This window comes from Lygodium microphyllum, chromosome 12 (assembly GCF_053477565.2).
Source record: "Lygodium microphyllum isolate KBCC chromosome 12, Lygodium_microphyllum_v1.1.10, whole genome shotgun sequence".
In the NCBI taxonomy this organism is placed as follows: domain Eukaryota; kingdom Viridiplantae; phylum Streptophyta; class Polypodiopsida; order Schizaeales; family Lygodiaceae; genus Lygodium; species Lygodium microphyllum.
Window position 1 is genome coordinate 57,825,674 of NC_141146.1, and position 288,358 is coordinate 58,114,031.

Consider the following 288,358-nt stretch of genomic DNA (forward strand, 5'->3'; position numbering starts at 1 on the left):
ATCATCTCTGAATCAAGGGCTTTCAAGTTCCATAAATCCCTCCAACACACCTCCCAACACGGCTTGTATACAAACTCAAAAAGCCACTTGGCTACTCCAGCAGCAAAGCCACCCAACAAGTGGCATGGGACTGGCACTCAACTAGGAGGGGATAATGTTAACCCTCAAATGAACAAGGTGGAAAATCCAGAAAATCTAAAGTAGAAGACAGGGCCAAGGCAAAATCAGAATGGAGAACGAAGGCACGCCGAGAAAAATTGAGAAACACAAGAAGTGTGAAAAAGTCCTAAATCAAAGGAAGACACTCAAGAAAAAGTGCAAGTCAATACTTTTGTAAAAGAGAGCAAGGCGCACCATGATTTATTTTAAGAGTGTTGGACTCTAACCTATGCAAATTGTAAATGTGCATGGGTGATAGGAAGGAAGCTAGGAAGATAGGAGAACAATGGAAAAAATGGCCTAGGCTATGGCTGGCCATGTAAAAAGGGGATGATCGCCCAAATGGGATTTAGGGCTTTGTATATAAATTTCAAAAGATGAATGAGAGCTCATTCTTTTGGTGTGTGGCAACAATAGACTCACCTTCATCTCTTCTTCTCTTCTCTTGCTTGCTTGTGTGTACTTGAGGGAGGGAGTGTGAGAGTGTGTGTGAGTGAGGGATCAAGGAGGTGCAGCTCTCCATCATCTCCTCCCTTCTTCTTCTCTCCTTTTCTCTTCTCTTCTCTTGTTTGTGTGTGACTATGGAGGATGGAGCTTGGAGGTGGAGGCTTGAGGATGCTTGAGCTTGCATCAAGAATCGTGGAGCTATTGGAGTGCTTGAGAGAGGAAGCAACTCAATCGGGCATCAAGGTAAGCTCACTTCACTCGTAGAGAAGGATAGCATGTCAACTATGTGAGAGGTAGCCATTAGTGCTTGCTCAAAATTCTTGAACAATAAGCGGTCTGTGGGTCTTGGCGGTTGAGCTCACCTCTACATTTCCCTTTTTCTCAAAGCCCTTAGGCTATTGCAAATAGATATCCTCATGCAGGTCCCCATGTAAGAAATCTCTCTTAACATCCATCTGGTACAAGTCTAGATCCATTTGTGCAACCAAGGCCAATACCAAGCAAAGGGTTGTCATCTTGACCAAAGGGGAGAATATCTCATCGTATTCAGTTTCCTTTTCCTATTTAAAATCCTTAGCAACCAAATGTGTCTTGCATGCTAGCTTATGGTGACCAAGGTTGCTCTTTAACTTGTACAACCACTTACATGGCAATGCATGTTTACCATCTTCTAAGAAAACCAAATCCCATTTATAACTTTTTTTAAGTGATTCAAATCCAAATTGCATGGCTCTCTCTTAAGAGTAACTATTACTTCTGATCATAGCCTCCTCATAATTAAAGGGCTCACAAGAACCTATCATCATTACATAATGTATAGAGGAATTGAAATGATACTTTGCCATATCCAAGAAAATACAAGAAAAACTAACAAGAAATGCTAGAAACAAACCATAGCTTGCCATTCATATTCAATGAGAAGAAGAAATACAAATGTTAAAGCCATGGCTGCTTGTTGAGAATACTATGATGATGGCTGCTGCAAGGTACACACCCTTTGCAATGGTGGGAAGGAAGAAACCTTCTAGCTCCAAGAAGTGTGGCCTACTTAAAGTAGCATGAAAATTGCTTTATTACAATCCATCCCTGCCCAAAAGTTGTCCTCAAAACTTTGAAAACTGAAATGACAAGTGGATGGTAAATGTAAAGGAACGAGAGACCAATGCTGAATTTCCTTGTTGAAGTTGTCCTTTGAAGAAGATACTCTTCCATGAAAAGAATCTTGAAAATAAACTCAAAACAGTGAAAATCTGGAATGCTGTCCTGAACAGGGTAGTGATAGTAAATGACCCATAACTTTGGATAGAAATGTCAGAATGACGCATGTGAGGTATAGAAATGAAGTTTACTTCATAAGGTATCTATCCATGTCATCAAAATCCAATTCTGATGTCGATAGGTCAATTATTTTCATGACAAAAATTTATAACAGCAAGTTGTCCACTGTGTAATGAGTTAAGCATCTTCTTGAAGAAGCCATGGATATTGATCCAAATATGAAGCATGCTGCCAAGATGATTCTTCCATAGGCAATCCTTTCCATTTGACAAGATATTCCATAACAATACGGTTCCTTAGAACCTTCTTCCTCTTGCTAATAATCCTTTCGGGCTCATAGATGATTAAGCCATCTTCATCAAGAGGAGGTAGTTCTTCAAGAACTTGTATGTCAGGGCCAATATACTTCTTAAGTTGAGACACATGAAAAACATTATGAGTGCGTGTGGATGAAGGCAAATCAAGTTGGTAAGCAAGATCTCCAACTTTTCTTGTGATTTGATATGGACCATAATAGCGATGAGCAAGCTTATTATGTCCGCCCTTGAGAGAAGCATAACGAGACTTAGGTACTTTCAAAAATACCCATTCTCCTTCTTCAAAATCCATATGCCTTCTCTTATCATCCGCATATAATTTCATTGTCTCTTGTGCCTTCCTGATGTTTTATTTGCCTTGCCTCATTAAGGCTTCCATCTTTTCCAACTCTTCTCGAGCAAGAGGATTCACTTCATCATGAAACAATGCTGAAGGTACTTGGACTTTGTATCCATACAATGCCTCGAATGGTGACATACCAATACTCATATGATGAGTATTATTATAACAGAACTGCGCAAGATGAATCCAATGATCCCATGCATTCTGCGTATCATGGCAAAAATGTCTCAAATAGACCTCTAACCATTTATTGACCCTTTCAGTTTGGCCATCTGTTTGTGGATGATAGGCAGTACTTGGAGTTAATTTGGTACCCATGGAAGTAAAGAAACTTTTCCAGAAATTTTCCATGAACTTGGAATCCCTGTCAGAAACAATCTTCATAGGTAATCCATGAAGTCTGAAAATTCCTTCCATGAATTGATCTGCCCCACTGTTTGGCTGAATATTGGACTTTGGTAGGTAAGAAGTGGGCTGATTTGGTAAGACGGTCAACCACAACAAAAATGCTATTCCAGCCCTGCTTAGTGGTAGGAAGTCCTATAATGAAATCCATACTGATATCAATCCATTTACCATGAGGAACAGGCAAAGGCTGAAGTAAACCACTAGGCAATAAATTGGAATCTCTATTCTACTGGCATGGTAAGCACTGCATCACATACTCCTTGACATCTTTCCAAAGTCCCTTCCAATAGAAACATTTATGGATCTTATCAAAAGTTTTAAACAAGCCAATATGTCCTACCAAAGGAGAAGAATGCATCTCCTGCAAAATACGTGGCCTAAATGATGACTGAGGGGTCAAATAGACTCTTTCTTTGAACCAAAGAAGTTCATTTTGCCACTTGAAATTGGGAAATTCAGATCCATTGTCTTGCTGTAATTTCTTCATAATGTTGGCAATGTGTTCATCCAAAAGATATTCTTCTTGAATGTCTTGAATCCAATATTTATTATTGGTAGAGATAGTAGAAACGGAATATGCCCACATCCTGGATAAGGCATCAGCCACTACATTATCCTTGCCTGCCATATAGGATATCTCAAAATCATATCCTTGAAGAGTAGCTAACCACCGTCTTTGTTTGGGAGAGAGATTTGGCTGAGAAAGAAAATACTTCAGCACCACTCGATGGTCACTCTTCACCTTAAAATGGCTGAGAAAGAAAATAATTCAACACTCGATGGTCACTCTTCACCTTAAAATGGCTGCCATATATGTAGTGATGCCACTTCTTAATAGCATGAAGAATGGCTAACATTTCCTTCTCTTAGACATGGAATTCCCTTTCTTTATCATCTAACTTCCTGCTTTCATAAGCAATAACACCATGATCTCGGCATAAAACTGCCCCAATACCTCTGCCACTAGCATCTGCATAGATGGTAAATTCCTTGGAAAAGTCTGGGCACACTAAGATAGGTGCTAAAATAAGAAGACTTTTCAATTCATTAAAGCTCATAGTGGCTGTAGCATCCCAAAAGAAAGCTTATTTCTTCAATCTATCAGTAAGAGGAGCTGCTATATGGCCATAATTCTTGATGAATCTCCTATAGAAGGAAGATAATCCAAGAAATCCTCGCAATAAAGTAGAATTTTGTGGTATGGGTCAATCTTTGATGCACTATACTTTCTTTGGATCAACCATGATTCCTTTCTCACCAACTATATGACCCAAATATTCCACTTCATCAACCATAAAAGTACACTTGCTTTCTTTTGCAAAAAGCTTGTGTCTTCTCAAAGTAAGGAGAGCTTCTCTGACATGTTCCAAATGTTCCTCTCTATTCTTGCTATAGATGAGAATATCATCAAAGAATACCAAGACTGATTTATACAAGAATGGCTGCAAAATCTTGTTCATAAGCACTTGGAAGGTTGCAGGTGCATTGGAAAGTCCAAATGGCATGACTAGGAAGTGGTAGAGACCTCTTTCTGTCCTAAAAGCTGTCTTGTACTCATCCCTCGCTTTCATTATAATTTGATGATACCCTGATCTTAAGTCGATCTTGGTGAAAACCTTTGCATCCTTGAGTTCATCCAACAAATCATCTATGCGGGGAATTGGGTACTTGTTCTTCACAGTGCTCTTATTTAGATCTCTATAGTCAATACACATCCTAAATGACCCATCTTTCTTCTTCACAAGTAGTATGGGAGAAGCAAAAGGTGACTGACTAGGTTGAATAAATCCCATTTCCAGCAAGTCTTTAACCTGTTTCTGTACTGCTTCTCTCTCACACTTGGATAATCTGTACGGAGGTTTGTTGATGGGTTTAGTGTCAGGCATTAAATCAATAGGATGATCCACTTCTTGCTGGGGAGGCAACGATGTAGGTGGTTGAAATATATCCTTAAACTCTTCCAAAAGTTTACATAAACATGGATCTTGCTCCTTAGGTGAAGTAGATTGCTAATTTTCATCTGCCTTTGATAGACGAAGTGTGAAAATGCAAGACACAGCATTGATTTCCCTCTTCATCTTCTTCTTACTGATTATTTCCACTTGTTTCCTCTCAATGCCATTAAGTTTTACTTGCTGCCCATTCCAAGTAAACTCCATAAACATCTGGTTAAGATCCAAGGAAAATTTTCCAAGCTATTTAAGCCTATCGCAGCCAATGATGATGTCAATAGGACCCATATCTAGGACAATCAAGTCTGTCATAATAGTGCAAGACTATGATAGTTCAATAGGAGTCTGCCGGCATATCTCTTTACTCAACTCTTGAGCTCCATTTGCCACTTGTACCTTCAATAGGGAATCCATTTCTTGTGGTAATAACTTCAGCTCATACAATGACTTAGCATTGACAAAACTATGTGTGCTGCCTGTATCAATGAGAATATGAGCAACCTTTGAATTTATAGTACCTTTGAACCAAAGTGTATTTTCACCCTTACAACCCATCCATGCATCCTGAGATATGGAACATAACATGGGTTGACAAGAAACCATAAAACCACCCGGATCATAGGGAAAGCTATTGATCGGCTCTAAATCCTCCTGCACATCTTGGTCCTCTTGATCATGCATGTCTTCATATGTGGGGGCTGCATCCACTTGCAAAAGAGCATCTTCATTTGCTTCTTCATCCTCAAATTCTTCTATATTCAGCATGTTTGTCTTTGCTATGTATCCCTTCCACTTCTGTTTATGTTCAGGAGACCACTTCTCTCCACACTTGTAACATAGGCCCTTGGTTTTGTCATTGGGAAGTGCTTTATTGTTGTTGGCAATGGGATATGGTTTGGCTGCAACTTCAGTCCTCTTGAAATCCCCTTTTGAATCAGCATTACTCCTAAAATTAGTGCCCTGCCTTGAAGCATAAGTTGTAGGATATATAGGCACCCTGCTGGAATTATTTGAGAACCTATTTTCAGCTCTATTTCCTTCTCTTTGTTAGCTAAATTGCTGTCCAAATCTCATGGGCTGATTTGCTTGATAATGTGTCCCTGTTTTGGGCCGAAATGCAATCAACTCTCTTCTATACTTTTGGCTATACCTTTCAGCATATTGTATGGCTACATGTACACTAGTTGGCTTGGCTACTCCAACTTCAACTGAAAGGTTAGGATCAAGGCCAAAGATGTACTTATTTAACTTGGCTGCATCGGAGATACCTTCTACATACATGGAAAGATTTAAGAATTGGCTGGAATAATCCCTTACGGAAGATCTCCTTTGCCTAAGATTGTACCATCTTCGTTCAAGTCTTTTCTTTTCCATGGGTGACACAAATATTTGAGTCATGGCTGATTTAAACTCATCCCAAGATTGAAAATTTTCCCCTATCTTGCACATATATCTCCACCAAGTATGTGCATATCCTTCTAGATGTAGGGATGCATAACAAATCTTTGCTTGTTCGTTGCGAGGGTAAAGAGTGAAGTACATTTCTAATTTATTAATCCACTCCTCAAGCTCGGTCGATGAAGGGTTATCTCCTTTGAAATTTGTTATATTGATCTTATCCTTGTATTCTTTATCATAGTGATATTGCTGCCCACCATGATTGTTGAAGCCAAAAGATTGTTGTCTATGAAAACAGTCACTCCTTGGTTGATGCCCATGATTGTTTGTATATGATTGCTGCCCATTGTGATGGTTTCCATGAGATTGATGGCCAAGCAATGAATTTCCATGTGATTGGGTATGATTAGAAACACCATGTGGCATTCTATCCTCATGAACATTAACATGCTGAAAACTGTCATGATCATTAACATGCTGAAAACTGTCCCCATGTACATGCTGTCCATGATCTTCTCTCACATTAGGTTCTCTTACATTAGGAGTTTGAGCATGATGAGTATCAAACTCTTTATAAGAGGGGTGACATCCATGAATAAACTCTTCTTCATCTTCATGCAGTGAATGACCTTGTTGTCCATGTTCTCTGGAGATAGGAAATTTAGGTATGCCTCTACTCCATGAATTAGCACGTGGCTGAGAGGTTTCATTGACTCTAGAAGGACCACCATGTTCATAAGTCGATGGTATATGTTTATGGGCTGTAGTAGATCTCACATTCCCATGAATAAGTGGCACTTCTTCAACATGGGGTGGTGGTTTACTTTGGAATCTATCTCCCAAATTGCTGAATATAGTGATCAACTGATCAAACTTGATATCCAATCTACTACTTTGTTGCTCCATATGAGAAATCATCTTGTTAAATTTATCATCCATGGAGTGGGTAAGCCGAAGTAACATCATTCATGTTGCCAAGTTGCTTAGGCATTTGTTGGAAGTCATTAGAATCACGTGAGATGTTTGCTTCATTCCCCTGATCTATGACATGAGGGTTCTTTGGCCATTGCACCTCGTCATTGGTGGTACTAACTCCCATGAATTCTAGACTTTGATTTGTGGCTCTATTATTGTCATTTTTCTCAACATGATACTCCTCCAATCCTTCCTCAATGTGGTCTAACATTTGTTCTTTCTTCTTGTTCCTTGCCATGTTGTAATTTCAGCACTGTCAGTCAAAGATTGGTCTATATCTTGAGTTATGCTTCCCCGATCCAAGTGCTTTATAGCTCCAAACGGAGTTACAATATGTATATATATCATATTTACTGAAATAAGCACTTTGAAAAAGGTATATAATGATTCCAGACCAAAACAGTGTCTCTGCCTGCCTGTCAAAGTGCAGTCTATAGTGGCCACCTATCACAAAATAGGCTATAACTTGAGCTCCACTACTCCAAATGAGGCATGCTATAGCTAGGATCGAAGAGGACTTTGAGATATACATACTGAGCATAAGAACCCTTATTGCAGAATTAAAAATGCCTTTCCTGTAATAGGTTCTTTATGACTATCCAGACAAGGACTACACCCTATAAAACCCTGTAGAAGCATTATTTGAGCACTATTTCATTCCATATGCATATAGACCATGGTAAAACTCATGTGGGCACTGAAGTCAACCTGTAAGCTATAATCACCACCTGGAATCAAATCTGTAGCACCTGTAGACCTATCAAACTGTTCAAAACTATGACCAAACTACCATGTTTTCCCTTGTTTGTACCAAGTGTCTTCAAATATTTTCCACTCTCATCCTAAGTGGTCTTCCGTGGTCCACCACCTATGGTGAGGGATAAAACAGCGGAACAGGCACCTAAATGGGCTCTGAAACTCTGGAAGGTGTGCAAAGTTCCTTCCGGGCCGGGTTGTGCACCCTTACAGTGTCATCAATAGCAAGGGAGCGTCACCTCACTATTGTCTTGCTATCTCGTCCGACCTCGATCTTTTTCCTTGGTTAGTATTGAACATGGCAAAGCTAGTATCCTAACAAACAAGGTATGATATGCAAGACCGAATCAAGACATTGATCCTTTCATGATATGCATGAATTGGAAAAGTATCATGAATGAAAATGGGCTGAGATAGGCTTACAATAGTATCAGTGACTCACTGCATTCTATGCTCACCTTTACAAATTTATTTTGGAAAATTCTCAAAGATTGGGTCAACACAAAATCATGGGTTAGGGTTAGGTAAATCTCAATCAAAATATGAAGGACTATATGATGAATTTTGAAGTCTTCAATCAATCAAATGCAATAGATCAATGAGATGATCAAAACTCAATCAATGAATGGCTAAATGACTGAGTAGATACTCAATCAATGCTTGACAATCCAAATTGAAGGCTCATTTTATGAAATTTGATGGTTCATTATCAATCAATGCTGAAGGTAAAGTCTATGAAGCAAGTCATTGCTTGATTACTCTCTTAATCTCTCCTTCAACAATAGGAGATGCAGTCATCAAGTGGATTAATGATTGGAGAGATTAAAAGGGAGTATTAGAAATACCTATTTCAATGCTTGAAGAAGAATATGTTGCTTGTCTCAAACCTCAGCCATAAAGAGTGATAACCCATCTTCATAAGTCCTCCAATTGATCAAGAGAGAGTAATACTCCATAATTCCATACAATAGCTCCAAGTATTATCCAAAGATGATGCCTTGAGTGAGTCTTCAACTCCAAGAAGCCGAATGAATGGGAGATCCTTTGTAATTGGAGCCTCTTGACTGAGATTTCCAAGAAATTCTTCAATCCCTATCATGCTTGAAGTCCAAGAGAAGATTGGCCGTCAATCTTGAATCCATTTCTTAAAGCCTTCAAAATCTTGAGTGTTTGGAGTAGTAGGAAGGTCCCTGATGTCATTTAAGACCAAAGCCCCATGAAATAAAAGAGAATCGACCAAAATTTTGAAGCCTATAGCTTGCTGCCCTGTTTTGACTCCATAGCCAACTCTCTTTGAAGCTTCAAGTCCAAGAATTCTTCAATGTCGGTCTCTTGAGTGTTGAGGAAGCTCCAAGAAGTAAAATGGAATAAAAGCCCCTTGATCTCTTCAAGAATTTCTAAAAATTTTGAGTGCTGTCCTGAAATCTGCCATAGCTAGGGTTTCATGTAAGCTTCAAGACTCCAATGTCATGAAGAAGAAGATGTTTGAGGCCAAGATCTTCAAGATAATGCTCCAAATAGCCATGCCATAGTGGTCAATGCTTGAAGCATCAAATCGATTTGATCACGTGGTAAGAAGACATGCTGAAAACTGGCACAAAATTGCTGATCACATATTCCTCTACCATCGTGAGTAAATCGATGAGAAGTGTACCATATAGGTATTCTATGGCAAGCTTATAACCCAAGGAAGACTCCTACCAAGCCGTTTGATGGATAGAAGCCATGGGAAGAAGATATGAGCAAAGATCTCTATGGTAGTTTGTAGAGAAGCTTGAGAGAAAGAGGAAAGAGAAGAAGAATCCCTTGGTTAACAAAAAGTAACCCTGTTTACTCCTCCCTAATCCCTGTTTAACTCCAGTTAGTCCAATCTCCCTCCAAAATGACCTATGAATTGACCACGAGCTGTTATTTTCACCATAGAACCTCAAAAATAGTGACGACTTGATGCAGATAGCCATGGCTAGTCACAGTTTGAACTGTAACTAAGCCTATGACCAAATCTTGTCCTTCCAATTACCTGTAACAAGTCTGTGACTAAAATTCACCATGAAAATGACCCTTCCCATGGATCAAAATCCATGCTCTGATACCAATGAAATGATACTTTGCCATATCCAAGAAAATACAAGAAAAACTAATAAGAAATGCTAGAAATAAACCATAGCTTGCCATTCATATTCAATGAGAAGAAGAAATACAAATGTTGAAGCCATAGCTGCTTGTTGAGAATACTATGATGATGGCTGTTGCAAGGTACACACCCTTTGCAATGGTGGGAAGGAAGAAACCTTCTAGCTCCAAGAAATGAATTGAAAAGATGTGTTACATTGGCACTCTCTTGCCTTTTATACTCTAGCCTAAAATAGACTAATTGGCCTAATTAAAGTAGCATGAAAATTGCTTTATTACAGGAATGAAAATGATCAAGAGGACGTGAGGCTCTAGCAAAGTATCTCAAAATTGGCTATGGGGCCTGTATATTTTGGCCTCTCTATTTTCAACCATGATCCTACACAACAAGTAGATCTTGGGCTACTACATCATCATCCAAGAAGCTATTGTAGACTATCTAACTAGACTAGCTATACTATAATCAAAGGCTCCTCATGAAAGATCACCCTACATATGTTAACTACTTATTTTGGTATCATATGATTCTTGTCCTCGTGGAAGTCAACATCATGGTTATACATAACCTTCCAAGCCTGCGGATCCCAAAATCTCACATGTATCACCATATCGAAGAAAGATACATTTGATAGACTTTGGATTTAACCTATTGTGTTTATCTTTGGGAATATGCTAGAAAGCCTCACATTCAAATATTCATAAGTATGCATATGAGAGGGAGATTTACTAGAATATACCTCCTCTATGGATTTACTACCAAGAGTAGTGTATGGGGATCTATTAATTAAATGAACTGCAACAGTGATTGCCTCAATCCAAAAGTATTATGATAAGCCTACATGACTAAGTATATGGAATGTTTCTTGAATAGTCGTATTAATACACTCTGCGACACCATTCTAGGTGGGATGTAAGTCAACTAATGCTTAATAACCCTCTCACCACAAAACTATTCAAATGCCTTAGAAACATACTCACCCCCGTTATCAAATCGTAGGCATTTTAGCCTATGTCTACACTAGTTCTCAACATAGCAAGAAAGTACTAAAAAGTCTGTAATACTTCTAACTTCTGCTTAATAGCATAGGCCCAAACCTTATGCAAATAGTCACCCAATTATGTGACAAATACTTTACACCACCTAATGACTAACAAGACATGGGACCAAAAACATCATAATGTACAAGAGCCAACAACTCATCCATGTGCCTAGATCCAAATTTTTTATGCAAATTACGAGTCTACTTACTACCGTATAAACAACAATCACAATAATCAAAATATGACTAGTCAAGAGGTGCAAATATTGTAAATAATTGAGTCTACCTATGCCCAAGATAGTGACGATTTGGAATGGAGCACTAGTACCAAACTAGAGTCTCACATCATCTATGCCAATAATGCCACATACATGATTATCACGTAGTCTAACAAAACTTGTAAAATGTAGTAAGTATAAAACTAATGACAAATCAAGAAGCCAACATTAAAAGTAAGAAAATTGAACATCAACTAACTCAATAGTATCAATTGATGAAGCAATAAGTATGTAATCATTTGAGCTATACTCCAAGGCATTTATCTCTTCTATCTTAACAATGGACTTAGGAACAATGATGCAATCATCAAAAGACTTAGTGTTATCTTGCACTTTCCCTTTGCTTTTCTCATGTCTATCATTGGGTATCTTATGGCATTGTAACCTTATATGACCTTGCTACCCAAGTAAGAGAGAACTTAGGACCACATGACTTAGTATGTGATTTCCCATGATACTTAGACTTGTCCCTGGGTATTATTATTTCATTTTCCATCATGTCTACCTTAATCGAAACTACCTTGAGAAGTACAAGGGCTACATCTCTCTATTCACTTTTTCTCTATAAGAAAATGTTCTTTTTCCATTGTGTATACTTCTAATTGGAAGTACTCTTTATGTATACTTCTAATTGGAAGTACTATTTATCCGTTTTTTTTTTAATTTATACTCTTGGCTTTCAATGGCCTAACCTTCTTCTTTTGTACCAATGCATGCCATATGTGTGTCTTCCAATATTGAAAGTTGTCACCATCCAACTTTTTTATGTTGAAAATAGCACTATCATTGGATGCATTTGAAGTACATGCCACTATGGCTGCAAATGATTGCAAAGTACAAGAGTATGAGCTATGATAATCATAATAAAATAGCCCCAAATTTGAGCCAAAAGTGAGGGTTAGAAGTGGAAAACTAAAAAGTATATTACTATCCATAAACAATAGACACTAGAATACTCAAATAATGCATCTGCTCTCAAAGAAACTGCTCATAAACAATTTTTATCATTGTTGTCCATAAAACTTTAGTAAATACATCAATAGGCAAATGATCAAAAGGGTAATATTTCGCTCCTAGGAATATCCAAATAGCAATCAAGATATATAAAATGCAACTAGCAATGTATCAACCAAGTATCGAGAACTATCAGGACAAAGAATGTGCCATATACATAGATGCACACAACAATGTGTATCGAGCACGTATCCACCAATGACAACCACTGATATGTTGAAATATCAGAGTGAGAGTAAGAGAGTGTACACAAGAGGGAGAGAGAGAGATCAAGTACAAGAAGAAGATCTTGCTTAATGAGTTGTTCATGAGTATAACTAGTACACTCTCCTCTACATTGAGAGTGACCTTCAAGCTATTTAAATAGCCTCTAGATGGCTAGGGTTAGGGTTTTCCCCTTCCCTCCTATTTATTCACACCTAGCTACCCTTATCTACCCTTACATACATAGGGTTCACATGCCTAACTCTCAACACCCCCCCTCAATGCCAGAGTGGTATTGAACTACAAGACATGTTAATGTCCCCCTCAAACAAAGTGAGATTCCTTTATAAATCAGGCTACAAGAGTGCTTACAGGTAGAGGATTTATAGATTGGAAAAGTCGATCATCAAGTGGGTTGGAGACAAAGTTGGCCTCCAATTCTTTTGGTACTTCAGGGATGGTATGACATTTACTAGTAATATGCCCTGTCTTCTTACATTTATTGCACTTCATTATGTTAGGATATTTTTTCCAATAGTTGCTAACAAGATGTCCCTTTTTGTTACAAAAGGAGTATTTAGTGGATACAGTATGAACCAAGAGCTGATCGCAGGCTATTGAAGTGGATGCCTAACTGGTGCTGCCTTTTTTCTAATTTCTTTTCTCCTCATCTAAACAAGATTGGATGGTGCTTTCCAAGGTTGGATTAGGGATGTTTGTAAGAGTAGCTACAAGGTTGGAAATACCTTCTTTATAGCTTTTACGAGAATTGCAATGGGATCTTCATCATGAATTGGAGCTTGAACTAAGGATAGTTATGCCGTGAGCCCCTTTGTGTGAGAAATGAACTTCCCTAGGTCTTCTCCTTGTTTATACTCCAAGCTAAAAATTTCGATCTTAAGGAAAATTTTAGAGTTATTTCCTTTAGCACCATAGAGCTTTTCAAGCTCATCCTATTTCTCCTTGGTAGTGGAGAGTTGGTCAATGTGTGGATTAGGGATTCATCTAGATGAAGCATAACTATGGCTTGGGCTACTTCATCATCTTCTACATCAAGTGGGTTTGATGGATCAATAACCTTGGTCCCTTTGATGAAGGTCCAATAGCCCCGTTCCATCATTTTATATTTCACTAGTATAACAGTGACAATATCTGAACTTATTCTATTACTAGGATACTTCTACATCCTCAATCTCTTGGATATCTGAACCTACTTCTGTAACTATCTCTATATCCTTTTGTGGCATTGGAGTACTCTATATTGCATTGTTTTATTCTATATTGTTTTGTTTCTCTTTTGGAAGATTGAACTTCATAGTCTTGGCAAAGGGAACATTCCCTTTTAGAACTATGGATTCTCCTTTCTTGTCATGCATTATTGTGGAAACTTTCAATTCCACCAAGTTGGAGGCAAGTTCTTGGGTCTTCTATTGATTATCAGTGGTGTCGGCTTTCACATGAGCTGATTGGGATAGTCTTTTGTAGTGTGGCCTTCTCATTTCCATCGACTGCATAAGGGTTTGTAGTCCATGGACCTTCTAGGGTTTGGACAATTTGGTGAGATATGTCCCTTTTCTCTGCATCTGTAACACTCCACTTCTAATCTCTGGCAGTACCAGATTGTCTTCCTTTATAACTTTGGGCCTTGCGCCGAAATTAAGGCCAAACTCTCTAAGCTTTGAACCAATAACTTGGGTTTTCATCTTGGATTCCAACAAGTTGAATCTTGCTTCCTCATCTTCCTTCCTTGTTTCATGCATTTCCTTCAAGGAACAGATATCCTCTATATTACTTCCTTAACAGTACAAATAGAAGGCTTCAAGGATAGTTGGTTTTTGGGTACATTTAGTGGCTAAATGTCCCACTTAATGGCACTTTTTGTACCATGTATTAGATCACATCACATCTCCTTCACCTCTTACAGTATACTGGATATGTTGGTGATATCCACCTTCAGTGTGTGCAGCTAATCTGTAATAGCATACATTAGCTCTTTCTTGATACTTGCAACTAAATTGGATAAATATTCCTTCAAATTTACTCCTCTTGGAGTACTCACAGTAGGGTTTTGAAAAGTATCTATAATCACTGCATAGACTAGTTGGGTTGGCTCAAAGCGTCCTATATTCTGATTCTGATTCAAAGCTCCTAATTGAGATTGGTGGTTGTTAGTTCCAATTGATAGGGTTTCATTATTGTTTTTGAGTTGCCATTGGAGAAAATGTTTGAGGCCACTATTGTTGTGGTTGAACCATCATTTGAGGTATTGTTGTCTCTACAATGGCCACTGTGGATTTGGTGCATTGTACTATGACATTGTTTGCATTTAAGGGTAGGGATAGAGAACAGTCCCTAGGACTGCATTTGGGGGGATATTATTCCTGGCATGGGAGGTAAGGCTCCTCTTCTTGAGGTCATCGACAACCTTGTTTCAACTTCATCATATAGTCTCACACTTTCCACTACAACTTGCAAGTTAATTGGTCTCCTCGTCTCCACAAACTTATGAAATTTTGATTATAGGCCGCTAAGAAAAACTCCCTTTTGGATGCCTTCATCCAAGTGATGGTTGGTCCATCTTTTCAATCTGGATTCCATTCTAGAGACATATACTTCCATCCATTCACCAAAGGATTGACTTAGTTTTATGAACTCCTCTCACATCCAACTTCAAAACCTTCACGCTTGAATTTAGTGAGAAAGGCCACCTTCGGGTCATCCCATGTGCCAAAAGTTCCTACTACTTGTCTCTTATACCATTGAAACACCATACCTTTGAAAGTGGCAGGAAATATTTCTAAGCAATACTCAGGTATTATGGGATTGTTGGCTACAAACGCTACCATGAACTTAGCTACATGAAGATCAAAGTCTTCATTATACTCTCCCTTAAAGATTGACAATGGGACTAAATTTGCTGGCATATAATCAATGTTTCTAGGATGGATCTGGCTAGGAAGGCAACTTTGATTCGCCATGGGGACTTCTTTAAAGAGTGCCACAAGGGTATCAAAGAAGGCTTCTACTACTAGCTTGTTCTTAGCTTTGATTTTCATCTTCTCTCTTCTCACATACCTCTAGATTCATTTTAGTGTTTGCCTCTTGATCACATCATTCATCAGGGAGTTAGCTCCACCTAGTTTGTCTATACTTAACAGAAGGGAATCAAAAGGACTTTAGTGTCTAGAAGATTCTCTTGCTAATGTTTCTTCTACTTCCTTATTTTTAATGTCTTTGAATTTTGCTTTCATTCCACTATAGAGGGGAAGATATTCAATTCTGAAGGTATCAAAATTCATTCTTCTTAGGATTGCAATAGTGCCATTGTCTTGATAATACCAACTTTGGAGGGTTTTCATAGCATAAGTTATGAAGAACACTCTGTCATTAGCTTCCAATGAGTTGCCAATTGTACAAATAGAAGGTTCTAAGTACACCAAGCATTCCACGTATCTTGCTATTGGACATCCATGAATAAATTTCAATTCTTTTGCTTCTTAATCTTTTTGAACCTCAACTGACTTACAAATCCTAAAGCTTCTTCATAATCTCCCACTTGATGATGTCTAAAAATTCTTTAATGAAGGGAAAATCTCCCATGTATGATCATTCTCTCTATTTCTACTTTTATTTTCAGTTTTGTGGGAAACAATTGGCTATAATGATACAACTTTCTATAGCTTCACATGACTCTGGGATCAGTCTCACTAAGCATGCATCAAGATAATGACATATTTCCACTATTAAGAGATGCACTTCATGTAGAAAGTAGCTTTGGCAATAAAGATCTCTAATTCTTTAACAGTATCATGAATTTAACAATCTTCCATCATTTTTCTTCCTCTTCAATTGTACCACTTCTTCCATTTTCAACCTCTTTTGGTGCTTGTTAATGGTAGTATTTCTTGGTTGCACACCAAAAACATGAAGCCCCAAGAGAAACACCAAGAAAAACAAGGAAACTACTGCAATAAAATCTATCTTGGTACACCAACAAGCATGTTTCTTCATATTTTAATCAAGCGCAAGAAGAAAAACAATACCAATATTCAAAATCCTCACACAACGTCATAACACAATTCTCTCATAGATTTATCACAATAAATATTCAACACATTCTTCATATTCTTTATAGAAACCATCAAAGAACCACAATGACACAAAACAAAGATATGAAATTCATCACATAGTATTCATCTTTCATTATGTTCATAGTCTTTCTCTCATGTAGATACAATATTTCTTCATTAGAATTGGTTATCTCTCATCCTCTATCTCTCTCACATATACTCTCTCTCAATAGTACATTGAAACAATCAAGAATTACTCTCAATAACCCGCTCTTAGTTGTGGATTACCCCTCCCAAGAGGTATATCTGATATGAAGAGTTACCACAACTATTATAGTGTCCTTTGAGAGCTCACACTATCACTGTCATTGTTGTATTCACTTCACGCTGTCACTGTCACTGTCACTGTTGTCTTCACTTCAAGTCTTCTTCAACTACTTTTTCTGCTTCTTTGAGCTATTTCAAGCTTGTATTCTTCCTCTTCTTAGATTTCAAAACATTCTCCCAGCTAAAAGTCCATCCATCAAAATAGATATATAAGCAAATAGAGGCTTACAAAGAATAGAGACAAAAGCTCCACATAACATTATAGACGGTCAACATAAGGCATAAAAATCATACAGCTCAAATCAAAACCCCTTCAAGCCATCCAAAACCATCCAAGACACTCTCAATCATTCCTCAAAAAACTTATTCATAATCTTAACCTTACAAACAAAAAGAAATCAAATCAAAACAGAGGCAAAATAAACCCTATCAGAACCAAATAGATTCGTTATAGAACATATCAAAATATTATATCTCAACCAATAATCAATATGAGCTTCTCAAACATACTCGACCCGTTCCAACACATTCCAAAACACTTCCATCTCAACAATAATCAATCAATACTCACAAAACAACTAAAATTATCCCAAAAAATAAGTCGATTCAGCCCTCAACATTGAGTGTATTACCACTTTTTGAGAGAAGATACTTGCAAGAAAGGTTGACTTGATATATGTTAGCACACATTATCAAATAGCTAACATTTTTACAAAGGGATTAGATGCAGAGAAGCTTCAAAAATTTTGAAGCTTACTTAGAGTTGTAGAGATAAGTTGAGCTAGAGAGAGAGTGTTGAGATTGCAAGCTCAACACGTAACCAATGACTTATCATTTATTATATTTAGTTTGTTATACCTACCTATAGCTGATATAGTTATCATACCAGTCGATTAGTATAGTTAATGATGTGCTATTTGACTTAGTAGACAACTTTTCTTTATGTTGTATCTTATCTATATTTTATGTAAATTGTATTGTGTGAGAAAGAAGAAGAAGAAACCAGCAAGAAAATATTTTGGCCTCCATCTCCCTTCTTGTGTCCTTGAGTAAGCTTCCTTTTATGTGTATGGTATGTGTGCAATAGCTCATACAAGTCCCCCAATCATGTGATTCATGACAATGTGCAAGCGGGTGATGATTCATGCCACCCAATTTCGCACATTGAAACTGTTTCCTTGTCCTTGTATGATGGTCAGACAAAGAGTTTATAAGATGTATTACACATGGCATCCATCACAGAGAATTTAGTGCATGTTGGCAAGATGATAGAGTAGGGATTTTAGGTTCAATTTAATGCAAAACGTTGTTTTGTAGAAGACTTTAATGATAAGTGCAAGTTGGTTGTAAAAGAAAGTAGATTTAGCCGCATGTTCACTTTAGATGCTAGAATTCTTACTATGAATGCTTGTTATATATGCTAAAGACAAAGGAGTGGTGGGGTAAATATTGAAATATGGCATAAACATATTTGTTGAAAGGCTCAAATTGATGCAATCCAAACTGTTGGTTACAGGTTTGCTCACTTTAGAGTTGTAAAATTTCATAAAGTGTGTAAAGCACATCTGTTTGGTAAGCACACAATACAACCTTTTTCACATCATATAGATGTGAGCACAATTATGCTTGACATTGTGCATACAAATGTTAGGAGGCCTACATAAAAAATATCTCTTAGTCACATGAATACGTTTTCACATTTATTGATTATTGATCAAGAAATATGTGGATGCATTTCATGAAGGAAAAGAATAATATGTTTGAGCACTTTAAAACTTTCAAGAATGCTATTGAAACAGAAAAAGGCTTGAAAGTTAAGAGCTTAAGGTTAGATGGAGGGGAAGAGTACCTCTCTCCCTAATAAGTTCAATGACTTATTGAGGTCTCATGGGATAAAGAGACGGTTTACTTATAGGTATATCCCACAACAAAATAGTCACATTTGAAAGTATTTGGTTGTATTGCATATATTCATGTGTCAAATGACCTACGTGAAAGAAGCTTGATCCAAGGGTTTAAAAATGTATTTTCATTGAATACTCTTCAAAGAAAAAAGAATATTGTTGTTTAACCCTATCATAGGTGAGTTCAAAGTGACCAAGCATTTTATGAGATGAGCAGTTGGTCTAGTGGTGATGCATTGGATGATGATCATGATCATTATAATTATGTGTAAATTGAAAAGCAAGAATCAGAGAGATTTAATGGACCGGAATCATCATCTGGTAGTACATCTACTACTTGAGTTATATTATTGGCCTTGTCAGTCATTTTATGTAGGTGCATAGAAAGCCTCATTTGGATGCACTTAGACACATATTGAGGTATGTGAAGTCCACTTTACATTATGAACTTTTTTATGAGACAAGTAAGCATATATAGATGTTTGGATACACACATCCACATTGGACTGGTAGCATGTCTGACAAAAGGTCTATTAGCTTTATCAAGTACAGAGCCTAAGTATACAGATACTACTATGGCAACATGTGAGGTGGTATGGTTGCAAAAATTATTAAGTGATTTAGATATATAGGGAGATGGTTCACTTGTTCACTGTGACAACATGAGTAGCATACAGTTAGCTAGAAATCCATTCTTCCTTGCTAGGACAAAACACATTGAGGTTTATTACAACTTTTTGATAGAGAAGATACTTGCAAGAGAGGTTGATTTGGTATGCAACAATATACATGATCAAATAGCTGACATTTTCACAAAGGCATTAGATGTAGAGAAGCTTCAAAAATTTGAAGCTTACTTGGAGTTACAGAGAGATACAATTTAGCCAAAGGGGGAGTATTGAGATGGCAAGCTCAACATGTGCGGATATTAATGATAAACTGCCTAGTTGATGGGTTGACACATCTAGACTTACCACGTTGGTGGTCATTATGATCCTCACATGACCACTAACTTATCACTTATTGTATTTAGTTTTTTGTACCTCCCTACATCTGATATAGATATCGCACAAGTCAATTAGTATAGTCAATGATGCGCTATTTGACTTATTAGGCCACTTTTCTTTATGTTATATCTTATCTATATTTTTTGCATATTATATTGTGTGAGAAAGAAGAAGAAGAAATGAGAAAGAAAATGTTTTGACCTCCATCTCCCTTCTTGTGTCATTGAGTAAGCTTCATTTTATACGTATGGTATGTGTTTGGCACAGCAGCTCATGCAAGTCCCCTGATCACATGATTCGTGACAACGAGTAGATGGGTGATGATTCATGTCACCCAATTTCATACATTGAAAAAGTTTCATTGTCCTTTCATGATGGTCAGACAAAGAGTATATCATATATGATACACATGGCATCCATCACAAAGAATTTATCCCATATTGGCTTGATGGTAGAGTAGGAATTGTAGGTGTAATTAAATGCAAAAGGTTGTTTTGTCAAAGACTTTAATTATAAGTGTAAGTTGGTTGCAAAAGGAAGTAGAGTTGGATGCATATTCACTTTAGATGTTGGAATTCTCGCTATGAATGTTGTTGTGTATACTAAAGGAAAAGGAATGGTGGCAAACATTAAAATATAGCACAAACATATTGGACATGCAAATGTGTGAAGACTAAAATTAACGCAATCCAAAGGGTTAGTTATGGGATTGCTTGCTTTTAGAATTGCAAAATTTCATAAAGTGTATAAAGCATGTATTTAGTAAGTATGCAAGGCAACCCTTTTTCCATGATAGAAATGTGGGCATGAATGTACTTAATATTGTGCACACATATGTTTGGGGGCCTACATAAAACATGGTGGCAAGGAATATTTTTTCACATTTATTGATAATTATTCAAGAAAGATGTGGATATATTTCATGAATATATATATATATATATATATATATATATATATATATATATATATATATATATATATATATATATATATATGTTCAAAACTTTCAAAGATGTTATTGAAATAGAAACAGGCTTGAAAGTTAAGTGCTTGAGGTCAGATGGAGGGGAAGAGTACCTCACTAATGAGTTCAATGACTTCTTGAGGTCTCTTGGGATAAAGAGATAGTTTACTTGTAGGTTTATCCCACAATAAAATAGGGTTCCAAAAAGGAAAAATATACATATTACAAAAAATGCATGGGCGTTGATAGCTAAAAAGAATTTGCCAAAACATTTTTGGTTTGAAGTTGTTCATAGTGTCATCTATAGTATGACTAGAACACCCATAGCTGTAGTTCATGAAATGACCCCGGAGAATGCTTTACAAGCAAGAAGCCCAACATATCACACTTGAAAATATTTGCTTGTATTGCATATGTTCATGTGGTGCTAGATGAGCTATGAAAAAGAAGCTTGATCCAAGGGTTGAAAAATGTATTTTCATTGGATACTCTTTAGAGCAAAAAGGATATTGTTATTATAAACCTATCATGACTAGTGAGTTTAGAGTGAGAAATGATGCTATTTTTAATGACATGAGCAATTGGTTTGAATCTAGTGGTGATGCATTGGATAATGATCATAATCGTGATAATTATGTGTAGATAGAAAATCAAAAATCATGGGGTCTTAGTGGACCAGAAACATCATCTGGTAATATATCTACAATTAACCCTTGTTCTATAGACTAAATAGCAATCCCACATCTTGAAGTGCATCTACAAGTGTTGTATGTAAAGAAAAAGGGAAGAAGAAAATGCCAAAAAGTGATGATGTCTCTCCTAGTTATTTGAAATTTGATGGAGCTTTCAATGGTTCAGAGAATTTGCATGATAAATTTGGTATTCCTTCAGTCCAGACACGAGGTATACAAAGAACACATGGTAATGTAAAGACTCCATTGAGAACTGATCCGGTGGCATGCAAATCTAACAGGATTACTTACCCTATTAAAAGATTTAGTTTTGAAGGTTATGCAACTCACCATTATGCTTATATGGTTAAGATGCTTGAGGATATTGAGCCCACTTTTTTTTAGGATGTTATGGATCATACTCATTGTGATGTGGCAATGGAGAAGGAGATGGTTGCACAAGAGACCAACAAGACTTGGAATCTAGTATCATTGTCTAAGAGAAAGAAAGTTATTTTCTATAAGTGGATATATAAAATTAAGCATAATGTGCATGGTTCTATTAGCAGGTATAAGGCTAGGCTAGTTGCAAAAGACTGTGGTCAAACATGTGGCATACATTATGAAGAAACATTCAGTCCAATTGCTAGGATGGCAACTGTTAGATGTGTGATTACTTTGGTAGCAGCCAATGGTTGGAGTTTGCAGTAAATGGATGTAAAGAATGCCTTCTTACACAGTGAATTGCAAAAAGAGATGTACATGGAGTAGCTAGCAGATTATGAGGATTTAGAGCACCCCACATATGTGTGCAGGTTAAAGAATGTGCTTTATGGACTGAAGCAAGCATGATCTAACAAGATTTGAGAGAATTTTGTCAAGATTAGCTTTTATGTTTCTTATGTTATTCACTTACTTTATGTGAGAAAGGGAGATACGGGTTTGGTCATCATAGTCATTTATGTGGATGACTTGATTATTATAGGTAACATTGACATCGGAATTGCTGAAGTAATGGACCTTTTGAAGAAGAAGCTTGTGATGAAGGATTTGGGTGAGCTAAGCTACTTTATGAGTATTGAGGTGATCAAATGTGATGATGGTATATGGCTTTCCTAAATGTAAGATGGCTTGGATATGTTATCCAAGCATGGTATGATTGCATGTAAGCCTGTTTCATTGTCATTGGAGTAAAATATGAAGTTGAGTGCTAATGTTAGGGATGAGATAGAAGACCCTACTATGTTCAAGAGGATAGTAGAGAATTTGATTTACATGACTATCACAAGGCTAGCAGACTCAAGTTATGCTATTGGCCTTATCAATCAGTTTATGCAGATGCATAGAAAGCCTCATTTGGATGCATTAGATACATATTGAGGTATGTGAAGTCCATTTTGTACGATATATAGGTGTTTGGATACATATATGCAGATTAGGCTAGTAGCACATCTGATAGAAGATCTACTAGCAAATTCATATTTCCCCTTGGTAGTGTGATAGTTACATGGAGCTACAAAAAGTAACATGCAATTACTTTATCGAGTACAGAGGTTGAGTATAGAGGTACTACTATGGCAACATGTGAGGTGGTATGGCTGCAAAAGTTATTAAGTGATTTAGATATATAGGGAGATGGTCCACTTGTTGTTCACTATGACAACATGAGCAGCACACAATTAGCTAGGAATCCATTCTTCCATGCTAAGACAAAATACATTGAGGTACATTATCACTTTGTGAGAGAGAAGATACTTGTAGAAGAGGTTGACTTGGTATATGTCAGGACACATGATCAAATAGCTAACATTTTCACAAAGGCATTGGATGGAGAGAAGCTACAAAATTTTGAAGGTTACTTAGAGTTACATAGATACAATTGAGCTAGAGGGGAAGTGTTGAGATGGCCATGTGGACATTGATTATGGAGCACCTAACTAGATTGGTCAACATATCTATACTTAATACATCGGTTGTCATTATGATCCTCACATTACCGCTAACTTATTACTTTTTATATTTGGTTTGTTGTACTCCCTACAACTAATATAGATATCACTTCAGTCAATTAATATAGTCAATGATGCACTATTTGACACAATAGGCCACTTTCCTTTATTGTATCTTATCTATATTTTATGTATATTGTATTGTGTGAGAAAGAAGATGAATAAACTAGCAAGAAAATATTTTGGCATCTATCTCCCTTCTTGTGTCCTTGAGTGAGCTTCATTTTGTGTGTATAGTATGTGTTTAGCGCAGCAACTCATGCAAGTCCCCCTTCATGACAATGTATAAACGAGTGATGATTCATGCCACCCAATATCACACATTGGAAAATTTTCCTTGTCCTTGCATGATGGTTAGACAAAGAATCTATCATATGTGATATGCATGGCATCCATCACAGAGAATTTAGTGCATGTTGGCTTGATAGTAGTAAAGTAGGAATGTAGGTTCAATTTAATACAAAAGGTTATTTTGTGGAAGACTTTAATGATAAGTGTAATTTGATCATAAAAGGGACTGGATTTAGCCACATTTTCACTTTAGATACTAGAATTCTTGTTATGAATACTACTATGTATGCTAAAGACAAAGGAGTGGTAGAAGAAATATGGCACAAACATATTGGATATGCAAATGTGCAAATATTGAAATTAATTGAATCTAGAGGGTTGGTTGCACAGTTGCTTGCTTTTAGAATTTCACAATTCCATAAAGTGTGTATGAGGGTGAATATTCTTCATGCTATGCATACATATGTTTGGAGGCCTACATAAAGCATATCTCTTGGTGAGAGTGAATATTTTTTTACATTTATTGATGATAGTTCAAGAAACATGTGGATGCATTTCATGAAGAAAATGAATAATATGCTTGAGCACTTCAAAACTTTCAAGGATGTTGTTGAAATAGAAACGGGCTTGGAAGTTAAGTGCTTGAGGCCAAATTGAGGGGGAGAGTATCTCTCTAATGAGTTCAATGATTTCTTGAGGTCAAATAGATAGTTAAGTGCTTAAGATCAGATGGAGGGGGAGAGTATCTCTCTAATCAGTTCAATGACTTCTTGAGGTCTCATGGGATAAAGAGATAGTTTACATGTAGGTATATTCCACAACAAAACAAGGTTCCAAAAAGAAAAAATAAGCATATTGTAGAAGTTGTATGGGGGCTAATGGTGGCTAAAAAGAATTTGTCAAAACATTTTTGGTCTAAAGTTGTTCATACTGTCATCTATATTATGAATAGAATACCAATAGCTGTAGTATATGGAATGATCCTCAAAGAATGCTTTACAAGCAAGAAGCCCAATATGTCACACTTGAAAGTGTTTGGTTGTATCGCACATGTTCATGTGCTAGATGAGCTACGCAAAAGAAGCTTGATCCAAGGGTTGAAAATGGTATTTTCATTGGACACTCTTTAGAGCAAAAAGGATATTGTTATTATAACACTATCACCAATGAGTTTAGTGAGCAAGGATGATATTTTTAATGAGATGAGTAGTTGATATGCATCTAGTGGTGATGCATTAGATGATGATCATGATCGTGATAATTATGTGCAAATAGAAAAGCAAGAATCACAGAGCCTTAGTAGACTGGAAACATCATATGGTACTACATCTACAGTTAGCTCTTGTTTTGGAGACCAAGGAATAGCTACACATCTTGAAGTGCATCTACAAGTGTTGCATTTAAAGAAAAAGGAAAGAAGAAAATGTCAAATAGTAATGTTGTCTCTACTAGCTATTTGAGGTTTGATGGAGCTTCCAATGGTTTAGTTTCATGATGAGCTTGGTATTCCTTCAATGAGAACACAAGGTATACACAAAGCACATGGTAATGTAAAGGCTCCACTAAGTGATCCTATGACATGTAGATATGATACAATTAGATACCCTATTAAAAGATTTAGTTTTAAAGATTATGACCAAGAGCCCATATGTTTTGAGGATGCTCTTGGTCATGCTCATTGGGACGTGACAATGGATTAGGAGATGGCTGCACTAGAGACCAATAAGACTTGAAATCTAGTGTCATTGCCTGAGAGCAAGGAAGCTATTGGCTATAAGTGGGTATATAAAATTAAGAATAATGTACATGGTTCTATTAGCAGGTATAAGTCTAGGCTAGTTGCAAAAGACTATGCTCAAACATAAGTCTAGGCTAGTTGCAAAAGACTATTAGCAGGTATAAGTCTAGGCTAGTTGCAAAAGACTATGCTCAAACATATGCCATACATTATGAAGAGACATTTAGCCCAATTTCGACGATGGAAATTATTAAAAATTTGTGATTGCTTTGGCAGTAGCCAATGGTCAGAGATTGGTTATCATAGTCATCTATCTGGATAACTTGATTATTATAGGTAACATTGACATCGGGATTGCTGAAGTAATGGAACTTTTGAAAAATAAGCTTGTGATGAAGGATTTGGGTGAGCTAAGCTACTTTATGAGTATTTAGGTGATCAAATGTGATGATGGTATATGGATTTCCTAAAGGCAAGATGGCTTGTATATGTTATCCAAGCATAGTATGATAGCATGTAAGCCTCTTTCAATGTCATTAGAGAAAAATGTAAAGTTGAGTACTGAAGTGGGAGCTCACGCTCATCAGCCAAGACCCAAAGATCGCTTATTGCTTCAAGTATTTCAAGTGAGCACAAATGGCTATCTCTTAAACCTAGTCGACGCACCTTCGTTCCTACAGGGGTTTAGTGAGCTTACCTTGATGCCCACCGAATGAGTGGCCTTCTGTCTCAAGCAAATCTATAGCTCCAAGATTCAAGTTTAGTGAGCTTACCTTGATGCCCGCCGAATGAGTGGCCTCCTATCTCAAGCAAATCTGTAGCTCCAAGATTCAAGATGCAAGCTCAAGAAACCTCAAGCCTCCTCCTTTGAGCTCCATCCTCCATAGCCACACACGTGACACAAGAGAAGATAAGAGAAAAGATGATAGAGAGCTTCTCCACCACAGTCCCTCACCCTCACACTCCCTCTCTCAAGCACACACGAGCAAGCAAGAAGGAGAGACGAAGAGAATAAGAGAAGACGAAGAAGAAGATACCACTTTAGCCGCACACCAAAGAATGAGCTTCTCATTCACTTTTTGAGTTTATATACAAGCCCTAAATCCCTTGGGCACCCATCTCCTTTTTTACATGACCACACTTACTTCCCTTATCCCTCCACCTATGGCCATCTAGAATTTAAAATTTGCATAGGAGGGAGTACAGTGCTCTCTTATAAAATTTTGGCGGTGCCTTTGCATTTCAAACTGCGCCTTTGCCTTTGACTTGACCTTTTGCGCTTTTGGTCCTTCCTCTCTTATTCATTTGCCAGGCTGCCTTTCTTCACGTTATTCTATTTTCTTGGATTTTCTTTTTCTTGTTTTGTATCAAGGTTAACATTACCCCCTCCTAGATGAGTGCCAGTCCCATGGCACTTGCGAGTCTAGATTGATGAGGGTTCAGTGATCTGAAGGTTGGTTATGTGAGTTGATGATGATGGGGCCTCGTGGGGATTGGTCCTAGGGAGAAGTTGATTAAATGATTGAGGTGGTGGAGTCCGAGAGCGAATTAAGTGGACACGGGGGCCTCTGAGGTTGGTGGTTTGCATCATTTGTATTCGCCTGAAAAGAATAGAAGGCGCACTACTACCTGGGGGATGTGTCCACCTTAGCATGTGCAATGCATTGCGATCGTGCCAGTGGAACTGGGAGCAACAATGAACCAGTACAAGCCTAGATATTGTCCCATACTTGAGAACCTAGTTCGTGTATAAGGGAGGTGCGATAGGTGCAACTTAGCGAGACATGTCTAACCATAGGCAAGGGTGACCTCCCTAGGTATGTCCTACCCTTGATGTGCCCTAAGCATGAAGTGGGGAATCAAAAAAGGGCTAGGGGTTAGGGGCGGAGCCAGTCGACCAAGGCCATCGAACACGCCTAACTTGAGGATCCCTATGTGAGAGCAGAGTTTTGATGCCGAAAAGTGCTTAAAAATAGCTAAAAATTACGAATATCAAGGGGAAAGTATTCAACGTCGAAGGCAACAGCTCCAACTAGGACGATTTTAAGCGTCAAGTGCTTTAAAGGCGCCCGAGCGACACGTGTTGATTTTTGATAATTTTTTAGACTACCATGAGAGTTGTCAAGAGTTGCTAGCCAATGCGAGATGTCAACGGACACGTAGAAATTTACAACACTCGATTCGGACACCGACGGGGAAATGGCCAACAAATGGTCAAGATATGAAAAGGTGGACATTTGAGAGGCCGAATTGGGTGTTCCCTTTGGGAGTTAGACCCCCCCACTAAAAATTTTATGCAACATTGATCAAAAAACGTGGAGAGAGAAGGACAAGCATGGTGTGAAGAATGCGCCCGAAAATTGCGCCAATATCTTGATGAGGGAAGTATGCAAGCTGTGAAGAACCCATGTAACCGATGTTACCCCTGATCTTCTCCCTCTTGATGGATCTTATCACCTGTCTTTGCCCGTCCAATGATGGCCTGAATGAAGAGAGCCAATTCTAGTCTTTCTCTCTCCTCCCTCTCTCTCCCTTAAGGGGCTGTTCTTGTATGGAAGAAGACAATGAAGAATGGTGGAGGAAAGCTTGTCAAGATGAGACCGCATTGCTTCCGGATGGATGAAGACATGAAGAGTGCTGATTTTGAAGATGCTGGACATTGAATGAGGGCTGACACGCAGTCCCATAGTAAAACCGAGATCCCGAGACACAAAGCCTAAGCGGTAATTCAATTTTTATGAAGAAAAAATGAGTTTTTATGCTATTTGGTTGATGAAATATTGTTCCCATGGGCTGATTATGCATTATGTTGTCATTTGCCATGATTTTGATCAGTTTATGCTTAGAAAATCAGAAAATCATAAGTGTCATGACTGAAATTAATGGTATAAAACCCGTAAAACACGCGTTTAAGAGGCAAAATGGGATTTTTTGCAAAATAAAGGGGAAACATGAAATATAACATCAATAAAACCTGAAATTTTGCTATCAAATAACCTAAGGGCCACAGCCCATAATCAATCTTAATTTCTAGTCATTTTTAATTGAAAATAATAGAGAAAAAATACCAAAAAATGGTTAAAAATGGGTTTTAAATGGGAGAAAATTAGGAAACGATAAAAGAAAAATTCCAAAAAATTACATAAGTGTTTGTGCAATGCATAATGAAGGTAGAGCACAAGGTTAGCCTCGGTTTACCCTCATTTCTATGTTTTTGTCTGTATTTATTGCTTTCTCTATAAAGAAATACACATAAAACGACTCTTACACCTATCAACAATTGCAAAACATTAAACGGTAGGGTGAGAGGGGAGTTTGAGCATCAAAGTACAATCTTAAATCTGATTTATGTCTTGCATCATGCCTATAGGACGTTGTTTTAAAATAAAGGAAAAGGCAGCATGAGCGTAAGGCTCGGTGTCTCTCCTCGTTTCAATACATGAACGTTAGCATGGAAATCATGAAAAGATTGGTTGCGCACGATACACAATGCTGATTTTCTGTTGTTTGTGCACTAAACCATTCACATTATGCACTATGCATGGTTCATGGTATCGAAGGAAAACCTCCTGGATGCATGGCACCTGTCTTCCTTAGGTTGTGACCAACGATGAGCGTGAGAGGATGTCCAAGCTGTAGGTTAGTCGTTGGGTCCTAAAAGGGAACTTGTTGTGAGGAATGGTACATCCTGGAACGTAAAATATTGGTACCTTGAGAGGAGTTTGTGTTCATTTGTGTTATATGTCTAGCAGCGCATCAAAGGGCCAATCACTGAGATATAGGAGAGCTGCAGTGGGGCTCCGACTATTAGTCGGTGGAGTGCCTCCTATGTGTGTGTGATCAGGGCATTGCCAATGTATAAGGGTTCTCCCTTTGAGGAGTTTTAGGGAAACGTTGGACTATAAACTATAAACTCACGAATTAAGCTTTAGGGCGGTTTGTCCTTCAGCATTAGATTGACGCTCATGGTCTGCAAGGCCGTGAGAGTGTTTGTGTGTCATGAGCATGAGGTCCGGCTAGTGCTATAGCCAGTGCCGGCCCATTTCAGGTCCCATCAATGGTGCGTCTGCCGGGAGCCACCTATAAGTGGTGATTTTCGGATCTAGGGTTCCTAGGGACCAAAAGAAAGTTGGTTTATGTCCTCTGACAAGGACCGTCAAGCCGAAATCCAAAAAGCAGAACGTGATGAGAGGGCTAGATGGCAGTTAGAGATTGTAAGCCGTTATTCTCCTCAAAGGAGTAGCCCAGTACGTATACGAAGCAATGGTCCTAGTCACCCAGCTCCTCCACATATTCTGTTAGGTGCGGGAGGAAGCGTAAGTTCTTCCTCCTCCACCAAGTCTACCCACTTCAAGTGGGGGTGTGAATCCGTCACTTCAAGCTCCTACTGCTAATCTGATTGTCACCATGGCACAACCTATTGTGATTCCTGCAGGGACACCGGATTTACCAGCCTTAGGAGTTCCCTTACCCATTTTTAATGGGTTAGCGGAAGAGGATGCAGAATTTCACATTTGTGAACTTCAGAGATTGATGTTCAATTATCGCATCCAAGACGAGGGACATCTTTTGATGTTCTTCAATATGACATTAAAAGGAAGGGCTGCGGTATGGTATCACAGCATAAAGTCTAGAACCATAACCACCATTGATTAATTCTATGTAGCTTTCTGAGCAGAATATGCCCCTGAAAGAGGTGGCCAATATTGGTTGCGGGTCTTGAATGTAACACGTCAAGATCCTTACGAGAATCTGAAAGCATATGCTAAGAAGTTGAAGGAAGTATTCCGTAAGTTGCAAACTTACATTCCCATTCCGCCGGCTGCCCAATTGCAATACTTTTTGCATGGGTTGGACTTGAATATCCAAGTACAATTGAGCAGTGTGGCCTTAGCAGATATAGACACGGCTATTAGACGGGCAGAAGGAGTAGAAGCACGATTACAAACAGCCTACTCCTCTCGAATGAATGTTAATGGGGGTTTAGTACCTAGTGGCAATCCAGCATTGACGAATGGAAGTCAAGGGACTCCTATGACTAACCCTATTGGGAGAGGGAGTATGGTTTCGAATGTACCTCAATTATCGGCTCCTCCTAGTGTGACTATGCCTATGGCAAGTCAGTTGGCTCCATCAAATGTTGGAGGCCAAATTTTGAATTCTAGCATTGTTCATGTGGGTCAACAGCCAATGCCAAATCAGATTGTTAGGCCAATGGAACGACGAGTTGACAATCGAGGCTACGAGTCGAGTGCATCTAATGTCCTTGGCGAAGTTAAGGACATGATGAAGCATTATACCGATATGATTTTCGAACAATATCGACAAATAGCCATCGACGTTAATTTCTTGAAGAAGCAACAAAATTTGATAGGGAGTCGATGCCCTGAAGAGGGTGGACCTCTAGATTCAGTTGTAAATGGTGTGGTGGACAGCACTTCCCCAGAAACTATCCAAATGTGAAATGTGACATTTGTGGGAAGTCGGGCCATCTAGCTGCTACCTGTTGGAGTAAGATTAGTTCTCTCCAACAAGGGAGTAAACAACCGGGCCCAATGAATCATAGAGCGCAAGGAAATAACTTGCAGCAGAATGATGCACCAAGGCAAATATTGCAGAGGGGAAAAGCAAATATAGAAGAGTTGCGACAAGGCAATAGAGTCAGCCTTATTGAGGCTATACGAGTCCATGATGATGAAACCTCTAACTTAAGAGGCGTTATAAGAGGCCAAAAGACTAAAGAGGTTGACAAAGATGAGGAAAAACCAGTCGAGGAAAACCCTAAACAAGGGGATAAGGGGACACAAGTCCAGAGTCCTAGCATGGAAGGGGGACCGCTAAGGCCGGTTGACAGGAAAGGCGACCCTAAGAAGGATGAGGAAGTGCCAAGAAAGAAGGCAAGAGCTAAGAAAGAAGCACCAAAACCGGTCCAAAGACCAAAAGAGAGGATGGTTTGGCGAGAAAAGAGAGCTTTGACTACTTATCATGACTTTGATTTAGCAAGTTCTCTTTGCGAAGTTAAACCAAATGTGAACCTCTTGCAATTGATCAAATTATCTCTAGGAGTACGCAAGGAATTCAAGAAGATCTTGCGTATTGGGTATATTGTAGAACCCTTGGGCATAGCACGAGTAGGGGAAGATTGGTTTGACCATGCTGAAAAGAACTACCCTAGGGTTCCAGCTTATGTGGATGGAATATTAGTGGAACATGCCATTATAGACACTGGATCCTCTGTCAATATCATGAGTTCAGAATTGATGGAGAGGTTGGGCCTAGGCATCTAGAAAGACAGTTCCACCCTTCTGAGAATGGCTGATGATAGTCTAAGACAACCAGAAGGTTGCGTTACTAAGTTCCATGTTACAGTTACGAGTGTAGAACATTTCTTGGACTTTAGGGTGATAAGATTTGCAGGACGCCCTAGCTATCGGGTTTTGCTAGGTAGGCCTTGGATCTTACGAACAGACTGTCAAGTCGATATACCCGCCGGTCGAGTGGTTCTAGGTAGAGGTGCTAATCGAGTAATAGTCGATGCTTATCCTGAGTCTCCTCAAAGTGAGAGAGCTCCTTTATCTTCTACTGAATTAGAGATAGCAGACAATCCGTCTGGTAGTGAGACATCATCCAGCGATGAATCTAAAGAGAGGTCCACTACAGAGAATATCTATCAGATAACTCTGAATGAGCCGATAGAGCCTCAAGATAGGATAAGAGATGCGGATGTGATTGAGTTAGACCTTGGCACGCCGAATGATTCGCAGCCAATTAAATTAGGTTCCATGCTCAGTTCAGCAGAAAGGGAGGACTATGTGTCCTTGATTCAAGAATTCCGCGATATCTTTGCTTGGAGTTATGATAAGCTGAGAGGCATTCCTCCCAGCCTAGCTGTTCATACTATTCCTGTAAAAGAAGGTAGTCGTCCTGTGCGTCAGAAAGTAAGGCGTATGCCTTTTGAACTGAGGGACGAGCTGTTTGAAGAGTTACAGAAGTTAAGCAAAGCTGGGTTAATCTTCCCTGTACAACACACAAAATGGTGTTCATCAGTTGTTATCAGGAAGAAGAAAAACAATCAGATCCGATTATGTGTGGATTTTAGAGAGGTGAATAAGCAGATGGTTAAGAATTACTACCCGTTGCCATCTATTGACCAAATTTTGGATCAATTAGCGAGTAGGGAGATATATTCGTTCATGGATTGCTTTGCAAGCTATAACCATATGGCAATTGTAGAAGAGGACAAGTTGAAAACAACTTTTATTACTGTCTTTGGTACTTTTGCGTACCATGTGATGGCCTTTGGTCTGTGCAATGCACCTGGATCATGGCAACGAACAACAGACAAGACATTTGGTGACATCTCCCCAGATGAGTTAAAAGTATTTATTGATGACCTGGGTACAGCCACTGTAAGGGAAAGCATGTTGGTTATTCTAAGGAAATGCTTTGAGCGTTGCAGACAATTTTGTATCGCTCTTAACCCACAAAAGTGTGTCTTTGGAGTACCTTATGGGCTATTGCTAGGCCATGTGGTCAGTTCAATAGGGATAGCAACTGACCTTGAAAAGATCAAGGTTATAGTTGCTATGAGTCCACCACGCACTCCGAAAGAGGTCCATAGTTTTCTATCATCGATAGGGTACTATCGAAGATTTATAAATGCCTTGGCAGAAAGAACGTTGCCATTAACAAACTTATTATCTTTTAGCTGTTCATTTGAATTGAGCGACCCTTGTAAGGTAGCTTTTGAGGATGTGAAACAGGAGCTAGTAAGAGCACCCATTTTAAAAGGACCTAAAAGATGTGAGGTGTTCTATATATTTTCAGCAGCCACTATGCATAGTATCAGTTGCTGTTTAGCCCAAATCTGGGAGGAAAAGTGGTATCATCCCATAGCTTTTGCTAGTCGAAAATTGGGCATTTCATATATTAACTATACCTATATGGAGAAGTTGTGTCTTGCGATGGTCTTTGGGACTAAGAAATTCAGGCACTACATCCTCTATGAAAAGGTAGTGTTCTATACGAAGGCGGAAGGACTTAGATTGCTTATGAACAAGCTACAGCCGCCTAATCGTTTGGCAAAGTGTTTAATCACTTTGTAAGAGTTCGATTATGAGATTAAGAGTAAGCCACCAAGGTTGCAGGGTATTGTGGAATGCCTTGTGGATTTCGGGGAGCCGAAAGAGACTTTGGTTGAAGGAAGTGATATTAAAGAAGTGTTTAAAATTGATACAGTTTCCATTCCATCTTGGTATGCTGCTATTACGCATTATTTATCAACAGGAGAGAGTGGAACTGGTTTGTCAAAGTCTGAAAAGAGGAAAATCAAACAACAATCATTGAAGTTTTTCTTGATCGCAAGGACACTATATCGGCAGGGTGTTGATGATATCTACCGCCGATGTGTGATGCCTGACAAGGTTCCTTTTATCTTAGAAGAGTGCCATGACTCTGCATGTGGAGGGCACTTCGCGAGACGGTTGATGGTGCAGAAAGCTTTAAGAGCCGGATATTGGTGGCCATCCATCTTCCAAGATTCTTTTGAGTATGTAAAGAAATGTGATACCTGTCAGAGACATGACAGTAGAGGGAATAGGAAACGTCCACTTACGCCCATCATGTCTATCCTTCCATTTGAGAAGTGGGGCATTGATTTTGTGGGTCCTATTACCCCGTCGTCTACTACCCAGAAGAGGTACATTATAGTAGCCACTGATTATTTTACAAAATGGTCAGAAGCGCAAGCGACGAGGCAAGACAATGCAAAAGAGACTGCAAGTTTCCTTTTAGAGCAAATTATCTGCCGCTTTGGTCCACCGAGGGAATTAGTGTCGGACCGTGGTACTCATTTTTTTAATAAAGTGATCAAAAGCTTGACTGAAGCTTGGCAAATCAAGCATAATAAAATGACTCCTTATAATCCGCAAGCAAACGGACAAGTCGAAAGTACTAATAAGCAGCTTGTGGGGATCTTGTCTAAAATAGTCTCCGAGAAGAAACGAAACTGGGACAAGAAGCTGTATGTGGCAGTATGGGCGTACAATACCACGTTCAAGCGAGCTACCGGCCATACTCCATTTAAATTGGTTTATGGGGAAGAGTGTGTGTTACCCCTTGAAATCGAGTTGCCCACCATACGGTTTGCAATTAACCATTCTTTGGGAGACAAGGATTCCCTTTTTGAACATTTCACGGCCATAACCCACCTGGATGAGCTGAAGTTGCATAGCTTACTACACCAGGAGGTAGCTAAACGTCGGATGAAGCAATTGCATGACCTTAGAGCGAAGAAATATACCTTTAAAAAAGGGCAATTAGTTCTATATTATGATGCGCGTAGGGAGCTGTTTTCAGGGAAGCTGGAACCTAAATGGGATGGGCCCTACAAGATTGTCAGATTAGAGAAGAATAGGTCTACGGCTCTACTAGCTGATCTACAGGGAGTAGAGTTTAAAAATAAGGTTAATCTTAATAAGATTAAACCTTATTATTTCTAAGTATGCTAATATAGAGAAATGCATTACAGGTCCATGTTGGGGATGATTTGAGACCTGCGAAAGAGCTTAAAGTCGGTTGATGGGTTGGTTAATTCCTTATTTGGAGCATCCATATCTGGAGCAGAGATACCATCATGGGAAACTTATCTGGTGGAGCAAAGGATACAAAGTGATTGAGCAAGAAGACAGAACCTTTGTGTGGGAGATCAAAGTCTTCTGCCATCACTGCTTACGACTGTTGACAAGCATCCCTGTTGAGTTCAATGAAGAAGGTGGGCTGGAGCCGTCAGTTCATCCTCTAAACATGCTAAACTTTGATTATCATAACTATGAATAGAGGAGTTCGTGATGGCTGGTTGTGTAAACCTAGTGTGGACGTACACATTATATTTTGACGGAGCGTCCAGGGGCCTTAATAAAAAAGGAAGTGTTGGAGTAGTAATCCGAGATCCCCGACGTAGAGTTACGATAAAGTTAGCTGCTTATCTCGGGGTGGGATTCACTAACAATATGGTAGAGAATAAAGCCTTGATTTTGGGACTGCATATTGCCAAACAAGGTGGTATTTGTTGGTTGTTAGTAAAAGGGGATTCCCAGTTGATCCTGAATCAGCTAGATGGGACATACACAATGCGGAATCCCATTCTTTGTATGTATCATCGAACTGCTATGACCCTACTTGAGGAGTTTGAGAGAGTGTCTTTTCAGCTAATTCCACGTTATTGGAATCAGTTTGCGGATTCATTGGCAAATCTTGCTTATGAGGAAGACCTTTTCTTTAACTGTGGTCCTAGTTTGGATATTGTGATCAATGATGGAAACAGGACCTGGTCGCTTGTGGGGAATGTTATCAGATCATGCAATATATGGCAAACGATGGTTGATATGGGTCATGCAAAGAGTAGCCGAGACCAATCTACCATTATTATCTTGGACCCATAGGTTAATTAGACAACATATTTTGCGTACGCCTCTTGCTATATATGCAGGAGGGATGGGTCATAACCTTATGCATTTAGTTTAGGGCTAGGAGCCCTGTGGTGTTTTCCTCCTTGGGAAGGAGCCTATTATTGTATATCTGGATTCTTTCAGGGAGGGATGTGTAGGTGCTATTTTGCTTTATTTCGTTAGGCCAAGAGGGCCAGTGTTGCGAGATGTTATTACTTTATTTCGTTAGGCCACGAGGGCCGATCCTTTTTTGTGGTGGCGTGCTTTATTTCATTAGGCCAAGAGGGCCAGTTTTCTGTTTAGTGCAGGTGCGGTTAATGGTTTCTTGTTTTAGTTTTGTGCTAGACAGGTTTGGAAGAAGAGCTTGGAAGGAGCCTTTTGTTGCGCAGAAGCTTCTCGTGGCCCTATCCAGGTGATATCTCTCCTTTATAAGTACTGTGGTTTTATGCTATATGTGTCTGTGTACTTGTTAAGGGGGTTTTTTCGTTTCTTATTGGGGACCAAAGTCCAAGGCATGAAGTCCCAGGTTTAGGTTAAGTATGTTTGAGGGAGGTCTGAGTAGTCGTTGCCTCCTGTAAAGCCATTGCCAGACATCAAAAGACCTGTTTTAGCAGGGAGTTCTAGTGACCCTATTCTGCTAAAATGCTAGGCAGCTGTTCTAGGAGTTCTTGTTAGTTGTGAGGCAGTTAGAGAAGCCTGCCAGAAGAAAAATAATAATGATAAAGGGAAAGAAACCCTGAATAACTTAAAGAAAATAAATATATACAGAGGTGTGTAAAAAGGGGTTCTAACCCCTATCATAAAAAAGAAAAGAAAGAAAAACTTACAAGCAGTCGATCATTGCCTTGCGAAGACCTAGTAGGTTCCTGGGGACGAGTCGGACCCGGGGCCGATGCCTTGTCTTCCTAGGGGTGGCATCTTGCTAGAAAAGAAGAAATTAAGGAAGGTTGGAGTGAAAATAAAAGTGAGCGTCAGAAAAGGATTAAGTGTCGCCTTGTGAGGGCTTGGTAGGTTCTTGGGTACCGAGACAGGACCTGAGGCCGATGCCTTATTCTCCTTGGGTCACTACGCTCAGCTCCCTCCTTTTTACATGCCCGAGTATGTCAACAAAATAAAAACCCTAAAAGAAGAAATGTGTTACAAGAAAGTACTTCTTGATCAGGCTATAGGAGTCCTCGCCTAGTAGGAGCTCCTAGTTGTGTTGTCCTTAGTTAGGAAGGTAGTTCATACCATCACTTAGGGCAACCTCTTTAATAGTTCTTTTTAGTTTGGCCGTGTTGGAGCAGTTGGTTAGTGACTAGCTTCGGACCTTCTATCAGATTATGCTAGGCCTACTCCTTGAGGATGTCATGCCTTGGTTTTGTCAGGGGGTAAGGTGAGCATTGTGCTGTGTGTAGTGTGTATCTATTTTGTATCAGCTTGATGCTTCATTGGCTGTTTTGTGCAGATCTGTTGTGGGATTCGATGGGCTAAGTCGCCCTATCCCGTGGTCTCCAATGAGAGTGGAGTTTTGATGCCGAGAAGTGCTTAAAAATAGCTAAAAATTACGAATATCAAGGGAAAAATATTCAACGTCGAAGGCAGCGGCTCCAACTAGGACAATTTTAAGCGTCAAGTGCTTTAAAGGCGCCCAAACGACACTTGTTGATTTTTGATAATTTTTAAGACTGCCGTGCGGGTTGTCAAGAGTTGCTAGCCAATGCGAGATGTCAAGCCAGACGCGCAAAAATTTACAGCACTCAATTCGGACACCGACGGGGAAATGGCCAACAAACGGTCAAGATATGAAAAGGTGGACATTTGAGAGGCCAAATTGGGTGTGCCCTTTGGGAGTTAGACCCCCCCACTAAAAATTTTATGCAACATTGATCAAAAAACGTGGAGAGAGAAGGAGAAACATGGCGTGAAGAATGCGCCCGAAAATTGCACCAATATCTTGATGAGGGAGTATGCAGGCTGTGAAGAACCCATGTAACCGATGTTACCCCTGATCTTCTCCCTCTTGATGGATCTTATCGCCTGTCTTCGCCCATCCAATGATGGCCTGAATGAAGAGAACCAATTCTATTATTTCTCTCTCCTCCCTCTCTCTCCCTTAAGGGGCTGTTCTTGTATGGAAGAAGACAATGAAGAATGGTGGAGGAAAGCTTGTCCGGATGAGACCGGATTGCTTCTGGATGAATGAAGACATGAAGAGTGCTAATTTTGAAGATGCTGGACATTGAATGAGGGCTGACACGTAGTCCTATAGTAAAATCGAGATCCCGAGACACAAAGCCTAAGCGGTAATTCAATTTTTATGAAGAAAAAATGAGTTTTTATGCTATTTGGTTAATGAAATATTGTTCCCATGGGCTGATTATGCATTATGTTGTCGTTTGCTATGAGTTTGATCAGTTTATGCTCAGAAAATCAGAAAATCATAAGTGTCATGACTGAAATTAATAGTATAAAACCCGTAAAACACGCGTTTAAGAGGCAAAATGGGGTTTTTTGCAAAATAAAGGGGAAACATGAGATATAACATCAATAAAACCTGAAATTTTGCTATCAAAGAACCTAAGGGCCACAGCCCATAATCAATCTTAATTTCTAGTCATTTTTAATTGAAAATAATAGAGGAAAAATACCAAAAAATGGTGAAAAATGGGTTTTAAATGGGAGAAAATTAGGAAACGATAAAAGAAAATTTCCAAAAAATTACATAAGTGTTTGTGCAATGTATAATGAAGGTAGAGCACGAGGTTAGCCTCGATTTACCCTCATTTCTATGTTTTTGTTCGTATGTATTGCTTTCTCTATAAAGAAATACACATAAAACGACTCTTACACCTATCAACGATTGCAAAACATTAAACGGTAGGGTGAGAGGGGAGTTTGATCATCAAAGTACCATCTTAAATCTGATTTATGTCTTGCATCATGCCTATAGGATGTTGTTTTAAAATAAAGGAAAAGGCAGCACGAGCATAAGGCTCGGTGTCTCTCCTCGTTTCAATACATAAACGCATGGAAATCATAAAAAGATTGGTTGCGCACGATACACAATGCCGATTTTCTATTGTTTGTGCACTAAACCATTCACATTATGCACTATGCATGGTTCATGGTATCGAAGGAAAACCTCCTGGATGCATGGCGCATGTCTTCCTTAGGTTGTGACCAACGATGAGCGTGAGAGGATGTCCAAGCTGTAGGTTAGTCGTTGGGTCCTAAAAGGGAACTTGTTGTGAGGAATGGTACATCCTAGAATGTAAAATATTGGTACCTTGAGAGGAGTTTGTGTTTGTTTGTGTTATATGTCTAACAGTGTATCAAAGGGCCAATCACTAAGATGTAGGAGAGCTGCAGTGGGGTTCCGACTATTAGTCGGTGGAGTGTCTCCTTTGTGTGTGTGATCGGGGCATTGCCAATGTATAAGGGTTCTCCCTCTGAAGAGTTTTAGGGAAACGTTGGACTATAAACTATAAATGCATGAATTAAGCTTTAGGGTGGTTTGTCCTTCAGCATTAGATTGACGCCCCTGGTCCGCGAGGCCGTGAGGGTGTTTGTGTGTCATGAGCATGAGGTCTGGCTAGTGCTATAGCTAGTGCCGGCCCATTTTAGGTCCAGCTAGTGCTATAGCCAGTGCCGGCCCACTCGACTCGGACATGTCAAAATTCAGCCCTCGGCCCATCTAAATCAGCCACTCGGCCTTTGCAATTCAAACTTGTTGGGTCGAGTCTGCTTTTTTCTAAATTTTTTACAATTGGACCAAACCACCTAGACACTGGCCGTGCAAACATTCGAAGACCATACAAATGCTTGAGATGCCTTTTTGGCACAAGGAACAAAGGGATCAGTGAGACTCAAGCATAAAGGCAACACTAGTCGACCATCTAAGCAATACAGCCCAGCAGCAGCATCGAGTGGGGTCTTAGAGCACTAACAAATCATGACTGAGTGAAGGAAATAGTAGACAATCCTATAAACCCACTGGGATGGCCAAAAACCAAGAGTACAAGCCTATCAGGCTAAACCCATGCCAAGAGCATTAGAGTCATCTAGGCACTTGTTTTCTCACTCACTCTGATTTTCAGCCCTCAAAGCACAATTGTAAAGAGTTAAAAACCTGATTTCGCACAATGCACAGAAAAGAGCACACACACACACACACATGCATAGACTGAGGGTAAGTTGAGGACTGGTTGTAATTAATAAGGAACACACCCAAACTTAAGAACTTGAAAGAACCCACTAGTAAGAGAAGACCCAAAGACATAGAAGGGTGATCGAATCCCCAAAAACAGGACCAAGCAAAGGACACAGCCAAAAACCTAAACGCAATAAGGATAGGCAATATCACGAAAGTGGATCTACCTGGCCTTATCAACTTCATTGACAACTTGGCAAAATAGGAGATCCTAGACATGGAAGAGGGTAGCTCAAGCCGTAGAAGCAATGAGGAGCTTAACCTAGGAGACTTTCATGAGGCTGTCCAACAATTAGTGTCCCTCAGCGAGAGCATCGTGGTAGACCTATAGAGGACATCATTGCAGATCTCGAGGAGGAGAGGAAGCTAGCTTGTAGGGCTCTGCAAGGCCTAGCCATGTACGACCAAGATCGGCAAACTAGGAACTTATACCAAAGCTTAGAAATGCGAGAGATCCAAAGAGTACTAGCCTTAGCGAGCAGAAATCACTCAGAGAATGAGAGAGTGCTAGAAGGAGATCTCACACTAAGCGAGCTCCTGACAAAGCAGCTGCTAGAGAACACGACCGCAGAACAAAGTGCCGCAGCATTAGCAAAATTGCTGCTGACATGGTTGGGAGTTAACCAACCAAGGCTCTAGGAACCAATCGAAAATCCCTATGGTAGGAAAGTAGCTGGACAAATACCAAGCAACCGATGACCCATATAACTTTGTGGAGCAATTTGAGGAGGTCTCCAAGGCCAACAGCCTCACTGATCCTACTCAACGCTCCCAAGCCTTCGGACTATACTTAGGCAACAAGGGTCGACCTAGTATACAAGTCTAGATGTTGTGGAGCGTGCCAATTTCAATGACTTGAAAAATCTCTTCATTAAGAGATTCTCCAAACCTGGATACTCTGATAACCTATTAGTGCGACTCATGAACATCAAGCAGAAAGAGAAAGAATATATTCGAGATTATGTGACCCATGTGAGGAGCCTCTTCAAGAGAATTCCCATGGGCAAGAGACCAACCAAAAGGGCAGTATCCATAGTATCCATCAACAGAATACGAAGTGAAGAGCCCTACAAAGCCTTGGCCGGCAATTCAAGCTTGCAGCGAGACACACTAGTAAGGGTCTTTGAAGAAGCTATTAGAGTGGATGACCAACTCAAGGAAAGAGGCTCTAGAGGCTCGAATCAATAAGAGTCCAGTGCCAGGAGTTTCGAGAGAGCCTCAATGCCGAGTGAGAGAGCATACCTAAGCACTTATGACAAAGGGAAGGGCACTAAGTCAAGACAAGAACTAGCAGAGATTAGGATGGACATAGCCAAACTACAGGAAATGATTAGATGACCAACGCACCCACATGTCCAATGTGTGCATTGCAGTGAAAACCACTTGCCAGCTAAGTGTTAGGACTCTAGGTCACAACCTTATGCTAATTGTGGTAGATTCGGCCATGACACCATACATTATCAATTATCTCAGAGATTCCCATACCCACACCACAGCCTTACGATCAACTCTACCTTGTGAACAGGCCACCAAATTTCTTTGGAAGGGGAGCCCCATTGGCTCTCCCGACACCTAATGATGCTAAACCAACCATTCCTAGAATGGAAATAAATCCTACAGGTATCCCTAGACCACTGGAACCCTCGCACCTAGTGATACTCCAATCCACTATCTGAATGAGCCTAGCAACAATGATCCTTACATAAACCCATATGTGTCATACGATGAGGAAGGCAACACTATCCTCATGGACTATCGACCAAAACCGGTGATGGTGTTAGGTAGAGAGAGAGGCAGAGGCCTAGGAGGGGAAGCCCAAGAGCCGGGACTTGTGGTCACCTCGAACATATTTATTCATGTTGTCCCGAGAGGGAGCAAGCAAATAGAGATAAGGCTAACATGAGATGTACTAAGTGTGGAATCACTCATCTCTTTGTCGATTGCCCTAGGCAGAGACTATTCTCTAGTTTGGGAAACGAGCCATCGATTCCATTGGGGTTGTTCGATGTTGAGACACTCGATGGCGAGGCCACGCCTATCCCATTGCATGTCATGACCCACGCGCAGATGAAGCAGGTCAGCATATCATTGCCAGGGCCTAGCAACCTAAAAGCAGTCTTAGTTGGAAAGAAGATTCGGAGATGAAGGAAGAAAACACCAAACGCTAAGATCACCCTCAAAACCAAAAGTGCCACGACACTACCTGTTGGAAGGAAAGTCATTGACGTAGAGGAAGAAATGTCGGTCCCTCAGTCGGTTGAAAAGGGACGTGCTCCCAACCTAAAATGCCTACTCGAAGCCATCAAGAAGGTGAAAGAATGGGTGAAGAAGGCCCAGGAGCACCTAAAAGGCATTGAGCCCATAGTAGAAGACGAGATCGATAATCTCTCAAGCATAAGTACACCAATATCTCTACCATGACCAAGATCAAGGGAGGCATACTGGCTAGATGATCCTATGGGGCCCTTACCAAGTATATCCCGTGCCCTGAGGATGAGCGAGACTGGATGCATGTTCTTGCTACCATTGACATACCGTTCTCAGATACTAAGGAGTATGAACAAGCCATCAAGGCAACTCGCAAGCTCAAGGACAAACCTTCAGTGCAAATCTACACGATGACTGGAGGCACACGGAAGACCCAACCCTGTTGCATTCCAAATCCCAAACAATAGATGAGAGCTCCTCAAGATCTTAGGGTACTTAACCAACAAGTTGATTGGCAATCCAGCAACGAATCTTAAGCCACTCCAAGATCTCTTGGATGAGCCTGAATGGTGATGATCCAAGGTACACAATTTAAACTTGAAGTACAATTGGGCCTTAAGAAGAGAATTGTCAGAACCAAGAATCGATACCCTAGAGTACAACACTTGGGGGCATATAATCTAACAAATATGAGTAGACCCTAGACCACGCAAGCAGAGTGCACTTAGAGTAGAGAAAGAAGTCAGACATAAGGACTACGATCGAACTTGGTTGGAGCACACGGGTGCAATCGACTACGAGCACGCAGGCCTAGCCCAACCAAGTGATGCACCACTGCTACAAACAGACTCACCTTTTGAGCTACAACCACCAGGAGAGAGCTCCTCTTCTAGCAAAGATAAAGAGTTCAATTCCCAATCAAAAGTTAGCTCAGATAGTGACCCAGAAATACCTCGATCTCCCAAGACTAGATGCACTAAGGGGGACCTACCCATCCACCGATGATTAAAGGAGGAACAACAGGTGTGGAGCAAAGAAACGTGGACAGATGAACAACAAAAACCACAAGACATGCTAAAATGATTCACAAAGTTCAAAAAGGGAGATAGGGTGGTGATCTTACTAGGAGCCAGAAGATGGGGGCAAGCAAGTGAACCAATCGAGCGACCCTCCAAGGTCAAGAAGGTCAATTTGGCCAAGGAGGGGGAGACCCCACAACCTGTCTTTATAGTCGATGACTTGGCTGAGCAAGATGAAGCAAGTCTCGTTACTCTCTTGTGAGAGTATATAGATGTCTTTGCTTGGTCCCCGGAAGAACTCAAAGGAGTAGACCCGAGTGTGGTGACTCACAACATACCCATGACACCTGATGCAACACCTACCAAGCAGTGACCGTATCCCATGAATCCAAAGCATGCTCACGCTGTTAAGGAAGAAATTGGCAAACCGATGAGAGCTGGATTCATATACGAAATTGAACGCACTGACTAGGTCTTGCCCATAGTCATCATACTAAAGATGAATGGGAAGATTAGAGTGTGTGTCAATTACAAGAAGGTAAACATAGCTATGAAGAGAGATAACTATCCCCACTGCCGTACACTGAGCACATGCTCAAGAGAGTAGTTGGCAAATAGGCCTACAATTTTCTAGATGGTTTCTCTAGATACAATCATTCAGGTGCAAGTGCATCCTAACAATAGGCATAAAACTACATTCGCCACTAAATGGGGAGTCTTTGCCAACATAGTCATGCATTTTGGATTGACTAAAGCACCAGCCACTTTCCAATGGCTGATGTGTACAATATTAAAAGACATACTGAGGAAGGAGTTAGAGGTCTTCGTGGATGACTTGTGTGTTCATTCTACTTGGCGAGAACACTTAGACAGCATCTTTGAACGATATCAGCTATACCGCCTCTCACTGAATCCCTTGAAGTGTAAGTTCTGGGTGAACCATGGATGTATCCTAGGACACATCGTGTCAAATAATGGCATGGCCACAGATTCCTTGAAGATCAAGGTCATTGTCAATCTTCCACCCCCAACTAATTACAAGGGTGTTCAGTGCTTTTTAGGACATACATGGTATTATCGACGATTTGTGTTAAACTATGCATTGATTGTTAGACCTCTATACAAGCTATTGATTATATTCAAATGGACTGAGGAATGCTAATGCGCGTATGAGGAACTAAAAAAGGCTCTAACCACAGCACCAATACTACGAGCCCTAGATTGGACACTCATGTTTTACATACACATCGATGCTTCAAAATTCATCATATGAGCTGTGTTGTGTCAACCTAGTGAATACAATCCGAACTACCCGATGAGCTTTTCTAGCAAACAACTCACTGAGACTGAAATGAATTACTCGACAACAGAGCGAGAGGGCTTGGCCATGATGTTTGCCATAAAGAAATTTCAACATTATCTTCTGGCTACACCTTTTACTTTCTTTGTTGACCATCAAGCCTTGTTGTACCTGGTTAACAAACCATGCGCTACAGGACGCATTGCTAGATGGCTTCTTCTGCTTTTGGAGTTTGATTTCTCTGTGATGGTGTGTAAGGGGAAATAACATTACATGGCTGACCATTTATCTCGCATCCCCACAGGAGAAGCAACTGGACAAGGCATTGTGGACGAACTGCCTGATGCACATCTATTTCGCTTATCCAGTGAAAAGATTTGTTTAGAGCTAACATGACTCCATATTGGGCAGATGACATAGTTCAAGTGCTTGAACATGGACTACTGGAACGAGCAATAGAAAAGGTCCGACTTAGGCGGCTTAGCCTGAAATCGAACCCTATCAGTTGATAGCTTGCCAACTTTATAGGCTTGGACAAGATGGGTTATTGCGCAAATGCATGTGCGAGCATGAGATGCATAACATACTAACAGAGGCACATGGAGGAATCACAGGAGGACATTTTAGCAGAGACACGACGACCCACAAAGTGCTGTAGTCCCAGCTGTGACGGTCTACCCTCTTTCAAGATGCGACACAATTCGTAAAGCATTGTGATGAGTGCCAACGAACTAAAATCCCTATCCGTAAAGATCTCATGGAGCTAACCCCAATTATCACACGACAACCTTTCGAGGAATGGGGAATTGACTTCATCAAACCCAATAGTCCCATGGCACAATATTCACAAGCTAAATACATCATTGTGGCCACCGACTATCTAACCAAATGGGCAGAAGCACGAGCTACGAGAAAGAATGACGCTATGACCACTGCTAAGTTCCTATGGGAGCAATTGATCTCATGATTTGGCTATCCCATCGAACTAGTCAGCGACTAGGGCACACACTTCATCAACGAAGTAATAGCTCACCTCTTGTCCTCCTTCCTAATCATCCATTGGAAATCCTCACCTTATAACCCACAGGAAAATGGTCAAGCTAAATTAACAAATAAAATCCTAGTAAACATCATGACCAAGGTCGTCTATGCTTCACGCAATGATTAGGATAACAAATTGATGGCGGCCTTGTGGGCCTACCGCACGGCTTACAAGATGACTAATCCCCTTTAGATTGACATATGGTACAGAGGCAATCCTTCCCTTGGAATTCTTCGTATCAAGCCTCGGGATCACCCTTCAAGAAAGATGGGATGGGAAGGGGTATGGACGGAACCCTTGATTGAAGTCAAACACTTAACAGAAACCCAGCTTCTAGCCACCCATGCGCTCACATGTGAGAAGGAAAGATGCAAAAGCTAGTGTGGCAAGCATGTCACGCAGCACAGCTTCAAACAGGGTGACGTAGTTCTGCTATACTCAGTCAAAGGACATAAGTAAAAGCTGAAGTTTCTGGGGCTAGGACCTTTTAAGGTTCAAACCATCAGTCGAACTGGCAACATTTAACTAGAAACCCTAGAGGGTGAGGGCATAGGCTTCTTTAATGGTAGCCGCATAAAGAAGTATTTTCCTCCCACACACCCATTGCACGAGCCCCCAATGCTAACAACCCATGTCCACGTACGAGTAGCCACTATTACTGTGGTGGATGGTGAGGATGAGAAAGCAGTACCACCAACTTACCTACGCATGATGGTCACACTGCTAAACACACATGCACCATCAACACATTAATCAATGAGGGAGCTGATTTTAATATCTTAACTGATTACCATTGGACCCAAATTGGCAAACCGCAGTTGCAGCGCACTAATGCTAATCTCACCCCTTATGGAGGTCAACCCTACACGTTGTTAGGAGAGTGTAAGGTTGCAGTTTCTATCGAGTCTGAAAGCGTGCCGATAATCTTCTATGTGTTGCCCAACACTAAGAATGTAGGCATGGAATCGTTGTTAGGACGAACTTTCAAGAAGCAAGCTCGTTGCAATGTCAACTATCAGTCGTAGCATATCCACCTAGCCATGGGCAATGTTCGCATTGTTACAGTGCAAGGGCGGCACCACTCTTTCCAAGACCGTGAAGCCACCAATAGAGGAACCCACTATCAAGACTGAGGAGGGAGGTCATGACTCGTCACAACCTACCAAGCCTCGATGCTAGCAACCCATTGAAACCAACGCTGACACCCATGAACCCCAGTTCAAATGTGTACCTAAACAGAGAGTGCAACCTAGGAATAGAAACCCATGGCCTCGCCAGGCTAATGATCCGCACTCAAAACCTAGGAAGCCAAGGCGAAACTATAAATATCAACGTACGGTCAAGCCACAATGGGTCCTCAAGGCCTTATTGTACGCGCAAGGCTACTATGCAAGTAACACCTAGATTTGGGTGCCTAAAGCCAAAACAACCAAAGGCCGTACTCACATGCCTCCCTCAAGCTTGACCACACAAAACATCATGCCAAAGACACTCACAACATAAGTAAATTAGGCTGGTAAGTCCATAGAACCTCCCAAGTCTAGCTCAGCAGGGCTTGAAATCTATCGTCCAAAATCACAACTTGCTACTAGCAAAATGCCCAGCTCTAGCGCTCATGATACCCCTCAAATCTCAAATGCATCTAATAGCATGACAATCGCAACTACCACCAAACCCATCGAATGTGAGGCCAAGCTCCAACCTAAAGAGAAACCCAAACTGTGACTATTAGTTGCTGAACTCTCTAGTCCTATTAAGCCTTAACCACCCACCAGCCTTCAACCCTCTTAGGAGCGACGATCAATTCTAAACTTGGCCGAGGACTTATCTGAAAATACGGGGGACGGCTTGGTTGCTTGCCTCCGATGCTTGGACGCTACTTTCATGACCTTGGCCAAAAGCTACGATCGACTAGACTTAGGCCTCTTGGAAGAACCTATAGCAACGGAAGTACGAACACTCCCTTGCTCTTGGGAGGAGTCAGAATTTGTATTCATTAAGGCTTCTGAATCAACCCATGAGTTAATTGAAACTGAGGTATCCCAGGAGCAAGCAATCAAGCAGTGTCTCATTTCGTCGTATTGCAAGAATACAATCATGGCCACAAACCAAGAAATCAAGAAGTTGAAACAACTTACCGACCACGACTCCTTGTTGCAAAAATGCTACACTTTACGCCTACAATGGGAGCTAGAGGGATGCCAAATAATGACCAATGCAGAACAACGATGCGCAATCAAGGCATCTAAATACGACCTAACCTATGTCACTCCAACTTCCTATAAAGTGTTGACTTCCATTCGTAATCGACCCCTAGAAGAACACATTGAGGGACATCTTTATTTAGATCACATCCTCACTGAGGAGGAATTGCATGTCACTAGTCAAGTGGACTCCGGTGACTTCTTGCTTGACGTCCTCACTTACATTATGCACGTAGGCATCCGCCCTTTTGACATGGATAGCTATGCTAATTTCGAGTATAACAACTCGAGTTTCTATGCCTCACTCATGCGAAGGTAAAACACTAAGATTATGTGCTGAATGCCCTTCATCCTCTAACCCTTTAATCCTAGGAAGGATTCTCTCAATTCAGAGAGAAGGAGGTAAGGTGAAACAAACCAAACACATAAGAAAAACTATAAAGGAGGTGAAACAAACCAAACACATAAGAAAAACTATAAAGGAGGTGAAACAAACCAAACACATAGGAAAAACCATAAAGGAAAATCACACAAGAGGGACCTCAATGGTAGGATGAAGCAACTTGTACTGAGGAATTGACAATAAAATTTAAAAGCAATAGACTTAGACTGCTTGGAGGAAAAAGTCTAATTCTATACTAAAAATAAGTTCATCTGTCAAGCATGAAGTCTTTTCTTTTAGTGAGTAACTATTTGGAAAAGCACTAATGGCAAACCATGGCTTATGACAGGAGCTGAAGATGTCGCAACAAGACCAAGCCCATCGCCTACCCTTCACGGAAGAGGAAAGAGCGAAGTATGGCCTATCCCTTGAAAATCGGGCATACAAACAACTCAAGTTTAGGAGTATCCACAACATCAAAGGGGTGGTGACCAGCAAGAAAGCCGTCAGGAGGATCGTGGATTAGTGCAACCTCGCCACGTATATTGAAAAGTTCGGCCTGACCACACTAGGTGTGTGTAATTCCTGAGGACGTACAACCCCAATAAGGAGAGTGGGACAGTGTCCTTGGCAACAAGCAGGGAAGGAATCAAGCAGGTGCAGGTCCCGCTCAACAAGGCCTTAGTGGAGAAGGCGTTGGGACTAGAACCGAAGGTGGAGAAGAAGCATAAAAGAGATGTCAGTGCCATGATGGAGATTAAGAAGAAAAGTGTCTTAACAAATGATGGCATAAGTATCTAGGACATTCCTGATGCGGAGGTCATATTGCAAGAAAAGGTGATCCACGCCCTCTTCTCCAACCTAAGATACAATCCGCTCATGTATAGGATAAGAGTGCATGTGCTGGAGAGCATGGCAGCTCATTCGTTACATGAAGTGGATTGGAACAACTATATCAGGAAAGCCATAGACCAATCAGCCAAGACACTCAACCTTTGATGCAGATCGTGGTGAGTGGAGAATCCCTAGCATCAAAGGAAACTGACAGGAAGAAGCCCTCAGCCAAGGCCTCATTCATAGGGTATGGAGGATTCTTGACCTTATCCGAGAGGCAATAAAAGAGATGCAAGATGGAGAAGAGGGATCAGATGAAACGCTTGAGAGGTCACCTCCTCATCATGACAAAGAACCATCAAGTGAGAGGATAGTTAGTGAAGAAGAGGGAGAGCAAGAAGCTCAATCCAGCAAGAGGAAGGCGAAGACGCCTAAAAAGAAGACGACGAAGAAGAAGCAAGAGGAAGAGAGGAAGAAAAAAGAGGAAGCGGACCTACTTAAAGCCAAGGCTAAGTTAAAAAGAGATGAGGAAGAGAGGAGAAGAAAAGATGTTGAACAAGAGGAGGATTTGAGAAGGAAAGAAGAGGAGGACTTTGCACAAGCAGTGCACATGTCCATAGAACAATAGTGCAGGCAGGAGGAACTAGCAGCAATGAGCCTGCCTAGGCAGGACAGGCTGGGAACCAGTGCCCAAGCGTCAAAAGACTTACCTCCACCCATCCCTAAAGGAAAGGGCAAAGCCGTACTCCACTCGACCCCGTCTACCCTCTTGCCCAATACCCAGACCATCACAGCAATGCCAGGCACCCCAACCACAGTGAACGCTAGCAACCTCATGGCATGGGTGCAGTTCTTGGTCAATAAGGCACATACCCCAATGCCCACCTCCAGTGCAAGAACCCCAACGACAGGAGTGAAAAGATTGGCTATTGTGCAGATGCCAAATCTCAACAAGGACCCAAGCGACCAAAGGTAGATGCTACCACCACGGAGCCACAAGCCGTAGACCAAGATGAGCATGTCAGAGAGCTCTACACTTAGCTAGAAAGGACAAAAGAGGAGAAGAGAGCGGTAGTGGCGAAGCTGGAAACAAAAAAGGAAATGTCAAATGCCTTCCAGTTAGAGAAGACCCGCCAACTAGCCTTGCAACAAAAAGAAATCCACACGCTAAAAGTAGAACTGAGGGCCAAGGAAGACGATGAAGAGCAGTGGCGAAAAATACTGGAGGAAGAGAATCAGGAGCTGGTCATAATGCAAAGGGAATGCAAGCTCTTGGTTCTATAGCAAGCAAAGCTCGAAGCATAGGTGAGAAAACTCCAAGAAGGCATAGAAGAGCTTGCCACGCTGGAAGCAGAGAGAGCACAAGAGTAGGAAGAATGGAAAAAGAAAAAGAGAAGAAGTAGAACGATGAATGCAAGGACAAAGGGAAGAATGAGCAACACTAGAGGAGGAGATCGAGCGCCTAACATAAGAAAAAGAGGACCTTGTACAAAAATGGAAAAGGCAGGAGCAGATGATGGTGACCCTGTCACAAAGGCAAAGCGAGGGCCTGGAAGAAATGAAAAAGAAGGCAAGGGAATGGGAAGCCAAGAGCGAGAAGCAAGTGAAGGATCTAGCGAGCCCCTTGGCCCTTGCAGAGGAAGGTCGAATATTAGCAGAAGGTAGGGTAGCAGCTAGTCTTGAAATCCAATAACGTGCCTTCCTCAACACGATCTTAGACATCACACTCTCTAAGGAGGAGGAGGCAGTTGATGTGCTTAAAAGGAAACTAGAAATAGCCTGCAAGGCAATCAAAAAAGGGCTGTGCTCCCAAGTCCAAGATGCAAGCCTCAACCTGATCGGTCAAGATCAGCAAGAGAATTGATTAGGAGCAAGCTTGACATCAGAGAAGATTGATGCCTTGGAACTTCAAGAACAACAACCCTAGGAGGTAGGGGTAGGGTCAAGCTGTGAAGGAATGCAACAAGATGAGGAGTGGATCCCACCACCCTGCTCACCACAACCAGAGTCCTCCTCAAGAACAAGATGCCATACAGAAAGGAAGGCAGACGCAAAACAACCGCCCATCCCACTAGAAAGGGATTGCTTACCCATGAACTAGAATACAAAGTTGTCAATGTGGGAGCAATGGGAAAATTTCCGCCAACCCTTTGACTTCACCTTCCGATATCCAGTGGGCTTGAGCAAAGTACCATCTATCGAAGCAGTAATGGAGATAATTACCATGGGAAGAAGGCTTGGTGAAAGATGGATAATTGAAAGAGAGAAAAATCCAATAGCTTGGGGGACAGAATCCCCAAATTGCTGGGGAAACAAGGTTGAGAAGGTACCACACACGATGCAAGGCTACGAATCCCAACCTAAGTGGAGGAGAAGAGTCTAGAACAGCAACGTGGATGCGTGGATGTCATTTTGTAGCTCCCTGCCCTTCGAATGAAATGACCTGACCTATCTACCATATCCTCGAAGGGTGGGAGTAGATTTTGACCCTGACATCCATGGCCGATACGACTTTCCAAAGATCTACAACGTCAACACCACAAAACTTGAGGAGGTGCTCGCCTTCTCAAAACAAGATCTATGAGACTCCATGGCCCATTTCCTAATGGAATTCTCCTCTTCCATAGACCTGCCTTTGTAACAACATGTAGTTATATTAGATTACTTAGGACTCTCCTCAAGCAACCCTCCGCATCGGCAGAGTACCATCTTTCACCGCTCTTTTTTGACATTAATGCGGGAATAGATGGGTGCGCCATGACTCGGCTAATAATGCACACTGATTTAATCCCATCCTTTTGCATGGCCCTCCTTGAGGACATGAACGACAGCAATTCACCAAATGTAGCCATCCATTCTTGTCCACCACACCTCTCCACGTTAGAATAGGCCAAAAAGGGTATATGCTAAGTAGGCACTTCCTTAGTAAATCATTAAAGCCCCCAACCTCCCCATCCCACACCCAGAAACCTAGAAAATGAATTTGTTATCTTATACTACTTCATCAAATTCAAGAGAGTATTTATTCAAAAAAAAAAAGAATAAGAAGAAAGAAATAAGAAAAGAAAAGAAAAAGGAAAAGATATCAGACGTAGCCACCGCAAGTTGCACATCAATCACAATCGCTGCATCTAGGGGTTCTCAAGTTAGGTGCGTCCGGTGGCCCCGGTCGGCCAACTCTATTCCTAACCCCTAGCCTCATTTTGATCCCCCACTTCACACTTAGGGCACATTAAGGGCAAGACACATCTAGGAAGGTAACACTTGCCTATGGTTAGACTGTCACCCTAAGCTACACGCACCGCACCTCCCTTATGCACAAACTAAGTTCTCATGTGAGCGGCAACACCCAAGCTTGCTCCCAGTCCCACTAGCATGAGCACAATGCATCACACAACAATGGAACATACACACCCTTACCTTGTTTCATCATGATTTCATGATTAGAAGACGCCATTCGATGGGTAGAATAGTCCCATGAATTAGGTGCGACACTTGGCAACAAGTTGCAGAGTCGCATGATCTTGTGATTTGATCACAAGGGAATGGCCAATTCCTCGGAATGAGATTGGTAGATTCTTACGTAAGTTTATCTTGCAAGGGGATGAATAATCGTCCTGATATAGGTAATGCACCTTCTTTTCTTTTCAGGTACAAATAAAGGCCCCAACCACCAGCCCTGGAGACCCCATCATCCATGCAATGCACTCATCATCTTATGTGACAATGTCACCATGCCGACGAAATAAAGTAGGGGCACACTGAGGCAACCCCAATCAAAAAGTGAATAAAGAAGCTCATTTGGAACAGTGCAAGAAAAGGCAACCGCGGAGGGCCAGGAGATGGATCCATCTAACATCATATTCAATTTTAAAGATGGATTCACCCATCAACCTCTCTCCCCACCAGGATCCATCCAACACCATTGTAAATTTCAAAGGCATAAATCCCTCCAACGCACCTTCCACCAGGGCTCGTATAAGTGCCTTTCAAGTCCATAAACCCCTCCAACACCAAGGATCATATCCAATGCAAGGGCCTTTCAGTTCCATAAATCCCTCCAGCACCAGGGATCATATTCAACACAAGGGCCTTTCAGTTCAATAAATCCCTCCAACAGGTCCATAAATCCCTCCAGCACCAAGGATCATATCCAATGCAAGGGCCTTTCAAGTCCATAAATCCCTCCAGCACCAAGGATCATATCCAAGGCAAGGGCCTGCCAGTTCCAAAAATCCCTCCAATAGATCCATAAATCCCTCCAACACCGGGATCATATCCAATGCAAGGGCCTTTTCGTTCAATAAATCCCTCCAACATGTCCATAAATCCCTCCAACACCAGGGTTCATTCTCAACTCAAGAACCTTCTAGTTCCATAAATCCCTCCAACCCACCCCCAACACAGCTTGTATACAAACTCAAAAAGCCACATGGCTACCCTAGCAACACCGTTCGACTCACCACCCAGCAAGTGCCATGGGATCGAACAAGGTGGAAAATCCAAAAAATCTAAAGTAGAAGACAAGGCCAAGGCAAAAGTGGAATGGAGAACGAAGGCACGCCAATAAAAATTGGGAAACACAAGAAGTGTGAAAAAGTCCTAAATCAAGGAGTGGCGCACAACTAAAAGCACAAGTCAATACTTTTGTAAAAGAACGCAAGGCACACCATGATTTATTTTAAGAGCGTCGGGCTCTAACCCGTGCAAATTGTAAATGTAGATGGGCGGTAGGAAGGAAGCTAGGAAGATAGGAGAACAATGGAAAAAAAGGCCTAGGCTATGGCCGGCCATATTAAAAGGGGGTGACTGCCCAAAGGGGATTTAGGGCTTTGTATATAAAGTTCAAAAGATGAATGAGAGCTCATTCTTTGGTGTGTGGCAACAAGAGACTCACCTTCTTCTCTTCTTCTCTTCTCTTTGCTTACTTGTGTGTGCTTGAGGGAGGGAGTGTGAGAGTGTGAGGGTGAGGAATCAAGGAGGTGAAGCTCTCCACCATCTCCTCTATTCTTCTTCTCTCTTCTCCTCTTCTCTTCTCTTGTCTCGCATGCGACTATGGAGGATGGAGCTTGGAGGTGGAGGCTTGAGGATGCTTGAGCTTGCATTAAGAGTTGTGGAGCTATCGGAGTGCTTATGAAAGGAAGCAACTCAATACACTCATAGGGAAGAATGGCGCGTTGGCTATGTGAGAGGTAGCCATTAGTGCTCACTTGAAACGCTTGAATAATAAGCAGTCCGTGGGTCTTGGCGGTTGAGGTTGTGCTCGCCTTTACAGCAACACATAGAATATTACATGTATGCTTTCGACTTGATAGAGACCGCGATTTTGCACTTTCCTAAAAGTGCATACAATGGGTCCCCAAATGGGCTAAGTTTAGCATTGGTGGGTTTTAGTTGTGGTGGGTGGCCAATTTGAGTCCAATGATCGTGAGTTAAGATATTAAAATCAGCTCTCTCTCATCGATTAATGCGTCGATGGTATGTATTTGTTGGGAGTGACTATTATGCGCAGGTAAGCAGATGCTATTGCCTCTTCATCCTCCTCATAAATTTCCATTATTGTGGCAACATGAACCTTCATAGGGGACCCTAGAATGGGAGGCTCATGCATTGGATGTGTGGGGGGGTAGTACTTCTTTATGCGGTTACAGTTGAAGAAGCCTATGCCCTCCCCATCTAAGGTCTCAAGCTCTACATTCTCGGTTTGGTTGATAATAGTGCAGACTTGGAAGGGCCCTAATCCCCTAAACTTCATCTTTTGTTTATGGCCTTTGACTGAGTACAAAAACACTAAGTCACCCTGGTTGAATTCTCGCTACTTGACATGCTTGTCAAACCAGATCTTGCATCATGCCTTTTCACAAATTAGCACATGGGTGGCTAGGAGTCAAGTTTTAATCAACATTTTAGCTCGATTAGGCATTCCTTCCATGCCTCCTTTCCATCCCATCTCTATTGGATGGCTACTCTCAAGCTCAAGACAAAGAACTCTACAAGTAGAATGGCTTTAGTCCCATAGGTTAACTTGAAGGGAGTTTGTCCCACCGCTATTTTATAGGCTATTCGGTGGGTCCATAGGGCTGCCATCAATTTTTTGTCCTGGTCATTGCATGAGGTGGAGACTGCTTTAGTCAAGGCATTCACTAAGATCTTATCAGTAGACTCAACCTAGCCATTTTCTTGAGGATAGTAGGGTGAGGATTTTCGATGGATGATGAGAATGGTCAACAGGAGGTGAGCAATCACTTCATTAATGAAGTGTGTGCCCTTGATCACTAACTAGTTCAATGGGACAATCGAATCGTGAGATCACCTGCTCTAAAAGGAACTTAGCAGTGGTTCTAGCATCATTTTTTCTAGTGGCTCATGCTTCTACCCGTTTCGTGAGATAATCCGCGACAACTATAATGTACTTAGCTTGTGAGTATTGTGTTGCACGATTTATCGGTCCAATGAGGTCAATTTTCCATTTCTGAAAAGGTTGTATTGCAAGGATTGGAGTTAGCTCCATCTAGTCTTTGCGGACATGTACCTTAGTCCGCTGGCACTCATCACTATGCTTTACAAATTGTGCAGCATCTCAAAAAAGATTAGGCCACCATTGTTGAGACTGCAGCACCTTTTGGGCTATTGAGTCTCTATTGTGTGTCCCCCAGCAATTCCGTAATGTGCTTCTACAAGTACGTCATGATCTCATATTCACACATGCATCTACGGAGTAATCCGTCTTGAACTAGTCTATAGAGCTAGCCTGCTATCAACTAATAGGGTTCTATCTTGAGGATGAGTCGCCTAATTCAATCCTTCTCTCAATAGATCGTTCAGGTAGCCCGTGTATGGCATCTACCCAATATGGCATCAAATTGGCTCTAAACAAATCCCTCTCGCACTAGATAGGTTAAATAGATGTGAATCTTCCAATTCATCCATGATGCCTTGTCCAACGGCTTCTCTTGTGGATATGTGAGACATATGGTCAACCATGTAGTGCCACTTGCCTTTGTGTACAACCATAGAGAAGTCAAATTCTAATAGCACAAGTAACCACCGAGCAATGCGTCTGGTCGCGCAGGGTTTGTTAACAAGATAAAGCAAGGCTTAATGGTCAACAAAAAAGGTAAAAGCCATAGCCAAGAGATAGTGCTGAAATTTCTTTACAGCAAACACCATGGCTAACCCCTCTCTCTCCATTGTGGAGTAGTTCATCTTAGTCTCCGTGAGTTGCTTGGTAGCAAAGCTCATTGGATAGTCTAGGTTGTGGTCGCTACGCTAGTATAACATAGCTCCCACGGCAAACTTCGAGGTATCAATGTGAACGTGGAAGGTTATGGTCCAATCTCTAAGGCTCTTAGGATTGGTGTAGTGTGGTTAGAGCCTTCTTCAGTTCTTCATATGCATGTTGGCATTCCTCAGTCCATTCGAATATTATCATAAGTTTGTATAGAGGTCTAGCAATTAATGCATAGTTCAATACGAATCGCCGATAGTATCTCGTTATGGCCTAGGAAGCACTAAACTCCCTTGTAATCAATTGGTGGTGGCAGGTTGATAATAACCCAAACTTTTGAGAAGTCGGCAGCAATAACGTTCTTGGATACCACGTACCCTAGGATACATCCATGCCTCACCTAGAATTGGCACTTCAAGGGGTTCAATGAGAGATGATATAATTTGCACCATTCAAAGACCGCTCGTGTTTGGTTTTAGGTGGCCAGGGTATCTCATGATCATTGTCTGAGCTTACTTCCGGCTCAGAATTGAACTCTTTGTCTTTGCTAAAAGAGGGAGTCTCTTCTAGTGGTCATAGGTTGAATGATGATTCCCTTCTAAACAATGGTACGACACTTGGTTGGGTGAGGCTTTCTTGTTTGTGATCAATGGCTCCTACGTGTTCCAACCATGTGCGATCACAATCCTTCCGCATGACTCCTTTCTCGATTCTGAAGATGTTCTTCTTCTGTAGTTTGAAGTCTGCCCATATTTGTTCGATCACATGTCCCTTAGTGTCGTATTCTATTGTGTTGATCTCTCCTTCACTCTCATCTCAGTAAAGGGACAAAAATCCTCATACTCGTCATCTGAGTCATCATCATCTGACTGCTCGGCATCCCTTAGGTCTTGATATTGTGTTTCCTTATCATTGGTGACTAGGCCCAATTGTACATCAAATTTAGATCGTGCACCTTGGTCCATCGCCACTTGGGTTTGTCCAAAGGATCCTTAAGTGTTTTAAGATTTGTGACTAGGTCATTGGATAATTTGTCCATTAGGTACTCTAAGATCTTGTGGAGCTCTTCTTTGTTGTTTGGGACATACAGCGTGACGGGGGTGGGTCGTCTATGAGAGCGTCTAGCCATCATGCAGACTAGTACTGAGGGTTTGTTCTTGGGCTCACCAACTGCCTTGAAAACTTGTTCCTACTCCTCATTGTGCGAGAATGGTAGATCGATTGTGGCTAACACATGCATCCAATCTCGCTCATCCTCGAGGCAAGGGATATACTTAGTCAATGGCCCATAAGATTTTCTAATCTGAGTGTTATCCTTCAACATGGTTGAGATGGTGTCTAGGTGAATTGGTGTAGTCTTCCAAGTGTCAATCTCCACTCTCACCACTTCCATTTGATTGCTTAGGAAGATTAGACAGTTGCCCCAGTCTTCTATGACTCATGCATTGCGCATCCAAGGTCTGCCTAATAGGATATCATAGTCCACTCCTTTCATGACTATGAAGTCCACAGAGAACTAGAATCTTGCGATCTTCAATGGCCAATTTTTCAGCACTATGAATGGCTTTACTTTCATTTCCTTAGCTAGCGTGACATTGAACCTAGCATTCTTAACAAGTGGATTATCCCAAGCCTGGAGCACTACGTGGCTAAGCACTACATGACTATGAAGTCTACAAAGAACTAGAATCTTGCGATCTTCAATGGCCAATTTTTCAGCACTCTGAATGGCTTTACTTTCATTTCCTTTGCTAGCGTGACATTGAGCCTAGCATTCTCAACAAGTGGGTTATCCCAAGCCTGGAGCACTACATGGCTAAGCACATTGACTCCTACCCCCTGTCTACAATCACTTTTCTTGTGGTCTCTCCTAGAGCTAGGGCCTCGGTAAGAGTTCATGCATCTCTATGCCTTCCTAGAAGGCATTAACATGCAAGGACTTGGGCACTGAGTGCAATGTTAGGCTCGGTTTTTGCATTACTACATCATGGTCTTGCAAGTCAAATGCCATTTTTTGCTTTAGCGATCCTTCTACTCACTGCTTTAACTCTTGCCATAGCTACATCATTGTCAGAAGATTGTTGGTTGCTTGCTACATCATTGTCAGAAGATTGTTGGTTGCTTGCTTCTCTTCTAATTCTTCGCTCCTTGGCCAATGTCATTGACTAGTTTGCTGGCCCATCACATTCAAGCTTTGTCTAGGCGGCACTCCTTGAGGTGTAGATGCGTCTCTTGATTGAGTGGGAGAGACTAGTGTGCTTATGCTAGAGAGGTCATTGATCTCATCCTCCAAGATGGGCTCAGCATCCTTTAGGTGTTCCTGGGCTTGTCTCACCCACTCATCTTTTCTATGGCTTTGAGTTGGTGCCTCGGTTCGGGGTACTTCCCTACCTCAGCACTCCCTTTCTCAACAATCTTTGGAGCGGATGTCTCTACCTCTACATCCGTGATTTTTTTCCAATAGGTAGTGTCGTTGTGCTCGCGGTTTTAAGTATGACCTTCATGTCGCAAGAAGCCCAACATGTCACACTTGAAAGTGTTTGGTTGTATCGCACATTTTCATGTGCTATATGAGTTGTGCAAAAGAAGCTTGATCCAAGGGTTGAAAAATGTATTTTCATTGGATACTCTTTAGAGAAAAAATGATATTGTTATTATAACACTATCACCAGTGAGTTCATAGTGAGCAAGGATGCTAATTTTAATGAGATTAGTTTAATGCATCTAGTGGTGATGCATTAGATGATGATCATGATCATGATAATTATGTGCAAATAGAAAAGCAAGAATCATGGAGGGTTAGTAGATTAGAAACATCATCTAATAGTATACCTACAATTAGCCCTTGTTCCAAAGACTAAGAAATAGCCCCACATCTTGAAGTGCATCTACAAGTGTTGCATGAAAAGAAAAAGGAAAGAAAAAAATATCAAATAGTAATGATGTCTCTACTAGTTATTTGAGGTTTGATGGAGCTTTCAATGGTTTCGAGAGTTTGCAGGATAAGCTTGGTATTCCTTCAGTCTAGGATATGAGGTGTACAAAGAGTATATAGTAATATAAAGGCTGGATCCACTGAGTGATCCAACGGCATGTAGATCTAATAAGGTTAGATATCCTATTAAAAGATTTAGTTTTGAAGGTATGCAACTCACCACTATGCTTATATGGTTAAGATTGTTGAGGATATTGAGCCCACTTATTTTGAGGATGCTCTTGGTCGTGCTCATTGGGATGCGGCAATGGATGAGGAGATGGCTGCATTAGAGACCAATAAGACTTGGAATCTAGTATCATTGCTTAAGAGCAAGAAAGCTATTGGCTATAAGTGGGTATATAAAATTAAGCATAATGTAAACGATTCTATTAGTAGGTATAAGGCTAGCCTCGTTGCAAAAGACTATGCTCAAACATATGGCATATATTATGAAGAGACATTCAACCCAATTGCTAGGATGGCAACTATTAGATGTGTGATTGTTTTGGTAGTAGCCAATGGTTGGAATCTGCAAGCAAATGAATGTAAGAAATACCTTCTGGCATGGTGAATTGCAAGAAGAGATGTATATGGAGTAGCTAGTAGGTTATAAGGATTTAGAGCACCCCATATATGTGTGCAAGTTAAAGAAGGTGCTCTATGAGCTAAAACAAGCACGATCTAACAAGATGGGAGAGTACTTTGTTAAGATTGGCTTTTATGTTTCTCATGCTGATCACTTACTATATGTGAGAAAGGGAGATGCATGCTAGGTCATCATAGTCATCTATGTGGATGTATCCAAGCATGGCATGATAGCATATAAGCCTCTTTTAGTGTCGTTGGAGCAAAATGTGAAGTTGAGTGCCAATGTTGGGGATGAGATAGAAGACCCTACTATGTTCAAGAGGATAGTAGGGATTTTGATTTACATGACTATCACAATGTGAGGTATGCGAATTCTACTTTGCATTATGGACTTTTTTATGAGGCAAGTAAGGATATATAGGTGTTTGGATACACAGATGTAGATTGGTCTAGTAGCATGTTTGACATAACTATACAGGGACTAGCAGTAGTGTCTGTAAGTAGCGAGCTCCTTGTCTAAGCTAGAAGCTTAGTTTGGTGGGTAGCACATCAAGCGAGGGTAGAAGGCACTTGATGATGGTGTCGAGTAAGTTGGTTTGCAATATGGGGCGAATTGACAGGCCGCATGGGCACTCGTCATACCTCTCTCTCTTCCCCACATGGTGATCGATGAGTGTACTACCTAGCACATGAGTAGGGATGAATGTGCGGTTGAGTAGATAAACAGGCGGGCCAACTAGTAGGCAAGCAAGGATAAAGCACGGGTATATGAAAAGTGAGTGCACAAGTAGGTGGCATGGGGCACATAGGTGTGGACAGGCTTAGCAATGGTGAGCAGGTGGCCAAGCAAACGAAACACAAACACACACACACACACACACACAAGATGATGATGGTGATGATGTAAAAGAAGAAGAAGAAAATAAATAAATAAAAAGAAGAGGGATATATATATATAGAGTGGGGGGGAGAATAAGAGGAAGAGAAAGAAAATGTAGAGAGGAAGTGTGTGTTTATATATATATATATATATATATATATATAATGGACTTTTTTATGAGGCAAGTAAGGATATATAGGTGTTTGGATACACAGATGCAGATTGGGCTAGTAGCATGTCTGATAGAACTATACATGGACTAGCAATAGTGTCTGTAAGTAGTGAGCTCCTTGTCTAAGCTAGAAGCTTAGTTTGGTGGGTAGCACATCAAGCGAGGGTAGAAGGCACTTGATGGATGGTGTGAGTAAGTTGATTTGCAATATGGGGCAAATTGACAGGCCACATGGGCACTCGTCATACATCTCTCTCTTCCCCACATGGTGACCGATGAGTGTACTACCTAGCACATGAGCAGGGATGCACGTGCGGTTGAGCAGATAAACAGGTGGGCCAACTAGTAGGCAAGCAAGGATACAAGCACGGGTATATGGAAAAGTGAGTGCACAAGTAGGTGGCATGGGGCAAATAGGTGTGGATGGGTGGATAGGCTTAGCAATGCCAAGCAAACAAAACACACACACACAAGATGATGGTGGTGATGATGTAAAAGAAGAAGAGAATAAATAAATAAAAAGAAGAGGTGTATATATATATATATATATATCCTAATCTAGCTATCCGATCCTCAAAACCTAATCTCTCTCTCTCTCTCTCTCTCTCTCTCTCTCTCAACATTAAGTAACCTTTGGCCTCTACATTGACATTAAGTCTTAACCCTTGACACTAAGTTTTGAGAGGGGATGCAATATAACCCTTGACATTAAGTAACCCTTGGCCCCTACATTGATATTCCTAGGTCATTGATATATATATATATATATATATATATATATATATATATATATATATATATATATATAGAGAGAGAGAGAGAGAGAGAGAGAGAGAGAGAGAGAGAAGAAGAAGAAGAAGACGACGGCGACGACAATGATAGAGAAACAAGAAATGGATAAAAATAAAATACGAGAGAAAGTGTGTGTTTGTGTGATAATAACCCTAACCCACCTACCCTTTCTTCAAAACCTTATCACTCATATGAAAGATAGAGTATATACACGAACACTTGAAGCACAAGACACGCGTAGGTAATCAATAACTTCAGTAACTTGTGCACATTAGTTGACCTACATGTGTCTTGGCCCTTAGGGAGGATTCACATATGGGGGTGTGAATTCGATGTGGCAATTGCTTGACCACTAAAAAACTATACATGCATAAAATATTGGATGGCTCAACCAATGCACCCGTTACTAAAAAACTGTGAAATATGCACCATCATGGAATTGAGCCAACGACCCGAGACTTCATAAGCCAATAACTTTCTAATGAGCCAATTAAACTTTGACATATGGAGAAGCACAATATATGCTCGAGGTCTTTGTCCTGTATGTGTGAAAGTCACTTAGACTAATATTATCCCTGTGGAAGGCTTGCATTAGGATCGGACCTTATGCTTATATTATAACCAATCAATTATTGCCCTCTCGTAGTGAAATACCAATATTATTTTGAGGAAGGCTTGCATTGGACTAGTGGGCATCCGACCTTATGCTTAAAAAATTATAACCAACCAGATATTGGCATCTCATGGAAGGCTTGCATCCGGGTCATGCTCAAAGTATAACCAACCAAATATTGCCATCTAGTAGTGAAATATCAAATACATTTTCGCTAAATAAGCGGCATTGTGTCAGGAGTTCTTACCACATGTAGACAGAGGATTTGCTTCTATAGTCTCATCATCATGGCTATGGTCGTCTCTCCTTCATTAGCTGGCGCGCCAGGCTGCTTCACCTTCGACGATGTCGCCATCAAATCAAGCACACTCGGCGTCCTTTCTTCTTTTCTGAAGGCTTCCATACTCAGAAGACAGGTGACCTCCACGCATTCCAGGAGGATGAATGCCTGGAAGGTTAAAGCCATGGCCGACACCACCCTCTCTGCAGAATTAGCTGACAAACCCTACGCTGGCTCATTGGAACGGACCCTTCCGAACCAATATAAGATAACAAGAGAGGATGACCTGTTCGACTGGAATGCGCAATGGTATCCAGCTGCGGTCGCTGCAGACATTGACAAGCGTGTGCCCAAGCCTGTCACCATCTTGGGCCGGGATTTGGTCATCTGGTGGGACCGGAACGGAGAAGCTTGGCAGGTCTTTGATGACAAGTGCCCTCACAGATTGGCACCCCTGTCAGAGGGGAGAATCAATGAGCAAGGTCACCTGCAATGCTCTTACCATGGCTGGTCTTTTGCACCACGCAGTGGACAATGTACCCTCATCCCACAAGCTCCAGCAGATGGTGTTCCGGTATGTGTCTCTTCTGGTATTGAATGCTGGATAATTCCTGAAAATGCATTGGATTTCTTGAGTTTTTTTGATGGAGAGATTCTCTTTTGTGCTATATAGAGTTTATGAAGTACTCTGGATGATAGCTGGCTTGCGAACTTAGTGGCATGAGAAATGTTTGTATGACATTTATTGCATTGGACACACATGTACTAGTAGGCTCATGTCAATTCAAGAAGCATTGGAGTCATCTAGCCAGGTTGCGATGCTAGGGGAATCTTCTTGCATATTTTAGAGCCATGCGGAAAACAATACTAGAACTAGATGACTTTTACGTGGGGTGATCTGGCTACATACGCTTCAAGATGTATTCATCCAACCGAATGGCTCAAGGCTAGAACTTTGAAGTTAGTTAGTTGAGTTATCTCACAAGATGGAACTGAGGAGTTTTACATGGTGGTACTTATACATTGTGCAAAATTTCAGAGATAAGATTACATTAAATAGTTATATATTTGAAGTTGCTTGTGTTGCAATGGATTATGATCAAAGTTGCCTCCTTTTTTGGGGGGATGAGAGAGAGAGAGAGAGAGAGAGAGAGAGAGAGAGAGTCTGGAAAAGGCCTCTACAATTCAGGTGTATCATCTTCTCATTCAAGATCACCAATGGCTGGGTGTGAAAGCTAATACTGTTTGGGGACTGCGGAAATCGCAGTCATGGTGGAAGGCAACGGTGATGGAGGGCTGGCTGAATAGGGCACCTTTCAAATGCAAGGTCTTTCTTTGGCGGGTAATGATTGATGGTCTTCCTCTTGCCTCGGCCCTGTCCAAGCGTAGAATCTCGAATGGCAATTGTTTCTTTTGTACCACTACTGCAGAATCGGCCCGATATCGATTTCTTTCTTGCCCGCTCGCCAAGAATATTTGGTCACTCGTCGTAAATCTGGCGCGCAGTGGTGGGGTCCTCACTAACTCCTTTCGATTGGGTTTTTGTGCGCCCAAAGTACCCCACACCGCCACAGTTACATATGAAGATCTTATTTCACTTTTTCAGATACTAGGGATGCTGGCACATTTGGACCACGCGCAATGCTTTTCTCTTTGATTCGGCCTCTAATGTACCGAGACATATTGCCAGGCTTAAAGGGCTCTTGCATTGGCAGATAGATCTCATTCGGCACTCCCACTTGCTCCCTCGGGAGGATTTACTTCCCTGGCATATGGCAATTGCCTCTGGGTCGTTGCCATGATTGGTGTAACCTATTTCGTGCATTAGTACAGGGATTTCCCACACGTTGGCCTAGGGCCCTCGTGTCTCTTGTAATCATGTAATCATGTAATCTTGTACCTTTTTTTCGTAATTAATACAATTACCTTTTACGAAAAAAAAGAGAGAGAGAGATCTTGGTCGCATGCGTGCACCCCCAAACGCATGGGTGGAGGGGCTATTTTAGATGCCCAAACTCATATGCTGGCACTCCGTTGGTCTCTTTTTCGTGCCATGTGCTCGGATCATCATCCATGGGTCGTTATAGCCCATTATTTTATTGAGGATCACGGGCTTCTGCATGGTAATACTCAAATCCGGAGTTCTTGGTGGCATGTTCTTAATGCCGATTCTCGCTTCTTCAGTTCTTCTTCATCTCTGCTTGCCCATTTGGTGTGTTCCTGGAGAGAGGTCCTCCGAAAGGCGCAGTGGCATCCAGTGGAGGATCGCTTAGCTACTAATTCTTTTCAATTGGAACTGTTGGCAGTCTCGCGGTTAATTTCATGGGAAGGTAAACATGAGCTTCGACCAAAATTCAACCGCATGGCATGTTTGGGCTTAACTTCGGTAGCGGATGCCACCCTTGCCAGTCGCAATGTGTTGATATCGTTTCGTACAGCCAGGAGGCTTTTCAGGATCCCTCGTGGATATAGGTATTTATGGGAACAGCTTTTGATGGTGCTCTAGAGCAGACAACCCTTTCCTGCCCTTGCTACGGATCGTCCCTGGCAGGACTGGGACTTTGCAGGCCGGCTGAATTTAGAAAAGGCTTTAGCTAACCAGATGTATCATCTTCTGATTAAAGATCATCAATGGCTAGTTACTAAAGCTAATACTCTATGGGGATTGCATAAATCCAGGTCATGGTGGAGGGTAACTATGATGGAGGGCTGGTTGAATAAGACACCCTTCAAATATAAGGTCTTTCTTTGGAGGGTCATGATTGGTGGTCTTCCGCTTGCTTCAGCCCTTTCCAAGCGTCGAATCTCCAACGGCAACTATTTCTTTTGTACCACCACTGTGGAATCTGCCCGTCATCGTTTTATTTCTTGCCCCATCTCTCAGAAAATCTGGTCATTCTTGTCGGCCGTTTGGCGAGTGGTGGTTGGTTTCTCGCTACACCCGTTTGATTGGGTTTTTGCACGGCCCAAATATCCCACACCGACATAGCCTCATATGAAGATCTTGTTTGACTTTCTTCGATATTGGGGCTGTTGGCATAACTGGACCATTCGGAATGCTTTTCTTTTTGATTCCGCCTTTAATGTTCAGCGGCATATTGCGCGGCTTAAAGGTCTCTTGTATTGGCAGATAGATCTTCTCCGGCACTCTGACATGCTCCCTCGGGAGGACTTACGTCCTTGGCATATGGCAATTTCCTCTGTGCCTTTGCCATGACTTTGTAACTCTTTGGTTGTCTGGTTCTTGTAGAGAGTCAGTGTGTACACATGATGGGGTAGAGCCATCGTATATCTTGTAATCCTGCAAACTTGTACCTTTTTTCGTAATTAATACAATTACCTTTTACGAAAAAAAAAAGAGAGGATGAGATCGTCGATGGCGCCCTGTCGTGACCTGCCGCCTGCACCGTTTTGTCATCCTCCGGCCTGTTCCACCTGCGTGCAGACGGAATAAGCCATCGCCCGTCATTCCTGGGGATCAGGGTCCTTGTCGTCGCCCTTCAGTCCCGTCAGGCCTTGTTTATCGTGTCCTGGTCCTGAGCGCCGTGCTGGATCGTCCTGGGTTCTGTTGCGCCTATCTACTGTCCCGTCACGCTGCCACGACTGCAGACGCCTATCTTGCTTCGATTGTTGTGCTGTCCGCGGGTCCGCCTGCTCGCGTTTGTTCTTTTTTGTAGAGGTGCCTAGCTGTTGTAAACCCTAATCTCAACAGTCGTCAGAGAAGCAGCGTCTCGACCAGAGTGCCCACTGATTTGTAGAGAGAGAGAGAGAGAGAGAGAGAAAGAGAGAGAGAGAGAGAGAGAGAGGGAGGGAGAGAGGGAGGGAGGGAGGGAGGGAGGGAGGGAGGGAGACCGGGCTGTCTACCGAATGTGCCTGGGCCCTGGACAACACAGAGAGAGAGAGAGAGAGAGAGAGAGAGAGCTACTGACGGAATGATGGCGGATCCTTGCCCTGCACGCCGCCCTGCCCTGCGCGTCGCCTGAACCCTTTCCCCAGGGCTGCGCAGGATCGACCTGACCCTGCGTGCAGCCGGATCGTGAGCCAGCGAGGGCGAATCTGCGCCGTTTTTCTTGCCCAACAATCTTGACCTTCTGTACAATAGGTATACGCGCGAGAGAGAGCGGCCGCCGTCTGTCTTCCTTGCCAGACCTCTCGAATTCCGCCCTTGCCTTCTCGACATCCTTGTCCTGTCCTGCGCGCACTCTGTCCCACCACCCCCGTGATCGCATCTACAACAGGCGAGGGAGAGAATCAGCTAGCGGGAGCAGTACAAACGGGAGGTGGCTGCACTGCAGACTTCACCGTCAGTCCCCTGTCTCTTCTGGCCTTCAAATCCCTTGTACTAAGAGTGACCGGCACGCAGTCTTGTAGGTTTCTGGCACAACAGAAAGAATTCTGTGATACAGCAGAGGGTCGGCCTCCGCTGTGTGAGAAACCAGTTTACAGGGGAGCAGATTTCTAACTCAGCAGACAGAGATCTGTGCTGCTGCAAGACACACAGAGAGAGAGAGAGAGAGAGAGAGGCCTGTGCTATCTCGGTCTTCCGCGAGCTCCTGGTGTGGCATCTGACCTGCACACGTACTGAAACACTATGGTTGGACTGGATTTGGCTTTTATCGACCAAACGGTGGCAGCCCTTGGTTCGGATTCTAATACAGAGGAACCAGAGGATATGGTCCCGTGTACGGAGGAGATGCCCCCTGGTCTGGACTTCCAGCCTGTGGGCAAACACTCTAAGCATATGTCAGAAGAGATAATGGATCATCAGGAACGCTCGTATGCTCAGGTTGCCTCTGTTTCTATGGATTCGCAGGATATTAACTGGGAGCACTTACTGGAGTTTGCCAACACTCTGCTTGGCGAGTATGTCCAACACAATCATGCAGCGTTTCTGATTCTAGAACTGACGATGTTGTGGAAGCCACGATGGACCTGAAAAGTGTCTTGCGCTCTTTTTCGGTGTTTTACGACCGTGTTGTTATACTCTTCTTCATTGGCAGGATTCCAGTGCTTTCCCACATTCGCCAGTGGCTGCATCATTTACTGCAGGGGGAGTGTGTTGAGGAGAATTTTGTTGGGCCTCGAGGCTTCTATGAGGTACTGTTGAAATCTGAGACGCATCGGGCTGAGCTTCTGTCTAAACTGCCATTGTTCTTAGATTGCCGTTTGGTCCATGTTGTGCCATGGCGCCCTATGGCAAACTTTCAGCGCCTCCTTCAACGTGAATGCCCGGTGTGGGTTGAAGTGGAAAATTGCCTGGCTGTCTATTGGCCGTTGTTAAAGGATGCCATGGCCGTTGTGGGAACTGTTCTGGACCCCCCGAGCCTAAGGGCCATGAATCGCAATCGTTTGTGTATGTTATGGGACACTGCTAGGAAAAGGCCTGCATGGCTTTGTATTAATTGCTCTGGCATGCATCCTTTGCACTTTCGTTTGAAATGGGGCAACTTTGCAGGACACTGCTTTTCGTGTGGAAAATTGGGGCATTTTATGGCCGAATACCCAGACAAGAAACCATCTTTAGATAATGAGCATGTTGCGCTGCCGATGGAAGACATGGTGCTTGATGCTCCGTCCCAGGATGCACCCCAGCCACATAAAGTTTTGGATAAAGGTAAACAATCTGCTTCGGGTTTGGATTCCCGTGGCAATGACTGGGTAGAGGCACGTCCCAAAAAAGGTAAAAAGATTGATGCTGGCATGGCAGCTACTGGGCCTAATGTTTCACAAGATTCCATGTGCATGTATATGCGCAGGAAAGAAATGCTGTCTTCGGAGCACGCTGCGTGTATTATGGTTCCTTCTGCTCCCCGTAATCAGTCTGCTAGGAAAGTATATACCGAGGTCCAAAGGGCCCACCTGCTAAGTTGGCTTTTGATACTCGAGGGAATGTGATTACGCCATGGGATCATCGTTATCCCCGTTCCATCCCCAAGACAGTGGATATTCCATCTACCTCTAAAGTTGGCCGTCAGAACTCTTTTGCCGTATTAGCGGATTTTTTGGATGAGGGTGTCCTTGATATTCTAGCATAAAAGATTAAATCGAGGCAAGTGGTGCCTTGTTCTTGATTTTCTTTTTAAATACACATGAAGATAGCCACGCGGAATGTGCGAGGCATTTGTTCTCGCCCTAAGCAACATGCCATGTGGACTGTATTGCATGAGAATCAGTGGGATGTCTTGTGTGCGGTAGAGCACAAGAGTCACGGTGAAGCAGGAAAAGTTGTGGATTGCCATGGGTTTCGCTTATTTTATGTAGGGACACCCGTCGGGCATTTTTCTGGTGTGCTTATGATTGTACATAAGAAATATCAGCCAGTTCTTATTAAAAATGATATACATGGCCGCTTTGTGGTGGTTGAAGTTTTATTTGAAGGAGAAATCTTATGGTTGCTGGGCCTATATGCTCCGAATGATCCTTTATCCCGCCGGGATCTTTGGAATACCTTGAAGACCTCCTTGTGACTTGGCAGACGGGGTTTTTTGATGGGGGATTTTAATATGTGTGTTGATTCTTCACAATCCACTTCAGGGCATTCGGTGATGGACGCTCCGGAAAGTCGGATGTGGAATGTGTTTGCTCTTGCCGTGCTTAAGCAAGATCTATGGTCCTGGCTACACCCTTCTTCTACAGGGTTTACTTTCCATTCGGCGCAGTATGCCACTACATGGTCGTGGTTGGACCGAATGTACATCATGCAGGATGATGATTTTCTTCCTGAGATGTTGGAAATGACAGTCTTGCAGCAATATGCCTTGTCGGACCATTTTCCTCTCCAGTTTGAGATACTTGCACAACCCATTGCACCTTTTATGCAACTGTTGGATAGACTCCCTTTACGTTTCAACTCCTCTTATTTGAAGCATTTGCTCTTTCGGGGCTATATGCAGCAATTGATTGATAGATTTTTATTGGACTTCGCCTCTGAGGGCACTGCTTCCTTTGAACGATTGCTCTCTAATGTGCAGCGGATAGCTCGGCAGTATGGGATCCACCATGCCTCTCTTTGTCGGCGGCGTCGACACGTAGCGGAGGACTTACTGGCTTTGGTTCGTTCTCTGCTGGTAGACACTCTAGATGATGAATTTCTGCTGTCACTGGCAATGCTTTTGGCTGATCTTATTAAAGAGTTTCAGCTGAAATCTTATCAGTAGGCCAAATTACAGAAATTGACTGAGAATTTGCAAGATAGTGCTTGTCAAACGCATAAGTTCTTTCGCACGCTGCATGCCTCTCCGGCTCGAGAAAATATGACTAGACTCTAGAATTTAGAGGGTCAAATGGTCATGGACCCTCAGACTATTGTTAATATGTGCAGGAATTATTTTCTGGAGCTTCTTGGTTCTTCTCAGTCACCTTCTGACCAGGTTACGCATGTACGTTCAGTCTTCTATGATTTGGTCCGACATTAGGTTCCACTTGATATGCAAATTACTTTGGAGTCTGATATTTGTGAGGAGGAGGTTATGGATGTTTTGTTGCGCCTGCCTAAGGATAAAAGTCCTAGTTGGGATGGTCTCACCAATGAATTCTTTGAGAGTTCTGCTACCCAACTGGTGAAGCCATTGACAGCTATATTTCAGCAGGTTTGGGAAACAGGGTTCATGCCTTCCTCATGGAAAGAAGGGCTTATTAAATTGCTTCCAAAGGTTCCTTCTCCGTTAATGTTGCAACATTGGAGACCAATCTCTTTGATGGGTTCGATGTATAAAATCTTTTCCAAAGTGCTGGCGAATTGGCTCCACAAACATCTTCCGGCCATTGTGCATCCTCTTCAATATGGTTTCATTAAGGGCCGTAACATTTTGCATAATATCTTAAATGTGCAAATGGCTATTGACTATGCAAGGCACTCTAGTTAGGAAGTGGTATTGATCCAATTGGATCTGGAAAAAGCGTTTGACTATTTAGACTGGTCTTTCATTGCAGAACTTATGTCTACGATTGGCTTTGGCACTTGGATGTCCCGCTTGATCTACACCATTAGTGCGGCGGCCTCTTCGCGAGTTATGCTAAATGGTGGTGTTACAGAGCCCTTTGTCCTGGCACGTTTTGTGAGGCAGGGTTGTCCTTTGAGTCCTCTCTTCTTTGCCCTGGCGACTCATCCGGTTCTGTCGATGTTATCCTCCATGGCAGGTTCTACTCAGTTGGCCGGATTGTCTCTTCCTTTTGGTTAATACTTCGTTATCAATCTTTGGCAGATGACAGTTTTATGATTTTACGTGCGGACAAGGACAATATTCGCAAGGCATTAGATGTCTGGACGCTCTTTGGTCAGGCTTTTGGTCTTCGTATCAATACTTTCAAATCGGCCCTTCTCAGTTGTACGGAGTCCGATTTACAGTCGTTGGGCTGGCAGGGACAGGTTGTGCCCCGTGGTTCCATTGTCAAGCATCTTGGGTGCCCTTTGGGTGTTGATGTTCGGTCAAAACAACTACTACAGTGGATTTCACAGAAACTAGCAGTGAAGTTTCTCTATTGGAAGTCGCAAGCTTGGCCCTCCCATGTTCGCCTCAAAGTGGCTCAAACAATTATACTGCGGCCATGATACCTTCTGGCCGAGCTCGTTGTTGGACAAAGCCTTTGAGGGTTTTCATGAAGCGCTCCAAGAAGAACATCCATCGCGTGTGGACAAGTCCAGCAATCTCCACTTTATCCACAAGATGCACAAGAAGGTGGATTTGTATCGTGAGCATGCTGGTGGGCAGGTATTTCTGAAAGAGACAGACCGTCTCCACTGCTCCCTGCCTCGCGAATTCAATAGAGGACGTCTTAATCTCCTTCTGTGAGATCCATTGCACCAAAGTTGACTTGTAAATGGCCCCACGTATTTCTGGAGTAAGACATCCTGCGATCGCGATCGGTAGTACAAACTGCCACAAATGATAAAGCATTATGAATAATGGCTACATTCCAAATAGCAAAATGCCCATGCTAATTACAATCCATTTGTAGTACAAACCTGACATATCTTATGCCAGTCATGGGATTTTAGCCCTGATAATTGCTCGTATCTTCTTATGTGGAGTTGAAGATGAAGATGGACCTGATCACGAAGTTGATTGATGGATGGATGGACAGAAGAAACTTATTATTGTTAGCATTCATGTTTGTCATGCCTTGTCATCTCCTGCTTGTGAGCCTCAGTCTGAGTCAGACGAGGACATTAGGAGCTCTGACATGTCTGTCATGTGTTATGATGGGGGAGCATAGTTACCTGGAACGGGGAACAGGAACGGGAGCGGGACCCCCTGGAACGGGGGGAACGTCCAAGGTGGAGGAACGGGAAGGGGGGGAACGGCACATATCTTAAGTGCCCCAAATATGCCCTGCATGATCAAGTTGCCCCAAAGAATGTCCCTCTAATTGCCCCAATACCCCTCAATGCTCCAAATTGACCCAAATGTCCCAAAATTGACTCGATTACCCCCACAGCTCCAAATTACTCATGAATTGCTCCGATTATTCTAGTTTCCCTTGAAATTAGACAATATAAATGGATAATTACCTTGGAATTGAGAATAGGCTGAAATTTGATTGTGATTTGCAAGAGTTCATAATGCATCAAATTTGAGCTTTGCATGGACTCCCAATTGGCTTGTGGGTTGTCTTGACACTTTGAATATGAGAGAGAGAGAGAGAGAGAGAGAGAGAGAGAGAGAGAGAGAGAGAGTGTGTGTGTGTGTGTGTGTGTGCACATTAGGCAATGGAGATAGGTGAACATGTAGTAGGAGTGTGATATAAGCAAAAAGAAAAAACGTGGAAAAATGTAAATTTTTGGTCAACAGGCCTGGAATGGCCGTTCCAAACAGGGAACGGCAGGGAACGGTAGGGAACGGCCTAGGGAACGGCAGGGAACGTTCCCTGGCCGTTTCACCCCCTCCAAGGATTTGGAACGCGTTAAACCGTTCCTATAGGCTGGAACGGCTGTTCCCTATTTCTATGTGGGGGAGGCTAGTCACTCTTGATTGGCTGTCTTAGGATGTGTATTTCTTTTTGGCCTCTTTTAGTGGGCAGCCACTGGCTGCCCGGCCACTTTTTGGTCACTGTTGTGGGGCGCCCATTTTAGGGCATTTTTAGGGTTTGTGCCCATTTTAGGGTTAGGGTTAGGGTTTGTCCTTTGCCTATTTATAGGCAGCCCCCCTCCCCACTTGATCACTTGTCTTCTTGCAGATTCCGACACTCCTTCTCCCCCGTGGTGGTGCTGCCATCATCATCAGCTTGATCTGGTGCCCTCACTGATGCTTCGGGCTGCGTGCAGGGGCTGATCAGTCCACAGTTTTGTATTCAGCATTCATTACAGTCAGTGCAGATTTTCTTCCTTCATTCTCTGCTTTCTCTCTCCTCTCCTCTGTGTTCGTGTTCTTCTTCCGTTGCGCACTCTCACAATTATATCCTTTATTAGTTTGTTTTTTTTGTTGATTTTAAGAAGTGTTAATGGATAAAGGTGTTTTCCTTTTGTTATATGCTTTCTAAGATACAAGTGATAAGTTGGGGTCATGGTTGGGTGTTTTATTGAAGATACTGAAGAAGATCGATATGAGCTTTTGAATGAACTTGTATTTCCTTTTTCTTAGGTCACAAGGACGCTCCCTTATTAAGTGTGGGGATATGTTGAATGTTGAAAGGACTAGATTTTTTGGATTGATTTTTGTTGTTTTTGAGGCCTCAATGGTTGATTTTTTATGGACTTTGAGTGATGATTAGTTATTTTGGAAGTTTTTGAAAGTTGATTATGTTTTGGAAGCTCATGATGATTTTCAGTAGAAATATGAGGTTCTGTGATGTTCTGATAGGTTCTGTTGAGGTTTCATGTTATGGAAGAAGGATTCATTGCATGCTGGTATTTCGTGGATTTCGTGGTCGCATACATGTACCCCCAAACGCCTGGGTGGTGGGGTTATTTTGGATGCCGAAACTCATATGCTGGCACTTCGTTGGTCTCTTTTTTGTGCCATGTGTGTGGAGCATCACCTGTGGGCCGCTATAGCTTGTTATTTTCTTGAGGACCGCGGGCTTCTGCATGGGAATACACAAATTCGAGGCTCCTGGTGGCATGTGTTTAATGCAGACTCTCGGTTTTCGAGTCCTTCCTCATCTCTGCTTGTTCATTTGGTCGGCTCCTGGCAACTGGTTCTTTTGAAGGCTCGTTGGTCTCCAGCGGAGGACCACGTAAATACTAACTCTTTTCATCTGGAATCGTTGGCAGCCTCGAGATTACTTTCGTGGGAAGGCAAACAGGAGCTTAGACCAAAATTTAACCGCATGGCCCGTTTGGGCTTGACCTTAGTTGCAGATGCCACCTTTGCCAGTCGTAATGTCTTCATATCATTTCGTACTGCCAGGAGGCTTTTCCGAATCCCTCGTGGATACCATGATTTATGGGAACAGCTTTTGTTAGTGCTCTAGAGTAGGCAATCCTTTCCTGCCCTTACTGTGGATCGGCCTTGGTAGGACTGGGTCCTTGCAGGTCGGTTAAATTTGGAAAAGGCCTCGGCTAACCAGGTGTACGATCTTCTAATTAAAGATCATCAATGGCTAGTCACTAAAGCTAATACTATATGGGGGTTGCAGAAATCTGAGTCATGGTGGAAGGCAACTGTGATGGAGGGGTGGGTGAACAAGACACCTTTCAAATGTAAGGTCTTTCTTTGGAGGGTAATGATTGGTGGTCTTCCTCTTGCCTCGGCCCTTTCCAAGCGTTGAATCTCTAACGTCAACTGTTTCTTCTGCACCACTACTGTGGAATCGGCCCGTCACCGATTTATCTCTTGCCCTCTCGCTAAGAAAATTTGGTCGCTTTTGTCAACGGTTTGGCGAGCTGTGGTTGGTTTCTCAATGAGTCCTTTCGATTGGGTTTTTGTACTCCCAAAATACCCCGCACTGGCATAGTTGCATATGAAGACCTTGTTCCATTTTCTCAGATACTGGGGATGCTGGCATAATTGGACTACTCGGAATGCCTTTCTTTTTGATTTGGCCGCTAATGTTCCAGGACAGATTGCCAGGCTTAAAGGCCTCTTGCTTTGGCAGATAGATCTCATTCGGCACTTTGACTTGCTCCCTCGGGAAGACTTGCTTCCCTGGCATAGGGCAATTTCCTCTGTGTCTTTGCCATGACTTGTGTATCGCAGTCCGTGTTTTGTACTGACAAGTTCACAGACGGTGGCTTAGAGCCAACGTGTATCTTGTAATCATGTAACCTTGTACCTTTTTTCATAATTAATACAATTACCTTGTACGAAAGAGAGAGAGAGAGAGAGAGAGAGAGAGAGAGAGAGAGAGAGACGCCGTTTCTGCTTTCCGTGAGCTCCTGGCTCTGCATCTGACCTACACAAGTGGTGATACAACATGGCTGGTCTGCATATGGCCTTTATCGACCAAACGGTGGCAGCCCTTGGTCCGGATTCTGATACAGAGGAACCAGAGGATATGGTTCCTTGCACAGAGGAGATGCCCCCTGGTCTTGACTTCCAGCCTGTGGGCAAACGCACCAAGCATACTTCGGAAGAGACAATGGATCATCAGGAACGTTATCATGCTCAGGCTGCTTTTGATTTTGTGGATTCTCAGGATGTTGACTGGGAGCATTACATAATCATGAAGCGTTTTCTGACTCTGGAACTGAAGATGTTCTGGAAGCCACTTTGGACCCGAAAAATGTCTTGCGCTCATTCTCAGTGTTTTATGAACGTGCTGTTATACTCTTCTTTACTGGTAGATCCTAGTGCTTTCCCATATTCACCAGTGGCTGCAAAGTCTACTACAAGGGGAGTGTGTTGAAGAGATTTTTGTTGGGCCCCGAGGCTTTTATGAGGTGCTGTTGAAATCTGAGAAGCATCGTGCTGATCTGCTGTCTAAACTGCCATTGTTCTTTGATTGCCGTTTGGTCCATGTTGTGCCATGGCGCCCAATGGCAGATTTTCAGTGCCTGCTTCAACGTGAATGCCCGGTGTGGGTTGAAGTGGAAAACTGTCTGGCTGTCTATTGGCCACTGTTAAAGGATGCCATGGCCGTTTTGGGCACTGTTCTGGTTCCCCCGAGCCTAAGGGCCATGAATCGTAACCGTTTGTATATCTTATGGGATACTGCTCGGAAAAGGCCTGCTTGGTTACATCTTAATTGCTCTGGCATGCATCCTTTACACTTTCGTTTGAAATGGGGTAACTTTGCAGGGCATTGTTTTTCGTGTGGAAAATTGGGGCATTTTATGGCCGAATGCCCACCGAAACAACCGACTTCAAATGTTGAGCATGTTTTGCTGCCCATGGAAGATATGGTGCTTGATGCTCCGACGCAGGATGCAACCCAGCCACCTAAAGTTTTGGACAAAGGAAAACAACATGTTTCGGGTTTGGATTCCTGTGGCAATGACTGGGTAGATGCACGTGCTTAAAAAGGTAAAAGGTTTGATGCTGGCATGGTGGATACTGTGCCTAATGCTTCACAAGATTCCTTGCGTACTTATATGCGTAGGAAAGAAATGTTGTCTTCAGAGCACACTACTCATGCTATGGTTTCTTCTGCTCCTCGTAATCAGCCTACTAGGAAAGTATATATAGACGGTCCAAAGGGCCCACCTGCTAAGTTGGCTTTTGATGCTAGAGGTAACGTGATACCCCATGGGATCGTCGTTATCCCTGTTCCATCCCCAAGACAGTGGATATACCGTCTACCTCTAAATCTGGCCGTCAGAACTCTTTTGCCGTGTTAGCTGATTTTTTGGATGAGGGAGTCCTTGACATTCTAGCAGAAAAGATTAAATCGAGGCAAGCTTTGCCTCGTTCTTGATTTTCTTTTTTTGAATACACATGAAGATAGCCACGTGGAATGTGCGAGACATTTGTTCTCACAATAAGCAACATGCCATGTGGACTGTACTGCATGAGAATCAGTGGGATGTCGTGTGTTGTTGAGCTCAAGAGTCATGGTGAAGTAGGAAAAGTTGTGGATTGCCATGGGTTTCGCTTGTTTTATGCAGGGACACATGCCATGCATTATTCTGGTGTGCTTACGATTGTATATGAGAAATATCAACCTGTTTTTATTAAAAATGATGTACATGGTTGTTTTGTGGTGATTGAAGTTTTATTTGAAGGAGAGATCTTATGGTTACTTGGCCTCTATTTGAAGTCATATTTGAAGGAGAGTTTCAGTTGAAATCTTATCAGCAGGCCAAAGAGAATTTGCAAGATAATGCTTGTTAGACTCATAAGTTCTTTCAAGCTCTATATGCATCTCTTGCTCGAGAAAATATGACTAGACTCCAGGATCAAGAAGGTCAAATGGTCATTGATCCTCAGACTATTGTGAATATGTGCATGAATTATTTTCTAGACCTGCTTGGTTTTGCTCCTTTACCTTCTGACTAAGTTACTCATGCACGCTCAGTTTTCTATGATTTGGTCCGCAATCAGGTTCCACATGACATGCAAACTACTTTGGAGACAGATATTTGTGAGGCAGAGGTTATGGATGTTTTGTTACACTTGCCCAAGGATAAAAGTCCCGGTTGGGATGGTCTCACCAATGAATTCTTTGAGGTTTTTGCTACCCAACTGGTGAAACCATTGATGGCTATGTTTCAGCAGGTTTGGGAAACGGGGTTCATGCCTTTCTCATGGAAAGGTCTTATCAAACTGCTTCCAAAAGTTCCTTCGCCGTCAATGTTGAAACATTGGCGACCAATTTCTTTGATGGGTTCGATGTATAAAATCTTTTCCAAAGTGATGGCGAATCGGCTCCATAAGCATCTTCCTGCCATTGTGCATCCTCTTTAATATGGTTTCATTAAGAGCCGAAACATTCTGCATAATATCTTAAATGTGCAAATGGCTATTGACTATGCAAGGCACTCTAATCAGGAGGTGATATTGATTCAATTGGACCTGGAAAAGGCTTTTGATTATTTAGACTGGTCTTTCATTGTAGAACTTATGTCTACTATGGGCTTTGGTACTCGGATATCTCGTTTGATCTACACCATTAGTGCTGTGGCTTCTTCGCGAGTTATGCTAAATGGTGGTGTTACTGAGCCATTTGTCCTTGCACGCTCTGTGAGACAGGGTTGCCCTTTGAGTCCTCTCTTCTTTGCCCTTGCGACTCATCCGGTTCTTTCGATGTTATCTCATATGGCAACTTCTACTCAGTTGGTTGGATTGTCTCTTTCTTTTGGACAGCACTTCATTAGTCAATCCTTGGCTGATGACAGCTTTATGATTTTGCGTGCAGACAAGGATAATCTTCGCAAAGCATTAGATGTTTGGACTCTCTTTGGTCATGCTTTTGGTCTTCATATCAATGCTTTGAAATCAGCCATTCTCAGTTGCATGGAGTTAGATTTACAGTCATTGGACTGGTAGGGAATGGTTGTTCCCCGTGGTTCCATTGTCAGGCATCTTGGGTACCCTTTGGGTGTTGATGTTCGGCCAAAGCAACTACTAGAGTGGATTTCACAGAAACTCGCAGCTAAGTTTCTGTATTGGAAGTCGCAGGCTTGGCCCTTCCATGTTCGCCTCAAAGTGGCTCAGACAATTATGTTGCCAATGCTCACATATTTCTTGTCATTGCTGCCTTGGACTACTACTACATTGAATGCTCTTACTTAGTACATTCGTTTCATGTTATGGAAGGACTCCTTGCATGCAGGCATTTCATGGATTTCTTGGTCGCATGCATGTACCCCCAAACACATGGGTGGTGGGGCTATTTTGGATGCCGAAACTCATATGTTGGCACTTCGTTGGTCTCTTTTTCGTGCCATGTGCTTGGATCATCATCCATGGGTCTTTATAGCCCGTTATTTTCTTGAGGATCACAGGCTTCTGCATGCTAATACCCAAATTCGAAGCTCCTGGTGGCATGTTCTTAATGCAGACTCTTGTTTTCTAGTCCTTCTTCATCCTTGCTTGCTCATTTGGTATGCTCCTGGAAATTGGTTCTCTAGAAGGCTCGGTGGCATCCAGCGGAGGACTGCTTAGATACTAACTCTTTTCAATTGGAATTGTTGGCAGCCTCGCGATTACTTTCTTGGGAAGGCAAACATGAGCTCAGACCAAAATTTAACCGCATGGCACGTTTGGGCTTGACTTTAGTTGCAGATGCCACCCTTGCCAGTCGCAATGTGCTGATATCGTTTCGTACAACCAAGAGGCTTTTCAAGATCCCTCGTGGATACCGTGATTTATGGGAACAGCTTTTGCTGGTGTTCCAGAGGAGACAACCCTTTCCTGCCCTTGCTTTGGATCGTCCCTGGCAGGACTGGGACCTTGCAGGTCGGCTGAATTTGGAAAAGGCCTCAGCTAACCAGGTGTATCATCTTCTGATTAAAGATCATCAATGGCTGGTTACTAAAGCTAATACTGTATGGGGATTGCGTAAATCTCAGTCATGGTGGAAGGAAAGTGTGATGGAGGGATGGTTGAATAAGACACCTTTCAAATGCAAGGTCTTTCTTTGGAGGGTGATGATTGGTGGTCTTCCTCTTGCTTCAGCCCTTTCCAAGCGTCGAATCTCCAACGACATTGTTTCTTTTGCACCACTAGTGTGGAATCGGCCCGTCATCGATTTATTTCTTGCCCTCTCACTAAGAAAATCTGGTCACTCGTGTCAACGGTTTGGCGAGCGGTGGTTGGTTTCTCACTAAGCCCTTTTGATTGGGTTTTTGTATGGCCCAAATACCCCACACCGGCATAGTCGCATATGAAGATCTTGTTTCACTTTCTTAGATACTGGGGCTGCTGGCACAATTGGACCATTCGGAATGCTTTTCTTTTTGATTCAGCCTCTAATGTTCAGGGACGTATTGCGAGGCTTAAAGGCCTCTTGCATTGGCAGATAGATCTCATTTGGCACTTTGACTTACTCCCTCGGGAGGACTTACTTCCCTGGCATATGGCAATTTCCTCTGTGTCCTTGCCATGACTTTTGTAACTCTTTTGTTGTTTAGTACTTTATAAATATCACATCCATTATGAGAGAGAGAGAGAGAGAGAGAGAGAGAGAGAGAGAGAGAGCTCTATTGACCTGACCTAAGTGTGGAGCCTTGTAGAAAAATGTTGTTGAGGGGGTATAGGTTAAGCCACAAACCACAGGGGTTCAAGAAAAGAATAAAGACATAGAAAGATTTCAATAGACTCTGTGTATTACTCTTGAATGAATGTGTACAGCTATAGCTATATCATCCTTGGGTTACAAACACTGTATCTAAGTTGATTGCTTAGAGTAAACTCTTCCAAGATGAAAGCTTGAACACTTAATGCAACCCAAAAGAATACTACTACATCAGTTTACTACTTATGGTATGATGGAGTGTATGTAATGAATTTCAAATTTTGATAGTAAACAATGCATGAAGAGGAGATTAACTTTGATAGAAGCTGCGTCTTCATGTGGTAAGTTTAGAGGAAAGCTGCTTTGTATTTGGAAAAAAAGGAGGCAAGCTTTATGAGTTGCATGGTGTGGCTGTTGGAGGAAGAAGGCTAATAATGGAAGAAAAAGAGAGCTTTACGGAGGAGAGGAAAGATCAAGTGTGGATGAAAAACGAATTGCAACATGCACCATGTTTTGGAAAGAGGGTTAAGTGTGAGAGATATAGTTTTAGAGAGGTATTGGTAGTCGTGGGCTAACGAACTTTGATTATGTAGGACATGTAGATAGTAGAGAGTTCACATTTGGCTGTCTTCACTTTTGCCAGAGGTGTTGTTTCTTGGATGCCAAGGGTGTAAAAATACATGGCCTTATCTACTATTGATGCTGAGTATATTACAGCCACTAAGGTTTATAAGCAGGCCCTATAGTTAGGCAGACCTTGGTATGACTATGACTCTTACATTGCATTCAGACTCTGGGTGCCATTCGGTTGGCATGTAATCTAGTCTTTCGTGCGAAGACCAAGCACATTGAAGTCTGCTATCATTTCATTAGAGAGGTGATTGAGGACAAGCGGATAGAGCTTGTCAAGATCTTGATTGATAAGAATCATGCAAATCTACTAGTAAAAGTCTCTTAGTGGAACATTATACCTTCCTTAGGATTTTGATGGGTGTAGGATGAGATGATGTCTATTCCTCATCTTGTTGTACTTATATGTATATATTGTACTTTGTTACCTTGTACTTATATGTATACATTGTACTTTGTCATCTTTTTTGTTTTCTCTATATTTAGGTACATTCACCTTTAATTGGGAGGTTATTGGGTGTTAAAGGCCACTTGTGATATCCCAAAGCATCCGGTAACAATAGGCAAGTAGATGCTTTAAGAAAGAAACCTTGTAAGTTATTAAAACCTTGAGGATAGTAGTCATGTTGTTTTGAGCTTGGTTACAACTTGTTTTCTCTCTAACTCTCTTATCCGAACTCAAAATATGGTGGTTCTGGTACTCAAATCGAATGGTTAGACCTAGTCTCCAAGCCAACATTGACAGAATTACAAAAATAATTCAATACATAGTTGGAAAATCTTACTTTCTAAAAAAATACATTACTTTTTTGTATTTTTGGACCCAGATGCCTTGTAGCACTCAAGATAACTCCTTGCATGTGTCTTGATTCACCCAAAATTCTCATCAAGTTATTAGACTTAATAATAGGTATTTAAACTATTTTGGAGACTAGTTTTGAACTTAGAAAAACGTGTCCGTATCATGATTAAATCTCCTATAAAACTATATATCTAAAATGCTTGTATAGATGTCTTTCTCTTGCTTCCTTCACTAAACATGTAGCTACACGATATCCACTCTCTCTAAACTTGCACATCCTCTGGTATATGCCATCTTTACTCTTTATTATCAGTAAGCTCAATTGTAATCTCAAAGTCTTTGTCCTCTTGGGTCAAATGGTCACTTGATAATCACTCAATAAATCATATATACAATCCAAATACTCTTTCTTGGTCAAATGGCCACTTGTAGTCATAGCATCGTCATTATACACTTACATCATCTCTAACATATCTAGATCCTAATGTAAAGTATGTGGTTTAATACTTTGCCAGTGTATCTGTAATATTCTCCTGTCAAATTGTCCTAGTTTTTCTCCTTTTGTTTTTTCTACACTTTTTTTGTCCTTTATGCTCTTCTTTTTGCTATTTCTATTCTTCTTTTTGCTCTTTTTGCTGTACACCCTCCATATACTACTTTGATCCAAGTCTACTAGAAATTGTAGACTTCTAATTCTCTCTAGTTTCTTTCTTTAAAATGCTAAAATTTCCTTAATCTCTCTTCCTTTTCTTTTCTATAATCACTTTTGAATATGATTCTTCTTTTCATACACATGGCTTATTAGTGGTACATGGTATTTTGATAGTGGTGCTTCCAAGCACATAACATCCTTTCGTGACTTGTTTGTATAATATGGAAATGTATAAAAGCAGGGGATTGGTTGTATGTGTAAATAATGCTTTGTATGCAATTCAGGCATTGGACCAATTTCCATTGTTGCAATAGATGGGAAAATTGTCATGCTTAAAAAGGTTTTCTATTTGCATGGCATAAAGAAAAATTTGCTTTCAGTTTCAATTGTTGTAGGTGTTGGTTTTGTGGTTAAATTCCACATGGATTGATAGAGTGTCTATGATTGTAGTGATGAGGATGCCCTCTTTGTCACTGACACATTGTACAATGGCCTATATCAGCTTAATTTATATGAGAGGAGAGAATTAGAGGATGCATTACAGGCTAATGCTACCATTATGGATGGCACTCAGTTATGGCGTACTTGATTTGGTCATCTTAATTATGGCAATTTGCTTTGATTTAGAAGCAAAAACATGGTGCTTGGTCTCCCTCCATTGAAAGCACCTATTCATTATGTATGTGAGAGTTGTGTGCTCGGCAAAATGCATCATGCTTCATTTCCTAAAAGTACATCTATAGGTGTTGATAAGAAATTACAGTTCGCGTATAGTGATTTTGTGGATCCATGCATGTCAAATGACGTGTCATTGTTGGCATATGCTTTGAGGCACAAATTAGAAGTGTTTGGATGCTTTAAAACCTTCTTTGCCTTGGCTGAAAATGGTAGTGGATGCAAGCTGATTACACTTTGTATAGATCAAGGTGAGGAATACATGTCATGAGAGTTTAAATCTTTTTTGGCTAAAAGGAGCATATGTTGTATGCTTTTAAATAATAAGCGGTCCCCAAAGTTTTGGCTTGATACTATTATATGTGTGATATATGTGCTGAATTGCAACCCCGCTAGAGTGTTGGCTGAATGTACATCTTACGAGGCTTGGAATGGTAGAAGCCAGTGGTGTCACACATTTGTGCCTTTACTTGTTTAGCATATACTTTGGTGCTAGAGTTACGAAGATGTAGGTTGCAAGACAAGGCTATCAAATGCATGTTTATCAGTTACAGTGGAGAAATTAAAGGATACCGCTTGTACTAACTCTGCAAACAAGATTTTTATTAATAGAGATGTGATATTCATTGAGCATGCTGGTTAGCCCTTCATGGACTGCAAAAATCAGTCCAATGTGGGGCCTATGGATATATTTGATAGTTTGTTGCCATTGTTTCAGCAAAGTGCACCTGATTTTGGTCAATTTCAGTAAGCTATTGAAGGCTTACAGCAGCAAACACATGTAGAACAACAGCCTGATTTTCAGCCCATTGATTAGGGCATTGTTGATGATGAGGTGGCAGATGAGAGGGTTGCTTTTGGAGACTAAACAATCCCTAGATGGCTGTTGGATTCATTATGGGAGAGTAAACATTCCATTCCACTTCTTAGTAGAACTATAGTCATTCTCCATGCACAAGGGAACTTGGTTGCACATGCACTTGTAACTACTGCATGCAATGAGGTACCTGTTTCTTTATATGATGCTTTAGAGGATGAGCATTGGATAACAACTTTGCAGTTAAAGTTGGATTCTATCCATAAAAATGGCACATGGGAGTTATGTGACTTGCTTGTTGACAAGCATGCTATAGGCTTGAAGTGGATTTACTAACTAAAACTTAGATTTGATGATAGCATTGATCGCTACAAGGCACATCTTGTTGCCAGAGGATATGGCCAATAGCATAGGATTGACTATGATGAGATATTTGCATCCACTTCACGTATGATGACTATTCATAGCTATTCATAGTGTCATTGCTTTGGTCGCCCATTTTAATTGGTATGTCCATCAATTGGATGTGGAGACTGCTTTTTTAAATGGATATCTACATGAGGAGATTTACATTACACAACCCCCTAGCTTTATTCAAAAAGGCTCAAAGAGCAAAGCATACCGGTTGCATAAGCCCCTTCATGGTTTGAAACAAGCACCTAGGGCACGGTACAAGAAGATACATGTATATTTGATTGCTCTTGGATTTAAAAAATCACACACTAAGAGCATGTTTTACGTCAGCAAAGATGGGGATAATCTCTTGATTCTTATTCTTTATGTAGATGATATGTTGTTAATTGGACCTCATGAGACACAGATTTCAGCCTTGAAGGCTGAATTGCAGCATGCTTTTGATGTCACAAATCTTGGCCACTTGCACTACTAACTTGGCATACAGTTTACTGCAATTGAAGGGGGCATCATTTTGTGATAGTCTAACTACATCGGGTAGCTCCTTGAGCATTTTCAAATGTAATACTGTAAGCCTATCTCTACTCCAATTTAGATAGGCCACAAGTTTACACTTGAGGATGCAAGAGATCCAGTTGTTACTTATCTCTATTTGCAGTTTATTGAGTGTCCATTGTATTTGTGTAATACAGGGTAGGATATTTAGTTTGGGGTCTCAATTGGCACACTTATTGCATGGTCTTGGTATTATGCATTGGCAAGCAATCAAATGCGTCTTTCTCTATCTTAAAGACACTCAAGCATTGGGCCTCTTCTACCCTAAAGGTACTTCTCTTTGTGTGCATGCATTCATAGATAGTGCTCATGTTGGATGTTTTTGATGACACACGAGTGTCCACTAGAGGTAATTGTTTAATGCTTGGTGATTCATGCATCTCTCAGCTAAGCAAGCAATAGTCTTTAGTGGCCATATCTAGCTGTGAAGCTGAATACAATGCATGATTTATAGCTACATTGGAATATGTATGGCTCAAATGCCTTTTGGTTGATCTTAATGTGGGATCTATGTTGACAATTAGAGTGCCATGGCAGTTGCAAGGAATCTAGTTTTTCATGCTCATATTAAGCACACTGAGGTGCATTATCATTATGTTAGAGAGAGGTTCCATGTAGGGGAGATTGACTTGGTTTATATCACTACACAGGACATGTGGTTACAAAAGCTCTTTGTAGAGAGAAGTTTGAAGCCTTTTGCGAGGGTTTAGGCTTAATACCATTTGGGGAGTGATCTACGAATACCCTATCTACGTTCACATCATTCACTTGAGGGGGGGTTATTACACTTATCGTGTTCCTTAGTAGTTCTGGTGTGAATGCTCATGGTCCCTTATCCATGAGCAACTTTTACCTTCTAATTGAACGTAGATGTGTGAGTGTGTGTATGCTTTTGAATCCTAACCTAAGAGCATTGTAGTTTGATCATTGGCGGAAGGCTATGGAGCAGGAGTTGGGAGTCTATTGAATGGAATGACTCTTGTTATCTCGCGCCTTGGCCCATTCATTGCGAGGTGATTGGAGTCAAGTGGGTCTTTAAGACTGAGGATCTTAGTGATGGCACACTCGACAAGCACAAGGCACAGTTGGCTGCCAAAGGTTTTATGCAGAGGACAAGTGTTGATTTCCATGACACTTTTACACCCACAGCTCGTATGGTCACCATTCGAACAATATTAACTCTTGTTGGCCATGTGAAATGGCTGATTTAACAGTGGACGTTTGTTGGGTGTAAAGTCCCTTCGGGTGTAAGCTCCCATTAAACTGTGTGTATACACTTATGGGTGTGAACACACCCTTATTTGTACCCTAACATATAAATACATTTTATTCTTTGTGTACCGTAACACTTATCGGTACACTCATCTTGGGATTCTCTCACTCTCTCTCTTAGCTCTGGTCTTGCTCCATTCCTATCTTGCACTCCATTGCACTTTGATACAACAAACTGGTATTAGAGCTATAGGTTACAGTGTTCGTGCTTCCCAAGAGTGTGAGTCAGTTCTGGGTGCGAGAAGAAGCCGTTCACCTTTCTTGTTAGTCACTGAGAGTAGGCCAGCTGTCGTTCAGGTCAAATTGATCAGGCCTGTTTGTCACGGTTTCAGCTGACGACCAGCGTGAACAGCAGTCAATAGGTGTGAGGTCACAGGACAGGCGGCTGCGCAACAGGTCAATGGACTAGGTGTAGCAGGTTGACAGGTGATTAGGCAGTCCTAGCGAAGGCAGATGGCAGCATGTTGCGATGAGGTGGACGCTAGCAAAGGCAGTCGTCAGCATTGCTGCGACCAGGTGGGCGACCAGTCAACAGCTCACGTGGGGGAGACGGGTGATTGCGTGCAGGTCCAGCAAGTCGCCACGCGTGCGCAGGTCCAGCATGCAACAGTCCAGCGGGTGATGAGGCTTGGTCAATGACTTGATAGGCCCATTTTCTTCCGTAATTTTTATATTCTGCATTTCTTTTCTTCTCCTTCCTTACCGGGTGTTCGCGTGCACAAGCACAGTGTGCCATATTGACCGAAAATTTTGGGGCTTTTCCCGGATTTGAGAACTGTGATACAGAACAAGACAATTTGACCCAGAATTTGCAAAAATTGTGCACATTGGCTCTGAAAATTTTAGGGCTTTTCATGTGTTAGTGAAATTTTGCTCAATTGAGCCAAATTTACTAACATTGGTTCACATTTGGACTTGAGTAAATTGGGGCTTTTGCTGAAATTTGAGAATTTTGGCAAAATTGATGTTTGAAATGCACTTTGGGAACATTGCTGAAGCAATCTTGGTGTTGTAAGAAGTGAGATTTATCTTCCGCTTGTGAGATTTTGGAGAAATCGCAGAGAATTTTGGTGTTTTTTGTGCATCAAAAGTTTGACTTGGTCACATATGTATGCAATACACATATTGGGCAGTGTTTTTGGTGATACTGTTGAAGTGGGAGTCACCTGGCAGTGATGTATGTATGAATTACATGCTGAAATTTCAGTTATACTACTGAAAGTCATCCGCTCTAGTGCTGTACATATACTTGAACTGAATCTTGCTCTTATTGTTTGAAAATTTGAGCTCATATTAGCTGAATATTCAGCTCGTTGTTTGTTGTCACAAATTGCAGCATTGATTTTAGGGTGCATTGCTGAAAAATGGCTGCAAATGCCTGCATTTGCTGAATTTGTTGGTCACATTTGGGCTGAAAATCATGGCTGGCAGTAGTGACAGCAATCATCTCATGCACATTAAGAAGCTTGAAGGAGTACATAACTTTGTAGTTTGGCAAAAACAGTGCTATAATATCTTGTTGCATAAGAAGCAGGCAAGGGCGATTAAGACCAAAGGGGCAAAGCTTGCAGATATGGAACAGGAGGACTGGGATGAGTTAAATGAGCTTGCACGCTCAACCATCGAGCTATCGATTTTCGGATTACCCTAAAGTCCAATAGGCATTCTACGTTGGGAACTGTCACGTGGACTTTAGTAATGTAGCCCTCTGGCTGTCTCAGACTATCGTCAGCCATTCGAAGGATTGTGGAGGCATCTTTCTGAATCGCAAGACCCAACCTCTCCATCAATTCAGAACTCATAATATTAACCGAGGATCCTGTGTCAATGATAGCATTATCCATTAGAATCCCATCAACATAGGCTGCAACCCTTGAGCAATGCTTTTCGGCATGTTCAAACCAGTCCTCCCCTACCCGCGCTATTCCCAAGGGTTCTACAGTATAACCTGTACGCAAGATTTTTTTAAATTCTTTGCGTTCTCCTAGAGACAGCTTGATTAGCTACAAGAGATTAACGTTTGGTTTAGCATCGCAAAGGGAGCTAGCTAAATTAAATTCGTGATAATTCGCTAAAGCTCGCTTCTCGCACCAAACCATTCGCTCTTTAGGATGCTGCACTAGCTTTATTGCCTCTGTTTTAACTCTCACATTCTTTCTCGATACCTCCTTATCTCTCTTGGCGTCAGCCTTACTCTCTATGGGCTTCAGAGGTCTCCCTTCCTCATCAAGATTTAGAACTTGCGTTCCTTTATCACCCTGCCTAGGGTGCCTTGTTGTTTAACATTGAAGGCTTGGATTCTGCCTATGCTATTTGGACTTGATTGGAAGAACTGTATGCCTAGAAGAGTGCTGCAAGTAAAGTTTACTGACTGAAAAAGCTTATGGATTTGCGTATGAAAGAGGGCACAGCAATGTTTGCTCAGTTGAGTGAGTTTAACTCCAGTTTTAGCCAGTTGGTTGCCTTGAAGTCCATGATTGATGAATAATTTAAGGCTATGTTCTTGCTTTGCACTCTGCTAGAGAGTTGGGATACATTCAAGACTACTATGAGCAATTCTAATGCGATACTTTTGTATGCTGATGTAGAGAGTGCTCTACTCATGGAAGAAATGAATCGGCAGAACAAAGCATCTAGTAAGTCTTCCAGTACTTTGGATACTAGTGGCAGATCACAACAGAAAGGAAAATTTAATAGCAAGGGATGCAATAAATCACGTGGTATGGATATTGAATGCCACCATTGTGGCAAGAAGGATCACTTTAAACGTGACTGCTACAAATGGAAGAAAGAAAAAGGAAAGGACAAGAAGACAGATGATAGCAAGGAAGAGAAGAAAGAGAGTCTGCCTAAGAAGAGTAGTGTCAAAATTGAAGAAGTAAATGTAGTCACTCATGATAGTGACAGTGGGAATGGCGTACTCTTTGTCTCTTCACACTTTAGTACACATGCTTTACTTGCAGATAGGGATGATAACATGTATACTTGGATTCTAGATTCAGGTGCTTCCTTTCATGTCACCCCTCATCGTGAGTGGTTTTTTGACTATACAGGGGGTCGACATGGTGTTGTCCATCTTGGGGACAACTATGCATGTGACATTGCAGGTATTCTTAGTGTACAGTTGTAGTTTCAGCATGGTTCTGCCTTTACACTTCAACATGTACGGCATATACCTTAGCTCAAGAAGAGCTTGATTAGCACAAGGCAGCTAGACGACGATGGATTTCATACCACCTTTGGTGATGGGAAATGGAAGATTTGTTAGGGATCCAGAGTGATTGCCAGAGGTTGTAAAAGTGATACCTTGTATTCTCTCCATGTATCTAGTGTGCATGACCATGCTGTTGCCGTGACCGAGCAACCAAGTGTTTCTTTGTGGCATGGCCGGTTGGGACACATGAGTCAAAGTGGAATGAAAGTGCTTTCTCGTTTGGGTTACTTGCCTTGTCTTCTTTATGCTGATTTTGAGCATTGTGATCATTGCGTTTGCGGTGAACATGCACAGACGTCTCCTAAGAAGTCTCTTTCACTGAAATCTGCTTCTCTAGAGTTAGTATATTTCGATGTATGCTAGATGCTAGGGTTATCTTTAGGGGGAAAGAAATACCTTGTCACCTTTGTCGATGATGCTACACAGAAGGTATGGGTTTACCCTATTCGTAGCAAGGAGGAAGTGCTTCACAAGGTTCAAAAATTCTTGGCATTGGTTGAGAATGAGATTGATAAGACACTTAAGTGTCTTGGCGCTGACAATGATGGAGAATATGTGTCCAAGGCCTTTCAGGCATTTTGTGACAGCAAAGGGATAAAGAGGGAGCTTATTGCCCCTCATAATCCGCCCCAAAATGGTGTTGCAGAGCGTATGAATCGAACTATTCAAGACAAGGTTCGGTACAATGCTATCACATGCTGCTTTACCTTATGGTTTCTGGGTAGAGGTTGTTATGACAGTTGTACACTTGATTAATTGGTTACCAAACAGGTCTTTGGGGGGGGAGGGGGAGTTGCCCAAGAAGCGCGGTCGGGCAAGCCACCTTCGTTTGCACACTTGAAAGTGTTTAGGTGCGAAGCATTTGTGCACATACGTAAGGAAGAACGCAACAAACTTGAGTCAAAGTCTTGTAAATGTATTTTCCTAGGATATGGTGATGAAGGTGAAATGGGGTATAGATTATGGGATCTCGAGAAAAGAAAAGTAGTACGCAGCAATGATATTATCTTCCGGGAAGAAATGCCTTTCGACAACAAAATGTGCCCATTGTACAGCAGCAAATACCTGCTGTAAATGAACCTGTAAATGCAGAAAATAATGTTGGAAATGATCAGCCAGCCATTGCCCATAATGATGAGCCACTGGATGTGCAAGAACAGCCTGGACAACAAGTTGTTAATGCTGATTTGCAGGCTGAAATGCTAGGACAGCAAGCTGAAAATGAAAATTTGCAGGCTCAACAGCCAGCAAACAATGATCATTGGGTTAGGAGATTGTCTAGGGCTACTAGACAACCTGATAGATTCGTTCCTGGTGCAAACAATGTGGCTGATTATGTCATGTTGACAGACTGTGGTGAATCGTCTTGCTTCAAGGAAGCAATGGACAGATAGGACAACAAGAAATGGTATAAAGCCATGTTGTCAAAGATGGAATCTCTTGAGAAAAATGGCACTTGGGACTTGGTGCAATCGCCTAAAGGGCAAAAAATCCTTCCATGCAAATGGGTTTATAAGATGAAGGTTACTTCTGGTTCCTCGCCAAAGTACAAAGCAAGATTGGTTGCGAAGGGGTACAAGCAGGAACATGGAGTTGACGTTGATGAGATCTTCTCTCCTGTAGTCAAGATAACTACATTGAGAATCATTTTAGGCTTGGTTGCAGTTGAAGATATGGAGCTCATACAGATGTATGTAAAGATTGCATTCTTACATGGTGATCTGCATGAAGACATATGTTGGGAATAAAGGGCCATCGTGCCTTTTATATGTGCATGGGTGTGAACACACCCTTAGCACATTTGTACTTTCATTTATATCTACCTAAAACCTAAAGAGGCGCAACACAACAAATTGTACCCAAGAACATCGTGCATCTCTCTCTCTGACTTTGACTCTCTACTCTTGTCCGCGTTTTGCTCTCTACCTGACATTTTCATTTCTGGACATTGCAGCGCCACTGCGCATTGCTCACTTCATCTCTTTCTCTTTCTCTCTTCTCTCTCTGTTTACTCTTTGTCTTGGTCATTTGCTTCTCCATTGCTTCACTCTGACATGGTATCAGAGCATTGAAGGATTGATCTAGGGTGGTGGACCCATCTGAAGAGGAGTTTTCAACGCGACACAAGGTTGCGTTTTCAGTGTTTAGGTGTGAGTAGGTGGGTTGTGTATCAGAACAAGGTTGAGACGAGTGTGGGCGTGTGAGAAAAGAGAAGATTTGTTGAAGTTGCTGCTGTTTTTTTGCTTTTAGAGAAGGAAGAAGGCTGCGTTTTGGGCCTTCAAGTGCAGATTTTACCTTTTCATTGCCTCCGGCGGGTGAAGGAGCGGGATGAGCGAACCATAGCCCTAGCAGGCTGTATTTTCACAGTCAGAGGGGGTTGCTTTTTGTGTTTTGTGTAGGCATTGCAGGTGAAGATGTTTTCTGAGGCCGAGACAGAGTTTCAGGCGATCGTGGACCAGAAGGTGCTCATCTTACCGGGTCTTCCTTTAGATCAAAAGCTCGACGGTAAAACTGCTGCATCTGGCGGGTCATCATGCTTGCCATATTGGAGTCCTATGATTTGACAGAGCTTGTTACAGAGGCTATCAATTGTCCTTCGCTTGACGATTCTTGACTCTCTTCTAGTGAGAAGGTGGAGTTGGCAAAGGCTCAGGCACATTGGGATAAACTCAATGCTCACATTCTCTCATTTTTATTTCTCTCATGTATTACAACTGTTATCTCATATAGAGCATTTGACAGTGACTAGGGAGATATGGTTGGAGTTGGATTAGATGTATAATCGGATGACCGTCATGAAGCGAGTCTCTTTGGAAGTGCAAATGCGGACCATGAGTGTCAACAAGTCATCATCCATGTGGAAGCATATCAACAAGCTAAGGCAGCTTTAGATGCAGGTTTAAAACGCAAGAAAGGTGATCACTTATGAAGACATGGCGATAACTCTCCTTTCACAGTTACCGCCTTGCTTCAATGGTTTTTATTCCGCCTTGATTGCTTCAGGGCGGTCTGAGACTCTTCGATGGGAAGAGTTGGTTCCTATGGTCTAGGACCAAGAGGATCAACTGAAAGGAACCAATGCTTTGAAGTTGGAGACTTTGGTTGGTCAATCCTCTCAGAAGAAGGGGAAGGACCATAAGAAGGAGGACAAATCTAAGAAGGACAAAGACAAGGAGTCTACTTGTCACATTTGTGGCAAAACAGGTCATTGGAAGAAGGATTGTCCCGACAAGGAGAAGAAGGAGAAATCTTTCAAGGATTTCGGAGGGATGGCTGCTCCCTCATTAGCTGCTTTCCTCCGTTTGGAGGTGGTTGAGGATTCGACTTTGACGGCTTCTGATGTTGCGTCGACGGCTCCATTCACTCGGGAGTGGATTATTGACAGTGGTGCCTCTCAGCACATGACTCCTTCCGCAGGTGTTACTCATTTGCGGCCTTCTCATTGTCAAATTCTCATTGGCGATAGTTCGTCTATTCCTATTTAGGGATGGAGCAACATGCATCTTATTCTAGATGGGCGTGGTGGTGCCCATGCATCTGAGGTACTTTATGTGCCGGCTTTGGGATATCATCTTCTCTCGGTGCACAAGATTTCTGCTCTCCGTCTTTTGGTCGAATTTCGTGTGGACTCTTTTTGGATTCTTGATCAAGGATCGAGACAGGTTCTTTCTTTAGGTTATGAAGAGAATGGCGTTTACAAGTTGCGGTCTTCTTCTGCCTTGACTTCTCTTCTTCTTACCTCTTAAACTCAGTCCGAGCTTTGGTGTACTCGGTTTGGCCACCTCAATTATGATTACCTTTGGAAGGCGTCCAAGGATCAATTTGTTCGAGGTTTTCCGGATATTATGGTGAGCCAAAAGCCTTGTGTATCTTGTATCTGTGGGAAGCAGACTCGTGATGTTGTTCTCAACAAGGCTTCGAGGCAGCCTTTAGCACCCTTGGAGCTTGTTTCTACCGATCTTTGTGGACTAATGAGGATGGAATCCCTTTGAGGGAGCTTGTATTTCATGCTCATTGTAGACGATTACAGTAGGATAACATGGGCCTATTTCTTGAAGCTGAAGTCAGGGGCTTTCTCCAACTTTAAGAATTGGTTGCTCTTTGAGGAGAACCGATCAGGGTGGAAGTTGAAGACCTTACGATCGGATAAGGGCAGAGAATTTGTTTCTAATGAGTTTGCTCGGTTTTGTGTAGATCGTGTATTCACCAGGAGTTTGCCAATACAAACACCCCTCAAGAGAATGGCATCTTGGAGCGGAAGAATCGCATTGTGATCGAGATGACCTGTACCATGATGAAGCATCGTCAGACACCTCAGTCAGCGTCTATGGGCTGAGCTACTGCAGTTCACATCCTTAATCGTTCCCCTACTTCCACTGACGTTAGTATGACTCTTTATGAGGCGTACTTTGGGTCAAAGCCTGATGTTTCTTATTTCACGGTTTTTGGGTGTGATGCTTATGCTCACATCTCGAAGACACATCGTGACAAATTTGAAGCGGCTTTTAGAAGATAGGTGTTTGCAGGCTATAGCTCGCAATCTCAAGGCTACCGATTGTATGATCTTGTTAAGTGGGATGTCTCACGAGCCGTGATGTTCGGTTCATGGAGGTTCTAGCCCCACAGGGGGGTGAGGACCACCTTGTTCTTGGAGATCCTGGTGATAGCTGGGCCCCAACGGCTGTTCCTCTCAAGCCCATGTCTCTTGAGGACTCTTCTTCGGATGAGGTGTCTTGTTCCCCACTAGTGGATTTACCGATTGGTCCCCTGGTGTCGGTGGACCTTCCAAAAACTTCAGTAGATGGAGAGCGTTGAGGCGAGATCCGGCCTTCTCCTCGTTGAGCCTGTGACACGCTCCGCAATTTAGAGATCGAGGGGGTCCTTGAGGAGTGGCAACCGCAGGATGGACCGTGGAGGTCACGGAGGCATCAGGCACATTCTATGGAGCTTGTTTGCTCTAACTATTGTTTGATGTCCCGTGTTATGCAGGATAGAGAGCCTACCTCATGAAGGAGACTTTACAGTCTAATCATTGGCGGAGAGCGATGGAAGCTGAGTTGGAGGCTATTGAGCGGAATGGTACCTCTCTCTGTTCACTCTTTGTCTTGGTCATTTGCTTCCGCATTGCTTCACTCTGACACAACCCTGCTTTAACCTTTGATGGTGTTAGGGGCTCTATTCTCAATGAGGAGATTAGAAGAAAGTCCAGTGGAAAAAGGAGTGGTTTAGCTTATCATCTTAGAGGTAAGTCAGAAAAGAGGGGTAATGCAAGAAATAAAGGCAAAAGCAAGAGTGAAAACAAGGGTAAACAACAGGATGTTACTTGCTATCAATGTATTTAAAGGGCATAAAAAGCCCAATTGTTAGTACTACAAGAAAGAGCAAGAAAGAAATAAACAGCAAGGAAAGAAAAAAAAGGATAACAAGAAAAATGATGCAGCTCTCTCTCAAAAGAAGTTGCAAAGGCAAATGTTGCATCTAGTGTGGTCATGGATGAGCTTTTTGACATTGAAGAGATACTTGTTGTAGCCTTATGTAATGGTGTGGATATTATGGCGGCAGGAGGTGATATGCACATCACTAAAAAGGAGGTAATTGATGCCTTACTTTCAGCTCATGATGGGCTGTCCAATCATGGACAGTGGACATCGGTGTCTCTTTTCATGTTACTCCCTCTTTGGAGTCATTTTCTGAATATAGTGCAAGTTGCCTAGGCAATGTTTACTTGGGTAACAATTATGCATGTGAAATAGAGGGTGTAGGTTCCATTCACTTGGTCCTTGAAAATGGCCAAGAGCTGATTTTGCAAGATGTCAGATATGTACTTGGCATAAGAAAAATCTATTGTTAGTTGGGCAGCTTGATGCAAGAGGGTATTTTACTACCTTTGGAGGTGGATCTTGGAAGGTCCACAAGGGCTCTATGCTATTTGTTAAAGGTAACAAAAAGGGGACTTTGTATTATTTGCATTTGTAAAGTTACCTAGCAAGTTTTTGGCTGTGGCTGAAGTTTATTCATAGATGGAACTTTGGCACAAAAGATTTGGCCATATGAGCCAAAAAGGCCTTTAGGTTCTCTCCTCTTTAGGGAGATTTGATGTAAAGGGCTCTGGTCTCGACTTTTGTAATGATTGCATATATGGAAAACATGTGAAGTATCCTTATCACTCTGGTGTCGCTAAGAAGTCCAATGCTCTTGACTTAGTACACTCTGATGTGTGCACTGTGCCTGTTAATTCATATGGGGGTGCATGGTACTTTGCCACTTATTGATGATTTCAGTAGAAAGTCATAGGTGTATATGTTAAAGAGCAAAAAGGAAGTGTTGGATGCCTTTAAAAGGTTTCATGCTTTTGTTACCACATAGAAATGGCTTAAGTTAAAAGCTATAAGAACCGATAATGGGGGCGAGTATATTTCTAATGAGTTCAAAAAGTTTTGTGAGATGCATGGCATTAAGATGGAGTTGACAGCCCCTTACAATCCTGCATCAAATGACATGGCCGAAAGATATAATCACACACTTTGTGAGAGAGTTAGATGCATGCTGTCCACAGCTAATCTCCCGTAGCAGTTCTAGGGAGAGGCACTTAAAATTGGAGTTCATGTATGCAATCGCTATTCCAATTGTCTAGTGGAAAATGGCATTCCTAAAGAGGTTTGGTCTGGCAAACTTGCTTCATATGACCATTTGTGTGTCTTTGGTTGTGATACTTTTGTGCATATTCTTATAAATGAAAGGACTAAACTAGATATGAAATCCATCAAGGGCATCTTCATGGGATATGGAGATGAGGGAGAGATGGGCTATAGAGTTTGGCTTCCTTAGGATAGGAAGATAGAACGTAACCGAGACGTAGTATTTAATGAGGCAAAGTTGCTGAAATGTGCTACACATAGTGATCTTGACAAAAAGAAGGTCAAATTTCAGCATGAACAACCAACCATACAGCAACCATTAGCTGAAGATTCCGTTCCTTGTGATATTGAAAATGAGCAGCAACCTATTGTGCTACAGCCAGAAGACAATGGATGGCAAATAGATACACATGATGGAATAGGATAGTAAGAAGAACATGTTGAAAACAGGTTATGATAGCAAGAAAATGCTGAAAATCAACCACCAGGTGATCGTGTGCACATACTTGAGGATGTAGGTCCATTGCCTATCAATATAGATCATTGGGTAAGAAGGTCTATATGTGTCAGAAGGCGGCCACAGAGGTTTCAGCCATATTTGGATTGCATTTTATTGACTGATGAAGGCGAGTCTTTGACATTTAGAGAGGCATAGTCATGTGAAAACAAGAGAAAGTGGGAGCTTGCTATGCAGGAAGAGATGAAGTCTTTGTATGCGAATAACACATGGGAACTTGTACCTTTTCCCAAGGATAGGAAATCTATTCCTAATAAATTGATTTATAAGGTGAAGTGTATTGATGGGAAGCCCAAATACAAGGCACGTTTGGTTGCTAAGGGCTATACACAGAAGGAAGGCATAGACTTCCAAGAGGTTTTTTCACCGGTGGTAAAGATGACTACACTCTGTGTTTTGTTTGCTCTCAGTGCATCCTTGGATTTAGAGTTGGATTAGATGGATGTAAAGATTGCTTTTCTTCATGGTGGCTTGGATGAAGAGCTGTACATGAAACAGCTCGAAGGTTTTGCTATTCGAAGGAAAGAGCACTTAGTTTGTAAGCTAAAACACAGCTTATATGGGCTGAAACAAGCCCCTAGACAATGGTATAAAAAGTTTGATACTTTTATGCTCAGCCATGGATTTAAAGGTAGTCATGCAGATCATTGCGTCTACACTAAAAGGGTTGATGATGGAAGCTTTATTGTGCTGGTCTTATATGTGGATGACATGCTGATTGTAGGAAAGTATAAGAGTACTCTATATGCTCTCAAAAGGTAGCTGAGTTTAGCCTTCTCAATGAAAGATTTGGGAGCAATTAAACACATTTTAGGCATGCGCATTAAAAGAGATAGCACTTGTTTTTCTCGTAGGACAAGTACATCAGCTAAGTACTTGAAAGATTTAATATGGCTGATGCTAAGCCTCTTGGTGTGCCTTTACTACTATATTCAAAGCTTAGCAAAGCCTTTTGCCCAAAAGATGATGCAACTGCTACTGCTATGAAGGGCACACCTTATGCATCAGCTTGTGGTTCTTTGATATACGCCATGGTTGCAACTTGTCCTAACATTGCTCATGCAGTGGGAGTTGTTAGTAGATTCATGTTTAACCCTGGCAAACCACATTGAGAAGCAGTGAAATGTATCTTTAGATACTTAAAAGGTACACAAGACAAGTGTATATGCTATGGAAAGGGTACACTAGAGTTGCGGGGATTCTGTGATTTGGACATGGTAGGAGATACTGACACTAGAAAATCTACCAGTGGTATTGTCTTTACTTTGGCTGGTCGGGCTATTTCTTGGTGTTAAAGGTTGCAAAAAATTATAGCACTGAGTACTATAGAGGTTGAATATATGTCAGCCACAGTAGCTTCTAGGGAAGCTATTTGGTTTGGCCGTTTGGTCAAGCATTTTGGTCTTCCTTTACATATTCCAATGCTTGGTTGTGATAGCCAGAGTGCAGTATGTCTGGCTAATAATGCCATGTTTCATGCATGTACCAAACACATATATATTCTGTATCACTTCATTCGGCAGGTCTTGGATGATGGTCTTGTCACACTAACTAAGGTCAAAACCCAAGATAACCTTGCAAATGTTCTCACTAAAAGTCTTGCAAGGGCTCAGCATGAGCATTGCATTCGATTAGTGGGAGTTGGCTAGCTTAAAGGTACTACTTCAAGCCTTTAAGTGGAAGGTTGTTGGGTGTAAAGTCCCTTAGGGTATAAATTCCCACTAATCTCTGTGTGTATAAACTTACGGGTGTGAACACACCCTTATTTGTATCCTAACATATAAATACATTTTTATTCTTTGTGTAACGTAACACTTATTGGTACACTCATCTTGGGATTCTCTCACTCACTCACTCAGCTCAACTCTTGCTCCATTCCTATCTTCCACTCCATTGCACTCTGATACAACAATGTTAAGTCTGCGTTCTTGAATGATGGAGGAGGAGATCTGTGTCGAGCAGCCGCTTGGCTTTTCTTCCTAAGGTGGTAAGGTATACAGGTTGCTTGAAACAAGATCCTCGTGCTTGGAATGAGAAGATACTCATTCCTTTGATATAGGTTAGGGTATTGGAGATCTATATTGGATCCAAATTTCTACTTGACAGGTGACCGTGCCCAGATGCTCAGTAGATTAAGGAAGCACTCGATGAGAAGTTTAAGGTGATGGATTTGGAGATTTTTCATTTCTTCTTAGGTCATGAGATATAGCAAACTAAGAGGGGATCCTTCTCTTCTAGCAATGGTAGTGTAGGAGATCTTTGTTGGCCCATTTCTACTCTCATGGATCTGAATAGGAAGGGTATAGCTCAAACAGACTCATTGGTGCGGATGCTTCCTTCTAGAGACAATTGGTTGGGTCATTGGTTTGGCTTTTGAATATTCGGATTGATATATGCTTTTCACTTGGTTTGCTTGCAAGATTTATGAGTGAACCCAAGAAGGATCATTCATAGGCTGCATTGAGGATATTGCAGTTCGTGAGGGGATTCCTGACCTTGGCCTATTTTATCCAACAAGTGCAGATGGTTTGGCTTTGGTGTTACGAGGCTAGATGGTGGGCTGGAGATATTGACCATTGGAGGTCAATGTCATATTATTCCTTTAGTTTGGGTACATGTACTATCTCGTGGAGTAGCAAGAAGCAACCCACAATTGCCGTATCATCTACAGAGGTTGAGTATCGAGCAGCTTGTACTACCACTTGTGAGACTGTTCGGCTTTGGAGGTTGTACAATCCTTAAGAGTGCTCCAATAAAGGCCTCTCCACTTTCATTGGCCTATCTTCCATTGGATCCAATTTTCATGTAAAGAGGGGGTCTTACTTCTTGATTGGCATTCTTTATTGATGGGCTTCATCGGTAGTGGTACTCTTCTTGTCACTCTTGGATCCATTCCATCTCCTTTGGCGTTTAGCCACATCCACGATTTGAGAGGGGGTGTTAGTAGGCGTGTCTCATGTTTGGTCATCTCCTGCACGTGAACCTATATCTGAGTCAGAGGAGGTCATTAGGAGCTTTGACATTTGTGTTTGTTCATCAGCTCATTTGTCCTAGGCACTTTAGATGGATGTTCACTCTTGCATTTCACTCCACGCAGCCTGTTCCCTTCATTTCTGGGTAGAGATTTATTGACAGAGGCTGGATGGATTTTGTAGCGCACATGGGCATCATTAATGTGTTTAATCCATAGTCGCATGGAACGGGAAATGGGAACGGGAACAGAGAGGGCCATGAATTGCCATTCCATGTGACTATATAGTCACATGCAATAGGCATGAAATGTGACTCTGATTTAATCTAGTATTTTAGGCATAATCTGCTGGTCCAACCTGCATGAAATGCAGGCTGATCAGTTTCAGCATTTTCTTCTGTTTACAGCTGCCTGCCCCTTCACTGTCAGTTATTGTCATTCCGCTTTTCAGTCTCACCCTCCTCCTCCTCATCTTCATCCCTTGCCTCCATTTGGCACCCTCATTGATGCTCCGAGCTGTGTGTAGGGGCTGGCTGACTGACGCCAACCTTGTATCATTTAGATTTCTGTGGGTTTTGTTCCTTCATATCACTGTGTGCCTCTTGTCTCCTTCTTCTCTATTCACTCCATGTTCAATGTCCCTCCATTGCGAACTCTCACAGATGCAGTAAACTGGAGCTGAGGGTGATATCACATAGTAGCTGAGGGCTGGTCAGAGTTGTAAATGGTTGAAAATCTGATGATGAAGTTGCGGAATCAGTAAAATGCAGAAAATGCGAGAAAACAGGTTGTCAGTGCTGGAAATCAGGTTGCAAGTGTGGAGTGGATGGTGTTGAAGATGAAGTCATGGCAGCTGCAGCAGGGCTGGAGAACCTTGGACTGGAGCAGATAATGTTGAGGATGCTGGCAGCAGTCGAACGTAGCTGAGGAATGCCGTGTGACAGCTGGTGGTAGGGTGTGCACGAACAGGCTGACAGCAGCCAAGTGCTGATGTAGATTGCTGGCAGCAAATGGTGTGGATGAGGGTAGATGATGATGGTGACAACTGTGGGTGCAAGAGGGCAAAGGGATAAATAGGGATGATGAGTGATGTGTACATTGAGTCCCTTACATAAAACCACTTGGAGCCGAAGGAAGTGTAGGGTGTCAATCAACTGTCCAGATAGTCATACAAAATGGCTAAAATGCCTTTTCGGGCTGTTTTAATAAGTCTTCAAAGTGCTAAAAATTCATATTGAGGCATCAAGGCCTTGCATGTCACATTTCCTTTATCTGAATGCCCAGGTCTCCTCTCTCAAAAAGCAGGCATTATAGCACCATAGAGGTTGGAGTTGAGGTACTGCTTTTCTGTCATACTTAATTGTTTCAGCGTGCCCAGGTCTCCTTTCTCTTGATGCAGGCATCATAGCAACATAGAACCTCTGTACTATCATTTAAATTAGACATTTAAACTTTGCACTATGTGCACGCCATCTTAAATGTCTCCTATACACTAAATCAGTTTACTGTATATCAGTTTTGTTAAGGCAATTTAGTTTATATCTCTATATTACAGCACCTTAAAAGAGCATTTTTGTGCAGGTATGGGAATCTAAACGGGCTTGTGCAGCTGTGTATCCTAGTGTAGAGCAAGAGGGCCTTATTTGGTTTTGGCCAGACACAAAGCTAGAGCTCAAGGATATAATCAAAATAACAAAGCCTCCATCAATCCCAGCACTTGCCGACCCAACATTCAAGGATGAGCTTGGTTCACGAGACTTGCCTTACAGGTTGGCTTATTCTTTCCAACTTGTGTTGTTTACCCCCTAATGTGTGTCCATGTGCTCAAATTTGGAATCATGTTTCCTCTAATGGACAGTTATGAACAATTGATCGAAAACCTGATGGATCCATCTCATGTTCCATTTGCACATCATGGACTTCAGGTATTTATATAGGTCAATTGCAGGTTCATGTTACTAGAGACTTGTAACTTGCTTGAATGGCATTGCTTGCTTGTGCAGTTACGCTCTATGAGACACTCCATATTTATTTCTTATCTTGGGAACAGAACTGCTGGTTTGTTTTGAGTCATGGAAGTGGTATCTTCAAATTTTTTAAATCCTGGCTTTATCCTCATGTTTCTAATCTTTCCATTATATAAAGTTTTGTAATCATCAACTCTCCTGCTCACAGTGACATTTACGAGTTCCTAAAACTTCAAGCAACATTTTTGCAAGAAAAAAAGAAACTTGCTGCAAAACAACAGCTGTACACCTCTGAAATCAGGCAATGCGTGGTGGAGACTCTGAATGGACTATAATCATGTGTGACTGGCGGCTAAGTAATACTTGATAAATCAGGATGAGATCTAAAAATTAACAATCATTGGCAATCTCTTGTGGGAAGTGGACAACCTAAAACGTAGCAGTTGAGGATATCAAAGAAAAAGTATGGAATTGGAAGCTTACAAATTGCTAGACATAATATTAAGAATATACAATCGGGTATGCAGTGTGAATTGAAAAGAACCCTGAGGCTTGGAAAGAGGAAAGATTCCCTTCACTGTCAGCCATCTGCACCATCTGATATAAAATGCTGTTACAACTGTCTTGTTGCTCTTTTGCTTGGGCAATGTTGGTAAGTAATGGGGGATGTATCACTGCTGCTTTTGCTTCAAAGTTTCAGTTCAAGCTTTCTTTGATGGTTCATGAGGATTAATTGCCTATTTGAACTGGTTTTTGTTGTTAAAGGTCAGAGCTCATTTTTTGAAACACACTCGGTCAACATTGTGCTTAGATGGCACACCCACATGTGAAGGTGGCTGTAAGCCTAGATTTTTATAGGAATTATCTGGAATCCGACAGCAGCAATTTTGGTATTCTCTAGAGCAAAAGAAGAAGAGGAGAAGAAGGAAGCATAAGTCTGCTGGTCAATGGGCCTGAAATTTTGGTGGCTCTGTTCTATATGACACCACTTCTCATCAGATTTCTATGTTTGACTGTCTGCTGCTCAAAAGTGACCTCCATCACCTAACACACTTGCACCCACACAGTCAATCCATCCTGCATCTATCAAGCATCTTGTTAGTCTAGCATTGCCATTTCCATTTCTACGAGGAACAGCTGCTTAGTCAGTCTATTTGACTGTGTAAATGCTCGACATGAATTTCTCCCATCGGTTGTGCACACCTTAAAGCCCTTTGTAACAAATCTGGTTCTGATACCATGAGACAAAGTGTCAATGCACCACTTGAGTTGGACACATTACCTGTCCATAGCCATCGACTAATGGCTCCCCTCTGCTAGACTACCACCACCAATAAGACCACAATGTTCCATACCTTTCTATACCTTTGGGTCTCACGCCCTTGGTATGACCTTATGCTAGGCTAGCCCTATGCGCTGCCTGTGAGCTCTTTTGCTGAAGAGGGTCTCCTCAACGATGAGGTTTGGGCCTGCTTTTGTAAGTGAGTGGTCACATTAGCTGCCTTACACTAGGTGCTTGGCCAAACGTTTAACTCCCAATCCAACTCGACCACTATGTTGGACCTGCCCGAGATGTCCAAACAAGTAGCATTAACCACCTCTCTAGATGAAAGCCCAAAGAAACAGATGATTTTAACATGCCAATGGGAATGGAGGGGCCCGAATAGGGTAACACAAATGGTATCTACTTTTGTATGGATGAGACAAATCACTAGCCCATTTGGAAGATGATAGTGAGGAGTGTGAGAGTGCACAACAGAAGAGGGAACATGAACAAGGAGAGAGAAGGGAAGAGAAAGACTGCTAAGAAAGAAGAGAATGGAAGAACAAAATCTGTATTGAACTCCAAAAGAATGCTGAATACAAAGAGGACTGATCAGTCCCTATGCATAGCCCAAGGCATCCAGGAGGGCACCGGATCAGGCTGATGATAGAAGGCAGCACCGAAAGACGCAGGAGAGTCCTTGATGTTGGAGTGTGCTGAAACCTGCAGAACATAATATGTGAATGATGACCAGCCATTCTGGAATGGCTATAAATAGTCAAGAATACTGAAACTGGCTGACTACTGGCAAATGGTGCACTAAATACTGGCCAACCAGCATAAACAGTAATAAAATAATAATAAAATGCTGTCGCCTCAGGGACCGCGGGAAATCGAAGCTAACCCCTAGATAGGGGTTGGTGTCAGGGTCCCTAGAATTGCCACAAGTGACAAACAGGATGGATCTCGGGGAAACCACTGCTAATCCCTAAGGAGTGGATTGACGCCAGGAGGTCCCAAGGTGCATCATAGCACTCGCCCTAGGCGATTGGGTTGCGATAGGGGGCGACCCAAACGGCCTATGCACAAGTCCATTTCGGGGGTAAATGAAGATTCATACGTAAATGGACTCAAGCACACATGGTCCCGTGGAGCTGTGAGGCACAAGTGCAGGCAAGAACTTGACCTCATCCCTTCTGCGGCTTCATAGAGGCGCTGCTCGCTCGCTGCCTGGACTCGAACTCTGCTTGTGTGTTTGTACAGATTTGGATGCACGAGCGGGTGGGTGGTGGTTCTCATAATGAGTTCAAGGTCTCGGGCGTGACTTTGTTGAAACGCAAGACGGAATGGCCTGATCTAGGGTCGAGTTGAGGGTAGTATGCATTCAACACGTCAAGGAACATGAGGTCTCGATTTCAGTTGCGAAGAGGCGCTAGCCCGTAAGAGGTGACGATGCTCGGGGGTGACGGAGGACTGGACATAGCCTACTGACCAGTCCTTAAATTAAAAAGAGAAAACTTGGAGCCGGGTGAGGCAAATGGCATGGGGGGTTGGAAGCCTCATAGAATGGTCTATGTGGGGCGCCTTGGGACGTATGCTCTGATCAGATCTATATCAGAAGGTTAAGGAGTGCGATCGAATCAGGTGCTTGCGAAATCGGTCTGTGCGTTTCGATATCACAGTTGAGTCTCTAAAGCAGCCTTGAGCATTTTGACTTGTATTAAGGAGGAACGTATGTTTTGCCGGTGGCAAGCTCGCCTGTCGATTCCCTTCAGAGAACGCAAGGTTGTGGTCCTGTCATAGATCAGTCAAGGCCTTGTTAAAAGACCCATCTTTGCAAGCTTGAATATCAACTCACTGTGCTCCAAGCGAGGTGAATTGGATATGCTGGCTCGGGAAGAACACTGGCGTGTGATTGGACTGCAAGAGACACGAAATTTTCAAGGCGGATGGCCACTACGGTTACATGGATAGGACTCATTTCAGCGCATGGACTCGAATAATCCCGGCGAGAGAGGATTGGTCACCATAATCTCACGGGGTTACCGAGCATTTGAACTTTGCCAGTCGACTCCCAACTGCCTACTAGTGCAGTTTTTTCCTTGCGGAGCAGGGAAGCAAGGGCCATGGATCCATGGGAATACGTATATTCCTCAAAAACAGTTGTGCGCAACGAGAAGAAAAGTCCTAAAGGACATGTGCTAGAAGAAGAGGACCCTACATTGGAGGCATCCCAATCATAGTCGGGGGTGATTGGAATTGTAAGCAAAGGATACTAAGTTGGTACCTTGAGGCACGCTACCCCGAATTCTCTATATTGTGCACCGTTGGTTCTAAGCTTACATACCATTCCAAGATGGGGCATGGAAAGTCTGATCTTGACTTTTACGCTGGGAACGATGCCGCGATCTCTAGACTCTCAGCAGCCCATGTCTTTAGAGCAACTGACATATCCGACCAGCGGCATGTCACCTGTAAGATGCAGGCGGTGGACGATACACGATGACGGTCCCGAAATCCAATAATCCATGAATGCCCTGCATCGATGCAAGCAAGGTAGACGGAGCGGCGAATGCTTTCCTATCTAGCAATAGATGGGCAGCATTAATCGGCCTCAATGAGGAAGTAGAGGGAGAGGACCCACTCCCAGATCGACTGACGAAGGCCTTCACTGACATAGTAAAGACCATCGTGCAAGGAAATGGAGTCATGTCAGCGAGACCCCCACCACCACCTAGGAACCAATATAGACTCAACCCCAAGGCACACCGTGCTATCAACCTGAAAAGGAAGGCTTCTATTGGAGAATTTCAAGGCTACAGAGGAGTGGTTTTTGTGCTTGGCACGAGTCGGTGGGGTGAAGATGGCCGACAGCTATCGTCACTCTTGTTGACAAACCTGTCCCTTGTGCAGCTCCCATGAAGCAAGAACCTCTTATGGACACATCCTGCTTACCTGTCCCACGTTGACTGATGAACGTAACAGGCACATTTCGGGTATTATAAGCAAAGCTCGTGACCTTTGTCCTGGGGGGGTACCTTAGAGGATGAAGTTGCACTACTCCTTGGTGGGGAGGTTGGGGGGGTGTGTCTACCCAATTGGGTGAGCACTTGTCCGCACTTGAGGAATGTTGTTCCGAGGCACCACCTTGTAGCAGCACTCCTCGGCGAGGCGATGCCGAGGTACTTGGGAGCATTATATGCGTGATCCCTATCCTTAAACGGATAGAGAAATGACGATATCCTCCCTTTGCGAACTTGTGCGTAAGCTCGTACTCGTACCAATGATGGCACCGCCTCGCCCAAGTAAGTGAACACTGTTGGGAGGCAGCGTTGGCTTGGGTGTGACGGGACACCACCTTTGAGCCGACGCCCAACCTTGGGGTATGGCATCCCTTTAAGGGAAGCCACCTGGATTGGTGGTTTTAGCTGGTGAGAGTCCAACCCTACCTAGGCCTCTGAACCGGGGTGCTAGGTGCCTAGCCATGTTCCACCCTCTGAGCAGAATCTTCCAAGGACCTCGGTTCTGAAGGAAGTAGTGAAATCATAAGCTAGTGGTACAGGGTTCCGCCTTTGAGTCTGACTAGGCACTCGGCTCAAAAAACAAAAACAAAAACAGAAAATTGAATATTAGAGCTCCTTATGTCCATGTTTGACTTAGATTGAGGCTCACAAGCAAGAGATGATTGTACAAGTTGTTCAGCTAGAAAATGCATTATTACTTAATTAGCTCTTAGTTATAGCCCCAAAACTATTCACCTAACTTTTCTTAAAAAGAAACACAGTCCTAGAGTGTTTGTGTCCCATAAGCCAAACCCTTATTTGGGAGGACCCATTCATCTATAAATAGACAGGCACTCAATCTCAATCTCATTTTGGTAGATTGTTGGTGCCATAACTTTGCTATCCACACCCCACACAGAGCATATCTTAGTTTGAGTTTTTGTTCATTGCTGTTTGCTCTTGGCACCTGTTGTCCAGCCCTCCACATTAGTTGGCGACTTGATTTAGCATGTTATTGTCCATCATCTATTGTTGCTCTTGTGAGAGTGTGCAACAGAAGAAGCAACTCAAACACAGAGGAAGAGAGAGAGACAATTTGCAAGAAAAGAAGAAAAGAAACCTGCATTGAACAAGGAACAAATGCTGACTGACCTGAAACTGGGGCCAAAAATATGGCCAACCAGCATATAATGTTGGTAAAAATGCCAATAATGCTCAGAAAAATCCCAAAAAGGGTGGACAATGTCTAGTAAGTGAGGAGGCTGAAGAATGCAGAAATTGCTTGGAGAAATGCACATAAAATCCCGATTGGAGGAGAAAATGTATTGAAATGCAATAAGTGAGTGCTCTAGAATGAGCTACCTCCTCTGTCAAAACAAGTGATAGACAAGTCAAAGCTCCTAAAGTCCTCGTTTGACTCAGACTGAGGCTCACAGTCAAGAGATGACAAGGTATGACAAACATGATTGCTAACACTCCCTCTCAGATCTTGGATGTGGCGAAAGGCCAAGGGAGAAACAGATCTTGGGGTGGCATGAGGAATGCCAATGTCGATGAAGTCCGTCGATGAAGACTATCGATGAAGAAGCTCCTCACGATCCTTGAAAACCCCTGTTGAAACACTAGGGCCCAGAAATGTCAGAGTGAAGCAATGCGAAAGCGAATGACCATGACAAAGAGTGAACATAGAGAGAAGAGAAAGAGAGAGAAAGAGACAGTGAAACGCAGAAAATCTGCAGTGAAGAATGCTGTATAAGGATGCAGAATTATACACGGGTGTAGAGAGAATATTTGCTTATGTTTTTGCCTTGAGGACCTGGATCTCCGTCAGCCCCGAGTGCTATCTCTATCACCAGCAGGCTGAAATCTGTCAAATACAAGCTTAAAAGTCTGCTGGAAACTCAGCCTTAAAAAGGATGAAAAGAATGCCCGAGAAAATGCCTGAAATAGCCAAGAGGTCGGCTGCATTTAATGCGGCCGACTGCAGTCGGATTGTCCACTGCTGACTGCAGCCACGTGGCAAAACTGCCATGTGGCACTGCTGATGTGGCAGGGAAATGCTGAAGAGGGGGATCAATTTAGAATGTGGACTGACGTAGCCACTACCTCGGCCCACAAAAACCGAGGTGTCTGTCGGTGCTCTGTCATGGTGCATGCCATCTCGATTACACTTCGGTTCTTCTACTCCAAAATGCCATTCTCTTGAGGAGTATTGGTATTAGCAAACTCCTGGTGAATGCCTCTATCTGCACAAAAATGAGCAAACTCATTAGAAACAAATTCACCACCCTTGTCGGATCGCAAGGTCTTCAATCTCCGGTGTGATTGGTTCTCCTTGAAGAAAAGCCAATCCTTGAAGTGGGAGAAAGCCTTCGACTTTAGTGTTAAGAAGTAGGCCCATGTCATCTTGCTATAGTCATCTACGATCAACATGAAGTACAACCTCCCCTCCAAGGACTCATTCCTCATCGGACCACAAAGATCTGTAGATACAAGCTCCATAGGTGAAGTAGACCACCTTGAAGCTTTGTTGGGAATTTCATCCCTATGCTGCTTCCCACGAATGCAGGAGACACATGGCTGCTGGCTCACCACTATGTCCAGCAAACCTTGAACAAGTGATCCTCGCGACGCCTTCCGAAGATAGCTCATAGTTTAGGTGGCCAAACCGAGCATGCCATAGCTCGGACTGTGTTTGAGAGGTAAGAGCAGAAGAAGACTTTAATTTGTAGATGCCATTCTCCTCTTTCTCGATCCACGATCAAGAACACGAACAACATCACTGTCAAACTCCACGAAGAGGCCAAGAGAACAAATCTTATGTACTGAAAGCAAATGATACCCTAAACCTGGCACTTGCAACACCTATGAAGTGTGGATACCACCACGTCCATGTAGAATCAGCTACATCTCACCTTGTGTAGCAATAGACATAGAAGAGCTGTCTCCTATGAGAATTTGTCCACGTGAGGGTCCAAATGGGCAACATCAACTCTCGAAGGAGTCATGTGCTGTGAGGCACCACTGTCCACGATCCACTCTCGAGCTTGGGGAGCTGTCATCACAACATCAGAAGTCTTCGGTGTAGAGTCCTCAATGACCGCTAAGTGTAGAAAAGCAACTAATGAGGGTGCAGCCACCGCTCCAGAATCCTTCATGTCCTTCTTGTCCTTGTCGGGGCAATCCTTCTTCCAATGGCTGGTCTTACCACAAATATGGCAAGTAGATTCTTTCTTTTTGTCCTTCTTAGATTTGTTGTCCTCCTTCTTCTTTTGGTCCATCCCCTTCTCCTGAGAGGCTTGACCAATCAATGCCTCCAATTTGGAAGCATTCTGTCCCTTCAACTGCTCCTCTTGGTCCAAGACCATAGGAACTAACTCTTCCTACCAAAGAGTCGACTCCCACCATGAAGCAGTAAGAGCGGAATAAAAAGTACCAAATCGTGGCGGCAAATGGGACAATAAAGTGATTGCTATGTCTTCAAAGGAAATGGGCTTCCTCGCATTTTGAACCTACATTTGAAGCTACCGAAGCTTGTTGATGTATTCCCGAAGAGAAGAAGACTTATTCATGGACAGGGTCCGCATTTTCACGTCTAAAGAAACCCTCTTCATAAGAGTCATCCGGTTGTATATTTAGTCAAGCTCCAGCCATATCTTCCAAGCCACCGTCAAGTGCTCGATATGGGCTATCACGGCTATTGTACAAGACAGAAAAAGAAAAGAATGAATCTTGGCATTTAGCTTGTTCCAATGAGATTGGGCTTTGGTCAACTCCGTACGAGCACTTGAAGAGAGTTTGGGCTCATCTCTCATCGAGGGCCGGTTGATCTCCTCCATCACAAGCTTCACTAAATCATAAGACTCCAATATGGCCAACATCATCACATGCCATATGCAGTAATTGTCACTATCGAGCTTTTGATATGATGGAAGAGTTAGTAAGACAGGTACCTTCTGGTCCATGATCGCCTGGAACTCCACGTCAGTCTTTGTAGACATCTTCATCTACAATGCGTGCACAACGCAAAAGAAACCCCCTCTGACTGTGAAAACGCAGCGTGCTAGGGCTCGTCTTCGATTCCCGAACATTCTTCAACTGCCGGAGGCGATGAAAAGGTAAAATCTGCACTTGAAGGCCAAAAACACAGCCTTCTTCCTTCTCTAACAGCAGAAAAACAGCAGCAGCTTCAGCAAATCTTCTCTTTTCTCGCACGCCCACGCTCGCTTCAGCCTTGTTTTGATGCGTAGCCCACCTACTCGCACGTGAATGCTGAAAACGTAGCCTTGTGTCGTGCTGAAAACTCCTCTTCAGATAGGTCCACCCTAGGTCAATCCTTCAATGCTCTGATACCATGTTAGAGTGAAGAAATGCGGAAGCGGATGACCGTACCAAAGAGTGAACAAAGAGAGAAGGGAGAGAGAGAAAAAGAGACAGTGAAACGTAGAAAATCTGCAATGAAGAATGTTGTATAAGGATGTTGAATATCTGCATGTATTTGCCTTGAGGACCTCGATCTCCGTCAGCCCCGAGTGCTGTCTTTGTCACCAGCAGGCTGAAATCTGTGAAATACAAGTGCAGAAGTCTTCTGGAAACTCAGCCTTAAAAAGGCTGAAAGGAATGTTTGAGAAAATGCCCGAAATAGCTAGATCGGCTGCATTTAATGCAGTTGACTGCAGTTGGACTGTCTGACTGCAGCCACATGGCAAAATTGCCACATGGCAGGGAAATGACTCTCAACAAGAAAATCCACAGCCACATCACCGAGATAGTCCCCCTTTGAAAGAGATGGGGGGTATGAGGGAACCACCAGAGGAGAGGGTAGGGGATGGGAAGAAACCTATGGAAAAGATGGTGCACAAGTGGGAACAGGTGTAGCAATAGACAATTGCCTTGGTGGACCTTGCATAAGAGAAGGGGAATAGAGCTTGTAAAGCCCGCTCTCCTGCCAACCTGTCGCAATAACAACCCTTGTAGAAAAATCCTCAATACAAATGGCTTGCTCGGTGAAGACAACTCGGGTACCAAGCCTTGTAAGGCCATGAACTGAGAGGAGTGGAAAGCCTAAATCTGGAATATAAAGGACCTGTGAAAGGGAGCTCGATGTGCGGTCGGGAAATAAAGGCAAAGTGCTTACACCACAAATAGACACCCAAACAATGTCACCAACAGTGACGGAACCCTCAAAAGGGCATAGGTCCTGCAACAAATCACCTCGTGGAGTCATATGACTAGAAGCTCCACTATCAACCAGCCAAGGCCTCTGAGAAGACGAGGCAACCATTGAAGAAGGCTCCTCAACAATATGAAGGAACACTGACTCATGGGTAACCGCTGGAGTAGAGGTAGAAGGCTTGGATGTGTTAGCTCCATCCTTCGCTCTTGGACGAAGGTGAGGATACTTCTTTCAACATTTCTCCTTTGAATGTGTCCTCTTCCCACAATATGGGCATTTAGGCTTCTTCAAGTCGGAGTCAAAACTTGAAGAACTCTCTTGTCTTTTAGCCTTCGACTTCCCTTTCTTCTTTGCCTCCCTCTTTAACATGCAATAAAAACTTTGGTGGAGGTGGATCCATTGGCTACCTCTTTGGTGCACTCATCATGCTTCAGAACAAGCAAGGCAAGCTGCTCCCATAGAAGCTTCTTGTTGGAGCTCATCTGGAGGATTGAGCAACAGTTCGAGTAGTGAGAGTGACAAAGAGAGAGAGAGTGTGTGAAAGTATGATTAGATTTGAGTGTACCAACAATTTGTTGGTACATAGAATAAAATGTATTTATACTTAGAGCACGTAAGGGTGCATTCACATGTACAACTAAATAATGTATGTACTATACATAGAGGGCCTTTATCCCAACAACCTCCCACTTAAAGGTCCAAAGTGAACCTCTAACCAACTTCCACTAGTCGTATGCAATGCTCATGTTGAGCTTTGCTTAGACTTTTAGTGAGAACATCTGCAAGGTTGTCTTGTGTTTTGATCTTGGTCAATGTGATTAGACCATCTTCCAAAATTTGTCTGATAAAGTGATATCGCACATCTATATGCTTTGTGCGTGAATGGTACATGGCATTCTTAGCTAGATCATAGTACTCTTCTTGCTATCACATCCCAACACTGCAATACCAATAGACATGTCGAGATCCTTTGCAAGTTTGCTCAACCATATAGCTTCCCTAGAAGCTTCAGTAGCTGATATGTATTCAGCTTTAGTAGTACTCAGTGCTATGATATTCTACAACTTGGAGCACCAAGGAATGGCCCCATCAGCAACTGTAAAGACATGCCCGCTAGTGGACCTATGAGTGTCCAAGTCACTTGCCATGTCAGCATCACAATAACCCTACAAACTAAGTGTACCTTGCCCATAGCAAATGCACTTTCTTTGTGTACCCTTTAGGTATCAATGAATACACTTGATAGCCTCCCAATGTGTTTTGCTAGGATTTGACATAAACCTGCTAACAACTCCCATTGCATGAACAATGTCTGGATGAGTAGCAACCGTAGCATACATAAGAGGGTCACAAGCTGATGCATAAGGGACTCCCTTCATAGCATTGACTTCCATGTCATCTTTTGGGTTGTTGGCTTTACTAAGCTTAAGATAAGGAGGTAAGGGTATCCCAAAAGGCGTAGCTTCAGCCATGTTAAATTTGTCCAGTACCTTTTCAATGTACTTTTCTTGAGATAAAAACAACAATTTTTGCATTCTATCTTTGCGAATCCTCATACCCAAAATATGTTTTGCATTCCCCTAATCTTTCATGGAGAAGGCTGATTTCAGCTGATCTTTGAGAGCATCCAAGCTAGTCTTTCTTTTCCCAGCTATCAACATATCATCCACATACAAAACAAGTATGATGGGGCTGCAATCTGTATCCTTTTTCATGTACAAGCAATGATCTGCTGTTGGGAATAAAGGCCTTGTGCCTTTAAATGTGCTCGGGTGTGAACACACCCTTAGCACTTGTACTTACACATATATATCTATCTAAAAACCTAAAGGTATACACTTGTCATTGTACCTACAAACGGGCTCACTCTCTACTCTGCTCTTTCTCACTCTCTCTGTCTCTCACTGTGCCAAATGATAGTCTGTCTCGATCTCCGTGCCTAACCGATCCCTACAAATTGGTATCAGAGCTGTGGTTGAGGTATTCATACTTCTTAGAGATCGATCAAGACAGGCAAAGCAGGTCGTGAACTGCAGAAGGCTCCAGCGTGGAGAGTGTGCACTTGGCCCCAACGTGGAGAGTCGGGAGCTGTAGTGTGGCAGCGCTGATGTCAGACATTGCACAGCTCAGCGATGACTGGCGAGTGGGGGGACGACCGGCAGATAGGTCACGGGTAAAAAGGCGGCAGACTGGTCATGTCCGACAGTGTGCAAAAGGCGACGCTGTAGACGAGCTGCCGACGAGAGGTTCAGGCCTGCCGATGAGTCGGCAGCTGACGATTGCAGTGTTGACGAACAAGGAGGCTGCTGCTGCATGACACGACGGTAGGCTTGCACGAAACAGAGATAGGGTGCCGGGCTGCATGGGCGACGAGGGGGCTGCACGGATGATGGGCAGCAAGTCAATGGCCTTTTTTTTTTGATTTACTTCTTATTTTTACTTCTCTTTACCAGGTGTTCGCGTGCACAAGCTCAAAAGGCAAATCTTTGGCTAGAAATTTGGGGCTTTTCCCAGATTTGGGGAATTTGATGTAGGACAAGCACATCTATCTCAGAAATTGCAGGAATTTGTGACATTTTGTCCCCGACATTTGGGGATTTTAATGTACATGTACAAATTGGGCTGAAATTAACCCAATTTCTCGATATTGAGGCACATTGGATCTCGTGCAATTTGGGGCTTTTGCAATTTGGGCAAAATTTGTGCAGCATTTGGGCATTTTATGTACATGCAGGTTGAATTCCACACAATTTGGACATCAACACTTGGTAAAATTTGGGGGTTTTGCTGAAATTGTTCTATTTTGGCAAAATTGGACTGTTCTATGCATGACAGAGAAAATGCAGATGTGTGTTTGATGCTTTGAGCGCAAAATTTTGGGGCTTTTGACCGTTCGTGTCAAATTTTATGCCCGTGGGTACATGTACAACAGAAATTGCAGCTGAAATTTTGGGATTTCTCATGTAATGTGATGCATATGCCGTTGCAACAGCTGTAATCAGTTGGATAATGCTGTATCACATGGTTCGGTGCTTCTGAAAATTTAATTACAGATCTGAAATTTGTACTTCTGCGTGGTCATTTATCGCTGATTGGTACCTGTTTGTACCTTGGTCACTTGGGTGACAGTTTGGGCCTGCATTTGCTGGTTTTTTGGTCACATGTGGGCTGAAAATCATGGCTGGCAGCAAAAAAGTAATCTGATGCACATAAAGAAGCTTGAAGGTGCACATAACTTTGCAATTTGGCAAAAGCAGTGCTACAATATCTTGTTGCAAAAGAAGCAGGCAAAGCAGATCAAAACCAAAGGGGCAAAGCCTACGGACATGGAATAGGACGATTGGGATGAGTTAAATGAGCTTGCGCGCTCAACCATAGAGCTATCAATTTCTGATGCCTTGTTGTTTAACATTGAAGGTTTGGATTCTGCATATGCTATATGGACTAGACTGGAAGAACTGTATGCACAAAAGAGTGCTGCAATCAAAGTCTATTGGCTGAAAAAGCTTATGGATTTGCGTATGAAAGAGGGTACAACAATGTCTACTCACTTGAGTGAGTTTAACTCCATTTTCAGCCAGCTGGTTGCCTTGAAGTTCATGATTGATGAAGAATTTAAGGCTACGTTCTTGCTTTGCACTCTGCTAGAGAGTTAGGATACATTCAGGACTGCTATGAGCAATTCTAATGTGATCCTTTTGTATGCTGATGTAGAGAGTGCTCTACTCATGGAAGAAATGAATCGGCAGAACAATGCATCCAGTAAGTCTTCCAGTGCTTTGCATACTAGGGGCAGATCACAACAAAAGGGCAAATATGCATCCAGTAAGTCTTCCAGTGCTTTGCATACTAGGGGCATATCACAACAAAAGGGCAAATATGATAGCAAGGGACGCAGTAAATCACGTGCCAAAGATGTTGAATGCCATCATTGTGGCAAGAAGGGTCACTTTGAACGTGACTGCTACAAATGGAAGAAAGAGAAAGAAAAAGGCAAGAAGATAGATGATAGCAAGGAAGAGAAGAAGGACAGTTAGCCTAAGAAGAGCAGTGTAAAAATTGAAGAGATAAATGTAGTCACTCATGACAGTGACAGTGGAAGTGACGTACTCTTTTCTCTTCACACTTTGGTGCACATGCTTTACTTGCAGATATAGATGATGACATGCATACCTGGATTCTCGATTCAGGTGCTTTCTTTCATGCCACCCTTCATCGTGAGTGGTTCTCTGCTTATACAGGGGGTTGACATGGTGTTATCCATCTTGGGGACAACTATGCATGTGAGATTGTAGGTATTGGTAGTGTGTAATTACAGTTTCAACATGGCTCTATCTTTACACTTCGGCATGTACGGCATGTATCTCAGCTCAAGAAGAGCTTGATTAGAACATGGCAGCTAGATGATGATGGTTTTCATACCACCTTTGGTGATGGAAAATGGAAGATCTGTAAGGGATCTAGGGTTATTGCTAGAGGTTGCAAGAGTGATACTTTGTATCCACTTCATGTATCTAGTGTGCGTGACCATGTTGTTGCCGTGACTGAGCAACCAAGCGTTTCTTTGTGGCATGGCCGGTTGGGACACACGAGTCAAACATGAATAAAAGCGCTTTCTCGTTTGGGTTACTTGCCTTGTCTTCATTATGCTGATTTTGAGCATTGTGATCATTGTATTTATGGAAAACATGCACAGACGTCTCATAAGAAGTCTCTTTTACTGAAATCTACTCCTCTAGAGTTAGTACATTTCGATGTATGTCAGATGCTAGGGTTATCTTTAGGGGGAAAGAAATATCTTGTTACCTTTGTCGATGATGCTATACAAAAGGTATGGGTTTACTCTATTCGTAGCAAGGACAAAGTGCTTGACAAGGTTAAAAAATTCTTGGCATTGGTTGAGAATCAGATTGATAAGACACTTAAGTGTCTTTGCTCTGACAATGGTGGGGAATATGTGTCCAAGGCCATTTTGTGACAGCAAAGGGATAAAGAGGGAGCTCACTGCCCCTCATAATCCACTCCAAAATGGAGTTGCAAAGCGTATGAATCGGACCATATAGGATAAGGTCTGTACGATGCTGTCTCATGCTGCATTACTCCATGGTTTTTGTCTAGAGGCTGTTATGACAGTGGTTCACTTAATTAATCGGTCACCAAACAAGTCTTTGGGGGGGGGGGGGGGTTTCCCAAGAAGCGTGGTCGGGCAAGCCACCTTCATATGCTCATCTGAAAGTGTTTGGTTGCGAGGCTTTTGTGCTCATTCGTAAAGAAAAATGCAACAAACTTGAGCCAAAGTCCTGTAAATGCATTTTCCTAGGATATGGTGACGAGGGTGAAATGGAGTATAAATTGTGGGATCCCAAGAAAAGGAAAGTGGTATGCAGCAATGACGTTATCTTCCGAGAAGATCGCATGTACAAACAGCCGAAAAGACTGAGGAGGTTCGTAGGGTTGTATTCGGGGAAGAAATACCTTTTGGACAGCAAAATGTGCCCGTTGTAGAGCAGCAAATACCTGCTGTAAATGAACCTGTAAATGTAGAAATGATGTTGGAAATGATCAGCCAGCTATTGCCCATGAAAATGAGCCATTACATGTGCAGGAACAGTCAACAAACAATGACCATTGGGTTAGGAGATCGTCTAGGGCTACTAGACAACTTGATAGATTTGTTCCTGGTGCAATTAATGTGACCGATTATGTCATGTTGACAGACTGTGGTGAACCGTCTTGCTTCAAGGAAGCAATGGACAGACGGGACAGCAAGAAATGGTATAAAGCCATGTTGTTAGAGATGGAATCTCTTGAAGAAAATGGCACTTGAGACTTGGTGCAGTTGCCTAAAGAGCAGAAAACCCTTCCATGCAAATGGGTTTATAAGATGAAGGTCACTTCTAGTTCCTCACCAAAGTACAAAGCAAGATTGGTTGCAAAGGGATACAAGCAGGAGTATGGCATTGACTTTGATGAGATTTTCTCTCCTGTAGTCAAGATGACTACATTGAGAACCATTTTGGGCTTGGTTGCAGTTGAGGATATGGAGCTCATACAAATGGATGTAAAGACTGCTTTTTTACATGGTGATCTGTATGAAGACATATGTATGCAGCAGCCTGAAGGGTTGTTGAACAAGGGAAAGAAAAAATGGTATGTAAACTCAAAAGGAGTTTGTATGGGCTGAAACAAGTACCAAGAGAATGGTATCATGAGTTTGATACATTTATGCAGTTCCAAGGCTTTCATAGAAGTCAAGTGGATCACTGCTTGTACACCAAGAAGGCAGCAGATGGCAGCGTGATTATCTTGGTTTTATATGTTGATGACATGCTGATTGCTAGCAAGGATACTCATGCCGTGGATTCATTGAAGCAAAGTCTTCATGGCAGCTTTGACATGAAGGATCTTGCTGATGTAAACCACATTCTTGGCATGTGAATACTCAGAGATAGATCGAAAGGCTTACTCTATCTATCTCAAGAGGAGTATATCTCCAAAGTTTTGCAGCGTTTCAATATGGAGGGGGGGAAAACAATTGGGGTTCCATTGCCTCCATATGTGAAACTTAGTGCAGAGGACAACCCTACATCTGATGATGAGAAGGCTGAAATGGTCAAGATACCATATGCTTCAATTGCTGGCAGTTTGATGTATGCAATGGTTGCTACACGTCCTGACATTGCCTTTGCAGTGGGAGTGGTTAGCAGATACATGGCAACGCCTGGCAAGAAGCATTGGGATACAGTGAAAGGTATTATGAGATACCTCAAATGCACAAAGGAGTTGTGAATCTGCTTTGGAAAGTAGAAGGTATCTGTTGTTGGCTTTATGGATGCAGACTATGCTAGTCATGCGGACTGCAGGAAGTCCACTTCTAGGTATGTGTCTACTTTCACAAGAGGAGCAGTCTCTTGGATCTCCAGGCTACAAAAGTGTGTTGCATTGTCTACTACAGGTAGAGTATGTGGCTGCCACTGGGGCATGCAAGGAGGCTTTATGGCTTTCACGTCTAGTGGGAGAGCTTGGCATCTTAGAGTTACCTGTTCTCCATTGTGATAGTCAGAGTGCTATCATGCTAGCATGGAATCCTGTCTTTCATGCAAAGACAAAGCACATACAGGTGAAGTACCACTTCATTAGAGATATACTTGACAGCAAGAGCATTGAGTGTGTCAAAGTGTATACATATGATAATCCTGCAGATCTTCTCATGAAGGGTCTTCCAGCAGAGTGGTTTGCTCATTGCCGACAGATGATGGGAGTTGGATAGATATATGTATTTCAGCTTTGTATATACCTAGACTTAGCTGATTCTTTTCTCCTCTTTGGGCACATTGCCTTTAGGTGGGAGGTTGTTGGGAATAAAGGCCTCGTGCCTTTAAATGTGCTTGGGTGTGAACACACCCTTAGCACTAGTACTTACACATATATATCTATCTAAAAACCTAAAGGTACATACTCGTCATTGTACCTACAAACGGGCTTACTCTCTACTCTACTCTCTCTCACTCTCTCTCTCAGTGTGCCTAACGATAGTGTGTCTCGATCTCCGTGCCTAACCGGTCTCTACATCTGTATGGCTACATGTAAATCCATGAGAGAACATAAAAATGTCAAACTTTTTGTACCATTGCCGTGGTGCTTGTTTCAGCCCATATAGGCTGCGTTTGAGTTTACACACCATCTGCTCTTTTCCAAGAACTACAAAGCCCTCAGGCTATTTCATGTAGATTTCATCATCAATGTCACCATGTAGAAAAGTTGTTTTCACATCCATTTGGTACAACTCTAAGTCGAATATAGCAGTGAGAGCAAAAAGCACACGTAGAGTGGTCATCTTCACAATAGGTGAGAAGACCTCTTGGAAGTCAATCCCTACCTTCTGTGCATATCCTTTAGCAACCAATCTTGCCTTGTACTTGGGTTTCCCATCAACTGTCTTTACTTTGTAAACCCATTTGTTTGGAAGAGGCTTCCTTCCTTTGGGCAATGACACAAGATCCCAAGTATCATTAGCATGTAGAGATTTAATCTCTTCTTGCATAGCTAGCTTCCACTTACTGCTGAATTCGCGTGACTTGGCCTCTTTGTATGTAAGAGGCTCACCCTCATCTGTAAGCATCACATAATGCAAGGAGGGGTCATACCTATGTTGTTACCTTCTTACGCGTGTAGACTTGCGTATCCAATGATCTACATTTTCAGGAATTGGGTCTACATCTGGAGGTATGGCATTTTCAGCATTTATTGGCTGTTGTAAGCCATTTTCAGCATGTTGTTCATGTTGTACAACACCTTCATTTTCATTACCAGCACCTGCATTTTCATAATCAGCAAGTCTATTTTGCTCTCCATGACCTCCTTGTGCTTCTATGTGCTGTCCATCATCATCTGGCTAAAATATAATCGGCTGATCATTAGTTTCAGCCTGTGGTACAGCACCATGAGGCTCATCATTTGAAGTAGTAGGTGGCTGCAAATTCTGAAATTTTACATTTTTCATATCTTCATTAGAGGTTAAAGTACCTTTCAACAATTTTGCCTCATTAAAGACAACATTATGGCTGTGAATAATTTTCTTGGACGGATGTAACCACACTCTATAGCCAAATTTACCCTCATCACCATAGCCCATGAAAATGCCTTGGTGGATTTTGGGTCAAGTTTGTTCCTCAACTCATCTTGAATATGCACAAAAGCATCACAACCAACTATGCGTAAATGGTCATATGAGGCCGATTTGCCAGACCAAACTTCCTCAGGGATGCCATTATTTAAGGACCTGTTTGGAGAGCAGTTGCAAATGTGGGTAAACTCTTTTTGATGCTAGGCACATATATGACATCTTTCAACACAAGCTCTTGTCCATTATCTAAAGACAAGTGTACAGTGCCAATCCCATCAATGTTGCAAGCATGGTTATTTCCAAGTTACACCTTTCTATAATTGCTTGCATTGAACATAGCAAAACACTCCAAGCAAGGAGTTACATGGAAAGAGGCACCAGAGTCTACAATCCAAGTCTGAGTGACACCATCATTAACTAACAAAAGTGCATCAATCACATTAGCCTTGGTAATCTGCATATTCTGCATGTGACATACAAGGACATCATAATCAACTGCACATAATACATCAGCCTCTGTATCTGAAAGCCCCTCTATGACTACGTTGGAGGCCACATTGGCCTTTTTCTTGCCTTTGGCTGCCTCAAATACATCTGCCTTATCCTCTTTCTTCTTTTTGTCTCTTGCATTCTTCTTTCTCTCTTGTTCTTTCTTGTAATACTTCAATCATGCTTCTTGTGGCCCTTCCAACCACAATGATAGCAAGTAATGTTACTCTTTTCCTTTCCTTTGCTCTTGCTTCTATTTCTCTGTCCAGCATTTGCATTTTGCTTTTTAGCCCTGCCTCTTACATTATAAGCTGAGTTGTTGCCTTCTCCACTAGACATACGTCTAATTTCTTCATTCAAGATTGAACCTCTCACACCATCATATGAGAGATTGGGGTTATTGCTGAGAGAAATCACCAAGGTCTCCCAAGAATCAAGTAGTATCATGATAAAAAAGATCGCCCTCAACTTATCATCAAAATCCAAATTTGCATCCTTGAGCTGTTTTAAGATGCCAGTAAATGCACTCTTGACTCATCCAGTTGCATATTCACCAACTTGTGCATTAAATACACCTGATTAACATGTGTGGTGATCTCATAGGTAATTTTCAGCTTCTTCCATATTGCATAATATGTATCTAAACCCTTAATGTCTATCAAAATGTCATTAGTGACACCCATCTTATTGTAAGCCACAGTCTTTTTGTTAACTCTGGCCCAATCTGCATTAGACATTTGTGCGGGTTTCTCTGCAAAGCATCTTCACAATCCTTTAGGAACAATATGCCTTGCATGCGGTCTTTCCAAAGGTCAAAGCCATAACCATCAAACCGTTTGATTTCTAGCAAACTCTTGATGTTTGAACTGGACGAAGTTGTAGCCATTTTATTACGAACACAAGAGTAAATGTCCTAGACTGCAGAAGCACAAGCTAAACCAGCAAATACAGTGCTGTTCTTCCTCAAAGAGTAATAAATCTCCGTTTCTTGTACATGATTCAGCCGTGCCACACGGGCAAAAAATTGCAAAAATTTACCAAATTCTAGACAAAGCCCCAAAATTTCAGGTCCAATAGTGTATAAATGTCAGCATATTTGACCCAGCTGAGCAAAATTTTACCAATGCATGAAAAGCTCCAATTTTCCGGGGTCCAATGTTAGGAAATTTTACTCAAAAGAGTGAAATTCTGATAAATTTGGCAAAATCCCCAATTTGATTGAGGTCAACACGCACAATGTTTGCAATTTTTGACCTGAATGTCGTTGCTAGGCACATACGAGGTTAAATCTGGAAAAAGCCCCAAATTTTTGGGCTCGAATTCGCACAGAATTGATGATTGTGCTTTCATGCACGAACCCTTATTAAGACAAAAGGAGAAAATTTGAAATTAAAGAAAATTTTTGTTTTGATTTTTTTAGAAAAACTGACAAGGGGGTCTGTTGACCAATCATGGCGTCACATGGCGCCGCCTGCCCGCTGGTCCACACGCCCGCTCTGTCGCTCTTGCGCTGGGCGCTGGTCGTTGGCGTGTTGCGCTTGGTGCCCGCATGCCATGCAGGTCGCGACTGCTGGTTGTGCTGGCTCTTGCCATTGCCTTGTCGTCGCTGGTCTGCAGCGTTGCGCCTGCCCATTCAGTCGTGACGCTTGCTGGTCGCCACACGCCTGCTGTTGCCCGTCACCATGCAACCCAGTCAATTGCACGCCACACGCTGTGCTTATCGATTGTTAGTCTGCAGCAACCTGTGCTTTGATACCGTGCAGGTCGCGACTGCTGGTTGTGCTGGCTCTTGCCATTGCCTTGTCGTCGCTGGTCTGCAGCGTTGCGCCTGCCCATTCAGTCGTGACGCTTGCTGGTCGCCACACGCCTGCTGTTGCCCGTCACCATGCAACCCAGTCAATTGCACGCCACACGCTGTGCTTATCGATTGTTAGTCTGCAGCAACCTGTGCTTTGATACCAGTTGTTGGAGCTCAGCTAGAGGAGTGAGCAGCAGTGAGAGAGAGAGAGAGAGAGAGAGAGAGAGAGAGAGAGAGAGAGAGAGAGAGAGTGTTCAGGAGCGGCAGTGCCTGAGGAGGGTCATTGTCCTCCTTCCTTCCTGTGGCATCTGACTGAACGACTGCGAGAGCCAGAAGCCAGTTCACAGCTACTGCACCTGTGCACAAAATTTTCATATAGGGCCTGAAGAACGGAGTCCAGCTCCTGTAAACCCTAAATCTGGCCGTTGTCAGAGAGGCGGCATCCCGGACAGCGTGCCCACTGATCTATATAAAGAAGGCGAGAGAGAGAGAGAGAGAGAGAGAGAGAGAGAGAGAGAGAGAGAGAGCGAGAGAGAGCGCGAGCGAGAAGACAGTAGTATGGCTGGCCTGGATATGGATTTTCTCGACCGAACGGTGGCAGCCCTTGGCCCTGATTCCGATGCAGAGGAGCCAGAGGATATGGTGCCATGCACGGAGGAGCTGCCTCCGGGTTTTGAACTGCCGCCTGTTGGCAAACGCTCCAAGCATACTTCTGATGAGCCAATGGGTCCTCAGGAACGTTCCTATGCGCAAGTGGCCTCTGATTCTGTGGATTCGCAGGAAATTGACTGGGAGCATTTGCTAGACTTTGCCAATACTCTGCTTGGCGATTATGTCCAGCATAATAATGAATCTTTTTCTGAAGCGGGAACGGATGATGTGCTGGAAGCCACGGTGGACCCCAAATCAGTCTTGCGATCCTTCTCGGTATTTTATGATCGTGCAGTTATACTTTTCTTCACTGGCAGGATCCCAGTGCTGTCGCATATTCGCCAGTGGATGCACCATTTATTGCAAGGGGAGTGTGTTGAGGAGATCTTCCTTGGACCTCGCAGCTTTTATGAGGTGCTGTTGAAATCGGAAACGCATCGAGCTGAGCTCCTGTCCAAGTTGCCACTATTCTTTGATCGCCGCCTGGTCCATGTTGTACCATGGCGCCCCATGGCCGACTTCCAGCGTCTGCTTCAACGAGAATGCCCGGTGTGGGTGGAAGTGGAAAATTGTCCGGCGGTCTATTGGCCAATGTTGAAGGATGCGATGGCGGTTGTGGGAACAGTGCTGGTTCCCCCAAGCCTCAGGGCAATGAACCGCAACCGTTTATGCATGTTATGGGACACGGCCAGGAAAAGGCCCGCGTGGCTTCGCCTCAATTGTTCAGGCATGCATCCTCTGCATTTTGGCTTGAAATGGGGCAACTTTGCGGGGCACTGCTTTTCATGTGGTAAATTGGGGCATTTCATGGCTAAATGCCCTGAAAGGCAACTGTCTTTGGAGGATGCGCAGGTTGTGCTGCCCAAGGATGACATGGTGCTTGATGCCCCGCCCCAGGAAGCCCTTCAGTCACCTCATGTCATGGATAAAGGCAAACAACCGGTCCTGGGTTTGGATTTCCGTCGCACGGACTGGATTGAGGCACGTCCCAAAAAAGGTAAAAAGTTGGATGCAGGCATGGCAGATCCTGGGCCTACTGCTTCCCAGGATTCCGTGCGCACGTATACGCGCAGAAAAGAAATGGGCACTTAACAGTAGGCTGCGCTACGGCCCCGTCTGCCCCCCGTAATCAGGCTCCAGGGAAAGTCTATACCGACGGCCCCAAAGGCCCTCCTGCTAAGCTGGCGTTTGATACCAAAGGTAATGTGATTACACCCTGGGATCGGCGTTATCCCCGCCCCACTCCCAAGGCAGTGGATTTACCTTCTACCTCTAAAGCAGGTTGCCAGAATTCGTTTGCAGTATTGGCTGATTTTCTGGATGAGGGCGTCCTGGATGCTCTCGCGGAAAAGGTGAAATCGAGGCAACAGGCGCCTCGTTCCTGACTTCCTTTTTTGAAGATATATGAAGATAGCCACGTGGAATGTGCGAGGCATTTGCTCTCGCCATAAGCAACATGCCATGTGGACCGTCTTGCATGAGAACCAGTGGGATGTATTGTGTGCAGTTGAGCACAAAAGTCACGGTGAAGCAGGAAAAGTTGTGGATTGTCATGGATTCCGTCTGTTTTATGCAGGCACCCATGCTACGCACTATTCGGGCGTGCTGATGATTGTCCATGAGAAATATCAGCCTGTCCTTATTAAAAATGATGTGCATGGCCGCTTTCTGGTTATCGAAGTCTTATTTGAAGGAGAGATTTTATGGTTATTGGGCCTCTATGCTCCGAATGATCCCGCATCCCGATGGGATCTTTGGTCCACTTTGCAGGCCTCCATGTCACTTGGCCGAAGGGGGTTTTTGATGGGAGATTTCAATATGTGTGTTCACTCTTCTCAGTCCACTTCGGGGCATTCGGTAATGGATGCGTCAGAAAGCCGGGTGTGGAATTCCTTTGCTTTGCACGTACTTAAGCAGGATCTTTGGTCGTGGCTTCACCCTTCTTTTTCAGGGTTTACTTTTCATTCCGCACAATATGCAACTACTTGGTCGCGGCTGGACAGAATGTATATCATGCAGGGGGACGATTTTCTTCCCGAGATGCTGGAAATGAAGGTCTTGCAGCAGTATGCGTTGTCGGATCATTTCCCCCTCCAGCTGGAGATGCGGGCACAATCTATTGCACCTTTTATGCAGTTGCTGGATAGGCTCCCTTTACGTTTCAACTCCTCTTATTTGAAGCATTCAATTTTTCAGGGCTATATGCAGCAATTGATTGAGAGGTTCTTATTGGACTTCGCCTCTGAGGGCTTGCCTTCATTTACACGGTTGCTCTCTAATGTACAGTGGGTTGCTCGGCAGTATGGGATCCATCATGCCTCGCTTTGTCGCCGTCGTCGATCTGCAGCAGAGGAGTTACTGGCTTTGGTCCGTTCCTTGCTCCTGGATTTCCCAGATGATGATTTTCTGCTGTCATTGGAGAGGCCTTTGGCCCATCTTCTTCAAGTATTTCAGTTGAAATCTTATCAGCAGGCCAAGCTGTATAACTTGACTTTGCAAGATAGTGCCTGCTAGTCTCATAAGTTCTTTTGCGCCTTGCATGCGTCTCCGGCTCGTGACAATATGACCAGACTCCAGGATTCGGAGGGTCGCATGGTCACCGATCCGCAGACCATTGTCAATATGTGCAGAAATTATTTTATGGAACTTCTTGGTTCTTCTCCCTTGCCTTCTAGCCAGGTTACGCATGCTCGCTCGGTCTTCTATCATCTGGTCCGCCAGCAGGTTTCATTGGATATGCAAGCCACTTTGGAGGCGGATATTTGCGAGGAGGAGGTTATGGATGTTTTGTTGCACCTGCCGACGGATAAAAGTCCTGGCTGGGATGGTCTCACTAATGAATTCTTTTAGAGCTCGGCCACGCAGTTGGTGAAGCCATTGGTGGTCATGTTTCAGCAGGTTTGGGAAACGGGGGTCATGCCCTCCTCATGGAAAGAAGGCCTTATCAAACTGATTCCAAAGGTCCCTTCGCCGTCAAAGCTGCAACATTGGAGACCAATCTCTTTGATAGGCTCCATGTATAAAATCTACTCCAAAGTGCTGGCGAATCGGCTTCACAAACACCTTCCCGCTATTGTGCATCCTCTCCAATATGGTTTCATTAAGGGCCGCAACATTCTGCATAATATCTTAAATGTGCAAATGGCTATTGACTATGCGCGACACTCCGGTCAGGAAGTGGTATTGATTCAATTGGACTTGGAAAAGGCGTTTGATTATGTGGACTGGTCTTTCATTGCTTATCTCATGTCTGCTATGGACTTTGGTACCCGGATGTCCCGATTGATCTACACCATTAGTGTTGCGGCTTCATCCAGAGTTATGCTCAATGGTGGGGTTACAGAGCCCTTTGTCCTTGCACGCTCAGTCAGACAGGGTTGTCCTTTGAGTCCTCTATTCTTTGCCCTGGCGACTCACCCGGTCCTTTCAATGTTATCCTCCATGGCAGATTCTGCTTAGCTGGCAGGGTTGTCTCTTCCTTTGGGCCAGCACTTCATTAGCCAATCTTTGGCTGATGACACCTTTATGATTTTGCAGGCGGACAGGGACAACATTCGCAAGGCATTAGATGTTTGGACGCTTTTTGGTTAGGCCTCTGGGCTTCGCATGAATGCCTTTAAGTCAGCCATTCTCAGTTGCACGGAGCCTAATTTACAGTCACTAGGCTGGCAAGGCCAGGTGGTTTCCCGTGGCTCTATTGTCAGGCATCTTGGATACCCATTGGGGGTGGATGTACGGCCAAAGGACCTGCTGGACTGGATTTCACAAAAACTGGCGGCGAAGTTTATGTATTGGAAGTCGCAAGCGTGGCCCTTCCATGTCCGCCTCAAAGTGGCTCAGTCAATTATGCTCCCAATGCTATCGTATTTCCTGCCATTGTTGCCATGGACGCATACTACTTTGAAGGCTCTCACTCATCCCATCCGTTTCATGCTATGGAAGAAGGATTCACTGCAGGCAGGCATTTCATGGATTTCATGGTCACATACATGTACCCCTAAGCGCATGGGTGGTGGAGCTCTTTTGGATGCAGAAAATCATGTGCTAGCTCTCCGTTGGTCCCTTTTTCGTGCCATGTGTGTGGATCATCACCCGTGGACCATCATAGCCCGTTATTTTCTTGAGGATAGCGGGCTCCGCCATGGTAACACCAGGCTTCGGGCCTCCTGGTGGCATGTCCTTAATGCTGACTCCCGTTTTTCCAGTCCCTCTTCCGCTTTGTTATTGCACTTGGTCGGCTCTTGGAAAGTGGTGCTCCAAAAGGCCCGTTGGCACCCGGTAGGGGACCGCTTGCAGACTAACTCCTTTCAGCTGGAATTGTTGGCAGTATCGAGACTACTTTCATGGGAAGATAAACATCAGCTCAGACTGAGATTTAACCGCATGGCCCGTTTAGGTGTGACGTCGGTTGCAGATGCTACCCTTGCCACGCGCAATGTCCTCGTATCGTTTCGGACTGCTAGGCGACTTTTCAAGATCCCGCGCGGATACCGTGATTTATGGGGAAAGCTTTCGTCGGAGCTTCAGGATAGGCAACCCTTTCCTGCCCTGGCTGTGGATCGCCCTTGGCAGGACTGGGACCTTGCAGGCCGGTTGAGTCTGGAAAAGGCCTCTACTAATCATGTGTATCATCTTCTCATTCAGGATCACCAATGGTTGGGTGACAAAGCTAATACTGTTTGGGGACTGCGGAAATCGCTGACATGGTGGCAGACAACGCTGATGGAGGGCTGGCTGAATAAGGCACCTTTCAAATGCAAGGTCTTTCTTTGGCGGGTAATGATTGGTGGTCTTCCTCTTGCCTCGGCCCTTGCCAAGCGTCGCATCTCGAATGGCAATTGCTTCTTCTGTACCACAACGGCGGAATCGGCCCGACATCGTTTTCTTTCTTGCCCGCTCGCCAAGAATATCTGGTCACTCTTGTTGCACATTTGGCGCACTGTGGTGGGGTCCTCACTAACTCCTTTCGACTGGGTTTTTGTGCGCCCGAAGTATCCCACACCGCCACAGTTGCATATGAAGATCTTATTTCACTTTTTCAGATACTGGGGATGCTGGCACATTTGGACCACGCGCAATGCTTTTCTCTTTGATTCGGCCTCTAATGTACCGCGCCATATTGCCAGGCTTAAAGGCCTCTTGCATTGGCAGCTAGATCTCATCCGACACTCCGACTTGCTCCCTCGGGAGGATTTGCTTCCTTGGCATATGGCAATTGCCTCTGGGTCGTTGCCATGATTGGTGTAACTTTTTTAGTGCATTACTACGGGGATTTTCCACACGTTGGCCTAGGGCCCTCGTGCCTCTTGTAATCAGAAAGAGAGAGAGAGAGAGAGGGAGAGAACTTCTTCACCTGATGGCTTAGTGTCATCAACTATCTTGTAATCAAGTAATCTTGTATTTTTTCGTAATTAATACAATTACCTTTTACGAAAAGAGAGAGAGAGAGAGAGACAGAGAGAGAGAGAGAGAGAGAGAGAGAGAGAGAGAAAGTTATATTAACGTCTACAACAGGCCAAGTTGGCCTATGAGACCAAAATGTTGCATACAAATGTCTGGGAGATTTCAAAAGTCCCAGTGAAGCTAACATTTATGCTATGTTGAACTAAATTGAGTAGGTACAAAATGATATCTGGACTAGATCCAATCTAGAGGTACTCCCAGTGCGGTGTGGAACTGCTCCTGGGGTGTTCATCCTAAGATGTCCCGCATGGGTCGGTCTAGCATGGAGAGGCTAAAGCGGCGGGGCAGGGCCCTCCGATGGCGGCGTAGTATCCCTTGTATCTTCGACCAGTGTCTTTTGCGGGGACGGGGGCCGGCGGGGCGTGGTCGCCGGGCTTTACCTCTCGTCGTGGCTATTTCTAAGGTGGTCCCTGGGGGCCGGGAGGCCGGTTGGGTTGGTGGGGCCTCGGTGGTGGGGAGAGTAGCTGGTATTTGGTAGAAGTCGTTGAGTGTGCGTTGGTTGGTGGCTCCTTGTCTTTGCTCCGTGGTTCGTAGGAGGTGGTCTCTGTGGGGTCGTATTTCCAGTAGAAAGAGCCCCAGGCATCTTTGGTCTTTGAATTCCATCACCTTGGAGAGTGGTCCGAATCCTTCGTTGAATAGGCAGTGGAAGCGTCCCCGGATTTCGTAGTACACTGGGGATCTACAGATATAGTGTTCCTCTGTCTCTGGCTCCAAATGGCAGAGGTGACAGATTCGGTCTTCTGGGGGGAGGGGGTTGGCCCCGTATCTACCCGTTTCGACCCGTAGTTGGTGTGAGGACGTGCGGATCTGTCCGATGGCACTTTTGACCCCGTGAGACAAGTGTGTGTCCATGTAGCTTGGGCGGGTGATGAAGCCGTCCGGGGAGATATGCAGGAAGTGTTCTCGGTAGAAAGCCTTCTTGGTTCCTAGTTCCGATGTGGGGGTCACCCATGTCCTGGCGGTGTCTGTCTGGATGATATCCATTCTGGTGATGCGATTTACCTCCTCCCGGCTGAGCTCCAGGTGTGGGCAGTCTAGGCTGTATTGTAGTGGGGGGAGGTGGTCCATGTGCAGGCCATGGAGCTGTAGCCAGGTCTCTGTTCGGGCGTACCAGCACTCAGTGTCCCCTTGTGTTGCTAGCTGTTTGGATGACTTCAGGGCGAGTCTGGGGTACCGGTGCTGGGGCAGGTCCCATATTCGGCGCAAGAAGGTCATGGTCTAGAAGAGGGCCTCAGCCACGAGGGGGGGTGCCCCCAGCTCTGCGCGGATGATCTCGTGTGGTACGGAGGGCTTGCTTCGGATCATCCATGAGATCATAAGTACTAGGGGTCTCTCCATGGTCCCATCCCTCATAGGTGGCCTCCTCCTCAGGCAGTGGCTGATCCTGTGGGGCCCTCCGCGTGTGGTAGAGATTGGACCCCCGTATGGGAGCCCCGTACAGGAGGGTTGGTGTGACCAAGGTGTCAAAAAGCCGGAGTTTTGTCTGGGGTTCGTGGAACTGTATGCGGGTACATTGGTTCTCCATTGACCCGAGGGCTGCATAGCCTCGGGTTAGTCTATCTTCCGTGGCTTTTCTCAGGGTAAATCTCGGTCCAGAGAATGTAATCCCTAGATAGACATATCTTTGGACCACGTCCACGGTTTCTCCACTGTATGTGAAGGGGGGTACCGACCGACGGAGCCATTGGGTTGACGTGTTGAACACCATGACCTTGGTTTTCCCTAGGTTCACAGTTAGGTCTTTGTCTTGGCAGAAGGCCTGTAGTGCGTCCAGTTCACGCTGCAGCCCTTCGGGTGTGCTGGAGATGAGGACTATGTCGTCCGCATATAGTAAGATAGGTAAGATAGGTGTCAGTGTCCCTCCCAGGGTCGATCCCACCTCGCCCAATTTATCTATGGTCACGTCTCCCGCTCTTCACCGTGCGTCAGTCCTCCTTCGGGATCCAATCGTGATACAATATGGCTGGTCTGGATCTGGTTTTGATAGACCAAACGGTGGCAGCGCTTGGTCCGGATTCTGATACTGAGGAGCCTGGGGATATGGTTCCGTGCACCGAAGAGATGCCCCCCAGTCCTGACATCCAGCCTGCGGGTAAACGTACCAAGCATACTTCGAATGAGACAGTGGATCATCAGGATCGTTCCTATGCTCAGGCTGCTTCGGATTCTATGGACTCTCAGGATGTTGACTGGGAGCATTTGCTGGAATTTGCCAACACTTTGCTTGGCGATTATGTTCAACATAATCAGGAAGTCTTTTCTGACTCTGCACCTGATGATGTTCTGGAAGCCGCTATGGACCCGAAAACTGTCCTGCGATCCTTTTTGGTGTTTTATGATCGCGCTGTGATACTCTTCTTCACTGGTCGAATCCCACCACTTTCCCGTATTCGCCAGTGGCTGCACAGTCTGCTACAAGGGGAATGTGTTGAAGAGATTTTTGTTGGACCCCGAGGGTTTTTTGAGGTGCTGTTGAAATCTGAGACGCATCGTGCTGCTCTCCTGTCTAAATTGCCTTTGTTTTTTGATCGCCGGTTGGTCCATGTTGTACCATGGCGCCCAATGGCAAATTTTCAGCGTCTGCTGCAACGTGAATGCCCTGTCTGGGTTGAAGTGGAAAATTGTCCGGCTGTCTATTGGCCACTGTTGAAGGATACTATGGCCGCTATGGGCACTGTTCTGGTTCCTCCAAGTCTAAGGGCTGTGAATCGCAACCGGTTGTGTATGTTATGGGACACTGTGAGGAGGAGGTTATGGATGTTTTGTTACGCTTACCTAAGGATAAAAGTCCTGGTTGGGATGGTCTCACCAATGAATTCTTTGAGAGTTTTGCTACCCAACTGGTGAAGCCATTGACGACTATGTTTCAGCAGGTTTGGAAAACAGGGTTCATGCCTTTCTCATGGAAAGAAAGTCTTATCAAACTACTTCCAAAGGTTCCTTCGCCGTCGATGTTGCAACATTGGAGACCAATTTCTTTGATGGGTTCGATGTATAAAATCTTTTCCAAAGTGCTGGCGAATCGGCTCCCGGCCCCTTCAATATGGTTTCATTAAGGGCCGCAACATTCTGCATAATATCTTAAATGTGCAAATGGCTATTGACTATGCAAGGCACTCTAGTTAGGAAGTGGTATTGATTCAATTGGATCTAGAAAAGGCTTTTGACTATTTAGACTGGTCTTTCATTGCAGAACTTATGTCTACTATGGGCTTTGGTACTCGGATGTCCCGCTTGATCTACACCATTAGTGTTGCGGCTTCTTCGCAAGTTATGCTAAATGGTGGTGTTACAGAGCCCTTTGTCCTTGCACGCTCTGTGAGAAAGGGTTGTCCTTTGAGTCCTCTCTTCTTTGCCCTGGCGACTCATCCGGTTCTTTCGATGTTATCTTCCATGGCAGCTTCTACTCAGTTGGCCGGATTGTCTCTTCCTTTTGGTCAGCACTTTATTAGTCAATCTTTGGCTGATGACAGCTTTATGATTTTGCGTACGGAGAAGGACAATATTCGCAAGGCATTAGATGTTTGAACGCTCTTTAGTGATGCTTCTGGTCTTCGTATCAATGCTTTCAAATCAGCCATTCTCAGTTGCATGGAGTTCGATTTACAGTCATTGGGCTGGCAGGGACAGATTATTCCCCGTGGTTCCATTGTCAGGCATCTTGGGTAACTTTTGGGTGTTGATGTTCGGCCAAGACAACTACTACAGTGGATTTCACAAGAACTAGCAGCTAAGTTTCTGTATTGGAAGTCGCAAGCTTGGCCCTTCCATGTTCGCCTCAAAGTGGCTCAGACAATTATGCTGCCAATGCTCACATATTTCTTGCCATTGCTGCCTCGGACTCCTACTACTTTGAATGCTCTCACTCGGCCCATTCGTTTCATGTTATGGAAGAAGGATTCATTGCATGCAGGTATTTCGTGGATTTCGTGGTTGCATACATGTACCCCCAAACGCCTGGGTGGTGGGGCTATTTTGGATGCCGAAACTCATATGCTGGCACTTCGTTGGTCTCTTTTTCGTATCATGTGTGTAGAGCATCACCCGTGGGCCGTTATAGCCCGTTATTTTCTTGAGGACCACGGGCTTCTGCATGGTAATACACAAATTCGAAGCTCTTGGTGGCATGTTCTTAATGCAGACTCTCGGTTTTCGAGTCCTTCCTCATCCCTGCTTGTTCATTTGGTCGGATCCTGGCATTGGTTCTCCTGAAGGCGCGTTGGCATCTTGCGGAGGACCGCTTACATACTAACTCTTTTCAACTGGAATTGTTGGCAGCCTCGAGATTACTTTCATGGAAAGGCAAACATGAGCTCAGACCAAAATTTAACCGCATGACCCGTTTGGGCTTAACTTGAGTTGGAGATGCCACCCTTGCCAGTCGTAATGTCTTCATATCGTTTCGTACTGCCAGGAGGCTTTTCAGAATCTCTCGTGGATACCGTGATGTATGGGAACAACTTTTGTTCGTGCTCCAGAGCAGGCAACCCTTTCCTGCCCTTGCTGTGGATCGTCCTTGGCAGGACTCATTCCTTGCAGGTCGGTTGAATTTGGAAAAGGCTTCAGCTAACCGGGTGTACCATCTTCTGATTAAAGATCATCAATGGCTGGTTACTAAAGCTAATACTGTATGGGGGTTGCGGAAATCTCAGTCATGGTGGAAGGCAACTGTGATGGAGGGTTGGTTGAACAAGACACCTTTCAAATGCAAGGTCTTTCTTTGGAGGGTAATGATTGGTGGTCTTCCTCTTGCCTCGGCCCTTTCCAAGTGTCGAATCTCTAACGGCAATTGTTTCTACTGCACCACTACTGTGGAATCGGCCCATCGTCGATTTATTTCTTGCCCTTTCGCAAAGAATATCTGGTCACTTTGGTTAGCGGTTTGGCGAGCTGTGGTTGGTTTCTCACTAAGCCCTTTCGATTGAGTTTTTGTACGCCCAAAATACCCCACACCGGCTCAGTTGCATATGAAGATTTTGTTCCACTTTCTTAGATACTGGGGATGCTGGCACAATTGGACCACTCGGAATGCCTTTCTTTTTGATTCAGCCTCTAATGTTCCGGGACACATTGCCAGGCTTAAAGGCCTCTTGCTTTGGCAAATAGATCTCATTCAGCACTCTGACTTGCTCCCTCGGGAAGACTTATTTCCCTGGCATATGGCAATTTCCTCTGCGTCTTTGCCATGACTTGTGTAACTCTTTCCTGGTTTTGTACTAACAGTTTACACACGTTGGCTTAGAGCCATCGTGTATCTTGTAATCATGTAAACTTGTACCTTTTTTTTTCTCGTAATTAATACAATTACCTTTTACGAGAGAGAGAGAGAGAGAGAGAGAGAGAGAGAGAGAGAGTGGATGGGGCTGAATACTCAGCATTGAGCACACTATAGTCTGGACACACTGCTCTGTTTTCACACAGCTGAGCACATTGTCCTGAAGCTGAATTTTTGCAAATGCTGATGACTGAAGTCTGAATATTATTGGTTGCACATTGCAGTTTGAGGGTTGATCATGCACGTTGTAGATGCAAGAAAATTGGAGAATACAAAGGCAAAAACTGCCGCAAACAAGTCATCGGGCAAAAAATGTCAAACTAGGGCAGTCGTGGCCTTTTTAATTTATGGCCTAAAAAATGTCAAGTATGAAATGTCATTTCATACCTTATCATACCCAATGTTTTTAGATGTCTGGTATGATCAATCATACATGTCTGAATCCAACTATGGGGCAAAGGGTGCACGTTGGTTGCCTAGTGACCTCCCAAGACTGTAGAGGCAATGGTCAACTTACAAGGAAGCCCAATTCGTTGAAGTACTCCCCTGTGAGGAGTGGGCCTTTGCAGTCACCTCGTTGGAAGGCAACTTGCAAATATGGACGAGACGGGCATCCTCAAATGTCTCTATGGAGACGATGTGGGTCTCTGTAGATCAATCTAATAGGCCCTCTAGCATTTGAAAACAATGTAGACTATGATGGCTGATCGGTGGCAATGTGGGTCTGGTCTCGCTATTGTCTCTATTGAGGGTTGCCACCACTCTCCCTCCTCTCTTGGGGGTTGCTTGATCGGGGGGGTGGGGATTTAAGTCTTGGATTTAGGTGTTGGGCCTCTTGCCTTTGATGGACACTTGTCATCAAAGTGACCAACCTTTTGACAATGCCAACAATACGTATTCTTTTTAGGTTATTCTATCATCCGGGTTTAAGAGAAGATTGGGTGCTCCCTTGTTGCCAACAAACACCCTTTGTTCAATGCTCTGTCCTCTTTGGGATGAACACTTGGGCTCCCTTGGCAAGATAACCATCGCCTTTGTAGTCTTGGTAGGTCATTGGGCGGCTAACATGCACCCTTTGCCCGTTGCCCTAGCTGCTTTGAGGTGGGATACCTTGGGGAAAAGAAAAGAAAAAGGACTTGGGTTTGTTTGTAGTCCCTTTTTCGTTCTAGTTTTGGGCTTGAGAGGGGGTGTTGAGTTAAATTACCATTAGCTTTAATTAAATAGCCCCAAAACTCAAGTTAATTAGTGAATTCTAACCATTCTTTTAAATCGGGAACAGTTGGAGAGGGTTTCAGTATCCCACATGAAAACCCTAATTTGGGAGGCCCCAAACTTTTGATAAATAGATAGCTTGCCCTCCCATTTAGCCAATCTCGTTTGTGTAGTTTTCATTGATCTAGCCTTGCTGCCCACACCCCGTTTGCGGATGACAGCTTAGACGAAACTGCCGGACATTGTCTACATCCATTCGGCACTTGTTTCCAGCCTCTATTGTGCAGTCCACATTGTCCACTGCTGAGTTTGCTGTTTGAACAGCCATGCAATCATCTTCCACTGCTGCGCTTGCATCTACAACTACTGCCTTGATGTCACGTGAGCGAGAAAGCTGCATTTACTGCTCCCAACTGCCGCTTAGGTTGTCGCCACCTTTGTCAGGCTGCATTTTGCAGTTTTCTCTCTTTGTGTGTCCGATCCGGCATCTCCTTTGCTGCATTTGCTGCTGTGTGACATTTTTGAGGCTTCCTTGCTGCATTCTTGGATCCGTCAGGAGTACATCTCACTCTCTAGCTCATTACTTTTGCCTTGGTCCTCAAGACACGAGAGTTTGGGGTACATTCCTTTACTGCACTGTGTGTTTGCTGCATGAGCATTGTATTATACAGGTCCATTCATTTATGACCTTCACGGTGCTCATTGTCTTTGAGTTACCCTAATCCTAACTGTATTCTGTTCAGTTTATGCTTTGTCGTACGCTCATATTTCAATCAAGAATATCTTTCTAGACATGCAACTTTTGTGAGATAAGTAACTAAGACTGTTCACGTGATAGTACATTTCAGAATTAAAATTATTGATATTTCAGCTGTTTATTTCAATGGATGTTGATTTCCTTAATGTTTCTGATCAGGGATACCGCCACATGGCAAAACCTTTCAACTTCAGTGTGGAGAAAGTTGAGAAGTCTGGCTTTATTGGGAGGGGGGAGCGAGGCCCAGCTTGCTTTGTTGCCCCATGCATCTTCACATTGGATGCAGTGTTTAGCGGTCCTAAACTGGTTTGCTCTTTTAATTGTGGTTTGAGAATTAGCTGGGGACTAAAAGACATGTATTTTTTTTCTACTGCTCAGTATCTCATCAGCTATTAAGCTAAGATTTGTTTTTTTCACCTACAAACAAACCATGATCAACTCTTGTGTCATGACCAGGAAAAGGATGAACCAAATCATGGTCCTGCAAAGCGAATGGTTTTGCTATTTATTTGCATTCCAGTGTCTCCTGGGCATAGTAAAGTCATTTGGTCCTTCCGTAGAAATTTTACTTCATGGATAGATTATTTCCTCCCACGATGGCTCATTCATGTCCGACAAATGCTTGTTCTGGATTCAGACCTTTATCTTCTGCATATAGCTGTAAGCTACATCCCATGAACAACATTGTAGTTGCCTGGTCAATAGTAAAAAATTCAGTCCTTTTATGTTGTTTTGTGTCACCTTTTTGTTGTGTTCACAAGCATTCTAACAGAGCTCACACTTGTATGGAATAGGATCGCAAGGTAGCTGAAGTGAAAAATGAGAAGTGGGAACAGGCATGCTATGTACCAACAACTTCAGATGCTTTTGTGGTTGCATTCAGAAAATGGCTCGTTGTGTATGCTGGAGGCGCACCTGACTGGGGAGGTAAATATAGTGGTGAGCTGCCCCCAACCCCTCCCAGAAGGCAGCTGATGGACAGGTATGATAATAAGGAACTTATAATCTTTTGACTGCTCATTCAGTATACAAAATGTGATGTGCTTGCTTATTCAATATTGAAACTGTATCTCTAGCATCACAACAGATAGCTGGTTCATGGTTCTGTTTTGAATGAAAAAAGTGATAATCTTCTGTGCCTTTTGCTATGCTGGTTTTCCCAATGCTTTTTCTGGATATAGTGAGAGTTCCACCTTGTCATGCCTATAGTGACAAATGGTCTTATTTAACATTCTTTTATTGGTGATAATGCGTTTGGTTTTTATTCATGGATAGTGGCCCTTTTACAAAAAGTGTTCTACGTTATTTGAATGTTGATAGTTATGCAGTGTATTATATGTCTTTTGTATGTGCTTGTGAGGTTTAGTATAAAAACTTGGGCATGGAGTATGCATGCATGCATGTTTACTGGACGCATTTCAGGGGAAATTTTGCTTCTATGATTCAGGTGTAAACATTAAGTGGCATAGGTCACTCCTCTAGTGAGTTGCAAAACAGCGAGTTTGGAAAGCTTTAAATGGAATCACTAATGCTATGATATGTTTTAGGATGTTCTTGATTAGGATGGTTATGTCCCGTTCTTCCCTCGAGTGCAAGCACTACACCTTAGACAGATATGGAGTGAGATACATGGTTTACTTTAGCATCTCAGCCTGTGCCAATGCTGAGCGGTAAGAATTGGCATGCAAAATCAATCATTAAGCATGTTAAATCTGAGTGTAATTGAGCATGCAAAATCATATACGTGGGATCCTTACAATGAACTAGATGGTCAAATCCAATCTCCTTGGAATCTGGAAATATGACCAAATGGATTTCTGTGGAGATGCATGCTTGGGTTTCTCTGGGTTATTCACTTGTTGTAAAAGGTGAATAACATGCACTAGTTTTCTAAGATACACACATGGATCATCGTTTGGTTGTTTCCAGCTGTGCATTGAATGCTTTTGTGGTTCTTGCATTGGGTCTTGTATGTTTACTATGTGTCAATAGAGGTGTGAGTGTAAAGTGTCCTCTTGAGGTGAACTTTTGGGCTGTTGGGGGTTGGCCTCGATAAGTTAGGGATAGACTTACGTTCAGCATGTTGTGAATGTGGAGCATAGGATTGGGAATCCGTATTTTGAGAGTTGATGCCTGAGATGTATGGATTGTAGAGGAAAAAATGACACAATCTTAAGAGGCATTGTGTACGACCTTTTAAAACCAAGTGACACCAATCTGAAAAGCCTTGTGTATGACATTACTATGCTTTGGTACTTCTTGTTGAACCTTTTCTAAGATTTATTTTTTTAGTTTTTTATAATGGACAACTTTTTGTCAAAAAAAAAGGGAAAGTGAAATGCAAGGTAGCTATGTTGTGCACTAAAATACATCATTCTCTTGTGGGTTTAGCACTTAAATCACTTTTTTTTGGGGGGGGGGATGTGGCTAATTATATCTCAGAAGAATGCTCAAGAGTTTAGTTGGAGGTAACTCAAAATCCCAAAACAATAATATATACAACCTTCTCAAGGTGGTCTAGGGGTAGGGTATATGGGGAAAAGAAGCCATGGAGGAGTAAACCGCCATCTAGGTCTGTCAGTCTATATCGTGAAAAAATAGGTCATGGTTGCCGTAGGTGAGTAGGAAATGATGTCAAACCAAAGCTTGTTTTGAAGAGTCCCTTCTTGATGAGCATCTCCCGATCCAATAGAACATACAGAATTAGTTGGCATAGAATCTGAAATAGTAAGGTTGCACCTGGCATTGTAGAAAAGAAATACTGGGGAAGTGATGTGTAACCCGAGCCAGGTTCCACTTGCGGATGGCCAGTCCGTAGTGGAGATTCCAAAGGTCCTACAAGATCATTAGTTATGTGCACCGAATCTAAAGGAGAAAACCTAGGCTCACCTTCAACATCCTGCTAAGCCCTATGCATAAGGATGAGATCATACTCAGCGGCAGGAATTTGATATGGCCTGTGGACTCCATGGTAGTTCGATGGTTCTCCGCCCATGTTAGATCGAGCAGTAGCAAGCTAGGAGGCCCACTCCTGATCATTTCTGTCCATGTTTGGTTGTGGAGATTGGAGTGGTGTTGTAAATGTATTTGAAGTCATCTTATCCTTTTGTTGTTTCTACTTTCACAAATGAGCTTTCTGATCGAAGGCCAAGGTTTCTCAAAGAGTATCTAGCTCTGATACCATGTGAATAAACGCTCTAAAAACAAAAACCATGAAACCAATTGTACGACAAAGCACAGATTGATAAACTCAGAACACAGTTAGGGTAACTCAGAGATAGTGAACACAATGAATAATAAAGTGAATGAATAATAAACATACAGTGCTCATGTAGCAAACACACTATGTAGTGAATATTGAACCTCAAACTCTTGTATCTTTGGGATCAAGGTAGAGGTTATGAGCTGTAGAGTGTGTCATACTCCGAACGGATCCTGAATCGCAGCAAAGGTAGTTTCTGAGTGTCAAACACTAGCAAATGCAGCCAAGGAAGGCTGGATTTGATATAGATGATAGTGCAGGAGAGAGAAAGACTAAAAACGCATGTACTTGAGGAGAGAAAAATTGGGCGACAGTTGTTAGATGCAAATGCAAATGTCAGAGATGAGAGAATGTCAGGTGGCAGCTAGAAATTGCAAATGCGGTATTCAGAGGAGAGAGAAAATCTTGGCAACTGCAAACAATAAGTGGCAATGGCATCCAACAATTATGTGATAGCTCCACAAGCCTGGCGATAGTAGCAACCACGTGTAGAAGGTTGGAATCAGGCACCGAATGATGATAAGTTGCTGGTGGAAGCTCTAACCGTGATGTCCTTCGTGAATGGGGTGTGGGCAATAGAGTTATGGCTCTTGAAACTTGTAAAAAAGACACACAAGACACATATGATTGTTGACACCCCCTCTCAAATCCTGGATGTGGCAGAAGTCCAAAGGAGATGTGGATTTGAGGGTGGCAAGAAGAGTGCGAATGGCGATGTAGTTAGCCAACTAAGGAGCAAAAAAACCTCTCCATAGAAAAATCTGATCAAACAGAACCACCAAAGGGCAATGGAAAGAGAGGCCTCGAATGGATCATGCGAGAAAACTCTAGCCGGGGATGGGTGAGCCAAGACTCCAACCTAACTATGAGATGATAGTGAGGAACTATCAAAGGCGCCTATAAGCTGCATAGAAACAAGAGGGACCAAGGGCCAAGCGGCAAGGAATGGTGGCTTGATAATGAAAAAAATGGGTAGGGGCGTAAAAAGTCCCCTTTGAAACACAAAGGGCCAGGACATCCACAGCCACATCACCAATATTATCCCCCGCTGAAAGGGATGTAAGGTACGAGGGAACCACTAGAGGAGATGGCGAGGGATTGATGGAACCTGTGGGAAAAATGATGCACAATCGGGAACCGGTGTGGCTGTACAAAGATGCCTCGGAGGGCCTTGCACAAAGGAAGGGGAATGGAGCATAAATAGCCCCCTCTCTTTCTAACTTGTCACAAAAGTAGTTCCTGTAAAAGAATCCTCAACAAAAACGGCCGGCTCAATGAAAGACCATGAATTGAGAGAAGAGGGTGTTGAGCTAAAATATGCATTACTTGTTGATTAGCCTCTTAAACAGCTTCAAAACACACTAAAAATGCTATTTTAGAGTAAAACCCTAAAACGGGGAGCGGTTTGAGAGAGTTCAGTGGAAACCCTAAAACGGGGAGGGGCTCAAGAAAGTTTAGTGAAAACCCTAATTTTTGGGCCGCCCTTCCACATCTATAAATAGACAGGTTGCCCCCATTTAGTAATCATCCTTGTTTTGCAGGTTACACCAGCCCACACACCCTCTACTGCTGTTGGCGCCTAGTTTCCAGCCTGCAGCTCGCCTCCATCTGCTGTCCAGGCATCATCGACTGCCGCCACATCATCTTCAGCCTGTCCATTGCTGTAGGCGACAGCTATCAGCTGCTGGCGACTGCTCCAAATTGTCCCAGATTGCTGTTCAGCCTGCTGTCCATCATCTCCAGGGCCAGCCAGCCTGCATTTTCAGCATTGCAGGCCTTGACACTCTCAGACACTGTTTCAGCCTCCTGTTTACAGAAGACTGTGCACAGTTTCCAGCCCCCGATCGGTGGTACACTACTGCATTTACCAGTTTCCAGCCTCCAGACTGCTGCGTTTTGGTGAACAGCCTACTATCATTCACTATTCAACACTCCTACACTCTGACTGGTGGTCACAAACTTGGGATTCGTCTTCAGTGGATGTCACACTCCGACATTGCTTTGCCCTTGAGCACACTGTACACTCTTACATTTATTTACAGCATTCATTCACTTTAGAGTTGTGTTCTCTCTCTCCCTTCTTCTGTTTGTGTTTGATTTTTGAGTTTTGCGTTTAGGGTTTAAGTTTTGAGTTTTGCGTTTAGGGTTTGAGTTTTGCCCTCTGTGTCTGTGTCTGTGTCTTTGTGTTTTTGTGGTGGTCGTACACTTTTGTGTGTCCTCAATGCAAACCCTAGCAGTCTTCTTAACAGAGGGAATGATAAATGTGTAGAAACATGGACTTAGTGTGGTAATAGTAGGTGATGGAAGTAGAGGTAGACAAAGGCTCCGATGGAGATCCACCCTTTGCTCCTGGATGAAGGTAAGGGTATATCCTCCAACACTTCTCCTCGGGTGTGAGGTCTTCCCACAATGAGGACATGTGGGATATTCTCTGCGCTTCTCCACAAAATCTGTAGCAGAGTTGGAAGATGAGTCCAACTTCTTTCTCTTTCCTTTCTTCCCCTTGGCTTATCCTTGTACCTATAGATAAACCCGCATAAGCATGGCCATGTGCACGGGCTCGGCAAGAATCTCGCTCATTGTGATGCGTATCCTGCTCAAGCACCAATGGGATTAGTTCCTCCCAAGTAAGTCTCTTTTGGCTACGAGAAGTGAGAAGACTTGTGTAGAATACATCATGTGTTAGTGATAGAAGATATGAGAGAAGTGTCACAGCTAGGTGCTTTGAAGAAATGTTTGTATCAAGGAATGAAAGCTCATCTCGAATCTCCTCCATCCTATGGATGTGATCCCTCATCGTAGGGGAATCTATGACGACAGAAAGTTGTCGTAGCTTAACTCAAGAGATAATTGATGCCCAAATCTGGTTCCGGAAGAGATGCCAATCTCCTCCAAATCTTGGCAGTGGTGTGGAGATGTCTAACATTGCACAAGCACAAAATCTGTACAACTCAAAAGGAGAGAAGAGTGGGCTCTGGCATTCAATTGATCCCATAAAACTGCCGAATCTATAGTCACACCATCATGAGGATCCACGGTAGGTTGGGGTATAGGAACAGTAACAAAATCCCAAAGGTCACCCGGTAGGTTGGGGTATAGGAACAATAATAAAATCCCAAAGGACACAATCATCAAGGAGGCACTCCATGCAGCATGACCACAGAGGGTAGTTTGTTCCATCCAACTTGTCAGATGTAGAGAGAGAGAGAGAGAGAGAGAGAGAGAGAGAGAGAGAGAGAGAGAGAGAGAGAGAGAGAGAGAGAGAGAGAGAGAGAGAGAGAGAGAGAGAGAATGATCGCGGGGAGGTCGCGTCGCCTGTCGCGCCGCCATAGCCTGCCGGGTTCACGTCGTCGCCTGTAGTCGCCGCCTCGCCTTCGTCCGCGTTGTCGTCCGTTGCCCACCGCCCGCAGGCCTGTCCCTGACGATCCGTCGCCCGCCCCTGACGATCCGTCGGCCGCAGCTCCCTGGCGCCCAGTCGCGTGTCTCTCACGCCCCGTCGGACGTGACTAAGTCCCCCGCCCCGCTGCTGGCTGGCCCTTCGTCAGCGGTCCCCGCCCTGCTGTCGCCTGCCTGAGTGGCGGGCTCTGCACCAGCGCCTTGCTCGTCTGCCCTCTGCGTTTAGGGCTTCTGCTGGCGAGGCCTCTGCCTTGCGCCCTCGATCATCCCGCCATCCTCAGTTCTGCCGCCCTATCCACAGTAGCCTACCCTTGACGCCAGGCGCCCAGCGCCTGTGAAAACCCTAAACCTGACCTTCGTCAGTTAGGCAGCGTCTGGGATCGCGTGCCATCTGCTCTGTACTCAGCAAGAGACAGCGAGAGAGAGAGTGCCGGTCAGGCCTTCTGTGAGATCAGTTCGTCATATACGATGGCTGGTTTGGATCTGGATTTCCTAGATCAAACGGTGGCAGCACTTGGCCCGGACTCGGATGCTGAGGAACCCGAGGATATGGTTCCGTGTACTGAAGAATTGCCCCCGGGTCCTGACATCCAGCCTGCGGGCAAACGTACCAAGCACACCCCGGAAGAGATAGGCGTTTCTCCGGATCGTTCCTATGCGCAGGTCGCTTCGGATCCGGTGGACTCTCAGGAGGTGGACTGGGAGCATCTGTTGGAATTTGCCAACACTCTGCTTGGTGAATATGTTCAACATAACCAGGAAGCCTTCTCTGCCTCTGCTCCAGACGATGTTCTGGAAGCTACCGTCGAGCCAAAAACTGTCCTACGCTCCTTTTCGGTATTTTATGATCGCGCGGTGATACTCTTCTTTACTGGCCGCATCCCGCTGCTTTCCCGTATTCGCCAATGGCTGCAGAGTCTGCTACAAGGGGAATGTGTTGAAGAGATTTTTGTTGGATCCCGGGGTTTCTTTGAGGTCCTTTTGAAAACAGAGATGCACCGTGCTGCGCTTCTGTCTAAACTGCCTTTGTTTTTTGATCGTCGGCTGGTACATGTGGTTCCATGGCGCCCGATGGCAGACTTCCAGCGCCTCCTGCAACGTGAATGCCCTGTGTGGGTAGAAGTGGAAAATTGTCCGGCTGTTTATTGGCCGCTATTAAAGGACGCTATGGCCGCTGTGGGCACGGTTCTGGTCCCTCCCAGTCTCAGGGCGGTGAATCGCAACCGCTTGTGCATGTTATGGGATACCGCACGGAAACGGCCTGCATGGTTACGCCTCAATTGCTCTGGAATGCATCCGTTACACTTTCGTTTGAAATGGGGCAATTTTGCTGGCCATTGTTTTTCCTGTGGACAGTTGGGGCACTTTATGGCTGAATGCCCCGAGCAACAACACGTTTCGGATGCAGCTCATGTTGCTCCGCCCATGGAAGATATGGTGTGCGATGCCCAGTCGCTGGATCCTACCCACCCGCCCCAAGTTCTGGCCAAAGGTAAACAACAGGTTTCGGGACAGGATTCCCGTGCTACTGATTGGGTTGAAGTCCGTGCCAAAAAAGGCAACAGGATTGGTGCAGGCATGGACAGTACTGGGCCTACTACTTCACACGATTCCATGCGAACATATATGCGCAGGAAGGAAATGATGTCGTCCGAGCGTTCTGCTCCTGCTATGGTTTCTTCAGTTCCCCGTCATCAGCCCGCCAGGAAAATGTATTCGGATCGTCTCAAGGGTCCACCTGCACAGCTGGCTTTTGATACCAGAGGCAACGTCGTTACTCCGTGGGACCGTCGTTACCCACGTTCCAACCCCAAGCAAGCGGATATGCCGTCAACTTCCAAATCTGGCCCTCAGAACTCTTTTGCGGTGTTGGCAGATTTCTTGGACGAGGGAGTCCTCGACATTCTCGCCGACAAAGTCAAATCGAGGCAAGCGGTGCCTCGTACCTAAGTGTGTTTTGTATACACATGAAAATAGCCACGTGGAACGTGCGAGGAATTTGTTCTCGTCACAAGCAACATGCCATGTGGACTGCATTGTATGAGAATCAGTGGGATGTCCTGTGTGCTGTTGAGCACAAGAGTCACAGTGATGCCGGTAAAGTAGTGGATTGCCATGGCTTTCGTTTGTTCTATGCAGGAACACAGGCCAGGCATTATTCGGGTGTGCTCATGATTGTCCATGCCAAATATCAGCCTGTTCTTATTAAAAATGATGTTCATGGCCGCTTTTTGGTGATTGAAATTTTATTCGAAGGGGAAATCCTATGGTTACTTGGCCTCTATGCTCCGAATGATTCGCTATCTCGCCGGGAGCTTTGGCAGACTTTGCAGACCTCCTTGTCACTTGGCAGATGCGGCTTCTTCATGGGGGATTTCAATATGTGTGTGGATTCTTCCCAGTCTACATCGGAGCACTCGGTCATGGATGCACCGGAAAGTCGTATGTGGCACGACTTGGCTCTTGCTGTTCTTAAGCAAGATCTTTGGTCCTGGCTACACCCGTCTTCTCCAGGCTTTACTTTCCATTCGGCCCAGTATGCCACAACATGGTCGCGGTTGGACCGCATATATATCATGCATAATGATGATTTTCTGCCTGAGATGCTCGAAATAAAAGTGTTGCCGCAATATGTCTTGTCGGATCATTTCCCTCTGCAGTTCGAGTTGCTTGCACAACCCATTGCCCCCTTCAAGCAATTTCTGGAGAGACTCCCTTTGCGTTTCAACTCCTCTTACTTAAAGCATACAATTTAGGATTGGCACTTGCTCAAGAGATGCCATCAATGCCAATTGGGGACCAAAACCCCCGGAAGAATATAACGAGAAAGAGTAATATCAAGGTGGTCGGTTTGAAAGATCCCGAACCACATGATCCCCCATAGCATACATGTTGGCCCTAGATGTCCTTCAATAAAGTACTTGCAAGAAAACAAAAGACGATGTTGCCACTAGAATAAAGTTGACCAATATGAGGTGTCTTCGGGATAATCAGGGTCTATCGGGCCATAGTATAGAAGAAAACTGATTCAGGCAAGGTAGACGGGGAGTATTCGATGTCGAAGGGAACACACAATGCCAGGTAGAGAGAGGGAGGAGTAAATGCAAAGAAAAACAAAGATTCAACCTGGCACTATAGCCAACCTAGGGGCTAGTAAAGGACTAGGAAGGCTCAAAAATTGAGTCCTTGCAATAAACGCAAATCTGCCCTAATGTGGTCCTGCAATGGAGGCCACCAAGCACCAAAAAGAAGTCATCCCGGTCAGCAAAGACGAGCGAGTATGAAAACATAGCAAATAAAGAAATCTATCTACTTGTAAATAGGCTGCCTAGTAGAGAATAGTGCTGCCCAACTCTGCAAATGTGCCGCCCAAGAGGATCGATGATCTGCTTGCTCAAAACATAGAGATATAGGGGCTCCTGCACAAAAACGCAGGTAATATAGGGATTGGTTCTGTAGCACGTGTCAGGCACTGCCTGCAAAAAAAACAGGTCTGTTATGGTGTCACCCAGCCAATAGAATGGCTGCCCAACTTGTTTGACGCCGCCCGGGTGCAATAATGGTGCCGCCCAGCTTGATAGAGGCTGCCCAGGAGCAACACACAAATCTGCCTCTGTAAACGCAGCCTAAAAATGGGTTGGAAACAGGCTGCCCTGCCCTGCTTGACTCCAAGTGCAAGGTCTGCAGCACGTGGGGATGACACATAGCAAGTTTTGTCGTGGACAACACGCTCCTCTTCGAGATCTCCGGCTTTGCGTGTGGCTCTGATACCATGTGAGTGTGCAGTGGAAAGAGGAAAGTGGACACGGAGAGGAGACAAAAAGATAACGCATCAGAGAGAAGGAACAATGTGATTGCAATAGCTGAAGGTAAAAGGCTGCAATGGTCAACCCCAACACATAGCTCTACATGTCAATGTGGGTGCTAGATGGTAGTAGGGGAATGAGAGAATGAGGAGGGCTGGCTGATCATGAAGGATCAATGATGGATAATGAAAGTGTGAGGGCAAGCCGCCTATATATAGGCGAAAAAGAGGCAAAACTCTAAATGTGGTCAAACCACTAAAATAATGACCAAAAGTGCCCAAAAAGAAATGCACTAATGTGCCCTCCGTCTAAAGTGTCTAAAACACATAAAATAACAGTCAAATATAATGTCAAAGCTCCTAATGTCCTCATGACTTAGACTAAGGCTCACAGGTAGGAGATGATGACACAAAACACACACGATTGCTAACACTCTCTAGGCATCCCCAGCTCCTACTATAAGAATAAAGGCTTCCTAGGCCGCCTCCTCATTTGCCATGCTTTGGAAGTCCATGCCTTGGCCCTATTGATCCTCTAATGTCTTGAGGTATTTGAACTCACCTCCAATAATCCAAGAGTCCACCTAGGGATACTTGCCACAATCTCCAACTAGAAGCCTATGCATGCATGGACCTTCGTTGATGCATAGACATGGAGGATTCCAAGGCATGAGTCTCCAATGTCTAGCCTAATGCATAGGACTTCCCTATCCATAATTAGCGCACTTCTAGTAGGTGTGTGGCTTGCCAAGAGTACCTTCCCCATCCTATTGGTGAGGGAGGAGGTGAGCTAATACTCCTGTAGAAGTAAGATGTTAATCTGTCAAACAAGAGCTATCTGCAGCTCTTGTTGGACCATTAGCTCCTTGGGACCTGTTGAGATAAAAATGCATTATAAATTGATTAACTCTTTTAAAACAGCCCTAAAACATGTAATCCAAGAGTTTTGTTAAACGGTGCATGGTCCTAGAGAGTTTCATAAGCAAAATCCTAATTTGGGAGGATCCTTTTGTATCTGTAAATAGATAGGCTGCCCACCATTTAGCCTATCCTTGGTTTGCAAGGTATATCAGTCCTCACCCTCTCTACTGCCGTTGGTGCCCTCTGGCTCCACCAAGGCATTTACTGCAGGTACAGATCGAGGAAAGAAGAAGAAGGCATATGCCAAGGACAAGAAGCAAGAGGACAAGAAGGATGAGAAGAAGGAGAAGTAGCCCAAGTGCCTACATTGTGGGAAGAACTTTCATCCCAAAGAGAAATGCTGGCAAAAATGCCCGCATTTGAAGCCAAAGGAGAAAGATTCGAAGGATTTGAAGGCTTCCCAGTGATGACAAAGTCTATCTTTGTGCATGTATTTGTTGAGGAGGATACAACTCTTACTTCTTTTGCTCATGAGAAGCCTTGGCTCGTTGATAGTGGGGCCTCTTCTCACATGATCTACTAACAAGATTAGCTTCAGGATTTGAGTGCCAGAGGGGGCACAATCACCATTGGTGACAACTCTATAGTTTCGGTTCAAGGAGTGGGGACCATTCCTTTTTTGTTAGACAGGTAGTCTTCTTTAGCTAAAATTCTCTATGTACCGGATTTAGGTCTTAACCTCTTGTCTGTTCATGGTCTTACACAACTTGGTACTCGCGTGGTATTTACATAGGATGCGGTGATAGTGAAGGATGCTCCTACTGGTGCCATTCTTTGGATAGGATCCCAGGAGGGTGGGCTTTACACAGTCACAGTCTTAGCTCTGAGGTCTTCCCACGAGCTTGGGCTGCTTTGGCATGCTCGTTATGGTCATCTCAATTTTGATGCCATACAAGAGGCTTCTTGGATGAAGGTGGTATAGGGGCTTTTTAAATTTCCTCCTATTTACACTGTGTCCTAGTTGTTTGAGGGGCAAGCACTATAGGCAGCCACATCCCCAAGCTGCCACCAAGAGGGCTTTTACCCCACTTGAGTTGGTTCACACCGATCTCTACACGGTCTCCCTTGGGAAGGCTAAGTATTTGATGTTGAGTGTAGACGACTTCAGTCATTATGTGTGGCCTTATTTTTTGGAGTACAAGAGTGAGGCGTACTCTCGTTTCTGCGAGTGGAAGGTGTTTGTGGAGACGCAAACAGAGTACTTCCAAAGTTTGTGGTGTCCGAGCAGATTATGGTGGAGAGTTTACTTCTAGTCTCTTTTCTCAGTTTCGCAGGGATCACAACATTCGGTTGGAGTATATTCATCTGAACGCACCTGTAGAGAATAGTATGGGGGAGCGTGCGAATTGGACCATACTAGAGATGGTCTGATCAATGTTGGAGCATTGGGGTCTTCCCCATTTCCTGTGGGGTGAGGCGGTGGCTATTGCAGTTCGCATCCATAAATATTCCCCAACTTTTGCATTACAAGACATGACTCCCTATGAGGCTTTCTTTGGTCGAATGCCTTCCGTGTCTCACTTTCGCATCTTTGGATGTGATGCATTTGTCCATGTGGACAAGAAGAAGAGGAAGACGAAGCTTGACTCGAAGTCCAGGAAGCTCATCTTCGTGGATTATAACACTACCATCAAGGGCTGTTGACTCTATGACTCGATGACAAGAAAGCTTGAGGTGAGCAGAGATGTAATCTTCGATGAGGTTTCGGCATGTAAGGATCCTATTGATGGTTTATTCCCGGTGATTCTTCGTCATTGCCTTGATTCTCGCCCACCCATAGTTTCTCTCCTTTATTCTAGGTTACCTCTTCGCACCCCTTCCTCGTTTTCGGCTCCTCCCTCTCCTTCTCCACCCTCTACTCCGGCTTCCCTACCACCTTTGATGGATGCGACTACTACTTCTTCGTTGCCCTTCAGTCTTCCCTCCGGAGTCTTCTAGGGTTGATCGGCTATCAGAAGGGGAGCCTTCCCTTGATGAGGGAGAGTCCCTACCCCAAATAGGTGCATTAAAGATACTAGAGGCTACTCAAATCTCCCTTGGTAGCAGGGTGAGCCTATTCGGGTCCCAAAAGGTTGTCTTGACATCCATTTGTATGAGTTCCGTATCTTCAAATGCAACCAAGCCCAAGATGATTCGCAAAGTAGTCATTTTGACTACAAGAGAAAAGATTTAATCAAAATCAATTCCATGTTCTTGCTTGTACCCTTTAGCAACCAGTCGTGCCTTGTACTTCGGAAAAGAACCAGAAGTGACTTTTATCTTGTAAACCCATTTGCATGGTAGCACTTTCTACCCTTTAGGCAAATGCACCAAATCCCAAGTGTCATTTTTCATGAGAGATTCCATCTTTGACAACATAGCCTTATGCCATTTCTTGCTGTTTTTTCTGTCCATTGCTTCCTCGAAGCATGACGGCTCACCACAATTTGTCAACATGACATAATCAGCCACATCATTGACACCAGGAACAAACATGTCTGGCTGTCTTTTTACTCTGGTCGACCTACGGACCCAATGGTCAATATTTGTTGGCTGTTCAACCTGCAAATTTGCGTTAACAACTTGCTTTTTTGCAAGTTCAGCATGCTGTACAGCTGGTTTTGGTTGTTCCAAAGGCATCTATTCTTGTTGAATTTGTGGTAAATTATGGGCAATATCTTGCTGATCATTTTCAGTATTATTCGCTGCATTTTTAGGAACATTTACAACAAGTATTTGCTGCTGTCTAGTGGGTATCGTTTGCTGTCCAATCGGTACATCCTCCCAGAATACAACCCTTCTGACCTCCTGTGTCTTTTTGGACTGTTTGTGCATGCGATCTTCTTGGAAGATAACATCATTGCTGCGTACTACTTTTCTTTTCTCAGGATCCTATAATTGATACTCCATTTCACCTTCATCACTATATCCTAAGAAAATACATTTACAGGACTTTGGCTCAAGTTTGTTGCATTCTTTCTTGCGAATGTGCACAAATTCCTCGCAGCCAAACACTCTCAAGTGAGCATATGAAGGTGGCTTGCTCGACTATGCTTCTTGAGGGACTTCCCCCCCAAAGACCTATTTGGTGATTGATTAATCAAGTGTATGGTTGTCATAACAATCTCTACCCAAAATCCATAAGGTAGAGCAGCATGTGACAGCATTGTACGGACCTTGTCTTGAATGGTCTTGTTCATATGCTCTGCAACACCATTTTGGAATGGATTGTGAGGGGCGATGAGCTCCCTTTTAATCCCTTTGCTATCACAAAAGTCCTGAAAGGCTTTGGATATATGTTTCCTACCATTGTCAGAGCGAAGGCACTTTAATGTCTTGCTGGTCTAATTTTCAACAAGTGCCAGGAATTTTTTAAAAATATCCAAGGCCTTATCTTTACGACTGCTTGGATAAACCCATACTTTGCATGTGGTATCATGAACAAAGGTACTGAAATACTTTTTTCCCTCTAAAGATAACCCTGGCATTTGACATACATCTGAATGTACCAACTCTAAGGGTGAAGACTTTAGAGAGAGATTTTTTATGTGACGTTTGAGCATGCTTAACATAAATACAGTGATCATACAATTCAAAATCAACATGTCTCAAAGACGGCAAATAACCCAAGCAATAAAGCACTTTCATTCCAGTTTGACTCATGTGTCTCGACCGGCTATGCCACAAAGAAACACTTGGTTGCTTGGTTATGGTGACTACATGGTCACGCACGCTAGATACATGCATAAGGATACAAAGTATCGCTTTTGGAGCCCTTGGCAACAATGTGAGAGCTCTTACAAATTTTCCATTTGCTATTCCCAAAGGTGGTGTGATAGCCTTCATCATCTAGTTACCCTGTGCTTATCAAGCTCTTTTTGAGCAAATGTACATGCCTCACATTATGCAAAACAAACACGGAGCCATGTTGAAATTCCAATTTTACACTGCCAATGCCTGCAATTTTATGCGCATAATTATCCCCCAAGTGGACAACACCACATGCACCACCATTGTAGTCAGAAAACCACTCATAATGTGGTGTAACATAAAAAGACACCTGAATCAAGTATCCAAGTGTACATGCCATCCTTAGAATTTGCACTCAATACATATGCACTCAAAGAAGAAGCAAGAAGTACATCGCCGTCACTATCATTCTCATGAGTGACTACATTCACCTCTTCTATCTTCACACTACTCTTCTTTGCAAGCTGGGTGTCCTTTTTCTCGGCCTTGTTGTCTTCAGTGTTTTTAATTTTGCCTTTCCCTTTCTTCAATTGAAAACAGTCCCGTTTGTAGTGCCCTTTCTTGCCATAATCATGACACTCCACATTTTTGCCATGAGACTTGCTACGTGCTCTATTTTTAGAACTACCCTTTTGCTGAAATTTGCCCCTAGTGTGCAATGCATTAGAAGACTTGTTTATTGAATTATTTTGTCTGTTGAGTTCTTTCATCAGCAAAGAACTCTCCACATTAGAATATAACAGCCGAGCATTTGAGTTACTCAAGGCTATCCTGAAAGTATCCGAACTTTCAGGCAAAGTGCATAGCAAGAAGGTAGCTTTGAACTCATCATCAATATGGAAATCCAAACCAATCAGCTGACTGAAAATGGAATTGAACTCGTTCAAATGTACAGACATGATTGTACCTTCCTTTATGCGAAAGTCCATTAACTTTTTCAGCCAATAAACCTTGCTGGCTGCACTTTTCTGAGCGTACAATTCTTCAAGTCTTTGCCACATTGCATATGCTGAATTCAGCTTCTCAATGTTAAAGAGCAAGCTGTCTGACAGTGAGAGCTCAATGGTAGAGCGTGCAAGCTCATCCAAATCATCCCACTCTTCTTGTTCCATACCTGTTGGTTTTGTTCCCTTCACTTTGATGGGCTTCACCTATTTCTTCTGCACCAAGACATTGTAGCACTGCTTTTGCTATATTGCCATATTATATGCACCCTCAAGCTTCCTGATGTGCAAAAGATTGATGTTGTCACTGTTTCAGCTATAATTTGCAGCACTGAATTGACTGAAAAGTCACCAAATGTAAGGCCAAATGTCACACAAGTGACCACGGTACATTGCAAGTATCAACCAGCACTGAAAATAAAAAAAATTAGAGAAATTTCAGATCTGCAAATAGATTTTCAGAATTAGAGAATGTCTACTACTACACTCCACAAGCAATTACAACCACATTTAGAGACGAAGGCACCAATTACATGTGAAATCCCCAAAATTTGATTGAAATTTCTACTCCAAAAGCATTCATGGGCACAAATTTGACAATTTCGGTCAAAAGCCCCAAATTTTCAAAAGGAAATCCGTCCAGATTGCATCAATACATGTACCCAAGTGCATATGCCAGGCAATTGTTGCACAAATTGAAGAAATTTTGCAAAAGCCCCAAATTTCTTAGGTCTGTTGTGCACACATTTCAGTGAAATTAAAGAAATTCCACTATTGCAAGAAATCTTATAAAAAAAAGGAGAAAAAATCAGGCCTGCCAAAACGTTGACGAGACATGATCTTCGCCTGGGCCGAATCATGGCCACATTACCCGCTAAACCTACGCCCGTCGCTCGCTTGTACACTAGCACATGTGCCACATCTGGTTGCCGCCCACCTAATCCGTCACGTGCTAACTACCGCAACTTAATGTGTCACAGCTCTCCCCGTCATCTACTGACTGTGCCTACGTCATTGCAGCTTGTGTGTTGCTTGCCAATCGAGTCTGCTTGGATACATCAACTTGCTCGACCTGCTCACGTCTGTTCACTGTCTTGAGACGTTTGCACTCCTGAGCTGCCTCTTGCCCGCTTTGATACTGGCTTGATGTTGATGTTCAAGGATCCAGATAGAATGTAGATCAGATTGATTGCAGAGTTTAGAGTAGGGAGAGTGAGCAAAAAGAGTTAGAGCATGACACACAAAGTGTTTGGTAGTACAATGACAAGATGTACCACTTCAGGTTTTGATACTTTAGGTTTTGATAATATATATAAAGTATAAGTGTAAGGGTGCGTGCACACCCGAACACTGTAAAAGGCATGGAAAGCCTTTATTCCCCAACAAATTTTGGGGGCAACTTATTGTGTGACAGCATACAACATGCCATTTCCATCAAAGTGCGATTTTTTCTTTCAGCCATACCATTTTGTTGAGGTGTGTAAGGCATAGTACATTGATGGATAATGCTTCTTTTAACCAAGGAGTTGAACTCTCGTTGACATATGTTTCTCTCCTCAATCGGTACATAGTGTAATCAGCTTGCATCCGCTGCCATTTTTAGCCAAGGCCAATAAACATTTCAAGCATGCAAACACTTCGGATTTGTGCTTCATAGCATATGCCCAACAATGACAAGTCATGTTATAAATGACGGTAACAAAGTACAAGTACTCTTCAATGGATTTGACATGCATGGGCCCACAAGCATCACTATGCACAAGCTATAATTTTTTATCAACGCGCATAGTACTACCATTGGGAAACGAAGCACGATGCATTTTGCCAAGTACACAACTTTCACATACATTGTGAGTAGGTTCTTTCAACGGAGGGAGATTGAGCACTATACTTTTGCTTCTTAGATGTCACAAACTGCCATAAGTAAGATGACCAAACTGAGCATGCTATAACTCAATGTCATCCACAGTGGTGGCATCAACATATAATGCATATTTTGATGCTCTCATCTCATATAAGTCAAGCTAATAAAGTTCATTGTACAAAACAACAGTGACAATGAGGGCATCCCATCACTACAGTCATAGGCATTGCATCGATCCATGTGCAATTTGACCACAAAACCAGTACATACAATGGTTGAAACTGAAAGTGAGTTTTTCTTTATGCCTCACACATACAAGACCTTTTCAAGCATGATAGTTTTCCCATCCATTGCAATAATGGGAATCTGAAAATGCCTTGAAAGGCATATGAAGAATTGTTTGTAAATACAACAGATCCCCCCTTTTGTACATTTGCATATGATACAAATGTGCTTAGAAGCGTCATTGTCAAAATACCAAGTGCTGCAATTTTCAGCAACTGAAAAGCCGTGCTCATGTGAAGAAGGATCATATGAACAACGCACGACAAAACCATAAGAGTAACCAATGTCCAAGCTTCCCAAATGTGCGGTTGTATCCTTTGCATTTGTTGAATTTTCAGCAATGCTCATGTTTCTTCCTTTTATTTACCATCCTCTTTCTGCATTCTTCAATTACATGCCCCTTCTTCCTTTGATAATTGCACCCTCTTTTTCTTAGCACCATCATCCTTGGTACTTAAGGAGTCGATAGAAGTTGTTTTGCCTTTTCCTTTGGAGTTTGAGGGCTGCAATGACTTCCCTTTGTTACGATTGCTTGCTGCAAATGATTAATTATCCATACTTATATTAGAGCAATTCGGACCTTGATTGCTCATCTTACAACGATAGTGATACCAACACATCAAATGTGTAAGCATTAGCATCTCCTTTTGCAAGTAAACAAAGTATAGTGGAAAAACTTTGATAAGTATTAAGTAGACCAGCCAAGATAGTAGATACAAGAGATGCATTGGAAATGATTTCATCAATATTAGCAAGCTGCTCTGCAATGTCCTTGAAGCCATTGTTTAATGAAATTTTTGTTTTTTCTATAACCAACTGCTGTCCAAAGTACAAATGCAGTTACAGCACAAAAATAAAGCAAAGAAATGCAAAAAACTCTCAATTTTGAGAAAAATTATTGGGTTCGATGAAGAATTTTCAATCACTCAAAAGGGCTCCAATCTGCACAAATGTCAATGAAGAAGTTATAATTTGCCTCAAAGTTGATGAATTTCGGAAAATTTGGCAAAAGTCCCAAATCTAGTTGGTGGAATTTGGTGAAATTGAAGCTTGAATGTTAAAAACCCCAAATTTCAACACAAGACCTAACAAGCACGAAGTGCAAAATCCCCAAAATTTTGTGAGTTCGTTCAGGTTTTTCATACAAAAGCCCCAAAATTCAAAAAAAAAAAAAGGGGAAATTTATGTCTGCTCTAAAATTCCCAAAATTTGTGCTTGATAGGGACACTATGCACAAACACGAGCTATTTTATGTGGCTTAATGCTGATTAAGGCTGTGGGGGGCAATATTTTATTGTTAAAAGGTGTCAGTGAACACATGCGCAGGCTGTCCAACAATGCAATGGGAGACATAGTAGCTATTAGTAGGCGAGACGGTGTGCATGGCTGTCTGGACATAAGCAACGTGAACCAAGCTGCCAGCTCATACTACGCAAGTTGTTGGGCCTGATAGGAGAGGTTGGATGTGGCGAAGCTGGAGTTCATGTAGTTGTTGCAAGCTGATGTCGTGTAGGCTACCAATAGTGAAACAAGGTATGTCTAATTGACGAGGAGGCAGTAGGTGCATGTGACCGATGAGCAAATTCTCAAGCTGTGTGAGCTGATTGTCGGGACCATGTGGCACAATCTGCAAGATAGGTCTCGGTGAACTTAGGCGAGTAGATGACACTATTTGTTGGGAACACATCTAAAGTTTCACAAGCAAGGTGCATAGATGGATTTCCAATGCAGATACACCATAGACAACCAATCCAAGTTCGAGACTCAATGGCAGCTTGCAAGCAAAGTAGCGCAGCTGACTTATGGCTTTAATACAACTATTAGGTTAGGATTCAGCAGTACGCACACACTCGTACACACTCATAGTGAGCAGCTGAACAACAAGAGAGGAGAGTACTAGAAGGTCACATCCACTATGTGAGGATGAATGAAAGTACAATCTTTAAGGTGTTCACACAAGGAAAAAACCCTTCTTCAATTAGAAGGTAAAAAGTGCCCGTGAGATAAGGAAGCATTCACACTAGAACATAGGAGGAACTCAATAAACGTAACATATGGTGCATTGAATGGAGGTTGAAAGGAAGGTGCAACGAAACTAGTGGGTGGGATGAATGGAAGATTAAATGGATTTGTCATTTGAGTTGTTGTGGGAAACGTGTTAGGTTTCTTTTGTCCATTAAATGCAAATGAAGAAATAGATGAATCACCAAAATCATATTGACCATGAGATGTACAAGTGGAAGGAAAAGATGGAGCACTCACCATATATTCTTGAAACTTTTATTTACCTTTTGTTGAGTTCAAAAAGAAAAATCTGTTCTCTTCAAGGCTAATGAACCAATACTTGGTACAAAGAGTTCCTTCATCCTGAGCATCACCAATATCTTGCACAAAAGAGAAAAGTAGCCTGAAAAGATTGAGAAGTAGTAGCATGCTTACCTGACATAGGAGTGAATCAAGGTGAAGTGTATGGAAAAGATGAAAGAGGTAGAGAGGAAGATGATTGTGGTAGAGAGGAAAATGATTTATACTTCATGCCAGTTTCCATATCAAGATAATCAATCCTTTCTGGAGATTCCATCCTGTAAGATCACTAGACCGGTGCATCGATCTGAAGGGAGAAACTCAAATTAACCTTGAATTTGCTGAAAAACTCGATACATGAGGAGATCGTATTTGGCTCATGAGATCTCGTATGGTGTGTGAACTCCATAATAGTCCAAAGACTCTCTAGCCATGTCAAATGGAGAAGCAAGTTGTGAAACAACCGACTCCATCTCTTTCAAATCAAAGGCCGATGTTTCAAGGAAGAGAACCTTACTCTAATACCATGTGAAGAATACCCTAATACAAAAACATTAATGAAAGTGTACGACAAAGCACAAGGTCAATTGAAACACAGTTAGTGTTAGGGTAACTCAGAGACAATGAATGCATTCACTATGATTCCATCTACCTTTGAAGGACTTGGCAGGCAACCAACGTGCACCCTTTGTCTGATACCCTAGCCTCTCTAGGGTGACCACTTGGACTCCCTTAGTAAGATAACCATCCACTTAGTAGTCTTGGTGGGCCAATGGGCAGCCGCCGTGCACCCTTTGATGCCTTGACTACTTTGGAGTGGGATATCTTGGGGTAACAACACAAAAATGAAAACACCCAAAAAATTTGGATTGGCCTTTATTTCTTGCTCATTTTTTGGACCTAAGAGGAGGCGTTGAGCTAACATAGGCATTACATGCTGAATTAGCCACTCAAGCAACTCCAAAAATGCTGAATTAATGAAAGCCCTAAAATGGTGTGCAATTCAAGAAAGTTCTTAAATAGTGCATGGTATGAGGTCCAAAAACTTTCTATAAATAGGTAGCTGCACTCCATTTAGTCCAATCTCGTTTTTGCAAGTTTCAAGCCTTGTAGCTTCACTTCCCACACCTTGTTTGCAAAGGACATCTCATCCGAAGCTGCCCATTGCTGTCTACATTAGTTTGGCGCTTGTTTCCAACCTCAACCTTGCCGCTTTTGCTATCGCCTCATTGGAAGGACCACATCAGCATTTGCGTTTTCAGTTTTCTGTTACCACCCAATTTTTCTCTCTCCTCGAGTATCTACATTTTCAGTCTTTCTCTCTCTCTTCACTACCTGTTTGCATCGAATCTAGCTTCCATAGCTATGTTTGTTGGTGTTCGACTCTCACAAGCTGCCTTTGCTGGATTTCAGGATCCGGTAGAAGTACAACACACTCCCGCTCAGCATCCCTTCCTCGGTCCTCGAGACACAAGAATTCGGGATTAGTTTCCATTCGTGCATAGTTTGTTTGCTACATGAGCATTGTATATTCAATATTTAGTCATTCATTTAGATTCCACTGTGTTCATGGTCTCTCTATTACCCTATTCCTAAGTGTGTTCTTTTCAGTTTATGATTTGTCATATGCTTTCACTTATGTTTATGTGGCGGTCGGTTGCACAAGGTCGCCTAGTCTTGGAGCACCTGTACAGGGTGTAAACGTAGTAGACGCAGACTGAAAATCTGCGTTTTGAAAATTTGGGTTGCTCCTCCTCGATGAAAACCTACTCTTTTGCAAGAAATCTCAAGACTGTGTCTTGACTTATGCTCTCATACCGTGTAAGAGTGCACAACGGAAGAGAAACACATGTAAGAGTGCACAACGGAAGAGAAACACAAACACAGAGAGAAGCGCACGCATGCGCGCGCACACATACACATACACACACAGAGGAAGCCGAGGATGAAGACAATACTAATTGATCAATCCCTGCGAGTAGCCAAAGCGTTAGTAATGGCACTAGATCAGGCTAATGATGATGGCAGTACGAAACAGAGAGAGTTAGAGTGTTAGAGTGTGCACATGCAAAGGGAAGACTGAAGATTGAAGAGAGTGTGTATCTGCCAAGTGGGGGGAGCTGGCTATAAATAGTCAAATCCCTAAAAAACTGGCTGATTTGCTCTTGTAGGGGGCCATAAGTACTGGTCGACCACCGTTTAATGCTGGTTGCTTAAGGGAAAATGCCACAAAAAAATAGGGGTGACCTTGAAAAAAATCCTAGATGACAATAACAATGTGCGACAAGTGTAGGCTAATTGTGGAAAGTAATAGCTGGTCTAGGAATGCACACAAGAAGCCAACAAATAAAGAAAATGCACCTGAACTGCAAGAGCTTCTATGTCTCCATCAAGACTCTAACAAGAGCTCACAACCAAGCTGACATAACTAACACAGACAAGCTAACATGCCCTTTGAAATCCTGGGAGTGTTTGAGGATCCAACAACCTCATGTGATGAAGCATAGAAGACTTAGGCAAAGGCTTCATGAAGAGATCCGCCGCATTGTCCTCCGTGGGACAGTAGACCACTGTGAACTCGGAATCCAAGATCCGTTCTCAAACATAGTGGTACTAAACCTCAATGTTTTTCGTGTGAGCATGAAGCACATGCTCTTTGCAAGAGCTAGAGCACTTTGGTTTTCCACACACATCACCATAGGTCCAAGTTGAGGAAAGCCAATCTTCGCCAACATGTGGCCAAGCTAAATTGTCTCCATAGCTATAGAACATAAGCCACAATACTCTACCTCTGTAGAAGAAAGGGCAACATTAGGCTACTTCTTGCTGCTCCACAAGGTAACTCTCGATCAAAGGGAGAAGGCATAAACTATAGTGGACCGTCGCGAATCCACATCACTTGCCCCATCATAATCGCTCCAACCAATGAGAGTAACCCCCTCTCCATACATGATCCCGTAGGATTGAGTCCCCTATAAATAACAAAGAACGCGCAAGGTCCCTCTCCAATGCTCGTGAGAAGGAGTCTTAATGAAAGAAGATAACAACGCCACGATAAAAGAAACATCCGATTGTGTGAATAAGCCAAATGAGGGAGCCAATAAGACACCCATAACATGTGGCATCTGTAAGGGAAACTCTTGTTGCCAAAAGCTTGGACTCTAGGTCCATGGGGCAAGAAATAGGCCAGCAATGGTGGGCTGTAGTGGTGGATTGCAAGAGTCAAAATAAGCCGAATAGTAGACATCGGAGCTGTAGGTGCAAAAGTCTCAAATTATTCCAAACCTCTACCCGTTAAGCAAAACCCTTGGCACAACAAGCCTAGCTTTATGCTTGTCCCAGGAGCCATCTGCAAGGTACTTGGTCTTATAGACCCACTTCGTACCTATCACCTTCTGCTTCGGGAGACCTGGAGCCAAGTCCCAAGTCTGATTACGCTCGATAGAATCGAGCTCCTCCAGCATGGTTGGATGTAAGTCCTAATTCTTGTGCAAGAGCCTCCTCAAGCTTGATAGGATCGAGCTTCTCCTACATGGTTGAACGCCAAATATCTTGTGCAAGAGCCTCCTCAAGTGTAGTAGGCTCAGTGTCACGAAGAATCTATGACATAAGAGCATAGTTCACTTGTTGCAAAGGGAAAAGAGCACATGGTATGTAAACTCAACAAGAGTTTGTATGGATTGAAACAGGCACCCCGCACATGGTATCATAAATTTGATACATTTATGTAATCTTAGGGATTCCATCACTCTCAAGTTGATCATTGCTTGTACACCAAGAAGGTTGCAGATGACAGTCTTATTCTCCTGGTTTTGTATGTGGATGACATGCTAATTGCAGGCAGGGATGTTCATGCCTTGGACTCCTTGAAGCAAAACTTACACGGTAGCTTTGATATGAAGGATCTTAGCGAGGCCAATCACATTCTTGGCATGCATATACTCAGGGACAGAGCCAAGTGGCTTCTTTTTTTGTTATAGGAAGAGTATATTACAAAGGTTTTGTAGCGTTTCAATATGGAGGGGGAAAGGGGGAAGCCATTGGTGTACCATTGCTTTCATATGTGAAACTTAGTGCAGATGACAACCCTATATCTAATGATGGAAAGGCTAAGATGGCCAAGATTTCTCATGCTTCAGCTGTTGGTAGTTTGATGTATGCTATGGTTGCTACACATCCTGACATTGCATTTGCGGTGGGAGTGGTAAGTAGGTACATGGCATATCCTAGCAAAAAGCATTGGGGAGTAGTGAAAGGTATTATGAGATACCTTAAGGGCACAAAGGATTTGTGTATCTACTTTGGTAAGCAGAAGTCATCTATTGCTGGCTTCACGGATGCAGACTATGCTGGTCATCCTGACTGCAGGAAATCTACTTCAGGATACATATTCACATTTACGGGGAGCAATCTCTTGGATATCTAGGCTGCAAAATTATATTGCATTGTCTACTACAGAGATAGAGTATGTGGTGTTGGGAATAAAGGGCCATCGTGCCTTTTACATGTGCACGGGTGTGAACACACCCTTAGCACATTTGTACTTTCATATATATATATATATCTATCTAAAAACCTAAAGAGGTACACTCGTCATTGTACCCACAAGTTGTGCTCACTCTCTACTCTCTACTCTCTACTCTGCACTCTCTCTCTGTCTCTCTGCTACTGTGTGTAAGCATTGCGTGTCTTGATCCTCCCACCACAGGTCACAAAAAATTGGTATCAGAGCGGGCAAGGAGTGCACGCTTCTCGAGACATTAGAAGCGAGCCGGGCTGCAAAAGGCAAGCAGGTCGTGAGGTCGTGGGTGACAGTTGGTGCAGGCGTGACAGGGCAGTTGATAGGCGAGCTCTCGGCAGCTAGCAAATTGATAGTCGACGGGAGGGTTGACTGTCAGACGAAGGCAGATGGGCAGAAACAGTGTCACACGATGTCAGACAAGCTGATGACACGCAACCAAGCGGGACCAGCAGGGCGCTGACGGACGGGGCAAGTTGGCAGGAGCCATGTGACGGGCTGGAGCCACCGGCATGACCCAGGCCGGCGGGTCAACACACCCCTCTTCCCGTCACATTTTTTCAAAAGTCAGGTTTTTTTTTCTTTAAAAATCTCTTTTAACCCCTTTTCCCTCTGACGGGGTTTCACGCGTGGAAGCACAGAGTGCAGATTTGTGCAATCTTGGTCAGGAAAATTGAGGCTTTTCCCGGATTTGGGGATTGTGATGTAGAGTAAGACCATTTGTCTCAGAAATTGCAGAAACTTGTGACAAACTTCTCGACATTGATGCACATTGGGCCCTGTGCAATTTGGGGCTTTTGCTGTTTGGGCAAAATTTGTGCGCCATTTGGTCATTTTAGCAAAATTGGTCTATTCTATGCATGTCAGAGACACTGCAGATGTATGGTTGATGCTTTGAGCACAAAAATTTTGGGGCTTTTGACCATGCATATCAAATTTTGTGCCCGTGGGTGCATGTACAACAGAAATTGCAGCTAAAATTTGGGACTTTCAATGCAATGTGATGTATTTGCCCCTGAAACAACTATAATCAGTTGTGGAGTGCTGTAGCACAAGGTTTAGTGCTTCTGAAAATTTATCTGCAGATCTGAAATTTCTGCTCTTCTATGTGGTTATTTATTGCTGGTTGGTACTTGTTTGTACCTTGGTCACTTGTGTGACAGTTTGGGCCTGCATTTGCTGGTTTTTTGGTCACATTTGGGCTGAAAATCATTGCTGGCAGCAGTGACAACAGTAATCTCATGCACATTAAGAAGCTTGAAGGAGCACATAACTTTGCAGTCTGGCAAAAACAGTGCTACAATATCCTGTTGCAGAAGAAGCAGGCAAAGCCGATTAAGACCAAAGGGGCAAAGCCCGCAGATATGGAACAGGAAGACTGGGATGAGTTAAATGAGCTTGCATGCTCAACCACCGAGCTATCGATTTTTGATGCCTTGCTGTTTAACATTGAAGGTTTGGATTCTGCCTATGCTATTTGGACTCGACTGGAAGAACTGTATGCCTAGAAGAGGGCCGCAAGCAAAGTTTACTGACTGAAAAAGCTTATGGATTTGTGTATGAAAGAGGGTACAACAATGTCTACTCACTTGAGTGAGTTTAACTCCATTTTTAGCTGCCAGAGAGTTGGGATACATTTAGGACTGCTATGAGCAATTCTAATGCGATCCTTTTGTATGTTGATGTAGAGAGTGCTCTACTCATGGAAGAAATGAATCGGCAGAACAATACATCCAGTAAGTCTTCCAGTGCTTTGCATACTAGGGGCAGATTATAGCAGAAAGGAAAATTTGATAGCAAGGGACACAATAAATCACGTGGCAAGGATGTTGAATGCCATCATTGTGGCAAGAAGGGTCACTGTAAACGTGACTGGTATAAATGGAAGAAAGAGAAAGGAAAGGGCATGAAGATAGATGATAGCAGGGAAGAGAAGAAAGAGAGTCTGTCTAAGAAGAGCAATGCCAAAATTAAAGAAGTAAATGTAGTCACTCATGATAGTGATAGTGGGAATGACGTACTCTTTGTCTCTTCACACTTTAGTACACATGCTTCACTTGCAGATACGGATGATGACATGCATACTTGGATTCTAGATTCAGGTGCTTCCTTTCATGTCACCCCTCATCGTGAGTGGTTTTCTGACTATACAGGGGGTCGACATGGTGTTGTCCATCTTGGGGACAACTATGCATGTGACATTGCATGTATTGGCAGTGTGCAGTTGCAATTTCAGCATGGTTTTGCCTTCACACTTCAGCATGTATGACATGTACCTCAGCTCAAGAAGAGCTTGATTAGCACAAGGCAGCTAGATGACAATGGATTTCATACCACCTTTGATGATGGGAAATGGAGGATCTATAAGGGATCTAGGGTGATTTCTAGAGATTGTAATAGTGATACCTTATATCCTCTCCATGTATCTAGTGCGCGTGACCATGTTGCCATGACCGAGCAGCCAAGTGTTTCTTTGTGGCATGGCCGGTTGGGACACATGAGTCAAAACTGGAATGAAAGTGCTTTCTCGTTTGGGTTACTTGCCTTGTCTTCATTATGTTGATTTTGAGCATTGTGATCATTGCGTTTGTGCTAAACATGCACAGACGTCTCATAAGAAGTCTCTTTCACTGAAATCTGCTTCTCAAGAGTTAGTACATTTCGATGTATATCAGATGCTAGGGTTATCTTTAGGGGTAAGAAATACCTTATCACCTTTGTTGATGATGCTACACAGAAGGTATGGGTTTACTCTATTCGTAGCAAGGATGAAGTACTTGACAAGTTTCAAAAATTCTTGGCATTGGTTGAGAATGAGACTAATAAGACACTTAAGTGTCTTCACTCTGACAATGGTGGAGAATATGTGTCCAAGGCCTTTCAGGCATTTTTTGACAGCAAAGGGATAAAGAGGGAGCTTATTGCCTCTCATAATTCGTCTCAAAATGGTGTTGCAGAGCGTATGAATCGAACCATTCAAGACAAGGTCCGTATAATGTTGTCACATGCTGCTTTACCTTATGGTTTCGGGGTAGAGGTTGTTATGACAGTTGTATACTTGATTAATCGGTTACCAAATAGGTCTTTTGGGGGGGGGGGGGAGTTCCCCAAGAAGCGTGGTCGAGCAAGCCACCTTCGTTTGCACAATTGAAAGTGTTTGGGTGCAAAGCATTTGTGCACATATGTAAGGAAGAACGCAACAAACTTGAGCCAAAGTCTTGTAAATGTATTTTCCCAGGATATGGCGATGAAGGTTAAATGGGATATAGATCATGGGATCCCGAGAAAAGAAAAGTAGTACGCAGCAATGATGTTATCTTTCGGGAAGATCGCATGCATAAACAGCCCGAAAAGACTGAGGAGGTCCGTAGGGTTGTATTTCGGCAAGAAATACCTTTTGGACAGCAAAATGTGCCCGCTGTACAACAGCAAATACTTGCTGTAAATGAACTTGCAAATGCAGGAAATAATGCTGGAAATGATCAGCCAGCCATTGCCCATAATGATGAGCCACTGGATGTGTAGGAACAGCCGGGACAGCAAGCTGTTAATGCTGACTTGTAGGCTGAAATGCTAGGATAGCAAGCTGAAAATGCTCAACAGGCAGCAAACAATGATCATTGGGTTAGGAGATCGTCTAGGGCTACTAGACATCGTGATAGATTTGTTCCTGGTGCAAACAATGTGGCTGATTATGTCATGTTGACAGATTGTGGTGAACCGTCTTGCTTCAAGGAAGCAATGGACAGACAGGACAGCAAGAAATGGTATAAATCCATGTTGTTAGAGATGGAATCTCTTGAGAAAAATAACACTTGGGACTTGGTGTAGTTGCCTAAAGTGCAGAAAACCCTTTCATGTAAATGGGTTTACAAGATGAAGATCACTTCTTGTTCCTTGCCAAAGTACAAAGCAAGATTGGTTGTGAAGGGGTAGAAGGAGGAACATGGAGTTAACTTTGATGAGATATTCTCTCATGTAGTCAAGATGACTACATTGAGAACCATTTTGGGCTTGGTTGCAGCTGAAGATATGGAGCTCATACAAATGGATGTGAAGACTGTGTTCTTATATGGTGATCTGCATGAAGACATATATATGTAGCAGCCTGGGGGTTTGTGGCATAAGGGAGAGAGAAAATGATATGTAAACTCAAAAGGAGTTTGTATGGGTAGAAACAAGCACCAAGAGAATGGTATCATAAGTTTGATACATTTATGGAGTCTCAAGGTTTTCATAGAAGTCAAGTGGATCACTGCTTGTACACCTAGAAGGCAGTAGATGACAGCTTGATTATCTTGTGTTGATGACATGTTGATTGCTGGCAGGGATACTCATGTCTTGGATTCATCGAAGTAAAGTCTTCATGGCAACTTTGACATGAAGGATCTTGGTGATGCAAATCATATTCTTGGCATGCGAATACTCAGAGATAGGTTAAAAGGATTACTCTATCTATCTCAGCAGGAGTATATCTCCAAGGTTTTGCAGCATTTCAATATGCAGGGGAGAAAACAATTGGGGTTCCGTTGTCTCTATATGTGAAACTCAGTGCAGAGGACAGCCCTATATCTGATGATGAGAAGGCTGAAATGGCTAAGATACCATATGCTTCAGCTGTTGGCAGTTTGATGTATGCTATGGTTGTTACACGTCCTGACATTGCCTTTGCAGTTGGAGTAGCTAGCAGATACATGGAAAACCCTGGTGAAAAGCATTGGGAAGCAGTGAAAGGTATTATGAGATACCTCAAAGACACAAAAGAGTTGTGCATTTGCTTTCGAAAGTAGAAGGCATCTGTCGTTGACTTTATGGATGTAGACTATGCTGGTTATGCAGATTGCAAAAAGTCCACTTCTGGGTATGTGTTTACCTTCACAAGAGGAGCAGTCTCTTGGATCTCCAGGCTACAAAAGTGTATTGCATTGTCTAATACAGCGGTAGAGTATGTGGTTGCCACTGAGGCATGCAAGGAGGCTTTATGGCTTTCACGTCTGGTGGGAGAGCTTGGCATTACAAAGTTATCTGTTCTCCATTGTGATAGTCAGAGTGCTATTATGCTAGCACAGAATCCCGTCTTTCATGCAAAGACGAAGCACATACAGGTGAAGTATCACTTCATTAGAGATGTACTGACAGCAAGAGCATTGAGCTTGTCAAAGTGCATACAGATGGTAATCCTGCAGACCTTCTCACGAAAGGTTTTCCAGCAGAGCGGTTTGCTCATTGCCGACAGATGATGGGAGTTGGATAGATATATGTATTTCAGCTTTGTATATACCTAGACTAAGTTGATTCTTTTCTCCTCTTAAGGTACACTGCCTTCAGGTGAGAGGTTGTTGGAAATAAAGGGCCATCGTGCCTTTTGATATGTGCACGGGTGTGAATATACCCTTAGCACATTTGTACTTTCATATATATATCTATCTAAAAACCTAAAGAGGTACACTCGTCATTGTACCCACAAGTTATGCTCACTCCTCTCTACTCTGCACTTTGTGTGTATCTCTCTCTCTCTCTCTATCTCTCTCTCTCTCTCTCTACTGCTGTGTGTAAGCACTGCGTGTCTCGATCCTCGCGCCACAGGTCACAATATGTGGTTGCCACTGAGGCATGCAAAGAGGCTTTATGGCTTTCACATTTGGTGAGAGAGTTTGGTATTATAGAGGTTTCTATCCTCCATTGTGATGATCAGATTGCTATCGTGTTAGCATGGAATCCTATCTTTCATGCAAAGACAAAGCACATACAGGTGAAGTATCATTTTATCAAGGATGTACTTGACAGCAAGAGCATTAAGCTTGTCAAGGTACATATAGATGATAACCCTACAAACCTTCTTACGAAGGGTCTTCCAACAGAGTGGTTTTCTCATTGCCACTAGATGATGGGGGTTGGATAGTATGTGTATTTCAGTTTTGTACATACATAGACCTAGTTGATTCTTTCCTCTACCTTCAGGCATGTTGCCTTTAGGCGGGAGGTTGTTGGGTATAAAGGCTTTCCGTGCCTTTTAGGGTGTTCGAGTGTGCACGCACCCTTACACTTGTACTTGATATATATTATCAAAACCTATAAGTGGTACATCTTGTCATTGTACCAAACACTTTGTGTGTCATGCTCTCACTCTTGTTGCTCACTCTCCCTACTCTAAACTCTGCACTCAATTTGATTTGCACTCTGTCTTGATCCTTGCACATCAACATCAAAGTTTTGGTTTGATGCTATCATGGATGCAGTGTATGTGTTGAATCACAGTCCAACTAAAGCATTGACTGATTGTAAGTTTTATGAGACTTGGAATGACTGGAAACATTGGTATCACACATCCATATTTTGGTTGTTTGGCATATGCTTTAGTGCCACAACCACGAAGACATAAATTGGAAGACAAGGTTGCCAAATGCATCTTTATTGGTTATAGTGCACAAAGTAAAAGGTATCGCTTATACCAACCCTCCACCAATAAGGCTTTAATTGGCAAAGATGTGGTATTCACTGAACATGCTGGTCAATCCTTCATGGACTGGAAAAATCAGCCCAATGTGGGGCCTATGGACTTGTTTGACAATTTATAAGGGTATGCCCAACAACATGGGATTGACTATGATGAGACATTTGCACCCATTTCATGTATGACCACCATTTGCAATGCCATTGCTTTGGCTATTCATTATGATTGGCATGTGTATCAATTGGATGCGAAGATTCGCTTTTCGAATGGTGATCTTCATGAGGAGGTAAAAGTTACTCAATCTCATGGCTTTGTTTAGAAAGGGTTAGAAAGCAAAGTGTGCCACTTGCATAAGGCACTCTATGGTTTTAAGTAGGCACCTAGGGCATGGTATGAGAAGATTCATGCATACTTGATGGCTTTTGGTTTCAGTAATTTACACACTGAGAGCACACTTTATGTTCGCAAAGATGGGGATAGCCTCTTGATTCTCATTCTTTATGTGGATGGGTTGAATGGATCTCATGAGACACATATTTTAGCTTTGAAAGCTGAATTGCAGCATGCTTTTGATGTGATAGATCTTGGCCACTTGCCCTACTATCTTGGCATATAATTTATTGGAGATGAGGGGGGCATTGTTTTGCAGTAGTCTAAGTAAATTGGGGAGCTGCTTGAGCATTTTTAGATGCAATACTGCAAGCCTATCTCTACTTCCATTGAGATAGGCCACATGTTTACACTTGGGGATGTTACGTGCTTATATGATGGTCCGCCTTCTAAGACTTTGTTTGCTTATATATGATTATTGCTCGAGCGTATTTATGAGATGTGGTCCGCCTTGCGCAGACAGTGGTATCCTCTCTATGGAATGAGTGGAATGAGCATGAGACAGAGGAGGCCGTTGTCATTGTCGTGACTTCCTTTTTTAGGGTGTTATGTATGAGTGATTGCGAGGAGTCCACCATGGGCCTTCTTGTTTACTTCTTTAAAGCGGCATTGGTGGAGGCATGTGCTTGCACGATGAACGTGCACATGTTCTAGAGATAGCAGAGAGGAGATGGACATGGATGTATAAGCCCATCCATGGTTTTGCCACATTGGTACATCCGGTCTACCAGTTACCGATGTTCATGGATGAAAGAGAGCTCCGTTTAGACCAGGTTGTTTATTTGACTCGTGTGGTTCTTGTGGATGACTACAATGCAGTACTGGAAGAGCTAGGATGCTATGCAGATTAGAGAGGGCATGTTGCTTTTGCTTCTCTCACTGGTTGGAGGAGAGAGTCACTTGTGAAGCCTTTATTTTGGTGGCAAAACTTTAGATGCCCATTGGAGACCCTTTAATACTTAGCCATGAGAATCCTTGCTTAGGATTGGTCTTCGGGTGCATGTGAGGGAAACTAGAGTACCTATTCTCCCATTCACACAAAGATTCGCAATCGGCTTAGCACATGATATTAGAGCAGCTAGTCTATTGCCACACTAACATATGCATGATGAGAGCTATGATGGGCATGGGTAGTCCAAAGTAGGTAAATACTTAACCATAAAATTTAAATATTTTTGTTTTAAACTTTAAAGTTTATACTTACAATTTAGACTTTAGCATTTACAATCTTATGTACATTGTGTAGGTGAATGTTGATATATTCAAGTTGACGACGATACTCTTCCAAGTGTACATCAGGAGGTGAAGGAGGAGGAGATGATTTTTGTGGAGCTCTATAGAGAGCTTATAGTAGCAGACACTCGTGACACTTGCAGTCAGTGTGCTCATGGGCAAGGAGTTCGAGTAGATGGTAGTAGAGGCATGGTCATTCGGTGCCGTTTGACATTGAGGAAGGGTGGTTTGAGTGGCTCTAGTAGTTCACATCTCGTGTCTCATGATGACATTCACCCCTTGCCTACACAGTTGACACTTAGGGAGCCATCATTTGATGATAATGGTAATCTCATCTCAGTAAGGATGAGTATGAGAGTGTCTTATCGTCCAATTTTGAGGAGTCATCTTTAGATGGTTCTGATGATGATGATATTGATGCCTCATCATAGATTCATAGGTCTCTCTCTTTTTTATATCTACTATCATTGTATCCACATGCCACTATGATGCATCATCCATGGACCATGTATGGTGCACTTAATGGGGGCTAAAAGGAAGGTGGAGTGGAACTAGTGGGTGGGATGAGTGGGAGATTAAATGGATTTGTCAATATATGAATCGCCAAAATCATATTGACCATGAGATGTAAAAATGGAAGGAAAAGATGAAGAAGGAACACTCATCATAGATTCTTGCAACTTTTTCTTACCTTTTCTTGAGTTCAAAAAGAAAAAACCGTCCTCTTTAGGGCTTATGAACCAATACTTGGTATGAAGAGTTCCTTTATCTTGAGCAACACCAATATCTTGTAGAAAAGAGCAAGTAAAATGAAAAGATTGAGAAGTAGTATCATGCGTACCTGACATAGGAGTGAATGAGCATGGAGAAGTGTAAGGAAAAGACGAAAGAGCTACGAGATGGAGATGATTGTGGTAGAGAGGAAAATGGTTTGTACTCCATGCTAGTTTCCACATCACGGTGATCAATCCTTTGTGGAGCTTTTGTCCTTCCTACAAAATCATTGGAGTGATGCACCAAATATAAAGGGAAAAACTCAAATTTACCTTCAATCTGCTGTTGAGCTCAATACATGAGGATGAGATCGTATTTGGTTCGTGAGTTGTCATATGGTTTGTGGACTCCATGGGTAGTCCGGCCATGTTAGATGGAGAAGCAAGCTGTGAAGTCCACCTCGTCGCATGTCTCGATGTGCTAGGCTTGGGAGCATCAAGATGATGTGGTGAAGATGTGTTCAAAGTTATCTTACCCTCCTATTGTTCTTGCTTCTTGCGAAGGGTTTTTAGTTCAAAGTCCGATGTTTCGTGGAAGAGAACCTTGCCCTGATACCATTACCCATGACTCCAAGAGACTTATTCCAAAACCTTTTCATTATGAGTCCCATTTCTAACACTAGACAAGGTTGATGCAGAGTGTTTGTTTTTGAATTATACCTTCATGCTCTTGAAATGGAATTTAAAGCATGATGCCCGTGGTGGTATGATGTGATGCAAATCAGCATTCACCGTGGGAATGCCAGGTCACCCCTCAAACATTTAAAGACTGAGAATGCCAATCCTTTTCAGCTAGGCTACCAAAATTTATGCCTGGCCACAGAAAACCTGTTCGTCTTGTCTGGAGGTCACATTTTGGACCCTAACAACCACCTCTCGTATGTGGTTATGTTTTTTTAGACCATAACTCCTTATGCTATACTCAATAAGATGGAAGGACTATTTGAACTAGCTGGCATAAACAGTAAGATCAAACTGGCTGAAATATCTATGCAGTCATTGTAACATGCATATTTTTTATCATACGCATATGATTGCTGATGCAGACGCACAAAAAATGCATGAAATCTGGAATATGATATCTTATTTCAGACTTGGCTACTTTTTTTGGGCCAGGGCTTAATGATTTTATCAAAAAGGTGTCACCTGCCTATAGACAGCATCGAATGGCAGCCGCCGACCATTGGTGCTTTAATTGTATCTTGACTCGAATGACTGAAAATCAAAGTCTGAATTTTCTTTGGCAAATAAATGTTGTCTATTGATCATTGAATGCTTTATTCGTAGTGACTACTTTGTAGAATCTGAAGTTAAATAATGAAATTCTAATTTTTCATTCAGCTTGTTATTTTAGTACTGTAGATACCTTTTTTTTGTTTTAAAAAATTGAAAATTAGGGTAACGTATGATTCCAGGGCCTGAATCATACTCCAATTATTTTCATACCTGTCTGTGTACGTGTGATTGCCGTATGGAAAAACTATGATAACATGTGTGTTAATTATTTCCTGCAGGTACTGGTCACATGTGAAGCAATGCCGCCATTGTACTGCTGCACTAAGATTCTTTGAGGGAGCGGAAGTGTTTTTGCAGGCCCTGTCTGTTGGTTTAGCGGGGCTTGTTGGGGCTGCTGCTCTCAAGCCAATACCACAGTTAAGAAACTGGACTGTATCATTAATCTTTGCAGCGGTACTGTGCTCCCTGGTGTCAAGATGGGTAGCACATTTCATAAGGAAAACATACCACTTCCATGATTATAATCATGCTCTTGTAAGGTGAAATGTAAATTAATCTCTGACTTTTTGAGGGCCTGTACCAATGGCTTGTGTGCTAGATGTGGTTCACAAGCTTGTGGTTCATGAATTGATGTAATTTACATAAAAATTGTGTAGTTCTATTATGTAATCCAGTGCTACTCAATAAATAGCTAGATCCTGTAGCTAACAATATATGAAGTGTCTTTGTGGGTTCTCAAATCTCTAATTTTGGCCAAATACACAATCTAGCAAGAGAATTTGAGCAATTGCTTTTGTGGCAGTCAAGTTGGGCCGGTTAGTAAATAGAGTGCTGTGTCCAACCAAAAAGACACTGCAGAATTAATAATTTCCTTGTCAAATGACCATAAGAGTGAACAATGTCATTCTAATTGTAGCTGGTCACATGCTATGCACACCTGGCCTCCCAGATCTGCATTGCAATGATGCGAGCAATTATTTTACATTCACTATCCATGGAGTATCTAGGCCCGCTACAGGCATTGGAAATATGGTGTTAGCTCTTTCTTATGCACTACAAACCTGTAGTTGTCAAACAACTTCTCAATGAGTAAGGGCCAGATCCTCTCTAGTCCAGTGACTGAGAAGCTGGAGCTACTTCTCTCATGGGCACCTTTCATCGTCTTAAGCAAATGTAGTCTAGCACGCTATAGTTTATATCAGATCATCTGGTGCAAGATAGAAAGAGTTCAACCAGAATTGAAGCCCGTTTTGATAATTAAGACAGACAGGAGTTACATTGCTTGCTGTTGAGAGCTCTAACCAGTCTTGTTATTCCTTTCCACTTAGATCTTCACCTTCACCTTTGAAACACGTTCTTTCTCTGCCATAGCACGAATGGTCATTGGTAAAACCTCCATGGTCACACATAGCATGAATTTGAATAAAGCAAAATGGACTTGAGCCTATAAAAAGGGCTCCTTGAAATTTGTCATCTTCTTCTGTATGCTTGGCATCGAGGAGACCGCAATGATTGTCGATGACCTTAAAAATCTTCGGAGTCGTGGCTTCATGCCCAAAACAGGGAAAATTTGATGTTGGAACTCTGTCATCTGGTAAGTCTGAGAAGAGATGATACGGCCATTTGCTAGTTTGGGCCAGTAAGCCTCAGGGAAGAAAGCCAGCCTGATTAAATGTAGCTCGACAAGGAAGAATCTGTTGAACCTCTGGAAACAAGTGTTTGCAGTCGGGAAGAGGTGATGCAGCTTGATCATCATCTTTTATCTCAGTGGCATCACTCCGACCTTTCACCTTCCATGAAGCAATCTAAAAGGACTCGAGTCAGATTAATCGATACAATGGTTCTGGCTATGCATGCTTATGAAGTAATTGAACCACAGAGAAGCTAAGATATGAGGAGTACAGAAAATTTGAAGCCTTTCTATAGTTTAAGTCGAGTAGGAAAATTTGAAGCCTTTCTATAGTTTAAGTCGAGTAGGAAAATTTGAAGATTCAGTCTTTTCTTGTATAAAGAATGTGGTACCCTTGTTTATGTCATCCATGTAGGCATAGAGAGCAGCTTGTAACTCCATGGGGAAAGTATCAAAATTACCTAAATTTTGCAATTGGAAATTTAGTCACTTAACATATTATTTGTAAGCGCTCTAAGGTTTTAATCAAGCATAGGTCCAATTTGTGAAAATCCACCAAGAATTGTTCTCAAAATGGCCATTACAATATCTGACATTTAGCATCCATTAAGCAGGTGGGATTTATAACCTACATATGAATTAACCAAGCACTCACATCTCTATAAACAATTTAGTGTCACAAACCCACCTTGGGTCCGCCCTGGGGTAGGGGGAGACCCACCTCGAAGAGCCCGCGTCAAGGGGAATCACCCACCTATTGGTATGCCCACAAGCATTTGGAAGCGTATCTCAACATGTCATGAGGAAACGACAAGTAGCGCGGGGCTAAAAAACGGAGGGCCCCTCTTGAGGGCCCGAGTGTAGTAAGGGCTCATGGAGCTCACATCCCTCATACACAACCCCCCCTTAGACAATAATACCTAGGATGAAGTGGGTTGAGTATCACACCATTTCAAAACCACCTTAGCAAGGCAAGAGGAGATGAGAAAAGATTTAGGCCAAAGTTGAGGAAAAGCCAAAACCGTAAGGGAGATCATAGGTTATGGTTCAAACACCAAAGAAGAGAGTAGTACTTTCCAAAAAAGTAGATCAATGCAATCTAATGCCAGTTGCACAAATATTTTCTTTGTTACATTCAATAGCTACATCCTTTTTTTTTTTGTGGATATTTTGTTCTATCTGAAAATCATGAAGTACTTTAAAAAAACAATTTAAAACTGTTTAAGTTGGTTTTTATTCTCCTTTAGGTTAAATATTATTGTTTAATAAAGTGTACCATAGTGATAGAAATGTTGATCTACTTTCCTTTAGCCTTGTATGTGGCATCTCAAAAAGACATATGATGAGGATTCGAATCTGGATGAGGTCTCAAACACGCCCTCAAATTGTTGTTGGGAGAATATATAACACTGAAAATGTATGCAGATCCCAAGATACAAAGCAACGCGACCCTTTGGTTTGAGATATCTTGGGTATCACGAGGCCTTATACGACCAACTGGAACTTCTGCACCCTCTCAACTTTCTTTGTAACCTTAATGGCAGCCTACCTGGAAATGCATGTGACCCATGTTGGCAACTGGCTGGTAGGCAACAGAGTAGGACTGAGAGACGAAGATGGCAGGGAGTGTGTCTAGAAATAGTGGCATGCTGTCATGCATCGTCTTCTTTGTAAAGCTATTAAAGGAGAGGAGCGGATAGGGTTATGACGGGTATAAGGGCATTGGCCCTTTGATGGGTCTAAAGGATGGGTAGGTCCTTTCACTTCTCCTCCAAAATATCCTTCATCTCCTTCCCAATTCCCTTAAACTACTATGGCCTTCTCCCTTTAGGAGCAATGTTCTCCTTGTGCCTCCATCTCAGTTAGCTTAGATTCATTCTTTTCCCTCCCAATTCCCTTAAACTACTATGGCCTTCTCCCTTTAGGAGCAATGTTCTCCTTCTGCCCTCCATCTCAGTTAGCTTAGATTCATTCTTTTCCCTCACGCATTAGCCAATTACATAAAGCAATGAGACCCCCTGTGATGGCAACAATGAAGTTGCTAGAGTTGCCAGCATATTATCTAGTGTATGATCTTGCTGAATGCTACGACTTGTAATTTTATTGGAATGCTTGAACATTGGTGGCACGAGATTTCTAAAGTATAGTCATTCATTTTGGATTGAAGAGAGAAGAGGGATATTCATTGCCTTTTTAGAAAGATGGGCATCCACCTTTCTTATCAAGGATAGAATCTACAGATGATGTAAAGTAGAGATGTTGGGGGAGGGATCCAAGTGCACATATTTCACCAAGCCTATCACAACTAGGTGACAAACTAGCATGGATAATTTTTCCCATTTCTAGAATTGATAAAATGAAATTGTCTTCTTACTATGTTCATATTCTCATCTCCTTCAAGTGATCATGGTAGTTTGGATATTGATTTGAAAGGCAGAAAAGGTTAAAGGACAAATGGGGAGGATAGATATTCCAAAGCACTCATCTCCAATGAAGACGTGCTTTGCCTACGATAAGGGGGCAAGTATAGTAGTAACTAAGGGGCCCCCTTTTGAGAATTTGCTATAGCATAGATTCGAAATGAGTAGATTGCTCTCTTTATCCTCCACATCACATATAGACATTTTAATATTTAAAAAATGTTACAACTACAAATTTGGGCCTTTATTCATGCTTGGTTCCTTCTCAAATTTATTAGGTGATTGTGATAGAGCTAACTATGACTAAGAACCATTGGGGGAATTATAAATGCAAACTACTTGCATTGTCAAGTCTAAAAACTCTCTTACCTTGAGGTGTTTTTTATGGTGTTGCTCAAATTTTTTGGGTTTGCTTGAAACTACTTGCTCCAAGGAAAGCATAACTTGAAACAACTAGGATAGAGAAGAATAATATTGCTTTATCATATCTTCTTTTTCAAATTCAAGCTGAGAAAAAGGTGGAAAAGGATGTAGAACTTTTTCTTGGGCCTTTATGTCAAGTTTGAGGATCATAAGATAAATTTTTTTAGCATACTTGAACAACTTAGCAAGTCTTTCATTTTGTGAAATCCAAGAGGTATTAGGATTTCCTTTTATAGTAAAAATACATTCTACCAATTAATTGGGCTATAGAGAAGTAAAGAGTAGATTGATGATTATAATGTGAATCCTTGAACTTATATAAGATAAGAGATTGATGAGATAATTGTGACTTAATCTTGCTAAGGGTGGCTTATGAAAATGGAGATACAAGATGTCTCATGTTTTAGAAGCAACTTGAAACATCATGCATTAAAGAAGGCTCTAAGCTTTGGACAAAATATCTTGAATTTCATCAATGTACTTAAAGCCATTGCGCTCATTTATCCATCCAATGTACTCAATGAAGATGCTCTAATACTTGATCCACTCATTTTTCCATTATGGGAGGTGGAGACACTTGGCAATCTAAATATACAACTTTTGGATGGACGTTTGGGTAAGGAAATGTCACGAAATTCGGGGTGAGGGGACTTGCATGAGCTGCTGCACCAAACACACACCATATATATACAAGAGGAAGCTCACTCAAGAACACAAGAAAAGAGATGAAGGCCATTATGTTTTTTTTGTGGTTTCCTCTTTTTCTCTTCTTCCACAATACAATATATACAAAGTATAGACAAGATACAACATAAAGGAAAGTGGTTTACTAAGTCAAACAATGCATAAGTGACTATACTAATTGACTGGCGCTATAACTATGCCAGCTTACCTACTATTACTATATACAATAAAATTCAGATGCATGCGCACTTGAGAGAACACCTTCACTATGCACACACTATTCTTTGCATGTATGAGAGTTGGGATATTCATCACTAAATTAGGAACCTTAGGTTGAGTGGGAAAGGTGGTTGGATGAGCTTGAGGGTTGTGTAAGGCTCCTTGAATTGTGAGATGGGTTGTTTTCTTGATCAACATCATGAGGACCACTACTTTTATGAGTCATTGTGAGATTTGAGTAGGTGGAGTGGAGTGCAACAAATATTCTTTCTATTGAGAGATGAGAGGTGAGGTTAAGGATCTTTACATAATCAAGGAATTGTGTTTACATTTTGTAAGATGCACGGGTACTTGTAGACAGGCTAGGCATTAATTCTTTCAATGCATCCATGTTTTTATGTATTTCATTTATTATGTGATTCATAACATGGGTTCCAACTTTGCACTTCTTTTTCAAATCATGTGTGATTGAGCATGGACTTCATTTTTAACATAATATTTTTTGCTAGGACACATTGCATTGAGACAAAAGCAGGTACGTCTAAAAAATACTACTCTTTTGAAAATGTAAATGAAGCTTGGAAGTTACTATTTTTCATGTGCAAAACAACATTGAGGAGAAGAGGATTTATACTTGTACAAGAAAATGCAAGATGAAGGAATAACTTTGAAAGACTATTTGATTATATGTGCTTTGGAGGCTAGTAGGAAAATCTTAAAAGTAGAAATCTATAAACAGTTTCATTTCAGCATTGATGCTTCTAGACACAAGCAAATCCTAATGGTGGAAACCCCTTTGATTCAAGCATATGAGGGATATGCTTGATGGTCAATACTCAGGCAGTCTTTGATGGTTTAATCTAGTAGGATACTAGATCATGGGCTGCAAGCACAACTGCTTATTCCCAAAAAGAAAATGCTATGGGCATGTTGGACCTCACAAGCTAAGCCGGTTCATAACAGTTGAGAAAGAGATGCGAGGAGTAAAACTCTTGAAGAAGTTGGAGAAAATTTTAGGACATCTAAAAGCAAGAGAAAAGGCATGCTTCGTTTTGAGATTCTTTTCTCGGATCTTTCTCTGTAATTGATGATGGAAGCATGCTAAGAATTTGGAGCTGATGTCAAAGATTCAGAATCATGAGAGTTTAGTAAACTTTGAATATGTTTTGGTGATTATCTACAACTACAACACCATAGGGAAGCCTATTGTGATAGCCACTCAAATGTTAGAGTCCATGATAAAATCCCCTCATTCAACTTGAGGAAAAGCCATTGATGTTGACAAAGCCATGCTTGATGGGAAAGATGTAGTTATGCTTAGTGAAAAAAATGTTGAATGCATTTATCATGAGCTTATATTGAAAACAATGGCACAGATATGCTTGTTTGTGATAGCTATCTGGGAAAAACCTACATCCAACAATTAAAATCACAGGAGCTTGATTGACTTAGACAACATGGAATTTATGTCAAGATGGAGATGCATTTGGAGGTGTCGGTGTTGCTGAAAAGCTATGCTAAGAGCAAGTGGCAATCTACATTACAGGAAAAAACCCAAAAGCAATAGAAGAAAGGTAAGAAGGCTTTTCAATAAGCATAAAAGTAAAGTAAAAGCCCTAAAAGATTTTAGAACACAAGCTACATTTATTTATGAAAGGCTATATATAATTGGGGTGGTTGGTGGATTGTTAGCCCCTAATTTTCCACAACTGGCTATAGCATGATTTTTTTGGGTGACTGGATGTGCAAGTTCTAGAGTTTATGCCTGTTGATTTGCAAGGATTTGGAGGCTGACGGATGTGGAGGAAGAGGTAACGTGCCTGCAAGACTGGTGTATGGATGTCTAGGGTGGTGGGAAAACATATTAATTGAAAGCTTTTTTTGTAAGGTTTCTTAACCCTTTGAATCAATGTTCCAAAGTATTGGATAGCTAAAGCTTTCTTACCTTGAGCCTTGGGATGTATTGTATGAATCATGGGTGTTTTGTTCTGGCAAGAGATACAGTTTCCTTGGAGGCTTTGTTAGTTTAGCATTGTGAATATATGGTGGATTTTAAAACTAAACTCTTCAATTCTTTGTTTTTTGGATGTCATTGCTCAACTTTTAGAGAAGGTGTGACGCTATACGAGGCATGCATATTATTATTAGGTCCAACTACTTGTGTTTGGTTATAAGTTAGAGGATTTTCTAGTTGAGTTCAACATTTAGACAGTCACACCTCTATATTGGAACTCCTCGTTGTCTTGTCATTGAGTTGTGAGGTGTGCTTTCATATTTCACCACTCGTGTGATAACGTTTATTTCATACTTTTATTCATCTCAATTTCAATTCAAGTTTCTGCCTTCCAAGAAGCTATTGGATTTAATCTCACATATATTTAGCTTTTTTAATGGAGATTAGCTTACTTAACTTCTATGATATTTGTTACCTTTTGGTACAAATAATCGACCTTTCATTGTAAAGACCTTTGAGCTCAATCATTTTGACCCTCCACCTCTTTACCTTTCACTTTTATGATCCTTTAGATTCTATAAAAAAATGTCTTTTTTAGAAACCAATTTCAATTGCTAATGATTGGTTTTTATTCAATGCGTTGTCAAGTTACTAGAATACATTTGTTGTGACCATTGGTCTACACAAGTGCATGCAAGAAGTGAGCCTTTAGAGCGAGCCTTTTTGGCAACTTCTAGTTTTATTCCACATAGTCCACTTGGTCCTCTTTTTCTTTTGGTTATATATCAAGCACCACTACTACTCCATTGCCACCATCACGTCGTACTACATTAAGCTTATGTAATCATTTTTAATAATATTATCACAATGTTAGTGGCTGGATTACACATACACAGCCGATACTATACTAACGTATACATTCACATCTCCCCTCTCTCAATTCATTGCATATATGTTACAACTATGTCTTGATATATTAGTACTTCAATATTGTGTACATGAGCAAAACCAAATGCACTTAGGGTAAAGGGACCAATAAAGTAGTGCCCTCCAAAAGGAAAGCACACCCCACCCCAATTGAGTGGCACTTTTACAAGAAAAATGTGGCTTTTCAAGCCACTTAACAATATAATATGAATTTTTAAAAATTACAAATGAGCTTAGCTTAAGTCAAGTAATTGAGCCATGTAAAATTTTTTATATTTTAGATTTTGTGAAACCCTAAAGCAATGCATCCTCGAGTGTCACTCTATTGGCCCCTCAGTGTCCCTCTTTTATTAACCTTTCATTTGTAACTAAGGCTACTTAATAAAAATATCAAAATATTTTTTATGTGAGCTCTATATAATATAAATAGTTTGACCATTAAAAAACATTTATGCAACTCACTTGGAATTTTTTTTAATAATGGAGGATTGTTAGATGACAATTTATTGGCCCCTTTACCCTACACATCTCTCTCTCTCTCTCTCTCTCTCTCTCTCTCTCTCTCTCTCTCTGTGTGTGTGTTTTTTTCACCCCCAACTCTCTCATTTATTCTCTCTCTCTAACAATGCATTAGTAGTTCTCTCTCCTTAACATATTTACATCACTAGATTAAGCATATGTGCTTATATTTGATAATATTATTAGAATGTTAGATCAATTATACATACATAAGCAATATCACATTACATGTACATTTACATCTCCCCTCTCTCCTTTCTTTGCAAGTATTTTATCATTATGTCCTTATGTATTAGTACTTCAATTATGCGCACATGAGCAAACCATAGACACATCCACTTATACTTATACATTCCTCTCTCTCTCTCTCTCTCTCTCTCTCTCTCTCTCTCTCTCTCTCTCTCTCTCTCTCTCTCTCTCTCTCTCTCTCTCTCTCTCTCTCTCTCTCTCTCATTTGATTAGGCCTACATATGGATTGAAATTATGTATCCATTTACAATAGACCCTTACAAGCAATTGCTTCACAATCTCTGTAAAATATAGCTCCATATTGCTGCATTACCTGTAGCTATTATTCCTTCCAAGAATTTTTTATTTTACACATCAAAATTAAATAATAAAATATTTTAATATACTCATATATTTCACATTGTACTACATGAACTTACTGCAAAAAAAAAACTTAATCCACAAACGCATTTGTAAGTTAGTGAATTACTATGCGCTAATCAAATGAATATATTTGTTGTAAACATTAAATATCAATTCAGCTTCGTTGCTAGAGGGTAAAATGAGTGTCCTCTAACAAATTCTTAAACTTCCTCTAACAAACATTAAATATCATTTTGACTCCATTGCTGGAGGGTAAATGGGTGTCCTCTAACAAACTCTTAGATTTCCTTGTGAAAACCCGCTGGCTCAATCAAATAGGGAAGCATGTATTCCAAGAGGATGGTATCCATGGGATTTTCCTCTCATTCAAATAGGAAAGCATGCGTTTGAAGAGGATGGTATCCATGGGATTTTGTTCAAATGTAGATGAACATATAAAGGAGTTAGGTGAGTTACATTACATCTTCTTCATGCTATCATCCACAAAATAGTATCATTGTAGGGCTAAAGTGTGACCAATCAATATCATCAAAATATTTTAAAAACTGTGGTTTTGCCCTAACTCCTTAAACAATGACTTATGAGAAGAAATGCACCAATGGTATCACTATCCTACAATTAGATGTAGTCTCTTTTGAAGAAGATATACAAGTGTGACATATTCTAAAAAATATACATGGAATTACTTACTAAGAATCTGGATCTTTATTTCTCTTGCAACTTTTTTCTTCGAGTATTTTTATTATAATTCCTTCTCATTTTTTGTGGGAAATTTACATTTTTGGTGGGAAATTTAGGCAAAGTTTAGAATACCCCCTTCTCCAAATTGCCCATAAATGAACTTGCAATTCATAGTTCTAGTACATATAGAGAACATATTGATAAGATACCATTGCAAATATACTTCTATAGAAAGATACAAGGTTATGCTTGTAGAGAAGTCTCCATGTTGCTAACTTGCATGACTTCTGAGACTCTTATTATCATCTGGTTTGAAATTCTCTTTATCTCCTATGTAAACTAGAAGAACAAATCTTTGTCCACTTGAATATTATAGTAGTTTTCTTATGAGAGAGAGAGAGAGAGAGAGAGAGAGAGAGAGAGAGAGAGAGAGAGAGAGAGAGAGAGAGAGAGAGAGAGATTATGTGACTTGCTTTGAATTGTTTTTCCACTAGGAAGGGGGTTGCCGATAGACCCTTTTTGACAAAAAAAATCACAACTCCCCTTCATCATCTCTCTAAGGGGATGTGAATTTATTTTTCACCATATAGGGCTTGCTGATAACCTCTTATTAGTGAAAAAAATTCAAAAGTTACCTCCATCTCTTTGAGGGGACTTATAAAAAGTTTTTTGGTTGGGAAGGGGTTGTCACCGATAGCCCCCTAGTTTAGTGAAAAAAATTCAGAGAGAACTTGTGACTTTTTTTTTCACCGAGAAGGGTTTACCGATGGATGATTTTTTTTTTGCAAGTTTTCTCAAAGAAATGATGGAGGAGACGTGAAAATTTTTTCCATCTCAAGAAGGGGTTGCTAGCAACCCCCTTCTTGATGGAAAAAGGTTCGAAGCAAGTCACATAATCTCTCTCTCTTCTATCTCACTTTCTGCTTCTCTCATTCATCTTTGTCTCACTCTCCTCCATTGCTGTATATATTGTATTTAGTAATTAAATTTAAAATAATAATTAAACTTTAACTAAGCAATAAACTAAGTAGTAATTAAAGTAAAAATAATAATTAAACTTTAACTAAGCAATAAACTAAGTAGTTTGTGTGTGTACGTGTCCCTCTCTTTGTGTATATATGTGTTTGTGCATGGTCCTTGTCTTCATTTCTCACTATGTGTATCTCTGGCAACTTTGTGTGTGTGTGTGTGTGTCTCTCTCTCTCTCTCTCTCTCTCTCTCTCTCTCTCTAAAGTCATTAGAACTCAATAGAGTATATATATATATATATATATATATATATGTATGTATGTATATATATGAGAGAGAATAGATACAAAATAATTACTAGCGAAGAATATCATATTATGTGTGTATTTGAGATATATTTTAATGTAAGACATAGTAGATTGAGACTTTGTGAATGAACTATATTGAAATGTTTGAACCTTATGTGAACAAAAAGTTGTATTCTCTTTTGGAACTTTTTTCCTCCAAATGTTATAAACTAACAATTAACATAATGTGTACTGGCTATTATCTTTTCATTATGTATTTGAAAAAATAAGGATATGATCAATTATTTAAAAAATACACTAATAAAATTATAATTGAAATATGACATTTTAGTCTGATTGTACTTAGACTAAAAACTTTTAAGTAGAGGAATTTGATCACGAGAGAGAGAGAGAGAGAGAGAGAGAGAGAGAGAGAGAGAGAGAGAGAGAGAGAGAGAGAGAGAGAGAGAGAGAGATGTGTGTGTATGTATGGATAAAGATCCAAGGCTATTAATATAGGAGAGGGTCTAAGGTAGTATTACAGGAGAGAGTGTTAAAATGTTTTTAAGTGCCCCCTTCTTTGGCTTAAACAATTTCTAGCACTCTCTCCTATAGTACTACAATACTACTTTTGGGCCTCTCCTACATTAATTTGAAAAGGGTATGTCTCTATCCAAACTACTTTGTACATTTCTTTCTCTTCTCTCTTATCAATGATTTTTAAAACCTCTCTCTTGTCTCTCATCAATAATTGTTTTTATCTCCTCTCTCTCTCTCTCTCTCATCCAAAAGCTATTCTTATCTCTTTTTCCTCCCTCTCTTCTCCATTGAATCCTATTAATCTTCCAATTGAAATTCTTTACATTCAAAGGATCTAGAATATATTTTTGATTTTAAAGACTAGGAAAACCATTGATAAATTACTTAGTCAAGATGGTTTAGAGTTTTTATGAGCAATAATATTTAAAGTTATATCTTTAGTTCTTTAATATGCATTAGTCAAACCTACCTTGATTGTTCTCTCTCTATATATAGGTGTGTGTGTGTATGTGTGTACACGTGTGTGTCTCATTAAGGACTTATTTTATTCAAAAACTATTGTCGCTAAACATCTCTCTTTCTTTCCCTCTCTATCATTAATATATGTACATATATATGTGTGCATGAACTTATATGTGCATATTGAAAGTCCTAACATGTATATATACATGCACATGCATATGATTAGTTCAAAGAAATATCACTATATTTTATAGCCTATGAATATTCATATTACAACAACATGATGTCAAGCTAGCAAAGCGTATGCACAATGAGAGATCAAGATAATAGTCTCTCACTCACTCTCTATCTCTCACACTCACACATTAAGCATATTGATTAAGAATTGAATTTATACTTATTTTCACCAATCAATATCTCTTCTTACCACCACAATAAATAATCCATAACTTTATAGGCTTTAATAATGAGTTTTTATTTTTTAACCAATGTTTAATGAGGTTGCTAGAGCCATGTATAAAGAAAAATGTTTAGTAAGTGTTTGGAATGGATGCAAATGTAAACATGTTTATACACCAACCCATACTTACCGAAGAGAATTTGCATATCATATTTGGAAGTAGAACTTTCCCAATATTGTCGATAGTGTGACTAGAAAAGCAAAGACTATGCTAAATCTTAGAGAAAATGCATTTTATTTTGTCGAAAAAATATAGATATATCTCACTTGGTTATCTATGATCAAATTTATAATAATCTTTTACTATCATTGTCTCTCAGTTTGTGGAACAATAGTATACTTGCTAGAGGTCAATATAATACAAATCTAGATCCGAATTACTTGCAAAAATTGTTTTGTATTGTGAACAAGAGAGAGAGAGAGAGAGAGAGAGAGAGAGAGAGAGAGAGAGAGAGAGAGAGAGAGAGAGAGAGAGAGGGAGAGACATAGAGAATGAGGTATATACATGTAGAGAGAGAGAGAGAGAGAGAGAGAGAGAGAGAGAGAGAGAGAGAGAGAGAGAGAGAGAGAGAGAGAGAGAGAGAGTGTGTGTGTGTGTGTGTGTGTGTGTGTGAAGGTGATGTGAAAGTAGTGATGGTGATAGAGCTAGCGATGGTGATGGTGGTGGAAGTGGAAGTGGAGGTGGGTACATCTAAGGGTGAAATAAGTAAACTACGTGGAATAACAATAGAGGGGTTGCCAAAAAAAGCTCACTCAAAAAACTCATTTCTTGCCCTTCACCGGTCTACACCACCTTGTTTTTTCAAAAACTAGTCATTTTTGTCTACCTATAGGCTACAGTCATTCTTGGGTTATTTTGCCTATCTATATGGAAGAATATTGTGTCCATTAATGGGGTTACTTATTTTTTCTTAAGTGCAATGCTATTTTTTGAGAGAAGGAAATGAAACACTGTTATGCAATCGTATTGATTGAATGTTTAAAGTGTTTAACACAAAAAAACTAGGGATGCTAGCCAAGCTAGTTGGTATCATTGTGAAGCTCATAAAGCAATAACAAATAATATGCTTCATGCACAACATATGGCGTGCTCCACACATAATGATATATACTTTTAGCTACTTGAAATTATGGTAGAAATTCTAAGAAAGTGAATGTATGTGTTATGTGGGTTATCTTCATTTTTGTTGAAAGCTTCTTTTTTTTGCAACAAGCTATGTTTTCCATTGAGGTAAGTTGCTTTCGTTTCATCATGATCACGTGAAAGAATGCATGCGTCTTGAAAGCTTTGGGAATGAATCCACATGCATGTGATAGTAGGCTGTGAGTTAAAGAGTGAATACTTCTTATATCTTCGTTTTTGTTAGAACCTTCTAACAATGCATCCACATGCATGTGATAGTGAGCAACCCACAACTCATTGTAGAGGTAAGATAAAACATGCCATTAAGCTTTGTGAGGGTGAGAATAGGTTTAGGGGAAGGAATGGTCCTTGATACATCAATTTTGCATATATCCATCTACGTATATTCTATATATTGAGTGGCTCCATAAGTCAAATAAAAGATTAAACTCGCACATTAATAATCACTATAACGTACACCTGCTTTCATAAGTCTATAGCTTTATGCCATGCTTCTTATCCTATACAAAAGCTTCTCACAACATTTGGTCTGTCACCGTGCCAAGTCTTAGTTTGGTATGCCATCAAGTATTGAGAGGAAAAGAAGAACACAACCTAAAGTTTCTTCTTATCCTATAGTAAAGCCTTATCACATCGTACCAAGTTGTCTTAGTTTGGCATGTCACCGAGTATTGAGAAGAAAAGAAGAAGATACCTTAAAGTTCCTTCTTAATTCAATGTATCAAACTCAAACCTTAAGTCCACATAAAGAGCAACACTTGATCTATATGTCATTGACTACAAAGCAAGGCAAAAAAACACAACAAAAAATCCTCCATTCTATATTCAAAATTTAAAAATCATTGAGCAAGCTCAAACCTAAGTGCTACATATCATATTACCTATCAAAGGTTGTCATGAGGGAGGAGTTTGTATTTCTTATGCAAGAAAGATCATGTTCAAGAGATGGTACTCATTAGCATGAAATCACTACTAAGAACTTGGGCTTATATAAGGTGAGATTCGGCATGGTGCCTTGGCATTAAAGTCCCATGCCTCCTTAGCCTTTAGACAATTGACTCTATCATATGCGAGCTCCTTTTTTTGTGAATGAGATAACTAGAAAATCAACCACCCTTGTACATTCACCCTTAGATAAATAGCTACCTTCTTCCGATTTCAGAGTAGAAACCCTTGGGAAACATGTGGCCCTCCACTTCAAAGTCACCATGGCCATGTTATTAATGCATAGTTGCTTCCTTGACCATAGTGGTGAAGCATACACATTATTCTATGGAGGGACCTAGCTAATACCTTGCATTTACACTAGGGTAGCTCCCAAACTTAACTAGAATAAGTGTACCTTTCACTACTAGAGATCACTCAAGAGTTGAGGATCACTCAAAAAGGGTTTAGGGTTCAAGGCACTCTCCCTTATCCTCGTGCTTTGTTCCTCCCCCTCAATCATGGCTACTCTTGCTCTCCCTTGATCATAGTTGCTCTCTTGCTCTCTATTGTATGTTTTTCTTGCTCTTTATCACACATGTTGTGTCCTCTTGCTCTCTTGCTCCATCCTACTCTCTTGCCCTTGCTCCCTCATATGGAAAATCTAGGATCGCCATTCAACAATGCAATAGGTGTGTGCTATTTCTAACTTCATGCACCAATAGGGTAGCTGCAATAAAAGAAAGCCTAATATTTTGTTTAAAAAAAGGACTTGAATTGCAACTTCATGTTCTTAGTATTGTCTAGTTCATAACCCAATCTACCTTTGCAAAAGAGTTCCCCTTCTCCTTTTGTGCAAAGGAGTACCATTTGCATTAAAGTATTTATTTTCCATGGTTATTGATCACACAAGATGCCTATAGACTTCCCATAGATGAGAAATTTTAAAAATATCAAGGAAACTCTTAGGTATTTCTCTTTCTCAAAGCACTCTTTCAAAATACCCATCATGCTCCATTATCCAAACTATTATTTTGAGACATTCATTAGGTTTACATAATTCAAACTAACAATTCTTGCAACTCCCAACAATGCATGAAGGGCAAAGACTCTCTTATTATTTCCAGACTTAACTATATTGCCGAAGCAGATCCATGCCGTACTTGGTTCAAAGAGAATGCGAAACGAGAGGGATATGTCGCTCAACCTCTCTACCCATAGGGCATAGTCCCATTTCATCCCCTAAAACTGCATAAATCGGGGTTCTAACTTGACAATTTCTAAGGGTCATTATGAGAAGCCTCCCAGTTCTTTGGGACCACCTTGCCGTAGGGCAGATCCGTTGGGGGTTCCACCCATCCGCTTCCCTCAATAGGCATTCTTTAGTTATTTAATTAGGTCATACCACATTTATGTGTGACATTTAAAATCAACTTTCTTAATTAAACCTTTTAGGAAACAGGGTTCATTCGTATAATTTATGGCACATGCACAAATACAGAGCAAGCAGTCCTTTTGACAAACAAGTTCCTTAAGTTATCTTCAAGTTAATCTTTGTCTCCTACCCATACAAGAGAAGCTATATGTCCCTTTTGCCTTGCAGAAGCAGTTGGTCCAAATCACATGGCACCACAATTTCCATCCTTTATCTAGATTATGATCTTCCAACGCCATAGATGTTGGGGCCACTGAGGTTTTTCAACTCCATTCCAGACTTGGCAAGGGGTGTCCAGAGCTCCACCTGACCCGCAGCTTGCCTAGGAGTGAAACATTATTCCTGTGGTTGGCCTTTTCACCACTCGACCTTCGGCCCATCACATGGCACCACAATTTCCATCCTTTATCTAGATTATGATCTTCCAACGCCATAGATGTTGGGGCCACGGAGGTCTTTCAACTCCATTCCGGACTTGGCAAGGGGTGTCCAGAGCTCCACCTGACCCGCAGCCTGCCTAGGAGTGAAACATTATTCCTGTGGTTGGCCTTTTCACCACTCGACCTTCGGCCCATGAATCGATCCGTGCCCTTTTCGGGTTGATCCACAGTGCGATCATAGAGGTGATCCACCTGTGCAAAGAACCTTTCCTTAATTAAATCATTTAAGAGTCAAGCACAGTTAAGGCAGTTATCATCTTCCAAGAAAAAAACCCTTTATTCCCATGGAAATTTGTCATCATGGATCCCTGCCATAAATTTACCATCAATCACAAGTACTTGGAATAGTCATTCAAACGACAATCCAGCAATCAATTGAATGTAAAAGCATTTAGGATGTCGTTTGATCAACCAACAAAAAACAATTGTATTTTTCCAACAATGCAAGAATAGACATGATAACATTTCCATCCGCATATTCGCTCTCCCCCTTGGGATCTAAGAGCGATACTATGCAAAATTTTACCTAACACTCCCTTCCTTTGGATAGGGCATATGTTAAGGTTTAAACACTGTACAAGACATAAGTTCTATAGATCACTTACATTGATAGATAACCCAACCTTCTTCCCAACAAGTATGAAAGTAACGGTCTTTACTTTGTTTCAAGGTTTTCTAACCCTTGAGCTCTCCGCTTGCCTTTGAGACCTGGAGTTGTTGTTTGTATCTAGCCTAACCCCGAATTGGTTTGATGAAGGTGGCAGTTATTAGATGGATCTCAAGGCATCTTAGTTTTAATCCCTTATGATCATAGTTTGTACTAACTACGCACATCATCAAGATCCCAATCTATTAAATATGAGCTAACAATTTGTGACATTAGCAGGAGCTTGGGCAAAGGCCTACAGTTTCTAGGATGAAATTCCTTTAGGCTAGATTGCTTACCATGCAATCTGTCAAGTGTGCAAGCTACATCATACCTTCAGTGTGGTGAAAAAAATATCTATTATCTACAAGAAAGGGGAATTGACAATACTTTGGAATCTTATATGCTGCTTATGCTTGATGTATATGGATTTTTCGCATAGTAACTAGGTGCAATTAACTTCTCTTGATACATACATTTCGAAAACTCAATCTTTCAAATATTTGAGATGAAGTTTATCATTTTCAATTAACTATTTCCATGTGGTATAGTATGGGACCTAACGTATCTCATGCGGTAATCAAAGCAAGCATATATCAATTTTGGAAATTTATTACTTATGTTCGGTACCGTAGTTGGATTGACAGTGATGCCCTCACCCGAAACTTGGTTGTTGGTTGTGGGATTGCCACCCGCACTCGACGTTCTTTGCTTGGGGGCCATTCTTGATCTTCTTTTCTTCTAGGCACAACCCTTGTGGGAATTTCAACAGCCTCTTGCTCAAGTAGAGGGGCAAAAAAGGGGGAAAAACTCATGGGGTAGTGAATAGTCTTGCGGGAAAGAGGGAAAACAAACAAGAGGAAAAAGAGGTTCAAAGTCCAAGATCACACACACAAAAGCAATGGAGACTTGGGCACACAGAGAGATAGGGATGAAATCTTATTATTATTATTATTTCTTCTTCCACAAAAAAGAACTAAGTTTATAATATGATAAAAGAATAATATGAAAAGTACCACAATGTATGTAATCATGGCCACTAAGTGTGAACTTGCTAAGAAAGGAAGAGGAGGAATAATGAATGTGCCATAACCAAGGATGGATTATATGGGTGTAGTCCAACTATAGAATCACTCCCATATCTTCATGTTGATCACCTAACATGCTAGTGAATAATATATTGACACATCACCAAGGCACATAGTGGATGCCAACTCATGTAGAGCTTAACATCTCAATACTCCCCCTTGAGCTTAGTATGAGCTTGTGAACTCCAACCATAGAATTGAAGTGTTGAAGCTTCTTATCTCCCAAGGCCTTCATAAAAATATCAATAGCTTGATTCTTTGTGTTGACATAAACCAAGTTAATATCACCTGCTAGAACTTGCTCCTAAATGAAATGGTAATGGACCTCTGTGTGTTTGGTCTATGTATGATATACTATATTCCTAGCCAATTAAATATTGCTAAGGTTATCATACTCAATGATAACCATCTTATCCACCCACATCCGCAAATCACCAAGTAGCTTGTGTAACCAAAATACCTCACATGCTGTAATGATAACACTTGTGTACTCTACCTCTGTACCAGAGAAGGAAACTATTGGATGTTTCTTGCTGCTCCAAGTAACACCACCACTACCAAAGGAAAACATAAAACCACTCATAGATCTCCTATCTGAAATACTACCACCCCAATTTGCATTTGTGTAACCATAGAAGTACAATGGTACACCTATACCATAGAATAAGGCATAGTCTAATGTAGACTTGACATAGTGCAATGTGCGTTGTACTACATCCAAATGTGGCTTCCGTGGAAGTTGCATAAATTGACTCTCCAAACCAACTATGTCGTTTATGTTTGGCCTAGTGATTATCGTATAGATAAGGCTACCCACAATCTTCTGATACATAGTAACATACTCAATCAAGTTACTCTTATGTATACTAAGCTTAGCATTAACATCTAAAGGTATAGAAATACACTTGCAATTAGCGACACCATACTTCAACATATCCAGCGCAAATTGTCTCTGTGACAACCATATATTCCTAAACTCTTGATGATCTCTGTGCCAATAAAATAGCGTATCTTTTCTAAATCCTTTATCTCAAATTTAACCTTGAGAAGATTCTTCACATTATCAATCTCTATCTCAGTATTACCCACAATGATCAAATGATCCACCCATATAGTAATGACTACACTACATGCATCACTCTCACATGCATCAAGTGAGTGATTAGCCGGTGCTTTGTAAAATCCAATTTTAACAAGGTATTCTGTAATCTCTCTATGTGTCACCTTCTCCTCCTTTATCATCCTCTAGGTTGATGGCAACTTAAACAAGAGAGACTAATGCCAATCGTTTCATTTTTTTTTCTTTGATGATTGTATCATGTTTGTGACTCTCCTTTGCGCCTCCCGCCTAGGGCCTTTTTCTCTTATGGACCAATAGCTTGCTGGAAATTGCATAAGAATTTCTCTCCCATCATGTTTCTCTCTCTTTTCCTTTGTGCCCTGTTGCCACCCCCCTCCCCCCACACCCAATTCTTGTGCATATGTGCTTTTTTTTTTCTAGGGAGTCTAGATCAAACTTTGTTACTCCAAGGTTGCACTTTCTAGATAGATGCACTCAATGCATAAACAACCAATGAGAGAGAGAGAGAGAGAGAGAGAGAGAGAGAGAGAGAGAGAGAGAGAGAGAGAGAGAGAGAGAGAGAGAGAGAGAGAGAGAGAGAGAGAGAGAGAGAGAGAGAGAGAGAGAGAGAGAGAGAGAGGTTGTTAAGGTCGAAGAGAGATTTAGAGTTCATTCAAACAGAGATCGAGTTCAAAGTTTGAAAAGATAGTATAATTTGAGGTTCCTATTTCCAAAAATTTCACTTAAAGTCTCAAATTCCATCTTGCCTCTTGCTTAGGTGAGTTCGATATGTATGTAATACATCTTATAATTAGTTAATGTATGATATGCAAATATGTATGCAATATGTCTCATAATTAGTTAATGTGATGTATGTATTATGTGTAAATTAGTTAAAAAATATGTAATTAGGTAATGTATTGAATACTATTTACTATACTTAGCTTAGGTATTAGGCATTAGTTCTTAGTTATAGGTATTGGTTCTTAGCTATTTACAATTAATTAATAATGGGAGTGGTTAATTTAGTGGGACTAGTTGGTTAATTAGATATGTAATTAGGTTTTTAATTAATTAATTACTTTAGGTATTAGTTCCTATTACTTACTTTAGGTATTAGGTATTAGTTCTTAGTCATTTACAATTGGTTAAATAGTAGAAGTGGATAATTAATCAGGTATGTAGCTAAGTAGTTAACTATTTTCTAGTTAATTATGTATATATTACGTAAATTAATTAGTAAATGGTATTTAATTAGTAGTTAATGCATTGTACAACTATTAATAGATATTAGATATTAGTTCTTAGTTATTTACAAATAGTTATGTAGGGGGAGTGGGTAGTTAATTAGGTATGTAATTAAAGTAGTGATGTAATATTTTCCTTATTTATTATCCCTGCCCGAATGTATTTCCCATCTCCCCCCCTTTTTTCTTAACAGATTTTTTTAGAAAAAATAATAATAAACGCCCCACGCCGCCAGATGTACGTGAGCATGGGGGGGAGCTCCAGGTGGTAGAATGCAGGGGGCGGGCTGTTGTTTAATGACGAATCCCTTCCACAAGGAGTCGTCTCTCTCGTAACCTGGGTGCGTAGCTACGAAGAAAAAGTCGAGTTATACGATGCCTTCCAAGCGAAGTAAGTTCCAATTGAATGCGAATCCCGCTTCAACTAATGGAGTTGCAGGTCAAGGAATCGTGACGCTTGGTAACCAGGTGCATCCCATAATTCCTACCTTGATGGGAGCCCTTAAGAACCAAACCGACTTCACTGGGAAGGGAAAAGTATGCAACAATAGTCTATGATAACTAACCACAATTTAGGTTGCATCATTCTATCAGGTTGGAAATTGTGTTTTATTGCACTTTGGCATGTTTTGAATGAATAAATTACACGAAAAATTTTGCACAATTTCCATTGCACTTGACATGTTTTGAACGAATAAATGACACGAAAGATTTCGCATTCATGTACACTAAAAATAAAATAAAGTCAAGGACCTTATTGATTGTGTTCGTAGTGCTTTAGATTATACTTTAGCATTGGCATGCTTGAAGGTACTGAAAAATGGGTTGTTAGGATGCTTACACATATTTCATCATTAAGCGAAAATCTTACCTTTTTGCATCGCAAAATTTGTGAAATTGGAAAGGTAGGAGTAGAGGCTTGAATTAAGTACGTGAGGATCGTGAGTTGCTATGATAACTGTAAAGTATATTTTGGTTATTGCAATACTAAGCTAGGTATTAGGCCCCTATAAATCTTCAGAGGGAAGTGGTTCGCTTTCGCATTAGGCCTGATAACTTCACGTCCCCCACTCAAAAGAAAAATACAAGTCCCTATTTATATTTTGCATATGCACGTCAAAATGAATTCCCAAAAGCAAAAGGCTTGCATTGCATCATTATCTTAGGGAAGACACCCATCTAGATTGTGTGACATCATGGTCAGTTTCAGTTGCGCTACTAGGGATTCATCTTAATGATAACCGTAAGTCGCGCATTATTCGGGGTTTAAAAGTAAGTGAACCAAACTACTAGGAGGGCCCTGAGACAAGTAAAACACTCTTTGGTCTTTGTCCTACATCTAGCCTCAGTAAAGCTGAAACAACCTTGAAGATATCACCTTTAACCATGATGCAATCTTTCGTTAATACAAGAGGTTCGAGTGTCGTTTCTTCCAATGACAAAAACCCTAGATTAAAGACTAGCAAGCTAGGGCAGCTACCATTCGAGAAATATCGGATATAGATCCAATTGCATAATTGCTCGCTCCTATCATGCAGAGCGGGGTTGGAAAGAAGGTATTCCCTAAACCTTGGAGGATATCAAGAATCACTGCCAAGGCAAGAAGGACCAACGCCAAGCATCAAAGATAGGGACCCCACCTTAGCAGATGTCCCGAGCACTCGCCTGCACCATTGTTTGTGCTTGTAAGTTAGGAACACCACTTGTAAAAGACTGTATAATCCCAAACTCATAAAAGAAATGGGAATAATGAATCAGGTTGAGCTTTTGGAGGGCGCGCCAAACCACCCCCAGCTGGCCGCCAACCCTAGCCAAGGGGGTTCTAAATAGCTGTGATGGAAACATGGACTGAACCTGCCACGAGAGGTCTCTCCGCGGGTTGGTTTGAACCTAGGAGGACGCTTGGATACCAGGGGGACTTTGGCTGTAAATTCCCTACCTCCGGGTCCTACTCAAATGATCAACGTGACTCAAGGTAGATTCCCTTGTTACTGGTGCAAGGTGAAAACTTGGTGGAAGTAAAGTGCATCCTTACAGATTGTGGATATTGTTCCTTTTGAACAAGACTTGTATATCTGATAAGTTGCTAATATTAAGTTTACTTCCAGGGAACCTGTTTGAGTTTGTTTTCCTGTCAGTGCCATAAGATTACGAATGTGATAGGGATAATTGGATAACTAAAGTACGTGTATTGAGGGAAGTGGGTGGGCGGAAACCCCAACGGGTCTGTCCTACGGTAGGGTGGTCCCAAAGAACTGGGAGGCTTCTCACAAGACTTTACCACCATCGTTCGACCTTTAGGCAGCATGGGATGATACCCAAGTTTTTACCAATTTTGGGAATCAGAATGGGATTATACCCTATGGGCAGAGAGGTGGAGCAACGCATCCCTCTCGTTTCTAATTCTTCTTGAACCAAGTGGGGTATGGACTTGCTTCAGATTGGGAAACTCCGCATTAAGTGGAATGACCGGGAACCCTTGACCACTAGGGACTGAGGTTTTAGGTCGATCCTAGTGGGTTTATCAGGAACATTCTGTTGTGAGGTGGACTTGGGAAATCCTAGGTGACAAATCCTGTGACATTCCGTGGGAGTGCCGGGCGTGAAGCTTAGATTTGTTTTTTGATGGACTGCCAAAAATGTGCTGGGACAGCCAATGGACGGGCACATTACAGTTGGTATCAGAGCCGACCCACGACTAAAACAATTAGGGAAAAAAGTCAGGAAGGGTGAGACGATGTTTTCATTAGAAAATGTTTTTCTTTTTACTCACTTGTGGATTGCTGCCACTTCCAGACTTACGAGGCATGGAGTAGGTTCCTCGTATTTCATATCATGTTCATGACAGTTATGAAATCTTCAAGCTATCATAGACGATTTGACATGATGGGGATCCTAGATGCCAACCGACTCGCCTACCTTCAAAACAATCTAAAGAGGTTAAAGTGGTTGGAAGACTTGAAAATTATCAAGTTATTCATCTTCCATGAGGCTCATGTAAACTCAACTCTACACATCGGACATCGGCTAGTAGATCAGAACCGCTACATCTATGAAGAGGTGGTTAAAATTTTCTAGCAAATAGAATTAAAGTAATGGGGTGAAATGAATGTCACGGCTATCAAAAACATGGATTTCCTAAACTTCCCATGACTTATTGCTTCCTAAGAATCCATTCCCCCAATCCATACTACTATTCTGTCCCTGTAGCTGATTCCAATAGGGATCTATTAACCTGGCATTAATGTAACTCGTGAAAAGAAAATCATCTCAGCCAAGCCCCATCTATTCTCGAATAATTGTACCCAAGGCTTATGCTTCCCTATGGTTAAATAAAAATTTTATGTTCATTTGAATGGTTGCATAGTAGCGATGGGAAATATGAGTGCATTGATTTAAGTTGTATAGGGATGTGTAAATGCAATCCTAACATGGAAAGTTTAAATTGGCAACCAAATACAACCCCAAGCGCAGACCTAGAATCATGTTTCCGCACTAAGCCCATCAGAGGTACAAGAGAAAAAGTTTCTTCTCAAACAAATTAAACCACTAGAATTTGATGGAAAAGGGAAGACTGTTGAAGGTGATGCTGAAATATGGATTGAATCCATGGAGGACTATTTCAGTGCAGCCGGAACATCACCTGTGAACCAAGCCATGATTGCCAAGTTCAAGTTCACCAGCGAAGCTAGGTTGTGGTGGAAGCAATGGTGTAAAGACCAAGCAGTCACTAAAAGCATAATAACTTGGAAAAAACTAAAGGAAGCAGTGCAGGGAAGGTATATGCCACCTGCATACAAAACTCATAAAATGAATGAGTTCTTCAAGTTGAAACAGTTGGGCATGTCTCTGGAAGCATACTACTCGAAATTTATTTCCTTGCTGAAATACGCCCCGACAATGAGTATCCCCCCCAATAGGTCTCAAAGTTTTGTGATGGGTTGAATCCACCAATAAACACTCAATTGGAATCAATGTGGCCTTCGGATTTGCAAGATGCATTGATAAGAGCATGACCTATTGCCCAAGAAGTCCAGCCAAAGTCCAGAACGTGGGCTCATAGAGACCAGAATTCGGGGATGTCGAAAGCTCAAATTAAAAGGGCGCAAGGACAGAGTCAAGGCCAATGGAAGAAGCCAAGAGCAAATGCAATCAATGACATTGTCCCCACTCAGACAAGTGATCAAAGCATGCATTGTTTCCACTGCAATGAACCTGGGCACTTCAAAAGGGAATGTCCCAAACTTAGCGGAGACTGCCGTCAAGGGAAATTTAGAGGTCAAGCCAGGGTTACCTGTGGCCACGGTCGTGTGGCATTGGGAAGGGCAAAAACTTTCAATATTAACACAAAAGGAATTGACAAAGAAGAAGATCCATGCATGGAAGCCGAGATTGAAAGGGCAACCGTTCATGCCACTCTCCATAAGAAGAGCCCGAACTGCCAATTCTTGGTGATTCAAACACCATCGGACTGCTAGGGTAAGGAATTCAAAACCTTGATTGACTGTGGTGGCACTCATTCTTTCATTTCACCAATCTATGCAAGAAGGTTAGGGATAACCACTGTAGTTGCATCCACTTTGCTTGTCGAATTAGCAAATGGGCAAGAAATCACTTGCACTAGACAAACTGCTAAGGTGGAATTCCTACTCACAAACGAGTCCACAACTGTTAAGTTCATAGTAATGAATCTAGGAGTCCATGAATGCCTACTCGGGATGGATTGGATAATCCCCAATGATGCGCACATTCATTGTGGAAATGGTCAAGTCTCCTTTCAGAATCCTAAGGGTGAGCTAGTTACAGCACAAGGTGAAGCAGGTAAACCAAAGATCCAGCTAGCTAAGGTAATGCGAATACTTTTGGGAATAAGGAAGGGATTACTCGTCTACCTGATCAAGCTAAACAAACCAGATCAGGCAGAGGACACCAATGAAGAACCATCATGGCTAAAGGAATATGTTGATGTGTTCCTAGAAGAATTGACTGAATTACCACCGCCTAGGGAAGTGGATCATGAGATTAAGCTAATCCCAGGAGCTACTCTAGTTGCTAAAAGGCCCTACAAGATGTCCATTCCTGAAGCCATTGAGTTAAAGGAATAACTCAAAGGACAAAGGGTACATATGCCCCAACAGTTCTCCTTGGGGAGCTCCAGTCTGGTTCCAAAAGAAGAAGGATGGTACATTTTGACTTTGCATCGATTATAGAGGCCTGAACCAAGTAACCATCAAGAATAAATACCCCATCCAAGGATAGATGAGTTTGATTGATATCAGGGAGCAAAAATCTTCTCCAAGATTTATTTGAGGTTAGGGTATTATCAGATCCGCATCAAGGATGAGGATATTCCAAAGACGGAATTCAATACCAGATATGGTCATTTTGAATTCACAGTAACGTCTTTTGGATTGACTAATTCCCTTGCCACCTTTAACAGGCTAATGCAGGACATTTTTAGACCATACATCGATGATTTCATACTCGTCTTCTTTGATGACACCTTGGTTTACTCCAAGGAGGAGGCAGATCATGAATCCCAAGTTTGTATCATCCTGAGACTATGAGGACTCATAAGCTCTATGCTAAGAAGAAAAAGTGTGCCTTTCTCAAAAGGCAGATTGAATATCTTGGATTTATTGTGTCAAGTGAAGGGATCTGTATAGACCCTACCAAGGTTAAGGATGTCTAAGAGTTGTCCCCACCGGCTACTATTAAAGAAGTGCGTAGCTTTCTTGGATTAACAGGTTGGTACAGGATCTTCATTAAGGACTATGCTTTCATTGCAACACCCCTCACAAATTTGCTGAAAAAGCAAGTTGCCATAGTGTGGACGCCCTCTAAACAAGCAAGTTTTCATCAACTCAAGCATAGCTTGGTGACAGCACCAATTCTGAAGCTCCCTGACTTAAGCAAGGAATTTGAAGTTGTCAAGAATGCTAGCGCACTTGCACTGGGTTGTGTACTAATGCAAGGTCATCCCATAGCCTATTCCTCGCGGAAGCTAAAAACCCATGAGAGGAATTATGCCACCCATGACCTGGAACTACTAGCACTATTCAACGCCCTCAAATTTTGGCGACATTAATTGCTTGGTAACAATTTTTCTTTGGTCACGAACCATATGAGCCTTAAATGGATCTTCACCTAGACTGACCTCAACAGGAGGCAACGTCGTTTGGATAGAAGTTTTGTAGGAGTATCATTTTGAGATCAAGTATCGACCCGAACTGCATCATCGTCTTAGGGAAGACACACATCTAGATTGCATGGCATCATGGTCAGTTTTAGTTGCACTGCTAGGGATTCATCTTAATGGTAACCGTAAGTCGTGCATATGAAATGCTTAGGGCCGTTCAATAAAATGAATCCTATATACGCAAGGATATGGCTTAACTCGACTTATTAGGGGTTTAAAAGTAAGTGAACCAAACTACTAGGAGGGCCATGAGACACGTAAAACACTCTTTGTTCTTTGTCCTACATCTAGTTGCGATAAAGCTGAAACAACCTTGAAGATATCACCTTTAACCATGATGCAATCTGTCATTAATACAAGAGGTTTGAGTGTCATTTCCTCCAATGACAAAAACCCTAGATTAAAGACTACCAAGCTAGGGAAACTACCATCCGAGAACTATCGCGGATATAGATCCAATTGCATAATTGCTCGCTCTTATCACGTAGGAGCGGGGTCGGAAAGAAGATAGTCCTAACCCTCGGATGATATCAGGAATCGCCGCCAAGGCAAGAAGGACCAACGCCAAGCGTTAAAGATAGGGACCTGAGCAGATGCCCCAAGCACTCGGCTGCACCATTGTTTGTGCTTGTAAGTTCGAAAAAGTTGCTTGTAAAAGACTGTATAACCCCAAACTCATAAAAGAAATGGGAATAATGAATCAAGTTGAACTTTTGGAGGGCACGCCAAACCACCCCGAGCTGGTCGCCAACCCTAGCAAAGGGGGTTCTAAATAGCCGTGACGGGTACGTGGACTGAACTCGCCACGAGAGGTCTCTCCGTGGGTTGGTTTAAACGTAGGAGGATGCTTGGATGCCAGGGAGGGCTGTGGCTGTAAATTCCCTGCCTCCGAATCCTACTCAAATGATTAGCGTGACTCGAGGTGGTAGATTCTCGAGGGCCCTTGTTACTAGTGCAAGGCAGAAACTTGGTGGAAGTAAAGTGCATCCTTACGGATTGTGGATATTGTTCCTTTTGAACAAGACTTGTATCTCTGATAAGTTGCTAATATTAAGTTTACTTCCAGGGAACCTATTTGAGTTTGTTTTCGTATCAGTGCCATAAGACTACGTGAATGAACCCTATCCTTTAAGAGGCTTAATTAAGGAAGTTGCTTTTACATGTCACACCTAAATGTGATATGGCTAATTAGATAACTAAAGTATGTCTATTGAGGGAAGCGGGTGGGCAGAATCCCCGATGGGTCTGTTCTACGATAGGGTGGTCCCAGAGAACTAGGAGGCTTCTCACAAGACTTTAGGCAGTGCGGGATAATACCCGAGTTCTTACCAATTTTGGGAACCGGAATGGGATTATGCCCTATGGGCAGAGAGGTGGAACGACGCATCCCTCTCGTTTCTACTTGTTCTTGAACTAAGTGGTGTATGGACTTGCTTCGGATTGGGGAACTCCGCATTAAGTGGAATGATCGGGAACCCTTGACCACAAGGGACTCAGGTTTTAGGTCGATCTTAGTGGGTTTGGCCGCGAACATTCTGTTGCGAGGTGGACTCGAGAAATCCTAGGCAACAAATCCTGTGACATTCCGTGGGAGTGACGGGCGGCAAGGCTTAGATTTGTTTCTTGATGGACTGCCAAAAACGTGCTGGGACAGCTAATGGACGGGCATGTTACAAGTTATTAATAGTTAATAGATTGTAAACTAGTTCATTCTTAGTTATTTATATAGTAAATTAGGTGCATCAAACAATTTGTTAACTAGTGGGAGTGGTTAATTAGTTATTGGTTCATTAAGTGGGTAAACTCATTAATTAATTAGTGTTATCAAGAGAGAGAGAGAGAGAGAGAGAGAGAGAGAGAGAGAGAGAGAGAGAGAGAGAGAGAGAGAGAGAGAGAGAGAGAGAGAGAGAGAGAGAGAGAGAGAGAGAGAGAGAGAGAGAGAGAGAGAGAGAGAGAGAGAGAGAGAGAGAAGATGAGACTCATAAAAGAGGTTGTTCCCAATAAATTGTTATTAGATATTGATTATAATCACTACTTAATTAACTATTAGGAGTTTTAAACATGAAAGTAATGAATTTTGAGCTCATTTCATTCTAGCTCATCGTTTGTAGGCTTGGCTTTAGCAAAGCAAACTATAATCTTCATCCAATACAATCTATGAAGAGACTTATGCCATCTTTTCAATATGTTCTTTATATAGCATGTTTATGTGCTTTTTTGTGGTATTTCTATGCTTTTATGAAGTTATAAGTTAGTACTTATTTTTTTAAAAAAAAGTGAAATATCAAAGCCAGCATGTCTTAGACTTTGACCAAGCAACTTTCTAGCTTTTGATTTTATATTGTGCAAAGTACTCAGGCTATACGACAAGTTTCTAGCCAAATTTGGTTAGCTTTAGAAACGTGTAAGTATTGTTTACCTCATCATTAGTTTAAAAGACATGTTTGCTTGTTTTTTGACATCGATGAATTGAATTTGTTACCTTCAATTGATTTTAAGTGCTTTTAGAACTACTTGTGCATTAAAAATTACAAAATTTATGGAGAATCGTTGTTCTCAAGCAATGGAAAGTGAAACGGACTCTAGGGAAACATTCAAGAGCAGGGACTTGGACAATGTAGACACAGAACATCATTACCTACACCTAGCTGCATGTGTTAATGTAGTTTGATGATTGTGTAGAAGGAAAAAGCATGGATGCGAACTCCTACATTGATCTGCACCGCGAGCCAATCGATGACATGTGTTTGCAATCAGAGATCATGGGTGCGACGAGGGTGTTAAGTGGGGAAGGCTAATTTGCTTTGCACTTGCGGGTGACCCCGGGTGTGACGAAGCTCTTAATGTAAAATTCTTTTAGTGAGTCTAAAGCATGGATGCAGGAACGGGGGTGTAACGAGTTACATAAGATATCATCATCAGCATCATCATCATCACAGTCTCGGAGGGGAAGGAGGAGAAAGAATCTAAGAATCATCAGGTGAGGTGATTAAATTATTAAAAAAAGATTGGTCGGGCGAAAAAGGTCGCAAAAAGCGCTGCGGCGTTGACTATATATAGAAGCGCGGAGGCACGGCTTGCTGTTGTTCTATTCCCATCGTTGCCATCATCCGTCAATCAGAACAACCAAGACAAAGAAAGAACGAGCCTCCCAACCAGCCATAATCATGGATTCTGCCGCTTCTTCTTCTTCTTCTTCTTCTTCTTCTTCTTCTTCTTCGTGCTCGCACTAGCGATGGTGGCAACCCGTGGTTCTTATTCTTGCCCTCTGATAATCCCCCCCCTTCCCCCTTGCGTTTCCGCTTCCCTTCAAGCACCGCCATGGAGTTGCGCCCGGCCACGGCCACGGCTACGGCCACAGCCACCGACAGTGCTGCTGCCCTTCCTGTCCCCCAGCTCCTGGCCCCCTTCGCTGCCACCCCCGCCGGCTTGACGCAGCCGACCTCGCATACGCATCCCCACCCTCCCCTGGACCGCACCTTCAGCCTCGACCGCCACCGCTCCCTCTGGAACTCCCGCTCTGATCACCCCCGGCCGAACGCCCTGCAAACCCCTTTCCATAGCGACACCTCTAGTGGAAGGGGTTTCCGAAATGATTTTCGGCAGTACCATGGCGCTGTTCGTGAGCAGTGGAGTACCGGCTGTGGCCGCTTTGACAGAAGTTATGACCAAAAAGACAATGAATATAATATGGCGGGGAGAGCTTGCTTCTTCTCGAGAGGACGTGGCCGCTATGGCAGGGGCCGCCAGTCGAACAACTTCAGGAGCTATTATGACTTCAGTCGATCATTGGACAATTCTAGACACCAGCCATTTAGAGCAGATATGGGAAGATATGACAACAGAAGATTTTTTGAGCCTGAAAGAAATATTGTCGATGCGAGGAAACGATATCGAAATGAATGGGAGGTTTTTGAAGGCGCTGGTGACAGAGAGTTTTTCCAAACCTGGGCTGGTGATAAAAGGCTTTTCGAACCTCACACTAGGAATAAAAGACCTTTTGAGCTCCACAACGAGGTTAACAATGATCGATATGAGAACAAGAACTTCCCTGAAATTCACAAGTCTGGAGAGGACAACTCTGAAAGACAGGAATCCAAAAGAAATGAGCGAAGAGAAAAGTCCGATGGCAGAAATATGTCCAGTTCCCATAGGGGGAGCTATGACAAAAATGACAACAGGAGATATGAAAGAGAGCATTATGGCAAAGGAAAGCCTGAGAAAGCATTGGATGGTAAGTGCACTGGAAGTTCTTACTATAATCAGTCGAGAATGTACTATGGTCATGATGATAAGAGGACTAGAAATGACACTGGATCAAGAAATCGGCAAGGTAAGACACACAGAACAGATTGTACGCTCAGAGAACCTCCTGGTTTTGAGTGCAAACAACAAGTGAAAAGCTCTCGCATTGATTTTCATAGTGCACATGCATCTTTGAAACAGTCTTGTGATAATGAAGAAGGTGAAATATGCATAACTCCATCTAGAAATGATAGTTCAATATCTTCAGTGAAGTGTCTACCCAACAAGGAGCTTGCAGGTAACCAAGAGTCTTTGGTCAAGGATCAGCAGGATGAAGAAGAAATGGAGAAAACAGAGGATGGGGTCAAAACTCAGATTGCCACTGATAGCAGGAGGCCGGACACAGTTGCTGAAACGCATGGCTCTTCAGCCAAGGTGTCCACTCTAATGGAGAAATCAAGGAAGGATAGGATTGAAAGTCAGGTTCTTGCAGCCAGCAGGAGGCAGGACATAGCTCATGAAATGAAGGACTCTTCAGTCAAGGGTTCGATTGAGAAACCAGAACAGGACAGCATTGAAACTCAGTTGCATGAACTAGAGAAGGATGGCATTCTAGCAGCCAGCAGGAGGCAGTATACAGTTGGTGGCTTGCAGGACTCTTCAGCCAGAAGGAGGCAGGAGATGATTGGTGAAATAGAGGACCCTTCAGCCAAGGGTTCAATTGAAAAACCAAAGGAGGACGGGGTTGAAAGTCAGTTGCCTGCATCCAGCAGGAGGCAGGAGATAGTGGATAAAATGCAGGATTCCTCAGCCAGTGCAAGGCAGGATATTGTTGGTAAAAGGCAGGGCTCTTTAGCCAAGGATTTAATGGAAAATCCAGGGCAGGATGGGACTGAAACTCAATTGCCTGCAGCCAGCAGGAGGCAGGAGGGTGGTGAAATGCAGGACTCTTTGTTGAAGGTATCTTCAAAAACTGACTTGATGCAGGTCGCATTGGTTGAAAAGAATGGTTTTGCCCCTAGCATTCCGAAGGATGCTGAGTTGAAAGAACGACAGCTTGTGGCTGGTGAGAGTCCAGTTGACAGCCTTAGAACTAACAAAGATGTAGCATGTTCGACAGTGCACAAGGATGCCAAGTTCATGGTCAGCATTGAGAGAGAAGAGCCTGCAACTGGTGAAAATCTGGATGATGTCCTCGAAACCAGGGTAAGTAAAGAAGAGACTGATGGTATAGATTCTCAGATTGAAAATCAACAGTTTCTTAGAGCTCTTGAAGGAGCAGTGCCTACTTCAGCTTCAGAGCTTGTGACAAAAGAAGAATGTGTTGACCTTTTCACCAGAGAAACTAGGGGTTTCAATGGCCATATAGATTCTCTGGCCTTGATTTCAGGCAAACAGATCAAAGGAGGACCTATGCAGGAAATTGGAGAGAGTTTCAAGGATTCTAGCATGAGACCTGGAAAGAGAGGTTCTTCAGCCACTTCATTTGAACAATCAAACAAAAGGAGGAAGAATCTTGTCATTTCCAGTCATGCCATGCCGTTGGGTGAACAAAGTACAAGAGAAAGGAGGCAGGCACTTTTCATACAGGACTCCAGTTCTGAAGGTTATAGCAGAAGTACTGGGAAGAGGGACACATCCAACGAAGAAGAAAGCAACCATAAAGAGAGAATTGCTCCTGTTGGCACTAGTTTCAAGGATGACTCCCGGAAGAGAGATTTCCCTGCTATGTCAATGCAAGTCTCTATGAACTCTTTGAGACCTGTTGAGGTTGATACACGTAGAGAAATGGAGGAGGATAACAGAAGATTTAACAGTGGTGGTTTTCCGGAAGACAAGTCCAGGAAGAGACATTCTGAGACATCTATACCCTTCTTGAAAGTTGTGAAAAGGCGCAGGTCCGAGAGGAGACGGAAACCCATTTCTGACTCCATGTCTAATGCTGGTGAACCTGAATTAAAAGGCATACAAAGTGGCCATAATACAGAAGAGGTGACTCCTCAGTCAGATAGGGGAACAGAGATAGTAGGTGGAACCAGTCAAGGTGTCTGTGTAGTAGATCACAATGCTCAAGTGTGTTCAGAGATGAGACAGCAACCCATTCCAGACATCATATCCAATGCTGGTCAACCCGAAGTTAAAGGCATACAAAGTGGTCATAATATAGAGAAGGTGGCTTCCCAGTCAGATAGGGGAACAGAGATAGTAGTTGGAGTCAGTCAAGTTGTCTCTGTTTTAGAGAATAACGGTGAACTATGTTCACATATCATAGTGGCTCAGCCAAGTACCAACAAGGAAGGGAGGGATCTTGTTAAAGAAAGCCAGAAAGCAACGGGAGATGAAATAGGTTCAGGATTAAATGAAGATAAGAGGAAGGAAGGATTTGAAGCATGCAGTGAACATTTGAGAACTCTGACAAGTGGTTTGGATTTTAGAGGTTCTCATGAAACTGTGGCAGCTGTTTTGCCACATCTTACAAGTACTGTGCCTTCATTAAATTGCCATTTAGCTGAGTGCTTGCCGATCGATCCTAGAGTGCCTGAAACCATATGCACGGAGGAGGGAAACATATCAAGAACTGAGAAAGATGGTTATTCAAACCGAGGGAGGGGGAACTCAATGAGTGTGGTACATGTTGGTCAATTACATATGCCTCTTGGTCATGGTCAGGAACAGGAAACACTGGAAACGGATATTGACGTACCTCTACGCTGTTATGGGTCTTCTATTCCTGCCAAGTCCATCCTGCCCTTTGCTCGTGATGGGGAGAAGGAATGGTTTAAGAGTGATTGTGTTGGCTTTTCTTTAGATGCAGAGACTTCGGAAGATCAGGGAAGACCAGTCAAAAGTGTGTCTTGCACTCACCATCGATCTGCTGCAGTATCAATGAATGAGTTAGAACAGGAAGAAGATTTCCAATTTTGTATGAGAACAACAGAGGTAAGACTTGACCATGGACTTACAATCATGGATATGATACAGCAATTTATTTCTTACAATCCGCCTTGGTTTTGTCATAGTTTGAGCTCTGTTTGAATGACATGTCCCCTCATATGCAGGAAATGACTCATGAAAAGAAACAAATGGTTTGGGTGCCATTCTGGCACTGGCTTCTTTCAAAGGAAGATGAGTTCAAGGCACAGGATGTCCACGAGCAAAGCTGCCTCATGTTTGGTGGAGACCATAGTCCTGGAAGCACTGGGCTGTCCCATCCAACCTATGAGATGATAGAAATAAACACATCTGGGAGCTCTCAGACTAGAGATTTTTTAAGTTTACGGGTTGGTGAGGAGCCTGGAATTGTGTGTGAACAAAGGGAGGCTTGTGGAGACAGTCAATTATCCCCTGGGAGATTCAATGTTGTGAACAAAATGGTACCCATCACTCCATCTTCTTGTACATTTGGGTTGCATGAAATTGCTATGGAGCCAATTTTAGGCATGGCACAAAAGCTACAGGAGTTGCCAGAGGGTTTTTTGGATAGTCTTAGAGGTTTGACAAAGAAGATGCTTGAGAGCATTGAGATGCACGAGACATTTCTGTTCCTACAGTCAACTATCAAGAACAGAACAGATCTGAGAGAGGAGACACTCTTACTTGCCCATCGATTGCAGCTGGAGGTTCTGGTTTCTTTGAAGACAGGGATGCAAACTTTTCTGGAGGAAGGCTCTAGAGCACTCACATACAAGGTTCTTATAGAGATTTTTCTGCACTTAAGGTGTCAGAACCTTGATTGCAAGCAGTTGTTGCCTGCAGATTCGTGCAAATGCAGATTATGTTCCAAGAAGAGCGGCTTCTGTTGCAAATGTATGTGCATGGCATGTAACAAGTTTGATCAAAATCAGAACACCTGCAGGTGGGTAGAGTGTGAGGCCTGCAGTCATTGGTGTCATGCTGAGTGTGCTTTAAGGAAGTCATATATTGGGCCTGTACAACTTGGCCAGATAGAATGTGGTGAGCTGCAATTTGAGTGTCCTGCATGTGGCCACTACATGGAGTTGTATGGTTTTGTCAAGCGAGTATTTGATAGAGCTTCACGGGTTTGGGGAGTGGAAACATACACCAAAGAGCTTGAGTATGTTCGGATGCTTTTCTATTGGAGTGAAGATTTAAGAGGCAAACAACTGCGCCTGAAAGCTGAGCAAATTCTGCAAAAGTTGGAGAAGATGGCTAATGGAACAAAAACTTGCTCAAACATGATACAGTCTTTTCTGTGGTGAGTTTTCATGCGGCAAGTTGGTCATCATATTTACTATACATGTAGCTCTAGTTCTGCTGAATGTGTCTGGTCTGGATTTGCCTTCAATAGGTTGGTTTTGAATATGGTGTCCCATTGTGTCTTGCAGATACTAACCTAGGACAAGCAAGAGCTCAAGTATGCTTCTGGCATAAGATGTGGTTTGCGGATACAATTTTATGCTAGAAACAGTTTTGACTATAAGATGGGCTACTATGCTCACCCATTGTCAACTTTGAGCTAAAAGAACAAGGCAGAGGACCGATTCAGCTTCTGAAGTGGAAACAGAGGATGGTCTTACAGGCTCGTTATATCAAAGCAGTTCACAGGGATGGCAGTATGCGCCAAGCAGGACTGTATGCAGTCATAGAAAGACTGTCCAAGGCTAACTAGCTACTCGATAATCAGGAGGCCGCACTCAAGAAACTGTCAAAACACTGTATCATAGTGCTTTGGAAGGGTCCTGTGGGGTATTATATTGTTGTAACGCAATGTTCCTCGGGCTCTTCTTGCTCCAGGTCCTCTAATCGGCTCAATTTTGTTGTACAAAGTGAGGATTCTCACGAGCGGGCCTGGGGATGTCTATATAGAGTTGAGCATGCAGATTTTGATCGCTTATTCTCTTACGGAATTAAGAAGCCATGCCTGAAGCAAATGTTCAGAGATCGTATATGACACAGGATTGGCATTCATCTCCTTATTTCCAGAAATTCTGAACAGGCAAATGGTTCTATTTTTATCAGAGAAAATAAGCGCGCCATAGAACTTTGATTATGAAGACCTCAAGTGGAAGCCAATGATTCACATCCAATGGGGACAACCTCAAGTGCACTTTCAAGCTAATGAGTTTTGATCACATCTCATGAGGATGAAGGAAGTGAGCCATTGAACGATAGGCCACACACCACATTGCTATTAAGGAAAAGTGGCACTTTTACAACCTAAAGTCTTGGATCCCCTTCACAAAGGTGGGTGGGGGGTGCTGATGGTATGTATTTGCCCTTAGACCACATGACATTTTGCCAACCTTGAAGTGCCCAAGGTTCAAGAGTGGTAGCTTGATGACGTAATTCCCTACCTTTGCATGAACCTTGGAACCTGAATGTTATCTTTGTTCTTTGGCCCTACCATAGCATGCATCGTATTGAAGCAAAGTCATTGAGGTTAATAGACATTAGTTTTATAAACATTGACATGGAAAAATTTGGTTGAATGTCAACATTAATTAAAATTTTGGGGCCCTTTTGGAGATTTTGTTGAATTTATTAGGTAGTTTCGTAAGTATGAAAAGTCATGGTTACAATAGTTATTCTTACACCTGAAGTTTATCGATGAATGTTGTAGAGATTGTACTTTGTTCTCTCGTTCACGAGCAAAAAATCCATTGGTTTGTCCTGAAGAATTGAACTCAATTTCTTATGCAACACATCTTTCAAGTCTTAAAGATTCCTTTGAGGATTGGTTGGTGGGTTCATCTTAGTTGGCACATTGTATTGATTTTTCACCGATGACTCATTTTAGCTATGCACTATACTTGAGGACCCTAGGCCCTTATATCATACTTCCATGTTCAAATCTAGGTTGGGTAAAACCTTTCATGTATGTATCAATTATTGCACTTTTTCTTTATTCTTATAAACCACTGTCGTGGAGAAGAAAAAGAAACATTTGGATTTTCAACTTCTTATTTTGTGTGCATTCTTTGTGTATTGTGTGTCTTGTAAGAGCTCAAAATCCTTCTCTTCCCCTATCTTTTTATAGTATCAAAATCTCATCCAGAGGCAAGGTACTATAAGCTACAATCACAAGTCTACAAGGAAGCATTGATGTGGAGCACACTTATGGAGATCTCTCATAAAATCTGTGATTGATTATTCATCTTCACAAGCTTAGAGTGGTCGAGGGAGTGTTGCAAATATCTAGTCTATGGGGATTCTATGTTTGTGAGATCAAATTTGTGTTTTGGGCGTGTTTTGGCCTTCATTTTAAAGTTGGAGGCTATTCATATGCCAATTTGATAAGATTTAACTCTCCAAACCTTATTGTTTTGCAAACAGATTTTAGGTGTTAGGTGTTGTAGACAATATTTGCACATTGTCAGACATTACAAGTGTTGCTCAGCGTATGCTGATGTACTAATACTAGTACATGCGACACTTTACCTGAATTAGTAGATTATTGATAACGATAGATTTTTGGGTTTTAGTGCACAATGTTTGAGGGGTTTAATAATATTGTCAATAACAAGCTTGACAATCATAACTTCCATATACTTGAAAGTTTAGATTGACCAATTTTCTTATGGGTAAATGTTATTGAAACTATGTTGAAGGAAATATTGCTAAGGCTCTAGAGTTAGTGCTATGCATGAGCAAGCAAAGATATTTAAGGAATAGAATCAGGTTGCTCAAAAAGTTACCTATTGGCTTTCCATCAACGTTTTATATAACACAATTAGGCATATATAAGACTGCATTTTGATTAAGTAATTTGGTACAAACAATGGGCATATATAGGACTGCAATTCGATCAAGTTATTTGGTACAAAAACCAAAGTAAAAAAGTTACAATTGAAGTCAAAGACAAACAATGTTAAGCATGGAAACTTGTCTATCAATGACTATGCATTGAAAAGTAAGAGCATTGTTGAGCTCTTGGATCTATTAGAAGTAAGAGCATTGAAAAGTAAGAGCATTGTTGAGCTCTTGGATCTATTAGAGTGCAACTTGATGCATTGTTGAGCTCTTGGATCTATTAGACTATGCATTGAAAAGTAAGAGCATTGTTGAGCTCTTGGATCTATTAGAGTGGAAGTTGATGCTGATATAGTGGATGCATGTTTGAGAATGGTTTAGAAAAATAAAAAATCTTGAAATGATTGGTTTTATGGAAACATGTAACAATAGAGTGTATTCTATCATTCAGGTTGAGAGTATTCTATTATCTATGTATTCTATTACTCAGGTTGAGAGTATCCTATTATCTATGTAACAATATAGTGCATTCTATTACTCACATTGAGAGTATCCCATTATCTATATAGGATAGAAAAGTTAAGTATTTGGTTGATGTGCTACATGTGTCTAGCATTACAAAGAAACATGTAAGCAAGCATTTAATTGATGTGGTACATTTGGATACATGGTATTCTATAAATATTACATCAATGGCATGATGTAAGTATTATGTAACCTTTATTGATGATCATATAAAGAAGACATTAGTGTATTCACTGAACGAGAAAAGTGAGGTGTTCTCTCACTTTTAAAATTTTAAAATCTAGTTGAGAAACAAAGATATATGTAGAGTAAGTGCTTGAGTTCAAATGGGAAGAAGGGTACATTTCCAATGAATTTAGTAATTTTATGAAACGATATAAAATTTAGAGGTAGTTTATATGCAAGTATGCTCCACAACAAAATGGTGTTGGTGAAAGAAAGAAAAAAACCATTGCAAAAATTGCATAGGCCTTGATGATTGTGTACATGTGCTTGATGAGCTAAGAAATAAGATGGATCCAAAAGTTGAAAACTGTGTATTTGTTGGCTATTTCCTTGAGCAAAAGGATTATAGGTACTATAATTTGGTTACACACACAAGATGTGAGTAAGCCAAGATGTGGCATTTGCTGCGATGAGCAATTTGTACATATATGGAAAATGTCATAAAATCAGTTGAGCCTAGTTGATTTGAGAAAGCTATTGGTCACGTACATTGGAAGAAGCCACTGATGAAGAAATGGATTCATTGGATGTGAATCATTGCCTAAAACAAAGAAAGCTCTAGAATCTATAAGTGGATTTACAAAGTAAAACATAATGTAGATTGAAGTGTGAGTAGCTATAAAGTGAGACTAGATGCCAAAGATTATGCACAAACTTATGAGATTAATTATGAGGAGACATTTGCTCCAATGGAAAAGATGGCAACTATCACAACTATCATTGAGTGGCTGCATTAAAAGGTTGGGTCTTGTATCGAATGAATGTAAAGAATGCATTTTTGCTTGGTGATTTACAAGAACAAGTGTATATGGGATCAATGATAGGATTATGAGAGCATGGTTCACCCCAATTATGTGTGTAAGTTTTGCAAAGCCTTGTATGGGTTGAAACATGCATTTAGAGAATGGCATGGTAAGATAACATAGTACATTGTCTCTATTGGTTTTCATGTTGGAAATGCAAATCACTCACTTTATGGGCATTAGAGTGATAGGGGTATTGTTGTGATTACCTTGTATGTGGATGATTTGATTATTGGGGGGGGTGACAATGTACAAGAGGTAGAGTATGTGAGGAGTCTTCTCAAGCAAAAATTTTTCATGAAAGATTTGGGAGAGCTAAACTTATAATTGAGGTGATTATGACATCTAAGGAGATATCACTCTCATAAAGGCAATAAATCTAAGATATGTTGACAAAGTATGGTATGGTTGATTATAAGAGTAGTGCCATTGGATAAAAGTGTGAAGTTAAGTATTAATGTGGATTAGATGTTGGAGGGTCCCACAATGTATAGGAAGATGGTGTAAAGTTTTTGACCTTCACTACTATCACTAGGACAAATTATAACTACACAATTGGTTTTGAGAGTCAACTTATGCAAGTGCCTCGTAAGCCTCACTTGGACAATGTGAGACAACATACTTTGCCATACCTTAAGGCCACATTGAATTATGATATCTTTTATGAGGTTGTATCTTGATATAGATTGGGCATGCATTATGTTTGATAGGAAGTCCACTAGTGTGGCTATATGTTTTCCTTTAGAAGTGAGATTTTAACTTGAAGCAATAAGAAATAACATACTATTGTACTATCGAGTAAAGAGGTAGAGTATAGGGTTGCTACTATGGAGCATATGAGGTAGCTTGGCTGGGAAAGCTACTTGATGATTTGGAGATATAGATAGGCAAAAGAGTTTTCATTTATTGTAACAATAAGAGAAACATGTAGTTTGCAAGGAACCCAATGCCTCATATACGTACAAAAATAATTAAGGTACATGACCATTTCATTAAAGTGTGGGTATTGGTAGGAAACATTGATCTCATATATGTGAACATAGAGAAGCATGTTGTAGATATTTTCACCAAGGCCCTAGGCATAAATAGCTTCCATGATTTCAAAGCTCACTTAGAGTATATGGCATGGAGTTGAGCTTGAGGGGGAGTGTTGAAATGTCAAGCTCAACACAAGCTAATACTCATATACATGAATAACCATTTCTACATTCATATAATTGGCATAGTTAGTACTTCCATTGGTATATGCTTCTAGTGAATCTTTGCAAATTGGATATAAGTTATTCCACATACTGGAGTTAGGGATATTATCTAGTCATTATTGGGGTAAAGGACAATATGGTTAGGTGCCCATCTTACTCACTAACCCTAACTATATATGCACATACTTATCCTTTATTCTTAAAATAATAATACAATAAGGTGCTTCTCACAAGAAAGCTATTGGGAGGCACCATAAGAATAGCATCCTCCCTCCCTCCCTCCCTCTCTCTCTCTCTCTGTGCAATCTCCATTCTCCTCACAACACCAAAATTAGTTTTGAAAGGTGGAGAAAATGTCAGAGCACAAGTGGAAGCAAGAGGATGTAAGAGCTATCAAGGTTTAAGCAAGAGAAAGAGCAAGATGATATGTGGAAACTCTAACAGTCACAATGTGTGACTTGATTTTCCTTATTGTATTATCATAAAAAGAATAAAGAACAAAGTGATAGTGATGGGTGATCACCACTTGTAGTGTACAAGTGTGCAGGCATTGTATATAGAGTAAATGAAGATGTCTAGAGACATAGGTGGCCTTTAACCCTCTTGTAACCTCCCACTTAAAACGAGTGTGCCACTATAAGATACAGGCCTCATACCCGACATTCAAAGCAACGAAAATGGTCATAAAAAATTTTGCCCCTGTCATCGCTAAACACGTCGGTATTAACGATGTCATAGAACTGTCGCTATCGGCGTTGCTATGTGCATTGCTATTAGTGTCGGTATTAGCGACTCCATAGAATCATCGCTATCAGTGTCGCTATGGGTAATGCTAATAACAATACCCATAGTGACGGTTTGCGATGCTAATAGCGACACATCATTAGGGGAGTTTTGAGGTCTAGAAAATGCATTTTAGGATGTGGAGAGAGAGTGCTCTAGACCAATAAGAGCAAAGCCTTCGTAACGGAACTTCTATTAAAAAAAATAAAAAATTATTTTACAAAAATATATAAAGATAATAATATTACAAATTTGTATTTTTATTATCTATTTTTAGTCTCTTGTATTCGTGATTATGACATATTTTGCATTAATGGCATAGAGTCTCGGCTACTTTTATTTAATGATGTTTCTAGATTAATGATAATGACTGATGTAATCGAAATTCAAATTGGTGAAAAGCATGGCGCTCAGTTTTTTCCCTCCTTTCTTTTATTCCTCTATTGTTTTTCCCTCCATTATGGTAGCCTAGTTCTCTCTCTCTCTCTCTCTCTCTCTCTATGCATGTCTCTCTCTCTCCTCTACCTTGGATACAGAAATTCGACCTTCAACAAGGCGTCCAAGCTCCCAAACCACATCCATATCAGTGTTTAACTCATTCCAAACTGATGGAAGATAGATTCCTACTATCATTAGCAAAGGTAGTTGGATCACCATGCAACAAGCAAAACGTGGAAAAAGGCAAAGACATGAGAGCTCGTTTATCTTTGCTTGGAAGGGCAGAATCTGAGATTTTAAGCTTGGAGCAAATAAGAATAGCATCAAAGAGGTACTAGTGCAACATGTGTTCATGCATAGAGAGCTGTGTTTGAAACCTAGATCTTCAAAGCTTCCAATGCATAGACCAAATTGTAAGAATTTGATTCTTAAAGTTTTTCATTTCTTAAACATGGTTTAGGTTTTTCCATTATAATATTTGTTTGTCTTGTAGATGTCTATCCCTCTAATCTTGAGGAATGGCAACCAGTGGAGTCTATTATTGATGTTATTGATGTTATACATGGTTCAATTGGAGAAGAAATGTATAGAGGCAGAAAGAAGACAGAGCTTGCAGAGAATGTAATATTCTTTTATGACCATTCTTATGTTATTCCTATGCGGTGTTGCCAATGGAGATCAATAAAACTCCTTCATTTGCCAGATTTTTCAAGCTTTGAGTGGCCTTTGCCAAGTCCAGCTACTACTAGTGAGGGCTATAGATGTAAGATATTTTCTGAAATCCAGAAAGCACTAAAATCTAATATCTCAAGTAGGCTAAGCAAAGTTACTTTGTTTATGACTATTAATATATTTATTGATTTCTTCTCTAATATGGAGATAAGAATAACAAAAACCATGCTGTCAGTGAAGAGACTAACATATGATCATATCGTCCAATTTGTTGATGAAGGATGGGATACAAGGACAGAATGAAAAATTATATGTAAGATAGATCAAGACTCTATAGCTTGTAAATATATGGTTGCTACTCAAAATTTTATCCTTAGCTTTTACTATAGTCGATGGCATTTTGTTGGTAGTAGTCTAGTTGCTTTAGACCAAAATCTTAATGATTTCAGCAAAGATCCTATAGTGGATCTTGATATTTGGTTCAACGAGGATATTATTGCAATCTTAAAGATCATAAAATCATGTACGCTACATCAAGTGAGGATGGATTTACAAAATGAAGACATTGAACTACCATGCTCCTTTGTATTCCAACTTGACAAGAAATGAGTAAGTTTTCACATCATATTATATCTACTTAGATGTATATCAAGATCTCACTTTCTAACTAACAAACATTTGTAATTTATTTTTTGCAGATATCGAAAAGGAGATACAATAATATACATTGCAAGGACATTCAAGAAAAGATATCTTTACTATCAATATAAAATATATGTACAAATTTTGTAGCAGATGTCTATCTGCCATCTCTATGAGATATACAAGGGCTGAAGGGCGAATTTCTATATATGAAGGCTTATAAGGCGATATGGCAAAGCTATTTCTTTTTTGGAGAACTATCCTTTCTAGGAGTCCTTTTGCCTTTCTTTGATGTCTTGGGTATAGAAGGTGTTGAAGTTGTGGCTTCGCCTTCCATGGTTATAGGCACCGCATCTCCTTCATGGTGCAAATCCCCACCAATCTCTGTTGTTGGTTGTATACAATTGACCATTATATACTTCAAGAGCTTTGCTCTGACGTACCAAACATGCTCAGATGTTTAGCAATCCTTCGTAAACTGTCACACATTTATAGAAAAAAGAGTTTTAGTTCATTATTGTTCTTATAATAGACTATATTTTTATCATCAATGGACTATTTGCAATTAATATCTATCTTAAAGTTTAGCATCTTTCATATTACCTTTACATGTTTATCATCATTAAGATAAACAAAGTTAACCATTCTTCTAGCATTTGCAATCACCCTTCAGCCACAAGAATGGCTATCATCCTGATGGGGACACTGCAACCACCAACACAAAGTAAAACTATAAAGAGGACGGATGGTAGTTCATAGAATAAACTTATGTTTCAATTATTTTAATGAATAACTTACCGCAACTTGTCTATATTGCATTGTTGCAAGCAAATCAGACGGCATAGGGGGTCTTTTCTCTAGCTCTTTAATTAATCTTTTGACACCTCTATATATAAAATATGTTTAAATTTAGAGTACTTACAAATAAAATAATTGAAATATCAAGGAGCCCTTGGATAATATAACTTACAATTTAGCATTTCCATAGCTTCCTTTCATAGAGTTGATTAAAAAACATTGCTTATCCACAAGGACTATTGCAATCAAGCTCCAATGAGAACTAAAAGCAATCATATCTCAACAAATTCGTAGGATAAAATCTCAAAAACTCTAATAGAATATTGAATCACTTACTTTTCATTATATGGAATTATAAGGAGCTCCAAAGTATCGAAGTCAATCAAATTGAGCCAGTGCTCAATAAAACTTGTATCAAGCTCGTTTCTCATAAAGAATGAGATAGATGGATCAAGAACCTCAATTTTTTGTTGTATATCCAAAGGAAACTCATGCATTATACACCTAGAAAAGGCATAGAAATAGTGAGTATAAACAAGAAAAATCTTATTGTTAAAAAAATATCAAAAAGTATAAGTAATTATGGATGGATATACCTTAGCCCAACAAGAATAATACTGTCATTTACTTCTCTTATTTTATCCTTAAGAATCTGAACACATACATCATCAAAGGAGATAACCTCAGTTCTTTTGCCTAAGTCACCAGATAAGAAACAAAACACACTAAATCCTTTTGGATTAGCTGCTTCAAGAAGGGTGGCTAGCTCATTTTCAAAGGACTCTAGTTGCTCTGTTTCCCTTTCTTCAACCCTTTGCCTCCTATACTCTCTCCATTTATCTGCATGTTCCTCTTTAGCTTTCTCCTCTTTTTCATGTTGCCTTGTATCCCTCTCATGGGTGACATCCTCAACCCTGAGACCAGAATCATCTTTCTTTCTCCTAGCTGGGGGCACATTAAGGATATTAAATGTCTTCACATCAGTGAGGGAAATTGGCTCAAGGACCTTTGAAAATCTATATCTTAGCCTCCTAAGAATTACCATGTCCTTGTCCATGAGTGTGAGCCTATGAGCATGAGTAGCACAAATATAGGCATCTTGAAAAAACTCAACTAAAAAATCCTCTATGGGTTCTTGTATACAATTAAGAGCTGTTCTTGTCCATCTGAAACTATCCAAACTATATTTGTCACAAATCTCCCTGACAAGCCTCTGAAAAGACAACTTTGGAATTGCATTGTCAAGAGCCTTTACTGTCTTCCTAATCTCCCTTAGGCACCTGACATTTTGAGAAAACTTTCTCTTTGGCTTTGACTTTCTAGAGAGCTTCTGAGGTTTTGAAGACTGATGAATCTTTGATGCTAAATCCCTAGGATCAATCTTCTCCTTTCTTGCTATTGCCTTAGTCCTAGCCATCTGCCAAAAAAAGACATGTTACTTCTTCTCCAGCATGTCTAGCAAAACGCGAGTTTCAGACAAGAGGTATCCATGCTGCATGTCATTTTTGCGTTTCAGTTGAATTTTTCTCAAGCGTGTCTAGTGAAACGCGAGTGTCGAGCAAGGCGCCTCCTTGCAGCTGCTTCTTTTCGCGTTTCACCGGACTTGTTGTCCATTGTGTCTAGTGAAACACGAATTTAAGACAGGAGGCCTCCTTGAAGCACGTTCTTTTCGCGTTTCACCGGACAACTCATGAATAGCAAAGAAATCGACAAAACCAAGAAAATAGAGCTTTGATCTAAGGAAAGCTTTTAAAATTATATAAAATATCCACAGAATTAGGGAAGAAGTTTTAAGATTTCCTTAAATCTCCACAACATTAAGGAATACTCCCACTGTGAAAAAAATTCTTTTGTAGTGCTGATAAGCTCATAATAACATAAAGGATTAAGGAAAAGTATCAAAAGAATGCATTGAATGGAGCCTGTTATTGAAAAGCAAGATGTAGAAAACCATACATTCTTTTTAGCTTGTTCTTCACAATCTCAGCCTAATGACGAGAGTATGCTCGAAGGTTTCCTTTGTTGGGGAAGCAATGAAATGCTTGGAGATTGAAAAGAACACTAAAGGTAAAGGCGGAGTAGCAATGTTTTCTGCTTGTTGGAAATGCAGTGAAAGGCGAAGGCGGTGAATTTGCATGGACTCAACGTTCTTGGCAAAGTGTTAAGTAACACATGTGACGTATTCTCGCTTACTAGAATTTTTTATCTTTGGTACAAGCATTACTTGGAAAAGTGTTATGTAACACACATGTGACATATTTTCGAAAAAAGGGAGTGCGCACGTCTTCTGAGGAGTTTGATACGGTGTATTAAGTGAGACACGTGTGCATGTATTCTGAGGCATTTCTACATGTAAAAATATTGGAAATTTCATCCAAATTTGCGGTCCCGTTTATTTTTCCATCATTACACAAACTTTTTTGTTGGAACTATCACCACATGCTTAATGATCAATATAAAAGCATTTCGAAGCCGTTTCTCCGACATTGTCTTCTTTTCTGCCAAAATTTCGTCTCGACTTCCCTTCAAGGTCCTTGCTTCCTGTGTGAAGAGCAATTCAACAATCTTTGATAGGTAACAAAAATTTTTTTACAAGTATTTTAACAAAATAAATTTGATTAATATAGAAATAATTTTTAATAACACTTGAATAATTATAGATGTTATGTGCTTTGTATCTTTTAAAAGCAGCATAGCTTTTCCAGAAAGGATTTTATCATAAATTTCTGTGTTTCCATAGAATTAAATTATAGTTCACGTTTCTCTTCTTGATTTGCATCTTTTGACCGGTGAAACGCGAAATAATGTCCCTGTTAGTTATATTTTGCTAAGTATCACATTTCACCGGTGAGATATTGAAATAATTTTCGTCTTCAAGGTATTGTCCGGTGAAACACGATTTCTTCACAGGCATTTGCCTTGGACACTTTAATTTTCATGTTTCACCGGTCAACTAAAAAAGTTTCTCCTTTTTTGATTTTTTGGTCTTGAAAAATGCAAATTTGGGGCCTCTTTCCATGGTTCCATCTTGTTTTATTGGATATTGTTGCCATTCTGCTTTGTTTTCAGGGATAAATCTTTTCGTGGTCAAGATGACAAAGAGGAAGCTATCTCTGGAAGGAATGGATGAGGAGGAGATAATTGAGACATCTGATGATAGGCTCTTTGATTTCTTACACACCATTGGAAATTCTTCCAAGTTTAGCTATATCAGGGAAATTTTCAATGTTCCTTTTGATTTGAAGGAGTTATTGGAGGATCTTGAAGATAAACTTAAGGAGTACAGATGTTTTTATGATAGACATGTGCAAGGTTTGGAAGTCAATGGATTTGTTCATTATAGTGATGTCATGGGAGCCACAAGTACATCTAGGTCAACTTTGCTAGGTAGGTTCAACCTCATTGATGAGGAATTCAGAAAGAAAGAAACATGTTGCCCTTTCCACAGGTATCAACACCAATGCCTTCTGATCCACAAGGACATTGGATTTATTGTGTATCTTCAGTACATGGAAAATTCTTCTCCAGATATAGACCAATAGGGAAAGCTAGAGGATATTGCGAGTATGGATAAGGAGGTCGAAGAGAAGGAGGAGATGTTCCAAGAAGATGTTGAGAATCAACTTGTCCAAGGTTTTGATGTAGGTTTGTTCAAGAGTGACAATATCACAATGGTGGAAGAAAAGGAGATCGAGCCAAGTGCACAGGTTGATGAAGAAGGTCCTCTTGCATGTGTTCCAACATTTCCCACTTATCTTATCAACAAGAAGAGATATGTGTTGCTAAATGATATTCAACATCTTTTTGATCTTAGAGAAGATTATTGCTTAGCAATCCTTGCAGGTTGGGGCAAAAATGACATGAATTTTATAGGTTATGAATAAGAATCACTAGCAAGTCTTGATGTTGAGGGAGAGAATTTCCAAGATAGCTCTATAGCCTTACATACATGTATTAATCAAATCATAGAATACGAAAATGGGGGCTACCTACTACAAAAGAAGAGTTCTTGCAGGTCCAGAAGAAACTTCATATTGATGATGTAGGGTATGAAGAGAGATTGAAGTCTCCATCAGATGAGAAGCCCAAGAGTTCAATAAATCTTTATGATGATAGTCTTCTTGAAGAAGAAGAACACCCTAAGGTATGAAATATAATTTGAAGTTACCCATTGAGTTTATGTTAGACTTTATTATGCATTATAGATAAATATCTTATATCTTATACTATTGTGGTTTGTTCTGTAGATTGAGATTGAAGATCTGGACAACTTTCTTGGAAGGGCCAAGGGCTCTAGGCCAATGAAGCTTGGAAAAAATCAAAGCCTTGGCCATTATATTGGAAACTTAAACAATCAAACAATTGTAATATATCATAGTAGATTGTCAAGCTCTCCAAGTCTACCAATGATGGCTTTGAGAGCTATCTCAAAGGTAATTGGATCTCAAGTTTTCAGCAAAGGTTTGGACAAGATCATTTTAGTGGAGAAGGAAGAAGCCATAAGAGTTTTTGGCTTCATGCCTGGATACAGTGGATCTAGAGCTGGATATTTTGGAGTTCTTGGATCTTATTTGCTCTCTTATGTAGGAAATAGTAAGAATTTTAAGCTTCTTCCAGGCTATCGGAAACAAGAGTTTTTGAAATACAGAGGCCTTATTGAGTGGGATGAAACAAAAGATTCCTATAGAGGCCCTATCGAGCTACCTTAAACTAAGGACTCCTCTGAAGGCCCTGTTGAGGTGCCTGAAACTAAGGACTCCTCTGGAGGCCCTGTCGAGGTGCCTGAAACTAAGGACTCTTCTGCAACACAATCAGACTAGAAGATGCCAAAGTTTAAGGGTTTCTTGAAACCCATCTTTTCCCAACTCTTTGTTTGGTTTGTAAGCATTCTGTAAATCTTTGCTTTGTGCAAGAATTTAAATATCTATCTTTTCTTCTTTGGGTAACAATTTGTATAGTCCTTGCTAAAGATGATGTATTGCTTGATGTGGTTGTATCTTTAAGCTTGAATTTATGCCAAATTTGTCGACAGAACCATTGAAAGACCTCTAATAAACTGTTGGCTTTGTGTCTTCCATCTCCATGTCTTGTGTGTCTGAAATATTTTGTTCTTGCTTGATAATGTGATTTTTCCATACCTTGGGTTGACCAGATAGATAGAGATCCATATTGTTTAATAAAGTATGGAGCATGGTTGTATAGAATATGCTACATAGTCAACAAATAAAGAAAGTTATTAAAAAACATTATATGAGTTTGACAATGAAGAAACAAACATATACAAACTTCTTACCATATAGTGAGTAAAGTGTTGATCATCCCAAGCTTTTGTCATCGCCTTTTTGAAAAGGTTCAATTGGTTTTTAAAGTCTTTGAGATCATCATCATTCCATTCAGTCTTATCAGAATAAAAAAACACTTTGTCTAGTGTTTCCCAAACTTTAGCTTTTCTATTTCAAGCTTGTCCATTATCAGTGTGATCCTTAACTGCATTATGTAGGGATTTCCACTGATTAAATTTAATAGTTGAGCCACCATTTCTCGAGTTTATCTTGCCAAGTCTCCCATGAAAGCCTAAAAACCTTCTAGCCTTCACTCCACCAATAGATGGTTTTTTTGGGACACAATTACCATCCTTAGACTTCTGAAGATCTGGTTCAATAACAACATTGCCACCATGCAAACCAATTGCAGAGAGAACTTTTTCAACCTTTGTTATAGCATTTGTTCTAGTTGATAATGGCTTCAGCTTCCTGTTAACCCCAACACGAAGAAAGCAAAAGGAAGTAAAAAAGACGCAGGGCAAATGCGGAAAAAAGGTAGCCCGACTGAAGAAAGAATATGAGAAAAGGCCAAAAGCGCAAGGGCAACCTTAAAAGTCCAAGGCAAATACAAAAGGGGAAAGGCACATTTTAAAATAAAAAGACGCACCCTGAAATCTTGTAAAAGAGTGCCGGGCTCTCACCCGTGCAATTTGTAAATGTAGATGGGCGGTGGAAAGGAATCTAGGAAGATAGAAGGACAATGGGAAAAAGAGCCTAGGCTATGGCCGGCCATGTAAAAAAGGGGAAAAGGGGATGACCGCCCAAAAGGGATTTAGGGTTGAGAAGCTCATTCTTGTGTGTGGCCAAAAGTAGCTCTCCTCTTCTTCTTCTTCTTCTTATTCTTGCTTGCTTGAGCTTGTGCTTGAGAGAGGGAGTGTGAGAGTGTGAGGGAGTGAGTGTGTGAGGGTGAGGGACCATGGGGTGGAGAAGCTCTCCATCTTCTCCTCTCTTCTTCTCTTCTCTTCTCTTCTCTTGTCTTGCTCGCGGCAATGGAGCTTGGAGCGGGAGGATCGAGCTTGCTTGAAGCTTGCACTTGGATCGTGGAGCTACCGGAGTGTGCGGGAGAGGAGGTAACTCGAACGGCACGGAGGTAAGCTCACTAAACCCGTAGATATGGATGGCGCGTTGGTTATGTGAGAGGTAGCTATTAGTGCTCGGCTTGGAATGCTTGAAACAATAAGCGGTCTGAGGGTCTTGGCGATTGAGCGAAAGCTCCCACATTTTGGTTTCGTTGCTAGGACAAACGGATTCAAGCCTTGAGCGCTTGCGCGCTTCGAATCGAGCATTGAAGTAGGGTTTTCCCTGAACCGGTGCTTGAGGTAGGTAGGTAGGAAGCGAGGGAGTTGAAGAGGGTATTCGATCTCCTTGGCAAGTAGGTTTTTTGCTTTCTTGAGATTTATGTGTGGAATGAAGTAGTGTAGGTATTTACTTTGTGATTTGTATACATTTAAGGTAGGAAAAAAACAAAGAAAAAGAAGCAAATAGTAGGATTTTCTATTACTGTATAACGTGCTGAATAGGAAAATAGGGGCACAGATCCTTGGAGTGCTGCTCGATTGGAGCACCATAGTGATTCCAGGCATGTCTGGCACTTCCTCGTAGTGTTTTCTACCTATTTGGAAGGTGCTCGACGATTCGGTGTAGTAGACGTCAGTCTAGAGGCATCGTGTGCAACTCGCGGGCCGTCGATCGCGTTGTCAAACTAGGCCGTCCGAGCCCCAGAATCGGACTAGTCTCAGAATCGGACAGTCCAATCGGACGTGCCATATGGCACTCGAACCAACCCGTTCGATTTTGGAAATTGGACCACTCAGATGCTCGGGCTCGGACACTCGGACTGTCGTCCGATCGGACCAACCCTTCCGACTCGGACTCCGACGCTCAGACAACCGTCCGATCGGACCAACCCCGTCCGATTGGACCAACCCATCCGACTCGGATACCCAGAATCAGACCAGTCAGAATCAGACCAGTCAGAATCGGACCAGTCCAGAATCGGACTAGCCAGAATCGGACCACCCTATCCGATCCGATTCCCAAAATCGGACTACTTTGAGAATCGGACCACTTTTTCGATCCGACTCTTAGAATAGGACGTGACCAAAATCGGACCACTGGGCCGATCGGACCAACCCAAAATCGGACGTTCGATTTTGATAATCGGACTCCTGAAAATTGGACATCTGAGAATCGCACAGAAAATTGTCAAAATCGGACAGGTATCTAGAACACAAATTTTAACACATCTAAACCCCGAGATTGACCCCAAAGGCTACGTAGAGCTAAAGGCACATCACAGATCCATCACTGGGCTAAATTTTAGAGCATTTAGTTCAAAATTTGGCTATAAACGGTTCTCCAAATTACATATGGCGTTTACCATAACGGCCCTGCGGGCCAGGGGGGACTGCCCCCCCCGGACCCCCGCAGAGGGGGCTCTGCCCTCTTTGCATCTCCCCCAAGTAGGTTGGAGAGAAAACGCGCGCCGTGGTGACAGGTCCTCCAAATTGGACCCTAGTGTAGTAATGGCTCTACACAAGCATGGATTCTCACTTGCAAAAGAGCAACCAAAAGCCCATACCCGAACAGAGAGAAACAGAGACCCTAGAACATCGATGGGCCAATGTAGCCATCAAGGGAAAAAAGGCCACACCACGAGAACACAAAGACATTGTGTTCATACCATGTCTAGTCAGAGCAAAATGCAACGTCAACAAGCTACAAATGCCAAGATGACTAGACATGACACTGTTGACGAGAGATGTACCTTGAGTAACACTGCACAGACAACCCAAGACATTGGTGGAGAATCCACGTCTGGTCATGCAAGTGGGGACTCAAGGGCATCTGTCAGAAGGCTTAAATTTACAAGCCAAGACCCGGAAGATGAAGACATAGTACCACCTGCCTATCTTAGGGTCAAACTCACCGCGAAAAGAGAGCATACTATCGATGCTTTGATTGATGAAGGAGCAGATTTTAACATCTTGACCTATGAATCATGGACCCTGCTAGGCCAACCAGAGCTCACACCGACTAATGCAACTCTTAGCCCTTATGGGGGACACCCACAAGCACTCATAGGGAAGTGAAAAATCCTTGCGACAATCCAAATAGTGCTAGCTGCGGGAAAGAAACCCTCCTAGGAAGACCCTTCAAAAGGGCGACCAAGTGTGAGGCCGACTATGTAGCACAGAGGATACACCTGACACTACTGGGTGTGAGGATAGTCACAACCTTTAGCAAGGGTGACCTCATCGAACCTCGAGGGAAAGGCAAGCAAGGTGCTGACATAACAGCCAAGCCTGCTGACGAGAGCAAGGACTTGTTGGAAGAGTTAATACAAGCATAGGTCGAACGACAAGAACCAGTGACTGAGGCCAGGTTTGAAACAAGAAGGTCAAGAGACAATGCCAAGGACGGGCTTTGGACTTACAAATATCGTAGAAGACCCCAAAAGAAGCCCAAGCCTTATAGACGCAGGTATAGATGGAGGGTCAACACAACGCCGCGATGGATATCCAAAGCGTTGCTACGTGCTCAAGGGTATTATGCAGGTAATCGATGGATTTGGGTACCAAAATCCCATGTTAAACCATCTCTATCAGCTGAAGGCCAGAGTGCATCAAAAGCAATGAAGCACAGGAGGAAATCTAAGAGAAACTCTAGGTCTCGAGGTAAGAAACTAGACATGAGTGTTCAAAAGAAAGAGCCTCAGCCTAGCATGCTTGACAAGCAGAAATTAGGTGTAATCGTTGAGGATATGCAAAAGTCACTAGTGCCCAAGGAGCCTTTGATTCCCCAAGAGGATAGCAAGCATCATAGGCACAACATTGCTCATGGCAAGGGTAAATGCTCAACAGGACAAATGGCAAAATCATCTAATAGCCACGAACAAATCATTCAGCCAGTGCCAAGTCCACCCAAGAGTCCTAGATCTTCTACATCCTCTTTTTCCAAACGGACACAGGAAGCACAACAACGGTCGTCAATGGCGGCTGCTCACTCCCAATCTCTATCTCCATCGAGGCTTCCAAATATCCAAGAGGGGGGACATGACACTAGCTGTAGCTCTCGGCCCAAGGATATGCCTATGCGACCCAATGTGACCAGATCAACTCATGCCCGATCTACACAGACAAACGCTCAAAGGGCAACAGAGGATGCGACCACTTTCGATCGTCCTAAGGACCTGACATTGCAATCCACCAAGGGTAGCCAGCCCACTAAACTAGCTGCTACTACTTCCAATCAGGGAGCACAACAGTCACAGCCCTTGGCCGTGACAATGCCCTATGTGGAACATGTCCTTAGTAGTTTACTTATGGAGGAGGTGTCGCAACCAACTTCCTCGAAAACTCCAGCACTTTCAGAGTGCCTAAAGCCTAGGCTGGAGGAGTTAAACACAAGGGAGTTGGCTAAAAAGCTAGATTCTCCCAAAAGGGAGACAGTTGTACCCTCACAACCTAGCGAGGCTATTTAGCAGGCCACGGCCATGTCCCATAAAGACACACTAGAGAAAGAGAATGCTGAGGCCCAACCAAGCACATCAATGGTTGACCTAGTCCAGGGTCCTGAGTCATTGAGAGATGCACCTTCACTGACCAAGAAAAAGAGGAGAAAACAACGAAGACAACAACAATCACAGGTGGTTGTGGATCCCAAGAACATTGACACCAAGAGCGCTGAAGAGCTGGGGAATAAAGCATCAATTCCAACCACCAGTGAGCCCACTGATGCCTCTCCTAATAGCGGTGAAACCTCAGACACATCCGTGTGTTCTGAAAAATCAAAGCAGCTATTACTATCAATAATTGCTTGCAACACTCAATCCACTGACAACGGAACTCGCATTGACTAATCAAGAGTGGATACAACGTCGTCACAACAGGGTGACAAATCTATATCAGTCACATCCGAGAAGAACCATGACAAAATAGCAGCAAAACCTCAGGAGAAACGTGAGAACCCCAAGAGCATAAGAAATCCTAGCGTTGACCAATCTTGCTCATCTAGGCCTGAGCCCCCAGCCATGCTAAAGCCTAAGGAAACTCTTAGAACTTTGCATGAGATAGCAACCGAGCAAGCCCTAGTTGAACATAGAAGTGTCACAGAATGCTTAACTGAGTTGGATGCTAAGCTCAAAGTGGTCGCACATGTCTACGTCCTTGCAGACATGGGTACAATCCCCAAGGAGTAGCTTGGAGATTACTTGCCCTTTCCTCTATCTTGGGAAGAGCAAGAACATCTTAACAAGCACTACGATAGGCTCCTGCATCAACGCATGTGACTCATCTCTGACGAGGAGGCTGACGAATTGCGCTTAACCGTCACGTTCAATGAAGTGCTCTGCCGACCGAATCTCGTAGACATAGAGCAACTAAAGCAACTGCAGCAGGCCAGAGTCAATTTGAGCAGCGTTGGTGCGAAAGTTGCGTTGTAATGGCCAAACTAAGGGCTCAGATCATGACAGTCTCTGAGGAGCGATTGGCCAAATGGCGATCCCAAAGGGACCCAACCTATGTGGCACCAACTTCCCTTCGAGTGTGCTGACTGCCATTCGGGGTACGGACTTAGCTGGAACTAGCCAAGAGAACGCTCTGTTTGATAAGGTTCTCACTGAGGAGGAGTTACATATTGCTAGTAGACTTAAACAAGGTTCAATGCTACTCGATGTGGCAAAATATGTATCGGTATTGAGTAAGCTACCACGAATACTAGATGCGTGTGCCACGCTCCAGTACAATACTGAGTTCTACAATTGGTTTCTATCCTCGTGAGGTGACATGGATTCGTATATGTATATATATAGATGTATATATAAACAATGATTTTTGTGTCACCTCTGTATAGATACTATCAACACACACAAGCAATGATAGTCAAGCGCAGGGAGAAGAGTTGGGTTTGACATGCTAAGCTCCTTAGGTCCTCCTCTCATCACACTTAAAAGTCGTGTGACCATTCCCACCTCCAAGTGAAGGGCATGCAACCCTCATTACCGCCATAAAAAGCCTTGACCAATGACTCTGATGGTGTAGATGGCGTATTGTCCCTTTCTATACACCTTTCCCCCTTTCTAGTCTATCCTTCCGAGGAGGAGCCCTACCTAAATCCATGACTGCCAGCGGATGTAACTCGGTGTGAACCAAGATCTGCTAATGGCAGGAGGCTAAACATACATCACGGGGGCCATCCCTCTACAACAAGCACTGCATGCCCTACCCCTCCCCTCCTCATCCTATGCGCTTGATAACCCGCTCTATAATCCCTTACATATGAATGGTCTTATCATGTAACAAATCCTAGTCCTTGATTCGCATCTTACAGGCCCCCCTGCGAGGAAAGCATGGAGAACCAAGGGCAGCTAGCTTGCAAGGATGCTCTCCGTAGCCGACGGGAACATGCAACACATGCCCCTCCGCTAGTACGCTATGTGCCCACTCTTAAAAGGTACGCCAAGAAACGCGGCCCCAAGCGACACCGCACGACGAAGGCCAAAGAATCCGCGGGCCAGGGGGGCGGATGCTCAGGAAGGCACACAAAATGTGGCAATGCCAGCTGCACAGATCCCCAATGCACGCTCGGGCACTAGGTGCTCACGAAGTGACAAGGTGGCCGGGGATAGGGCATAATTTAATGAATTGTTTAAAGACATTCTGGAAACGGTAGCGGCCCAGGACTACACCATTCATGTCCCGGCCGACATGTTCCTTGCCTAGCCTCACGGGAGCCCCGCACTAGCACCGCCTCGGTCGCCTAGCCAATCGGACTCACCCCGCCTCGTACATATCGACTAAATCCCTATGATGTAAAAGTAGCTTGACAAGTTAGCATGCCAGAACATTTTTTTTTTTTGATGAGTAAAGAGGCAAGATCCCCACTTGTACACATTCCCGTTACTTCTCGTTAATGTATGCGACCTTAACAAGCAATGAAATAGGCATCCCAATAGACATCATAGAATTCTGAAAAATTATGTCTTATCATGATTGCATTTGTTTGATGCACTTAACACAAGCGAGCATATACTCTCACAAAGTGACAAGTGGATGCAAGATAATACAGGTCCTTGTGCGAAAGTGTTCAATGCCCAATCACCACAAGACCATTGACCCCACAAAGAGCCGTGACAAAGCAACGTTGTCGAAAGCAAAAATCACCCTTGCCGACCACCCACATCGCATGGACCAACGCACATTCATGGGCCACGCTCTCTTTCTGGGTCAAGCTCTATAGTTGGCTCAGGGCAGTCGTTACCTCAATTGTATCAACATCGCGTGTGTCGCATGGAGGTTTGCGATATCTCAAGGGTATCTCCCCATCTCAACACCTACTTCTCTAACAACGAGGCTAGGGCACAATTATCACTGTAATATCAATTTCTTGAGCCTTCGAAGCTTGACATTTTCCAACCCATTGAAAGGCTGATAGCCTCAACATATTGTAATGGTTGTACTCAGGCAAGTCCCAAGAAAAAAAAAAGAAAGAAAAAAAGAAAGAAAAAAGCACAAGAAAAAGAAAAAAAAAAGAAAAAAGAAAAAAAAAAGAAAGAAATAAAGAAAAAAAAGACAAGAAAAGAAAAGAAAAGAAACGAATGAAAAGATAAGAAGCACCCACAATCACAGCACAGCACCTAGGGGTCCTCAAATTAGGTACGTTCGGTGATCTTGATCGATTGGCTCCGTCCCTAGTCCCCTAGCCCTTTAGCATCACCCACAATTGTTCAGGGCACATCAAGGGCAGGACATACCTAGGGAGCTTGTCTCGCCTATGGTTAGACCTGTCACCCTGACCCACTTGCACAATTCCCTCTTGCACTCTACCTTAATACCATTGCAATCCATTGTGGTACGCACCGCATGATTGGCCATGAAATGTACACCGTCCTCATCAAGCAAGTCCAATAGCTTCCAGTACCAAAAGTGCGGTGTCCCTGTATTCAATTATGCTCCATCGTGCAGTCACAATGCAAAGGATGTCTCATATACCTTCACGTGTACTTCTTCTCAACATGGACAACTTTGCCTCATCCACACATTGTTATGAAAAACTAGCCCATGGTCTTCTAACTACGTAATATATAAGTATGCACGAGCACTTACATAATATATGCACCAAAGTATATACACAGTTTGGGTCCTCAAGTGCAGGATAATACTCTCAGCTTGCTTAGAGTTCGACCTGTCTCCCAAACTAATCAAATATGTCTTGTGCACAATAGAGAAGACTAGCACTACCCTTAGGGAGAGACCACATGAGAGGTTTTCAATTGGAGGTGTTGAAGACTCCAATGAAAGTGTCATTCGCTCTTCATCAACACCCAACTCTAAATGCTTATCCCTCACCATCCGACAAGCCCGCAAAGAATCGTCATGTGTAGAATCCCCAACAAACCAACACTTGTGCCGGCCATCAATGAAATCCCCAACACAGAATAGCCCTACCACCAACTCCAACAACGTTCCACCAGCCACCTTGGCCACCAACAAGCCCCCAGGACCTTCTTCCACACCACCACCAACACTCCTCCACGGAAACCACATGCGTCCTTATCACCCACGTCTTCGGTGCATACTATAGCCTGCTACCTATGACGGTGAGTGCCATGGGACTGGCACTTGTCTAGGAGGGGGGTAATGTTAATCCCAACACAAAGAAAGCAAAAGGAAATAAAAAAGACGCAGGGCAAAGGCGGAAAAAAGGTAGCCCGACTGAAGAAAGAATAGGAGAAAATGCCAAAAGCGCAAGGGAAACCTTAAAAGTCCAAGGCAATTACAAAAGGGGAAAGGCACATTTTAAAATAAAAAGGCGCACCTTGAAATCTTGTAAAAGAGTGCCGTGCTCTCACTCGTGCAATTTGTAAATGTAGACGGGCGGTGGAAAGGAATCTAGGAAGATAGAAGGACAATGGGAAAAAGGGCCTAGGCTACGGCCGGCCATGTAAAAAGGGGAAAAGGGAATGTCCGCCCAAAAGGGATTTAGGGTTTTGTATATAAAGTTGAAAAGTGAATGAGAAGCTCATTCTTGTGTGTGGCCAAAAGTAGCTCTCCTCTTCTTCTTCTTCTTCTTGTTCTTGCTTGCTTGAGCTTGTGCTTGAGAGAGGGAGTGTGAGAGTGTGAGGGAGTGAGTGTGTGAGGGTGAGGGACCGTGGGGTGGAGAAGCTCTCCATCTTCTCGTCTCTTCTTCTCTTCTCTTCTCTTTTGTTGTCTTGCTCATGGCAATGGAGCTTGGAGAGGGAGGATCGAGCTTGCTTGAAGCTTGCACTTGGATCGTGGAGCTATCGGAGTGCGCGGGAGAGGAGGTAACTCGAACGGCACGGAGGTAAGCTCACTACACCCGTAGATATGGATGGCGCGTCGGTTATGTGAGAGGTAGCCATTAGTGCTCGGCTTGGAATGCTTGAAACAATAAGCGGTCCGAGGGTCTTGGCGGTTGAGCGAAAGCTCCCACACTTCCATGCAAATCCTATATAGAGATGAACAAGCTTTTCAATTATCTTGCAAAGTGCATGAAGTGTATAAATATGGGCATTCACTAAAGGAATGTCCAAGTCTGGTTTAAACTGTGGATCCTTATTGTGCCTAGAGGGAGCTCTATTCCAATTGCTTGAGTTTAACTGTGGATCCTTATTGTGACATGCAGTATAAGCAAGGAGATCTCGAGTTAGCTCCCTTTGATACATTATACATACATTTGAGTGTCTTTAGGTCACCAGCTATGTGCCACTCAATCCTGTAGTTCCCAAATCCTTCAACAAATAGCTCTTCTCCTACTTGTTGCCTTTGAATAACATTAGGTATTGATGTTTGATGAAAAACCCAATATAGTATATCAAAATTCTCAGTATCTACCTCAAATGCTCCTAGCCACTAGATGTTATATTCAGATTGAAGACTAAATGATGTTGAATGATTGAAATGACCTGACAAAAGTGCTCTATTCATCAAGGTGATAGAGATTCTCTCCAATTTTTTACATTTCAGAATCTCACTTTCATCAAGTTTAATCACAAAAACCTTTGTATATAAAGTAGACAAATTAAGGCAATATAAAGTCAACGGAATTGCTCTATACCACAATATGCATCAAGCATGTTTTGTTGCAACAATAGTCCACCCTTAATACCCCCTTAGTGGGCACATGATAGTATCTAACTAAATTTGAAGATGAAATGCATGATATTGTATGTGTGTGGCAAAATCCTTGGTGGACACATGTTATGAAGGGATATCCAAAGTCATAATAGTGTAGAAAATTTCATATGCTACAATTGTCTCCATTGGGGGGACAAAATAACATAAATCAATGGCATGTAGCTTCAATGTAAGTTGGATCTAAAGACATAGGTACCACTGCTCATCAAGGAAACTTTTGAACCCAAAAGGACCCTGTAAGATTTGGATTAATTTTTGTATCACATCTCAACTAGATTAAAATAGAGGAGGAAGGATACCTCATTAATGAAAATAACGTTCCATTTTCCAAGAAATTTGATTTGTTAAAGATCTTGAAAAACAACGTTCCATTTTCCAAGAAATTTGATTGTGATCTTTAGATCCCATCTTAAATTCTAATTACTTTTGATTTTATGGCTTACCTTTCTCAAATATATCATTTTTACCTTCCATATATTCTTTTGTTATTTTGTTTACCTTTTTTTTATTATTCCTTCTCAAAATTTATCTTTCTTTATGTTTGATCCATACACTAGCATTGGAAGAGGGCTTCTTAGTGTTTCTCTTTCTTCGTCTTACGACCATGCCATTGGAAGAAGATTGGTACACCATTTTTATTGTAAGACGCAAGAAAATTTGCTACATTTCTGTTTTTCTTTACCATTCTCATCCATTACTCTTTTTTGTATTCGTATGCCCTATTGGAAATAACTTGGATTTTAGTTGGATTAGAAGTAAAAAGCTTGTCAAGATGACTAAAATACTAATACAAAAAATTTTCATTGTATTTGCAGTTGCATTAATTTAAGCCATGAACATGCTTTTGAATGCTTTGTCTCCTTTTTAACTATCATAATTTCTCCTTTTTTGTAGTGGTTCTCACAATGAAAGAAGCTTGGCACATTAGTTGGATTCTCAAGGGCAAGAAGCTTGTTACGTTAATTGATATGATAAGGTATCAAATTTCCATTGTGTTTACACTTTCATTAGTTTGAGAAGCCACTCATCAACATATCTTTGATTGTTACAAGTCACTCTTTATCTGTCAAAACATGGATGAAGCTCTAACAAATAAAAAGAGTCATATACATATAGTGGTGAATGAACTATATTCCACATGGAGAGGAAAGAGCCACAAGGTTCTTAACAATCCAAATGAAGTGAAAAAAATTAATAGATGAAGACAAGAAGTACATTGATTTGTAGATAACTGGAGGGTTGTATGTAGTAGATCTATTAATAGGTCAACCACTTGAATATTAGCCACTCCATGACATAATTAGGTTTAGTAGATATGGAAAGAATGGGGAAAACCCATTCCACAAGCAACAAAGAATGAGGATAATCAAGGAATGAGCAATTGTAAGAACAGACACATGAATTAAGTAACTACACAATTGTAGTCAAGTTGGCTTGTAGTTTCCCTGGAGGACTATAGCTAGGGTTGAAAAGAAAAGAAAAGAGTATGACACAGGAATGACAATTTTAGAACTGGACAAAATTAGAAAAAAAATGCAATAACTATCTTAAGGAAAAAAGCTAGATTATATTAGCAAGATCAAAAGAATAATGTGCTTTATTCATTACATAGTTGTTGACTCCTCTTGGATGCAAAGGAGAAGTAGCTCACACATACACATTTTGTCTTTAATAAGATGCTAATCCCATCTCAAAAGATAGTTCCCATATATATTCACTCAAATGGTCTGAAAGATGAAATATTAAGAAACCATGCTAGTAGTATCAAAGCATCACAAACCATCATGGCATTGCCAAGTTTGCATGATAGCAGCTGATAGCCTGATAATGATTGGAGTAGCTCAACTTTTTTCAAAGCTTTCCGGTGCATGAAATCATGTACTAATTCATCAAGGTTTAAAACTTGCAAAAATATATGGTAAATATGCTTGTAGGAGAGATATAATGTATGTTTTACTTTTCCCTTGTAGAAATCTAAATAGAAGAAACTCAAAAAATCAGATAATGTCACAACATAATGCACACATGAAACATATGACACTCATTGCAAATGACGATTTTCTGTCGTGACAGCAAAGACAATGATAGAATGATATTTCTCTATGATGTATCTAAACTCATAAAGTGAGTTTGAAACGTTAGTGAATAACTATTCCACATCAATTCTTAGGCATGTAAGAACTTACTCCTTCTTGAGAAAGAACATCCCAACTGCAGCATGTGATGTCACTTGGGGAACCATATCCTTCTCAAACAAGAACCCCATCCTCTCCAAACCTTCCAACTCTTCTAATGTTAGGTTTGTACCCTTAGCAACAAGCCACATACTAGGAGCTAACATGGGTGCTATAAGCACCCAAGTGGTTTCCACAATCTAGCAATGAGAAACAACAGGAGTACAAAGCATACGAGTTCTTTATAGACACTAGTAGGGACATTCGTAGAATGGGGAAAGGCATGTTGATCCTAAAGGAGCACCCTCAGTTATTGTCTTTATAGCTTCAACCCAAAATCCATTAGTGACACTAACCATAGAGAGCATCCCGAGAGCATACTATAGATCCTTGAATGGTCATGTTAATTTGCTTAGCTACACCATTTTGAGCAAGATTCTTAGGAGCTTGCAACACTCTACTGATACCATAGCTTGTATAACAACTTATAAAGACATACTAGATATACTCTCCACCATTATTATTCCTCAAGTACTTAAACTTCTTACTTGATTGATTCTCCGTAAATATCAAGAACTTTTGAAGTGCATCCAATACATCACTCTTCTTACAAAGATGATAAGTCCAAACCTTTCTTGTGGCATCATCTATAAAAGTGACAAAGTACAATACTCTATCAAATGACATTGTCATTGGCATTGGCCCACAAAAATCACTATGAATCAAATCAGGATACTTTGATTTTCAACTCCCATTATCTCTCTTATGAGATAATTTTGTTTGTTGTCCAAAGGGACAATGCTCACAAAATCCAAGATTAGAAATGTTTAAATAAGGAAGATAGTTCAAACATCAAAAAGATTACATTCCAATTAAGATTGATACATGCTCCAAATGGTGATGCCATAAATAAATAAATGGCTATTCAATGACAACTACAACATGGTCTTTAAGACAAAAAACATGCAGATGAAGTACAAAGTTTGGTCTTTTGGTCACAACAAGAGATCCCTTGTAAATATTTTACACATGATCACTCTATAACCACAATCTTCCACACATGATCACTAAAGATCACTCTATAACCATGATCATTAAGTTGTCATGGTACTGATCAAACTTTTTGTCAAGTCTAGAACGTGTTGTATACTCCACATGACAAAAAAAACCATTTGGCAATGAAAAGTATATATCTTCAATGCCAACAATACTACATGCATAGTTATTTTCAAGATGAATGCATCCTCTCTTTCAAACATCATAAGTAGAGAACCACTTGCTATGTGGAGTAACATGAAATGATGCTCTAGAATCTAAAAGCCAATTTTGAGATATATCATTATCCATGGTAAACAAGAATGCATCACTCACAAACGATATGCACAAAACATAACCATTATCATTACTACATGTATTAATCTCATCTATCTTTGCCTTGCTTTTCTCTTCCTTTTTGCTTGCAAAAAGGCATTACTTCAACCAAATAACCCACCTTCTTGACCAAAGAAGCCCTAGCTAAAATAAGACATATGTATATAGAGACCCAAACAAACCCAAATCCTAACCAAGCTAGAGACAATTTCACATATCCTAAATTACCCACTTCCCCCAACAACCTGACTAGGATGCAACTCAAGTACCAAACCCTAGTAAAAATCCATCCCTAGAGCTTGTGAATAAGAGAGGTGAAACCATGACCCTGACTAATTATGCACAATCCCAAATGTCCACTAGGATTGTATCTCAAAACAAATGAAGCTTAAAATGCTAACCCACTCCTAACTAGCATAAGTAAGCCATGATTGCTAGCTAGATTGAAGCCAAACATTACTCAAAGGCCCATTGATCAAATAGTGGCATCATGATGCAACCAAACTAACCTTTTGAATATCACGACTACCTAATTAGATACCATGTTTGAAATTCTTGCTAGGGTCTATGGGATGATTGACATTGGAATCATTGAAGACCAAATGGTCAAGATTATTTCTTGTTGGAAAACCATGTGGGAAGAGCACGGACACATCTTCACCAAAGCCACAGCTATTCAACAAGACATATTGATGATACTTTGAGAAAATAGCAAGGCAATGCAACTCATTCCAAATGGGGCTTCAATCTCACAAAAACCTATGACCTAGCCAAAGTGAATGAGCTCTAGTAGAAGTGTACTTCTCAACATCCATTCTTGAAAACCTAGTAGCTTAACATTAGCCACAATGGAAATCCAACTTATGATCAATGTAGAGTAGTGTGATGTTGTCAAAACCCTATGATTTTCAACAATCCTAATTGCTTGCAACCTAAACTATCCCTTGGAACTAGAGCGACACCCCCTCTTAGAAAAAATACATGTTGAAGAGGAATTGCATGTCACAAGCTCATTTGAGAGCCCATCCCTATTGATTGGTATCATTACCTATCTTTGCAAGCTACCTTGCTATCCCTTTGACTTGGATTCCCTTTTCAAGATCCAATACAATCGTAAGTTCTATGATTGGTGGCTCCCTAAAGATGCAACCACACCAACTTGTCCATAAATAAGTCTACATGTCCTTTGTACATACATAATAAAAACTCACTTTTATTAACAAGCACACTTAAAAAGATCCTAAAATTGCCAAATTCTAGCTAGATAGGTATCCATTGCCATTATGAGGGAGAGAGGGAAACATAGCAAAAATGATAGAACGAGAATCATTAAAAGTAAAAAAATGTACAACCAAATATTGTGGAATTATACACTACAAGGAGTTGAGCTTATAGCGACGGCGATTAGCGACGACGGGTAGCGGCATCGCTATGTGCGTCACTATTGCCATTGCTATTTGCATCGGTATTTGCGTCGGTATTTGCATCGCTTTTGCGGCGCCAATACCGACGGTCCACAGGGAAAAAAAACGGGCCGAAACAGAGTGCGACTTTATTTCGTGTTTTCGCATTTTGTTTTTTGAGAGCGAGAACGAGGGAGATAGCGACCACCGTGAGAGAAGGAGAGGAAGAAGACTTGCCGCCGCCGCCACCGTTGTTCGCAAAGGAGAGGAGGAGCCTTCATCGCAAAGAGGAGCCGCCCCACACTCGCCATATCTCATCGGTGAGTCTCCATCTCTCCTTCTTTTACTTATTTAAGGTTTAAATCACTTTCTCTTTTGCTTGTTTAGGAGAGGAAATGAGAGAGAAAGAGAGGGAAAGAGAAAGAGAAAGAGAAAGAGAAAGAGAAAGAGAAAGAGAAAGAGGGGGAGGAAATGAGAGAGGGAGAGAAAGAGAAAGAGAGGGAGAGGGAGAGGGAGAGGGAGTGCATTCTCTCTCTCCCTCTCCCTTTTACTTTTGGAGAGTGTTAGGATATATTGTGAGAGGGAGAGGAAATGAGAGAGAAAGAGAGGGAAAGGGAGAGGGAGGGAGAGAAAGAGAGAGGGAGAAAGAGAGAGAAAGAGAGGGAGAGGGAGAGGGAGGGGGAGGAAATGAGAGAGGGAGAGAAAGAGAAAGAGAGGGAGAGGGAGAGGGAGAGGGAGAGGGAGAGGGAGGGAGAGTGCATTCTCTCTCTCCCTCTCCCTTTTGCTTTTGGAGAGTGTTAGGATATATTGTGAGAGGAAGAGAAAATGAGAGAGAAAGAGAGGGAGAGGGAGAGAGAGGGAGAGAAAGAGAAAGAGATATATACTCAAATGGATAGCTTTATGGAGATGCATGTCTACTCAAATGGATAGCTTTTGCCTACTCAAGATGTAGTCCACCTGTGTGTGTATATATTGGAACGATAACATATCCATGATTATGGTAATGGTATGCATTTTGTTTTTTTAATGGGTACCATTACATCGACTCCTTAAGAGGGCTAAAAATTGGTCATACACTTTATAAAGTCTAATTAGGAGATTTAAGATACACGATAATAGACTTATCGATAATGGTATGCAATGTGCTTTGCCATGGGCCACGTATATTGGTGACTCTTTAAGATGGCTTAAAATTGGTCATATCCTTCATAATGTCCAAGTAGGGGATCTAATTGTGATATGCATAATTCCTTGTTTTTGTATTAACTTTATAGGCATAACAAATTAGTAATCATGCCAACTAGTCAACGAAAGGACTAAAAGAAAATGATACCCTAGCTAATGGTCATTATGGTACTTTATCAAAATGAACCCAAAAGTATTGCTATAGAAGAAGAATCCCTTAACAAATTTTATAACTATAGTTGATAAATTTCATAGATGGCATTAATTTTTATACATGGACCTAGGACAAAAAAAACCACATTACTAAGATGGTTTTTGTTGAGATTGATTTATTATTAGACTAAGAGATCCTCAATGATGCTCATAAATTTTGTTGACTAAGATTACTTATACTCAAAGATCTCTAGTGCAGTTGTATAAGTAATCCTAGTAGAGCCCCTCTAAGATACTCAAAGTACATAACCTAGAGACCGTAGCTAGGTATATAAGGTATAATGGCCATACAAGAAGATACCTCAATAATTGATTGATCACCACTAAATCCCAAAGAAGAATCGTATTCCATCCCCTTCAACTCTATATTCACCTCGTGAAGAACTTCATTAATCATAGCATCCTTGTCACCAATCTTTTTGTTGCAATGATGAAGTAACATATTCATCACTTTTCCTTTTAGCATCTAAGGCATTATCCAATCTTTTAGTCAAGTCCAAACACTTAGTCTTCAACTCATGAACCTTATGAACCAATGCTTTTCTTTTTACAATAATGAATAATTATCTATCGAGACAAACAAATCCTTGAGCATGGTATATGGCCGAGATATAACATCAATAAATCTCTCAACTACTATGTCCCATGCATTCTTTACATCAATTAGTAAAGCATTTCTTATATCTTGAAGTTTAGATTTCAACACCATGGATGCATCAATGTCAACCTCAATGTTTTACAAAATTTGCTTCTCAATCTCTTGCAGAGGCTAAAACCTCTCAAGAAAGAGCTTATGGTCAACTTGCAACTTAACATACATGGAGGAGCTATCCATTTGAGCCTCGTTTTCCCAAATTGTATTACAAGTCATTAAATTGTTTGTTGTAATGTAGATAAGATGGAAAATGAAGAAGGTCTTGTTGTTCAAGATCGCGAGGCGTATCTTAATCAGCGTGTCCCATGTCCTTGCTCTCAATGCAAGTTGGCAATTAGACGAAAATGTCGATTGTCTATAGAACACGTATGACGATTTGGTGAGTTTCAATCTGAGATCATTGATCATGCGATTGCGGATTTTCATCAAACGGTAATTTGAAGTTAATATCAATCATGCATTGTACTCGCAAGCTAATTGAAAACCATACACAATAAGATTGGGTCTTGCTGGCAAATTTTCTATCCAGGGAGATGATGTCTCATCCCAAGGGGGAGTGCACCCTTTGCGGCCAATTAGAAGAGTTTGTGGGTGTGCGATGGATGGAGTGCAGGAGCCAATCCACCACTCGCAAGGCCAATCTATACCGTCAATGCCAGAGGAGACAGACAATCTTCCAGACCTACCTACAATCTTGGAGCCTGAGATGGAGGCAATGATCGATGCATTGATTCCCTTGGATGTCGAGACTTCTGATCCGCTTAGAGAAGAAGCCTCCATACCATTATATGATGGGTGCCGAGTATCTCGGTTGAAGACACTGCTTGCACTCTTAAGTGTGCAAGCAAAATACGGGTGGAGCGATACAAGTGTGACCAAGTTATTCAGGTACCTTGCACATAGGCTTCATAGATTTTTTTTTTTGACACTATTATTACAAACATTTGTGCTTTTTCAAGGTGTTTTATGATTTTTTTAAGGTTATTGAAATATCATATATTACCACCTGCAAATACCATGCCTGAGTCTCGTGATGATACACGACATGTTTTACGGAAGCTTGGCATGGACTACAATAACATCCATGCATGTATCAACGATTGCATACTGTTTTGAGGAGAATACGAGACTATGGAGACATGTCCAAAGTGTGGTGCTCACAAGTATCGACAGGACTTGCAAGGGCAAACCATCCCTCAAAAAGTTCTCAGATACTTTCCGCTCATCCCCCGCATAAACCACATGTTTCGTACGTCTGGCATGGCGAGCTTGACAACGTGGCATGTGCAGAATAGGTCCATGGATGGAGTTCAATGAATATCAGCAGATTCGCGCGCATGGACCCACATTGACTCTACCTTCCTAGGCTTTGTGCGAGAGCCAAGGAATCTTCGGCTCGGTCTCGCAATGGATGGCGTGAACCCATTTGGTCTGCGCTCAACTTCTTATAGTGTGTGGCCTATAGTCCTTGTCAACTACAACATCCCTCCATGGCTTTCTATGAAGAAAGGACATCTCATCCTTAGCTTGCTCCTCCCAGGCCACTACAAAGTAAAAAATATGGATGTATATCTTCGTCCATTAGTCGATGAGCTTAAGATTTTGTGGGAGGAGGGGGTCACTATGCAAGATATGAGCAGGCGCGATGGTCGGCGGTCAGCCAATATTCGAGCCATTCTCATGTGGACGATGCATGACTTTCTGGGATTGGGAGAGTGCTCAGGTGAGCAAGCATCCGTTCTTGTTGGTAATATCTATATTTTATCTCATTCAATCAAGTATTCACTAGGTCGTGGTGTTGGAACAGGTCTGGTTACCTCAGGTTATCATGCATGTCCATTGTGCGGGCCATAGTTAGACTCCCGAAGGTCATGAACCATGAAGAAGATGGTATATCAAGGACACACCGCTTTCTTGCCAGAGGATCATGAACTCAGGGAAGGTTTCCTTGGATGACCTTCAACACGTATGAATGCGACAAGCTGGTACGAGCTGAAAATGGTCCACACGGAATCACATCCAAATGGAATGCGACGGTTCTCAGTTTTCTACGAGTTGCCATATTGGACCCACTTACAGGTCAACCACTTGTTGGATCCCATGCATATTTTCAAGAATGTGGGTAGCTTGCTATGGGACCACATCACATGAAAGAGAGACACTATAGGGGCACGAATGGATTTGAAGGAGGTAGGTAAGATGGAGGCGCTTTGACCGCAGTCGAGTGTGCTGATGGTCGTGTGCAGCTTCCCAGTGCTCCTTGGGTTTTTTCCACTAAAGAAGAGCACATTGTGAAGCAAGTAATCAAGTCTATCTGCACTCCGATGGGTATGATGCATTCTCTCAAGTCCGCATTTTCTAAAGACGACCAATTGTCGGGGCTAAAATCCCATGATTAGCATAAGATATGTCAGGTTTGTGCTACGAATGGATTGTAATTAGCATGGGCATTTTGCAATTTGGAAAGTGGCCATTATTCATAATGCTTTCTCATTTGTGGCAGTTTGTCCTACCGATCGCGATCGCAGGATGCCTTACTCCAGAAATTCGAGGGGCCATTTACAAGTTGTCAACTTTGGTGCAATGGATCTCACAAAAAGAGATTAAGACGTCCTCTATTGAATCCATGAGGCGGGGAGCAGTGGAGACGGTCTATCTCTTTGAGAAATACCTTTCCACTAGCATGCTCATGATACAAATCCACCTTCTTGTGCATCTTGTGGACGAAGTGGAGATTGCTGGACCTGTCCATACGCGATGGATGTTCTTCCTGGAGCGCTTCATGAAAACCCTGAAAAGCTTTGTGCGACAATGAGCTCGGCTAGAAGGTAGCATGGCCGAAGGTTGGTTGGTGTTAGAGGTGTTACTGCATATTTCACAATGGCTACCAACAGAACCAGACAATGAAATGCTATGGACGCTGAAGGACGATGATAGACTGACTGGAGATGTGCTGATTGGAAATGGGGTAGAAAAAAGAATGGATGCCTCAATGGAAGGGAAAGTGAATCGCTTTTGTATGTTGCACCATGCCTCCATGGAGACGTGGCTCACCAAGTACCAGATTGCAAGGCAAGATCGAGAGGAAGCGCGAGCTGAATTCTGACGTAGTATGCGTCATCGACCGATTTGATATCCCGAAGGCATGGAGGAGATGCCGCGGTTTATGTCAACGCGATGGTTGCATGGAGCCTTGCCCGCAGCATCTTGCGAAGGGACAGAAGTCTCAATGGAGGAGTGGGAATTCTCGAGGAGATGTAGTCCAAAGGTGATGAGGGGTTTAGAATCTGTCGTATCTAAATTTTATATGCGACATCTAATTTGAGTGTTTCAATGTATAGTACAAAATATATAGTGTAGCGTGGTCGCACGGACGGCATTTTCGCGTGGAGCATATTGACAAAATGCGCTCCACAATGGATTGTGGTGTCATGGCAAGGTTCGAGCAAGAGAGCCGGCGACGAGCAACGGATCCAAACACGATTGTGGATGAGATGGAGTATATTGGGAACTTGCAAAGAATTATTACGGTGGATTACCGTAGCTTCTCCATGATACTATTCGATGTGCAGTGGTTCAAAGTGGTACTTGGAGGAGTTGGAGCAACAATTCGACGAGGTCCATCTGGATTTCTCAAAATAGATTCCGAAAAAAAATGGACGGATTTGCGCGACACCTTTGTGTTGCCGGCCCATTGTGAACAGGTGCATGGAGTCATTTGCTTGCTAATTGTATTACGACATGGTTTATGTCACAGTGGTTTGAACTCTCTTGTACGTGTTTATGAACAGGTAATCTTCTATCAAAACCCCCGACAACCTCGATGGTGGTATGTTATACCTTCAACTGCCCGAAGTGCAAGAGTATATGATCAAAGCGATGTTCCGAGTATAGATGAAGATAATATGCAAATAGAGGGGTCGATATTGCAAGGGTTGGAGGCTGTCGAAATCTTGGAGCCAGCATCGGCTAATAATGATGGAAATACAGGAGTCCAAGAATTTTTTGAGAACAAGGTGGACTCATTCTTTTGTGGTGACATGTCTATCGACCTTCCAGTGTATGCAGAGTTGTGTCAGGAGATTAACATGGGACCATAGGATACTTCATACTTGGAGCATCCACTTACTCAATTCGTTGACCAATCTCTTATAAAGGTACATAAGATATGCATTTTAAGAGATATTTTTTAAAAATGATTTATATTATTGTTCTTTGTATGATTTAAATTGAATATTCTAACATCATTTTTTATCTGTGCAGGTGACATTTTCAGGATGAGTCGAGGGACGAGCGATGAGGAGTTGCAGGACATCTTCGCATGCATGTCTCCAGACCAGCTCGGGAGATTCAGAGAGATGGCAGACCAAGAGTTGTCTCGTTCTTCGTCAGGGCACTTTGCTAGATCTGCTTCAGCGCGATCGGATGCTTCGGCTTCGAGCAGACGATCTCGACGCTCACGACTTGGGCCAGAGGGAGGGAGTGCATCGGGATCAGGGGGATGCTGCTGTGGAGACACGGATGTGGTGTCTCCATCTCGTCGTTCAGCTAGAGCTGCATCACCTCCAGGATTTGTCACACCTGTGGGGATGTCTACTCCAGTTACTCCGGCTTTTGTGCAACCGTCAGGCAGAAGGTGGCACCCCTTTAGGTGCCACTCCGAGATAGATTACCCTTGCAGGTACACCGGATGTAGAGGGGTCTCCTGGATAGCTCCAGGAGAGTGGACGCAGATGGGAGAGGACCCATCTTAGGCAAACTCCTAGGGGTTATGAATATCTAGTCGATAGTAGGTCAGGAGCCATCATCATGAATGATGAGGGGAGGAGGGTGATGGCTCGCATGAGAGAGTTGTGTCAACAAGTTTTTCGGCACAACGTCTTGAATCATTGAAAGAACATACCGGAGGGGAGCAAGGACTACATAGTAGTATCCTTGCATGAGGAGTTTCCGGTGCCAACCACAGTAGATAGATTCTCTACGGGCTGGATGATGGATTGCATACGTTCATACATGTCACATAGACGATCCGACGCACGCAAGGCAATCAAGAGTGGGGCTACAAATCCCTAGTGGTTAGATGTAGACGACTGGCACCGACTGAGGGAGGAGGCTACAGATTCTCCAGGACATTGGAGTCAGCAGCGTGAGGCGGCGAGGGCACGACTCGAGGCCGGAGTGGTTCATCATCTTGGGAGTGGCAGCCATAGGACATATTTGGAGGACTTTGTAAGTTTCTTTTGTTTTGCTTGTTTGCTTTTTGAAATATTCTTTGTACTGATAATCATGTTTCTAACACTTAGCATTTTGTTTTCTTTGTAGCACTCCATTACAAATCGCGATCTGATAGGCCTTGAGACTCAATATGCAGAGAGGCACGATCTCAATACATTGATCGATTGATTGTATAGACGCGACGGCCCTGTAAGTCACTCATCCTTCTTGTCCGTAGTTACCATGAGATATTTGAATGCATTATTGTATGGTGGATTGATGTGTTGTTTCTTTCTCTGCAGAGTCCGTTCAATGCTCCTTTGCGGCGGGACGAGCTTTCAGGGGGACGAGGATTTGTAGCTCGCCCTTGGATCCTTGGAGCTCACACACCTTTATTTTTTAGTCACTTGATCTATGTATTAGTGATATCCTATTATGATTGTACCAATCGCTTTTTATGCGATCATGTATTTATTTCATATATCAATTTTATGATTTCAGTATACATTCTTTTTGCTTGCAAGCGCTTTGTATACAGTAGTGCAGAAACTATTTTGTATGGCTGGCCCTGCCACAAAATTTTTTTAAATCCATGTTATTGTTGCTATTAGCGTCGTAAATTTTATTGCTCGTGTCGCTATTGCCGTCGCTATGCGTGTCACAAAACTTCGCTATCAGCTTCGCTATTAGCGTCACTCCGCGGATAGCGACGCTAAATGCGACGCGGATAGCGACACTGATAGCGACGTTTCTATGGCGTCGTCAATAACGATGCTTTTTGCGACGACGGGGGCAAATTTTGTTGTTTGTATTTTCATCACTTTAAACGTCGGTATAAGGCCTATATCTTGTAGTGATAAAGAATAAAAGCATTGGACATTTAAGGCATTGCACAGAAGCATTTAAGACTATAAGACCCCTCAATTATAACCAAAGACTTATCACCCTGACCATTATGCTACATAAATAAATATGCACCAATTAGTTCCTCAAGTGTATGGGACAACACTCTAGGCTCATCCAAGATTAAGCAGAACTCCCAACTGCACTAGATGTATACATTACACCATACGGTAAGGTAGCCACACCCTAGGCACTATGCACGATTGCTATTCTAAATACGTTGCCACCTATTACATATAAGAGCCACCCATGGAGACAACCCAACAAGATTTCTGACCTCCACTTTCCCTGTATCACATCCTCTAAGAAAACAAAGATAATCCCAACTCTTGCATCTAGAATGAATATTACTCTCCAACAGGACACCACATCAAGGCCATCCCTAATAGGAAGCATCCAACTATGATGTAGAGTGCCAAGGGATTGGTACTTGTTTAAGAGAGGGTTAATGTTAACTCTACCCTTGGTGGCAATAATGAAGACAAATGTGTGAAAAGCCCAATGCTTTGAATTTAATGGATGGATTTTTGGGAGCTTCACCATGCTTCAAGAACTAACGATTAATTAGTCATAATGTTCTCAATTATAAAGGTTATTTAGAATTGGTCTCACCCCTATGCAGACTATAGAAGAACTCCTATAGAAATTTAGACAGAAGAATATGTAGTCCATCATGGCAAGTGCTTGAAGGCAAAGAGCCAACTCAAGGGCTTAACTAGAGAAGCAAGTGTCCAATGCAAAAGGTATCCCAAAAAAGAATCCTATGTACATATAAGCTAGAAAAAGGTAATAATATGTTTATCGTGTATATGTGCCAATTACTTCCAAGCTTTCTTGCTCATGCTTGTATTCTTGCTTGCTTTTTCACACACACACACACACACACACACACACACACACACACACACACACGGAGTCTATGTGTGTGTGTGTGTGTGTGGGTAAGAGTAAGAGAGAGAGGGGGGGAGAGAAAGAGGGATGGAGGGAGGGACAAAGAGGGAGGGAGGTTGAGAGTGTGAGAGACAAGGGTGAAGCACTCATTTGATCCAAAGAGAGAGATAGGGAGGGAGAGAGAGAGTAAGGTTGAGAGTGTGAGAGACAATAGTGAAGTACTCATTTGCTCCACCATCATCATTTTCATCTTCTTCCACTTTTTATTCTTATTCATATTCCCTTGAAAGGTGATTTGATATTGGAGTAGGCTGCAAGTATAGATACAACTTTATGTGCATTACTTTAACAATTACCTCTTAGAGAAGTATTAACAAGAAGAAGAAGAAGAAGAAAGAAATGTAACTTATTTTGAAGAACAAGAAGAAAAAAAATGTAGCTTACTATTGAGAACAATATTAATCTTAAAAAGTATAAAATGTGGCTACTTGCATGTCTTGTCTTTTATACAAAGGCTTCTATCATGTCTCATTTTTCGTTCTTTTCTTTGAAATGACATGATAGAAAATGAAAATCAATCGTTGGTTGGTGTGTCAATGACTTGTTGACACATTTATAAAAGCATCGAAGTTTCAATTAGATGCACCTTTAGACATGCAATCGACGTGCACTTAAAAGTGTGTCTATAGTGTGTATTTATACCAATCTTTTGTTAAGCATTTTGTTGTAGTATTTGAGATATATTTTGTCAATTCTCATTTTCATTTATCACTTTCCATCTATGGTACGAATCTAATGGGACCAAAATTTTTCAATCATTTTACAAATGTAAGGCCCTACTCTATCCTCAACTTTGCATGCCCTTGTAATTACATCACCTTGTATACTAGTCACTACTTCAACTACTACTTTAATTAATTTATTGCTATTATTCGCTTGGTCACTCCAGTTTCTTTAAAGATTTATTTTAAGTATTCTAATTACTATTACTATTACTAGACTTATATTGACTATTCTAAAGTGAATCTATGTAATTGTTATTTATTTCACAAATTCTAACTAGCATAAAGTATGATGAAAGAATCAAAGGAGATTAGAGACCATGCTTGAATGTCTAAGCTCTAGATCTATATGCACACAACAACAATCATCGATACTCTTCTACATGTACATATGTCTCATAAGCACATATAAAGAAGAATTGATTAAAATTTAATGGATACTAATTAATCATAATGATTAATGAGTAATTATTGGTAAGTATAATAAATAATTAGATATTAACAAAATACTGATTAATACCAAATAAAATTCAATAGATACTAATATATATATATATATATTGGACAACATGAAATATAACATGCCATGGAAGCAAGAGAAGGAAAAGAAGGATAAAGAAGAGGAAACAAGGAAAGAAAGATGAGTGCATTTCTAGTGGAAAAGAAAATTGTACATTCACTTTTCATCACTCACAATATTGTAGGTCTTACAAAGGGAGATAAAGTTTCATCTTACTTTTAGTTTTTTTAAAGGCAATGAAAGGCTTCATTATTCTCCCATTGCCAATAATACTTATTTTTGTGATGATGATATTACAAAATGCACTAACCATTCGAAATAGATTTGGAATACTAGAGTAAAAGGAAAAAATATTGTTATTAGCAATGAATCCAATCTTTGTAGTGCCAATAATAACTTTTATGGAAAATACATTATTGAAATGCTTCCCATGGGTGATGGATAAGAAGCATATTGAAAAATTTACCAATGGTATCTTCTCCATCTCTAGTAGTGAGTGAGTAGTCATTTGTTACATTTTGATCCATGAATGAGGATATCGTATGATGCTAATATTCTCCCTTAGATAGTTTAGATACTCATGTATCTATACAAACTTCTTATAGTCCTAATCAAGCAAGACTCTCATGCAAGAGCTATCCACAAACTATGTCATTTTGGAACTACATGCCAATGTGGAGCAAGTAGTGGCCAGAAAAAGATTTTGTCATTCAAAATTTTTGAAACTAACAAACCTTATGGCTTTCATTGAGTGGACCATCAATTTCAAGGAAAAGGTGATCACATGCACTCGTAAGCATTGAACATATAAGACAATAAAATTTATGGTCTTTGGCCTTGAAAAGGACACACTATTTGGGCTATGCTCAAATAATTGTTAATGAGTGGAAAGGGGAGATCAAGAAAAGAGGTTGAACTTAGGGTGTTCATTGAAAAGAACAATGAGGTTTTAGTATGTTTTTGAGGAGTCTATATGAACCAAGAGGTACACCTCATCGAGAGCTAACATATCTAGCCACCAAGAGGTCTCCAAGAGGTACACCTCATCAAGGGAAATATATCCCTATACTTTTGTGTGGACAAGTGCCATGGTTAACTTTTCATGTCACATTCAAGAAAAAGGTGTTTGATAAGGTGGAACCATAAGAGGAGATCAAATCTATTAACTTCTTCATGTCGCATTCAGGAAAAAGGTGTAAGATAAGGTGGAACCATAAGAAGAGATCAAAATTTGTATAAGCACATGTAATTAGATGAGGTGGGACCAAAAAGAAGAGAACCTATAAGCACATAATATTCTCAGAGAGAATGCCTTACACCTTGTTATAGCTAGAGCATGTGTGGGTGTTTGTTCTAGGATCATATGAGTGCCAATATTGCCCATTGAGAATCTAGTTCCTTGAGGGCAAGACTTATTTGGAGGTAGTTTATGCCACAAACTTTGTTGTACGCAAGCCTTCTCTCTCTGTCGTCCTTAGGCTAGCTGTTGAGTTGTGAGATTCGATGATGAGGGCAAGGGAAGGCATGATGGAGGGGAGAGAAATTGTTGTTATGGAAGCTGGAGAGGACATGGAGTGTGAGGAGGAAATGAAAATCAGAGATAATATGGTCCTCGAGGAGGATCAACATGCGAGCTTAGTTATACATGGAAAGCATGGCATGGAGCCTGAACTATACGTGGGTAGTGGTGCAGGTACTGCTAGGAATGGTAGCGGTGGTAGTAGAACTAGCAATAGCAGTAGTGGTAGAAGCAGCAGGGTGTCTGAGAGAGAGAGCATGCTTGAGGAAGCATGGGAGAGAAGGAAGAGGCACAGTCTGGAGCATCTGAGCTCGGACGACGATCAAGAATGCCAGATGCAGATGCCGACGACGACGGCGGCGATGATGTTGATGAGAGGGGATAATCATTATCATCAGAGGCGACGTAGGCCGACGGATCAGAGAGTGATGGGGCGGAGTGTGTCGTGCTGCGGGCCGAGAGGAGGCGGCCGGGGCGGGTCGATGGAAGACTTAGAGGCGATGGATGACTATCAGTCATATTTGATGAAGAGGAGTACTGGGCGCTGCAGTGGTAGTCCTGCGTCTGTGAGAAAGAAGACGACGACGACGACAAAGACGTTGATGAGGAGCTTGACAGACGATGATTTCGAGGATCTGAGGGGCTGCCTGGACCTGGGCTTGATCAGTCTTAATTACGATAGGAATGTTATGGCCGTGGATGATGATAAGTACGACGGCGACGACGACGACGGTGTGGTCGATGACGACGATGATGCCTATCACCTCATCCGCCATACCCTCCCTGCCTTGCAGCTCTGCTACTGCATCGCCCTCCAGCAGCAGCAGAATATATCGTCGCCTAAATTCTCATCATCGTCGTCTGCCTCTTCGTCTCCTCAGCCAACATCAGTCCTCCCCGCTTGGAAGATCGCCAATCCTGGTGAATCTCTCTCTCTCTCTCTCTCTCTCTCTCTCTCTCTAATCTCGCTAATCTCATTATATCTGGTTTGCTCACTGAGTTGCATAATATTTTAATATAGTCTTTTTCATGCGCCATACAATAATGAAATCTTATTGATAAAATAATTAAAACACCCATTTAAATTTTTTTTTTGAGTGTCTTGTTTCTATTTGATAAAAATTATAGAAAAACCTTTTTCCTTTCTCTTCTCCACAAAAAGCAAAGGCCATTGGTCAGTTGTATAATATGTAAAATGTGCTATATGGTGTATGTTTGTCACACACTACATTTTCATCAATGCACATGAACATTGCCATGATTAGCAGTCCTTTTATTGATTTCCATAACCTAAAAACAATGCTTCAATCTTTCCCTATCCTATCATCCAATGATGAATATGCCTTCATTACATTGTAGAGTACAACACGAGAAGTTAATTAACCACATGCATAACACGTTAAAATGGAACCATTTTGTTTTTTTAGATTTATCAATGCTCACTATTAAGCACCTCATTATAATGCAATCCTTTGATTCTAGCACATAAGTCCATTGCCAAGAAGGTTTTCACTTTGAAGAAATATTACTAATTTACTACTCAATTATCATATTGAAGAACTCTAGCTTGGCATACAATCATATGGGCATTACTAGTTTAGCGCTTATAATTTAGAGGAATATAAGTCTAGCATTACATATGATGAAAAGAAAGAATTCATCACATCAAGCCTTGTTTCAACCAAGGGTGTTGTCTTATCTATCTTTACAATTCATAAAGTAATATAAAAGACACGAACCCATGATTACAAATGCCAAGTAGAGCTATATGATTTGTTATTAACTCTAATTGTTGATTTTCCAGGTGATGATCCTCAAGACATAAAGGAAAGACTTCGCCATTGGGCTCAAGCAGTAGCATGCAATTTGAGGTTGTGGAAGTCATGATAATGATAATAATTTCATTCATCTTGAAATGTAAGCTAGATCTACACCTGATATAAGGTTCACAAAGCTGAGCACATCAAGATATAAAGAAGTTCTCTACTTTTCTTCAACCACATGCCAACACATACCAAACCTATGTGGAGTGCTTAAGGGAAACATTATTGATACTTTCTTGAGTGGTTTCCTTGTAGACCTATACAAGAGATAAGTCAGACACTCAATGAAAGCTAGCTAGTTTCTTTGTTTCAAATTTCCAACCCAAAAAGTTATTGTACATGATCTTTAATGGAATCCTCAAGCATAATGTGCAATTAACTTATTGTCTCAAGAGTCATGATATAATGTCACAAGTCTCATCATTCTTTCTTTGCACAATGTCATGATGGTTGATCATGTTAAACCTATGTAATTTTAGGTGGGATTATAGTTTTGTCCTTGTTTTGTCACTATATTGAAATATTGAAAAAGGGATAATGTATCAAAAGTTTTAGAATTTTAGAAATAAAGATGTTGTAAGATCTAAAGTTGATAATTCACTTTTAATGTCAATTACTTCTTAGATATATACTCAAAGATATGAAATCCATCCAAAATGTTACTATTAAGTGTTAGCTACCAAACAAAACAGATGTATCTTATTATTACAAGTGAAGAATCTAGCTTACAATAAACTAGATTTCAATAAGTGATTTATAAAGGAGAATTTCATGAACATCAAATCCAAATGAGCTTTAGTCCCAAATTAATTCCAAGATTCATTCAATCTATTTCATTTTGTTGAATTATAGACCAAATTTCATGAGATCATGCAATGTTTTGAAGTCTCTATTGAAGATATGAAAGTTGATCCAAGGAAAATAAGTACTACTAATGTGAGTTGGCAATGCCTAAGAACAAATTATCTTCATGCATAAAAGTTGAGGAATGCAAGTAAATGAGTTTTAGATATAGGACCAATTAGCTAAGGTAGAAAGCAATTTATACAAGGGGATTCCATGAACATCAACTCCAAATGACCTTCGTGTCCCAAACTAATTCAAAAAATTTTTCCATTAAATTATGGACCATATTTCTTGAGATCATGCAATGTTTTGATGCAAACAAATGATCTTCAAACATAGAAGTTGAAATTCAAAAAATGCAAGCAAATGAGCTTTAGATATAGTGCCAATTAGCAAGTTGGGACAATATTTAGGTTAAAAAATTTGAGAGGAAATTTGATCAACATAGAAATATGAATTGAATACCATATGAAACTTGGCTTAGCATAACCAATGTGTAGTTTAATATTGACAATTTTAGTCCTAGTGCGCACATGCTCTAATAAGAAATATGGCCTAACCAATCTCACCTAAATGATTATGCGAATATAGAAGTCACCTATGTAGAATAAGTGAAAAGAAACATGTTCAATGCTTGAGCCGCATGCCCCTAGAAATAACTACATACATGCATAAGGTTAGGCACAATATGAAATCTCTATGTACCCCAATTGAAAGGGTTAGGCTTAGTAATGTGGATACATACGATTAGAAAGAAACTCTCTTTACATCACCTAAATGGGTGCATAATGCTAGCCTCTCTCTCTCTCTCTCTCTCTCTCTCAATCAATCAATCAATCAATCAATTTGCAATATGTACTTTGACTGTGCTATGTTAACAAGTATATTTATGATTTTGTAACATACTTGCCCCTAGCTAGGCTAGGGAAGGCATCCTTTAGTAGTCTTTCGGACACCTCTCTACAAACACCACCATCTGGACCCAATTTCAATACACGGAATTAGCTAGTTAGGTAGTCTTCAAGTCTACCTTGTACTAAAATGTTAATGCCTCAACTCAAAGGATTGACTTGAGGATACCTATTCTATGAAGGTCTCCTATATAGCAGTCTAACATCCACCTAAGAAGGGTTACATTGTAACCAATCAAAGGTGAGAGTGGGCTAACATTACGCTTGGTTTAAAAAGGGTGGAGTTGTCTTTTGGACTTCCATGGCCATTAGAACCTATACTCAATCGCACTCTAGTCCCCTAAAATGGTGTTAAGATGGTTAACTATGCTAATGATTTGGGGGTCACGTTCTAGCGGCTCTATCTTGTGTTTAGGAAAGTTACTCAAGTGATCATGTCCACCCAACCATAGGTTGTTAGTCGTCATGACTAAGACCTCCTACTTTCCTTGATGGGTTTGTTCTAGTTATTTAATTAACAAAGCATACTACCACACTATGTGAACATATAAAACCACAAAGTTGTCTCAGTCCCTAATGATGGCTCCCAATCCTTCAAGGTTGTTTCACATCTTGACAAGTATTTGAGGTCATCCACCGATGAAATCAATAGTGGGGATCACCATGGTGTGAGAAAATATTTAATCATGGACATGTCACCACATGCAAACAAACTGGACAAGTACTATTTATATCATTTGCTTGACTTTTCAATGCTTATCCATGGTCAGAGTTGTATTAATGCATGGGAGTCTCAAGTGGAAACTTGCATGTTTCACATGTGTTTTTGTCACTTAGTTTTAAAATCTATTCATATTGTAGAAAGTGTTATCCATGCTAATAGGATTTGCAATCTTGATATAGCATTTGGAAACTTGATTGGATTTTTTAAAGGTTTTAATGGTATATTTCCCACTTGGCATGGGAGAGGGACCTTAGTAAAGACAAAAAATGTGGGAGATATAAAAAGAAGGGAAAAAACATAGTATAAGAAAAGAGACTTATGATAGATGATTAAAGCTTACATGGTTTTCAAAGTTGATGGAGATGTGCTAAAGAATGGAATCGTGGGGTGAAGCCTGCTGCTACAATTCCTCTCTTTTTTTATTTTACAATAGCGAGGGTTTGCTTTCAACTTCTCTTTCCCTTTCTCTTGCCATAGGAAACACAGAGAGTGTAGTTTTTTTATTGAATGTATTATTGTTGAGGAGAGAGACAGTAGGAGGTTTGTTTCACTCTACATTGTTGATAACCACATATTGAGGAATTTGGGAATTTTTGTAAAGTTTGGGAATTCCTAATGTGATTAATATTCGGGCACATGGTCAAATCTTATCCCCTTACTTGAAGGTGAAAATTTTCCTAGATACTATATAGGCAATCCCCCCAAGTCCCACTCTCAAATATGGGGTTAAGATTTAGCCACTTAGTCAAATCTTTATTCCTTATTTGAAAGTAGAACTTGGAAGATTCCCTAATTCTCTAATATGGTATTTGATGGTGTATGTCATGTTAGAGGTTTCTCATTAGTTAGAGAAGGAAAATGAGAATTTTAGTGGTTGAAGGGTTGTTGGCTTAGTAATGTGGATACATACGATTAGGTATAGTCAGAAAGAAACTCTCTTTACATCACCTAAATGGGTGCATAATGCTAGCCTCTCTCTCTCTCTCTCTCTCTCTCTCTCTCTCTCTCTCTCTCTCTCTCTCTCTCTCTCTCTCTCTCTCTCTCTCTCTCTCTCTCTCTCTCTCTCTCTCTCAATCAATTTGCAATATATACTTTGACTATGCTATGTCAACAAGTATATTTATGATTTTGTAACATACTTGCCCCTAGCTAGGCTAGGGAAGGCATCCTTTAGTAGTCTTTCTTACACCTCTCTACAAACACCACCATTTGGACCCAATTTCAATACATGGAATTAGCTAATTAGGTAGTCTTCAAGTCTACCTAGTAATGAAATGTTAATGCCTCAACTCAAAGGATTGACTTGAGGATACCTATTCTATGAAGGTCTCCTAAATAGTAGTCTAACATCCACCTGAGAAGGGTTACATTGTAACCAATCAAAGGTGAGAGTGGGGCTAACATCACACTTGGTTTAAAAAGGGCGAAATTGTCTTTTGGACTTCCATGGCCATTAAAAGCTATACTCAATCGCACTCTGGTCCCCTAAAATGGTAATAAGATGGTTAACTATATTGCTAGTGAGTTGGGGGTCATGTTCTAGTGGCTCTATCTTGTGTTTAGGAAAGTTATCTAAGTGATCATGTCCACCCAACCATAGGCTGTTAGTCGTCATGACTAAGACCTTCTACTTTCCTTGATGGGTTTGTTCTGATTATTTAATTAACAAAGAATACTACCACACTATGAGAACTTATAAAACCACAAAGTTCTCTCAGTCCCTAATGATGGCTCCCAACCCTTCAAGGTCGTTGCACATCTTGACTAGTATTTGAGGTCATCCACCCATGAAATCAATAGTGGGGATAACCATGGACATGCCACCACATGCAAATAGACTGGACAAGTACTATTTATATCATTTGCTTGACTTTTCAATGCTTATCCATGGTCAAGATGGGAGTCTCAAGTGGGAACTTACATGTTTGCCATGTGTTTTTGTCACTTATTTTTAAAATCTATTCATGTTGTAGAAAGCGTGATCCGTGCTAATAGGATTTGCAATCTTGATACAATATTTGGAAACTTGGTTGGATTTTTAAATGTTTTAACGGTATATTTTCCATTTGGCATGGGAGAGGGACCTTAATAAAGACAAAAAATGTGGGAGATATAAAAAGAAGGGAATAAACATAGTATAAGAAAAGAGACTTACAATAGATTATTAATGCTTACATGGTTCTCGAAGTTGATGGAGATGTGCTAAAGAATGGAATTGTGGGGTGAAGCTTGCATTGCAATTCCTCTCTTTTTTTATTTTACAATAGCGAGGGTTTGCTTTCAAGTTATCTTTTCCTTTCTCTTGCCATAGGAAACACAGAAAGTGTAGTCTTTTATTGAAGGTATTATTGTTGAAGAGAGAGAGACAGTAGGAGGTTTGTTTCACTCTATATTGTTGATAACCACATATTGAGGAATTTGGGAATTTTTGTAAAGTTTAGGAATTCCTAATGTGATTAATATTTGGGCACATGGTCAAATCTTATCCCCTTACTTGAAGGTGAAATTTTCCGTAGATACTATATAGGCAATCCCCCCAAGTCCCACCCTCAAATATGGGGTTAAGATTTAGCCACTTAGTCAAATATTTACTCCTTATTTGAAAGTGGAACTTGAGAGATTCCCAAATTTTCTAATATGGTATTTGATGGCGTATGTCATGTTAGAGGTTTCTCATTATTTAGAGAAGGAAAATGAGAATTTTAGTGGTTGAAGGATTGGTATAATACAAAGATTATGTATTGTAGGTTTCTTTGGAATGGAAAGATTTTTTCATGTGGCTATATCTCCTATTTGCATAATCTAAATTTTGTAGCCGTTGAAGTTCTACAGGTCTTGAGAGATTTGTAGTGTTCTATTAGAAAAGGGTATACTAAAATACCTGATTTTCCATACTTGTATAAAAATCTGAAATAAAAAGAAATTCGATACTTGTTGTCCATGTGTTCTTGTAGTGGTACTACTTGACGTGATAGTATTTATAGCATGCCACTCTAAAAAATAAGAAAACCTATAAATCTAAATATTTGAGTGAAGAAAGAAGCCCCAGTGGGAGGACGAGCAAGCAGAAGCAAGAGAGGTGCAAGCTATGAAGGATGGAGCAAGAGAGCAAGAGAGGGAGACTCAAGATGTAGGAAATCCAACAATCACAATGTGTGATTAGGATTCCCTTATTCGTTAATCACTAAAAGAATAAAAAATGAAGTGACAATGATGGGTGCTCACCACTTGTGGTGTACAGGTATCCGGGTACTGTAAGTGTAGTGAATATATGGGTAGCGTAGGTACATCCACTTAGGCTAAAGTTCCTCAAGTGAGAAGTGAAAAAAGAAAAAGAAAAAGTGACAAAGTACAAATATACATAAAGTACATTAGGATGAGAAAATATGTCATCTCATCGTACACCCATCATCTTCCTAAGGCCCGGTAAAACATTCTACTGAGAGACTTTTAGTTGCAAGCTTTAGTGTCTACAACATACTATAACTTTGTAGTAGATAGGGCTATGCATTTTTGCACCCTAGACATCCAAGAAATAACACCTCTAACAAAGGTGAAGATATAGCCAGAGGTGGGAGCCAAAGGTGGACTTCCTATTGTTTGCATATCATGTATAATTAGAGTTAGTGTATTCTATGACTTCTATATCTTGGGCACCATAAAATATGCACATATTTGCAATGCTCTTAAGGTATCTCGAGATAACCTTCAGAGCATCCCAGTACTGCCTTCCACATGTATCCATATAGTGTATCACAACCCCCACTATAAAGGCTATGTCAGGATAAGTAGCTATCATGGCATATATCAAACTACCCACTGTGGATGCATAAGGAACCTTGGCCATCCTCGAACTCCTACTTATCAAACTATGGATAATTGGCTTGACTAACCTTCACAACATGAGAAGGCAAAGGACATGGAATAGGCTTAATATCATGCATATGAAATCACTCAAGGACCTTTTAGATGTACTCCCTCTACGTAACAAGTAAAGGAGCCCCTTAGAGTGATTGCACATGATGTGCGATCATGAAGAATGTGTGAGGCTTATCCCATGTCCTTCATCTCAAAGCTCTTCTTGAATTGACTTTTCAAGATATCTAGCTCATCATGAGCTCTCCCAATAATCAACATATCATCCATATAGAGTACCAAAAGCATAATGCTACCATCAAGGGCCTTCTTCATGTATAAAAATTGTGGCACCATTTCTTGGATGCCTACTTAAGGCCATAAATGCTCTTTCTTCTTAACTTGCACACTAGGTGTTCTCTGGATTTTTTCTCAAACCCCTTAGGCTACAACATATAAATCTCATCATGCAAGTCCCCATATAAGAAAGCCATCTTGACATCCATTTGATAAAGTTCTAGATCTAACTGCGTAACCAAGACTAAAACCAATCGTAGGATAGTCATCATGACTACATGAGGAAATGCCTCATCAAAGTCAACACCATGCTCTTGCTTAAAACCCTTAGCAACCAATCTAGACTTATATGCTAGCTTGAGGCATTGAAAGGTACTCTTTAACTTGTACATTCACTCGCATGTCAAAGCACACTTTTCATTAGGCAAAGGAACCAAATCCCATGTATGATTTTTTTATCATAAGTCATACTTTGACTACATGGCCCTCTCCCAAGAGTGGCTATCACTTCTCTGCATAACCTCATTATAAGTAAGAGGCTCACTATCATCTGTCACCATAACATAATCCATGGAGGGCTCAAACCACTTATGGGGACATCTATCTCTAGTAGAACATTTCAAAGTAGGCTTTCGGGCTTGTAAAACATGTCTAACATCATAATCATGGGCCATTGGAGTATCAAATGTAGCAATAGAGAATTTTGTGGTCAAAAGGAGAGCAAATAAGAGGAGAGAGAAGGAGTCGTGTGTCCAATAGAATGGAGGCCAATGTTATGTTGGATTTTCTCAAAAATTACTCACAAAATAGCAAAAAATACGCCAAAATCTTTTTTGTTTAAGGAGAATACCCTCTAAATGTCACTATCTATGGACAAGAAGAAGATTTGGAAAGATTCTGGAGGGAGGTTTGGGGAGGTTTTGGGAGGGAAGTTTTTCAAAAACTCCCCACCTTCTTTCTCCTAGCTACTGAGACCTTCTCATCCTTCTAGAGCTCTCTGCACTCTTTCTTTGTTGTTAATCTCTAATGGCTTCCCACCCTCATCATCTAAGTTCTCAATGTTTTGCAGTGGTCGTCGCAAACAATGCTACTCCCTTGCCTCACAAACCTTCAACTTCTGTCTTCTCTATCTTGGTTCCCATTACCCTTGATGGGAATACATGGACAGAAATTCTCATCTCTAAGGGAACTTGGGCGCTCATGCAGCCACGATGAGGAAAGCGCAAGCATGAGGGAAGTGTCTAAAAATGGACATGGAAGGGACGTGTGGTGGACTTTAAAATTCCACATGGCAAAACAACTATGAAGGAGGTGCTCGTGCAGCACGTCTACATGCACCATCAGATTGTAATGGCACTTGGATATGAGACAAGGCTTCCACCTCATAGGCCAAACTATAGGTTTGGCTTGCCCTCTTGGTCTTTATGTATCATTATTGTCATTACTTCAAACATTTATTATATTCTGTGTGAGAATATCATGTGTCACTACTTCAGACATTTATCCTTCATCCTATGAGGAGTGGTAGCCCATTGAGTGCATTGTAGGAGTCATCCATGTGCTTCATATACATGTTCGACAGTTACAATATGAGGGAAGGACTGGGGGGAGCCTTGCAGATGAAGGTCTCTTCTTTTATGATAATTTTTACCAACTTCAAGACCGGGTCTCACACGAAAGGTTACCTCTAAGCACTCCCTTTAGATGCAGACAAGAAGAGATTGGCATGGCCAGTGCGCCTGGCTGGTTTCTTTGGAGTAGAGTCCACACAAAGCAAGATATACAGAGATGTGCAACAATCATTACGAGCTACCATCCCAATGAAATTAGTGAAAATCATGCTATCTATGCCTGTCAACATTTTTGTGGAACTATTCCGAGAGTTTGATGTTAATGTTACCAAGACAATGCTAGTTTGCATACAAATGGACAACGAATTACTAGCAAATATACTATGGAGCCAATGGTTCATGAAACATGTGGGATATTTACATTGTCGCATTGTCCTTGATATAGTTGTGGCGAAGTACATGATGACAACCCAGACTTTTATACTATCATTCTGGTATTGTCGGGAGCATTATATCAATGGAGTGCTTGTGCCAATGGACTAGGAGGCTGCAAGCTTGCAAGCCAACCAGGTTATAGACATTGAGGTGGTAGATGAGGCCTCATCTCTATTGACCATTATAAGCATAAGAGAGGAATGTGCTTTGATCAAGCTTCGCAAAGACATCAATGATGACACATCCAATATGCTACTAGAAGACTTCTACTTCGTACACAATAGAAAGTATGTATTGAAAAGAAGGGAATCATAGATGATGCGCAAGGATCTTCAAGGTAGAGTTTAGGCCAAAGCTTAGTACTACCAACCTGAGCCACTCTTGTAATACACAACCTTATAACTTGAGCTTCTCTTGCAAGATGGACCTTGTAACACACAACCCTTCTGTTAAGGGATCTTTTGTAACACACCTTTTGTTATAGAATGGATCTTTTGTAACACACAAAGCCTTTGATAATTTATGGATAATTCCTGTCAATTTCCTCTCTACAATTAGTTGCATTACTATTTTGGTATATTTTGGAGTGCAGATATGGTGTAATCGACATGATGTAATTGACACAACAAGCTGTACCTTGTAACATACAACTCTTCTTAAGGGATGGGTGTTTTATAACACACAACCCTTTTGTTAAGAATTGGTTCTTTGTGTCATTTTTCTTTTACTGTTGGTAATGCTATTGTTTTGGTGTGTTTAACAGTGCTTGCCTTTGAGGAATACAAAGATGACATAATTCAGACATTTTCTTAATTCACAAGAATCAAAGAAGATATAGCATAATACATTGTCCTAATGTCTTTAACAATCAAAGAATAATGTGTTTCTACATTATATAATTCAACCATACATATTTAGTAGCACATCCTAGAAACCAATACAAGCGCAAAAGATATGGCTTCTATCTCTTTAAAAAATCATCATCTTCATTGCCCCCAAAGCCAAGAGCCTTAATGAGGCTCCCAATTGGATTGTACCTTTCTTTTTTTGGTGTTTCTTCAATAAACATTATATTATTAGGTTCAATTTTAATGTCTATATATGCAAAAGGTTTTGTAAATAGTCCATGGCATGGCTCATAGGGATGCTCAATTTCTAGGTCCTCATAGCACTGGGCCCTATTATAAAAGAACTAAAGATGCTGTTTAAGATCAATTTGTATATTACGTGATAGTAGCCAAAGTACAGGAGTCAAATACCAATTCGGCATTGATGACCATATGCCTACCCAAAATCCCTTCAGCAAAAAATCTACTATAAACTGTTGCACAACATAACATAGTGTCCCGCAATAAACCATGACCGTAGACATGTATTTTGAAAACGGCTTCACTTTCTTCACAAGAGTAGCCCATTGACATCTAATATTATCAATCTCTATAGCCAAAACAAGAAAGCATGTCACCAATTCAAACATCCAAGATATCTAGATGATCAAGACCACTCGAACATTAAAAAAAACATTAATACTCAAAAATCAAATTGGAAATTCTACCAAACAGTTTGTTTACATGAATGGATACTGAGAAACAAAGTCTAGTACATTCAAGTAAGCATACTAGAGTTACATGAATGGTCATACAGAAGACTAATTCACAAAGCACAACAGGAGACTGTAAAGAATTTTGCAATTACAAGAAAATTAAAAATGATATCCAAGGAAAGGCATCGAAATGCTTGGAATCAATCCAATGTGAGGAAATGTCATGAGCTATGGCATCAATCAAGAGTTAGAGTCGGGAGAAGGTGGACTTGATGATGACTTCATCCTCTTTGGGGAGCACTCTCGGTCATTCTCGTCTTCCACCTTCGGCATCAGCATCATCGTGGAGGGGCCTTCATCAGGTTTTGCGACAGTGCACCCTTACATAGCCTTGTTTTCTTTTCCCATATGGATGCAGGTCCTCAATTTGTGTCATCCCCGCTGCAATAGCTTGACCCGCATATGATAAATAATATGGCATTCAAAGTGCCTGGCATCCATATCCTATACCAAAACTTGCAAACCAAATTGATTTGCTACCAATATCACTTTCTTGGCATTGGTTGCCATAGGATGGCCACCCAAATATCACCTTCTCGGCATTGGTTGCCATAGGATGGCCACCCAAATACCTGAAACTACCTTCAATGCAAAAAGAGGTAGCACCGTATTGTTTGGAGAGAAATCCTTGTGAAATATTTTGATTTGTCAAGAAACAATAAAAGAAAATATGCTTGTAAGGAAACATTGCCAAATAATATGTATATAGATATTTGTCTCTCAATTGTGTATATGTACATGTGTACATATGACTCGTTACCTTTTTATGATCGAAACATCCCACATAGTGGGCCAACTCGGAATCCTTTCTGGTGCCTTTTAAATTGGAGGAAGATGAGGATGCACTGCCTACCGACTTGCTTCCTTTGGCTCTTTTAATGAACTCATCTTTGCAAAAACGAGAAGCTAGAAATCAAACATATCAAAATTGAAAAATGCCATAGCAATAGCAACCACTTAATACTAAGAACAAAAGGAACACACACTACCAGATGATTCTCATCATTTTCTAGCATTCTTCTTGACCATAGTGGGATTGTCCCCCCAATGTCTGGCATTGCTTCTCTCTTTTGGATCCTGCCTATGTCCAACACTCCTAAACGCTTTGCAGCTTGAGTAGTCTCTATCTCGGGGGGAAACTGACTCTCTTGTGACTTAGCCTCCTCAAAAAACTATGTGAGCAATTGTTTTCCTATCATGTGATCCCCCTCCTTGACTTCTGAGTCGGCCAAGAAATATTTATCTTATTCATCCACAATGAAACCAATATCAACATCATTGAATTAAGCTAATGCTACAAGATAGTAGTCCTCACACATATTTATTACTACATAATGTCCACTAAAAGAATAAACTCTTCATTTTTCAGGCCCATCATATAGCTCAACATGCATTATAAAGGAAGGCCGTGAGGCTCATCCTCCATCTCTTTACCCTTCCTTGGGACATCCACATCGAGTCTCGATACCACAGGGTCACTACCTACCAAGGCTCGCTCTTCCTCTAAGTCGATGGGTATCTCTTCATCATAATCGTCATCCTTTGCAAGCTGAGTGCCCTTAGAGGTGGATGGAGCTTGTGCTTATGCATCATCTCGAAGCTGAAGGTGCAAAAAACACAAAAACCCATACTTGTATTGAACAATTCGACATTTCTTTGAATGTAGGGGACAATTGTCCAAGCACACTATGCCACACGAGGGGATCTTCTCCAAATCCCTTCTAAGCTTTCTTGCACTTGCTCTATTTGATGACCAAAGCCATGGATGGATATATGTCACTCCATCCAGCACAACAATACTCATTGCGGTCAAACTTTTGAACTCACATTCATAGTCCTCAAAGGCATCAATGCTAGCACCTCCTCTAATGGAAAATCTATCGTAAACATACAAGAGAGCTCATGTGCTCTAAGCACAACACTTGCTCTGTAAACAAATCCAAAAATCTTGTCCCCTGGAAGCTCTTGGGCAATCTCATCATCCAAACAAGAAGAATGATGTTGAACAACAAACTTCAGGCCATCACTTGATTACAAATCCTAAAAAGGGGGCTCAAGAAAATAGGAACCAAAGATTAGTAAAAGAATCAAGAAAATAGAAAAAAAGGAACTTCGGGCCAATGGGCCAAAACGGTGCGAGTGAGGCCCAAAGATCTTCCTAGGGGGGCATCTATCGCATTATTGTGACCCATGCTGATCGTGTTAGGCATGTTGAAGGACAATGGGCCAAAAGGGCATGAGTGAAGTCAAAGGACCTTCCTAGGGGGGCCTCTATCACACTGCTGTGACCCATGCTGATCTCATTGGGTGTGTTGAAGTACAATGGGCCAGAATGTTGTGAGTGAGGCCTAAGGACTAACTAGCGCAAGGCCCAAGGACTACCAATTAGTCCCTGTATTGCACGGGAGAGTTCTTCTAGTCCGGCAGTGTAAATGTTTTGACCTAAAGGTGAAGATCCCCCAAATGACCTAAAGACGAATGGAGAAAAGCAGGGAGAAGATGAGAGATGCAAGAGGGATTGCTTTTGGTTTGCGGTAGGAGAAGATGAGAGGCGGCGAGAGGGGCCATCGTCATACACTGTTGTGACAAGTAAGGGAAGATTAAGCATACCTTGTACGAGATGGAAAGGAAAGCAAGTAGAAGACAAGAGGTGTAAGAGGAAAGAAAGTAGGGAGAAGACGTGAGGTTCGTCAAACCCAACTGCATGAAGAAGATGCGAGGTTCGTCAGAGCCAACCGCAGACGACTGCAAACAACAATGTGGACATGACGGACTCTGGAGGAACATGACTCACGAGATTGATTTGCTAGGAAGTGTGTCTGTACTATTGACATTTAATGCCACTTGAAGTGACCCACATCAAGTTTGTTATGGGCCACGGCCTCGGCATAAGCTCATTCCTTATTATTATTATTATTATTATTGAGAGAAACATAATTTGATTAAAATGAAAAAAAAGAAATTACAAAGTGCCATGAGAAAGGTCCACGGCGAGGCTCTTAGTAGAAACTCATGCTAATCATGCATGTAGGCTTAGAACCAAGCACATAATAGAAATTAGACCCAATATGGAATGTACATAATAGTCTCAAAACCAAGCACATAATAGGAAGAGTTTGTAGACAAAACACAATAAATGGACATCGAATTCGCTAATCAGCTTGAAGCTGAGGATGTGGTCATGATGAATAGACTTTCCCTTTCGCCTTCTAAAGAGAATCAAGGCACCCTTTCCCCTTCTAAAGATAATCAAGGCACCCTAATGTCATAGAGGTTCAACCTAGCGTTGGTAGAGGTTCAACCTAGGCATAAGGTAAGTTACTTATTTGTATTGCCACCTCGGGGGGGGTCACTCATGAATATATGCATATATATAGCGTGAGTTCAAAATAAGGGGTTTTTAAAACACCATTTTTATACATTTTTTACATAGAGAAGGGTGTCATATAAAGGGGTTACTTACAGATTCAATAGAAAAGGGTTGTCTTTTATTCAAGGAAAATTCACAGATTAGGATATTTATAAATAGGCCATGAACGTACGTTAAATAGAGAATATATATATAGTGAACCCCCTGAGATTGCCACCTATTCCTTGCCTCTTCCTATTCGTGTTGCTCACCTTATTCCCCTGCCTCTTCAAGTTCTTGCTGCTCGCTTGGTCCGCTATTGCTTCGTCCCTGCATCTTCGAGTTGCTCAAATCACTGTCAAAATGCAAAGCTTCTTATCTACCAACGTATGTTAAGCCTCTCATCTTCCAAGCCTCATTGTCTTGTTTGCAGTAGGATTCCATTACTCTTTGATCTCGCTTCCTCTCTTCTTGGGCCATCACAATGCGAGAGAGGCCCCTCAATATGTCGACCTCACCCCCCTCGCCTCGTGATGACCTCCCTTCCTAGGACATCACGGTGCGGGAGAGGCCCCTCAATTCATTGACCGCACCCCCTCACCCCATAATGACCTCGCTTGTTGGATCATCATGGCGCGAGAGAGGCCCCTCAATCCGTTGACCATGGATCCCTCGCCCGATGAGGACCTCTCCTCCTGGGCCATCATGGTGCAAGAGAGGCCCCTCAATCCGTCAACTGTGCCCCCCTCGCCCCATGATGACCTCCCTTCCTATGCCATCATGATGCAAGAGAGGCCCCTCAATCCATCAACCATGCCCCCCTTGCCCCATGATGACCTCCCTTCCTAGGCCATCATAGTGTAAGAGAGGCCCCTCAATTCGTCGACCGCACCCCCCTCGGCCCCGTGATGACCTCCCTTCTTGGTCTTATGCAAGGCCCAAGGACTTACTATCATATGCTTGCAGATGCCACAATGAAAAGGCCAACCACAACAAAGCCTTTTGTTAGACCAAGGTGATGCTATGTTATAGGTTCAGTCTAGGAGATGAAGATACAATGTGCACAGTGTTGAGAATAACAAATGATGCTTGCCCATAGAGGCTAGATGTATGCCTTGAAGAGGCTAGAAGATAGACAAATGATCTATCTTGGAACCGAATTCACTTGAGTTAAAATTTCTCATTCTAATCATGTATTGTGTGTTTGATTTGCGTCCACCATAGCTCATCTAGTTCTAGGTCCATGATTCTCAACATGGTATTAGAGCTAGGTAGCTAATGGTGTGATTTCTAGTGTCATGCTTGTGGAGAGTCCTCGTTTCATCTCTTCTGGGCAAGATGCACTCATAAATGGATTGATTGATTTTGTTTCTCTGTGTCTGTATCATAACGGGTGAGATTGAAAGCAATAGCATCAGGACTCCTCTCAGGACACTTAGAGCAAGGTCGTATGTCACGAATTTGAGAGGCTAAGTGAATTTGTTGTCCTCGACATACAAATGATGATCCTTTCTCCTTATCAGTACCTATTGCAATAGTGGCCATCCATTTGATTTCATCCTTTTAATTTTTGGCCACCACACTTGATCGCCTTCTCAAGCTCCAAGAAGGCATGGCTTCGAGCATGCCATGAGCAACAAAAACTTGTCAACACTCTACTACTCTTCCAATAACACCACTTTGTGCACTCCTTGTGGTAGGTTGAATACCATGAAATCAATTTTCTATTCTCTAGGTTCCTAGATGTGCAAGAAACCACTGCTAAGTACATCGAGTTATGGGGTAGGCTTGGGTGCCTGTGTAGGTGGAAATAGAGGCTCCTTTGCATCAGAGGAAACCTCCATGGAAACCTAGAAATCTCTTCAAGGAAAGAACGAACTTGACTACCTCAGCCTAGGTTATTCTGCTCCAGTGGCCCAATGGTTGGATATCTGAGTTTTCTATGTGCATTTTAGTTGCTACCTTGAAGATACACCAGAGATGTTGTCGATCTAGGCTTAGCTCAACTTATTTGGAGGTGAATAGAAGCCAAGTACCGCCTGCAAAAGAGGTCGTTCTAATTCTTCGTAGAGATAGAGTGGATACAGAGTCAGCAAAAGCAACTTATGTGAGTACAGATAGGCTCAGAACCATTGGATAATTGACTTTTGACATTTGTAAAAAGGACAATCTTCTTATTTGTGGAGTAGTGAAAAAATCTAATGGCTATGTTGGGGGTAAAGGCGCCTCCGCCTAGCTACCCATGTATTACTACACTGATAGTACCCGCCACTGCACACTACAAGCGGTGGGCACCCATCACCATCACTATATTGTTTATTCTTTTAGTGATAGTTTGAATAAAGGAAGGCTTGGTCACACATTGTGACTATTGGAGTTCCCATTTGGTCTCTCTCTCTCTTTCTTGCTCTTGCTCTCCCGTCATAGCTCTGCCAAGAAATCTTCGATCCTTCTCACCTTTCAACTAGTATCAGGGCATGGTTGCTCGAGCATTCAAAATTTTTTCGTAACTCCTTTAGCTTCCTATCGATTACCTACACTCATTGGGTCTCCTTCCCGGCAGCCATGGCCGACTCTCTTGAGCTCTCGTTACTCCCTGACTTCCCGAGCACCTACCAGCCCATTTGGGCACCCTCGGGGCATTCCTGCAGAGGTATTGGAGCTTTCTTTTGTTATTTTACTATAGTCCACAGGTTTTTTGAAGTAAGGCAGCCATGTCCTATTGCTTCTTGTGATGCCTACTATCTACCGGTGACTTTGCCCTTAAAGATGGAGCTCCTAGGGGTCCTTGACTACTCCCTCAACCTTGCCTTGACCTTACCCAACCCTTCCATAGGCCCCATATCAATTTGGGCCAGCTTGAAGACCTACAAAAAATTTTCGTTTTTTACTTCAACCCTCGGCACTCATTGGCAAATTGACACTTGGGAACACTCCCTTAATACTCGACATTGGTGGTTATCATTGGCATTGATTTGTGGATTGATTTACCTCAGTTCAGGACTATTTTCCACAGTCCACAAGCAGCCACAACTAGTGTTACATCAATACTTTATGTTTATGCTTGGTTAGCATTGACATTGGTTGCTTGGTTGGTCCCGAATGCTCCTCAAATTCTAGAGGAATGTCTACCTATGATATGAGATGTTTTTGGGGCTAAATTTGCTTAGCCATGGCTGTTTTACATAGTCCACAGACAGCCCAAAATAGGGCAGCCCCCTGTCATTACATTTTATGCTTCTGCTACTTACATGGTCATTTGATGCGCAATTATGCTTGGTTGATGCCTATACATATGGGGAAGTATGCCTATGGTTTTGAGCTTGGATTGAGCCACTGTTTACTCAATTTTGGACATTTATTTGTTGCTAGAACATTTAGGGCTAAAGCTCTTTTGCTTATGTTTGGATATGTCTATTGCATTCGGGCTATGTCTTGGATATATTCATTGATGTAGTGACTCTTGGGGATCGACATAGAGCTTGGATTTGCTCTCGAATCATTGGTTGAGCTTGAGCTCAGTTCGCATAGAATTGGGATCTTCATCTCTGATATACTTATGGCATGTACTTTGCTTATGTGTGACTAGTCTTGACATGCTTGGTCTATGCTACTACTACATGCCTGTTACATTGTTTGGAGTTGGATGCTATTGAGCCTTTCTTTGGATTGACATTTGATTTTACAAAGCTTACTTTGGCTATTTCTCGGCTTGCGAGAGTTATAGTTTGGATGTACTTGATGTCTATGGATGCTATGCACGGATGCTACATGGCCTATATGCTCATGAGATCTTATTGATGCTTGATCTTGGATCTTCTGGCACATATGCTATCATATGCCCTTGTTGAGCTTCTCTGATTGATATTTACAGCTTTTGTGCTAGTGGAAGTGTCTTGATACATTTGACAGACATTGAACAAGCAATTTATGTTACTTGAGCATTCAGATACTTGAGACTGGGATCTTCACTTGCATGTTGCATGGTTGATATGTCGTGGTTCTCATAGATGTACTTGGGTTAATTTGGGTTTTGCACTCCCTGAGCATACACCTCTTTGTGTTAGGTCTTGCCAATGTTGTGTACACTTTGCCCTATTACATAGGGGGTGTGCCGGCTTACTACTGGATTCATTTGACATGCTTGGGTGCTTTCTTGATGTGCATATGACTAGCACATGCTGATTTATGTCCGCTTGATGCTGGTTATGCTTTGAAAGTGAGTGGTTGACTTAGTGCATTCATTTTTCCTATAGTTTTCTCTCATTGTACTTGGTTGTAATTAGCAAGCTGTTATGCATGGACTAATGTGGAATTTTCATGTTGAATCATCTTGATTTTATGTAATTTTGATGGTACTTGGTGGGTAGCATCATTAGCTATTAGTTTGTGGTCATTTTGCCTTGGTTTTGGTGGTATTTTGGTCGTTTATAGTAGAAAATAGCAAGCAATTTTGAACTATCTACATCATTTTAGACTAGAGTATGGCATCTTCTTCCACTGACAGCACTATCTTCAACATCACTTAGCTTGATGGTATGAATTATGTCGATTGGAAGAGCCAAGTTTGGTTGTTATTGGTGCAGAAATCTCAGATTAAGCCACTAAAGATGCATGGTGAGTAGCCTGAAACTATCATTGATGACGAATGGGATGAGCTTGATGAGTTATGCAAGTCCACCCTCATCTTGTCTCTCACTAAAATAGATGCATTACAATGTGCTTGAGGAAGCACAGAGTGCTTGACATCTTTGGGATAAAATTAAGAACCTCTATGACAAGAAAAGTCCAGCAAGTCAGATGTATTGAGTGAAGCAGCTTATGGACGTGCGGATGAAGGAGAATATGACAATGTCTGCTCATTTGAGTCAGATCCATGCTATTCTCAAGAACTTGACTTTGCAAGATATTACCTTTAATGATGAGGTTACTCCATTGTTTTTGCTTGGGACTCTGAGTGAATTATGGGGGATGTATTCCGCATTGCTTATGTACTCCTACTACTATTTTGAGCTTGCCTGATGTAGAGAGTGCTCTTTTGCAAGAAGAAATCAACCGTAAGAACTTGGCTGACTCTCATGTGTCGTATGCTTTGACTATTAGAGGTAGAGATGGTAATGGAAAGAATGATCGTGGGTATGGATGTGGAATAGACTCGCAGAAGTCTAGCTCTAAGTCACGTGATAAGTCACATAGCAAGTCTCGTGGGAGAAATGCTAATGTGACATGTCGTCATTGCAGCTAGAAGGGTCATATATACCCACAATGTCATGAGTTGCGCAATGAGAAGCACAAGGAGAAGGGGAAAGACAAAGTACAAGAAAAGTCCTCTGATTTTAGCATTATACTTGCAAAATCCAATGTGAAAATCAAGGAGATAAATGTCATGAAAACTGATGACTCCGATGGCGAGTACATACTTGCAGCTAGTTATTGTGATGCTAAACCCTTGATGACTGAGGTTCACTCTATGTATGCCCCAGTGCTCGCTTTTGGATTTTGGTGCTTCATTTCATGTTACACCATGCCGTGAATGGTTCCATTCCCATTGCACTGTCTCTGGTTCAATTTTCTTGGATGTATGGCTATAGTTCTCTACTGGCAGTACTTTTCTATTACAAGATGCATGTCATGTACCTGCACTTACATACAATCTTATGTCTGTACGGCAGCTTGATGATGCTGGATTTTATGTTTCATTTGGGGATTCTGCCTGGAAGATTACCCATGATAGACTTGTGCTTGCTAGAGGTGCCAAGGATGGCAGCCTCTATCCTCTTGTAGTCGATGGGTCCTCTCTTGACCATGTTTTTTCAGTTAGTTCCATCCCACATGTATCTCTTTGACATGTCCGTTTGGGCCATATGTCCTTGAAGGGAATGAAAATGCTTTCTAGTTTTTGAAGTACTTACTGTCCCTTGACTATGCATTTTTTGATTCATGTGAGCATTGTTTAATGGCAGCCATACTAGAAATACGCATAAGAAGTCTGGTAGGACACGCATGAGTGAGCCCCTGGCATTGGTACATTCGAATGTCTATGGGCGCATGCCCTATCAGTCTATGGGTGGTGCAAAGTATTTTGTGACGTTTATTGACAATTTTTCACGTAAATTTTGGGCTTACCCCATTAGGCTTAAGTCAGTAGATGTCTTGGTTGTGTTTCAGAGATGGCTTGCATTGGTTGAGAACCAAACTGGGCATAGGTTGAAATACCTTGGGACTGACAATGGGGGAGAATATGTGTCATATTCCTTTGAGCAACTATGTGACTAGAGGCGTATTAATAAGTGATAGTTGATTGCCCCCTATACCCCACCCCAGAATGGTTTGACTGAGCGGATGAATAAAACCATCGAAGAGAATGTACACAATATGCTTAGCTATGCAGGCCTACCATAGAGCTTTTGGACTGAGGCAGTCACAGTATAACTGTGCATGTCATCAATAGATCACCTTCCAGTGGTTTGGATTTCTAGGTTGTAGAGGAGTTATGGAGTGGGAAACCTTCATCTTATATGCATGTACGTGTCTTTGGATGTGAGGCATTCTACCATGTGCCCAAGGATAAGTGGACTAAGTTGGATCCTAAGAGTGTCAAATGAATTTTCCTTGGCTATGGAGATGCAAGCAAGATGGGTTACCACCTCTGGGGGATCCGTAAGCATTAAAAGTCATCCACAACCATGATATAGTCTTTCATAAAGACAAGATGCATAGGCAGCCTGAGAAGGTGGTAGAGATACACAGGGTTATACTCCAGGAGGAGCCCTGTGCTCTAGTACAACCTGCATAGTTAGATGGTCAGCTTGCAGTAGCAGTTGGTACACATGGCCGGGGTGTTGGACATGATGCTAGACATGTAGAGAGTTTGTAGTGAGACACTCTACTAGAGCTAGATATCCACCTGATTGATTTGAGCCCTCAATGCATTATGTCTTGGTTACAAATGCAAGAGAGCCTCTCACCTATGATGAGGCTATGCACAGGGGTGATAGTTGTTGAGATGACAAGCTCAACACATGCGGATATTAATGATGGACCGCCTGGTTAGATGGGTCCACACATCTACACTTAGCACGTCGGTGGTCATTATGACTCTCACATGGCCACTGACGCATTACTTATTATATTCAGGTTGTTACACCCATTTACAACTAGCATAGTTATAGCGCTAGTCGACTAGTGTAGTCGGTTATGCATTGTTTGACTTAGTAGGCCACTGTCCTTTATGTTGTATCTCATATATACTTTGTGTACATTGTAAAGTGTGTGGAAGAAGAAGAAGAAACTAGCAAGAAAACGTTTTGACCTCAATTTCTCTTCTTGTCTCTTGAGTGAGCTTCTCCTTGTGCATTCTGTGTGTGTTCAGTAGAGCATCTTGAGCAACTCCCCCCACCATGCGATTCATGACATGGTATCAGAGCTGCACCATTGATTGAGGCTAGTTTTGAAGGCTAAAGCAAAGGAGAGGAGCCAAGGATTCGAGCAAGCAAGCAACGAGTAAGAAGCTCTTCCATTCTCTACTTCTTCTCTTGGATAGTGCATGTGGAGGCACCGGAAGCAAGGCAAAGAAAAAATCTCAATTGCAGTGAGATTTGGTGTGCACGAAAAGCGCTGTGTATTTTGGCCATCTGAGGTCATTTCAAGCCCCGTTTTAGACTTGCAAGGTTGCGGATAGCAGTTCGAGGTATCCTGCAATTTCAGCTGTGTCTGTCATATACAGGTGCATAGGTTATAGATTTCAGATCTATAAGTTCAAAGGTGTTTACCAGCGAATAAACACAAGGTTTATCTACAAAGTAGTTGTAGATTTCATGTATTGTTGAGCAAACAGTGAAAAAGGTTGTCTCGTGTATTGCTATGCACTCCAGGTTGAGGGTTGCAGAAGATTTGCTTGATGTTTGGTATTAGTTTTGTGATAATGGCAGAGAACAGTGGAAACCCCATCATTGAGAAGCTCGACAAGAACAACTACCCTTAATGAAAGTTCAGTGTCACAAACTTTCTTATTGAAAAATGCCTTTACGAGTTTGTTTTAGGTGAAGAAAAGGAGCTAGAGGTGAGTGATCCTCCAACCACAGAAGAGACAAAGGCATGGAAGGAATGGAATGCAAAAGACAAAAAGGTCATGTATTCGCTGTCTAGAGTAATTGACAATAATATGTTGGGACATATTAGAAATGCAGAGAATTCATATGCAGCTTGGACCATACTTGAAAGTATGTTTTCTGTAAATACAAAGGCACAAAAGATTCAACTCAAGCAAGAGTTGAATACATTGAAGAAAGGGAAGATGTCTATCAATGAGTATGCACTGAAGGTAAGGAGCATTACAAATGCCTTGGCAGCGATTGATGCAATGCCCGATGATGATGATTTAGTTTCCTCTACCTTGGGTGGACTTAAAAATGAAAAAGCTTGGAAGTCTTTTGTAACTTCCGTATATGTCAAAAAGCCATTTCTAGATTTCGATGAGTTGGTCTCCCTTATGATCACTCAAGAGATCAACATGCAGAGTGAGACATCTGAAAAAGTGGTGAACAGGTCCAAGCTTTCTACTCTAGTTCAGGAAGGGGACGTGGTAGGTCCTCTTCAAGAGGCCGTGGTACAGGACATGGTAGTGACAACCAGCAAAACAGATTGAATCAGCAATTTGGTGATATGCAGGTTTCAGGAGGTCGTGGTAACTTTAGAGATAGGGGGAGCTTTAGAGGAAGAGGTGGATGGCAAAATAGAGGTTCTAACAACTCTGGTATTTTGTGTCATTACTGTGGCAAAACATGTCATATTGTAGCCCAATGTTATGCTAAGAAAGATGATATTCGCAGTGGTAAGTTGCAGCAAGGAAACTATGCATTGTCTTCACGATAGAATGAAGACAAAAATGAACGTCTATTTGTTATGCAGCATATGTTGAATGCTGTTACAAGAAAGGAAACACATGATGATGTTTGGTATGTTGATTCAAGTGCATCCAATCATATGACCAGCCATGCAGAATGGTTTGGAGAGATGCAGGATTTGGAAAATATAGGTTATGTGTAGACGGCTGATGATTCATGCCAGCCAATTTCACACATTGGAAAAGTTCCCTTGTTCTTGCATGATGGTAAGACAAAGAGTCTTTCAGATGTATTACATCTATTACAAAGAACTTGGTGTTAGTCAGTCAGATGGTAGAGCAAGGGCTACAAGTTAAATTTAATGCAAAGGGATGCTTTGTAGAAGACTTTCATGACAAGTGCAGGTTAGTTGCAAAGGGAAGTAGAGTTGGACGTATGTTTACTCTGGATGCTGGAATTCCTACTATGACTGCTGCTATGTATGCTAAAGGAAAAGGTGCTGTTGCAGATATGGAAATTTGGCACAAATGCATTGGACATGCAAATGTACAAAGGCTGAAATTAATGCAGTCCAAAGGGTTGGTTACAGGTTTGCCTACATTTAGAATTGCAGAATTTCACAAGGTATGCAAAGCATGTTAGTTTGGTAAGCAGGCAAGATAACCCTTTTCACATGACAAAGATGTAAGCAGAAATATCCTTGATGTTGTGCATACAAATATTTGGGGGTCTACACAAAATGTATCTCTTAGAGGCAGTTCATACTTTGTCACATTCATTGCTGATTGTTCTAGAAAGCTGTGGGTATATTTTATGAAGGAAAAGAGTGAAGCGTTTGAGCACTTTAGAACTTTCAAGGCTACAGTTGAAAGAGAAACATGCTTGAAAGTAAAGTTCTTGAGGTCAGATGGAGGGGGAGAGTACCTCTTGAATGGGTTCAGTGATTTTCTAAGGTCTCATGGGATAAAGAGACAGTTCACATGTAGGTATACCCTACAGCAAAATGGGGTTGCAGAAAGGAAAAATAGATATATTGCAGAAGTTGCACACGCCTTGATGGATGAAAAGAATATACCTAAGCATTTTTTGTTTGAGTTTGTTCATATTGTTGTTTATATTATGAACAGAACTCCCACAGCTGCAGTTCATGGTATGACCCTTGAATAATGTTTTACATGTAAGAAATCTGATGTCTCACACTTGAAAGTGTTTGGCTGTATTGCATATATTCATGTGCCAGATGAGTTGCGGAAGAAACTCGATCCAAAGGTTGAAAAGTGTGTCTTTGTTGGATACTCTTTAGAGCAAAAAGGGTATCATTGTTATAACCATATCACATGTAAGTTCAAAGTGAGCAAGGATGTCATCTTTGATGAAATGAGCAGTTGGTATGCATCTAGTGGTGATGCATTGGACGATGATGATGATCATGACACTCATGTGCAGGCTGAAAAGCAAGAATCACAGACTCTTAGTGGACCAGAGACATCATCTGGTAGTCCTTCGTCTAGGAGACTAAGGAGTAGCTCTACATCTTTAGGTGCATCTAGTAGCACTACAGGTAAAGACAAAGGAAATAATAAAGTGTCAGATGGCATTGATGCAGTTCTTGATGGAGACTCTAGTGGCTCAAAGAGCTTGGATGATGAGCTTGGCATTCCTTCAGTGAGGACTCCAGGTGTGCAGAGAGCACACGTCAATGCAAAGACTCCATTGAGTGATCCAGTGGTACGCAGGTCTAACAGGGTGAGATACCCTGTTAATAGATTTGGTTTTGAAGGTTATGCAGCTCACCATTATGCTTATATGGTGAAAGTGATGGAGGATGTTGAGCCCACATGTTTTGAGGAGGCTGTTGGTCATGCTCATTGGGATGCAGCAATGGATGAGGAGATGGCTGCATTAGAGGCCAATAAGACTTGGAATCTAGTATCATTGCCGAAAGGCAAGAAAGCTATTGGATGTAAGTGGGTTTATAAGATTAAGCACAATGCAGATGGTTCTATTAGTGGGTACAAAGCTAGGCTGGTTGCAAAAGGCTATGCCCAGACATATGGTATAGATTATGAAGAAACCTTTAGTCCAATTGCTAGGATGGCAACTGTTAGATGTGTGATTGCTTTGGCAACAACCAAAGGTTGGAGGTTGTAGCAAATGGATGTGAAGAATGCCTTCTTGCATGGTGATTTGCAGGAATAAGTGTATATGGATCAACCAGCAAGTTATGAAGATTTAGAGCATCCCACGTATGTGTGCAGGTTGAAGAAGGCGCTCTATGGGCTCAAGCAAGCACCTAGAGCATGGTTTCACAAGATTAAAGAGTATCTTGTCAATATTGGCTTTTATGTTTCTGATGCTGATCTCTCACTTTATGTGAAAAAGGGAGATGCACATTTGGTCATCATAGTCATCTATGTGGATGACTTGATTATTATAGGTGATAGTGATAGTGGGATTGCTGAAGTCAAGGAATTTTTGAAGAAAAAGTTTGAGATGAAGGATTTAGGTGAGCTAAGGTACTTCCTTGGCATTGAGGTGATCAGATGTGATGATGGTATATGGCTGTCCCAAAGACAGTATGGCTTGGATATGTTGTCCAAGTATGGTATGACAGCATGCAAACCACTTTGAGTCCTATTGGAGCAGAATGTAAAGTTGAGTGCTGATGTTGGGGATGAGATAGAAGACCCTATTATGTTTAGGAGGATAGTGGGGAGTTCGATCTACATGACCGTTATAAGGCTAGACTTGAGCTACGTTGTTGGTCTTGTGAGTCTGTTTATGCAAGTACCTAGAAAGCCACATTTGGATGCAGTCAGATGCATATTGAGATATGTGAAGTCTACATTACATTATGGACTTTTCTATGAGGCAGGTACAGATGTATAGGTGTTTGGATACATAGATGTAGATTGGGCTCGTAGTATGTCTGATAGAAGATCTACCAGCGGATACATGTTCTCTCTTGGTAGTGCAACAATTACTTGGAGCAGCAAAAAGCAATCTATAGTTGCTTTGTCGAGTACACAGGCTGAGTATAGAGGTGCTGTTGTTGCAGCATGTGAGGTAGTATGGCTGCAAAAGTTATTGGTTGATTTAGATGTGCAAGTGAAAGGTCCAGTTTTCATTTATTGCGACAACATGAGCAGTATACAGTTGGCTAGGAAGCCTGTGTTCCATGCCAGGACAAAACATATTGAGGTACACTACCACTTTGTGAGAGTGAAGGTACTAGTAGGTGAGATTGACTTGGTGTATGTCAGCACACATGATCAGATAGCTGACATCTTCACGAAGGCATTTGGTATAGAGAAGCTTCAAAAGTTTCGAAGCTTACTTGGAGTTGCAGAGATGCAGTTGAGCTTGAGGGGGAGTGTTGAGATGACAAGCTCAACACATGCAGACATTAATGACGGGACCGCCTGGTTAGATGGGTCCACACGTCTACACATAGCATGTTGGTGGTCATTATATGACTCTCACATGGCCACTAACTCATTACTTATTATATTTAGGTTGTTACACCTATTTACAACTGGCATAGTTATAGCGCCAGTTGACTAGTGTAGTCGGTTATGTATTGTTTTACTTAGTAGGCCACTTTCCTTTATGTTGTATCTTATCTATACTTTGTGTACATTGTAAAGTGTGTGGAAGAAGAAGAAGAAACTAGCAAGAAAACATTTTGGCCTCCATCTCTCTTCTTGTCTCTTGAGTGAGCTTCTCGTTGTGCATTCTGTGTGTGTTTGGCATAGCATCTTGAGCAAGTCCCCCCCACCACGCGATTCGTGACAATAGTCACTCCTGGGAGAGGGCTATGCAGTCTGAGATGGACTCCCTGCATAAAAATATGACTTGGAATTGGTTTCCTTGCCTATTGGCAAGAAGGACCTGCCATGCAAATGGGTGTACAAGCTGAAAAGTACCCTTGAGCACCCCAAGCCATCTTATATGGCAAGACTTGTTGCCAAGGGTTTTAAGCATGAACATGGAGTTGACTTTGATGAAGTCTTTTCTCCTATGGTCAAGATGACCACCCTACCCTTGGTTTTAGCCTTAGTCATGCAGCTTGACTTGGGCATGTATCAGATGGATGTTAAGACTGCATTCTTGCATGGGGATTTGCATGATGAGATTTACATGGAGCAATCTAAGGACTTTGCAAAGCCTCTGGCAGGCAACACCTAGGGAGTGGTATCATAAGTTTGATGCATTTATGCAGTCACAAGGCTACAGGCAGGAGTGCTATGGATCCGTGTTTTTACACAAAGACAGGTCGTGATGGCTCATTCCTTATTTTGGTACTTTATATGGATGATATACTGATAGTAGGAAAAGCTCATGATGAGCTAGATACTCTTAAATCTCAGCTGAAGAAGAGCTTTGAGATGAAGGATTTGGGATAGGCCTCTCACATTCTTGGTATGTGCATTAAGCGCGATAGACGTTCAAGACTACTCTACCTCTCATAGAGGGAGTACATTCATAAAGTCCTTGAGCGTTTTCGCATGTAGGACGTCAACCCTATTGGCTATCCATTACCTTCTTATGTAAAGGTTTCACTGATCTATTTTCCACAGACATTGTCCGCAGACAAATGAGCAGAGGATCAAGATGCCGAAGATCTCTTATGCATCAGCTGTGGGCAGTTTGATGTATGCCATGATAGCCACTCGTCTAGATATTGCCTTTGCAATTGGTGTTGTGGCATGCTATATGGCTACACCTGTCAAGAAACATTGGGACGCCGTGAAGGGTATCATGAGATACCTAAAGGGCATAACAAATATGTGTATTTGCTATGCCAGCCAAGATACAAGAGTTATGGGGTACACAGACTCCGATTATGCAGGACATGCAGATAGTAGAAAGTCCACTTCTAGTTATGTATTCACCTATGCTAGAGCTGTTGTCTCTTGGATGTCTAGGGTTCAGAAGTCTATGGATCTCTCTACCACTGAGGCCGATTATGTTATAGCCACTGAGGCTTGCAAGGAGGCCATATGGTTGGGCCATTTGGTTCATGAGCTTGGGTTTGATTCTATACCTACACTGCATCTGGATTCTATGAGTGTTGTTCTGTTAGCCAAGAATCTGGTCTTCCAATGTGAAGACAAAACACATTGAGGTGAGGTATCACTTCATATGTGGGGTCATGGAGGACAAGTCTCTTGACCTTGTCAAGATCTCAACTGACAAAAATCTTGTAGATCTGCTCACAAAAAGCCTCACTACTGAGGGCTTTGCCTTCCTCAAGAGATTGATGGGCATTGGATGAGATGATGTTTTTCCTCATCTTGTTGTACATGTGTACATTGTACTGTCTTTTATTTTTCCTTTCACTCCTCACTGGGGCAGATTTGGCTTTAAGTGGGAGGTTGTTGGGGGTAAAGGCGCCTCCATCTAGCTGCACGTGTATTGCTATATTGATAGTACCCGCCATTGCACACTGTAGGTGGTGGGCACCCATCACCATCACTTTATTATTTATTCTTTTAGTGACAGTTTGAATAAAGGAAGGCTCGATCACACATTGTGATTGTTAGAGTTCCCATTTGGTCTGTCTCTCTTTCTTGCTCTTGCTCTCCCACCATAGCTCTTCCAAGAAAGCTTCAATCCTTCTCAGTTTTCAGGATGGCCAGATAGGCAAGGGCTAGACAAGCTAGAAACTGTAGGAATATTAATGGAAGGTTCAAAACCAGGATGGACATTGGAGTGCAAAAGTGCCATTACTTCTCAATTGGTTATGGGTCAAGAGATTCCCATGAAACTCTAGTTTTCAATGGCTTCTTTGATGGAATTATCTTTCAAATGGACTAGTTTCTCAATGCAATGACTTCTAATATTGCATTTACCTATAGAAGTGTGTTCTCCAAGAAAGCAATGACATGGATGGACAACACAAACCTGTATGCATATATTTCAATCATAGCATTGCTTTTATGTATACCACCAGCAATATTGATTGAGGGCCCTACCTTAATGCAGCATGGATTTACTAATACCATTGCTAAAGTTGGTATGACAAAAATTTGTGACACCTTGTCTGGATTAGAATGTTCTATCATCTTTACAATCATATGGCAACAAATACTTTGGAAAGAGTTTCACCTCTCACTCATGTTGTTGGCAATGTCTTAAAGTAAGAATAAGATAAACAAATTTTCGTTGTTGACGAGCAAACAAAGAATTTTACATAATGAATCTCCCTTTGTGGATCATGTTTTTCCATAGTGGATGTAGAAACCCTTACCAAAATGTAAAGTTTCAAGCCTTAACTTGACTAGGAGAGTGGTACTACCCAAAAGTTATATAAGCATGTACTTACCACTCATTTCAATGTAATGGTACAATCAGTCCGAGTCACTCAAGATTGTGTTTATGAGTCCAAGATAATCTATCTTCGAACCTAATTCACTTGAGTTACAATTTCTCATTCTAATCATGTATCGTGTGTTTGATTTGTGTCCACCATAGCTCATCTAGTTCTAGGTCCATGATTCTCAACACACAAGGGAGTTCTTGATGAGCTTAGGCACATTTCGTGCCACATGCAGCCTGTAATCTCGAGGCTCCATTTCCAGAGGGTTGTCAGAGAGATCTGTGAGCATCATAGGATAGGGATGCGGTGGATCACCTTTGCCCTCTCCCTCCAAGAGATCTATGAAGATTTCTTGATTGAATTCATGGAGGATTCCTACATGCTTGTTGTACATGTACACATGGTTAATGTGATGGCAAGAGACTTTGACACTAACAGGAAGCTCCGCTACAGATGTAATCAGCTACTTTAGCTGCCTCCCAATCGTGACCCTCGCATGCATGACATCTTTGTGATCCCTCCTGTCCATCTAGGGCGCCATAATGCAAAACCATATCAAGCATCCCACCCTCTCAATATAAGGTTGCAGAGAGGGCATGAATCATAGATTTTTGTTGAGGAAGTTTTGCAAGAGCAACCCCAGCTCAAGGAGCCCCGGCCCATGGCCGAGCCAAAGTCCCAGCCCTAGGAGGCCTGCCATGTTTGTTATGTGACGTATGAAACGCAAATGGTGTTATATTCTTTTTCTGAGTAAGGCCATTTCGCATTTCATCCGAGTTGAGCCTACATTGTTTCCCTTCTATTGTGTATGAAACGTGATATGGTGTTGAGTTCCCTGGTTTTCCAGGCCTACTCGCGTTTCATACATCTTGCGTACTATTTTATTGAAATTGGATTTAGACTTTGTGATTAGTGTTTGCCAGTTGCTTCATGATTGTAGATATATTGATAAGAGAGACTAGGAGATCTTTTCTAATTTGTTAGTATTTTTTGTTTTTTTGGATGTTTTAGATGGCTAGAACTAAGTCCACTGCAAGGAAGCAAAAAGTTGATCCTAGAGGTCTTGCTTCAAAGATACATCAGTCCTCCAAGCCTTCCAAACTTTCAAGAAAATCAAAGCCAAGAAGAAGGTTCTCACAAAATGTGAGGTGCCTTAAGGAGATTAGAAGTGCAATGAAGACTCTGAATAATGCAATTTCAAAGCTGTCTTTTCAGAGGCTTGTACAAGAAATCTATGACAAGCATAGTCTACATAGTTTTAGATGGACTAGGGCAAGTCTCAATTGTATTTAAGAGGGGAGAACATGGCTACAAAGGATTTTTTGATTGAGTTTTTCCAAGATTCTTGTATTTGTGTGACTCATGCACATAGGCTTATGCTTATGGATAAAGACATGATTATTCTTAGGAGATTGAGATACACATTTTCAAAGGTCCTTGAGCTAGTCCCTCTTTCTGATGTTAAGGATTTCAATACTTTAAATGTGCCTCCATATAGAAAGAAGAAAAATGATACTAGTGTCTGAAGGTTAAAGATGTTACGCATGAAAAGGACACAAGACAGCATGAGAAAGAGGAAAAGGCCACAGTAGAGTAGGGAGATAAATGGAGGGAGTTTAAAAGAAAGAAGGAAAAAGAAAATGAAGCAAAAAAACTCTCATATTTTGAAGAGGATTTATCTATCTTTCTTGAAAGGGCTGACCCAAAAGGCTTCAATGTTTCTTGCTTTATACTTGCTAATATTAACAAGAGATCTGATATGGTATTTTTGGACTCTGATTGTGTTCAAATTCTCCAGAATAAAGTGAGAGAAGTAAATCACTCGATTCTCCTTACTGGGATGAGGTATAGTTTACCAAAAAAAATTTAAACTCGCCATATTTTTCTAGCAATAGGCTTTCATGTTGATGCTTACTATCTCTATTCCTTTGCTAGGTGTGTAATGCATGAGCTCCCCTCTGATATACAACAAAAGATTGAGGTTCTTGATCCATCCATCTCATACTATATGAGGAGTGAGCTTGATGCAAGCGCTTTTGACAATTGGTTCAATTCAACTGACTTTGAATCTTTGGAGCTTCTTCTAATTCCATACAATGAAAAGTAAGTAATTTTATCTTTTTAAAGATTTTATGAGATCTTGTTTTGCTAGATTATTGAAATATTTTTGTTTTTAGTTCTCATTTCAACCTATTTGGAATAGACTGTGTGGAGAGGCAATGTTTCCTCATCAATTCTATAAAAGGAAGCCATGGAAATGCCAAGTTGTAAGTTATATAATCTAGGGTCTCCTTGATATTTTGATCTTTTTGTTGCAGGTAATCTAAACACTTTGATCTTTCTTTGTAATAACTCTAAATTTTATTGCCTTTTTGGTATAGAGTTTGCAAAATATTGATTGAAGTAGTGGTAGAGAAAATGCCTACCATGCCTTCTGACTTACTTGCAACAATGCAATATAGACAAGTTGCAGTAAGTTCTTGATTAATATGGTTGGAACATACTAAGAAAATTTATTCTAAAAACTACCATAAGCAATTTACTCTTGTTGATTGCAGTGTCCTCATCAGGATGATAGTTACTCTTGTTTTTGGAGAGTAATTGTAAATTCCAAAAGATTGGTTCAGTTTATTTATCTCAATGATGATAAACTTATAAAGGTAACGTGAAACATACTAAACTTTAAGATAGAGTTTTATTTCAAATTATTCCATTGTAAAAAATAACAATGAACTAAAAATCATTTCTTACAAATATATGACAATTTACAAGGGATTTCTATACAATTGAGCACGTTTGGTATATAAGAGCAAAGCTCTTGAAGTACATAATGACCAATTATATACAATCAACAAGAAGTGGGGGCTTGGACATTGAAGGAGAGAAGGTGAATGTAGCTAGAGCAGGTGAAGCTATGCCTTCAACAACCAAAGCATAAAAGAAGATAGCAAAAGGACTCCTAGAAATGATGTTCATTCTCAAAAAATGTAGCTTTGCCTAAGATTGTGAGCCCTTGTATATAAGTCATGGAGATGGCTAAAAAAAATTTGTACATGAAGTTGGAACACGAATGAGTATGGTAGTTAAATATCTTCATTCTATAAATCCATCCTCACTTGATGTAGTGTACATGATGATCTAACCTTTAGGATTGCAAGAATGTCCTCATTGTACCAAACATCAAGATCCACTATAGGATCTTTGCTAAAATTATCAAGATTTTGGTGTAAAGCGACCAGACTACCACCAACATAATGCCATCTACTATAATAATAGCTAAGGATGAAATTTTGAGTAGCAATCATATATTTGCAAGCTATAAAGTCTTGATCTATCTTATATATAATTTTCCCTTTTGTCCTAGTATCCCATCCCTCATCAACAAATTGTATAACATGATTATATGTTAGTATCTTCACCGAAAGCATAGCCTTTGATTTTCTTATCTTAGAATTAGAAAATAAGTCAACAAATATATTAATAGGCATGAACAAAGTAACTTTGCTTAGCCTACTTGAGATATTAGGTTTTAATGCTCTTTGTATCTTAAAAAATATTTTACATCTATAACCCCCACTAGTAGTTGGACTTGGCAAAGGCCACTCAAAGCTTGAAATTTTTGGCAAAGGAAGAGGGGATATTGATCCCCATTGGCTAGCTACATGGGGACAATATAAGAATGGTCATAGAAGAATATTTTATTCTCTGCAAGCTCTGTCTTCTTTCTACTTTTGTACATCTCTTTTCCAATCAAGCCATGCATCACATCAACAAAAGACTCGATCGGTTGTCATTCCTCAAGATTAGAGGGATAGACATCTACAAGACAAATGAAAAAATGTTAGAATGGAAAACCTTAAACTAAGTTCAAGAAAAGAAATATTTTAAGAATTAAATCCTTACAATTTGGTTTATGCATTGGAAGATTTGAGCTTCCAAGTTCCAAATATAGCTCTCTATGCATAAATACATGTTGTACCAGAACCTCTTTTATACTATTCTTATTTACTCCAAGTTTGAAATCTCAAATTCTACCTTTCCAAGCAAAGATGAGTGAGCTCTCATATCTTTGCCTTTTCCCACGTTTGCATGTTGCATGGTGATCCAAGTGCCTTTGCTAATGATTGTAGGAATCCATCTTCCATATTTTTGGAATGAGTTAAACACTGATACACATGTGATTTTGGAGCTTGGACGCCTTGTTGAAGGTCGAATTTCTATATACATGGCACAGAGAGAGAGAGAGAGAGAGAGAGAGAGAGAGAGAGAGAGAGAGAGAGAGAGAGAGAGAGAGAGAGAGAGAGAGAGAGAGAGAGAGAGAGAGAGAGAGAGAGTAGGCTACCATGAGAGGGACAAAAGCAAGGAGGGAAAACATGAGAGGAACAAAAGAAAGGAGGAAAAAAAATATGTTCCAAGCTTTTTACTAATTTGAAGTTAGAGTAAAGTTGTCATTATCATTAATTCAGACATATCATTAAATAAAAGAGGCCGGGACTATATATCATTAATGCAAAGAATGTCATAATCACAAATATAAGAGGTTAAAAATAGATATTGATGATAAAATTTCGTAATGTTATTATATATGTATCTTTTTGTAAAATAATTTTTTGACTTTTTAAAAATAGAAGTTTCGTTACAAAGGCTTTGCTCCTATTGGTCTAGAGCACTCTCTTTCTATCTCCTAAAGAGCATTTTCGAGACCTCAAAACTCCCCTAATTGTGTGCTACAAATACTTAGATCTTGTATATGATGTATTACACATAAATAATTAGTCTCTGAATAGTGTTTAGTAGACACATACAAATTTATGTCAAGAATCGTGTGGTGGGGAGACTTGCTTGAGCTGTTGCAACAAATACACACTGTATACACACGAGGAAGCTTACTCAAGAACATAAGAAGAGAGATGGAGGCCAAAAACATTTTATTACTGATTTCTTCTTCTTTTTTCACACATGTAAAATGTATACAAAGTATAGATAAGATACAATATAAAGGAAAGTTGCCTATGAAGTCAAACATTGCATAATAGACTACACTAATTGACTAGCACTATATCTTTGCTAGTTGTAGGTAGGTGTAATAAACTAAATATAATAAATGATAAGTCAGTGGTTGTGTGATTATCATAATGACCACCAACATGCTAAGTGTAGACGTGCAGACCTATCTAGCCAGGTGGTTCATCATCAATGTCCACACGTATTGAGCTTGCCATCTCAACAGTCCCCCTCAAGCTCAAGTCTATCTCTGTAACTCCAAGTAAACTTTGAAACTTTCAAATCTTCTCTGTGTTGAGATATCGAGCTCCACTCGTGATATGCCAAGGTGACCGTTGTGCATTTATGTCACCGACTTGTCAGTTTTGCACATGCGGTTGGTACACCGCCCATGAATAATAGCTAGATGACAGCTATCCTTATCTACTCTAGTTCGTAGCTTAGTTAGTATGCCACCTTAGTTAGTTGAGTTTTGTTTGAGACCCATATATAGGGTTCTTTTATTTCTATGTACTAGACTTCTTTTTGGCTTACACAACTAAGAAGAGGAAAATTGTTTTCAGCCTCCACCTTTGTATGTATTCCCCCATTGTGCAAACAAGAAAGCTACAAGTGAGACTCCTTCCTTCTCTCTCATAATCTTGACATGGTATCAGAGCCTTGTTCGTGGTAAGGAGCTAAAGAAAGCAAACTAAGTTCGCGGTGTTCTGGTAAGAGGAGCAGTGTTGCTTTCATTTTCTATTTTGGGAGCAGATCTCTACAGGTAGCACATCCGAAAATTGCAAGAGTGCATTATCTCAGGTTGAGATGCCCTTCACGGTGAAGCAAGAGGGCAGTATATGCTGCGGGCAAGGGCTTAAGCCCTTGGCGACCCTGTTTTTTTTATTTGAGGCCATTTCGGGACCTGTTTTGGAGGCGAAACTTTTCTGCACGCACTCAGGAAAAGGCCTAGTTTTATGCTGTGCGACCACTGTTCTACAGGTCGGTGAAAAATTACTATAGAAATTGCATCGTATGCTTGTGTGCAGAGACATTGGGAGTTAAAGAATCATCCTTGTTGCCTGTTGATGCAAAATCGTCACTAGGAAGTGATTGTGTGGTCAAATACCACTTTCGTCAGTTTTGCAGATTAGCCCTTGTGAGGCTGACGTTGTGTTCTTTACAATGACAGAATTTTTTTGCAGTGTTCTGTAATGGCATCTGATTCTCTCTCACAGATTGTCACTGAAAAGCTTGACAAGAACAACTTCCAAGCATGGAAGTTTAGAATGACGAATTTCCTTATGGGAAAAGGATGTTGGGAATTTGTTGTAGGAAATGAAGAAGAACCAGTTCTTCCTGATGTTCCCAATCAACAGCAAATGCAGGCATTTAAAGCATGGCATGAGAGAGCCAGGAAAGTTATGTACTAGCTATTTATCAGCATTTCAGACTCTATGATTGTGCATATTCAGGATGCAAGTATGCCAAAGGAGGCATGGGATACTTTGTCAAAAATGTATAGCACAAATACGCAAGCCAGGAAAATGCAGCTCAAGCAAGAGTTGCACAATGTGCAAAGAGAAAATATGAGCATCAATGACTATCACATGAAGGTGAAGAAGATTGCAGATGCGCTTGCTTCCATTGGGTCGCCAGTGGAAGATGATGATTTAGTTTCTGTGACCTTGAATGGTCTAGGAAAGGATTATGCACAATTCCGAACATCCATTTCCGTCCGTGAAAGATTTCCTGATTTTGAGGAGTTGATTGCTCTTCTAATTTCTGAGGAGCAGAGAAATGGTAGTGCATCTTCTTCAGGAGGAACTTAAGAAGCTGTCTTCTACTCAAATGCTGGAAGAGGTAGAGGCAAAGGTAGAGGAGGCCGATCTGGAGGCCATGGCAGAAATCAGAATATGCAGCAAACTCAAGAAAACGAGTCCTATGGAGGAGAATGTGGTAACTCTAGAGGCAGGGGGAGCCAAAGAGGTCGTGGTGGATGGCAAAGAGGCCAAAATTCTGTGACATGTGTAGAAGAAAGCAATGATGTATGGTATGTTGACTCAGGTGCATCAAACCACATGACAGGTCATGTAGAATGGATAGAGGATGCAAGGAAAATGAAAAAACCAGGATTTGTGGAGACTGGTGATGATACTGCACATCCTATTGTGCAGATTGGAAAAATTCATTTGTCTATGCAGGATGGGAAAAAGAAATACCTGTCCGATGTATTTCATGTCCCGAATATCACCAAGAATCTGGTTTCTGTTGGTCAAATGGTTGAGCAGGGCTTGCAGGTTAGATTTAATCCTCATGGATGCTTTGTTGAGGATATGAAAAATAAAGGTCGCTTGATAGCAAAAGGAAAGAAGAATGGCATAATGTTTACGTTGGATCCAGACATGTCTGAATTGAGTGCAGCAATGTTTGCACATGGGACCGGTGTAGTTGCAGATATTGATATCTGGCATAAACGCATTGATCATGTTAATGTACAACGACTTAAATCAATGCAGGCCCAAAATATTGTTGCAGGATTTCCTAAATTCAAGGTTGCAGAAATGCATAAGGTATGTGAAGCATGTCAGTTTGGAAAACAGGCAAGGAAACCATTTCCTAGACATGTTCAAGAGAGTAAGAAGCCATTGGAATTAATCCACTTTGATGTGTGGACTACTAAAGCTGCATCTCTTGGAGGCTGTCATTATTTTGTCACTTTTATTGATGACTATAGCAGAAAAGTTTGGGTATATTTTATGAAAAAGAAAAGTGAAGTTTTTGGGCATTTCAAAACTCTTAAAGCTATGGTTGAAAAAGAAACAGGCCTGCAAATAAAATGCCTAAGGTCAGATGGAGGGGGAGAGTACCTCTCAAATGAATTTGCAAGATTCTTATAGAAGCATGGCATAAAGCAGCAATATTCATGCAGTCATACCCCACAACAAAATGGAATTGCAGAAAGGAAAAATAGGCATATTGGAGAGGTATCTCGTGCCATGCTCAATGAAAAAGACTTGCCAAATTTTTACTGGGCTGAAGCAGTTGCTACAGCAGTCTACATAATGAACATGACTCCCACTGTAGCAATACATGGGATGACTCCAAAGGAGAGGTATACTGGTAGGAAACCAGATATTTCTCATTTGAAAATTTTTTGTTGCATTGCCTATGTTCATGTGCCAGATGAGTTGAGATCCAAGTTGGATCCAAAAGCTGAGAAGTGCATCTTTATTGGTTATTCTCTACAGCAAAAAGAGTATAGATGTTATAACCCTTCTACTCGTAAGTTTACAGTGAGCAAAGATGTTTTTGATGAGATGAGTAGCTGGTATAAACCAGTAAATGTGATTGATAATGTAGATGCACAAAATGGTAATGCTGCATAGAATTCACAGCAGCAATGACAAGATATTAGTGGACCTGGAGCATCCTCTAGCAGTGGTTCACATTCTTCGCCATGGACAGGCAGATTGAGATCATGAGAATCTTCTCAAAGCAATGTAGATAGTGGTATGCAGGTATCACGAAAAGGAAAAGAGAAGGTAGATCAGCTCATGTTTGATGTGAATGCAGGTCACTCTTATGTGGATGGTGAATCCACTGGCTTAGAACAGAGCATTGATGATGAGTTGGGTATTCCTTCTATTGTTACACCTGGAGTAAGGAAGACCAGGGATGTTTTGAGAGCACCTGGGAGTAAACCTACTTTGCGCAGGTCTACTAGAGCTAGGTATCTTGTGGATAGGCTGAAATATGATGGATTTATAGCCATTCACTATGCATATATGGTCAAAGTGATACAGGAACCAGAACCCACTTCTTTTGAGCAAGCCATGGGAAAAGAAAAATGGGAGAAAGCCATGGATGAAGAAATGGATGCCTTGGAAGCAAATGCTACATGGGAGTTGGTATCTTTGCGTATAGGTAAAAATGCAATTGGCTATAAGTGGGTTTATAGGGTGAAGCACAATGCAGATGGTTATGTGAACAGATACAAGGCAAGATTAGTAGTCAAGGGGTATGCACAAACATATGGCATTGACTTTGAAGAAACATTCAGTCTGGTTGCAAGGATGGCAACCGTAAGAGCAGTCATTGCTATGGCTGCATCAAAGGGATGGTCTTTACATCAGATGGATATAAAGAATGCCTTCTTGCATGGTGATATGCAAGAAGAGGTCTATATGGAGCAGCCACCAGGTTATGTGCATGCTGTTCATCCTGAGTTTGTTTGCAAGTTGAAGAAAGCCTTGTATGGCTTGAAGCAAGCACGTAGAGCATGGTCTGACAAGATAGGACAGTATCTTGTCACTATTGGCTTTCAGATTTCCAAGGCAGATTTCTCACTTTATGTGAGAAAAACAGAGAAAGGTATTATGCTACTTGTCATTTATGTTGATGATTTGATTATGACAGGTGATAGTGATGAAAATATCCTTCATGTGAAAATGCTATTGAAGCAAAAGTTTGAGATGAAAGATTTGGGAGAGCTGCGTTATTTCTTGTGCATTGAGGTGATTAGATCACCAAGTGAGATACAGCTCTTGCAGAGGCAGTATGGATTGGACATGCTGTCCAAATATGGGATGACAGGCTGTAAGCCTATTTTAGTTCCTTTGGAGCAGAATGTGAAGCTAAGCGCAGATGCAGGTGAGCTTCTGGAAGACCCTACTATGTACAGACGCATAGTAGGAAGTTTGATTTATATGACTATTACCAGGCCAGATTTGAGCTATGCTGTTGGATTGGTAAGTCAGTTTATGCAGGCTCCAAGGAAATCACATTTGGATGCTGCTAGATGCATACTCAGGTATGTGAAGTCCACATTGCAGTATGGACTATTTTATGAGACTGGGGTTCAGATGCAGTTGCATGGATACACTGATACTGATTGGGATGGTAGTATTTCTGATAGACGATCTACCAGTGGGTATGTGCTCTCTTTTGGGAGTGCTGCAGTCACTTGGAGCAGCAAGAAGCAGCCTACAATTGCCTTGTCGAGCACAGAGGCTGAGTATAGGGGTGCAGCAATGGCTGCATGTGAGGTAGCTTGGTTGCATAAGCTACTTTATGATATGCATCAGTCTACAGATGGGCCAGTTGTCATTTATTGTGACAACATGAGTAATATACACTTGGCAAATAACCCAGTCTATCATGCTAGAACAAAGCACATTGAGGTGCATTATCACTATGTGCGAGAGAGGGTTTTACTAGGTCTTATTGATCTAGTTTATGTCAGCACAGAGGATCAGGTAGCTGACATATTCACGAAGGCATTGGGCACAGAGAAGCTGCACAAGTTCAGAGACGTGCTCAGTGTGCAGGAATTGGGATTGAGCTCGAGGGGGAGTGTTGAGATATCGAGCTCCACTCGTGATATGCCAGGGTGACTGTTGTGCATTTATGTCACCAACTCGTCAGTTTTGCAGATGCGGTTGGTACACTGCCCATGAATAATAGCTAGATGACAGCTATCCTTATCTACTCTAGTTCGTGGATCAGTTAGTATGCCACCTTAGTTAGTTAATTTTGGTTTGAGACCCATATATAGGGTTCTTCTATTTCTATGTACTAGACTTCTTTTTGGCTTACACAACTAAGAAGAGGAAAACTGTTTTCAGCCTCCACCTTTGTGTGTATTCCCCCATTGTGCAAACAAGAAAGCTACAAGTGAGACTCCTTCCTTCTCTCCCATAATCTTGACACTCTGCACCCAATGCCTTTATGAAAGTGTCATCTATATGATCTTGTGTGCTAAGTCAATCTTTCCTGCAAGTACCTTCTCTGCACCTAATGCCTTTATGAAAGTGTCATCTATATGATCCTGTGTACTAAGTCAATCTCTCCTGCAAGTACCTTCTCTCTCACAAAGTGGTAGTGCACCTCAATGTGTTTCATCCTCGCATGGAACATTGGATTCCTAGTTAGTTGTATCGTGCTCATGTTGTCACAATGAATGACAATTGGACGATCTCCCTGCACATCCAAATCACCTAATAACTTTTGCAGTCATACCACCTCACATGTTGCCATAGTAGCACCTCTATACTCAACCTCTGTACTCGATAAAGCAATAGTAGGTTACTTTTTACTGCTCCATGTAACCGCTACACTACTAAGGGAAAACATGAATCCGCTAGTAGATCTTCTGTCTGATATGCTACCAGCCCAATCTACATCTGTGTATCCAAAGACCTATACATCCTTACCTGCCTCATAAAAAAGTCTATAATGTAAAGTGGACTTTGCATACCTCAATATGCGTCTATAATTGCATCCAAATGAGTCTTTCTAGGCATCTACATAAGTTGACTGACAAGGCCAATAACATAGCTCAAGTCTAGCCATGTGATAGTCATGCAAATCAAACTTCCTACTATCCTCCTGAACATAGTAGGGTCTTCTATCTCATCCCCAACATTGGTACTCAACTTCACATTTTGCTCCAATGGTACTGAAAAAGGCTTATATGTTATGATACCATACTTCGATAACATATCCAAGCCATACTACCTTCGGGATAGCCATATACCATCATCACATTTGACCACCTCAATACCAAGAAAGTATCTCAACTCACCCAAATCCTTTATCTCAAACTTCTTCTTCA

The 288,358-nt window shown here is 41.7% G+C and overlaps 4 protein-coding genes across 5 annotated transcripts; 3 read left to right on the plus strand and 1 right to left on the minus strand.

The window, feature by feature from the left end:
• Positions 1-62,771: 62,771 nt before the first annotated feature.
• On the plus strand, positions 62,772-170,565 carry LOC148027795 (protochlorophyllide-dependent translocon component 52, chloroplastic-like). The gene is made up of 7 exons (XM_087689492.1): positions 62,772-63,419; positions 100,639-100,826; positions 100,916-100,982; positions 134,897-135,043; positions 135,194-135,397; positions 135,532-135,719; positions 170,131-170,565. Exons 1-7 carry the CDS (start codon positions 62,853-62,855, stop codon positions 170,393-170,395), a joined length of 1,626 nt encoding a protein of 541 aa, XP_087545618.1. The 5' UTR covers positions 62,772-62,852; the 3' UTR covers positions 170,396-170,565.
• LOC148027796 (uncharacterized) lies at positions 120,240-128,561 on the minus strand. Its single transcript, XM_087689017.1, has 3 exons — positions 127,874-128,561; positions 121,650-121,735; positions 120,240-120,494 (listed from the first exon to the last, which is right to left on the minus strand). The coding sequence occupies exons 1-3, from the start codon at positions 128,559-128,561 to the stop codon at positions 120,240-120,242; spliced, it is 1,029 nt and encodes a 342-aa protein (XP_087545143.1).
• A 29,379-nt stretch (positions 170,566-199,944) lies between the features above and the next one.
• Positions 199,945-206,533, plus strand: LOC148027797 (uncharacterized). Of its 2 annotated transcripts, XM_087689494.1 has the most exons (3): positions 199,945-204,007; positions 204,127-205,283; positions 205,414-206,533. In XM_087689494.1, coding segments are annotated over exons 1-3 (5,022 nt in total). In that variant the 5' UTR covers positions 199,945-200,143; the 3' UTR covers positions 205,415-206,533. The 2 variants fall into 2 exon arrangements, with proteins under 2 accessions (XP_087545620.1, XP_087545619.1); XM_087689493.1 differs by lacking the exon at positions 205,414-206,533 and having other exon boundaries at positions 204,127-205,407.
• A 39,428-nt stretch (positions 206,534-245,961) lies between these two features.
• On the plus strand, positions 245,962-248,392 carry LOC148027798 (uncharacterized). Its single transcript, XM_087689495.1, has 2 exons — positions 245,962-247,098; positions 247,982-248,392. The coding sequence occupies exons 1-2, from the start codon at positions 246,162-246,164 to the stop codon at positions 248,062-248,064; spliced, it is 1,020 nt and encodes a 339-aa protein (XP_087545621.1). The 5' UTR covers positions 245,962-246,161; the 3' UTR covers positions 248,065-248,392.
• Positions 248,393-288,358: the final 39,966 nt, after the last annotated feature.

What these genes read in the sequence shown, in the direction of transcription:
- LOC148027797 (XM_087689493.1), top strand. Translation starts at nt 200,144, where the DNA reads ATGGAGTTGCGCCCGGCCACGGCCACGGCTACGGCCACAGCCACCGAC. An exon ending in TTTGTATGAGAACAACAGAG is followed by an intron (nt 204,008 to 204,126) that starts GTAAGACTTGAC and finishes CCTCATATGCAG; the next exon opens with GAAATGACTCATGAAAAGAA.
- LOC148027796 (XM_087689017.1), bottom strand. Translation starts at nt 128,561, where the DNA reads ATGGACCACCTCCCCCCACTACAATACAGCCTAGACTGCCCACACCTG. An exon ending in AGAAATAGCCACGACGAGAG is followed by an intron (nt 121,736 to 127,873) that starts GTAAAGCCCGGC and finishes TTTTGTGCACAG; the next exon opens with GTGCAGTAGCTGTGAACTGG. An exon ending in AGGACAATGACCCTCCTCAG is followed by an intron (nt 120,495 to 121,649) that starts GCACTGCCGCTC and finishes TCTGCAGTCTAG; the next exon opens with GACATTTACTCTTGTGTTCG.
- LOC148027795 (XM_087689492.1), top strand. Translation starts at nt 62,853, where the DNA reads ATGGCTATGGTCGTCTCTCCTTCATTAGCTGGCGCGCCAGGCTGCTTC. An exon ending in CTCCAGCAGATGGTGTTCCG is followed by an intron (nt 63,420 to 100,638) that starts GTATGTGTCTCT and finishes ATTTTTGTGCAG; the next exon opens with GTATGGGAATCTAAACGGGC. An exon ending in TTGCACATCATGGACTTCAG is followed by an intron (nt 100,983 to 134,896) that starts GTATTTATATAG and finishes GTTTCTGATCAG; the next exon opens with GGATACCGCCACATGGCAAA.
- LOC148027798 (XM_087689495.1), top strand. Translation starts at nt 246,162, where the DNA reads ATGATGAGGGCAAGGGAAGGCATGATGGAGGGGAGAGAAATTGTTGTT. An exon ending in TTGGAAGATCGCCAATCCTG is followed by an intron (nt 247,099 to 247,981) that starts GTGAATCTCTCT and finishes TTGATTTTCCAG; the next exon opens with GTGATGATCCTCAAGACATA.